At 31.8% G+C, this 259848-nt stretch overlaps 21 protein-coding genes and 3 long non-coding RNA genes across 54 annotated transcripts; 13 read left to right on the top strand and 11 right to left on the bottom strand.

The window, feature by feature from the left end:
- Positions 1-2127: 2127 nt before the first annotated feature.
- On the top strand, positions 2128-11707 carry LOC148226970 (uncharacterized). Of its 2 annotated transcripts, XM_088201113.1 has the most exons (25): positions 2982-4170; positions 4270-4373; positions 4512-4638; positions 4699-4895; positions 4962-5195; positions 5416-5565; positions 5630-5751; positions 5811-6056; positions 6115-6352; positions 6409-6583; positions 6647-6822; positions 6886-7103; positions 7406-7628; positions 7693-7921; positions 7996-8097; positions 8169-8280; positions 8341-8484; positions 8571-8834; positions 8927-9124; positions 9182-9311; positions 9375-9587; positions 9651-9936; positions 10356-10529; positions 10601-10718; positions 11355-11707. In XM_088201113.1, the coding sequence occupies exons 3-25, from the start codon at positions 4596-4598 to the stop codon at positions 11512-11514; spliced, it is 4152 nt and encodes a 1383-aa protein (XP_088057239.1). In that variant the 5' UTR covers positions 2982-4170; positions 4270-4373; positions 4512-4595; the 3' UTR covers positions 11515-11707. The 2 variants fall into 2 exon arrangements, with proteins under 2 accessions (XP_088057238.1, XP_088057239.1); XM_088201112.1 differs by lacking the exons at positions 2982-4170; positions 4270-4373 and adding an exon at positions 2128-2258.
- Positions 11708-14186: 2479 nt separating this feature from the next.
- Positions 14187-34784, bottom strand: SCAR (wiskott-Aldrich syndrome protein family member 3 SCAR). 5 transcript variants are annotated; one of them, XM_088201118.1, is made up of 7 exons: positions 34673-34784; positions 20060-20236; positions 19834-19985; positions 19505-19773; positions 18981-19296; positions 18501-18917; positions 14187-15050 (listed from the first exon to the last, which is right to left on the bottom strand). In XM_088201118.1, the coding sequence occupies exons 2-7, from the start codon at positions 20179-20181 to the stop codon at positions 14851-14853; spliced, it is 1476 nt and encodes a 491-aa protein (XP_088057244.1). In that variant the 5' UTR covers positions 20182-20236; positions 34673-34784; the 3' UTR covers positions 14187-14850. The 5 variants fall into 5 exon arrangements, with proteins under 5 accessions (XP_088057244.1, XP_088057241.1, XP_088057243.1 ...); XM_088201115.1 differs by having other exon boundaries at positions 18501-18929; XM_088201117.1 differs by having other exon boundaries at positions 34433-34709.
- A 3287-nt stretch (positions 34785-38071) lies between these two features.
- Positions 38072-39815, bottom strand: LOC148226972 (small ribosomal subunit protein RACK1-like). 3 transcript variants are annotated; one of them, XM_088202798.1, is made up of 5 exons: positions 39654-39815; positions 39005-39378; positions 38718-38924; positions 38391-38642; positions 38072-38317 (listed from the first exon to the last, which is right to left on the bottom strand). In XM_088202798.1, the coding sequence occupies exons 3-5, from the start codon at positions 38814-38816 to the stop codon at positions 38141-38143; spliced, it is 528 nt and encodes a 175-aa protein (XP_088058924.1). In that variant the 5' UTR covers positions 38817-38924; positions 39005-39378; positions 39654-39815; the 3' UTR covers positions 38072-38140. The 3 variants fall into 2 exon arrangements, 2 of the variants coding, with proteins under 2 accessions (XP_088058923.1, XP_088058924.1); XM_088202797.1 differs by having other exon boundaries at positions 39170-39378.
- Positions 39816-43283: 3468 nt separating this feature from the next.
- Positions 43284-51394, top strand: mts (protein phosphatase 2 catalytic subunit mts). Its single transcript, XM_088201203.1, has 5 exons — positions 43284-43441; positions 48076-48285; positions 48360-48664; positions 48730-48969; positions 49146-51394. Exons 1-5 carry the CDS (start codon positions 43340-43342, stop codon positions 49216-49218), a joined length of 930 nt encoding a protein of 309 aa, XP_088057329.1. The 5' UTR covers positions 43284-43339; the 3' UTR covers positions 49219-51394.
- Positions 43651-47978, top strand: LOC148226974 (uncharacterized). Its single transcript, XR_015811880.1, has 3 exons — positions 43651-43673; positions 44108-44180; positions 47925-47978. It is a non-coding gene; the product is annotated as an uncharacterized LOC148226974 (long non-coding RNA).
- On the bottom strand, positions 45348-180665 carry LOC148226975 (uncharacterized). Its single transcript, XR_015811881.1, has 2 exons — positions 180610-180665; positions 45348-47442 (listed from the first exon to the last, which is right to left on the bottom strand). It is a non-coding gene; the product is annotated as an uncharacterized LOC148226975 (long non-coding RNA).
- On the bottom strand, positions 51431-72794 carry LOC148226976 (mitochondrial coenzyme A transporter SLC25A16-like). Its single transcript, XM_088201202.1, has 6 exons — positions 72361-72794; positions 63514-63740; positions 54896-55078; positions 54259-54415; positions 54052-54193; positions 51431-53195 (listed from the first exon to the last, which is right to left on the bottom strand). Exons 1-6 carry the CDS (start codon positions 72422-72424, stop codon positions 53021-53023), a joined length of 948 nt encoding a protein of 315 aa, XP_088057328.1. The 5' UTR covers positions 72425-72794; the 3' UTR covers positions 51431-53020.
- LOC148226977 (uncharacterized) lies at positions 60658-62759 on the bottom strand. The gene is made up of 2 exons (XR_015811883.1): positions 62332-62759; positions 60658-61800 (listed from the first exon to the last, which is right to left on the bottom strand). It is a non-coding gene; the product is annotated as an uncharacterized LOC148226977 (long non-coding RNA).
- Positions 67288-153954, top strand: LOC148226978 (uncharacterized). Its single transcript, XM_088201191.1, has 7 exons — positions 67288-67414; positions 150829-150974; positions 151064-151231; positions 151303-151422; positions 151484-151757; positions 151819-153678; positions 153797-153954. Exons 2-7 carry the CDS (start codon positions 150876-150878, stop codon positions 153952-153954), a joined length of 2679 nt encoding a protein of 892 aa, XP_088057317.1. The 5' UTR covers positions 67288-67414; positions 150829-150875.
- On the top strand, positions 76321-92485 carry MFS3 (major facilitator superfamily transporter 3). The gene is made up of 10 exons (XM_088201412.1): positions 76321-76437; positions 86451-86677; positions 87944-88028; positions 88088-88236; positions 89586-89733; positions 89866-90029; positions 91349-91498; positions 91567-91699; positions 91771-92012; positions 92077-92485. The coding sequence occupies exons 1-10, from the start codon at positions 76401-76403 to the stop codon at positions 92275-92277; spliced, it is 1536 nt and encodes a 511-aa protein (XP_088057538.1). The 5' UTR covers positions 76321-76400; the 3' UTR covers positions 92278-92485.
- On the bottom strand, positions 93507-97576 carry l(2)10685 (5-methylcytosine rRNA methyltransferase l(2)10685). Its single transcript, XM_088201413.1, has 10 exons — positions 97405-97576; positions 97146-97332; positions 96845-97088; positions 96604-96779; positions 96371-96493; positions 96117-96300; positions 95480-95600; positions 95279-95403; positions 93764-93901; positions 93507-93691 (listed from the first exon to the last, which is right to left on the bottom strand). Exons 1-10 carry the CDS (start codon positions 97480-97482, stop codon positions 93544-93546), a joined length of 1524 nt encoding a protein of 507 aa, XP_088057539.1. The 5' UTR covers positions 97483-97576; the 3' UTR covers positions 93507-93543.
- On the bottom strand, positions 98302-99292 carry LOC148226981 (TBC1 domain family member 31). Its single transcript, XM_088201841.1, has one exon. It carries the CDS (start codon positions 99247-99249, stop codon positions 98302-98304), a length of 948 nt encoding a protein of 315 aa, XP_088057967.1. The 5' UTR covers positions 99250-99292.
- On the top strand, positions 100748-104521 carry LOC148226982 (fatty-acid amide hydrolase 2). Its single transcript, XM_088201167.1, has 11 exons — positions 100748-100837; positions 100951-101190; positions 101248-101374; positions 102635-102806; positions 102872-102996; positions 103059-103148; positions 103209-103440; positions 103498-103681; positions 103751-103873; positions 103940-104077; positions 104133-104521. The coding sequence occupies exons 2-11, from the start codon at positions 100960-100962 to the stop codon at positions 104277-104279; spliced, it is 1569 nt and encodes a 522-aa protein (XP_088057293.1). The 5' UTR covers positions 100748-100837; positions 100951-100959; the 3' UTR covers positions 104280-104521.
- On the bottom strand, positions 104470-109221 carry Faa (fumarylacetoacetate hydrolase). The gene is made up of 9 exons (XM_088201168.1): positions 109035-109221; positions 108249-108356; positions 108061-108179; positions 107635-107775; positions 107197-107306; positions 106976-107131; positions 106699-106905; positions 104791-104936; positions 104470-104724 (listed from the first exon to the last, which is right to left on the bottom strand). The coding sequence occupies exons 1-9, from the start codon at positions 109116-109118 to the stop codon at positions 104533-104535; spliced, it is 1263 nt and encodes a 420-aa protein (XP_088057294.1). The 5' UTR covers positions 109119-109221; the 3' UTR covers positions 104470-104532.
- LOC148226984 (uncharacterized) lies at positions 111860-116728 on the bottom strand. Its single transcript, XM_088201201.1, has 5 exons — positions 116508-116728; positions 116321-116449; positions 112795-112957; positions 112421-112729; positions 111860-112332 (listed from the first exon to the last, which is right to left on the bottom strand). Exons 1-5 carry the CDS (start codon positions 116672-116674, stop codon positions 112159-112161), a joined length of 942 nt encoding a protein of 313 aa, XP_088057327.1. The 5' UTR covers positions 116675-116728; the 3' UTR covers positions 111860-112158.
- On the top strand, positions 117603-119939 carry Mcm10 (minichromosome maintenance 10 homolog). The gene has a single exon (XM_088201873.1). The coding sequence runs from the start codon at positions 117677-117679 to the stop codon at positions 119840-119842; it is 2166 nt and encodes a 721-aa protein (XP_088057999.1). The 5' UTR covers positions 117603-117676; the 3' UTR covers positions 119843-119939.
- Positions 121301-132488, bottom strand: bur (GMP synthase burgundy). Of its 8 annotated transcripts, none has more exons than XM_088201199.1 (11): positions 132429-132488; positions 127054-127347; positions 124320-124437; positions 123946-124246; positions 123772-123868; positions 123463-123709; positions 123077-123392; positions 122730-123016; positions 122549-122663; positions 122294-122485; positions 121301-122221 (listed from the first exon to the last, which is right to left on the bottom strand). In XM_088201199.1, exons 2-11 carry the CDS (start codon positions 127340-127342, stop codon positions 122120-122122), a joined length of 2064 nt encoding a protein of 687 aa, XP_088057325.1. In that variant the 5' UTR covers positions 127343-127347; positions 132429-132488; the 3' UTR covers positions 121301-122119. The 8 variants fall into 8 exon arrangements, with proteins under 8 accessions (XP_088057325.1, XP_088057320.1, XP_088057321.1 ...); XM_088201194.1 differs by having other exon boundaries at positions 127054-127352; XM_088201195.1 differs by having other exon boundaries at positions 127054-127358.
- On the top strand, positions 134622-141191 carry Polr1B (RNA polymerase I subunit Rpl135). The gene is made up of 17 exons (XM_088202271.1): positions 134622-134770; positions 134833-135162; positions 136056-136295; positions 136364-136536; positions 136604-136853; positions 136923-137078; positions 137716-137882; positions 137950-138158; positions 138238-138425; positions 138496-138649; positions 138778-138868; positions 138942-139137; positions 139196-139410; positions 139481-139622; positions 139849-140055; positions 140114-140482; positions 140969-141191. Exons 1-17 carry the CDS (start codon positions 134699-134701, stop codon positions 141176-141178), a joined length of 3369 nt encoding a protein of 1122 aa, XP_088058397.1. The 5' UTR covers positions 134622-134698; the 3' UTR covers positions 141179-141191.
- Rpt1 (26S proteasome regulatory subunit Rpt1) lies at positions 142892-145727 on the top strand. Its single transcript, XM_088202508.1, has 8 exons — positions 142892-143052; positions 143225-143262; positions 143334-143507; positions 144357-144665; positions 144727-144859; positions 144925-145148; positions 145209-145417; positions 145494-145727. The coding sequence occupies exons 1-8, from the start codon at positions 142977-142979 to the stop codon at positions 145636-145638; spliced, it is 1308 nt and encodes a 435-aa protein (XP_088058634.1). The 5' UTR covers positions 142892-142976; the 3' UTR covers positions 145639-145727.
- LOC148226989 (uncharacterized) lies at positions 147226-149462 on the top strand. Its single transcript, XM_088202491.1, has 8 exons — positions 147226-147319; positions 147383-147511; positions 147576-147704; positions 147767-147948; positions 148027-148213; positions 148275-148535; positions 148605-148920; positions 148986-149462. The coding sequence occupies exons 1-8, from the start codon at positions 147305-147307 to the stop codon at positions 149108-149110; spliced, it is 1344 nt and encodes a 447-aa protein (XP_088058617.1). The 5' UTR covers positions 147226-147304; the 3' UTR covers positions 149111-149462.
- On the bottom strand, positions 153687-156679 carry LOC148226990 (leukocyte surface antigen CD53-like). The gene is made up of 7 exons (XM_088201204.1): positions 156416-156679; positions 156197-156352; positions 154685-154816; positions 154535-154609; positions 154335-154471; positions 154164-154269; positions 153687-154100 (listed from the first exon to the last, which is right to left on the bottom strand). The coding sequence occupies exons 1-7, from the start codon at positions 156473-156475 to the stop codon at positions 153945-153947; spliced, it is 822 nt and encodes a 273-aa protein (XP_088057330.1). The 5' UTR covers positions 156476-156679; the 3' UTR covers positions 153687-153944.
- kst (spectrin beta chain, non-erythrocytic 5 kst) lies at positions 161861-213303 on the top strand. 16 transcript variants are annotated; one of them, XM_088201182.1, is made up of 40 exons: positions 161861-162003; positions 192358-192504; positions 192819-192991; positions 194212-194496; positions 194571-194844; positions 194901-195013; positions 195081-195268; positions 195336-195915; positions 195991-196211; positions 196279-196521; positions 196588-197089; positions 197157-197327; positions 197399-197579; positions 197643-197815; positions 197921-198111; positions 198174-198653; positions 198723-198835; positions 198899-199023; positions 199085-199224; positions 199294-199470; positions 199530-199623; positions 199688-199951; positions 200012-200202; positions 200274-200499; positions 200980-201392; positions 201455-201557; positions 201631-201776; positions 201874-201948; positions 202059-206630; positions 206698-207346; positions 207415-207564; positions 207985-208029; positions 208575-208689; positions 208760-209147; positions 209216-209318; positions 209390-209474; positions 209545-209620; positions 210763-210929; positions 211020-211283; positions 212242-213303. In XM_088201182.1, the coding sequence occupies exons 2-40, from the start codon at positions 192441-192443 to the stop codon at positions 212388-212390; spliced, it is 12669 nt and encodes a 4222-aa protein (XP_088057308.1). In that variant the 5' UTR covers positions 161861-162003; positions 192358-192440; the 3' UTR covers positions 212391-213303. The 16 variants fall into 16 exon arrangements, with proteins under 16 accessions (XP_088057308.1, XP_088057313.1, XP_088057301.1 ...); XM_088201187.1 differs by lacking the exon at positions 201874-201948; XM_088201175.1 differs by lacking the exon at positions 192358-192504.
- Positions 213304-214383: 1080 nt separating this feature from the next.
- On the top strand, positions 214384-217940 carry kin17 (kin17 DNA and RNA binding protein). Of its 2 annotated transcripts, none has more exons than XM_088201617.1 (7): positions 214384-214449; positions 214512-214839; positions 214907-215099; positions 215166-215304; positions 215499-215697; positions 217478-217646; positions 217715-217940. In XM_088201617.1, exons 2-7 carry the CDS (start codon positions 214532-214534, stop codon positions 217883-217885), a joined length of 1179 nt encoding a protein of 392 aa, XP_088057743.1. In that variant the 5' UTR covers positions 214384-214449; positions 214512-214531; the 3' UTR covers positions 217886-217940. The 2 variants fall into 2 exon arrangements, with proteins under 2 accessions (XP_088057743.1, XP_088057744.1); XM_088201618.1 differs by having other exon boundaries at positions 214515-214839.
- Positions 217941-222532: 4592 nt separating this feature from the next.
- On the top strand, positions 222533-243220 carry LOC148226993 (phenoloxidase-activating factor 2). Its single transcript, XM_088203037.1, has 8 exons — positions 222533-222634; positions 227961-228098; positions 233256-233555; positions 234458-234594; positions 236303-236495; positions 236749-236827; positions 242693-242856; positions 242934-243220. Exons 2-8 carry the CDS (start codon positions 227976-227978, stop codon positions 243132-243134), a joined length of 1197 nt encoding a protein of 398 aa, XP_088059163.1. The 5' UTR covers positions 222533-222634; positions 227961-227975; the 3' UTR covers positions 243135-243220.
- The last annotated feature ends 16628 nt before the right edge of the window (positions 243221-259848 follow it).

Below are 259848 nucleotides of genomic sequence, written 5' to 3' on the forward strand. Positions count from 1 at the left end.
TTGTCTTCGTTTTGTGAAAATACTTGCTTCTGTTTTAATTCGGATTAATTTCCCACCTCTCAAACTATTTATTTAATATTTTTTTATTTATTCGCAGTTGGCTTAAAACCGTAAGCACTAGTTAAAATAACTGTATCGTCAGCATACATGTATTAACCCGTATTTTTTATTTTAGGATATCGTTAATATGCGAGGCCACGAATATTTTTTCTATACTCAAATCCTATAAAAATGTGCTTTAAAGAGTTATCTATGTTGTGGTAATTAATAATTGTTGATTACTTGAAAATCTGCGTGGTTATTTTGTGAAATTCTTGGGTGTTCCGAAATTCTTATTTCACTAATGTTTTGTTAAGCTTAATCTCTGTTTTTGCAGTTTTCTAGAGAGCTAATGATTGAACACCGACACTTTTCTTGGCTATTGATGGATAAACACAACCATGAAACTCGTGTGTCGTCGTCGTTGATGTAATATTGCCAACAAAATAAGTTTTTGTTTGTAGTAATTAATGTACGAAATGAAAAAATATGTATATCGTAATTTCAATGCCATTCTTTATTTATTTGCCCTTTTCTAGGTTATCAATACGCCACTGCACACGATAAATATGTATGTAGACATGTCGATGTTTGTGTACGTTTCGATTCTCTATACAATGAATAAATGAAAATATTTATAGTACACCCACACTTGAGCACGTTTGAGCATATATCAGAGGTCCTAGGCACACACCGGCCGATAAAAGTATATCAAACGAAACGACGCAAGAGAGATGGAATAAAAATGAAGACCTTTGACATACATCGATAAAAGGCGATGTTATATACGTAAAAATATGTATGATGTTATGGAAAATGTTCATAAATAAAGTTCCTGACTGACAACCGTCGCGTCGCTCGAAAGACTTGGTGAAGAATGCAGGTTTTTGATAGGATTAGATTAATCCTTTATGATTGAGTTTAAAAATAAATACGTACAAAAGAGCAAGGACAGTACGCATAGCAATGTATTTTTTTATGGAAATTGAATTCATGAAAAAAATATTTGAAACAAACTGAGCCAAATATTGGCTTGCCAAACAGTGTGATTGGTATTCTGAAAGCAAATGAAACGATACAATATTTTTTAAACATTAGCTCGAGAGAAGTATTTTAGATTCAAAAACTTTGAGAGACTAACTTTGTTCGATCACAAAATTCTGTAGATTAAAGGAACTTTACACCAATCCCAGATAAATAAGCTAATAAACATGTCCCATAAAGTATTTTTAAAACAACATACAATCAATATATAACTATTTTTTTAATATTGGTTAATATTGAAATTAGTCAAAGTTTGATTTATATTTTAAATAAGTTCATTGTGCTGCAATATAAAAGTTCATGTTTATTTTGTCAGTATTTATAACAAATTATTAGAAAGTAGAGATAAAAGCTTTAATTTAAACAATTATATAATTTTCAATTTAAAATATAACCTCATTATATATCAGTGCAATAGTCGGTGGCTAATATCCAAAAGACCTGGGTTCGAATCCCATATGAATGTTTGCGTTTTTAATTTCGACCTTATCTGTGATATCAGATATAAGAAAATCTTTAATAACGAGCTATTCCAACTCATGGAGAATATCATATGTCAAAATAAAAACATTTTCTCATCTAGGATTGTGTTTACCATTTTTACCACTTTGACCACTTCACAGAGATCAGAATAAATGATAATCTGATGAGTAATATGGAAGATGCGATGATGCCGCATGTGGTCTGTCATTATCGTGGTGTAAAATTATGCCTTTTCTGTTCATTAAATTTAGTATGAACATTTGTTCGCGGAACATATTTATATATTTTAGCATAAATTACTCAAGAAATTATCGTGGATTGACACTCATATAATAATGATGATTTTGACATTGCTTGTTCTTGTATCAAGTACAGATTTATTTTAATTTTTCGATAACGAGTTATAATTATCTCATTCTCATTCATAAATAATAATATTAACAAACACGTACATATTTTATGGCGATTGTGCCGTATCTCTGCAACCTTTCGCCTCAAATTTGGCTAAAAAATATTAAAAATAACAATAATAATTTATTTTTAAAATATTGTTTATTTCTACTCACATGGTACTGTCACTGGCGTGTACAAATTATATAAGAAAATCACCCATTATCGTCCAGGGGCAGCGTTATCAAAAGTCTAGCCAGTTGACACCGTGGGATTGATCGGATGGTCGTGTCCTCGACACTGTACGTTGTGTATACTATAATAAATCGCCATAATTTAATAATGTCAAGGTCGTATCTCGGTGTGCCAAGGTCGATTGGATATAGCCGTGTTTGTTGTGCATTTTTTCCAGAATAATCCTTAACGTGGTGTGGAGTCAACCTTCTCCCCCGCACCTCAAATAATAATTATTTGATCATTTTAAAATTATAAAATAATTTATTTGAGTGATATTTTTATTGTGACGTTCAAAATATTAAGGACGAACTCAGTAAATGCATATTTTTGTGTTTTAAAATTAGGCCAACCTCGCATAGTGTAAAAAACCATTAGACTATCGACTATATTATTCTTAAATGCTTAAAGAATATTATTATTAAAATATTAATTAAAATTGCTAAGTTCATCCTTAATGTTTTTTTTAATTTCGTGACAAACGAATTTTCATTAATTTCATGTAATTAACATTTAATAATATCTATGTTTAAATTATAGCAATTTGTTTATTTCATTATCAATGTTTAACCAATTGTCATGTTTTTCTTTATCATACCATTAAAGAGTCACTGATAAATCTCTCTTTATAATTTGATAATAATGGAGATGAAACACAATATTCTAATTACAAAATATTACTAATTCCTGTTTCATGTTTTGTCATATAGAGGTCATTGTGCGCTTTGTATAATAACGTTGTTTGCTTGCAAGATATCTCAGATACCATTGTACAAAAGAATACAAATTCTATAATAAATATTTTTATTTATTGTAAGTCGCGTCTTAAATTCTAGAAGCACTCTATTTTTGGGTACCACCAAATTAACAGCTTTTGCATTTCCAAGTATGTAATGTTCAAAGTACTGTTTGACTCTCTGATAAGCAATGGTATCCACTTCTTAGTGTTAGTTACTAACATATTAAATGTTAGTATTGTATATTTTAATCATCATGAGTTTATCTATGACTTTGATTAGTGGCTTTTTATGAATATATTCTGAGAAGATATTTCTCAATTTTGTAATCTATATTATTTCCTAGCATGTTTAATTATGCTATAATTATTGATAATAACTGAATGTTCTAACAGTATTAAGTTTTTATCGCACGGTCTATATCACTTTAAGCTGTGCTTATTTATAGAGGCAAAATATCCCTTGTAATTTTTTTAGATTTAACCCCAGTCCATCGATACATTTCTTGACAAAAAATCTTTTCTCAGAGAATCTTAGAGAACCGCTTTCTGTTGTAATGATCCTATTTTGATTTATTTCAATTGGATCGAGAAATATACGTTAATATTCGGTTCGTGTGGTACCCATTTACCAAGATATTTTAACCTCCTCAAACAGTACACATTGCAATAAGTTTATTGCTTGTTTTCGACGTCATTTTCGAATTATTTTCATCAGGACCTTTTGTACAATTTTTTTTCATTCCCTTTGAATTTACTTAATAAAATAATTTACCAAAATTATTTTTTCTACGAAATTTTTTTTTAAATTTTGTTATATAATATACAGTAAGCCCTCCAATAACACGGTAAATTAGAAACGTGCTATTTGGGTGTGTGCAGTTGGGAGTAAATGCGAATCAGGCGCGTGTGATGAGATATCCTCCCTTTGGCTCGCTCCCACATAAAGTAACGGGCAGGCAAATAGCACGTCCCCAATTCAACGTGTTATTGCGGGGTCTACTGTACATATATCATCCAAATATATGGTTTATCCCATTACATTTCCTTGTAGAACTCTAGAATTTATTATATGAAGTGTTGACAAAGAGGTCAAATCGATTATTCAAGTGTTTTGTATTCTCAAATATTAAATTTCCTTTTACTATATGTACTCGTATACTAGCCCTTATAAGTAGCACCACAATAACTCAATGCTCAAACTTATATTTTGTTGATGTGAACTGAAGTGACTCAATCCATGCGTAAATAAATATTTTTAATAGCCTTTTAATAAATAGACTATCATTTCAAGTGATATAATTATTCCATCGTCTATTTTTAACTTGTTTACGTATTTTAAGCGCTCGTTTTTAACTGAAAAATTAGCGAGCGGAAAAGGTTAAACGCGATACGAATTAACAAACCGTTTTGAGAAAGACGCCAACCACAATTATCTTATTTAATGGTGAGTCTCATTCCAAAGTCGCATTGATTAACGTTTCCTCGCGTTTATTTTTGGACACATCCTAAAAAAATGTTATATCACCATTTTTCGTGTGATACGAGCTTCGAAGAATTTTTCCAAATTAATTTCCAATTTCAGCACATTTGACAAGCTTTGTACATTATGACTGATAAGGATATATGACACGTTTACTTTTTTCGTCGAAGAAAGAGTATAGCAATCATGACGAGCACGATCGTCAAGTTTTTCCTAATAACAATCGCGGGTAAGTGTTTAAATTTTTTTAATAAATGGTGATGGTATGATGGAGTGGTACTATTTTTAGTGATATTCGATGTTGCTGATTCGCAATCGGTGTTGTTTCCCAACAATGGACAGTATGTATACTCTTTCACTGGCACTGTATCAGCAGGATGCATCCTACCAAACAGTTTGAGTTCTTCGCACTCCCTGAAGGGTCTTTTAAAGATTCAAAAAACCACATATTCGACTGATCACATCATAAAGTTGGCGAATTTGAAGGTATTGATTAATTAAACATGTCTCTAAGTATCATCTGTAATCTGCAACATTATTTAATTTTTTTAGCATACCTTATTCAACAGTCAATCTCAAGAAAGTGCCTATAAAAATATTGACGCTGCAGCTCTGCCATTAGAACTTCCATTTTTGGTTAACATAAGACAAGAAGGCACTATAGGCTCACTAAATTTCACGGATGATGATCCCTTATGGTCGATGAATATAAAGAGAGGAATAGCTGCCAATTTACAAATGCAAACCACTGGAAGACCACTACCTGGTGCTTTCAAACTAAGCGAGGTACATATATATATCTTTGAATTTAATACACTAAAGCAAGGAGTAAATATGTCATTGATTAAATTATAAATAACTAATGTTAGCTTTAAAAAATATATCTTTAGATAAATAGTGCTTTGGAACTGTTAATAAACACACTATGGTTGTTTTTGTAACGCCGAGCAGCACAATTAGTTATATCCGGTGTTGAGATGTTTTATAAGCAAAATATTATTTTCAGCCTTGTCTTCATGGTACATGCATTGTAGAATACAGTTCTTCAGATGGACTTACCATAAGGAAATCAAACAGCGTTCCTACTTTGGTGCCTTCTCCTTCTCATGATTTATGGATGTCAGTCATGCCGAATATTTGCACTAAGAATACGAAGGTACTTCATAAGTTTAATATCTTCTCTTAGAAAATGATACTTAAAATTGGACTGGATTTTGCAGAATCCATTAATTGGCAACGCAGACAGGTGGTACACAATGGACCATAGAGGATTAGTACACTTGGCTTCTGAAGGAAACATTGAAGTCCATTACCACAACCACATATTCCAATCAATAACAAAGTATGTCATAGTGTGTCATGGTCAAAACCAATTATTGTTAATATGCATGTTTATTGCAGCATTACATTGGAACGATTGTACATTACCAACGAACAGCTGACTTCCAAAGACACTTATTCCAAGCAAGCAGGACTAGCTTTCCAACCGCCTGAAAGACACGAACCGACCGGACAAAGAGCACCTCTCACTGCAGCCGGTCAATTGGAACAATTGTGGAAAATTTTAGGACAGATTGCCGATGGCTTGGAGCAGCCTGGACTTACTGACACGCTTTTGAAAGATAAACTTCCATTGAGACTACAAGAGTAAGTTTCTTTAGATCTAAACACTAGAACAATCAATAATTCTACTTTAAATCAACAGAATCACATCAACCATGTCTTATGAGACGCTGAGCAAGACTTATGATGAATTAGAACTTGGAACTAGTTACAAACGAGAGACTATGAAGAATATATTCTTGGAAGTTCTGCCTCAGGTCAAGTCTAAAGCTGCTGTTCTATTAGTCAGAGATTTAGTGGTGAAAAGAAAGATTTTTGATGAATTTACCAGTTTGCAACTATTGAGGAAGATACCTTTCAATGCCGCTGATTTGAATCAGGTATTTAAAAATTTATACATATATGTATATACCAATTTACAATGCTTTAACTCTAGGATTTATTAACTGAAATGGAACCACTACTAAAACTAAGCCAAGATCACAGCAGAGATGTGAGGCATGCCGCTATTTTATCTTTCTCAACATTAGTGTTCAAGACATTCATAAGTGGCGCTTGTACTACAGATACTTTTGAAGATTACGTTCAAACGTTCTTCTCGCGTTTCACTGGTAAGAATATATGAAATGATCAGAACTTATCAGATCTTGAGCTGATCTTATTTATATTTCCAGAGAGTCCAGATTATGCTGATCGTCTCGTGTGGCTATCAGGGCTTTCAAACTTACAACTAGAGCATGTAACGTCTTATCTGGCTCCCGTTATATCAGGAACTCTCGGACATTCTACAAACGAGCGTTTCCTAGCTGTTTGGGCTACTATGGCTTTAGCCCATCTCTATCCAACAGAAGTATGGAAATTAATGTTGTCGTTCACTGATAAGTTTTATCTATCTAACTATCTAATTTGTTAGGTACACAACATATATTGGCCGATACTACATAATCCATCAGAGCCATTAGAAATGAGAATAGCTGCTATCACCATGCTGCTACTATCTGAATCGACTCCTCATCGATTAATGTCTCTTCATTGGTACATATCAACTCAGAATGATCCACATCTTAAGAATTTCTTTTATACTACAGTGAAGAGTTTGGAAAGAACAACCTTTGATTGCTACAAGCACATGTGAGTCGATGTACTATTGTATTTAGTATTATGTTTCACATCACAACAGTGTTAAAACTGTCCATACAATTTGTGCAATAAATAATACACTTAGATATAAGTTTCTGTTCTTTCTGAAGTACTACATCTCATTAAGAAAACTTTAATTCTTACAAGATCCAAGGGACAAATCAATTAGTTATATGAGATAATTCAAACAAATATTCGAATTTGGACGCAACTATTATGGGTGATCCTGACCGTTATCGTTTTTCACTTAAGTCTTATTATAAAGTGTTAATAATCATTAATATATTATTAAGGGCAAAGACAACGTCGTATCTTGGGAAAATAGTAAAGCAACCTGAAAATCACAAGGAACTTTGGGCAACTGGAAACTATCTATTGGACATAGCAGACGAATCTAGGGACATGGGTTTCATGTTACAAACGTTCACGATTGGAAATCAATTGACTGGATTACCAGAGATTCTTTATTTCACATTGATAACACAAAATGCTGGATTAGTAGTCCAAGACTATGCAGTAAATAGTGCGAGTTAATTATTTTATATAAATAGTTCCTATTTCATCGTAATGTAATCTTCAGGTTTACTTAAAACTGCAAGGCGTTGTGAGCAATTTCTTAATTAAGTTGCACAGCATGAACATTGACACAATCCACATGCATCAATTGGAAGCTGCTTTAAAACAACTAAAAGTACAAACGCATCCAATTCAACCAGTACATGTGGAATTATTGGTTAAGCATCAACAGAAGATCATATATGCATTGCATTTGAATCAAACTACCTTCAACAAATGGACTGAGATAGATAGTAATGCTTTTCTTAAATAATATTATTGAGTATTAGTTCTTGTAACATTGTTATTGATAATTTTATTATTTAAGTTAAGAAAACAATAGATAATATACTGCAAGCAGAGAGTCATGTGAATCAACAGTTTTTGGTATATCCGACGATCCTTAAGAGTACTTTGCCATCAGAATTAGGTATATATTTGCTCTATTATAAATATCATTATAACATAAATAAAGTGCTGTTTAATCAATTAATTTTATAGGCACTCCAATTATTACCGATACAATGTTGTCTTCGCTCACGTCTATTAGAGGAAATCTCACCTTTTCAATGAAGAATGAAGAGATTGCCAGGAAAAATGACGTACATTTCAGGTGACTATTTTATTTAAATATGTTACTTATTATATTTTTTATTTTAATTTATTTTTATAGAACTTCTACATTAGCTCTCATTAGTCTTTCGGCTTACAATCCAATAGCAGACGTGCATCACATCGGAGAAGTGGCTCAAGTTTCTGATGCATATTTCCCAGCAAATTTTACAGCTGCTGTGTCTGTGATTAACAGAAATTTTAGGTTACTGTTAATACTGCAATATATGTTCATACGTAACGTTAGACTTTTACACATATTATAATTATTTTATTATTGAATTTGTATAGGATGACATGGAAAGATCCTAAAAGTGGTCAATTGCCAGGATTCTTAGCATATTCAGGTTCTAAAGTATCGACTGTTTCACAAAAAGGCGTCCCATTTGAAGACTTTTGCCCCAGTTGTCCGATAGAAATGGTAAACACTGTTAATAAGACTTTTAACTTGGGAATAACATCTTCCTTTTTGGGACTACACATGGATTGCAATGGACATGTATCAGCATCTGAACTGTTTTGGCAAATTCTTTCATCGCATAAATCAAATGCCAAGTAAGTTTTTATATATACTATATATATACTACATAATATACTCTTTTAAATTAAGTATGATTTTAATAATGTGCTGTATTAATTATTTTTAGTTCTATACCATTTGCTAAACCAGTATTAGTACTTCTACATGGATTAGTATTGGCAGCTATTCCGGCTAAGGGACCTTGTGTAGTTTCTGCTACAGCGTCGAATCCTGAAACGCACAAACGTACTGATTTAGAATTAGACTTCTTCACCACTTCCAATGCTTCGGAGAAAGTTCATGTGAAACTTGGTCTTTTAACGAGGTAAAGTTTATCATATTAATATAAATTAACAGTTATTATTCATGCTGAGTATTGCAGAATGGACGATGAACAGAAAAGAGTTGTATCGAGTTTCAACACTTCAAGTATAATCGAATGGGATGAATATAAGTATAAAGTCGTAATGAAAGCTGTCGGTCGACAGTCTCCAAAGAGCGATGAATGGAAGGTATGGTATTTTATAACTTTTAAAAACTTTATATGTATGTTTAATAAACATAAAATTGTTTAGGTTTGTCTAGAATCTGAAGAGCACTATATGAAAGATGAGCATCTTGAAAACATATCGTTAAACAGTAGACTGTTATCGAGTCAAATATTATTAGCAGTCGGAACTTCGCCCGGTAAATGTCCACTGAACGATACAGTGATCGCCGTGAATATTAATTCGCACGAATCTCCAGCTTCGAATGAAATGTTTGATTTCCAACTTAAAGTCAAAAATGTAAGATTTATTCATCATGAATACATTAATCTATTGTTGAATTTATTGTAAATATATTTTTAGATACCTGACCATGTATCATCAGTGTTTTCTAAATACAATAGCGCGTTAGATATAATCGGTCCAAAATCTGATATCTTTGAATATAAAGTCTCAAAGATTATATTGAACGAATTATCTAAACAAAACGCGTTTATCAATGGAACGATAGCAACGGACAACAAACAAACAGATCTCTCATTCATGAATCAATATTCTGGAGTATCAACGACTCTGAAGAACGATGACTATTCAATATTATTCAATCCTACAGGACAATTTAATTTCTTTAAAGAAATTGGACTTTTAAGTAATAGCTAAATTTAATTATGTACATTTATAGGATGATTTGGCTTTGAAAGAGCGTCGATTCAAAAGTTTATGACGTTCAGATTGACCTTATTATCTGTTCAGAAATCACAGTCAGTATTTAACAGAAGCATTTCATTAGTCCGCTTTCATCAATACACTTTTTAACTATTTCAATGTTTTACCGATACAACGTTTTTGGATGGATTATATATTTATATATTATAGGGTTAAAACTCAAATATTGTCAGCTTTTACTTATGAATATTAACGAAAATTTTAGCGCTCCACTGACTGTGATTTCTGAATCGAGTATAGATGGTCTCAAACCTTTCATTACAAATATATCACTATATGAGTTATACATACATATTTATATCCCTGTGATGTAATAAAATTAATATTTAACCAAAATTACAGAGGAGTGTCGAATCAAACCAGATAAAATTGTGAACGTAAATAAAAAGGACATTGAACTGTCCATGACTAAAACTTGTGAGTTGTTGGCCATTGGAGAATGCACGACTCATCCACAATTTGCTATTTTAAGATTACCGTCTCCGAATGGATTAGCTATTAGATTTTTTATAGGAGGTATACTTTTAATAATTTGTCTACATAATCAAAAATATGCAATGAATCAATAATTTTCTATTTTCGTTTAGATAATTATGCAGATATCCAACCGACGAAACCAAACATAACTGCATCAATCAACGGCCAACAAGTGCAACATCAACCGTCCTATCAATATCCAGAAAGTGAAAATTTCTATGACTTCAAGTAAGTATATTTCTCTGATTCAAATGTTACTTCAGTACTCTCTGCATACCTAACGACGGATTTTATAATCAAGGTGTTTCTAAAAACCCTTAAATTTGTAATACATATAAAACAGTTGGTTTCCATTATGTAATATAAATTTATAAATCATCCAAAATGCAGTCTACTTTTTTCTATATTATCAATCAGTCAATTTTCTCCTTCGTTAAGCGTAATGGTGAAACTCAATATAAAAAACCTAGACTTACAGTGCTCTCAATATTTTAGTATTTTATTGTGGTATCTTATACTGATTCACAATGATGAATGTTTAATTTCCTATAACTTTCATTTGTATACTTTGTAGTGTGTGTATCTTTAGAATACGTTCTAACTTAATACAATAGTTCTACATCACAATATTAATAAGAAATATTGCATTTAATACTTAAATTCCAAAAACGACAAAACTCACGGTCTACAAAACATATGCGCAGCATTTTTGTTTGCGTGCTGAAAAACGTTATATAATAATAAGTGAATATACTAATCAGTCAGGTGTAAATTGATGCATTCTCTCTTCTCGGTGGTTGGAAAATACTATAATTCTGTTAACGACGTTTATATTTCTAATACATTGTTTAATTTTAATTGCAGAATTTCCGGATCAGCAAATAGATTGAAGATTGAGAGCAAAATAAGTGTACTGAAGATTGTATATCAACGAGAAGAGGCTCTAGTGCTAATGCCTTCAATTCACGTTCCGATTTCGTGCGGAGCTTGCCTCCAAGACGAAACACTCCATACAAAATGTTAAAACTCCGTCTCGATCATTTGTAAATATAATATTAACGTAACAAGGAGAAAAACAAGTATAGAAAATAAATAAAACACTTTGAAAATAATGAAATATTTATTAGTTATATATGAGTGTTAACAAATTATGGTATCGCATAGCTAATTACAAATAAATACATATTTAAGAAAATATAACTTTGAAAATAATACAATATATAAGTCTTATCATTATTGATAATATAAAATATACTTTTTTATACGACGGCATGCCGCCGCAAGGCGGCTGCGTTCAAACGCAATGTAAATAAATACGCACTTTTTATAAAAATTCTAACCTAAAAAAAAAGATTGTACATGACGAAAATATGTTTTTTTTTTAATATATAATAATATAATAGCATCACGAAAGACATAGATTTATAATTATATAACATTGACAAATAAAGCATCGTTTGACTTTTAAAACAAAATACACGGTGCGTCTAAATGTAGCTTTGAAGAGAAGAATTTGAAGAAGACATTTTTGATACTTACGAGTATCAGTCTGATGAAAATATATGATAAAATATAAACGATATTCTAAAAATAATTTTGAGCTATTAAAAATAAACTTAATAAAAAAGACAACACATAGAGGTATATACTATATAAATTTAATTCGATAGAACAACTTGATTATCCATGCATGGTTATAAATTACTAAATTTGAAGTCGTTCCGATCATTAAAAGGAATATATATTCTATATACATATAAACTAATCCAAATGGCAATGTTTTTTTCATAAACAAATTTTAATTTCAATCAATAGAAAATTAAATGCTTAAATTATACAAAATAAAAATAGCTTTACATTCGTTGCATGTTGACCTTTAAAATATTTCATAATAAAGCATATTGTATATATATTTATTATATATACATATTTATAAAACCTTCAATTGAAATGGAAGTCCGGCAAACTATATTATACAATAACGATTGAAACGTTGTCTACTAAAGTGCTAAATCAACATTGTACATGCGTAATTAAATTTGTAAAACACAATCAATCCCAACCGCTATTTATATGATATACATTACATAAATCTATTTACATTATTTGGCTTTGAAGATTTATGTTAAAATTACGATTGATAAGCAACAACGTATATGGATAAAAATTCAATCTCAAAAAAATACTGCAACCGAATCATATATTCATATATATATATGTATGTATAATATGAAACAACTAGAGATATCTATTATTGTATATTATATAATGTTATTAATTTCATATTAAATTGCTTCGATAAACATTTTAAGAGCGAAAGACTAGCACTTTTCATATTTATGTTAATAATGTATAATTTTATAATTTGAAGAACGCTATTTTTATATTTGTAGGGCGAAATTATTCACCAGTTATTGAGGGATGTCTTTTGATAATAAATCTAAATATAAACATCAAACATATCAAACTACAGTTATTATATGGCAATTATTAAAATGTCTTTTTTCCGATTACGCGGGAATATCAAATAAAAATAGCAAATTTACGTGTATATCATTTTATCTATGTAAAATCTATTTTAATTTAGTTTATTATCATGAAAGCTTCTTCCACTAATACAATATTTTAAAATCCTATGTGTATATTGATCGATAGCAAAAAAATATTTCATATAATATATAAAAAAACTTTACACAAGCGTTTCGTACTTTTCAAAGAAGTCATCGTCGCGGTCAGTTTCGACTTTTCCCATGGAAGAATTACTCCTGCTTCCGCCTCTGCTGTAGATAACTGGCTGCTGCTGCTGCTGTTGTTGAACTCTCTGTTGCTCTCCGATTCTATAATACGCCTCGTCGTACCGCATCCTATAATTGATGGTGTTATTCCTATGTCTATCGTCGTAACTATAATCGTACGCCATTCTTCTATAGTTTTCTTCGGCTGAGCTCTGACTCTTTGATCTGGCTTTGCAATGAGCGTGACCTTTAGAATCCGACCTAACGCAATGGACGCAATGAGATCCGGAATGCTCCCCGTGATTCTTCTTCTCGACCTTCTTCTCAGCCGCTTCGACCGAAGTCGACATTCCCACGGAAGCCTGCCGCCTAAAACTATCACTCTTTACTGTATATTCGGTGATCGTATGTCCTCTGGTTAAATTTTGACGTTTAGATCTCGTGTCCATTGTAGCGTACATCGGTCTCGAGGCAACGTGCTTATTAGTATTATTGCTTAAAGATTCGCACTCGTTAAATTTACTCTCTTTTACACATTTATCGTTGAAGCGTTTTATTACATTCGTTACAGAATTGTCTTCTACAGGACTGGAATCTTTATGTATTCTATTTTTAAGAACACTTTCTATGGGACGATTCTCTATTCTTTCGGTAGGAGCAGAACTTTTTTTGACAACGTTTTTTTCAATCGGACGATTCTCTGTTTGATCAGTAAAAGTAACTGAATTCTTTTTTACGATATTCTCAGTTTTCTCAGTCAAAGTAACTGAATTCTTTTTTACGATATTCTCAGTTTTCTCAGTCAAAGTAACTGAATTCTTTTTTACGATATTCTCAGTTTTCTCAGTCAAAGGTACAGAATTCTTTTTAACATTTTCAATTGGACGATTCTCGGTTTTTTCATTATATGGAACAGAATCTGACTTGATCAATGTTGCTTTAGGAGGTTCTTTCGCTTTAATCGGTATCGGTAAATTTTGGGAAGGTTTGATATTATTCGAGTTGCCACTATCTACGAAGACGCTTTCGCCAAACTTATCCAATTTAACACTTTTCGGAGGCTCGGCTGGTAAAACCGGACTTTCAAAGCTTCTCATCGGTTTGCACATGCTACGAATAGATGAATTAGAATCTCGTCTTAAAATCACAGTCTCTTCGTTCATCTTCAACTGTTTATTTTCAAGCTTTATTGGCTTAAGATCCGGAGTGCTCGTTCTCTCCGCAGGTTTGACTTCCTTCTCGATGTCTACTTTTTGCTCGTCGTATGTTTTTATATCTATTACGTTGCAAGTGACATCGGGGACGACTTGCACGCCACTGATGAGACTCGGATCGATTCTAAAGGTGTGTTTTCCGCCGGCGCTTTTGGATTTGGAAGGTGCGGTCGGTGCCGTTTCGATTGCGTTCACTTTATTCGAGCTCTCTACGGAATGCTCTTTCTCCAATTTTTTCTCCGCCTCCACTTTAACGGTCGGTTTTGGTGAATTGTCCGCTCCCGAATCAGTCTTATTATCATTACGCTCGTTCTGATTTTTGTTGCTCTTCGAAGACTTTACCTTTCCACTGTGCTCTTTTTGAGATGGAGAATGATGCTTGGCCTGCGGTGCGTTAGTTATCGGCTGGTGTCACGCTGGCGGCGCTTGAGGTTCCGCCCATCCATCCGAATCCCCTTCGGAATCCGACGCCGTATCAGATTCGCTAAACTCGACGGCCACTCTTCGAGCGAGGATACTCGCCACGTCGTGCAAACCTGCGCTTCCTACCGAATTGTTGACATCTCCTTTGAGAGTGCCGTTAGTTTTATCTACCTTGCGAAGTTTGATACCTGAAAATAATTGAATTAATGAATAAACGAATTGTTTATAAATATTAACACATTGAATACCGTGTGCACAAATTTGTGCATTTCCTCATTTCAACTTCATATAACAAAAACATGTTAAACTGCGTATTTATTTAACGCTTTAGTCACAGATGTTACTAATATTATATTAATTAAAATATATCTTAAATTCCAGGGGTTAAAACTCAGGTAAAAAATTCGTTTCAAGTTAGTGTTGACATAATATATATTACCATTAAAATGTTTTTAATTTTTTTTTAACACTTTACGATCCATATACATGGTGATATTCGCACGACATCGAACGGTGCAACACAACCGTGATTTTATTGCTTTTGACATGGATTTTTGACTTCTGAGAAGTGATAATTGTTTTTTGCGCTCTCATATTGGTCAAAATTCGGTTTAGTTGTGCTTCATTTGATAAATCCCTTCACCTAGACAGGTTTTGAGTTGGTGCAATATATTCTGTAAATTTTTTGTGAAGTAATCTATATTTTGTATTTTAACAAATCTATTCAAAGTGTCTGCTAGAATATGTTCATTGTCAGAAAAATTAAGATATCGTAAAATTTGTTGGAATTCAAATATAACGACTCACTGTTTTTCTAAAATACGGAGTTTTAATTCTAGGATCTGTATTCCAATATTCTGAAATATTACATAATTAGCAGCATAGCAAACTATTTTTTTAATTCCGGGACAAAAACATCTATCCATTTTTGCGTTCGATTCAGTTGCGTATTTATGGTGATTTTTCTTCCGATATCGGTTTGTCTCCTCTATTATTATTTGGAACAAATCATCACCAATGAACAATGATGTGACATCTCCTATGCTTAATGGATTGTTGAGGCAAACGTTCAATCCTGGGATACCATCGAAATTATTTAAAATTCTCAGAGGGTCATATTCTGACCAGTCCAATGTCGCTTCATATGTATCTTTTTCTAAAGAATCTTGTGTAGACTTCTGTCTTGAAAACATTATTGATGTCTTCTTCATCTTCGTTAAGAGGTTGGAAAAGATGATTTTCAAACCTTTCTTCTCTATCATCCATTTAATAATGATCACAGTAAAAATCACAATTTTTTAAAATTTTCGAATTGGTAGGAAAGTTAGTCAATATAGATCACGTATTGTCACAAAATAGTTACAATATAATATTACGAAAAAGCGCAAAGTCGAAAATAATAATACAATGTTTTCTTGTCACAGCCAGAAAAGAACTAAACTATCCGAGGTTTATCTAAAATGGTAAACCTATATTGGTACGCGATGGCATCATAAAACGAAGGAAGTGTCGCCATTGTTTATAATTTGTTTTATTCTTTTTGGGATATTCACGTGAATTTTAATTTATGGTTGTATCATTCCATACAATTTCATCTCTTATGGATCTATGTAATATTCGAGTCTCTTTTTTAATACTTAAATCCGTCATTGGTCTTCGAATGTATTCATTAACCCATTACCGCCCACCGTACACGCTTGTGTACACCTGTTCGCAGCGTGATTTGGTGTTTTCTTTCTATAATTATTATGGAAGTAATTACTTATTTCAAAACTATATGATGGTAGTGAACTATAAAAAAATAAAATTTGGCAATAATGTTTAAATAAATGTCATTGGTTTATCATCGTAATAAGGATTTGAAACAAGATTATTTAGGTAAGATGTTTTTATCGTATTTTATTACAAATAATAAAATATTTTGCCTTGTTTTTTATTATGTATATTTTGACTCTACTATAACGTGATATACTATTAGTATGACAATAATTTTCAATTAGTGTGCTAGGTTATATTTTATTGCCCTGTACACAAGCGTGTACAATGGGCATCTGACCGTCAACCAATAATTCAGTCCGCATTGTAGCACAATTTTAGGCGATTATAAAAATAAATCTTGATACACTGTCATCTTATTTTTGAATGATAAAATGTTCAATGTGAGATTGTTGTGCAATCGCATTCATGAAAATTTGTCTGTGGATGAGCCTATGATTAAATACTTCGGCCGTCATTCAGCCAAACAATTCATTATAGGAAAACCTGTGCACTTCGGTTATCGGGATTGGGTTGCAACAAGTTCAGAAAGCTACTGCTATGCATTTAATGTTTATTGCGACAAGTCTACAGAAGTTTCTGCTGATCCTCTCGGTGCGAGAGTTGTAAAATATCTGCTGGCATAGATGCCGATTGTCCCGAATGTTACAATAAGAACCAATTTCGACAGTAGAGCCTCTGGGAAAATTGAAAATATGGTGCAAGGTTCAAAAGCAAAAGGTGGAATTCAATGTCCCAAAACTGTTCATAAATTACAACAGAGAAATGGGTGGCGTCGACCAAATGGATCAGTCTTTACCAGGTGCCTATAAGAGGAAAAATAGGTGGTTGATAATCTTTACCTACTTACAAGATATGACCATTTCTAATGCTTGGCGACTGCATGTTTTACACAGCAAAACTGGACAGGTGACTTATATGGATTTGTTGTTCAGATGGACGATTGTTCAAGTGTACATACGACGGACAAAAACGAAAAGTCATCCAACATCATCAACAATACTTGGACTAGAGCGAAAAAACAACAATCACAACCCTGAGCACATCGAAAAACCATTGCATTGTGTTATTTGCTATAACCAAGGTCGCTGGCGTTGCGGACTCTGTAAGAAAACGTTATACGTTGAGCGACCTTGCTTTGGACAATTTTACTCCTATACCGCCCATTGTACACCCCTTTATTTTCTAAGTTATATGTATTTATCTAAATTTTTCTTTTCCAATATTTTTCTTTGCTCAGTATGTCGTAATAAATAACAATAAAAAAATATTTTATATGTAGTTTTCTTTTGGGCGTTAATGGGTTAATTCCAAATTTGAGATTTTGCCAACAACGCTTGTACCTACGCATAATACCACTGGTTGAGTCTCTGAAGTAGGTTATTGTTATTGTTGATACAATGTCTGAGAAACGGATCAACACATGTGACGAAGTATCGACATTTTTTCACAGTGAACAGTGTACAACTTAAACAGTTGTGCGAATATCGCCGCGTAAATCGATTGTAAAGTGTTAAAAATACGTAAATTATTGTATGTCACAAAGTTTGATATTTATTTTTATATTAAACATTACTATTTTATCAGCATTTTTATAATTCTGTATTATTTTAATTTTAAATATTTGTATATTTGATGATACTAAGCAGAAATTTATTTTATATTTTATTAGTACGCGATCCACAGTTTGACGTTAACTAATTTTACTATTGCGAATACAAAACACGATCATTATGAAACTGTATTCCAAATTTGACGTTAAAACGATGACTAATATTGACTAAAAAATAAGTTTAATTTTCGCAATTTTGAGAAATAATGCTCGGTATGCAATGTGTTAATTACCATAGTAAGATACGTACCTCCTCTGATAGCTTTCAATAGATCGTCTCTCGGATCGGGAAGCGGCGCAGGCGGCGGCGGTGCAGCTTTTAATGGCTGTGGTTTGATCAATCCTGGAGATCGAGCGTCACCGTTAGACATCGGAGGCGGCGACAACGGTGGTTCTACAGGCGGAGGCGGTGGAGGAGGAGGCGGCGGCGCCGGCGGTGATGCGGAAGTCGGAAGAGGAGCAGGCGGCGGCGGAGAAGCAGCCGGCGGAGGCGGAGGAGGTGGTAATGCGTCCCTTGCCGGAGTGGAACGTCTTGTTGGCGTTCCAGCCGAGGGAGGAGCCGGCGGCGGTCCGCTAGGCCGACTTTGGCTTCGTCGGGGAGTGCCACCGCCGCTACTGTGCAAACTCTCCGACGAAAACGGTCCAGTACCATACAGAGGTTCTTCTCCTAAAAACAACACTTCATCATCAACAGATCGTTAGATAAATATATATATATAATTCGATTTACCGTGTGAAATGTGATTCGTCGGAGTAGAAGGATGCGGTTGATACTGATGCGACAACTCGATCGAATTAGGTCTCGCCGGTAGTCCGTCCCTGCCATCAATCTGAGACATTCCCATAGGTTGCTGCAGGTAAATCGTATGATCTTGGTTGATCGGCTCAGGCGGCAAATGCCCGGGTGCGTTAGATTGAGGCATCAAATGTTCGCCGCGCGTCAGCGCACGTTGCCGCTGCTTTTCTCGAGTGCACGGAGGAACTCGTACTCGTTGTTTGCGTCTACCCGCATCTGCGCCGGCATTGGCGCTTTGACGTGGCCTCACCTATAAATTAAAAATATCACATTTCAGAGGTTTTTGTCAACACTTTTTCTAAAAATAATTAGTAATCTAGACAAGATAATAATTTTAAGAAATTGAAAATGTTGTAGATTAAGGTTAAGTACTTAATATATTACAAACAAAAATTATGTAACTTATTAAAAAATAAAGAACTTGTATAACACATTTTAATCGTATCAAAAATACTAACCTTTTTTCCTCGATCGTGCTGTATTCTTTCGGTATCTTGCAACATCTCTTGCCTCCATAATTCGAAGAAGTAACCAGGATCGGTATAAAATTTTAAGCCGTCTCGGCCGTCGTCTCTATACGGATTCAATTTATCGAGTGGCGGTGGTCGTTCGCCAGTAGAATACGTCTCGAGCATAGCCGTCGGCATAGTGTCTCGAGAAAATATTTGTTGATCGAATTGCGTCGAGCTCTTGAAAGCTTTTCGCATTTGTATATCTTGAATCGTAACTGAAATTATAAATAAAAATAATACATACAATTTTATAAAAAATAAATGATATAATTTACCTTCTTCCGAAGTCGAATCTAAGTTAATCAATTTCAACGCTAGCCTGTCGAGTCGCGCTTGCAGATGGGACGCTCTTCCGGCCAGCCCTCCTGCTTCTCGAGCCAGCTCTCCGAACAGATCGTCCGCATGTCTCGAAAGAGACGATAATTGCCTTTAAAAAAAATAAAAACTCATCATAACATTCACGCATTGTATAACATGTACTATAAATACATAAATACACACCTGACTGTATTGGCTAAAGTTCCATTGGTAACCGCTTCTAACTCGCTTGGCACTTGAAGATGCGCCGGAAGAACGCTTCGCGCAACATGAATGGGCGCAACGGCCCTCTTCGGTAGTGGCATTTTATCGGCTCAAGTCAACTCAATGATGAAGAATCATTTCTGCAGTAATGCACCACTGTAAATAAAAAAGCTAACTGTAGAAATATACGATGAAAATAACATCATTAACCTTTAGAATTCCAAAGGCATGTATGTCAAGCCATTTTAAATGACTTGATGATAAAATTTCCAGTATTTTATTTCATTAGTTACTCAGAGATACTTCTATCAATATATTACGGTAAAAAGATTTAGTAATTCCTAACCATCTTAGCTGGAATTGTTAAATTACTAAAATTCGTCGTAAAATCTGTTATTCCATCGATGGATTTTGGAAACAATTTTTTGACCAGTCACTCAAAACCTAGATGTGTAAATTGTTATCCATGATTCCCAAACTAAAAAGTTTTATTTTATATGTACGTACATATTTTCTTTAAATATATTAAATTACTGTTTTTAATTCAACTCAATATTTAGAAAATAATCTATCCCGAAATTATTTTTTAAAATGTCATTTCAGTGAAATTATATCAAAATACATTTTCACCAGTAGATATATTTTTACCATTGAAAATATTATTTATCTCGCAGGTACTAGTAAAATTATATGATTACAACTTTTTCATACGTAGTAATATATAAATTTATGTACTTATCATTATTTATTAATATGCGATCTATAAATGTTACAGTGAATATGTATTTTTAAGTGAAATTTAATTTTCCCCAGTGAAGATCAAATACATTTTCACAAGTAGATATATATTTCTATTAGCGAAGATATAATTTAATTAATAGGCGCTAGTGAAATTATATGCTGTTCTTAAATATCGATGAAACTTTATTTGAGTTGCGAATCGTCCATTTTCTGTTCAAATCCAAACCTAACCTAATGAAAGTTCTAAAACTATAATTAGTTTTAGAACTTTCATTAGGTCACGTGCAAAATATTTCTCTCAAAGGAAAATAAGCAGAAGAAGTATCTCGCATATTGCTCCATAGTTTGTCTGCACTTCGATATTACATAATGTTTTAAAAATATGATAGCTATCCTTACTACTGATACTACGAACTTTTCATATAAGAGTGTTGGTCAAACTAAATTCAAACCAAATTTTGGTCAATAGATGGGCGCAAAAACAATTATCACTTCTCAGAAGTCAAAAATTTACGTCAAAAGCAACAAAATCGAGTCGGCGCCGTTGCAGTGGGAAAGCTCGATATTACTACGGACTTCTGATATGAGAGTATTGGTCAAAGAATATTCAAATCGAATTTTGATCAATTGGAAAACAAAAAACAATTAGCACTTCTCAGAAGTCAAAAATTCACGTTAAAGGCAATAAAATCGTGTCTGAGCCGTCGCAATTTCTTAATTAACTCAATCGCAGCTCATTTGAAGAAGATGAAATGACGTCCCTGATCATAAAGTATGTAATAATAAATTAAGCATTTTCTTTTTGACGCTTTCACTTATCAGTAATTCGCCAAGCATATTTAAAAAAAAAAAAAAAAATTATGAAAGTAATTAATGATTTATTAAAATAATTAAATAAAAAATTGTAAGTATAAAGCAGTGCAGCGCAAATTTTTACAATGATTATTTAACTAACCATTTTTTTTGTACTATATATACCGATCGATGGATTTTTTTTTATAAGAGCATATAATGGTCATGTCAGCAAATAAAGCGTTTTAATTGGGAAATTAGAAAATATTGTTAATAGCATGGGTCCTAAAATTTAGCCCTGAGGGACGCCAGCAGATAAGGGTCAAGGTTTTTGAATTTTAATTTGAAAGACAGTACAAAAATGAGTAACTTGTAAGAATAAAAAACAGTTACACATGGATCCGAATCATCTTGAAGTAGAAAGCGATTCATCTTCTTGAGGCAACTTTTAAGAATGTAAATATTTTCATCCGTGTCAACCAACGAAAAAAAATCATCTTCGTTTCTTCCTTAGAGCAATACAGTTGCGATTTTGACTTTTCATATTCAAACAAAATATTACTACAAACCAAAAAAGATAGTATTAGAAGCAAGGTCCAAGGAAAAAGACACTGCACCAATCTAATTGTGAACGCCAGGACATCTGGAATTGCCACCACCGCTGCAGGAAACGAGAACCATCCTGTCACGAAACAATTTGGCGTGTGTGCAGATGCGATTCGAGAGATCTCATCTCCGACAGGGCGGAGGCCCATTGGCCAAGTGGCGCGAGACGACTGCCGCCCGCGAAACAATCCGGCCGCGATCGATCAATTATGCCAATTGAGTTGGTCTCGCGTGATATTTTTAACTGGGGACAGAGAGCGCCGTCCCCGATACGTTCAGGCGGGACGTTCGAATCGCGAGGGGAGAAAAAGAGTACTCGTCGACATACTTCACGCTCGAAAGGCGCAGTGCAAACAGATCGGAAAACCATCGCGAATCTGCGCCAACGGCACAATCAGAAAAGGGCGTTTAAGTCCCATGCATATTCATAAATGAATACAGAAGCACGTGCCGCTTGACATAATAATGACTAAAGATGTGCAACAATTTTCAAATGCACCTATTAAATTAACCTGAACATATGACAGTCGGTGCCTATACAAAAATCGATGGAATGTGCTTTAGAAGGTACCAAAGTTCCGTTGCCGAATATCCAGCTCTTTAAAAAATACACTAAGAAAAAATCTTATACATACAAACAACTGCAGTCTGTTTCCGCCCCCAAATTATCGCATTGGCCAAACGGTCGAGATAGGAAAGAGCCCAAGTGACTCCTCTATCCCAACAAGAGTACATAACGCAAGCATAGCGTGCTCAACTCTTCCAACTTGAACTTCTACAAAAGAACGCGACTTTCTCACTACTTATATGTATTATTTTAGAGACTGAGATGCAGAAGCTAAGCGAATAACTAAGTCTGTATTTGTAGGTTTTGTTCTAATTTTGTTTCAGTTTTCTTTGTCGAATCGTTCTAGCAACTATATATTTATTTTCTCATCTTAAATTACAAATATTTCCGATTTTTAAAAACGTTTATGAGTTCACAATGGTTGCAATAATAGTATAAAATAATTTAACATGAAAAAAACAAAAAAAGTGTATTTAATATTCATGTTATTTACTAAGTGCAAGATTACGAGCACAAAGCGCGTAACGAAAAAGCGCAAACAATATGTAATAATAAGGATCGAGTTTTTTCTCTTCCACTTGAACATATGTATTTCACTACCTACTAAACATGCCAATCAACCTAATTTTGAGTCGCGACCCATAGGTTAAGTAACCGTGTATTTCAGTTGCTGTGAGAGATGTTTTTAAATCAAAGTTCAACTTTAAATCTGTATAAATAAGCTTACACTGACCTTAACTATATTGCAAGTCTTGTAAGCGTATGTATGGTGGGTCGATCGACTCATAACACTAAGCGTGTTTTGGAAAAAAAAAACTTTTTTTTTAATTTTTAATTTTTTTAAACGGTATCATAAGTATATTCCAAAGCTCTATTTTGTATCCAAATATACCAAGTCGCATAAAAGCTCGTATGGGGGGGGGGGGCCGGTCAATTTACCATAAGACTCGTTTTTTTATAAAAAAAAAATAATTTTAATTTTTTTTAAATGCAAATTAGGCTTCTGAACACTTTTTACATACGACATTTTTCAGTACGATTGCATTTTGTAAAGTTATGACACTTTTAATTTTTACATTTTGCCACCATTTTGTAAAAAAAAATTATATTTTTTTTCATACAGAACGTATAGGGAGTGCTCAGTAGTTCTATACGATACCAAAAATTCAATTTTTAATCTTTAAAACCAAGCAATTAAGAGCGTTAACTCTTCTGCAAGTCTCAAAATGGCTCGAATGGGGGTCCGATCGAACTGATACATCGCTTGTTTTAAAGCAAAAAACTATTTTTTTATATTTTATTTAGATGAAGTTTAGGCTTATAAACGTTTCATATATAGCGATCTTTTCGTTAAATTTAAACCTACTGAGTTACGAGCGTTTAAGTTTTTAGACTTGTCACCATTTTGCAAAAGATTGACACATTGGATTTTGCTAGCAAAAATATACAGGTTTTATTTAGCACACTAGATTTTAAAACTTAATGCAGCGACGTATAAATTTGATTAGAAATAATACGAACCAAAATATTATACATTAAAGTAATAAAGAGCTCCAAGATGTGGAAATACTCTTGTAAACAATTCGAGGCTATTTCAGAGCTAAATAATAGCGGCAAGACTATGGAATACCTTTAATATAGGTTAGGGTTTAATGAATGTGCGTATAAAGAACAACATATGATAATAAAAATATGACTCGAAATGTTTTGTTTATTTTACTACTTTTTTGTATTAGTATGTCTCAATAATTTATTTTAACACTTTTTTATTATAAAATTTAGTTAATTTATTTTATATTTATTACATATTATTCTGCTTTTGTGATTTTTTTATAGCAATTCAGAGACTCTTAATAATTTTTTTATAAAAATAATTTACATTAAATCAAATTTAAAAAAAACATCATGTTTTATATTTATTATTTCTTTAGTTGTGTATGTAAATACATAAATCTGAAATACCAGAAAACAGTGAAAGATCGACCACCGTACATGTACGGCGATACCGCTCAAAGGCTTAATTAAGCTAAAGGGCTGAATAAATATGTACGGAACGCACAAATTTGAGCACACTGTATTCAATATGTTCATTCAACACTTGATTCCCGATTTAATTAAACGTTCAGTACAGACTTTTAAAATTTAACGACTCAAATGAGCTGCGAATTTTATTAAAATAAATGTCAAATTTTGACGAAACTCGAAGTAGATCGCGTTTTTTATTTAAATAAAAATAGTATTTTTAAATGAAAAACATAGAATATCTCACTAGCATATGATATACATGTATTTATATATAGGAATATAAAATACAACTTAAAAACTTTTCTCTCCGCGTGTATGAGAGTTGACATCGTAATATCAAAATCCTGGCTTCGACCATGGTGAATACATAAAACAGATAGTTATCGCCATTTTATCTTTTGAATGTAGCTCCCATGCGTGATAAGTTTGGCGACTACTTATCTAAATTGATATTGCATATTTGAGAGCTTATGACATAATCGCTTATTTATTGAATAAAAACTAATTTATTTCTTTAATAAAACATACTTAGATTAAAATAAGAACGAAAAGTATGCGAAAATCAGTTCTGATGAAAATGAGGGGGGGGGGGGAAATACTAATATTTTTAAATACACAAAGAACCAGGAATATACTCTCTCTTGGACACAAACGATCTTACGTATTTTGCATTGGTCGAAAACGACTAAGATATATCCGTGGTAAGTGTGAATAAGTTGATAACTCGAGATATAAAAAAATGAAAATATTCTATGTTCCGATTCTCTGCTAAATTAATTTTATCGTAAAACGTCACATTTGGACAAATGTTTATTTTAATGTTTTGTCGGGACCACCCATAATTGTTGCGTCGATATTAATGGTCATAAAATATTTGTGTTCCTCGAATATACTGATAATCAAATATTTTTATTGGCGTAACAAACAAATATTATCCATTAATTAAACGAACAAGTGCATTAAACTGTTACACATTACAGATACAGCATCTCTGAATTGCACATTCCATAGAAAGACGACGTTGCAAATTTTTACCGATTTTAAATCCACCGTTAAATAGATGCACGCCATCGAATTTGATACGTAGTGTATTAAACAAAGAGTCTGGTTCCGTCCCGAATCATCGACATTGGCCAGACGATCCAGAACTGGAGCGATCACTTCTATTTGACAATTCATCCAGAAACACCACTTAGCTTTCAACTTCAGTTAATTATTCAGTTGAACTTGCACCATGCAGAAGAACTATACCGAATAGACCGTGAAAGCAGCCGTTTTCTTAGACCTGTTCCATCTAAACAAGATTTTAACCCAATCTTCGATACGACGAGAACATACTGTTAAAAATGTTTACATAAAAACTTTTCGTCTTTCAAGATACTTCCAAACATATGGCGTATCAAAAACGTTAATTTCAAATCCTACTATACATATGTATACATTTTTTGTTTTGAAGCTCAACAACTTATTTAACTCATGTACATAAATATTTACACACAAATTGTCGGTTATGTATATGAATATTATGCGAATTGCGTAATTTATTCGTAGCACAAGTTGTAAGAATACACTTCATGCCTCAGCGTACACTTCTCGCACTGAAAATAATCTAAAAGTATCTGAAAACGTATATGCATACTGTGCGTTATTGTATATTGATATGCATTATGAATAAATCAACGGAAATTGCCTTGAAGACGCGTATATTACATTAATATGTATGAGATAACTAATTATTGTAGAGTTTTATTCACGTTACTGTTCCAAACTATAATATAAAATACGATTACACGGGCAATTAATTATATAAGAAATTATAAATAAAAATCATAAAATCAAACGAAATAATTCTAATAGAAAATATTTTATTGCCATTATTTATTATCATTTTAATCATATAATACAGCGCCGTCCAACTAGCTGTGTCTCATGAAAAAAGTATACTTCGTATACAGGAGCCATGAGAATAACACATATGTATAAGCAGACTTCGTTGGTTGAATAATCAAGCAATGCAATTGACCCACCAACATCCGCATCTGTAATTCGCCTGAGCCGTCTCTAATCAAGAGTATAAAAGAACAGCAGACAGTGAGACACTTGCATCTATACGAGATAAAATATTGGGTTTACGGGACTGTTATAAAAATATATTGCACATTAGGAGGCATTGTGTGGTATTTCGCTGCAATTAAAATGTGTAATCTACAAATTTAATTCGTGTCGGAAATCGTTTTTAAGTACACAGAAAAGTTTTTGAACGAACTGGAAGCTGAGTATGTTGATCTACTTTTGCATAGTAATATTCGATAAAGTGCCTTGAAATTTTTTTTACACTACATATTTAGTTGATATAAATTTCACTCGTTTTCCTAACATGCATTACATGCAGCCCTGCCGAAGGGGGGGGGGGGGGGGAAAGGTGACTCGGGGCCCGTTCTCATTGAGGGGTTCAACTCTGAGATGAGAGATTTTGGACTAATTTGAATAATTTATATATTCGGGAAGGGGTAAATTCATATGCGAGCACGCGTTCTCTGATATGAAGTATTTAAAAACAAAATATAGAAACTGTCTATGGCAAACCAAAGCGATCAATGTTTTGACAATATTTTTTTTAATAATATGTTTTTAAAAAGACTTACACATTTGAGGTATTTACAAAGGAAAAATCTTAGTGTAAGGTACTGTTATAATAATACAACAAACCTCAAAATATATTTTATCAGTTAAAATTACAAATTAAAGATATTTTGAAGATTTTTTTTATCAACTTTATCGCCTCTTTACAACGCAATTATCACAATGTAATAATTTAACGTTCAACTAAAGCGATAATATAGACGACCGTGACTGAGCGATAATATTTTCAGTCGCGTTCGTTGATATTTGCAAATTGATAACGGTCGCCGAGTTAAATTCGCACAAGATACGTGCGAATGTTAACAAACGATTGCTATGGTGTGACTCACCGTTCCGAAGTAGACCCTTCGAAAGGGCATCTTCCCCTTGGCTCCTCCCCGGGGAATGCCGATGACGTCACGCGGATGGGGGCGCAGTGAAATATTTAACAAGCGGCACATTGTCATAATTGGACCCATTTCCGCCACAATCAAAAGTTTAACCTCTGCACATGGTCAATTTGACACTATACCACTCATACGGACAGCAAATAAAAATATTGCTGAAACAAACTGCGTGCAAATGTCTTGGGAACAGCAATAAAATTAAGGCCAATGTCACCGCGCGCGCATTTGGCTGCGACAAAACCTAAATATTTGAGTTATAGTTACAAATCTTAGTATAGGTGTGACCCAAAATAGTAATCGTAATAAATAAAACTGTGCAAGTATGTCTTACAACTTATTATTCCAATTTAACAGGTTGGGAATATGAAGTAAAAAGCAAACAGAAATTCTAATGTCTCATTTTGCAGTTGGCCCTAAAGTCCATACAACGTATTGGATATTCGTGTAAAAATAATTTAAATGCTGCGCAAAATGGCAAGTCCGTGTGAATTTTTTTTTATAGATGGCAAAAGATTATTTACCATTTTCTCGTAATCGGCCTAATCTTTGCTTTGGTCATGTAAGAACTACAATAATAATCAAATAAAAAGCATCTCTGCATGGGAATCGACAGATTGCAAAAATGTGGGAATTTTGCAGTCAAGTCAAGAAATTTGTTTTTCGACGAACTTAAATCTCGTTTTTTCAATAATCCAAAGAGGTTTTTTTTATCTGTATCTTGTACGAAATATTCAAAATGTAAAGTAGCAACCGCTGTTATTGACAATTTTCTGGTATAAATACGGAAGCCCGAAATTCCTTCGTAACTCAACGCTCTGTAATCAATCGAAGTAGATCGATTTTCCAGTTATCTTTTCATCAATAATACTGTATTATTAGAATCACATGTACTACCTATTTATATAGTATTAATATTTCTCGAAAAACTAAAATGCCTAATTTGGATTGATTAAAATTCGTATAATTTGAAATATACGTGTTTGTGGGAATAGATAGGTGCGTTCCAATACAGGTTATATAAATGCAATTATAAAGCATGGAAAAGGTTATGCTTGTGTTAGGATATGTTCCGCCAATAGAACCTTCCTCTCCCTGTAATGTACACTAAGTGTACATGTCATCTTATTTTGTGAATATCGCTATAAGCACGTCAAATAGATAGCCTGTGTCGGGCGGCAAGGTCAATATCCCACAAGCATTCATTCTAGGTTAATGTGCACGGTCTAATCAAGATGCAAAAACTGTTTTTTAACAATATTATTCAAAAAATAAAACATATTTAGTACCACATATGTTAATGGCTTACTCCTACTTCTTGCACTTGAAACCTCTCCCACTGCCCATGCAGTGCGCCTGAGTTGCTTTTGGAATATATGCAATATTTCCTGGAACGTATCTAGGGGTAAGTATATATTATACCGATTATAATGTAATATGTTCACATGTAAACTGAGTGTACATCACCGGAACTCACAAAGCTCGCCTTTAACCTTTGCCCCGTAAGGGAATTTACGAAACGAGCATAAGCAGAAACATTAAAAGGATTTACTGTAAAAACGGCTAAATAATATTTTAATTCAAATTGATATTATATATTTGTTTAATACATTAGTATTTTAGCATTTTGAATGCAGTTTGGCAGCTAATTAAAAATCACAAAAAATAAGTAGTAATCCAAAAATTTCGAAGCATTACAAAAGCAATTTATTCTTTATCTAATGAATGGTCTAATTCCGAATAAACAATTTTAATCATATGAATCCATTTTCGAATAGATAAAACACTATCTTATAATATAAGTGTAACAAATTACAACCAAATACTATCGACTGAATTGGAGTAAAAAAATAGATTCTTGCTCCAAATATTTAATATTTAATACACAGTTAGGGATAGATGAACGAAATCTTAACATCACAGTACAAAAAAATATTCGTCCTCGTCTCCCGCTTATAACCGATAAGCGTCGCGAAACAAAGATCTCGTCTCATGTGGACAAAGTTTTAACATATTTTACACTATGCATAAAATAACTAGAATAACACATAATTCAAGTTAATAATTTGGGTTTTATTTAATATTCAAAATATGATTTTTGAATATTAAATAAAAATAAACAAAATATTTTGTATTGAATATCAAAAAAAGAGCACAACTTACGACACAGATGAGATCAATACTAAAGTTTATAATAAGTTATTATCAATTAACATCTATGTATGCGCATAATTGTGATGCTACAGAGATTCTCTACATTCCTAGCGTTATTAAATTAATTTATTATTAAGTGCATCTAAGTCGAGCGGAAGAAGTGGGTTAAATTGATTTACTCCTCCGCTGAAACAGATATAAACCAACTAAATAACAAACTGTCAAATTACCAGTACTCAAATGTTAGCAATCGAGTAAACCGGAAGCCATTTTTATGAAAATAATCGATCGTTACTAAACAAAAGTTGCATTTAAATGGAAATACACATAGCGATAAAAACACTAATTCCGCCATTATTATCGTACAATGCGTAATATCCGGAATATAACCGCAATTAATAACCACAGTCGTCGACTTCTGGACTGTCGAAGAAGTGTTGTTTATATTCGTTTGAGAAGCAAGGAGGGTGTGTCCTGAGAATACCGAAATAGATCCAGATGAGCGAGAAACTGGCGGATCGCCTGATTTTCCCTGGATTTGAAACATTTGAATGCAAATGTAGAGTCGATAAGGAGTATCGTTATAGAGTTTTGCCAGCGGTGTTCGTCGTCAAAGACCAAAAGAGCTGTTCGTCTTCCGGTCACGGAGGTGACACCATGACGCCGGCATACTAATCGATGGCATTCCTTTTCTATCTCAAGATACTAGATAAATTGTACAAAAAAGTAGCATGCATCAAATACGTAAGAAAGAATGGCGCATGTGTATGCATGTAAAGGTTCACGAGTTCCTATCATATATTGAAGATCTGAGTAATACACAAAGTACAAAATTATAAAAATTGTAATCCTACTAATTCTTATTCCTTGAGAAATAAAATCCGATGGGTTTTATCAATAAAAAATAATTATAGCGACCACATGTGCCACGCCAAACAAAAACGAGATAAGGGGTGACTCATCGATGAAAATTTCTATGAGCAATCCCCACAAAGCATCATAGTGAGTCGATCATTTGCCGTTCTAAATAAGTGATAATTTGCTCACGAAATGTTTAAATTCCGAAGGAAAAAACAGCAGCTTCTTTATATCTCGGTGGCTACAAAGGTGTATCAACCTTATGGCATTTGTGCTTGATTATAGTGACAGTGGTATGAGCAAGGTTCATTTTTATAGTTGAATAATAATTTTTTTTAATGCTCCTTGACCTCACAAGTCAATTTCATGACGCCTCAGCTCACCGCATGAGTTTTTGCTGCTAAAGCGAGCAGATTTTCAACATTATCTGGATAAATCCATCGTTAGTTTTACATGGAATATTTTTAGAAAGCCGAAGTGCACAACATTTTCAAGTTGAACCGCGGTCGATACACCGTCCGAATCTTGGCAGCCACCGCCACTGGCAAACTGTCAAGCCGGAAGCTCTCGTGTCCGAGTCTTTGTCTTCCGATACCGTGACGATCGGCTGACATCTCCGGCCGCTGCAAATCTGACCGTGACCGACGACTGAGAAACGCAAACTTTCACGGAGATTTTCCAGAGTTCCTCAACCCGGGTTTAACGAGGCATTGTGAAGACCGCGTCGACGGCCACAATGAGGATCCACGAAAATGTGTCCCAGAGGCATCGTAATCAAACCGCCGAACGGAACCGGCACAAGCAAGTGAACGACCTCGGAGTTAGTCTAATTTTTTTTCCCAGATCTGCGACAAAACAAAGATCCGAGGAGTACGGTAAATTTCCTTGCGTTTATAAATTTTGTAAATGGTCTTTACGATCATTTAAAAAGAGTAATAAGCATTACACATTCGAAAATTCAGGACTTATATTTTGAGAAGGTAAGTTATTGGGTTGTTTTTTTTAGGAAACGACTAAAATATTCAACATAAACCTGAAGGGTTTCGCACTTATTTATTATTCTAAACGTGTTGTGGGTTTCCAATGAAAACCTATTTCCCTAACATACACACTTGAGCTATAACTACAAAAACATTTAACCTGATAATACCACGACTGAGTTTTTCTTCGCGTATTACAACTCCATGTGATTACTTGTGATTCATGGGACTCAAATAATCTACAACCGGAACTGAAGGGGAACACTGTCATGTCAATCAATATACACCACGTCACATACGTATACATACAAAACACATTTCCTATTAAAACTCAATACACCACGTATTAACAAACTTCATACATATGTACATGAAAATGATTACAGGTAATAATAAAAACGTGTTACGTTTGATTTTATTTGTTATCATCGAAACAGTTCACAAAACAGACGTCATTAATTAAGAATTTGCAAGTCAAACAGTGTGAAGTAATGATTGCAAAATAAACAAATAAGTATACCAATACGGAAAATGTTAAATACGGTCAATTTACCTTGTAAATTTATGTTTGCGTCTAAAACTATTCATCCGATTCAATGAAAACTTTTCGATAATATAAATCATTAGTATGGATCAACAAGTAGTACTGAACTTTTTTTCAATTATAATAATTGTAAATTAACAATGCGTTTTGACATTCACGAAGGACCTGATAAAATCACTAACGAATATATATATATTAATATATATCGATTTCGAAATAATAAATGCCGATTTTCCGAATGAATGCAATGGCCAGAAAAATGCATGCCATTAAATTAAATACTATGAATCTAAACGAATTAAAAACATTAAACAAAGCTGAAATGACATCCCTGATTCTAAACCAGAAATTTCCCTCAAGGAAAATCTACAACAAACAGTCTCGAATTTATCCCGAAAATATTTTTTAAAATGTCATTAAAATGAAATCATATTGAAATACATTTTCACCGCTAGTTACCCGTAAAAATATCATTTTTCTGGCAGGTGCTAGTAAAATTATGATTTCAACTTTTCCATATGTAGTAAATATATACATTTACATACTTGCCATTATTTATTTATATGCGATGTATAAATGTTTACAGTAAAAGTAATATTTTCACTAGTGAAGTTTAAATACATTTTCACCAGTATTCACACTAGCGAAAATATAATTTAACTGATAGTGTCTAATATATATTTTTTCCAGTTCCTGGCCAAAGCCATCCACTTGGTTATCTATTTATTCGTTCTCTTTTTTATTTATTTATTTTTAGAAAAAAAAAAAAACTTTTTTTTTTTAGATACTGATGGCGCTAGTGATGTATATGAAACTTAATTTGACAGTTGCGAAACGTCCATTTACAGTTCTAACCCAAATCTAACCTAATAAAAATTCTAAAACAAATTATAGTTTTAGAACTTTCATTAGGTCAAGTCCAAAATATAAACTAAGCCAACTCATCTCTCAGGGGGAAATAAGCGGAAAAATAAGTACAGACAGAGAGTGCTTATTAACCCTTTGAACGCGTGAAATCGACTAAAGTCGCCCAATTGATTTTTTATCTCTTAACACAAAAATCAGTAAAAAAAAATGTTTTAAGAAAAAAAAATTCAAAACATTTTCAAAAAAACTTCAAAAAATAAAATATCATTTTAAATAAAAAATTAGAACATTTAAATACAGTATCAAGGTAAAATTTGCATTAAAAACAAAACAATTAATTATTTCTTTTTGGTTAAAGTATATTCATACCACTTCTGATATAAAAGTATTGGGCAAAGTGTATTCAAACCGAATTTTGGTCAATAGGTGGGCGCAAAAACATTGCTTTTGACGTGGATTTTTGACTTCTGAGAAGTGATAATGATTCGATTATAAAAAGCCGTAATTAACCGAGCGTTTTCACTGATAATTTGTATTTTGTAACAATATATAAATAAATACACTGTGACGCAGGATTTTCGTTAAAATATTATTTCTCATTTTATATGTTTTAAAACATCCACGGGGGATGATTAATATTGTCAATGATTACTCTACATCCAATTTTTATTGTGAAATCTACCGTTTAATTACCACGAAATAGATAATCAATATTTATCGCATGGATGTATTTAAAATATTGTTTAAAAATTTAACGAAAAAAATAATTCTTGCCAAATTGGATATTATGTTGTTCTATATAAATCGATTGGCTCTTGACATTCTTCTGGTATTTTTGGCTCTACTCTTTAATTAAACGTACTGATATCTTTCTCGCGATACAGTAGTAATTAATCGCCACAATTTAAGTCAATAAATTGTCGACAGTGTTTAACTAAATTAGCAACAATTGAATACTAGTAATATAAAATTAACGTTTGCTCAAATCTTGCTTTCTTTCACTTTAGTGAATTTTGTTTGCCAATAACGTCTTAAGATGGAACTGTTCGCAGGCTTATGCCTAACGAGCTCATGCGAGCGATGCAACAAAAAATGCATCCAAATACCGAACGAAATGAAATTGGTTTTCGGTTAGTCTAATGGTGTAATGGTGACGGATAGATATATAGCATATATAAAAATGCAACTTACGGGGATTGCACAAAACGTGCCTACGGGTGACAGATGAGATGAGGTGAGGTGAGGCGGTGAAGCGGCGATGCGGGTGAGGTAATCGCGCGCAAAATCGGTTAGCGCGCGACGCGACGGACGCCGGGCTGCAGCTGCGCCCCCGCGACGCCGGAGACCCGCGAGACGGCGTCGAAGAGACGGATCGAACGAGGGGAGACGCGTAAATCGGGGACCGGTAGGGGCGGGGCCGTCGCCACTCACCTCCCAGCCACCGCACACCCGCGCGCAGCAGGACACTGCTGTACCGACGCGAATCGAAGGCTACGAAGTACGCAGGCTGTGCGCCGCGACTCGTTTACTGATTGTTCGGAATGTTGCCAGCGCATATAAAATTCTACAATATAATCTCCATTCCAGACAATCAAGCCATATTTGAGGATGCTACGGACTAGATCCGACTTAATGTCAGAGAAACAAGACATATGTTTGAAAAAATTATAATTGTTTAAGTATAACTAGAATTACCATAATGGTTTTTCTTAAATCGGGACAATTTGATTTACCCTAAGTTATTGTCTATAAGCCGGACTCGTATATAAGCTGGAGACCAAAAACCATAAGAATTTTAAAATAAAAATCTTATCATAAATAAGCCGGAGAAGATCAAAACAAAAGATCAAATCGAATATGAAATTCCAGAATCCTTTAACGAGATGTTTGACCGGTTTAATACTGAATTTGATGGCTTTAAAGAATAAAAATTATTTTATTATTTATAACCTTTTACTAAAAAAAATAATTTTTAAAAATGTATGACTTTTTTTTAATAAAATTGGGTTTGTGTATAAGCCGATATTCTATTTTTGCATTTTCACAACTTTTTTCCTTAGATAAGCCGCGGCTTATAGACGAGAACTTAGGGTACTTTATTTTATTAATTTATCGAAACATGCGTATAAAATATAATATAAACAAACAAATATAAATACATATACTAATCACTAATTCCGATCTCCTTGACGCAATAGAAACAGAAATATACAAAGATTTATATGAGATTTATTTTATATTTAGACGTAAAGTCATAAACAATATTACCTAATAGTTCAAATATTTTGATTATCCTTACTTTTTAAAATATAAATAGCAAAATTATTTTCATCAAATCATTTTTTTAAATCATTTCAGAGCAAATACATATATTTGTTTATTTAATTTGTATAAACTAATAGCTAATTGTGTAATGTGACAAAAAACATACATATAAAATATGACACCGAAAATAATATAATATTCTAATTTAGACACAAATGTGTTTTTATTTCGTTATGAATGCTTTATTACTGTAAATTGTTCTAAGAATATCTAATAAAATAGTATTACAAAATGTATAGAACAATAATTCCAAACTGATTTCTTATTTATTTACTTTATTTATATATTTAGCTATATATAAACTAATATTACATCTACTCACTGTTTTTATGTACAAAGAATCTCTAGAGTCAAAAAAAATTACCTATTATTAATTATTTATTTTAATAATTTATTTAGCTATTATAGCTATTTTTATACTAAACATACATACAATACATAATATAAACATAAACAGAAAATAAAAAAAAACTCGATGACGGAAAGTATTGCATGTACCTAGTCGCATGCCGTATTCGTTTTTTTATATCTACTTAAAGATAGTTATGGCCAAATTCAAAAAAGGGGGGGGGGGGCCACCATGCGATTTAACGCCATTGGAATATCTAATACCCAACATCCCAAAAAGTTATAGCTGATGTACCGCCTGAAATGTACGAAAAAGATATCAAAAATTACATCAAAATAATCGGCTGCTGCAAAAGGTCCAGAGGCGGCCATTTAATTGATATTATTTTTTTATAATTAATGAAAAACAGGTGGCACAATTTGCTTTTTTGCACATTTTTTAAAAATATTTTTTTCTATGATTTTTGTCGATAATGCAAAAAAAAACGATATTATAAAAGGAAAATAATGAATCAGGCTATTAAGACAACTGACGGGAAAGGTGAGCTTACATTAAGAGATTTTTGAAAGAATTATAATAAATGGAATGCAATAAACATATTGGAGATTCGTTGGCTGAAATAAAAGAGTCAACAATGAAATATTCCTGGAAAAAATTATGTCCGTAAATGATGAGTAATTTTATAAATTCTGGAAAGTATCACAGATGAAAATGTTAATGAGTTGATTGAATCTCATATAGTACCTCCGTCAAGTAAATACTTAATTGAGCAACAAGAGTTAATAAAAATACATAATCGAAGTGAAGAAGAAGCGAATATAATCTAAAAAACTTTGACGATCAAAAATATGAATGAAAAATAATGACAAATTTTTGCCTATCATGTAAGAATGTGATCACAATGGAGAACGTATATCTCAACGCATGTAAATAGGGCGAATGTGAAAAACACATCATGTTATAGAGCTTTTTATCAAGAAAAGAAAAAAGGGTGGTATTTAACTAACTCTTGACCAGTTTATAAAGAAAACACCTGAAAGCAGTTAAACACGCCTCGTTAACATAATTACGCATGTTGATAAATAAATATTTTAAAATACAATTTTTGATGATTTTTTACATCCTTCTACTTTCGAACATTCGCACACATTTTCAGGAACTAATTATATGCGAAAGTCGAGGGTCAACAAATATCCGAAGATATCTTTAAATACGTGTCTTTTAAAAATAAGTTGGATCACACTTTATATATGATATAAACTGATTAAAATAAAACATTCAGCGTAATTAATCCTAGCGACGTTATAGACCTATAATGGGACGCAAAAAAATAAATATATGTCAATTGATTCGTCAACATTAACTACACGATTAGGAATTTAATGCTTTCAAAATATATTGTCTAAGTATTGAGTTGAATTAATAACAGTAATTAAATTAATTTAAAGAAAATATGTACATAGATGTAAAAACAAAACTTCTTAGATCGAGTCCCATGGATAACAATTTACACATTTAGGTTTTGAGCGGCTAGTAGCCTGGTCAAAAAATTGTTTCCAAAATCCATCGATAGATTAACAGATTTTATGATGAATTTTAGTAAATTAATAATTCCAATTAAAACGGTTAGGAAATACTAAATATTTTGATAGAAGTATCTACAACTAACAAATAAAATAGTACTAGAATTTTTAGTCATTTAAAATGCTCCAAAATATATTGGGTATGATAGATGCCTTTAAGCTGTAATGGTGAAACCATTTTGTGTTAAATGCATACGTGCCTTCCGACTTCTAGATTAAATCCTGTGAGCAAGGACCACCAAAACATACATATCTGCGTTCAGACTTGTGGTTCAAGTAATAACGAAAGAACATGTTCCATGGTGATAATTATTGTATTAGTATTAAAATAAGAGCTTCGCCAATCAATTCGTTGAAATCCTAGGCAATATTTCTTAAAAGCAATCAGTTGTTTAATGGCATCTTCACCAGGTATTCAGATTTAACTTTGCTGTCATAACCTTTCTCAATTATTGTAAATTGATAGTAATACGAACTCGACTGGCATTCAACGTAATCGAATAATAAATCAAAACTTTTATAATAAAAACAATTTATTACTAGTCTTAAGCCTAAATAAATTATATACAAGTCTTTTCCATTATCAGTTATTTATTAAAATCACATCTTTATAAAGTATTTCTTTCAAAACACTGGAAATGCTTATCGTGCGGACACTGACACTTGCCATACTCGGATGGCGTTGTCGCTGTAGCCGGCGAAGAGCGTTTGACCGTCAGTGGACCAAGCCAAAGACAGGCATTGAATGGGCACGGCTTTGTTGGATTGAGATACAACATCAGGGCGGAGCTCGTCGACCATCTCCTTGCTTTCCAAATCCTGTAAAAATTTAACATTAATTAGTAAAACTTATAGTGGATGGAGACAAAAAAAAGTGTGTCGATGTACTGACCCAGATCTTGATGCATGGTCCGAAAGCAGCGCACAACCAGTATCGGTTCGGCGAGAAGCAGAGAGCTTGGATGATATCGTTGTGGTCAAGTGTATGCAAGTGTTTTCCTTCGTTGAGATCCCAAAGCATGGCTTTGCAATCCTTTCCGCCGGACGCGCACAGAGAGCCATCGGGAGAGACAGTCACAGTGTTCAAATATCCAGTGTGGCCAGTATGGTTGATCTTCAACTTGCAGTTTGTAAGGTTCCAGACCTACGATGAATAGCAAAGACATTAGATATGGATCTCGACTACGTAGATAAAATAGAGGGCAGATGTAATATATACCTTAACGGCGCGATCCCAACCAGCCGATACGATGATGGGATTGGTATGATTGGGAGAGAATCGTACGCAAGACACCCAGTCGCTGTGACCGTCATCCATGATGGTGAACTTGCACTCGGCTAAAGTGTTCCACAGTTTGATTGTCTTGTCGCGGGATCCGGACACGATTTGTCTGTTGTCAGCAGAAAAAGCAACAGACAAAACATCCTGTAAAACAACAGAACGTTAATTTTAATAAGACGCAAGAAAAATCAAACCTGAACCTAGGCTATCGAATCCCTACTTACAGCGATTGCGAACAGAACTAACAATCGCTAAGCTGTCTCGGGCGAATCTTCTGCCCCCGTTGGGCTATCACCACTAACTTTTTTTTTCATTATAAACTTTACATCTTCTGCCTCGCATAGGCGCAAATACTGACTTCACCGTAAAATTGGTAAAATAAATCACACCTTAGTATGATCTTCGAAACGACGGGTTGTCTTTCCGGCGCTGAGATCCCACAGACGAAGAGTCTTGTCCCACGAGCCGGAAAGGGCGTAGTTGCCATCGCTGGACAACACGACGTCGGAGATGAAATGAGAGTGCCCGTACAATCTCTTGCTTGGGACTCCGTAGTTGGAATCGTTCTTGTTCAGCTTCCATACGATCAGAGTCTTGTCTGGAAAGTAAAATTACACGTGTTCAAAATACTTGCGCAAATTGATACATGACCATGTCATACAAATACAACTTCAGTCCCATATCCGCTAACCGCTCATAGATCTCGCGGGGTTAAGGCTTTTTATCATCATTACATAGATAAAATATCGTCTTGCGCACAATCCTCAATCGATACCGAGCCGTTTGGCTCGAACTCAATTGCGGATTGCACGTTTGAATGTGAGATATTTTCGGATTACATGTATGCATGCGTGATTAAAAATGGCGAATTACCTCTGGAAGCAGACAAGATCATGTCGGGGTACTTCGGGTTGGTGGCGATTTGCGTGACCCAACCATTGTGGCCGATGAGCTTGCTCCTGAGCAACAGAGTCTCGGACATGGTTGCGACGAGCGAACGACGCGACCGGCTGGCAGAGCGATTTAAACGGAAAGACCCAGTACATGTGTTGCCAGTGAGACAATATCTTCAATGCTATGGCCAAACTTTACAAAACGAGTAAATATAATATTTTTAATAATATTACGTGCATATGTTTTGTTTAATGTATTTAAAATATATATTAATTAAAATATTAAAAATAGTACACTCTGGTTTCTTTTTATGCGGTAAATATGCTTCACAGAAAAATGCATAAAAAAAGTCTTGACACGTATAAAAACAAAGAATACGTTTCATAATTTTCTAAAACCACATAAAACTAAATCAATGAATTAAAATATACCGAAAACCACACAAAAAAAGTTTATTAAATTTCAGAAAAATAGGTAATCTCAAAATATTCCTTCGAAAGTGTATATTTATATTTTTATTAAAAAAGTTAAAAATCATTTCTTCGCATTTTTTTTAGAATTATCATCGCTTTATGACAATGTTTGGCATTATTTACGAACTGGCTCGAAACTAAAAGAGATAGCCCATCAGAACCTTGTCCTGAAGATAGTGGTTCTTCACAAATACAATTTGTGATATCCAAATATACAATTCTGAAATTCGGGTTAAAACTGGAAGGCTCGTTCAGAATTATAATTTTTTTCAAAAAATAGTTTGCCAATTTACTGCAAAGTTGAAGACCTTCTGGAATTATATTTTCAGTTAGTGACTGGAGTTTCACTTTCTTACGATTTATTTTCGTTTCTGATTCTTTGACGATATCTAGATTTATACCAATACTATCATTGTCATTCAAGATATTATCCCAAAGTAATTAGTCTACATCAGTTTGCTTAAATGTATCAAAATCTTCCCCAGCAATTTCATGAGCTAATGAAATTATTTCAGATAATAATGTCGATTTTGATTGATTTTAATGACTGCAACACATTCGGACCAAATTACATTCCAGTAAGAATTTAAAGTTAAAGGTCTTATTTGAGAGATAGCAAAAGTAACATGATTTAAGCAATGCAAAATAGATTTTTTTTCTAAATGTCAGTTACTGTTAATGACTCATTTCCTATTTTATCCAATATATATCTATAAGTGCTCTTAATGTAATATTTTTTGTAAAAATTATGTCTTGATCCAATGGTTGGATGCTTTTTGTGTTGGGTGGAAGAAACAGTACATGTACATTAGGATGTTCCAAATATGGATGATATGGCGCATTGTTAACAATCAGTAAAACTTTTATTTATGCGTATGCGTATTAATTTAAATTAATACGCATAAAAAGAGTGTATATCGCATGCTAATTGTTTGGTACTTGTTAAATATATCGGCGCCACGCTTAGAATCAATAGTTATTAATATATTTTTCTTTAACGTCTGCTAAACTGGCCAACAACGTTTTAACATCGGTTAAATATCGCAATTAACTGTCTATCAGTGTCGTCTATGTTATTCAATGTTATCAATGACACTGATAAACTGTTAAATGCGATTTTTAACCGATAATTGGAGAATAAACACACGCATGGCGATAAAAAACTGCGTTTTAAATTTTAAAATGTATTTATGTGACAAAATGTTGTAGGTCACTTTCGCAGATGCTGGGCTAAAAAATCAAATATTCATATTATATATTAATTAACAAATATAATTTTCTTGATTCGTTGTTTCTAAACTTAATCAGGGACGGTATTTACGAGGGAGGACAAGTGGGGGCATTGGCTCCCTTGAATTTGTCTAGGAAAATACATGTGATTTAATAAAATACTGTGAATCTTAATGAAATCGAAATATTAAAAAACGAACAATGGCCGAACAATAAACCAGAAATCGAGTTATCTCGCAAAGAAAATCTACAAAAAGACGAATTAAGCCCGAAAATATTTTTTATAATATATATTTTTTGTGAAATCGTATCGTAATATACCGGTAGACAGGGCCGGCCCAAAAATGCTTAACGCCATGGGCTCTAAGAAAAACAAGTTTTTTGGGAATATTTTGGGCATTTAAAAGGTCACCACGGAAATATTTGTTTAAAAATCTCAATTTTATTATTTTTATATTGGGAAAGACAAATCTCGTAAGGTCTTTGGCGACGGATGCTGACGGATGCCAATTATACATAGATTGAGCCGCTGAAGTAGTATTTTATTGAATATTTATAACAGTTACATGTTTGAGTTTAAAATGAGTGGACAGTGTGCGAGGCCTCATTGGCCAAGAAAATGTGTCTGTCATGCTAGTGTTTAAGAGTACCGCCAAGTTTTGGCCATAATAAAATCTAAATATAATTCAACCCTGCGATGGTTGCAATGCATCCAATAGATGCACGTGTAATTTTTTTCGTAGCCACCCTTATTTTATTTTGCCTATACACTTTATTTCTTTATAGCTTCCTAGATATGGATAACACATCTGTTAGTCGTCATAGCGATTTCCTGTGGGTTATTTTAGTGCAAAACATATATGAAATGAGTAATATTCTTTTAATTATATATTTCTATTAGTAATAATCAAGTTATAAAAAGTAGAAGATATTTCTTAAGAAAACTCTACAATGAGTTAGCGAATGATCACCTACAACGACAAAACGGATTAAAAACAGGAATTTCGACGAATCTCTAATTAAAATTTAAAAATTAAATCCTTCTACATCAACCAGCAAGCAATATAAAAATGAAGATGATCAAAATGTTACCGCAAGTAAAAAAAAATGAAAAAAATTATACAGAAATAAAATGTCACGAATAACAAAATATAGATGTAAAAAATGTAGTATGTTTGTGTGCTTGGAACACTGTGTTAATGCTTGCGAAATCTGTTACAACTACTGAAATAAAAGATTAAACTGATTCTTATTAAAATAAATAAAAATATTTTAAATATTCAAGTTTACCGATTTTATTGTGTGGTTCATAGAATAATGGTTAAAATGTTGTAGTTAGTATATTTGATAAAAGTTTAACTATCTCTCTCTTTTTTTAAAGTTTATTTTTGTAAGTTAATACATTATATAATAAAGGATTGTGATTTTATTTTTCATCAATTTTTTTAAGTGAATATTATTAAATACGAAGAGTGTTCCACTTAGTATTGCGATCATAAGAGGGTTAATAAAAAAGTAGTTACGCCTGCGTCTCATAATATATAAATATAGACGAACTATATATAAATATAGACATTAAACTTTTTTTGTGTTTTTTTTTTTATAATTTCAAAATACAAACCCCTAGATTTGAAAATATTTTTAAGTTTCGATTCTGTTCTTTGTTGTTATTTTAAATTTGAAATCGTTTTTAAGTAATTTTACGAATGCTTTATTTATTCCGTTTTATATATGTTTTAAAAAGTGATATCTGTTGAAAGTTGTTTAAAAATAAAATGAAAACATGTGTTTATTTTGTAAGTAAAAAAATCGATTAAAGTAATAAATGTTTAAGGGAGACTAAAATTGTGAGAAAGGCGAGGGTCGATATCGTCCGTGACGGTGTGGCGAAAAGGCATTGCATTTCGAACACGGACGGCGGGCGCGGCGGTGACGTCACGCGTCGCCGCCATTTGCGCCGCCATGGAGGAGAAGGCAGCCCTCAAGGAGCTCGATCACTGGATCGAGCAGCTGAACGACTGCAAGCAGCTCGCGGAGAACCAAGTGAAGGTGCTCTGCGACAAGGTGAGTGTCCGCCGCGTGCACGGTCGCGACCGTCGATATCCGAACCGCGACCCGCGACCCGCGCGTCTCCTCCGCCTGTGACCCCGACTTCGACACCGACACCGATCGTTACCTTCGCGACGCCGTTTCGCCCCCAAACGCCTCCCGGCGGACGCCTCGTTCGGGCGCTGCGCCCTCGGCGACGCCCCCCGCCCCTCCATTATCTCGCAACGGACTTGTTCCGTTGTTCTAGGTACTGCTTCGATCGAGATAAAAACTAATTAATATCTCGACTCTGCTGACTAATCGATACGAATTTTTAACCAATCCCATGAAATGCAATCAATCGACTTCAGACAAAATCGATACATTTTTCTTCTTTCTTATTTATTATAACACTAACAAGCAAACCTTAGATTGTATACAAATCATGGCGTCTAGCACCCTCATTACTACTACTTCCCAATTAAATTGCATATAAAGTGCTTATTCATAGATGACACGTCTTTCAGCATCTAAAATCAACTAACTACGGATTTTAACTTAAGACCTCTGAATTACGTTCAAGAGGAAGTGGGAATTTGCTCTACGTTTCAATGACGAGTGAAAATGCTCGACTTTGTTCTATTACAGAAAAGATTTAATGTTTTTTTTTTTTGTTATCGGGGGTAAAATTTATTCTAAAAGAAATATGTGTTTATGCGTTTTATTACACCACTGTTCTGATCAACGTTTTGCTACATAAATACGTTTAAAACAGGTAATAACAGTGAATACCCCATGAATAACTACTTAAAAATGTCATTTGTATATAAATAAATTAGTAAATTTGCCCATTAATAACAGGAAAGTACCAGTTTTAATTACCCTATCCTGTATACCAGTGTCTTATATCAAATTACTGAAAAGTTCTTTGAACAGGTCTATTCTTTAGTCATCCGGCTTATTAATACGCTGGTCTAATTTCAATTCTAGTATTAGTATTATTACAATCATTTTTGTTTTTAAATATATGAAAGCATTCAATTTTTAAATTAGTTAACCCACATCTGCAGGTGTTCCCCAAGGCTCAATTTTAGTACCCTTGCTACTTACAAATTTACGAGCGTATTTCCAATTAAACCACACAGAAACGATTTAACCGCTCTCCGATGACATGGCTATTTTATGCTTCTATAAAAATCCACATTGAGCGATAGATCAACTTCAAATTAAAAATGGTTTATCACTGTAAATCCTACTAATTGTCTTCGCTGTTGACATATAAGCTAAAATTAAACTGATATAATATTATAGTGCATGCATATTATATATAAGGAAGCACATGTTTCAAAACTTTTAAATCCAGCTCCCTGATTTTTCCTGCATGATCTTGCATTATTCATTGTTGGTTATTTAATAAAACGGTTGTTTTTAGCATATCCACCTTCAATCTTGCTAATTAAGCACAATACACCTCTAAAAAATAACCTATTTTAGAGGCAATGATTTGCGATAGTTATAGATGTGTTTTTCTCTTCAGATTGTTGTCGAGGATTCACTTCTCATAAATAAATCAGCTTCATGTCTTCAACTGTAATGAAACCGACAGTAAGAATGTTGCTGATTTATTAATTCTATCTAGTTTCAAAACAATGCATGAAAATAATTTTTGTTTACTTAAAATATCACATTTTTTGAAATTTAAATATTTTAATACCCCACAATTACATACAATAAATAAGTTTCTAATAAGTGAATGGACTAAATTTAGATGCAATCTGTTTTTTAATTAATTTAATATTATTGTAAGTGTATCATACAAATAGATTGCATTTATTTGTCAGTATCTTATAAAAAAGGTAATTTGTTAAAAAAACTAGTTTCTGCTTTATTTTAGAATTCCTGAAATCTGCAGAAAATAATAATTTTTAGGGTAATATTTTCTGAATATTATTTTTTTAAAACATACATGGCTTTTATAATACTGCAATGTAACAGTATTGTAACACAAATGTTTTACTATTATTATAAAAAATCGATTCATATAAGGCTTATAAAAATCACTTTCTGGTCACAGTACTTTTTTTTTTAAATTACTCAAAAACGTCTGGCACAGACACATCCTTTTCTATGCAGCGATATAAAAAAAATGCACCTGTTGTAAAACATTTAAAAATATTCATACAAATTTAATTTTTAACAAAAATGCTGATAATTTTTTCGAGGAATTAAATGATTTTTGAGATGAGAATTCACAAAATATGAATTTCTGTTTTGTATCAACAAATGTTTTTAGGAATAGCTTTTTACAAAAATTTGAATTATCAATCCTTCAGATCAAATTCCATTTTCCTCAAATATTATTAGTTTTTATTTAGAAACTTAATTTTCTAGAAAAATCCATGGAGGTTCTAAAAATATGCTATAAAATGTTGTGAACTCATTTAAATATGTTTTATACCTTTCGGAAAATGTTTCAGACTTACTCTACCTTTGTGCCTCCCATCTTAAAATTACTGTTGCTTCTGTAGTCCATTAGTTGATTCTAAATTTATTTTGAATCTATACTTACTCACTACATCGAGACCTTGTTTCAGTATACTGCTTATAAGTAGATCGTCAGCTTAAAGATTTATCGTAGTTTATAAATGATGCTCTTATTAGTTACTTTTCAGTAGGATTACAAAGTGTACTTGTATGTATACAGATTTGCAATAAGAAAAGTAAAATACCATAAACTTGCCAAACAATGACAATTAAGTTATTTTTACTTTTCCTAAAATCTATGCTCATTTATAGTGTGGATGTTCTCGTCCGTTGTCATATATAACAATTGAATTAGTTAAATCATAAATATCGTGTGATGGAACTTAATCAGCGTGCGAATTATTGGCAAATCAGTATAGTATACTGATGCATTTGCTGAATATACATAATTATATTCAACATATGCCAAGAATTGATGGATAGAATCCAAAAATCATTTCAAATAATTTTATCATCTACAATAACATCAATAACTCTTGGGCTTCAGGGGTGGTATTTTGAAAGAATCTATATGTTGCAGAACAAATAGTCAATTCATCCCCTTTTTCACATTTCCAAACTAATTATATACAATAATATATAAGACGTCCTTGAATATAATATATTTAACCTTTTACGCGCGGAATTAAATTTCATAAAAAGTCACGAAATGAGTCAATTATCCAATAAAAATGAAGTTGAAGATTTAATTACGATTTTTTTATTTGTATATAGTTATTCCTTTATGCATCTATATTTACCTTCAAAATTAAAAAAAATAATAATATCTATTTTAAAAATGAAAAGTCTGCCTCCTTCTGCAAATTCCTTTCCCCTTTTTCTTGCACCATGAGGGCATGATACTGCACACTTAATAATTGCGTTGGTATTTTTTGTCCTCATACTTCGTCGGAAAATGCTAGCCTATCAATATTCGACTTTTCGTTGGGTCCTTTATCTTTCTTCCTCTTCTGGTAATTTTTTTTTTATAAATTCTAAAATTGTAAACAGTGAAATTCGAGGCACACCAATACTCTTCGACTTCAGAATTAAACTGAATGCAAACTATATAATATATTATATGTATTCAAACATATATTGCACATGTGGAATTCATTGGAATGACAGATATTTGACTAAAAAAAATTGGGTCACTCCCCCCAGAGCTCTTGTGATGTACAAAAAAATAACATGTGTTCTGATTCTTGGTAATAAAAGTATTTAAATAAGGGTAGAAAGCCATTGGAACATAACATCATAAAAACATCTTATACATCTTAAAAAAAATATGTGTTAAATTTGAGACAAAGACCTGCTTTATAATATAATATTCTGATATATATGCCTCTCCCACTTAAGAGATGCGTTTTTTCTTGACTGTGAGATATATCCACTTCTCGCACTTAAGGGACATGTGATGTGAAGCGGATTTATCCGCTCCTCGCATGTAAAGGGTTAAGGATGGAATAGTGTAGTCTGTAACATTTCAGATGATTTCGAATCCAGCAGCAGCACTCAAATTTTATTTTTTTAAATAAATGTGTTATAAAAAAACAGTTCTAGCTGCAGTGACATCTATTGGTTATAAATTATCTTTCACATAATAATTTATAATTATTAATATATATGTCACCAATTCCCAGATTTTCAGTCTGGTGATTAATACTTGTAGGTATTCGTTATATCTGATTGACTTACTCAGTTCGTACAGATTTACCCCGTTGTAACGTGTCGAGTTACAACGAAAGACTTAATAAAAATAAATAAGTAACTAGTCTATATTACATAGATGTTACCAAATTGTTTTGTTCCATTTAAATGATATGATAGGATTTATGAGAACAAATCATTTTAGATGTTATCAAAAAAGTGAAATTGCTGTATACGCAAACATGTTGTTATTACTGAATTTGATTTGTGTCAATGTTGACACAGTTTATTTATAATTTTTGTCTCCATGTGCTCCACTTGTGAATAAAAAACAAATATTACTCAGCTGTGTGAGTTATTGACATAAGACTGACTCATAAAAATATCATTTAGCAACAATTAACGTCATTATCTTTGCTGTACGGCTCTCGCAATCTCAGATCTGATTATAAACAACACGATAAAGTAATAATATACGTTTTATTTTTATTTTTTAGGCTAAAGAAATATTAACAAAAGAATCCAACGTACAGCAAGTAAAATGTCCAGTGACAGTATGCGGCGACGTGCACGGTCAGTTCCACGATCTGATGGAGCTGTTCCGGATCGGTGGCAGATCACCAGATACCAACTATTTATTTATGGGTGATTACGTGGACAGAGGTTATTACAGCGTAGAGACGGTGACGCTTCTCGTCGCTCTCAAGGTTGTAAAAGATGCGGTATTATTATTTTTTGTTTCAAATAAAATATAGACGCTAATGGAAATGTTCGGTTACAGGTCCGCTACAGGGAGAGAATAACCATATTGCGGGGCAACCACGAATCGCGGCAGATCACTCAAGTATACGGCTTCTACGACGAGTGTCTGCGTAAATACGCCAATGCGAACGTGTGGAAGTACTTCACTGATCTGTTTGATTATCTGCCGCTGACGGCGCTCGTAGATTCGCAAATATTCTGCTTGCACGGCGGCCTGTCGCCGTCCATAGACACGTTGGATCACATTCGCGCTCTAGACCGTCTTCAAGAAGTACCACACGAGGGACCCATGTGCGATCTGTTATGGTCCGATCCGGACGATAGGTATGTCGACGCGTATTAAATGTATGTTGTACAATATGTGATTCTATATATCGATACTTTTGCAGAGGCGGGTGGGGCATATCTCCGCGAGGAGCAGGTTACACCTTCGGAAACGATATATCGGAGACGTTCAACCACAGCAACGGCTTGACTCTCGTGTCGCGCGCTCATCAGCTCGTCATGGAAGGTTACAATTGGTGTCACGAACGCAATGTAGTCACTATTTTTAGTGCGCCAAATTATTGCTATCGTTGCGGTAATCAAGCGGCAATTATGGAATTGGATGATGCATTAAAATACTCATTGTTAGTATAACTTTCATATATGTGTAGAGCAGTGTCGGACCTAAAATGTTATCATGTGTACCACCTATTGAAATTAATTTCATTTTGTGCATATAATTTGATGATAACTGTCTGTCTGACATTGGTTATTATGTATTATTTAATGTGTTATTGACCTTCACTTTGTCTCGTTTCAGCCTACAATTTGATCCAGCACCTAGACGCGGCGAGCCACACGTGACAAGAAGAACGCCGGATTATTTCCTTTAAGCCTTGCCTACATTTCTTTTCTATCACAATCTATACTTGCTACACACCTAACCGAAAGAGTAATAATCAAAAAATGGAGCACACATGAAAAAGTTGTATTGTGCCGGAAACTAGTGTTTTGTCTTACATGCGTCGTTGTACGACGAAATGTTACATCAAATTTTGCTGTGGACATAATTTGCCTGCATAAACATAGTGGAGTTTTTTTGACTTTATAACGTAACATTTTTTTTATTTTATATATGTGTATATGTAATAGATGCCAGAGTTAAATGACAAATGTTACAAGAAAAAATCATAATTGAGAGCGCTTGTGCTCTGTACGCTATATAAAAGTATATATATATATATGTATTAATGAATTCATAATCAAAATGTCCTTTGTATACATTAATATTACAATCTTTATAGTGATTGTTAAAATTTCAGTTTATGTATCCGCGGATTGGATATGTATATATTACCAGAACGCGGTTCTGTTTTTTTTTGTCGGTATCATTGGAATAGCGCATTTAAACCACTTTTATATGAAATTAATATATACATTTATATGTATGTGGCAACCTTATAAGTTTATAATTGTATGCCATTAGTGTATGTGGTAACATTGTACATATATGCTTATAAAAATATATATATATATATATGAAATTAAATTCATTTTTTGTATTAAGAATATCACAATTTGACAATAGACGATGTCAAAGTGTTTTTTTTTCGTATGAAAGGTCAAATTGTACGAGTCAAGTATTATTTTTTTTATATATAAAAGATAATTTTTGTCGGTAGCCCTCGATTGGGTTGTTAACAGTGTAGGTTAGTTATGTTTTTTTTCTTCTGATAAGCTGCTCTGAACAGAATTGACTATGATGCGCAGATTCAAGGTCTTTGTTTGTCATCTCTATTGCTTCGCTCTGCAAAAAGGCAGCTTTAAGAGAATGATGAAACAATGTTGCATTTTATTTTTCACGTTTTTTAAACTTTATACTAGTCTATATAGTATTCTGTAATCTTTTCATATATAGTTAATAAACGTAACTATTATATAAACATTTTAAACGGCGCATTTATCAAATATTTTATCGACGGAAATGTGACTGAAGCTTTTCTTTTTAAACATTTTTTTACAAGTAGATATGTACGATTATCAATCGATTGTGTTTTGCGCTAGAATTCGGTTGTTGTGTGACCCTATTTCTATTGTATTTATACGTATCACATCGCAAACTTTGACTTTGTATCTTGTGACATTTTTGCGCACGTTTTTCTTAGTTTTTTCTTCATAGAATGCGAGAAAGAGGGTAAGCGAGATTATAGGCGAAAAAACATCTTTCCGTATCTTCTCCGATCATATTTGGATTTATTAGTATTAACAATAATCTTCATAAATCTTGGTTGGTTTTTTTTTTCGGTAATGTGCGACAAATTAAAATGGAAGTGTCGAGGTAAAGTTGCACGTCACATATGATGAAACAGTACGGTTTTTATTATTATTTTTTTGATGAACGTTGAGTTGTACAATATATAATTAACATTTAATAAAAATATGTTTTATTTGAACACCCTTTTTTTAAAATTTTAAGTAGTAATCAATTCAATTTTATAATTATGATTAATATTATTTAATATAATCAATTTAAACTATGCCGATGACTAGTACGTCGGAGGAGCATCACATCTGTGTTTTTCGCTTATGGTGAAAGACGAATTTTAGATAGTTTGTTTTTTATTTTTCCAAATTGTGCACTGAAAATGGTAATCGTAATAGTTTATACTACTTTTAAGTTTAAATATTCTATATGAATGGATATGTGATTATTTTTTTTCATCGGTCAGATTTTTTCTGTGTTGCCGTAGCTGTGATTAATAATTAATACTTGAGATCTTTTTTACGATTCCGGCTGGCAACGTTTCAAGAAGCGGCGAGTCAAGAACCGCAGTCGAAAATAATACTACCGTTTAAAATATACCACCGATTGAGTATTTCTGACCGATTTTTTTAATACACCTGAAAGCAATATTGCCAGTGATTATTTTTATTAACTTGTTTTGTGTAAGGAAACAAATATACGAAACTAATATACGCGTACGTACATACGTAAATTCGTTTATTATATACGCGCGTGTATATGAGAAAACAATAATTGTTAGAGGTAAATATACATTCATAATCAAAGTTGTGTTTTATTTCTTGTCCAAATGAAAGACGTCGTTTTTAAAAATATTTTTATTGATCAATAACAAAAATGAGGTTCAGAGTATTTGCTTATTACACAAGCAATTGATCTCACTATGAGATTGTCACATCAATAATAAATATTATAAAAAAAATAAACTGACTATGTTCAGTCTTTGCGGAATAATATAACTAAAACTATGAATTTCATCGTAATAAATAAACTCGCAAAAGATAAATAACCCGTAAACTTAACGACTTAAGTTTTATGCGGCGATAATATGAAGATTTAGAGAGCTGCTATGATAAAAAAATATATGATCCTAATTCTTCAATCGGAGACACAGCAGGGTTTTTACCAAAATAGAAACTTTGTTTGGCATCAATTTTACTATAACTATAAACATAATCAATTATATTAACTCTTCGATTGCCGAAATCGGATGCATGGGTTTGGGCGAAAATTGACAGATTCAACATCATCACTAAAAAAAATAATCTAATACATTTTTAATGGTATTTAAAGTTTTTTCTTATGGGGAAAATAAGAGGTTGATTAATTAACTTTCTGAAATGAGACTCCATTTGATTCTATTTATATTTTGTCCCAAATCGGATATATTTGGGACACGTCTAATGGCCAATATGCTTAGGCCAACCCAAGCGCGAGTTTTCCGCTCAATTTTATATTGTTGACAATCGTAGAGTTTGGAGGTGAAAATGAGTAATTGTTTAACATGGATTAAGGTCTTGACGTATACCCCAGTTAAACTGGCCGAGTGAAGAAGTGAACAAACATAATCTTACATAAAAAAAGAACATGTTCTAGAAGGCTTTTGAAAAAGTTGTCAAATTTTTAAGCTACTATTTTTTAATAAAATACAAAGATAACCTAAAAAATAATTCAAACTTAATTAATTTTACTATATACACAACCAAAACGTTAAGAGCACCAACTAGATGATAGATAACAACAAAAAAATCATGTGATAATTGACATGGATAACACGATTAAAAATATTATTTTTCGTAATTTTACTAATAAAAATATTTATTCTCAACGTATACATATTTAATTTGTAAAAATAATCTTCTAAGATCCATAGCCCAAAAAAGTTTATTAAATCTTATGTTTCTTCATTTTCTTTTATTAATTATAATAAAGCAGATTCTATAATTTTCTTAAATTTGTTTTAAAAATAAGGAATTTTTGAATTAAACAATAAATGCTACAAAGCTGCTTTACCGAAGCGATAACAAGATTGAGTACATTTATCTCTATAACCCAAAATTGAGTGATTGAGATATATCTGCTTAGTTTTAACCCAGTGTTTCTCATGTTTTAAATAATATTTATTTTCTTTCAAAATAAATGTTAACGAGAAAATTGAGGTTAAAACTAAGTTAACAATTAAATAATTTATCTAATATAAAAATAATACTATCCTCTATACACATATGCATTTTTTTAAATATATCTACTGGAATCATCCCTAAATAAAAAGACACAATTCCGATTAAAAAATCACAAATCGCCAACTATGTATCCCTTGCGCAGGAATGTTTAAAACAAAGCATCGTAACTCATATATCAATTTTCTCTCTATATAAGTATTTAACAATCGATTATATTTTCATTCCAGTGTCCAGCTGAAGAGTTTGTTTCATAAGCTCGTAAGTCGAGAACGAAACGGCGACCATCGGTATAGCCCTGAGATAATTAATGCTCATCCCGCGGTACAAACCTCTCACGACTCCGTCTTCTTGGTATATCAACCGGAGGGTTTGAAACATTCCCATACTGTAATACGATAAGACACATGAATAAAAAACATGAAATAAAAATTTAATAATGAATCAGATGTTATGCATGTTGATTAGAAAGAGCCAACATAATTATGTATCAATCCACAATTCTTTCTTTCTTCATTCTTGTTCGAGTTATCGATATTATGATAATGTGAAAATGTCACCGTGCAAAAAATGTTAATGCCGATGATGTTTTAATATTTTTTTTTAATTTTACAAACCTTCTATAAAATTGGAACAAGTTGACAGGTCATTGATCATACATGTAAAAAGAAAAAGATAGAATGAAGAATTGCCGTAAACCGTCACCGTTATTAGTTGATTAGACGTTCAAAGCGTACCATAGCCAATTCAATATATTTGTAATAAATTTTGTGCTTTTTATATAATATACATATGTACAATAAAACTCCTTCAATTCGATTTAGATAAATAAAAACTAATGTGATTAAAAATAAATTAACTTAAACAAATAATAATATAATAATTTTAGTTCAAGGATTATTATTATAAATAATCTAGTGGTGAGTCTGATGCAATAAGATTTTTTCTCATGCAAGATTTCTTTGTGACAGGTTATTGTCTTATTAATGTTTTGTTTGATAATTGCTATTCAATCTTCAATATAATAGATTTTTTCATAGAACCATTAGTCCAGCTTCTTAAATAGTGTTTTGCAACAAGCGTCTTTTTCGCGTAAAAAGCCAGGAAAAGTTTTTTCCTCGCTTCTATGCCTAACAGTGAATTAAAATTAATCATTGAGCTACTAGTGTTACCATAACTTAAAATTTCGAATTGAAGAAGTCATTTTATAATAAAAATATTATTTTAAATTGAAATAATTTTACCCAAATTTCTCAGTGTGAGGGCTCATTAAGGCTAACTGCATTCTTCGCCTCGTAACATCCAATGGATACGAGACCGATTGAGCTACTGCTCCGGCGAGTCCTCCGCATAGCAACTTTGCCGGAATAGATAAAACTAAACCACCTATAAAAACAGTCATTAGACGATAATAAATTAAACATAGTTTAATGAATACAATGAAAATTTACCTGTATTTCTATCTAATTTATCACACGAATAATTGGGCGAGTACTTCATACAGAAGTATTTCAACATTTCGAAACAGTAAAACGATAGTCCAGCGTACGGAACCATTCCGACTAAAGTAGGGACGAATCCACGGTACAAAGCTCTCGTTCCACCTTCCTAAAATAATACGATATCTAATAATTTATAATAAATAAATTATATAATGGACATTTATTATACAATAATTTGTATGCCATAAATATATGACCAGATTAATATATAAAATTATAATCTGATTTCAGCTGTATTGTTAGTTTTATCTTCGATTTTATTTTAAGCATTTTGATAAAATATTAAAAAAATGCATTTTGAGTTTTATACTATCAATCATATTTATAACTAAAACTTACTCCACCCCTAGCAATATGCGTTATTTCCCTAATTTTACAAATTTTGAATGACCTGATTATTATTGTATAGTTTTTCATAATCAATCATAAATATGTAATTAAAAATAAATAAAAAGTATTGAGAAACGAGGATTTTAATAAAGCTAACAAAAATAAAACAATCACTAAATTTTTAATTTGTATCAGAATTAGTAATTATTATGATTATGATTTAAATTAAATTTTATTTTATGCCTATTTTACGTACAGTTTTAAATATAGTAGCTGCTGCATGTACTATTCCTGTGTATCGTGTATCTCCGGCTACTTGAAAAGCGAGACGAGCTCTTATCGTGTCCAAAGGATATGTTAAAGCCACTGCTGTGACGCCTGCTCCTGCTCCGGCGATGAACTTGTCCGTGTGCCTCGGTAAACCAAGTTTTGACAAGTACTGAAATCAAAAATAAAGTTTATTAACTCAAATTGCATTTAATAGAATACTGGGCAGTTAGAGACCGTTAAATATCCACAAGAAAATCCATGTATAACTAAATAGAATGAATTGAAAAACAATTAGTAATAAGAATAAAGATATTTAGCATTAGCCGCATGTTTATATTTTGTTCTTTATTGCTACAAAAATATTATTATAAATGGTATAATTCGAAAAACCTGCTTTTACTTTGTATTAATATATTATAATGGTATTTAAAAAGAAAATGATTAAATCCTTGGAATCCGTTCTATATAAACATGCTTATTGTTAGATTAGATAATATTTATTTACAATACTTACACCTGGAATAACTGAACTGAGCGCACTTCACAAGTTTGATTATTTTATCACAGTTGATAGAATGATAAGAGTTAAAGATTTAAATGACGATTGCAAGAAAGTTCACTATGGAAATTCGACTGCAATTTATTTTAGAACTATTATCCACATGAAGAGTTAATGGAAAAATATTAGACGCATCCGTTTTAAATTGATCTTCATGTCATAAACAGAAGTAATGCGGCAGGGACTGATATTTAATTGTATGATGTATTCGATTTGATTTCACTGTGAAGAAATATTTTTGCCATAAGATTTATGTTTTAAAAAATTAATGAAAAATAATTATCATTGCATTTCGATAGATTGTTAAAGAATAAAATATAGTTGTTATTTGTTTGATCAAGGTCGTTAAAAAAATATGTTAGTAACTAGTTTTACAAATTATTCAGTCTGTTCTAAGAATATATTACTGGCCGCGCAATCTTACATATTTTATTTTTCTTTAAAAAATTTCGTCCCAATGAACAATAAACGCGGGAAAAAACGAAATTCCGGACCGCTGCACGCCAGCGAGATAAGGAATGACTCATCAAAACACGAATACGGTTCCCAAAATCTCGCCTGGATGAGCTGTGCAACCAAAACACTATAATATATATTTTAATGGTTATACTTCAAAAGCTTAAACTGCATATCATTTAGCACTACACTTACAAAGAGATATATAAATTCTATTGACGTACGATTTTTTTATCATTAAATAAAAAAAATAATATAAAGCTAATAACAGATTTAAATTCAGTGCATAGATTTAAATATAAATCATGTATGATGATTTATAAATTGATTTCGCTGGAATAAATGTAGTTCCAGCGAAATATTTATAAAAGCAATAATAGATATATATACATATGTTACAGTGAAATTATATTTTCACTAGTATAAATATAATTTTTGAACTGATTCACTGAAATTATATTCGAATACATTCTTACCATTAGATATATATTTATACTAGCGAAAATATAATTCATCTGATCAAATTTGCCGGTTGTGAAACGTCTATTTGATTGCCAAACACAAACCTAATCTAATGAAAATGAAAACAACTGTAACTTTCATTAAGTCACATAGGGTTTGATTAATTCGTTCAGGTTAGGTTTGGGTTCGAACAGCAAATGGACGTTTCGCAATTGTTACAGTGATATATAATTTCATTAACTAGGTCAGTTAAAATGTATGAAGCAACTCATTTTTCGTTTTTATCCACTATGAGGGGTCATCCTATAATATTTTTATGAAACAAGATTCGCTGATGGCGTACAGGATTTAAAATGGCGTTTACAACAATCAATAACATAGCTTTTTTTTAGAAATTTCACGCCTCTTAAATGTCAGTTTAGAACAGCATGGAATTTCACTAACACCCGTCAGATTTATTATTTTTTTACTAAATCTACAGGTGAAAATGTATTTTTTGTAGATTTGTATTAAAAAAACACTTTTTCTAATTAAGAAATTATAATTATAATCTACTCTATTTTTCTCAAGTGCACAAAAATTAATACACGCAGAATTCACGTGACTGTTGAGAAAACTTGTAACAAATTATATACAGTATTATTTAAAAAATACATGTAGAGCAAAATAAGGGTTATAATTAATAAAACATTGATATATAATGAAAATAAAAATAGTGAAAGAGGCGATAAAATTATAATTTCGACAACCGTCCTGTGTACTTACACATACCGGTACACACCCCTCATGGCGACCGACCAATTACAGGGTAAAAACTTATAAATATGCTCTAAAACTCAGCTATAATTGAAATAAATATTTCATAAAACTATACAATAGTTAAATGGATTTTTAAATATTTTGTCTAAGTAAAGTACAGCTGAATTTTGTTTTGCTGCAATTTTGTATATATAATAAATCAATTGGCAAACAAATGCTGCAAAATTGTTATACAATATAACGAATAGGGACATTGTGGGTTTCCCTTTGCAACTTATGTAATTATTTCGTTGGCGATTATAAATGCATATTACGTAAATATGCGAGTAATTTTACAGAGCGAGATGAACATTAGCGACGAAATTTAATATTCATAATATGAAAGTCGTCTCAAAACAGGTCTTTAGCAATTCAATATGAGCATCTGCACATCTGAACCGTTCTCCGATGTGGATTTTCTATTATGTTTTAAAATCTCTCTCTGCTCTGTTTACTGTCGCAATTCTCTCGCATCGACATCCTTCAAACCCGGACGCGAAAGAGACAATGTTGAGATTTATTTTTCGAAACACTAGACAATCGGCGAAGTTTGTGAAATCCTTTAGCCATGTACTACAATGCGCAGACGAAGAGTGGAAGGTTGCATAACGTGGGAAAACGCGAATGTGCTCATCTTTCCGCTAAAGTATTTGCATTGTGACAACGATCGACTAAAAATGCCGTCGGCCAATCTACATGGGCAATGGCGAAAGAAAGTGGCCGCGAGGCGCGACGGCATATTTGCATCAAAGTGAAAATGAAGAGGCTATGGCGTGATAAAATGCTGGTAAGCTCATACACGTTTTTTAAGTTAGCTGACCATATGTGGCGTTGAGAATTTTGGGGTGTTTGAAACTAAGGGAGAAATGAACGCATAGGTCTAGTCATCGTCACCGCCGAAGTGGTACGTTTGAACATACTCCCCCTTTAATATTCGTACAATTTTAGACAGATTTTCATTTATAATAGCTAGGCATGCTGATTTCTCGAGAAATTTTGATGAATGAAAAAATGTATGTATTGCAAATAACCCATTAAAAACAAATGCTTTCAAAAGTAGAATCAAACATCCTCTTCTTTTTTTGTTAAAAACATTTCGGCCGTGGAAAAATTCCTCTCGTTTTGTGTTGATGTTGGTTTAATCTATAACAAGGCTTCAAAATAGGCACTGTAAATTGTCTGTTCTCTTGCCCGTCGATTCAAATATTTTGAATTCTTTCTCCATTAGTATGTAAGATGTTGGTTTTCTAACACTACTCTCTGTACGGCTGAAGGAATTTTTTTTCTCTAATTCTTGCGTCAATGATAAATTTTAAATTTATTCAATGTATTCTAATCTTTTAATGAAGTAGCGAAGGTCCTTAGAATTCGTCGAGCCATTAAATAATTTGCATTTTACATATTTCTGCTTTTAAAGAATAACTAAAGAAATTATTATTTTTTTAACCAGTGACAGATTCTGGATTTTGAAAATATTTAATTAATGACATTAATGTCTGGTTTCTTCGATTATATAATTGCCTGTGGAAATTTCAGCTTAGTTCAGAATTGATATTTTTCAATTGTTTTAACAAAAACTTTAAGGTCCATTCAGCTGTCAATAATAATCGTGATACAATTGTCAATAACAGCTGTTGCTATTTTACAAAAACAATACAAAAAAAAACTTTTTGGGTTATCGAAAAAGAAAAATAACCCTAAATCGTTTCGCATTCTGCCGATTCCCTTGCGTTATTTAAAATTTTCGGACCGGGTTATTAGATCACCAAAGCAAAGATAAATCCGCCGGCCGGTTAGAGTAAAAGAAAATCGCAAGGTAAATTATATTTTCGCTAGTAGAAATATATATCTACTAGTGAAAATGCACTTAAACTTTACTAGTGAAAATATAACTTCAGCGAAAAATACACATTCACTGTAACATTCATACATCGGATGTAAATGCATATATTAATATTTCCGATATGATTTCACTGAAATGACAAATTTAAAAATATATTTTCGGAAGAGATTCTAAACTGTTCTTTTAGATTTTCTTGTATTTTACATATCAGATTTTTCTAGGGAGGGGGGGTCGTTTTTTTGATATTTCGATTTCATTAAATGACATACATTATTTTGGGCAAATTTAAGAGGGTAAAATGCTCACACTTGCCCCCCATCCGAATAGCGTCCCTGAATGTTAGGTTAAAATGATTTAATTGTACTTATCAGCCTTTAATTATATCCATTATCTTACTACACACAGATTTTTATTTAAAACTAACTTCTCCTCACGTTACAATGGAGATTTCAAAAATAGTTTTTTGAAATCCATTATAACCTTTTTGTTCGTTTTCATTTTATTTCCAAGTCAAAGAACAAGAACGATTTTTTCCCCACATATTTACTGTCACTATAATTTAGGGTTGTTACACGACCGAAAACGAAACAAGACCTAGAATATAAATTTTCAAAGTGAAAAAATATTTGATCAATTGATATATTGAGCTATTCAAAAGCAAAATCGATCCATTATAATTTTTACATAAAACACTGTGTATGCGGGTCGTGATAGTCGTGATTACTTGCTGAGCGAGCAGCCAATTAATCACTCATTAAAAATAACTGATAGTTCAAAAATTTCGAAACAAAAACAAATTATTAATCTATGCAATTTAGTATAATAATATCTCTGTTTTAAATAATAAATATAAAAAAAATTACGTCCACGTCTCCCGCTTTTAAAAATCGATAAGCATCGTCAAATGAATATTCTTGTCTCTCGTATAAAAAAGAACCTGTTTATTAGTCTTTATATTTAATTTGAAGCAGACAGTCAGTCACAAAAATACACTTAAGTGATAAAAAATAAAATATTAACTCACCAAATCGATGTTAATAAGAAACAACACAAATGTGTTAAAAATACCTTATGTATGATGCTTCAAATCACAAACAAAGCATAAATTCGTAAACCATATCTAAGAAAATAAAAAAATACAATTTAGCTGCATGATGTCACTTGTACTAGAATGTAAAAGGGTAAATTTAATTTAAATTCTGCTTTAATGTTTTCTGGAATCTTTCCTCAAGTGAAAATGGTTTTAATCGCAATGGATCATCGTGCTAATATCTTTTTGGTTTAATTATGTGCTATCAAGAAATTGTGCTCAATTGTGGTTTATATATGGAAATATATAAATTATAATTCAATTGATAAATACCTACATTATTAATAAGCGTGAATTACAATTGCGACGAAATTTTAAGGAAAACTGTCCGTAAATCTTATGACGCACATATTTTTTCATCGTGTATATTTTTGAATTCAATTATGTGTTTTTTTCGCTTTAATTAAGAAAATCTCTTTAATTCTGCAATTTTTACGGGCAACGACTATTTGGCAAAGCTTAAAGCAGAAAAAATATTATTAATGACTTTACATTTCTCTAGATGGGATATTATTTTTTTCTGATAAAAATCGTATTTCATTTTCGAACAGTGTCAATTTTTGTTGGAATTTTCTTTAAGGATGTAACGAATTATCCGACATTGACAAATATTTTTAATCAAAATATTGAAAGTGTAAATAAAATTTAAAACTATATTACCGAAACTAAGTTCACTGTTTGTGAATACATTTCTTCAAATTGTTAATGAAAAACGTTAGGCCATGCAGCGATTTTTTTCAATTATCTTCAATATTAAAAATTCAGTTTTTTTAGTTGGTTTGGCATTTAAGAACAATCATTTAATAATATTACTGCATTAAGAAATTAGGAAGTCGTTAGCCATAAAGCAGAAAAGCTGTTTGCAGAAGCAACAAAAACTGTTGTACTGTGAGATCTGGCGTCATGAAATTCGTAGTTTTTGAATTTACATAATAATACATATATATTTTTATAATCATTCTCATATTAGACGACACTCCTCTTCGAGCGCATAATAATGAATTCACGATCATGTTGTGTTTATTGTAAAACAATGCGTTATCGTCGTGTTGATCAATCGTACGATACTACGTCACATAAGAAAAATCTGGAAGCAGTCCAAAAGTCAGCAAACAAACATATTCATTCATACTTTTATAGGAAATGTTGACGTCATAATTGATTGTATTAATTGTGTATTGAAATATATACGCTAAAAATGCAATTACATAATTTCAACCAAATATACCGTATAGTCAATCTCCACCCCCCTAATTAACGCCCCTGTATTTTTAGTTTGTTTATCTAAGATGATCATCCAAAAATGAGTATTGTCATTAAAATCTCTTAATCGCGCGCGTCATTGTGTACAATTATATTGTTCAGTGGTTACAAACGGTTAAAAAAAAATTACCACGCTTATTAATGTTTAGGTAACGTCTAGTAGAGATTTCTAATTCTTTGATGTTTTCACACAACACTTGAATACATCGGGGGTTTAAAGACGTTATTTGGATTTAAATATTCAGTCGCGGTTTGAGGAGCTTGAAATCTATGAATTGCAAAGCGCTGCTGGACATAAAATCAAGAAGAGAAGACCTAAGAATAAATGAGTCTATTTACGGTCATTTGAATGAATTAGAACATCTTTGTCAAGCATTACAATCCCATAGCATCTATCAACCGTACGCATCATAAGATTCCCTATCGAGCTCGACGGTTTACCGTTACATTCTAGTTAGAATCCACTACTATTTGCCTCTCAGCCATACACCGTGTGGGTGTTACTCTGAAAAAAATATTCACTTTTTTATTTTAATTATATAATAATGCTCTTTTCTTATAATAAATACAAATATTTTATTGCTTTTGGAAACAACAATAGTAGGAACACATTTAATAATGACTATAATAATTATATTTATTTAAAAAAACTTTGAAATTCTGCGCAAAATTGAAAAAATCAGATACATAAGTAGCAAAATTATGGAATGAAGTTAGTGGTATTGTAGGTTAATCAAATTTATTCATTTAACAATCCAGAACTGACGCCGATCTCCTAGAAATAAAAGTAGGAGGGGTGTCGCACGCAACGAAGAAAGAGATAAAGCATGCAATTTCGTGTAACGGTACTTCGTCCAGACGACATGGGAATCTTATGAAGCCAACCGTACGCTTCAATAAGTACAAGTATATTGTTCAATGGTGACAAACGGTTATAATTTTTAACCGCACTGATTAATGTTTATGTTTAGGTCTGGCGGTGATTTATAATTATTGGATAATAATAAATGAGTCTATTTACGGTACTTTTGCGTGAAGGAATTAGCACATCTTTGTCTAGCATTATGCCTGCCGAAGTCGGCCAAGACCTACGACTTCGAGTAAGCGACCACACTGTCGCAAATTTCATATGCCGTCCGGACGGCGGCTTCTGTCACGTATAGCGCGCGATCGAAAAATGTGCTAAATAATCGCAATTTTTAAATTGTCATATTATAAAAATTACGCTACTGATAATTATAAAAGTTTCTGTGGGCACTCACCAATACAATATCAGTGAAAACTTTTCGGTCGTAAATATTCAATTTACGCAAAATCTTTGTTGGCTTTTGCAAAATGCCATAAGGCATAAAAATGATACTTCAGAATACGAACACCACATCTGTGACTATCCTAGAATTTGTTGCCATCAATTCTAAATAAGAATTCGTTATGGTGTGACATTTATATAAACCGATCTAGAAAAATACATCACGATATTCGATACGATTTTTTTTAACAAAATCAGGTACCACTAATTATTTTTTAATTATTTAATTTTATACGAAAAAAAATATAATAACGATATCTGTTAGAAAATTATACTATCAAAAATATAATTAATCCCTTTTGGTGCCCTAAAATATTCAAAGATGTCAGTAAGAGTCTGTTGAAGTTCCCGATAAGCATGTGGTATTATAACTTGACCACGATGCGGCGCACGACATGCGTGTTGACCATAGGACGCCTATGCGCATACTGAAATTGAACCGAGTTACTCGTTCTATCTCAGTTTGCGAAACACTATATCATTATCTCTCTTACTGTCGTCACTTAACACGCGAGAGAGCGCAATGGGAAGTATCTCACCGCTCGCGCTCGAAAGAGCAGCTCCGAATTCGGTCCCTTTGACTCGGAAAAAATGCCGACAATGTTCGGAAGCGCTCGAAGCTGGCCAAGTCAACTGAATTACCCCCACTTTACCTCCCGTTCTCGGTAACCTCGGCCAACTTCCAGAGAGTGTAGTGCCATATAATACTTCAATCGCGCGCTTCAATGAGTACAATTATATTGTTCAGTGGTGACAAACGGTTATAAAATTTTTTACAAAATTTCGTTTGTTCCATAATGTAATTAAGTATCAAAAATACTTACTTTTTTATATAGTTCGAAAGAGGTAAACTGCGTGGCTGCATACGGAAAGATCCTGACCATTTGAGCGCCGTTTCCTCTGTACAACGCCAGGAAAGATTCGTGTTTGACGATGTATGCCAAACCGGTGGGAACTTTCAGCGATTTGTATTTCGGTTGATGTGCTTGAAGTAAAATTTTCAGTCTGTCTAATGGGGCCACTGTTGTTTTGGAACACATGCCAGCCACTCCTGCGAAGACAAAAAAATATCACGTCATTATGTGTCAAAAAAGCATGACATTGAATCGTAACGAAATAACTCAACCAGTCCAGACGTATATATTTAAATTAATTTTGATACTTAATCTCCATGTTTACAAACGAATGATAAAAAGTACATTATTTTTTGACACAATAACTCACGTAATTCATATAATATATTTTATAATCTAACATTATAAATCCGTTATCAAGTTTCAAAATGATTCAAAATAACGAAATTTTTAATTAAATTCTTATTAAATAAATATATTATCGGTATGTTTTTTTTTATCATCAGCATTGCAAGCGTAACGTACACAAACAGAGGTAACGCAGCACAGTCGCAAGCCCTGTTTTATTTAAATGTAGTATTTTTATATTTTAACTTAAACAATACCAACGCGACCATCGTTCAAAATAATTTCGCAATTACCTCGTTACGTAAGACTTTTTAAAAATATCTTAGTGCGTTTCATACAATCGTTTTTTTGGAAACGAACCAAGCATTTTATTTTCACTCAGCGACGTACAGTTAATAAAACACGAGAGCCGCATTTTTAGCACGTGCGAAAGGGGGTCATCGACACAGATACTAAAATGTCAAAAAACGCACAAATGCATCTCTGGCAGCTTGCCAATGCAACGTAAATAAATATCTTAATCATACGCACAGCTGAAATCTCTTCTAAATTTAGCCAATTAGTCGGTGTTCGGTTCGGATTCGCACACCACATCCGCGATTAAAAAAGAATTCTCTCTTATGGTTAAATTTCACATTTAAGAGTGAAAGAGAAATGCGTGTTTAATGTGCTGTGTGATTTATAAACATCTGGCTTGCGAATGGATAAAACAAAAGTTTTGCTCTCATTAATGCGATAATTGAGATGTTATTCGTATTGTAAATATTGATGTTTAGGAATATTTTCATCATCAACACCTGTTTTACACATTAACTTTAACGTTTTAAATTGCAACATTAGTCATTGTTGTTGCTTCATAATAGTAAGAGCGTAAAAGTTGTCACTGCCATTATGACCGAAATTGAGTTAAATATGTGGTAATATATGTATATAAAAAAACTTGACCATTAGTTCGTATCTTTGTTACAGAACAGAAATTGGTAACAGTTTTTATAAAGTCAAGGTTAAGTAGCTAACTTGCAAAACAAGACAAGAGGTGCAAAACAAGCAAAAAAACTGTATTAATTAAAATATAAAAGTATTCAAGTTTAATAAAAAAATCTTGATTCCTTAAAACCAAACTTGGCTAGTTAGCCACTTTTGCATTTGAACGACTCGTTTTTCATCTACTTCGATTAGCAAGAAGAGTCCGATGACTAGCTTAATGGAAAAAAGTGAAATCACCAACCAACGTAATCATCTCGAAGGGAAATCGATTTTACAATATGCTTCCATCGTCACGTTCGATATTATTCAATTTCATTAATGAGACTAATATATTTTTTATTCTATTACACACATCAAAGTGTCGTCCGACCGCAAGATTCAGATATATTTTTTAATGTACGAAAACAGATTATACTATTTTTAGAAATAAAATTAGTAATAGAAAAACAGATGTACTATGGGGAATTTTTTGATAAAAAAAATGCTACAAAAAATGTACTTTATTACAGTAGGAATAAACTTTATTGTTTTTTTTAAAACAAAAAACGATTTTGATTTCTTAATATCTATATTTTTCTGTTATCAAATTGTAGTCCTTTAATAATACGTTAATTATTGTAACAGTATAAATTAGATAATTTAATCTTTGTGGCAAAAAAAATTACATGTATTCATTGCAAAGCGATTACTCAATGAATTTACAGAGCTTACATCGTCGGCATTGTACAACGCACGTGCTGATCGCTTATTTCTGCAGATTAGAAGCACTTTAAAATTTGACTTGAACAAGGACAGTCAATATAAAATAATGCACAGCTTCATGGACTTCTAATCTGTTTAAATTATGACGGTTATGCAAATTAATGTTATATTACATAGTTAAAAGACAATAGCAAATATTATATTATTAGAGTAGGATGGGCAAATGCCTTCCCTAATTCTAAAATAATGTAATATAGCTCGATACACGGCGTAACAATCTCAGCCCTTTTCAGAAACTTCTACTTGTCAAAACTTGACACTTCTACCACTTTTTAAGTATTGCCCGAATAGACCCGTAACAAAACTGAAGCAATAATATACACTCATATTCTGTAATTAACGCATTTAAAAAAAACATTTTTAAGAACTCCACGCGTTTAGCGCAGCTATGTACAGACGCATGAGTTAGTGGTTTAATTCTACTTCTTGTACTTGACCTACGTATGGAACCTCTCCTACTGTCCATGCAGTGTGTCCTGAGTTACTTTTTGGAGTGCACGTTGGAGATTTTGCACGTTTACTTTATAAGTTAATGAAACGCTTAAAACCACATGTGAATACGCTCGTTACCGAGCGTTTCCACTGCTTTTGACGTGAATTTTTGACTTCTGAGAAGTGATAATTGTTTTTGCGCACACCTATTGACCAAAATTTTGTTTGAATATACTTTAATCAATACTCTCATATCAGAAGTTTGTAGTAATATTGGTAAGAAAGTGAAAACAAACTATGGAACAATATGCAAGATGTGATGTCTGTCTGTACTTCTTAGTTTGTATTTTGGACTTGACCTAATAAAAGTTCTAAAACGGTAATTAGTTTTAGAACTTTAGAAAGGTTAGGTTTGGGTTTGACAGCAAATTTTAGAAAAACATATAATTCCACTATTTAACATTTAAAATGCGCAATATATAAAATAATTGTTCCACAAAACGAATTGTTTGTGCATTACCTTTGGACAGTGAACACCTGAAAAATAACTTTGCAACAAATCAATTTTCGAAGAAAAAATATGAAGATTTAGCTTACATAAATGCACAAACAATGCGTTTTAAAGAACAATGTATTTATTTAAATGCACATATCTCTCAAGTCAATGTGGCGCCGGCGCACATTGCGAAGAGATGCATAATAAATAAAATGTTGAACATTGAAAATGTTTCAGTGTTGTCAACAGACAAACATATATCTGTATAAAACGATTTTAACTTCCACGCGCCCATGCTATATCGCTTTGTCAGAGATAGGTATGTATATTAGACGGTGAGTATATTCCTTTTTTCTCGCACGGATTCGCTCGTATGTGTGTGAGCGAGATGCACATGTGCGTGTGACAGAGCGAGAGCTAGGACAAGATGCCTCACGCTCTGTCGCACGCATCAGACGGCGTTTCAAGCGTGCGTCAGTATTTGTTTGTCTGTCTGTATATTTACGTGGAATATTTAATATTTTTACTTCGTTAAATAATATTATAAATAAAGAATATATATTAATATATATATATATATATATTATATATATATATATATATATATATATATATATATATATATATATATATATATATATATATATATATATATATGTGGTTGAATGCGTTTTCGCGGAGAAATATTTGGTTAATATTTCTAGGAGTCGGTGGTTGTTCAGATCTGAACAACCACATGCTGGGCTTTGCCCACACCGGATGTTCATATTCTCAATTTTCCCCTGAGGATGGCCGGGCGAATCTGGCCGAAACGTAGGGACCATGATTCCACACGGAATCAAAAAAGTACGCGGAGTAATCCGACTCCTAGAAATATTAACCATATATATATATATATATATATATATATTTACATTTTTTTAGACGCCATGGAGCCTAAGAAGGAAATGTATTTGTGTGCGTGCATAAACAATGACAAAAAGGCATAGCATGGTCTCGTTCTACGCTCGGTTAAAAATAGTTCGGTCTTTCAACAGTTAATAAAATTATTAAATGAAAATCAGTTTATAATTTATAAATTTAAAATAAGCGGGATTACGAGCGCTAAGCGCGAATTGCAAATTACGAGTGCGAACCGACATCTAGTTTATTTATTTTCAAAATACATAAGCACAATAGCAACTTAAAAAAAATCACAATAACAAATATAAAAATAACTTAAATTTCTGTCATTCACACTGAGGGATGTACCAGTATTTGTTCTCGAGATACGTTTGTCAAATGTATGTTTATGAAATATTAAATAATAAAGGCAATCATGACGCATTAGGGAAATCAGAGAAGTTACAATGGTCAGGTCTATAATGAATAAATCAATTACGTATGTTAGCTTTCATTTAATGTAATTTATTGCAAAATACGGAAAAACCCATTTCCGAAGCGGAAAAAATAATAAACGATAAGAACATCTAATGAGAAGATAGAACTGAAAATATATATATGTATGTATATATAATTCTTTAGAAATAAACTGACTTTGCAAAAAATACTGCTACATGTTTGAGATTAAAGGTCACTACTTTGTAAAATAAATCATTAAATAAAACAGATTACCCATTAAAATAAAAATATTTAAAAACATAAATTAGGGAAAAAACTGTGTAGTATAAATTAAATATAATGTAAGATTTGCTAGATTTATTTTTGTGAGATTTTTTTAGCGGATGAAACAAAACAGTAGAAGCAACTAATAATTATAAAAAAAATGTTTCATTACTAAAATTAAATCATTGACGATTATAGAATTCATCTTCGACCTTTGGCAATGGCTGCTATAATGAAACAACAAGGGCGAACTCATTAACCCTCAATCACTGAGTTCGCTCTTAATATTCTAAAACTTTAGTTTAATCTATATCCATCCGGAATTGTGCAGTTGCAATGAGAGATTATTTATTATTTTATAAATACCACAGATTTTACAATGGAATCGATTTTTTTATTATGTATTATTAGAGATGTTATTATTAATAAATTATTATGAAATAAAAAATGCATTTATTTGAGTTCGCCCTTGATATTTTAAGCATGCTATATACCCGAGAAGGGATCTTAGATTGCGATTGAATTTTCTCACGCTAAATTAACAGCCATATTTTTCCGTTTGGTGGATAGTTTGTGCTTCACAGCTAAGAACTATCAAGGCATTTTGTCATGCTCGACATTTTTAATTTTAAAAATGATTCTACACAGTAGACTCCCCAATAACACGGTAAATTGGGGACATGCTATTTCGGTGCGTATAGTTGGGGGACTAGAAAATACTCATACATTTTTTGCAATACGTACTTACGAATCAGACGCGTGTGATAAGATAACCTCCATTTAACTTGCTCATGCATTAAGTAATGGGCACCCAAATTTACCGTGTTATTGGGGGGTCCAATGTCATTTGCATTACATTTTGCAATAATAATGTAGTGAAGTTAAGCAAATGTTGGAGAATGCTTTTTGTGATAATGCAATTAATGGTTTTGGGTAAAAACGACGCGAATCTTCTTTCTGTTCGCGAAGATAAAAAATATTGAAAGAACTACGTTTTGCGAATATATAAGAGATAAAAGAAACATCGTCGTTATTTTTTAATCACGCCTTAGATGTATGTGTGTGGTATGTGAGCTATTGTGATGCACTGGGGAAACCTGTCAAGTTTTTATTTTTTCTATATATAAATTAACCATGTCTTGAAAAAAATATGTTTTTAATTAGCGCCCAATGCTCAATGACCGACTCTAGCATTCGCGTCAATAAAAGCGATTCGCTGGCCGTGAAAGAAAAGAAAGCTAATCGTCCGAGGAATTTCACCCGAGGCGCTGCGTCCGGAATGCTACGAGCGCAAGTGGAAAAGAAAGCGCTGACCGAAGAGCTGACGCATTGTTTTTCCTTCGTCCGCAGAGAATGTAATCTGACGCAACATGACCTACATCTTCCTCAACCTAGGCCTCTAATACCTAAAATCAAGTTACATCAATCGTTTATTATTTTCCCTCAGGGCCGCATACAAAAAAACAGTCCAGAAATATTTCTTAACATTTTATTTTGGGATTGTTTATTCGACCATGGACCTCAAATCACTTGAGGAGCATGGGAACGAATTTATTTGTTCTAATTTGATAGGATACACGCACCTTTTTATGGGGCCGCTAATTAGCATTATTCACAAAGTTCATCAGTGACAACGAATGGCCTTCATTATTTTTTAAATAAAAAGAGAAGAGAAAAATTGGCCGGAAGAGTTGTGCTATTTTATTAATATAAAAAAGATTAGTTTAATGAAAAATATTTTATTAAATAAATCGCGTCTTTTTCTAATGAAATTCTCACAATAACTCGCGAATGTACAACTATCAGAAAATGTGTGCTGAAATAGCAAAAGCTCACGTAGTGTGAGCTCTGGCGTCATTAAATATGCAGAACTCGCAATGTGATTTATATCATGAGCTTTAAAATATACTGTTAAAATCCAAATATATTCAAGCCCCTGATAGTAAACTAGTAGTATACAACTAAATAATTATGAGTGTTATTATTTTGAGACTATAACATTCGTTTAATTAAAATTGTTTTACATCAATTAAATCAGTTTTATTTTCTTTAACCTTTTTTTTGTGATGTACACTGAGTGTACATGTAATTTTATTACGTAAATATGTCGAATAAAAATGAAACTTAGTTTTCAATTAGCAAAACCTATAGTGGAGTAAAATTCCAGCAAATACAGCAAGATAAATTTGAAATGTTTTTTTATGTTGTTGAAATATGTGCTTATTGTCAGTTTTTAGTTAACATAAGTACAAAAAAATGAGAATTTAAAATCCTTTATCCAAAAAAAAAACTGAAAAAATATAATTTATCTGACAGGTGCTAGTAAAATTTTATGGTTTGAACATTTACATATTTATCATTATTTATTTATGTATATATGTTACAGTGAATGTGTATTTTTCAGTAAAGTCCAAAAATAGCACCAGTAGATATGTATTTCTACTAGCGAAAATATAATTTAACTGATAGGTTCTAGTTAAATTATATGCTGCTCTAAAATATCTATGAAACTTAATTTGACAGTTGCAAAATTTGCGATTTAATACTAGAAATAAAGATAATTTAAAAATAGTTAGGTATAAGATAAGGAGTACGGCCAGGGGAATATTGTACGGAGGTGTGAATTTGTATTTTAATATTCCTATAGGACAAACACCTTCGTGCATTAAGAAATAAATTTAAATATTAGTATTTTTTTATATTCTGTTTAATATATTTTGATTATATTTGTTCTAACCGATTTTACTACGGACTTCTGATATGAGAGTATTGATTAAAGTATATTCAAACCGAATTTTGATCAATAGGAGGTCGCAAAAACACTTCTCAGAAGTCAAAAATTTACGTCAAAAGCAATAAAATCGTGTTCCGAGCGTTCCCACTGCGATTGCGACGGCACGATTTTATTACATTTGACGTGGATTTTCGACTTCTGAGAAGTGATAATTGTTTTTTGCGTTCTCTTATTGGTCAAAATTCGGTTTATATGTAATTTATTCGATTATTAGTTTTATTATTGTTATATAAAGTCTTAATATGAACACTAGGTAACCGAGCGTTTCCACTGCTACGGCAACGGAACGATTTTATTGATTTTAACGTGGATTCTAAACAGGGACGCCCCTTTAATTTAGCTAGAAAAATGCATGACATATAATGAAATACTATGAATATAAATGAAATGGGATTGTCTGTTGATCTGCAGCTCTTTTTTGTTCGAGTTCGTGTTTGTTAAAATTTGAGAACTCGGGTGGAAGTTATTGCTGTGTTGGTCTCAAACGATAGTTGTTGAATTTGGGCGCTGTGTATCCGATTTTATACACATGCCACTCTAATTGAGGTATAATGTCCACACACTTTTCACTGTCACGACCAATTACGACGAATAATTAAATTAGCTTGTTAGCTTATTGAACTTTTATGATTGTTTCGTTGGAGTTTAAACAGGTTTCAATTTGAGATTTGAAACGGCTGTTAAATATTTTAAATTTTCGAAACCGGTTGTATTTGGATCTCAAAGTGCTGTAATTTATTATACGATAATAACACTTGCATATAGTATTGAATTACTATTGTGATGCTTTTAGTTTATTCCGACTATTGTCACGTACGGTCTGCACTGGCTGCCATTAAAATTATAAATGGGTTTATGGCGCTCGTAATGCGTAAGAGGTTTTTTCTTACGGTTAGTGCGTCAATTTCAATAAAATCTTTCAAAAATGCTTTTATTTGGATCTGCCGAAGTTTAGTGGTCACAGTGAACCTCACAATTTTATTTAAAAAAATAATTCACAATTATTAAATGCTTATATGTAATCATCGTCAGATAAAAGATCGTGAAACCTGAAATTATTTTGCAGCTGGAAGAATAGCTTGACTTAATAATTGCATCGCTAATAAAATTTAAAAATAAGAATATAATAAAACATTTCGATCAACACGAAAATTGTAAATATATTACAAATTATCCATTGTATAAACATAAGTCAGATTTAAAATAAATCGATAAAACAAAAATAATAATTTAAATATGAACTTTGAACATGATCATTTTTACCAACAAAGCGATGAAAATTACTTTTGGCCATAACGAGTTTTTTTTAAATGTACATTGTACCCGTGAAAAGTAAATATTATACAGAGTTGCACAAACAGAAGAAAAAATCAAATAAACGAGCAATGTTTACCTCCTGCCAGCAGCGACTTCATAATGAACTCTGAATCGCTTTTTCGTGCCATGCTTAGTGACATCTCTGCGTATCGAAGAGTTTCGACCGACTGCTCCGCTTATCAAAATTATAGCGATAACGCAGCACGTTTAGATTATAACAGAACACTATCGAGTCATGGCTGATTCGATTTAAGCACCGTCGGAATCCGCAAACCGAAATGGGACGATCAGGTGCCGAAAAGCACCTGCAAACAACAATGCGACTTTCACTCCGCTCGGAACAATCTCGACGACGAGCGTTCCGATCGCCGCACTGACGCACACTGACATGCGGCGATTTCCGCGTTCGTAGTCAATCCTCAACCCTCACACGACCGATCACCGATCGCAACGCACGGCACCCCGAAACATTTTGACGTTTGGTGTAAACGCAACTTTTGGTCCTAAAACGACCAAAAACGGACATGATTCATCACATGATTATATAAATATAATATATTTAATATTAAAAATGTATTATTTAAATCGCAATTAGGGGGAGAAAATAAATAGTTTTATAGTATTGGTAACGGTAATGGCATTTCATACCATACGTTTTTGGCACTCTCGAAAAGCTCAAATATTTTTTCCTCTTGCGTTAGATATAAATAGAACGTAAACACCGCTAACATTGCACGTGCCATTTTAAAAATTAAATTAGATATGCCATTAATTTTTACGGAACAATTTTATTTCATGTCTATAGTCAATTCAGAAATCGCAGTAATTAGCTCTTTCATTAATATTTATTAGCAAGAAAGACATTCTGCATTACACCCATATAATTTACATCACATGTCAAGACACGTAAGTACGATCGATCAGGTCGTCATCCTTTTTGTAACAATTTTATAAATATTTAAATTATCAATATAATTTATGTGTTTTAGTAATCAGAATCTATGTAAAAATTATATTTTATTTATGAAAACAAAAGACATATTAATGAATATAATATGACTAGATGCGATTCTAATTCCAGACATAAATGACATGAAGTGTTATACTGTATATTAGAACATATATAAATTATAATATACTATTTTAAAATAAGAAAGATAAAACAAATTGGTCCATCATGGTAAAGATTATCATAGAAAAAATTCTCATATTATTATGTTTTGCATCAGAGTTCCACCCGAGAAGTTAATCGCCCCGGGCTCTAAAAAAAAACAAAAGTCATTTGTGAATTTTTGCTGAGAGAACTAAAAAAAAGGTCATCACGGAATTTTTCGTTTAGAATGCATCTCGTAATTTTTTCTCTAAAAAGGTTAACGAAGGAGAGATGGCAGCAACAGCTAAAAAAATATTGTCATAGGAATATTTGTTCAAAAACTATCTCAGATTTTTTAATAAGGACAAATTCCTGAGAGAGCTATAAAAAGTCCTCACGGAATTTTTTTGTTTAAAAACCATATCGGAGTTTTTGTTTGAGGAGAAAAAAATTTTGCATGAGCTTCAAAAAGGTCATTTAGAAAATTTTGTTCAAATACCATCTTCGAATTTTTTTCGAGGAATCGAGGAGATATCGATACCGTCTTAAATATAATCATATGGCGCCCCCATTTAATATAATTGCCGTCCCAGGCGACCGCTCGTATAGCCCGCCCCTCGGGCCTGTCCTGTTTTGCAGCATGCTAAGTAAATTATTTTTGTCTAATATCTTTAAGCTTTTGTTGTTGCAGTCCCACCGCTACAAAATCTTACGGGCACTGTTTAGTGTGTAGACCTCCAAATAATTATCCAAATTCATTCTTGGAATAAATAAAATTTTAGAATGGAGTTCTGATAAAATTATGGATAACATTTTAATTGAAGATTGGAATTTTAATTGGAAAAAGTGTACGACAATGTGCTAACGAAAATACAAAGGAAACTAATAACTCGAGTACACTAATAGATTTAGTTTTTACCAATAGTAAAAGAGTACAATGCAAAGTGAAAATTACTCCAAGAATTATTAATCATTTTTTTGTACAATATATATTTATATAGAAAAATATAATTTAATTACGATAAAAAAATCAGATTACAAAAAAAATGATGATCAGAAATTAATTGAACAAGTTCTGTTTTAAATTAAAAGAAGCCATCCAATCAAGCGATTATGCAAATATAAGAGTAATAAATAATTTCTTTAAGCTCCAATAACAAGCAAATTATTTACCTTTTTAGCTAAATAATATGCATGTTTGTTTTTCTTATTATTAAGACAATCCTTGAAGAAATTTCACAAATATATAATAGGCATGTTAATATGTTATACGAGTGTTATAAAATACTTATAATATTCGTTAGGCGACGAGTCGAACAAATACGTGTGTAAAGAAATCGCGGACGAATATATTCGTCCTACGCATAACGCGTGCGGTTTTTTAACAAATATATTCGTCATACTCAACGAAGTGGATAAAGATATCAAAAATATTTATCAAACAATAATTATGGTATGATAATAATCAGATAATATTTAAAGCATATAAGAATCAAATACGAATTAATGTCATTATATAATATAATGTTATTATGAGATATAAAAAGCATTACCTTTATTAAATATTAACGATTTATGTTAAGGACATAGATTGCTACTGTTAAAAATGGTGATCGCTTAATTAAATTATTGCCCCTATAACTACAGGTATTTATATTAATCTACTCGAAATCGCATAAAATATTTATATATAAAATATTTGGATATTTTTATTTTATGTAAATTATATCATATAGGTGTATATTACTGTATATATATTTATTTATTTTCTAAATTTTTGTACATTTTTCAAAGCTTGTGAAAGTGAAAAATGTTTCTTACAAATTTAGAATAATTTGTAGCCTTTCCACATGTACAAATTTCCAGCTCTTGTCATCCAAAAAAATATGATAAATCTTGTTTTTCTTCATAATCCCTTTCACTGAGGATGGTAAAATGCACACCAAGGTATAGATAGATGTGTACTTGTAATATTTTTATTTTATGTTCTTTATGTATTTATTAAGCCTACATTGCTACCGAACATTTATTTACCCCATTTAGGTTAAATAAAGTATTTCTCCTAAGATTCCAATCTGTTATAATCTATTTTGGTCCCATGATATTTAATTTTACTGCTGGATACACTCAAGACATTTATAGAATATGACAGCAGGACATTTTGAAAATAAAATAGGAGCTATTTAACCAAATATGCAAAATTTAGCATATATTTATTTATGTTAAATTCAACATATGTAAAATACAGTCGACTGTTTCTTATTTTATTTTATTTTAATATTTTATTTTTTGCTATATTTTACTAAAGATTTTTGATTTTTGATTTGACCTCATATGGATAAATATTATATATCCAATATATTTCAAATAAATATATTCAATACATATTTAATCAGGCCATTTTACATTAATAGAATGGCGTTTGCTTCATAATATAAACTAGTTTATTATATTTTAGCAAAAATCTATTTATAAAGCAGCCGGCACTGCTTGTTTTAAATACGGAATATTTTATTTTGATTATTAGCGCACGCTCACAGATGTCTCTGCGACCTTATTGAATTTAACCTAAAAACCGTTGGCTAAAAACGAAAACGTAAAAATATAATATGATATAAAGGTACAGAGCAGATATTTTCAATGTTCATAAAAGAAAATATGATTTTTTTAAAAAAAAAACAACTGAAGTCAATAACGCTATGAAACTGTGCAATATATTACGAAAGCTGCGCTACCAACACAGTGCCGTTTAAAAGCGCTCTCCGAATTTTGGAAAAAGCTTTTCTTGGCGCCGTTTCGACTAGGTCAACGTAAACAGCGCTTAAATAAATGTCGAGATTGTTTCAAGCTAAAAATAAAGGATAATTTTATTGCAAGTGCATTGCGAGAACGCCGGCCGAGAAACACGACAAAACGCCTCCCGTCTAGCCGCGGAGGCGTTTCAGTCAGTTTGGGGCGAGTGGCCGGGAAGGTTGTTCGCGAGCGTCTTGTTTCCGACTCTATCCTGTCAAATTCGCGTAAAGATGGAAAGCGTACCGGCGAAGGGGAATCCATTTGGCAGTGAGTATTATGTTAATTCAATCATTTCAATATTATTATTTTGTAATTATGAATAATTTTATTATATTTTTATTTCAAATTATACTATATAATTTAAAAATTATACCTTAATACCCGAATATTTTTTGCTTAAGACCCACCAAATTAAAAACGTTACTCTTTCTAATTGAACTATGGTAGGGGTATATTTTTGACAGGTTGACTTTTATATATACATATGTACAGACGTTTTATTTGTCACGTATTTTATAGATAATGTAAATATTTTAAGTATATTATCAAAGAATGTCAAAGATAGCCGTTAAAACTGCCGTTACTTAACCTTCTGAAAATACTAACAAAAATAAACGTATGTTTTGATCGTATTTATGTATGAACGAATTTCGCGCAAATTTTATAATTAGCGTTCGAATCGATCGGTAGATTCGTTAGCTCAATATCCATTTTTTAATAGATCTTTTTGAGCTTTCCATAGGATCTGGAATGTTTGCGTTTCTCACGCGTGACCTTCGTCGACCTTTGGAAAGCGCGAGTTTTGTCAGTCAGGGGTGACTTTGAACGAAAAGCGAGAAAGCTTTTCCGCTCTTGCCTTTTTCTAACGCGGCGTTTTCAGCTGCCAAATCGTTCATTACGAATATATCATCGCTCAAAAATATCAGCTGATCATATGAAATGGAAAATTTTCGAAATGGCCGCCTTTCGTTTTGGCCATAATCGAATTATAAAAATTGAATATATTAATTGAGCATGGCCGGTTGTTTCGACCTTGTTTGTCCTTGCGGGATGACACGTGCGCCACCCGAGCTTACAACGACCCGTACGTTGAATGGACCGGCGCGCAACAGTTTGATTAATTTATCGATTTGCAAATATTAGCGAGTGTACGTGCCGTTAGATGGGTCGTCCCCGTTTCGAGATAATGCCAGGCCAAAGATGAAAAATTTAAATGCTCCCATTATACGACAGAAACTAAATGGCTTCAAATATTTGTAACCGAAAATAACTTCGATACCATTGAAAGAAACTGTATAGAAAGTTGTTCAGCTTCTCATGCCGATCAAACAGATTTCTATAATGTTAAGAAAATATGGCAAAAAATTATATCATCAAACAAGAAGATTTTTTCAGTTTTTCGCGGTCTGCTTATTTAAAAAAAAACATGATCAGAAAAGTTAGATTGAAATCTGATAATAACTACGACAATATTTGGTATACTTTTGGAATATTTTAACTGCATATCCAGACTTCTGCGAGTCAGTGTTGCGCTACCTTTGTTTGTGTACGGTAGTTTTTTTTATTTTTAAATGAAAACCATTTTTAAATTAAACCGAAATTAATAGATATCCCATTCTATTGATAAATATTATGATTGGGTGGCATAAAGCGTTTAAATAATATAGTTAAAATATAGATGAATCAAACTCTGCAAGCTGATATGATGAAAAACCGCCATTGAGTATCAAGCTTTGTCGGGACCATCTCCTTGAACTTGAAACTAAATTTCGTCACAATTATTTATTAAAACCATAATAATCGCAATAGTTATTTGAGACTTGCAGAACAAGTTTACATGTCATGTCGACGTTATACAAGCTTACAGTGGCAGTGTGGGATTCTTACCCACTAAAATCCCGCCTCATCTTCGGCTGACCCCCGGTAGCTGCTTTTAAGTATTATTTCAAAGGCCAGCTGGACTTAAAGTCTAAGCCTTTTTAAGGCAAAAACCCCAAGAATTCATCATCTTAGCGATGAAAGTTGTCCGGGTAGTTGCCTCCTGCGCCGCTCTTCTATTTTTTTGGTCATCACGGTTGTCACGAATGCTACCCGCGCTAGTCACTCCTGTTCGTACCATGGACATGGAGCATATTTTCCCGCGACAATTCCTCTTCGTCGCCAAAAGCTTCCTTTAATATGGACCTTTCACGTGTCCACGTTGAGCATCTAAACTCGTTGACGGCTTACCCACTGAACTGACATTCGGCTGTTTTCTCCTTGCCTATTTTTGTAAAGATAGCTTTTAAAGCAGTCGTGTCCTGTGAGCACTTAGTTCAAATGGTAATTGCTCTCACCGTGTTCTCTCTGGAAAGAGGTCCTCAGGTTCCATATCAGCCGATACATCCATCAAACTTTTGTGGAGGTGTCCCACTGCTCTTGAAATTTCTGGAAGAACCCCTCTCTAGTCTCCCTTGTCCACCTATTGTAGATTTCTTGTCTTTCGACGGCGGGTAGGTCAATGGACAGTATCCCGGTCACGGCCAGGTTGGCATCCTCGGAAACCGTATGGTAAGCTGAGGCGATCCTCAGTTCGCTCCTCTGTACTCGAGCTCGTTCTTTTCACTCTCATTGATTCTGCCCACACCGGAGTCCCATATAGGAGGATGGAGTTGAGTCTTCTTTTTGGCTTTGGTCCATCGACATTCAGCCAGTTTTCTAAATCACCAACGACACTGCGCCTAGTGAAAAAAATAGCTACTGTTTTGTGAGCAGCGAGTTTCAGTCCTGCGTCATCCAGTCACCACTTTACGTTTCCTAAGGGCACTTGTCCGCCCAAGCGCAGGAACGACGTGCTCTTACCGGCTCTTGTCATCTGCTAAGGCAACCATGCACGCTTCCTCTGGCATGGGCACCCTCACCAGTCCGTCGTACATGACGCCCCGCACAGCAGATCCAAGGACCGATCATCATTAATTAAACGCATTATATGTATCCAAGGCGATCAGTATGACATTTTTGCTCCGCTTCACCCTTCCTCACCACGCATCACATATCGTCTGGACGACGCTGCCTATGTAATCTACGGTGGAGCAATTGGGGCGAACCCCGTAGCTCCAGTTGTTGCTGTAGAATCAGCCTTTCCAGCAACTTGCCAAACCCGTCCAACATACACAGTAATCTGTATGTTGATGGACCTGGCGTGACTGCCCTTCGGGATGAGAACCAGTCTTTTATGTTTTTAAGTTGCATCAAAGGATATTTTTCCGCGTTCACCGCGTTCGAAGCACGCTTGGTCCCGAGGCTATAGCAACTCTAACGCGCTTGGCCGCTTCCAACAGCTATTCTCTGGAGAATGAGAGGAAGTTTTCTCTAGTGTCTTTAAAGTTCTTCGCGTAAAGTTGTGTTCTTCGCGGCGTTGTGAACACTGCGAAGAATCTCAGAGTATGACGTCGGTGTGAGATAACCGACGTCCGGACGAGCCACCGCAATTCTCTTTACTAGAGCTTTCGATTTTATGTGGCGAGGTTTTTTTTAAGCACTTCCTGTTTTGCTGCCACACTTTTTTGCTACTTTTTTACCAAACGGGGGCGCGGTCTGCGCTGTTTGCTTATTGACTGGCACCGCCTTCGTTTGCCCTTCACTACCGTCTAATGGTTTAGCGAGGAAAGCAGCAGCGTCGCTTTAATCTTGGGCGTTTCTGACCTTAACGCCGGTGACGTCAGGATGGTAGCGTTGCAGTGCACGACAGCATTCTATATTTCCCCCCCGGGCGTCAGTGTTCTTTGCAGAATGCCGACATTTCACCTCGCCTCTTGAATCCTTTTAAGGACCAGACATATCGCATTCATGCCCTCCTTTACATAAACATGCACCTTTTTCCGGCCCTAGATTAATTTAACAAGCCAATAGAGAATGTACTTAAACTCCTACATCATCGCATCAGGTTGTTTTGGTAAAGATTGTGCTGCCACTCTATTTTTTGTACCTCAGGCCATGCATCTATCAGCTGAGATTCTGGTTTTCTGTCAGGATTTTCCTTCTCTTATCTGGTGAGTTTCTGTTATAAGGCGCAGGAAGCTCGCCTTTTGGCCTTTACCTCTTAGCTGTAGCCACATTCGCCTATGACAACATTACCAGGACGCTAGATACTAGGTATTGTTGAGAACTTATCAGCATTATATAGACACCCACTTGCTAACAAATACGTGCCGCTGATGCCATTTACCAGTCATTTGCACCCAGTGGAATGTAGAGCATGAACATCTAGGATGGTTTGAATAACAGCACACAAAGATAATAATAACATAGTCTGTTTCCGCCTTTTTGTTTTGTTGTTGTTTTTTTATTATAAGATAAATAAATTGATAACATCTGTTTCCGCCCCGAAGTATTACATTGGTTAGATGTACGAGAGTAGGAAAATTTAGGGCAACCTTATCTATGATGTTAAATATGAATTATAATTATATAATATTCACGATCTCAATATAAATTGTAAAATACAATAAAACACCAAGTACGAGATTTATAATATATATCAGGGCTCGGCAACCTATGACCCGCGGGTTACCAAGTGACCCGTTTGATGATTTGAAGTGACCCATTTCTGTTCTGCAAATATAATTTTTTTAACGTGTTACGATGTCACGACTAGACCACATATATGGTTGTTAGGACCAAAAATATTCACTGTCCCGAGTAGTCTTTTAAATAGTCACATTTTAAAAAGGTTGCTGAGGACTGACTATGAAAACCTAATACATAGATTTATTAATATAATCATACACATAAGTCTGTTCATGGGTTGTCAATTTTGTTAATTTTTTAGTAAATAAAATTGGTAAAAAAGAAAATGCTTGTGTTTAAACGCGCAAAGCGAAAATTTGGGTCCTCAAGTCAATAAACTGCTATTTTCATTAAATAAAATTACGATAATTAATTGTATGTGTAACACATAAAGTTAAGATGTTATACCAATAAACTATGTTTATTGCGTTGAAAAAAATGCAAGTGTCTTAATGAATTTGATTTTATCTTTCATAAATTACTATTTTTTTGAACAAAGTGCATTTGGCAACGCATTTTGCTGCTCAATAGGTAGCGTAGTGAATTTTTTTTAATTCATACTGTTTCACAAATTTTCTTGGGTTACTTTTAAGTATTGGTCAAAATTTAAAAGCCTCATACTCCAATATAGTATATTTAATTATTTCTAGTTGTAATCCATGTAAATTTATTAGTTGTAATTCATTGATCCATATTAACATTTGTAGCCTTGAAAATTTTAATTGTAAACATTATATGTACATATATAATAGAATTCATCTTCACGCGACAGACAGACATCTTTTCGCGCTTCGCGCTCATTTCATGCTGCGACTAGGATGAGCCGAAAAAATAAAACCGTCAATCTCAGATCACTCTTTGTATAACATGCGATCACAACGCAGTAGTATTTTTTTACTTTTTCCTCATATAGTTCTATTTGTTTTCATATAAGTGACGCTTATTGATAATTATTTATATAGTAAGCTTTAACAGTTGAATGATTCATATAGCGATCAGCTAAACTGCTTGTTATCAATGTGGTTTTATGGTTAAAACTTTATCTTATCGAGAACAATCAAACGAGTTATCATATTGTACATTTTGTGGCAATAATATTAAAAAAATAGTGGGATGGTATCATAAACGTATGCCTATTTTAAAAAGCAGCACACAAAATATATATGGAAACAATGCATTAATCGGTAGAGTATCGATATTCTCAAATGACGAAACTAATCGATCAATGAAATGCTGTTGACTGTGTTTTTTGAACGGTATAAGACTGTATATGTATTAAGTTACATTTATGGTTGCTTGCCTTTCAAACCACAAATCTCAACTTTATAAGAGTTGAATGATTATTTCCAATGAAAAAGGGGTCATGGAAACTGTTGTTTATTAGTCACTGCAGCATTCAACGTAATAATTACTTATAATTTGTAATGAATAGTTGTTCAAATATCAGATGCTGTCAAAGGTTTTTTTTATATATTTGTATTCAAAAATAATAATACAAAGTGCTTTATACAAGAAAATATATAATATATAATATCAAGATAAAAAAAGCTTTCCGAACATAGAATTACTTTTTGTTACTAATTATTATTAAAATAATTAGAGTTGAATCATGAAAATAAAAAATAAGTTCAAACATGAGAAGAATTTGGTACTATTTTAAGCAAAATTAGGATAACGTACAATTTTTTTAATAAGTCCTTAAATATTTAAACAAATCGACATGTTCGTAATTATTTAAATGATGTAATAGTTTAGTTAAAGCATATATACAACGTACTTTTTGAGAATCTCAGAAGAAGATTGTTTGCTTATTAAATATTTTTGTGCCAACTGTACTATTTATTTTGTCGTTGAAGACATAAATAAATCATACATTTAGTAAGAATGCTACGTAATTTAAAATATGCATTTTTCTGCCTTTTAGTTAATAAAGAATAGATACAATTAATGAAATTTGTCGTTGTGAAACTAATAAAATATCAAATTGATTATAGATGTTTTTTAATTAAAATAAAAAAATAGCGTTTGATTTAATTTGTATATATTTTTATGTCAAACTAAATAATATTGACTTGTATGCTATTTTTATTCGATTGTAAGACTAAACCATATTAAATCCATTATGAACTAAACCAAAAATAAGTTACCGTTTCAAGGTCGATATTGTAATAAAGTATTTCATCAAGGATTTAAGCATAAAAATTATTAATAGACAACTAGCTTAATTTTACATACGACAATGCTAAATGTATATTTCTGGGTAGAATTAGATTATATACTTATATATATATATATATATATATATATATATATATATATATATATATATATATATATATATATATATATATATATATATATATATATATATATATATATATATATATATATATATATATATATATATATATATATATATATATATATATATATATATATATATATATATATATATATATATATATATATATATATATATATATATATATATATATATATATATATATATATATATATATATATATATATATATATATATATATATATATATATATATATATATATATATATATATATATATATATATATATATATATATATATATATATATATATATATATATATATATATATATATATATATATATATATATATATATATATATATATATATATATATATATATATATATATATATATATATATATATATATATATATATATATATATATATATATATATATATATATATATATATATATATATATATATATATATATATATATATATATATATATATATATATATATATATATATATATATATATATATATATATATATATATATATATATATATATATATATATATATATATATATATATATATATATATATATATATATATATATATATATATATATATATATATATATATATATATATATATATATATATATATATATATATATATATATATATATATATATATATATATATATATATATATATATATATATATATATATATATATATATATATATATATATATATATATATATATATATATATATATATATATATATATATATATATATATATATATATATATATATATATATATATATATATATATATATATATATATATATATATATATATATATATATATATATATATATATATATATATATATATATATATATATATATATATATATATATATATATATATATATATATATATATATATATATATATATATATATATATATATATATATATATATATATATATATATATATATATATATATATATATATATATATATATATATATATCATATGTGACTCGATCACATAAATATCATTTTTCAACATACACAAAATGTCAATAATTATTGTATACACAGCGAGACTACATTGATGTTAGCCAAGTGCTTTGAATAATGGGTTTTTATTTAATAGCACACAATAAATTATAATGTATACATATTTATATTCTAATATAAATGTGTTTGATTTATTTATATTAAACTATTATTATATATTTGTATATAAAAACATAACTTGAATATCAAAAGTACCTACATATGTTAAATCATTTATTGAATCTACAAAGTTCAATATAAAAAATTTGCCTAACATTTATAAAGGGCAAAAGTATCAATGGGTATTATAAATAATAAATGTTCAATATAAAGATGGTTTTGGTCATTACACGTTTTAAACGACGCCAGTCAAATAAGTTGCCCCTAAATTACTATTATTAATTTGGCCATTCAATATAATTACTGAACAATCACTATTTATATTGACAAGATCACTGAATGGTGTCTACCAATTATCTTATATAAATGGCAGGTTATGAGTAAAATAATCTAAAGTTTTATCTGGCAGATTCAAAATATAATCAGGTGTGATTGTTTTTAAATTGTAAGTTAACGGTTTACCATTAAATCAATACGTCGATAATATACATCAAATTCAGTTTTAACTAGTGGTAGTTGGCGGACTTTAGTGGACCAGCAACACGGTTTTCGTCAGCGTCGTTCCATGGCCGCTGAACTATTGTGCTTCTCGAAGGCGGTGATAAAATCCCTCGATACTTAACATTCATATCGACTTTAAAAATAATTTGACCAAGTTTGTCATGGACTTCTTTTATCGAACAGTGTTGTTAGCTTTTTATCGAGTTTCTTAAATGGCCGCCTTCAATATGTAAGCTATGATATTCGTTGCTAAGACAAGTATTTCGCTAATACCGCAGGGATTCAATTTGTTGTTCTCAGATATATCTTCACGAAAGAGTTCGGATCGTATCCTTTTTATATCCAGGTACCATTATGCTAGGAACATTAAGATACAATGCAGTAGAGTATTTAAAATATTAACATAACATAGATGCAGTGATGTCATTTTAGATTTTTACAGGGAGGGGGGGGGGGCAATAGATAGCCAAATATTATTTCATTAAATGACATGCATTTTTCTGGCCAAATTCAAGAAAAGTGCAAATTCCCCTACCTGCCTCCCCCCTCTCCCAAATGACGTCCCTGTTTAGAATCCACGTCAAAAGCAATAAAATCGCTTGGTTATCTAACATTCATAATAATACGTTTAATAGCAATATTACGACTAACAATTATCCCTTCTCAGAAGTCAAAAATCCCCGTCAAAAGCAATAAAATCATGTCGGCGCCGTCGCAGTGAGAACGCTCGGTATTTTAGCGTTCATGCTACTACTCTTATAATGATATTACAAATTAAACAAGGAACATATAAACCGAATTTTGCCCAATAGAAGAGCACAAAAAACAATTATCACTTCTCAGATATCAAAAATTCAAAATCGTGTCGCCACCGTCGCACCCCCCAATAACACGACGTCGCAGACCCCCCAATAACACGGTAAATTGAGGACATGCTATATGCGTGTAGTTGGGGAACTATAAAATACTCTTAAAAATTTTTGCAATATGTATGTACGAATCAAGTGGTGAGATATCCTCCCTTTGGCTCGCTCACACATAAAGTAACGTGTGTCCAAATAGCACGTTTCCAATTTACCATGTTATTGAGGGATCTACTGTACCGACTTTTCTCTACTTTGTCTTGTTTAAAAAGTAAATGAATTATAATAATATGAATATAAATATATTTTTATTATTTTACTTATACAAATTAACCCTCCGACGGTCGAAATAGATCTAATGGTTACTCGTGTCGTTTTTTTGATTTGTCACTTTTATAGATTTGTTATCTTATATCTCGAATTTTCACTAGCATTTTTAATATTTTGTGACTATATGACAATATTAACAGTCTAATTATATAGTCATAATATCTCGCGGCACAATACAGTACATAGTTTGAGATAATTACAATAAATGATTTGCAATTAAGTAAAAAATGTGAAGCTCTAATTTAGACTTAGTAAATTGTTTCAATTATTGGAGCGAAATTGTAGTTTTAAAATCATTATTATTGACAATATATATAGTAAAGATATTATATTTGAATAAAGTTGTTTAATGTATAATATGTATGTACATTTATTTTATTATTTACCGTATGGAATATTTTTTACATTAAATTATCATGTAATATGATGGATGTGCCACATGACAAATCATTTTATGATCTCATGATAATTACCAACACATGTCCTTGTCCCGGCCAATTGATACCGAATTTCATTACATAACAATTTTTTGCTCTCGTTAATGTTTTTCAGAAATAATACCAGCGAGGTATGTCTTGGCAGTCCTCGGCTCTGTCGGCATGGGAATAGTGTACGGATTAAAGGTGAACTTATCCGTCGCTATGGTCGGTATGTTGAACCACACTGCGCTCGCCCTTTTATCTCAACAAGGAGCTCACGGCTCTACAGGCAACCACACTATCAAAGCTGCCGATGACAACACTGACTGTTCACCTGGAAATTCTACAGCCAAAGTTGAGGTAAGTTGAAACATAACATAAGTAGCAATCAACTGAGAACAGATCAATACAGTCCAACTAATGCTTCTATTCTTGCAAAGTACTTTGAAGTTTGAATGATAAGCGTTTTTCAGAATCTCCCAATTATACAATTACAGCTTAAATAAATGCTTATCCTGTAATAGTATCCTAGTATACCTTGCAATAATTTTATGATAAAATTTGAGAACTTCGTCACTGTAAATGTAAAAAAAGACTGCAAATAATCGATTACCAGGTAAATGGCAATATTTCAAGGAACCGGTACATCAAATACTAGTCATAATCACTATAATTTGAGAGCATTAGAAAGTTAAATACATTATTTGCTAATTTTTTAAGATAATACAAATACATTTCTTTTGAGCTTGAATTGATGAAAATAATGAAGAACACATCTCAGCTTATTGCTTATGCTTTAATGGAATCTGTTATCAGCTTTAAATAAAACAGTCAAATCGGTTACGAAAACTGTGATGAAACATTTTGATACCAGTATTCTGTATTTTTTATTATAATATGAAGATATGGTAGTGATTCATTAGAAGTATCGGTATTACAGCGTCAATAATTTAACATACTGGCAATATTAGAACTATTTTTTATGTTTGAAATGCCTTTGTATAATATTCTAAAAACGGAGGATGCAAAATACATTTTTAATTTCTTCTTCAATTAGTTGATTTGCTAGTAGCAAACTATCATTTGCATAGATTAGATTCTAAAAAATATGAGGTGGGAATTATGGATCTCTTATATCTAATCTACCTCTGGTTTATATCTAAAATGTATTACTTCTATACTGTAGATAATGTTATTTGTTAAGATATATTTAAATATATAATTTTTTACCTGTATCATTTAAGGCACATACTTTTTAATTATTCGGTTGATGGATTACCACGTACATGGATTGTCAACATCTATTTTAAGTTCCGTGCAACGACCAATTAATATTTTTCTTAATAAAATATTGTGTAACACGTTTCAATTTACAAAATGGTCGTGGCTCATTTAATCATGTGTAAAGCTGATTGGACTGCATCGTAAATTGACCCATATAAACCAAATTGATTTGCAATGTATTTAACAAACACATTTATATCTCTAAAATAATTGACCTGTTATATTGTGTTAATAGCTTATTGACGGATCTGTTTTATTGTCTATTGTTAGATGATAATTACCAGTAAATATCAACTAGTTTCTCGAGACAAAGTTGTTATCATTTTATTTATATATTTTCAGGACGGTCCATTCGTATGGTCCGAGCCGGTTCAAGGAATTCTGCTGAGTTGCTATTTCTGGGGATATTTTGTATCTCAGATTCCCGGTAAGATAACAAATTTTAAATCAGCTTAGATCATAACATAATCAATGTTTTAATTTAAGGTGGCAGAATTGCTGAAATGTTTTCGGCGAAATGGGTCATGTTCTTCAGCGTGTTCATCAATATTATATGCACACTTTTAACACCAGTGATGGCGATGTGGCACCACGCTGCCGTCATCACCATGAGAATAGGAGAAGGCATCGGCGGTGTACGTTACAATCTGAATGTTATCTGTTATGTATATTAAACCTATCGATTCACTAAATCATAATACCATACAAGAGTTCATACAACGTTAAATTAATTTATTTTTATCTATAAGGATTTTTATGTTGTTTTAATCACCACATTTGCTTAGATAATACATAATAAAATCATTTTTAATTTAATTTTATGATCAATATGATGCCATAAATTCATTCTATTTATCATATTCAAGTAGGAAAAAGTAAGATTTTAATCAATTTTATATTCTAAATCCCATCAAAGTATCTCTGGTATGGAATTCGTCTCCTTCTGTGTAATTGTACATATAAATATTTATGGCAAAATATTGTTCAATAGTTAATTAATGGATTTTGATTTTTTGAGCATGCCATAGAAAATTTTATGTTAACTGTGTAAACATTAGGTTGCATGATTTGTGTTAAAAGGGTCTTGCTCTCCCGGCCCTATATCGTTTGCTTGGACGTTGGTCACCTCCTAATGAACGGGTAAAACTGACATCCATGCTCCACAAAGCCACTGCAATCGGAGCAACTAAAGCTTACTTAACCGGAACCAAAGTGATGGTAGCTTTCGGTAAGTATTTTATCTGATTGGGCATATATCTCCTTCTTGACTTATTAATTACTTTCATAGTCGGATACCAACATTGATATTTTAGCATAGTTATGCAGAAAGCAGTGTTATATCTTCAGTTCCTCGTGAGGTTGGTGTCTAATATGCCTGAGTATTTCGGGAGAGATTAGTTGCATTAGTTTTTCATTGCTTTTTATACCAGATTAGTTGGTGTGATACGCTGGAAGAGAATTTATTTTACATATCTTGCGCTACGTGTTCATAATCTCACCGGAATAAATAAAATAGTCTCATATCACTTTTTGCGTGGCATGCGATCCAAATACCATGTGAGGCATCATCGTTTTTCGATGTCAAAAATGCCAATCATATAAATTATTTATTTGACATCCATAGTTGGTTATATAAATTCTGCAAAAAGCAGTTTAATTAATCATTTTTACTAACCAAAATATGTTTATAGTGTTGGATTGAAGATCATGTTCATCTTTAAAAATCTTCAAAAACATTACTTATGACTATAATGTTGATATCCGATTCTATATTTATAAAGCTCATTTATTTTCATTTTTAATCTATTCTTGTTTACATGTTCTTTGCTATTATTCTCACATTTTTTTCAGCCAGATATAAAGCTTAAATACAATTGCATGAAAACCTAATTCAGAATAATGAAGTTCTGTCTTATATTCTACGCTAATATAATATGATACTATGATACAGAAGGATTGTATAAAAATGAAAATATCTAATTAGGGCGTCACGTTTCCTGGCATGCACGTCTTACTATCTCGTTGGGCGCCACCGGCTGAACGCGGAGGGATGTCTGCTATTGTGTACGCCGGAACCGCTCTGGGATCAGTACTTTCAATGTTGCTCGCTGGGGTTCTAACTGCTCAATTAGGTAATCAATAAAAGTTATACTCGATCATTATCATCACTATCTTGTCTTCATTTCTTTCTGATTCTTCTGCACGTCCTTTATAATTATTTTAATTTATATAACATAAAATTTGACTCAATTCTTGAACAATAGGTTGGGAGTCTGTGTTTTATGTCATGGGCGGTTTGTCTTGCCTGTGGTGCTTTTTGTGGATATTCTTCGTCCAAGATTCGCCCGAACTGCAGCCTTTGATCAATCAAGAAGAGAGGGACTTCATTGCTCAATCGCTCGGTAATAAACCGCAAGAGAAATCCAAGGTATGTTTAATAATTTGTATCGGATAGTCCAAAATATGAAAATTTAAAAATCAATAGATAAGTAAATATCACATTATATACATTTTTATAATGATTAATAAATTACTCAGTATTAATGGGGGGAAAAATAGAATTGAGGTTGTATTGGTATTGTATTGGTCACTTTATAAGGCGTTATGATTTAAAAATCATAACAAAAATAAAAATATATTTGGCCATAACAATAAAATAATATTTTTTTTTTGTTAAATGTCCAGTAATATTATTAATGTATGGTTAGTTAATAAGAATTATTAGCAAATTTGTCATAGGCTGTCAGTAATTTTTTGACAAACAAATTACTTTTATACCAAAACAAAGTAGTTTTTTTTAATTTTTGTCATTGAAGAAATATATCCGATATGACCTCCCACATCAATTCTCCTTCAGAGATGGATTTTGAACAAAAATTTGAAATTTACGAAATGACATATTTATAGCTCCTGCAGCAATTTAACTTTTTCGAACAAAAAAAGTCAATATGGCTTTTTTATTTTTAGTGTCCTCCTTTGGCGGCTTCCATAAATTATGTCAGGTTTTTCGTGATTTTTTTACCTCCCCTCCCTCCCTATGTCACAAGATTTCTTTGAGCCAGACTCCTGTTTATTTCACACTGTCACAATTCCTCTGACTCCCCTCCTAAATCTGTGACATTTTTGCTTTTTAATATTTTCAAAATCTGGTCATCTTATTATATTATATACATACTTATTATTTGTGAATATTGTATATTTTTTTACGTAGCTACTTTATTTCATATGTAGCAATGTTATTTGTTAAAATACTAGCATTTGGGCAGAATATAAATTAGTAAATAGTACAAAACATATAAAAAATTCGGTCCATCAAAAACAGCAATAATTAAGTGTATAAAATTGTGTAATATTTTATTTTTAGATTAAAAATTATCTATTATGGAACATTTTTGCTTCCTCTATTCTACGATTTTTTTTATTTTTTATAAAACTTGCCGGTTTTATTACTAAACTTTTTCAAGCTCTATTTTTAGAACATGTTTTATGTTGATATGACTAAAACTATGGCTTTTATCATGTTCTCAAATTTCGTTATATCCCACAAAAATTACAAAAAAAATTGTATTTTGTCAAAGTATTCAAAAATAAAATTGATTTTGAAAATTTCTCTTGATCAACAACATGAATTTAAACGTATAATATTTTGGAGAATCATTGACTATTTATAGTTCATGATTAGCAATAATCAAAATTCATAATGGTTGTTGTAAGAATGTGTTCAGTAATAATCAAAATGCTTTGCAGAAACTTCCTGTTCCATGGAAAGCTGTTTTAACATCCCCACCATTCCTGGCCATCCTGGTGGCCCACACATGCTCAAACTGGGGATGGTACATGATGTTGATCGAGACGCCGTTTTACATGAAGCAAGTTTTGAAATTCAACATTACAGAGGTTTGTTATTATTATAGTTAAATATTTTATATGTACGTAAACTTAACAATTTGATTTGTCCATTTTAGAACGCTGTGGTGACGGCCGTGCCATTCTTGACTTTATGGGTGTTTAGCTTGTGTCTCAGCAAGACTTTGGATCATTTGAAATCAAAGGATATTGTAACGACAACTACTTGCCGTAAAATCGGCACATTGTTTGGTATGATCTATTTACATATTTTAATCGCCCTGTCCACAGACTTATTAAATCTAATTGTATTTATTTTACAGCATCCTTGGTACCGATGATATGCTTGCTGGCTTTGTGTTTCATTGGATGCAAACGCACATTGGCGGTTATTTTGATGGGCATCGGAGTCACATGTATTGGTGGCATGTTTTGCGGATTCCTTTCCAATCACATTGACATTGCGCCTAACTTTGCTGGAACTCTAATGGCTCTCACCAACACAGCGGCTACACTCCCTGGTATAATTGTTCCTATCTTTGTCGGTCAGCTCACTCACGGAAACGTAAGATTTTTTCAATATATTTTAATATAATTTAAACGTACTTATAATACATTTATTATTACAGCAAAGCATTTCTGCATGGCGCATCATCTTCTTTGTGACAATCGGTCTTTACATTATCGAAATATTCGCTTATATGTTCTTCGGTTCGGGTGAAGAACAACCGTGGAACAAACCGCAGGAGTATTCCGACATCGAGGAGCACAAACTGGAAGAGCAGCCTTTGAATGAAAAGTCAAAGATAAACCAAAGTCCAACCCATTAAAAATTAATAATAAATCAAGTATATTTACTTAAAAAATACGCTTAATGACTGCTATGACAGAGCTATATATTTTAAATTGTAGATGAAAAAATTGCAATTATATTTACAATATTGTCATATATGTACCTAAGAATGTGCTTAAATATTTGATGTTTATGTATGTGATAATCTAAAGAAACTTATTAATAAACTAAATAATATGATGGCACCTTTAGACTTAATCTTACGATGCAAAATTAACAAAACTACACTCAGTATTTTTGTTCCAGTTTCAAAATCCATTATACCACAAGAGATATGTACTGCTGGTAAAAAAAAACAAAATCGAGACTTGAGAAATTCCGATTATGAAAATAGTCCACTTTAAAATTGAAACGGCATATTTGCCTTATAATTTTTTATCCTATATCGTACAGTAATGGCTGATTTTGTTTCTCAATCTAATTTTATTCAGTGTAAGTAGCCATTTATGTATTATTAATATTTTAATACACTTCTTATTTTATAGCATATTATATGTATAGTATATTTTTAAAGCCAATGATACATGTATTAAAAATATATTAATTTCTTTACTAGGGCAATTATAAAATTAAACAGACAATTAGCTAAATTACATATTTATTAAAACTCGCTTTTATGTTCAATATAATTCTGTTGAAAAAACATTTATTTTTTTTATATTTATAATACTCATTATTGTTAGATATATGTATGTATGTATTTTTAAAATACATCGTACTAATTTTATTAAAAATGAAAATCGAATATAATTTTTATCTTATTATTGTTATATTCTTATATAAACCTTATTTAAGGCATGTATTAGTGCCTTTTAATATTTTTATAAATAAATAAAAAAACAGTGCAATTAATATGAAGAAGAATAAAAATTACACTAAGCTTTCTTAGAATATAATTTCAAAGATCAATCTGATTTCTTGACCCTTTAGTTGCCGAAATCTGATATATCGGTTTTGCTACTTTGACGAGAATTGCCAGATACGCCTTTATTGATACGAGAATCGAACACATTTTTATTAGGCTGTATGGAATATGTTTTAGGAGTATATAACAGTATTTTATTATGTAATATCTCAATATTTAAATAATAGTTTTAAAAAGCTCGGCAACTAAAGTGTTAAGCAGTCTTAAATGTTATTTGATAATGTAGTACTTACGTTTAAATGTCATTAGAGTATTAACGGTGTAACAATAAAAAACAAATATTAAAGTATCTATTTTTGCTATTATTTTAATATAAAACTATTTCACTCTGGTTATCTTACAAAAGTACATGGGACCAAAATTATAATCAACCTCCGGAACGACCAACTGTCCGTATTTGGGAGCTGCTTTTCCCATTCCAAATCTGAATAAAGCCTGTGCCAATAACATAAATTTACTGTGCATCCTGGAATTTTAAAAATATTTTAATATGAGGGTTTTTGAACAGTTGTATTACTTATTCTCTAATAATACTTACTTTATCACTCCTGAAATTCCTTTTTCTTCCCATGCTCTCTTCAAAGTCATATGTACAACTCCATCGTTTTGAATTGGACTAAACGAACAAGTGCTATACACAACACTACCTCCAACTCGACACAGCTTCAAAGCGTTACTAGAATTATATAATAAATTTGAAAATATATTTTTATGATAATCTATTTATTTATTTTGGCTCTCTAGAAAAATACAACAATTAAGTAAACAAAACACGAGTTTTGGAAGACAGTAGTTATCATCAATCACCACAATATAAAAACTTTCTTTTCAAAAGCATCGAGACACACACCTAAAAACAATACATTGTTATTGTTGTACGTATTCTTTGCAATTATCGGATGGTAGCCCACAAATGACCTGAAAGTTACGCTTTTACTAAGGGATGTAACAGAGGCACAGTTAAACAGTAGTATGATTGGTCCTAAATTGTCATTCTATTCATTCGTCCTAGTTTCATTGAAGGACAAAGTATAAAGGATCTGACATTTTGTCACAGCACCACTCACAAACTCAAAAATCTTACATAATGGACTCAAAAACCAGAGACGTCAGCGTCCCAGGAGGGGTGGGCAAAAATTGGCCAGTCAATGGTCGATTATTTTATTATTAAGATTTATGGTATTTCATTAAAAAGCAATAAAATCTTTTTATTGCTTTTGACGTGTATTTTTGACTTCTGAGAAGTGATAATTGTTTTTCTGCCCTCCTATTGACCAAAATTCAGTTTGAATACATTTTGACCAATACTATTATATGCGAAATCGATAGTAATAACAATAAGGATAGCTATCATATTTTTAAAACATAGTATAATATCGTAGTCAAACTATAGAGCGATATAGGATTTTGGATTAGACCTAATGAATGTTCTAGAAATATAATTAGTTTCAAAACTTTCATTAAGTCAACTTGGGTCTGGTTAATTTGTGTAGGTTAGGTTTGGGTTTAAACAGCAAATGAACGTTTCGCAACTGTCAAATTGAGTTTCATAGACATTTTAGAGCAGCGTATAATTTCAATAGCACCAATAAATTGAAGAATTTCACTAGTACAAATATATATCTACAATTGAAAATGTATTTGGACTTCACTAGGAAAATATAACTTCACTGAAAAATACAGATTCACTGTAATATTCAGACATTGCATGTAGATAAATAATGAAAGCATGTAAATGTATATATGTATTACTACGTATGGAAATTTCACTAGCACACAACATAAATTATATTTTTACTGGTGAAAATATAAATCTACCCGTGAAAATGTATTCCAATTTAATTTCATTGAAATGACATATTTTAAAAAATATTTTCGGGATAGATTCGACTGTTTTTTTTCTAGTTTTTCTTTAAGGGATAACCCGAAAATTTCTGGTTTAGAATCAGGGATATCATTTCAGGGATATCAGAAGAGTAGAGGATGCAAATTAGATTTGTATGATACTATAGAATGAGCGAAACAATAAAATATATTATCTTGAAATTCTTACTATAATAAGTTTGACTGTTTTTCGGCGATCTGTAGTCGTTCTTTCAGTCTCATCGGATTAAAAATGTTGTTTTCATCGTCTCTTACTGAATGCCTGTCTGTCGTGCACGGTACGTCTATTAAAATCTAAAAAAGTAACATATATTATAATATAATTATCAAAAAAAATATCATGTGATAATATAAGAATTATGTTTTAAACCTTGTCAAAACCATTATCATTGCAGTATGTTTCACCGTCATAGTTTGATACCAAAACTGTATTATCCCATCGATCACTAGTGGAGTAGTCATATAAAAATTCTTCCAACAAGCGATAAATCCTGAAATACATAAATCATTTTATAAAAATAACTTAATAATGCCACAATGCCTCCAAATTGTTTAGTTTGCTTTTGAGAATGCTTTGTCAAAAATATTATAAAAAATTCTGTTCCCTCAAATATCCTACTAAATATAGCGATATAACATAAAGATAGGACATATTCAAACAGATTAATCTTTATTTTCCTGATGAATAATATTTTACTTCGATTTTCATTGATTTATGAATAACAAAATGAGCTACGTCAAAGTTCTTATATATTCCTATTAAAAACCATAGAGAAAAAAAGTAGAGGTCTAAAATATTCAATAATAGAAACTGAAGTAAAATAAAAATAAATTTATTTATTTTTGTATATGGGATGAAACGGGTTTAAACCTTTCTTTTACTATGATATATTTTTCAAATATTGAGTACTATGAACAAAAATTTTAAGGTCATGGCACTATTATAAAGTAGTCTTTTGACTGTTGTGATAAGTCACAAAAAAACTATTAAATAAATAATATTTGACCTTTTAGTCCGTGACAAAACACTGTCGTTTGCTATGACCATTCCCGGTAACATAGTCTGAAGACATGCAAGTGTCTTTCCACCGGGAGCCGCACATAAATCTAAAACATGGTCTTCTGGCTTCAGACCGAGAGCAATCACCGGCAGAATTGAAGCGCCGTCCATTAAGAAATAATTTGAAAGACCTGTATATCAAATTAATACTGTTGAGCTATAATTTAATTAGTTAGTTAATAACAATAAAAGTTAAAATACCACTTGTTCCACGTTTAGGTCCAGGGAAGGATTTTTTATTGTCGATAACGAATGAGTAAACTTTTAAATGTTCAGGAAATTCCAGTTCTTCTTCTTCTATAATGAGTGGAAAATCTTTGCCAGCTAAAACGGTAAATTAAATGTGTAAATAAATTAGTGAATTTTATAGTATAAAAGAACATACAAATTAATCACAATATGAATCTAATCAGTGGTTCTTATTATATATTTACTTTTATAATAACTATAATAGTGTGATTCAGGTAACCATTCTTCATTTCCTAAAATTTTATTTGACGGCACAAAAGTAAACAAAGCACCCGACGCCATTCCCTGTTTCGGATCTATAATTCTTGAATAATCCATTTCAGCCTCTTTCATACTCGCAGATAATGATAATTTTTCATAACTGAAAAAACATAAGCCATATTAAAATTGTAATTAAAACTGAAACTATGTGAATATAAAACATACCTTTTACGATCAACAGGTTTATCGGCTTCGTTTATTTTTCCCATAGTGACATTGCCTAAATCCAATGCAGCTGGAGCTTCTTTACCTCCGTATAACTTTGATATATCAGCAATGGATGCTTCGCTAGCATAACTTTCTACTGCCGTATCACCTTCATCGTCATTGTAATTTTTCTTTACCGTTATATTACAATTTTCGTTAAATTTTCTTTGAATTTCGAGCAAATCCTTCAAGTCATATGCCCCTAATAATAAAAATTACAATTAACTCGTTCAAAACGGTTAAATATATAAAGACTCACCTAAAGTTTTTAAAAGTTCAACCGTTTTTTCGGTATCTCCGTAATTATTTACCAAAGCGACATATTGTTGTTTCAACAACAAAGCCTTTCGCATTGCTTTCCATCTATCACCGAAAACTGAACCGTAAAATTCATCATAATGGTGCAACGCTCGATCAGTTGGCGATGTCTTTTTACTGTTTGGTTTCTTATGAAATAAATCACAATTAAATAATAGGACAATATATATTATAATAAATTATAAGCAAGAATTAATTACCCATTTCATTTGCATTTTACTTCTTTTAGAAGTATATAACCAAGTTGTTTTAATCCCTTTCCAGCAATTGAAATACATATTTTTATTGTACTTTATATACAATTACAGTAACAAAAAATTTAGGTTATATCGTCTCATGTCAGATATGTTTGACAGATTTGGCCGTAACACTAATATTAATTAGCATGACCAATTAAATTTTGTAAGAAATTATAAATTATAATATTTTTAAGGCTCGTATTTTTCGGGTAAGAATTTTAATACAATTGTGGTCAGAATTTAATTTAAATGGCCAGAATACATTGGTTAGAACATAAACAACCAGAATAAATATGAAATGGTCTGAATTTTAATTAAATGGTAAGAATTATTTTGACAGATGGTCAGAATCAATTTTTTTCTGTTCGCAATAATGTTATCGTATAGTGTTGTTATTACTGTAAGCTGAAGATTACTACAACTGGTCGATCTGTCATTCGCATATCGGCAGTTCATTGTTATTATCATTATCAAGGTGTTTTAGGGTCAATTTGCTTGGTTGGGCTCGTAACATTGTCATATGTCAAGCGTTCGTTCGTTGCGTACTTCATACAAATAAATAGATTCGTTGAGAGTTATTCATGGGGTGTTCAATGTTCGGACCAGCGCCATTATATATTTATTATAAATAATTTATTGCATCCTTACGTTTATAAATATTATAATATTCAATATATATTTTAATAATAATAATATAATTATGACCAAGCTGCTAATAAAATTCTAGCCGAGATTTTATTTTTATCCTAACCATTTAATTTCTTGCCTATTTTAAATCTTTAAATAAAATTCTCAATCAATTGTATAATTTATTTCCATATCATAATATACATATATTACATTAAAAATAATTTAATTTTAATAATAATTCAATATTTCCACATTATTTGCTGCTAAGACATATGTTGTGTAACAATCACTATGATCTAAGCATTTAAAATCATTTACATAACGTCTTGGATGAATATCATCAGGCAAAGAAATTAGTAAATTATAACATTTATCTATGAAGGCTTTCATATTTACAGGATTTTGTGATGCGAAGAAATCTTCAAAATCATTTGCTCTCTTCAGAAGCAATATTGAATTCCGATTGATTAAATTATAAGCTACGCTAGCAATTAATATAAAATAAGGTTTGTTGCTCAGAATATGATCCCACAATATCACCCATTCGGATGATAAAAGAACTTCGCTAAAAGATGTTCTTAACATTTTCCAGGCAAAAACATCGCTCGATATATTATGTTTATAAAAATGCTTTAGCAAATGCTTATCTGTACGAGCAATGATATTTTCTACAATTGCTAAAACGTTTACCGGTGGTAACGGAGCAAAATCAAACCAGTGTTGACAATAGTTTAACAATATAGTAGCTAGTGCTTCAAAACAAAACAAAGAATCTTTATGGAACATTTTAACAAATGGAAATACAAATTCAATAATGAAATTGCAACTGCCTAACAAATTACACCAATAAGTTAAACAAGATAATGTTTTCTTGAGGCAATTTGTATACACAGTTTTGTTCAGTATAATATTATCATCAATCATTGCACAACATTGATGTAACGGTCTTTTATTGAGATCAATAAAAGCATTTCTATTATTAGGCGTATTTAATAATAACTTCCATATTGTTTTTTTATACTTGATAGGATATTCGTAATAATGTAATAAAATATTATTTAATCTAGATTTAAACAAAGGATTATTTACATCATAGATGGCTTTCTTAATACATTTTGATTGAATGCTAAATTCATCTTTATTTATGGATATTTTAGATGGTTTATCTCTTAACATATTTACAATAAACGAACTATTATATAAATGTATTACTCCAGAGCTTAATATACACACAATACATTTATGATGAAAGCTTAAATGAAAATCTTTTATATCAAAATCTGGCCATGTATATATTATAGTTGATGTATCTATATCAAAAACATGTAATAAATTATCATTTGATAGAATTATTAAATACTTTTCTGGTTCATCATTAGAGTTGTTTGATAAAAATTTCATCTTTCTTACCAATGTAAAAACTTTTAATGGAACATGATGCATTTTATGGGAGTCCATCATAATAATTACTAATCTCCTTGATTTAGCGTTTGTTACCATAATTCGGCCATTAGAAGTAAATGCGAATTTATTAGCTAATACATTTGAAGGTAATTTATTTGTCAGTTCCAAAGTGTTCCAGTTCCATGTTTTGATTGTATCATCCGCAAACGAAGCTATTATATCGTTTGAAAAAGGTATAAATTCAATTTGTTCAATAAAATTGCATCCGTCAATGATAAATTTGAAGTATATTGTTCGACTGCTCAGTTTCCATAAGATTGCTTCTGTTTCAGATGAAGTAATCATATAGTTTTCTTCATCAGAATAAATAGCTCTCTTCGGTTTTGATGTGTGGCCGTACATTTTTATGTGTTCAAACGTATTATTAGTATCAATCAATAATAACACGAATGGTTTTTCTATTGTGGTGATCAATAGAACGTTGCTTCTGAATGGATCGAATGCAAGTACTTCACATTTTATATCTAGAGGAAACTTCCAGTAATTGTGCTGTAATAAGTCGACAATGAAAATGTTACCTTTTTGATCGCAACATACTAATTTCTCATTCAGATCATCATAAGATGCTGTTTCAAATGTGATTATTTCAGTGCCATTGTTTTTGAAGAATGTTTGATGTACTTTTAGAATAAGACCGTCTTTATAGTGTTTGTTTGGTTTGAAACTAGTCTTTGTGGACATATTGGTAATGAAAGATACCGGTTAGTAGCGTTACTAACAAAATACTACGGTATCCAAAACAAACCCCGACTATAATTGCCATATTGGAAAATAACATGTCTGTTGTTAGCAAGAAATAAAAATGTATGCTTTTGAATAAGTAAACGGAGAGTAAAATAGAACAGTAGAAATTAAAATTTAATTTTATAATAATGCATATGTTTTTTTTTTCTTGATATATAAATTATTTATTAATTTACATTTAATGATTTGATTTCATAAGAAATAATTTTATTCAGTTTAATCAAGCTGATTGCTTTGAGTGTTATTAATGTGTTTAATTAGTTAATAGCAATAATAATTTCGAAGGAGAATTATTTTAAATTAAAAATTCTTAAACAAAATATTAAACAAAATATTATGAAATATGTATTTTTATTGAGATTTCCATTTTATGTTTTTGCTCGAAGTTTACACCTGTACGAAAATAAGCAAATCAATGACAGGTGAAATTATTATTATCATATTTATTGAGACTGGCAACATTGTTAGTTAAATTCCACTTATAGGTGTAAGTGTACTTTAGACGACGTTCAGTTGCTTAAACTCAAGTGTTTTTGATGATTACAAGTATTAAAAAGTATGTAGCTTGGACTTTCATTTATCATTTATTGTTGTCTAATTGATATTTACCAATATAAGTATAACTTTCTATTTAATTGATTATCGATGTAATATTTGCATAATTTTCAGTTAATTGCGATGGCAAAAGGAATATTTTTGGTAATACTCATTTGGCTGCGTGAGCAGTTTGATACTGTGGTGGATTTCTTGGCCTCTCTATACTGGGACCCCAAAAAAGAAGTACTTCCACCTTTGGATAAAAACTCTAAAATCTTACTGGAGAGTGCAACGTCTCTGGCTCAAAAGATTAGGAAGAAACAGTTAAAATCTGAGGATCTTGTTAAAATATGCGTGGAAAGGATCAAACTAGTAAGTTTTTATCAATTATTTATTATTTGATAGTAATAATGTTTGTATCTGTCTTAGATAAATCCAATAATAAATGCTGTGACTGATGAACGCTATCACAAAGCCATCGAAGAAGCTCAAGAAGTCGACAGGCAAATAAACGCAGGCATATCAGATGAAGAATTTGATAAAAAACCATTCCTTGGTAATTTATTCTTATTAATTTGCCCAAAAACTTATATTTTCGCTCGTACTAGAAGCTGTAAACAAAAATAAGTTTCCCGTACTTCTGTCTATTGCACCTCTTATACAATATATAACTTTCAATTGGCTCTCAAAGATAAGTGAATTGCATACATTTTATCTGTATTTTGGACAGCGTCCCTAGTAAAAATTAACCTTTTCAAACGTAATGAAATTTATTTGCAGAGTAACACTATCTATATCTAATTCTAAGAACAATAAAAAGTAAAAAAATTGTGCAATTCCTGTTGATTATTTTTCCATAAATATAAGTTAACTAGATTTATATGTACATATATATAAAATTACCGTTTAATTTCAGTTGTCATATTTTACATTTCAATAAGGTTACATATTTTAATTTAAAAAAAGGCACAAAATAAAAAAACAATAACTTTTAAATGATATAGATTATTATAAATATAAATGGTCAGTAACTTTGTCATAAACAGTAATATCAACAATACCAAAACTAATTTATTTTTTTATAAATTTTCATATTCATATATATATAGGCCTTTATTTATTATCTTACTTAGTATTTTAATTAAATAGTCAGTGGTTTTTATTAAAAGTGATAACAAATTTAAGCTTATTGTTTATAGCCTAATTCATTCTGTTACCAGCTTGAGATAGAACATCCAAATCGGTTACGAAATATTTTCAATGAAACATGCAGATGCTTGAGCTTTTAAGTCCAATATTTCAGTGTTTATAATTCAACTTATTTCCTGCTGAGTAAAGCAATATTACAAACATTTTTTTCTGCCTCACTTTAGTATAGCAAAATTAATAGCTGGAATGCCTTTATATATTAAGAATAGAGCATACAAAGTTGCTATCCTTACCGTAGAGTAAAGTTAATAAATAGAAGCAGTGACACATACTAAAAAAATCGTGCAAAGAAAAATCTAATAATCTAGTCTCGGTTAGTTAATTAAAAATTAATTTTAAATTTGCTATTTTTGTAAATCAGCTGCATGAAATCTTTTTCTCAAAGGATTTTTTTTTAAAGATGTGTAATAACTTTCTCTCTCAACTATAAAGCATTACCATTGCTTAATCATGAATGCCTAATAGTAAGCGATTCTCTAAAAGAGTATACATTTAAATCTATATTCTGTTGATCAAGTGATCAATTATCATTTCCATTGTATATTTCTATACCGTAGGAAAATATTTTAATTCTGCAGACAAATAAATCATATTTGTTTTTTTTTAGGTATTCCTTTTACCTCGAAAGAAAGTTTTGCTGCTTCTGGAATGATCCACTCTCTCGGTTTAGTCGAAAGGAGTACTACTCGAGCCGAAGAAGACGCTGAAGCGATCAGACTCATGAAGGCGGCCGGAGCTATCCTCGTTGCTGTTTCAAATGTACCAGAAATAAATAAATGGTATTTGAAGGTATGAATAAATTAATTTTTAGATGTTCAAAATATGATCGTAAATGAAATTTCAGGCAAGAGACTCGTAATATGGTCGTTGGTCAAACATGCAATCCGTACCACATTGGCTGTAGCGTCGGCGGATCTTCGGGAGGAGAAGCTGCTCTTGTAGCTTCAGTTTGTTCGCCTATAGGACTTGGTATGTTAACATATTAAAATACCGTTGCCTAGTATTATGTTATTATCTAATTTAACATTCAGGTTCTGATATCGGCGGCTCGACTCGTATGCCGGCTTATTATTGTGGATTATTCGGTCATTATCCAACTGCTTCTACAACAAACATGAGAGGTACTAAGTAAATATTTAATGAACATAATATTGATTCTAATCGATGCTTGTTTTGTTTAGGTGGTACTTTCCGCTCTGGTCTAGAGACCAACTCAATGGTATCAGTGGGTCCCATTGTAAAGCATAGTGTAGATTTGAAACCAATATTGAAGATATTAACAGCTGAAAAAGGCGAGCAGCTTAAGTTAGACGAACCTGTTGATCTTTCCAAATTAAACTATTATTACGTTAAAGAAACTAACGATAACAGTTGCAGTTTGGTGCAGTCGGAAGTCAAAGACGCTATGAATCAGTAATATTTATGTCAAATAGCAGTCACTGGAGATGTATTAATCTTTTGAACTTTTAGAGTAATTGAACTTTTAAAAGAAACTGTCGCACGTAATAATCCACCGGTCGAGGTAAAATGTGAGGGATTTCAATACATGTATAAGCTGTGGAGATATTGGATGTCGAGAGAGCCGCAAGATTTTCCTTATCTTCTAGGGAATATGAGGCGTCGCCCCAATGGAATCATTGAGCTTTTGAAGAAGGTATAGCTTTATAATATTTTGTTAGATGAGTACATATTATATAAATTACATTGGATCAATACATTCTAGTTAATCGGTGCTAGCGAATTCACTTTCGCCGGAATCATTGGACTTTTAGATGCACAGGTTCTTCCGCCAGTAAAAGAAGAGTGGGCTTTACCTATATATGAAAAATTAAGAAAAGAACTATTGGTATAAAAATCTAAATAATTTATCTTTTAATTTTTATTAACTATTATTGCTCTTTTATTTATTTAGGAAACTCTTGGATCGAACGGCGTGTTGATTTTCTATAGCACCACTCAAACAGCACCTTATCATTATACTCCGTTCCTTCGCCCTTTTAATTTTAGCTATTGGTGTATCTTCAACGCTTTGAAATTCCCATCAACACAGGTATTCATTCCTCATTTAATTTTTAAAGAATCGTATTTAATTAATTAAATTTCAGGTTCCCCTCGGCTTAGATAGCGAAGGTCTTCCTCTGGGAATTCAAGTAGTATCGGCACCTTACAACGATAGATTGTGCCTCGCTGTCGCTAAGCATCTTGAAGAATCATTCCAAGGATTTGTTCCTCCGTGCAATACTATCGAATAATCATTTAATTATAATGAAATGTATACTCTGTTCAATTTAACTACTTATTACATATATGGTGAAAGTAATCAATTCTCATTTATCGTTGTTCATTATATTGTAAGTGTATGTTTCGGTAGCTCAATTATGTATGTTGTTTACTGTTGTGCGTAATAGACAGAGTATATAATTTTTGTACTTAAAAACGCAATAATATTTGATATTGTTTATTGTTAATAAAACTATTTTTAAACAATTTTTAATCATTGATTTTTTAATTTGCTGGTAATAATTGCCCGACACATTCTCCAAATCCAATTCTTAATCCTTCGTCATTTTCACAGTATCCTTTCAAAGTGACTGTGTCAAAGTCTTGTAAAAACTTTCTAGATTCTCCGTTCTTCAGCATCACGGGCTTAGAGCCCATCCAGGAAAGTTCGAGCATTGAACCGAAAGAATCCGAGCTCTAAAAAAACAAAGTCATATATGTACCACATCACACAGTTTCAAGTAATAATTAGTTTATACATACATCTCCACTAATGGTTCCAGTGGCCATCAGATCACCAGGATTCACATTGCAACCAGTAACGGTATGATGAGCCAACTGTTGCTTAGAAGTCCAATAAAGAGTTTTATAATTGCTTCGGGAAATGACAGTAGAAGGTCCGTCTTTAGCTATTTAAAAATATAAATTCAACACAGTCAAATTGACAGTAGTGTTACATACAGCAGTAGCTTAAAATTTCTGCCGCATTTGCAACATGCACCAAAATTGAGCAGGTATTCTGACATTTTTTTTTAAAATTAATCGATAAATGAAAATTCGGTGTGGTGATGCATGTCTGTCGTTCCAGCCAGAGATATCATTTGTGGGGGAATTACCCTCCCCCGTAGAATTTGGTCGGAAAAATGCATGTCATTTTTATGATATAATATGAATCTTCATGAAATGGAAATATCAATAAACGAAAAATGACAAATCAATATTTGCCCCTCCCCCCTTCCCTCAAAATAATTCTAAAAAAACAGTCTCGAATCTATCTCGAAAATATTATTTAAAATATGTTATTTCTGTGAAATCATATTGGAATACATTTTCACCAATAGATAGCGGTGGGTTGCCAAATTTTTAACAACCGGTTCGCTGTTTCTTAACCTTTAAATGGTATCCCTCTCATAAAAAGATTTGAACATTGAAATATTTTACTTTAGATAATCTAAATAATAAAAACTTTGAAAAGCAAATTAAAACTTTTTAAGTTGAGAAACTTTCAGAACTTTTTTCGAGTATAAAACTTGAAGTGTCATAGAAAACTCATTTAGAATAATTAACATATGTCTATGAAACTCAATTTGACAGTTGCGAAACGTACATTTGCTGTTCAAACCCAAACCTAACCTAATGAAAGTTCTAAAACTAGTTAGAGTTTTAGAACCTTCATTATATCAAGTCCAAAACACAAATTAAGACAACCATTACATTTTCCATATTCCTCCATAGTTTGTCTGCACTTTGATATTATACTATGTTCAAAAATTTGATAACTTCTGATATGAGAGTATTAGTCAAAGTATATTCAAACCGAATTTTGGCCAATAGAAGGGCGCAAAAACAATTATTACTTCTCAGAAGTCAAAAATTCACGTCAAAAGCAAGAAAATCGTGTCGGCGCCGTCGGTAACGAGAGTTCCCACTGCGACGGGAATAATAGACGACCGTTTAAAATTGCTGCAATTTATAGACGGATATCTTTTGGTTACTCGTCCCGTTTTTTTATCTGCAAGCGGCCATTAAACAGAAAGTGCATTAAACGATCGAATAAAACATTAAAATAAATTAATTCTTTTTGATATTCTACCATTATTTTTTTTATGCAGCCATGCAAAGCAAACTTTTGACAGTTCTATAACCTTTTTTGAACTGAAGTATTTTGAAACATGTAAAGAATTCAGATTCGCTTCTACATAATCGTTTCAATAATGAGCTATTTGTTGAACTTTTGTGTTTTTTGTTTCTCTTGCGCCTTACCGATGCTCGAAGGACTGCCTTGTTAGATGTAATTTATGCTACATATTATTTTTATTGCTTTTGACGTAGATTCTAAACAAAGACCCCCTTGAATTTGACCAGAAAAATTCATGCCATTTAATGGAATAATATGAATCTTAATGAAATGGAATTTTTAAAAAACGACTAATGACTAGGCAACTTTTGCTGCCCCCCCCCCCCTGAAAACAGCTTCAATGGTGTGCTCAGTTCCAGCAAGTACACAAGCTGACGAGAAAGTGTTGAAATGGCATGAGTTCTGTAGCAGATCAGACATTGTGTAAGAAAGTATACAAGTAAGAGCCTCATTCATCCAATAGATATTTTTTTAGGTATCCATGCACTTGTCTTGCACGTGAATATAAGTAAATATATCCAAGATGAACTTACGTTTTAATTCAATCTCCAATTTAATATCAAAGTTGTAAGGATCATCGTGTTTTAAGTAATCAAAGGGCTGAGGATCTTGTTCAAAATTAGGCACAATGAATGGCTTCAAAGCATCCATGGTTACAATCCACGGAGAAATGGTCGTTCCTAAGCTCTTGGAAGTGAACGGACCTAATGGTTGATACTCCCACTTTTGAATATCTCTAGCTGAAATTATAAATTATATTCTACTTTATTCACTATCTATTCGCCTTTAGAGAAAGTATTGATAACTCACCACTCCAATCGTTCATCAAAACCATTCCAAAGATATGTTCATCGGCTTTTTGAACATCAATCCTTTCACCGAGCTTAGTTGGAGGACCTCCGACGAAAAACGCCATCTCCAATTCAATGTCCATTGTACGGCTAATATCAAAAATTGGATCACATTCTGAAAATATATAAATGTTTTAAAAGGTACATATTAAATAAATTAAATTAAATAAGCTAAATTACCTCCGAATTTAGCACCAGGAGGCAACACTTGTCCGCGAGGTCTTCGAATATTAGTTCCGGTTATAACTACGGAACTGGCACGGCCGTGATAGCCGACTGGTAAATGTTTCCTAAATATGCAATGAAAAATTAGTTGTAATGTAAAACTCTGCACAAAACCTTTAAATGTTTTTATGTAATACACTTTTAATATCAAGTTAATATAATACATAAACGAAAAATACACACTATTTATTAACTATAAAATTGTAGAAAAACAGAATACTTTCTACCAGATCAATTTTTTTTCCGCAGACATAATTTTGTATCTTTCATCTTTTATTGTATTCAAATTGAAAACGTACTTTATTATCACAATTATATTCAATCAATAAATTCATAACTGCACAAAAAAACGTTAATCTTCTTTACATAAAAAAACATATTATTAAAACTTACCAGTTTGGTAAAAGTGCATTGTCTGCGCCTCGGAACATCTTTCCAGTGTTGGTTGCGTGATGTATAGAAGAAAAAAAGTCAGTGTAATCGCCAATCGCAACTGGCATGTGCATCGTAGCATCCGATTGCTGAGCAAACACTCTGAAAATATATAATGTACTTAAAAAATATTTTATTGTACATATAAGATGCGATTTTAAAAGATATGTGCATTGAATTAAATACATTGCTCCATAAAACAATTTGTTTGTGCATTTATGTAAGGTTAATCTTCAGAAAGTTATTCATTATTCACAGTTCTGACTACTATTCGCTCGCTCGCACCTAATCTGTCCAACAGTAATGCATGAACAATTCATTTTATGGAACAATTATTTTATATATTGCTCATTTAAATTCTCTTCTACGTATAATAATAACGCTTACTTTTCAAAGAGATCTTTTTGAAGTGTTTCATTCTCTATGCGCAATAAGCATTGAATGGTTTGCCTGATTTGAGTCCATAGAGGTTTGGGAAGTGCCATCAACGCGTTCAGGTTTGGTTGCTATAAAGTAATTGTAATTATGTAAATTATAAATAAATAACTACATATACAAATAATAAATAAACGAACCTTGAAGACATCTTGTACGTGGACGAGTAAAGGACTTTCAAAAAGATGTGAAATCACATTTAAATCTAGGATCAAATCTCCAATAGCGACTCCAATGTGAGGTTCGGCCTGAAAATTTTAATTTTATAGTTTTTTAATAAAACTTTGTCACAAAAAATATAACTAAAATATTGACAAGTAAATTATCATGGCGACTTCTACAGTTTTTTCCCTAATAAGATGCGGTGATAGCCCAAAATCACATAAATAATAATAAATCAAAATCAGCTTGTATAATACATATTTTTAAACAAGTTATAAAATCTAATGGATATATATTTTGGTGCATGTGCAGAAAAAAACGGCATTTTAGTGGTCTGTCCAAAAGAAATATTAAAAAGACTGGACCATAAATTCCCAAATAAATAATGGCGATTTCAAATTATAGGTAATGAGTTTTATGAATAAGAAGCATATATTATAGTTTCTCTTGCATTTAATTCAAATACAACTATTTTTTTATGTAACACACAGGAACAATGGCCAAATATTTTTTTTTTAATAAAAATATCAAGTTTAATAAGATCACGGACATGATTTGCGCATGGAAAACATGTTTGTTCATGCAAATAATAATTCATGAACGAATTTCATATATCAGAATGAGAAAATTAAAATTTAATATTTTATGGTTTCAGGTCACTACAATACATGTTATGATTTAAAACTAATATAAAAAGCAAAGATTTACCATAGCAAAAAAAAAAATAAAGGGAAATTTTATTTTTTAACTAAATGTTTACTTACATTTTTTGAAGAAGTGAATACGCCGTAAGGAAGATTATGAATCGTAAAATCCGAATTTGCAGGTATCGCAACGAAAGACTCCATATTTTCAGATAATACAACTTTTAGAAGTTAAAACGATCTGTATCTTCAGCGACTGAGCGAGCAATAAGATGGTATTTTCACTGCGACCTGGCAAACAACTCTCGGCGTAAGCAAACATGTACTATAAAATTTAACCTTGAACATCTGACCCGCTGATGACCGCGTGGGGTAATTTATACACATGCGTTACCATGATAATTAACGAAGAAAAGGGTTTTAAGAAATGTAAATTTATAAAAGAGAAAAATGTGGATTTTTGTGTAAAAATAATTTATATTATTTTATATTTATTTCAATTAAAAATTTAACAACATTTTATAAATGTATTATAAAAGCAGTGCATTAATCGCACTTTGTTTATTTATAGCAGTTATCTATATTTTCAACAATAAACTTTAATCAATTGCTTAAGATTAAAGTAGTCACACAGTGTTACTAGTTGCTACTCAATTAAGAATTCCAAATACCTGATTTTAAGTATAAAAATTGTCATTCCTTTACTTACAAGGTTATCTAGTGATTTAAATGAATTCATATTATTCAAAACATATACATAATTATTATACATTTTTCGGTATGATTCTACAGCTGAGATTCCATATCAGATAAACAATTTAAGATCAAACAAACCTGTCTTTGTCATTCTAGAACCGACTATTACGTTTCAGTTTATATCCAAACCTAAACTTTGTTAAACAACATTGACAATACAATTTTTTAAACATAAAAATATACAATGATTTTATATTACAAGTTAAGCACATTAGGCTAAAAATGATTTTAATCACATCTTTTTTAATTAAAATATTAATAAAAGTCAAATTTAAAATGAAATATTTTAATGATTTTTGCATTGCAATGTTAAAATAAGTAACGTCAAACTATGGATCATATACAAATAAAATAAATAAATAAATTTGTGTTAAAAAAAGATTGAGAGTCACTTACCAATCTTAAGCAGAGTATAAAATAGACATTTAAAAAATGTTAAATATTGGTGAATATGCGTAGAGAGGCCGACAGATTTAAGTAATGCAAAATGTACTCAAAATGGGTCTGTTGCCTAGAGACACATTGAATGAAAAGAAGGATATATATTTTTTAAAAGTATTTTAGATAATATGATATCTGTGACTTATTTAGAATGGCAAAATAAATTCTTTTCAGTAAATACGCAGTTTGAGGTGTGTGGTTTTTTTTTAAGTTGAAGTGACAGAACGCACAATTTTTTTCTAATAGTTTTAAAGGCATAAAATGATAAACCCATAAATATCCCGTTTTACACTTCAATGGGGCAAAATAAAAAACTAATTAAAATAAAATAATTGCAAGTTATTCTTATTATATTTTTGATACCACATTATCTTATTCTTTTTGAATATTCTATCTATCTTTTTCTTCGATGACATGTACAATTTATTTATTTATTAGCAGATTCGTAATTTATTATAAAATTTCAACATTTATTACGTTTATCTTTACTCTTTTCTTCAAGATTTTTTTTAACAGAAGTTTGAACTTTTAATTTTTTGAATAACCGCCATTTTAAAACTAAATGGCATTTTAGGCTTGCCAGCAAATTTAGCCAAATATTTACAAGACCTATTCTTAGAAAACGTTTCATTACAATTTGATCAAAACTTAATGGTGATCCAACGTCAGTTTAAGAACTTATTTTAAAAAGAAAACACACAAATTTTAGGATATCTTCGGATTATTTTTTTAATCGAACGTTTCATTTTTTTAATTAATTATAAAAAATAATATCAATTAAATGACCTCTAGACCTTTTGCAGCAGCCGGTCTTTTCAATGTAATTTTTGACGACTTTTTTGTACATTTCGGGCGGTATCTAGGCTATATCTTGGTTTTTAGATGCTCAAAAGTTTCGGGTTTGTTGGCGTAGACATGATCTTAGCGTAACCCCATAAAAAATCCAACAGCGTTAAATCTCATGTTAACGTTACCAAAACGTAAAATAATGCGACCTGGTAACGTTTCACAAAAAACATCCAACGTTGCATCCGATATGTGACAAATTGCGCCGTCTTGTTGAAACCACGTATCTTTTACATCAATATCTTTGATTTCGTGCTATAAATAATCGGTTATTATGCGCCTATAGTGCTCACCATCGATTGTTATAGTCCGACCTTCATTGTTTCCAAAAAAGTAGGGCCCAATGATGCTGCCTGACCACAATATGCACCAGACAGTCACTTTTTGGGGATGCAATGTTCTCTCGTGAATTACGTAAGGATTTTAGAAGATGTATGATCTGTATCAGTAGGTTGGACAAAGTATAAAGACATAGAGAAGTGATATCTCGGATAATACAGACAATACAATATTTAGGTACAAACAATTTTTTTTCAAATAATAAGAAAAACACAATATATACAAACCAAATTTTTTCAAGATGAGATACAATAAAAAGTTTGAAAATAACTGTGTTTACTACATAGGACAGTAGTAAACACGATAAATTCAGCCAGAATGATTGCTAACGACTGATAACTGATAAGCCACTAGAAAAATAATAATATTGTTTCCCTAATCTGTCTTAACTCTATAAACAATGGTCAAGAAATAACACATCAACACCAAAAATAAAATAGCAAATTACTTTTATTTTTTTTATTCAATATTTTTGCTTTAAAAATTAAACATGAGGTATTAGATTTATAAAATAAAATTAAAACGGTTCTCTAAAAAATGCAAATGATTAAAAAAACTTATTATATTAAGACATTAATATATTTAGTTATAAAAGTACATCCAATATCTTCATCAACAATGCTAATCGAAGTGTTTCAGATTATCTAAATATCTTCGAAAAAATAAGGCATCCGACTTTCACCATATTTGTAAGTTGTACCACGTATTCCTATCCACTTTATTCAGTCTAAAATTAACACATGATTCAACTAGTGCAGATTGTGCAACTGATTCAATGTCCGCAATCGTATGTTAAACTAATCCATCAAGTTTGGTCCGCATGCTAGAATTTAATCCGCACAAGACTGTAATATTCGTTAAATTATTTGCAAAGAGTTGCGTCGATCTGCTTTAAAGAAGGGATCATCATTTTCAGCTTTCTCCTATAAGCCGAGTCGTTTTCGATGGGATTTTTCCATAAGTATATTGTGAATATGTTCTTCATGTCGCTCATATATTCAATGTTGCTCCATCCGGCAATTAAGTTATTGTTAATCTGAAATAAATAAAATTTATATAAGTAGTAGTTAAAAGAATTGGGGATATTCAGAAAGTAAACATATTTTGAAAATAAAAACACAAACCCAAAATTCTTCAAGGTTTTTCATGTGTTTTATGTTTTCAATCTTTGATATCTTGTTCATGGCTAAGTCCAACGTGGTTAACGCTGCATTGCCTTCCAGATTCTCAATCACCGTTATCTGATTCTCAGATATGTACAACTGATCAAGTTTCGCGAGTTTTTCCAAGTTTTCGATTTTCGTCAATCGGTTGTTTTGCAAGCTGAGTGTGTCGAGCTCGACGAGATCATCTAAATTCTCGATTTTCTCAATTTTATTTTTTCCCAAAAATAGCTGCTTCAGATTTGCCATGCCGTTCAAATTTTTTATTTCCTGAAATATTTATATAAATATTTACTCTATCGATCGGATAGTTATATTGGCAAACTAATATTAACCCGTATTCTGTTGTCGCCCAGTTCTAAATACTCCAAGTTTTTGAGATGATTGATATTTTCTATGTTTGTGATCTTGTTGGAGTTCAAAAATAACTTTTTCAGTGACAATAATCTATCCAAGTTTTTAATCTCAGTCAATCTGTTGAATGATAGATCGAGCGATCTGCAAATGTACAGAATAAATAATTACATTTATGGTGAAAAATATATTTTGATGTATTTGAGAAGATTCAAATAAATGACAGAATATTATTTATAATGCTCTACATAGTGATTCAGCGTTAGCTCCACTTGATTAGATTGAAATCAGAAACAAAGTGCTACTTCAAGTGGAAGTTTTGATGGAGGTGATTTTATTGCTTTTAACCACTTCATCCTCAGGTTTATTTAAAAAAAATGGTCAAAAATAATCACCTTTTTTTATTGCGATTTATTATGTGATGTGTTATGAGAATGATGAAAAAAATCAGTTTAAAATTATTTATTCATAATTATTATTATTATTACACTTTTAAATTTTTTTTTTTTTAATTAATAAAAATTTTAAGTTGCCTCCTTTGCTGTTTCTTTTCATCCAAACTCTAAACATTACATAGAAATACATATGTATGTGTGTGTATGTTACGTAATGTTTGTTGTCAAATAAAAATAAAATCCCTTATAATACAGTATGGTGATTTTTGAAACAATGTGTAACGCATAAAGCAACCATGCATTCTGGACAATGGTATTGCGCGTCTCTTCTAATTTTTTCCCCATTCGCGTCAAACAAACTAAATTTTGGTTCTGATTTTTGTGGATTTTACACGAATATATTTTACCATCTGGTTATAATACGCAGTTCTGAATGAATAGATCTTCTGAGAAAATATTTTAAACTTATGGTTTCTGTTTTGTTACCTAATTTATGATGACATCCAGAAATAAAGTAAATATATTCGAATTGTCTGATAATTTCCGCAGTCCATGGAAGTAAGTGAAATGAAAGCAACCTGATTGTGTAAAATAAATACTAGCATCATAAAGTGTCAGTTTTTTTATTTGATTTATGAGGGGTAAATGTCTTCAATATAAATGCACATGTGAGAGAATGCATAGATAGAAACGTGTAAAAAAATACTAGCATCGTAAAGCAGGGGTAGCCAACCCAAATGATCTTGCTACTACTTTGGAAATGCATTATAACGGAAATGCGAGCCACATATAAAATTATATATCCCCATATTAGATTTTGATACACTATAGACATTTTTTGGAGTGAAAAATTAAAACGTAATGAGTTATTATTATTGTGTTTAGTATTATTCTTACATGTAAACATAGATAATATAATAATAATGATACTAAACGTTAATTGTAAAAAAATATATAATACTAAAAATGAAATATAAAAAATATATGAATAAAAATGTTCAAAGCAAGCCGCGGGTTGGCCACCCCTGTCGTAAAGTGTCATTTTTTAAATTTAATTTATGAGGATCAAATGTCTTCGATACAAACGCACATATGAGAGAATGCGTAGTAACGCAAGGTATTATGCAGAACGATTTTTTTTTAATATAGAGTTTGCGTGTATGCGTCTAACGCCAAAAACATTTTGAACGCGCCCGTGCGTATAAAAGGGTAAAGTGGTTAACATAGATTCTAAAAAGGGGTGCGCGTCCCTTTGATTTGTTTAGAAAAATGCATGTCATTTTATGAAATACTATGAATATGAATAAAATTTAAACATTAAAAAAATGATCATCGACTAACCAACTTTTGCCCTACCCCCATGTAAAAAGTTGAATCGACATCCTTGCATTTGTCACTTTGAACACGCATAATTATTGACAGCTGTCTGATTTACAGTGTTGCTGGAAACTCTAATTGGATTACTCTGTAAAATGGGCAATTTACTTTTCCAAAGATTATATTTAACTAGTATAATTAGGTCTTACACAAGCAATAAAAAAATACGCAAGGGAGAAGTTGTAACATATAAATAAACGAACAATAATATTATAGTATTTGTATGGAAGGACAAAAAAATCGTCACAATAAGGGCTAGGCGTGGCTTATCATATAGGTACTATTCCCATATAGTAAATTCTTATATTACGTAAAAGAAAAACAAAGTTTAATTGAAGTTCATATCTTCATATGGAAGATTGTTTTATGAAATATCAGACGATGGACAAATATAATCAAACATCAAGTATATAAATATGTAATAATTGTAATGTATATACATAAATATTTTTAGTGTTTCATATATCAAAGTAATAAAAAAAACAATAAATTCCATGCGATGAAAAATATGTTGAGAACCATTGGTTTTTTGTGAATTACAATAATGAGCAACTAACTAAATACTATTTACAAGGATAGAGCGAAACATTCTTTCTTTGGTCATTGCAGTCTAAGGTGTTTTTTTTTTCAGGTAGTGGTCCCAACATTTGGAACGGGTGCAGGGTATACCCTAAACAAAAGATATATAAATAATAGATAAGAAGCTTTATTTTTGTGATTAAATTAATTGGACCGCAGTAGATTCGATAAGAAAAATGTTTTTGTTCGGTAAAGGTTCAAGGTTAAAAATCATAATTAATAAATTAAATAAGAGAAAATAATGAATATTAAATATTTTAGATAAAAATTGTTATTAATGTTCATCAATACTAACAACGAAGAATGGAAACACATCAATGATTAAAGGTATAAAAATTAAGCGTGGAATAACTTCACAAACTCAAGAATACAAAGCTGAAGAAAAAACCGCTTCTAAATTATTTAAAACTCCTGATGATTCCGTTGTGAAAAAATCTTTGGAAGAAATTGTTTCTGAAATGGCGAAGTGTAATTGCTCTAATTGATAATATATCGATTAGAGCAATTACAAAAACTCGTGTTATAATCTCCGCAAATGTTGGAAATTTATTAGAAAAGAAATTGATGGAAAGCCTACGATTTAATATTAACACTTGATGAGTGGACGAGTATGAAAATATTTAAATTTCAATGTACATGGGAACGATGATGAAATGATTAATTTTGGTTTAGTCAGAATTTTTAGTTCATGTTCGACTAATCAGTTACTTGATAAAGTAGAACACCATCAGTTTATTTAATATAATTATAGAAAAGAAATTGAACCCGAACCTGTCGGGTCCAAAAAACTATTTTTACTTCTAATTTTAATGATTTTTTTCGTAAATTATTATGTTTAGTTGGACATTTAATTTTTTTACTTGTTTTGGGTGATTTTCATTTTTATTGCAATGTATTGAAAAGATTCCTGTTGGTAATACCTATACTAAATAATTAATTTCAAAAGTTGAAGTTCGTACACGATGTGCGAAATATGGAAAATAAACGTAAATCAAATGTACTCTTCAATATACGGTAAATTACTTTCTGAAGATGCAACAATGTGATAAATAGTGCAAGGGGTTATGACATGATTCCGCTTTTCTGAGTTTATAAACTGTAACTTCTCTTTGTTACTAGATTACTTACACACTTACAAAATAATATATAAACTCACTGCAGATTGACGAGCGAATCCAAATTCTCGATGCAAGCGATCTGGTTGTCGTACAAATCCAACTCCACCAGCGTAGTGAGAGTCTCCAAGTTTTCAATCTTCTTGATGAGATTCCAACGTAAGCACAATCTGAAATAAGAGAATATGTTATTATTTGTTTAAGTAAAAAGTAAATTGTTGGGAGTACGTTTCGAGTTTGTTGAGCGCTTCCAGGTCGGATATCTTATCGATGCGGCGATGGTTCAGGTCCAGGTCCACAGCGTCGGGCTCTATGACAACGTCATCGTCGTCCTGGTCTCGAATGGGGGGCCCCACCGCCGAGGATCCTTCGTCTTGCGCATTTTTATCGCCCATTTCTTCGCTCGTATCGGTGCGCAAGACCGGCCTCGGCGCCTCACTGGCAACACTGACGATATTAGGTGACAAATAATATCCGATTAATCTTACAACAGCTCTAATTACGTTTTTATTTTTTAAATATAGAACCTAATCAACTGTTGTTTTATTCATTCTGTTAATATTTTAATATAGATGAGCACTGAGCAGTATTTATATAAGATATTCGTTTTTATTTTGACGACGTCGAGTGGGAACGCTCGTTACAGAGTGTCCCACTGCAACGGCGCCGACACTATTTTATTGCTTTTGACGTAGATTTTTGACTTCTGAGAAGCGATAATTGTTTTTGCGCTCTCCCATTGACCAAAATTTAGTTTGAATATACTTTAACCAATGCTCTTATATCACAAGTCCGCAGTAATATTGGTAAGGATAGCTATAATATTTTTTAAATATAGTGTAATATTGAAGTGCAGACAAACTATGAAGCAATATGCGAGATGCATCGTATATGCATCATAGAGATAAGAGTTAGCGTAGTTGGTTTTTTGGACTTGACTTAATGAAAGTTTTAGAACTTTCGTTAGGTTACGTTTGGATTTGAACAGCATATGAACGTTTCGCAACTGTCAAATTGAGTTTCATAGACAATTTACTGCAGCATATAATTTTACTAGCGCCTTTTAGTTTGATTATATTTTGAATGCCAAATTCAAGAAGGGGGGCAAATGACGTCTCTGGAAAGAAATGGAAAAAATCAGGACCATTCCGAAAAATAATCGGGATTTCTGATCACGTTTTAAAATTATATAAAATAAAATGTAATTTATATATTAAAATATGTTTATTTGCTGTAAACTAATATATAAAAATTTTCCTTAAATTTGTATATTTTTTTATTCGTATTCACGTAATATTTTTAGCTGTCAAGTAAATTTATGGTCACTAAATATTTTGTTACGGCCGTGATATATCAAGCTTCCCGCCTATCAAACAACTATCATCTCTTAATTCACAATGGACGAGAGCGACGATATTTCTAAGCTTGAAGAACTGCTAGCTGCTGAGGATAGCGACGAAGAAACGAGCTTACCTGCCCAATCTGCCCAGCAGTCAATCGGTGCAGAGCGAACTTCTAATTCTAGTAGTTTATTTTTAGAAGATGTCGTTAAAGAAGAAAAAAACATTCTTTCTCTACCAAAAAACAAAGGTAAGAGTAAAAAGAGTGCACAAGAAATAGAAGACGATAAGTTACTCGAAAAAGTTTTGAATCATAGTGTCGTTCACGACGGAGATACTGATTCTTCCGATGATGAAGATAAACGCAACTATGAGAGAAAGTATGACGATTGCGGAACTGTAATCAAGAAGATAATAGAGTCTAAAAACACTAACCATGACAGGTCTTTCACTAAAGACACTAATACTTTCAAAAGTACAGCACAGAAAAGTAATAATTTATTAGAAAAGAAGACTCCCGTTGCTAAAACCAACAATGATGTGTATGCAGATCCTGTTTTCGGTATCAGGATGACGAATCCCTTGATTTCCGGTGCAGCGTTGACCGAAAGGATGCAAGGACGAGAGCCGATTAGTATGTTTAATGTTAAAAGACATGTTTCAAATTCAGATCTGACCAAAGATTGGGTTATCGCTGGTGCGATTGTTCGTAAGAGCGCTTCGAAGGAATCGCAGAAAGGATCTCAATATTGCATTTGGACTTTGAGCGATTTAAAAGGAGACTTGAAGACCGTTGCTTTATTTTTGTTTAAGACTGCTTATAAGCAACATTGGAAGATGTCCGAAGGAACTGTAGTCGGTATCCTAAATCCAAACGTTTTAGACAGGCGAGACGATAGTCAAGATCAAGCTTGTCTCTCAGTCGATAATCCGGATAGGGTAATGATAATGGGAAAATCCAAAGACTTTGGTTATTGTAAGAGTAAAAAGAAAAACGGCGAACCTTGCACTTCGTTCGTCAACTTATATCAATGCCAATATTGCGTCTTTCACGTTAAACAAGAATATCAAAAGTGTTCTAAAAGATCGGATATCCAAGCTAGTTTTACAGGTAAAGGTCTGATCGATTTAAGGAACAAAGTTTTGGGTAAAAATACCGTTTTTTATGCTGGAAAAGAGTTTTCTGCTATTCCGGCTACAAAAAGTAAAAAGCTTACGGCTCAAGATAATAAACGTTTACGATCTTTGAGCGAATACTTTCAAGCTTCCGAACAAGACAAGCTGCTGGTCAATAAAAATCCGATTGGAGGAATGCCAGTAAAGAAAAGAGCATCACACGTAGAGTTAAACGTTTCTCAGAGACTCAAAGATCTCAAAAGACTGGAGATGTTGAGGGGTTCGGCTCCAGATATTAAAGAAAATGAACCGAAAAGTCTTCCAAGTTCACCCGTCACTCAAAGTAAATTGATCTCTAAAAGTCCATCGTCGAATATCGGGCCTACTTTGGGTTTGAGTTTGAGAAAAGATTCTACAGTCGATCTATGTATGTCGTTTAGTATTAAACAAAAAGAACGAGCAAAATTCAACGCTAAAAAATGGATTCAGAACAACGGTCCGATCAATAAAATTAATCCAAACGAATCGCGAGGTACGATTGAAGGAAAGAAACGCTTATTAGAACAATTTGAAGATAAAGTTGAAGAAGATGGCGCCAATAAGAAGCATAAAACTGGCGTGCTCTCAGATAAGTTTCAAAAGATGCTAGAGGCTAAGTCTGCTCATATCGATTTATTGCAGCAGCACGACGATTCCGAACAAGAAAAGTATTTTAAAAAACTAGAGTTGAAAGAATCTATGGAAGAGAAGATGTTAAACACTTATAAAGTTCCTTGCAAGGGTGTTAAATGCTTAAAATGTTCTTATACTAACTTCTCGGCGTCTGAAAAATGTAAGACTGAACGACATCCGTTAAAAGTATTCGATACATTCAAACGGTTCTTCAAATGCGGTAAATGTGGCAATAGAACAGCATCGCTCGATCTCATACCTATGCACTCTTGTAAGAACTGCCAGAGTTCTAAGTGGGAGAGAGCGCCGATGATCAATGAACGGAAAGGAATAACTTTGGCAGACACTTTGTCTATCAGAGGCGAAGAGGAGAAGTTTATCGGCGGCGCTGTTCCATCTGGAGCGAACATCAATCTACTCGTTCCCGATAGCTAAATCTAGTCATGAATTATTGCATGCTACTGTTTTAAATGTTATTATGTCTTATTTTAATGGCTTGTATTGATGATTTTAAATAATAAATTATAAAATATGTATTTTTTATTTTTTTTTTTTATTTGCCTCAAATTATACGGAACATGTGTAGATCCATATTACAAAGGCTTCGATTGCCTTTTACTGCCTATAAAAAAATAGAGAACAGGGAGTTTAAGGAGGGAGACCTGGTAATGAAGCAGTAGCTAAGGATCTGTACATGAAAGAGGAGGAATTAATAGTTGAGTTAATTTCAGTTTGGGATAAAAGAAAAAAACTTAATTATATCCTCTTTTATGCCGTAATAGTACACTAAATATTAAAAATAAACTCTTAATATACAAATCGATAATAAGACCTGCCATTTCATATGCATCTCCGGTATGGGGATACATAACCAACGCTCGTAAATATCCAAAAAAACTTCAAGCCCAGCAAAATATTTCTTTGAGAATCGTGCCGAATGCTCCTTGGTACGTTCGCAACTCGATATTACATAGGGACCTTAAAATAGACACTATAACTAAGCATTTTGAAAAATTAAATAATAAGCATCTCGAACAAATTAAATCTGTATGTATCCACCAATGCTATGTTAAGCAGGCAAGAGACAGAAAAGTCTAGGAACTGCTAAATATTAATAGATACTATATATATATTGTTATAAAAAGTTTTAATAGAACGCTAGATAACTGAGCGTTTCCACTGTGATGGAGCGGTTTTATTGCTTTTGACATGAATTCTTAACAGGGACCACCTTGAATTTAGTCAGAAAAATGCATGTCATTTAATGAATTAATGTGAATCTTAATGAAACATTAAAAGAACAACCACCGACTAGTTAACTTTTCCCTCCTCCTGGAAAAACCTGGAATAATGTCCCCACTGTAACATTTATACATCGCAAGTAAATGTACTATGTATGGAAAAGTTGAAGTCATATAATTTTACTAGCGCCTGCCAGATAAATTATATTTTCACTGGTAAAAATATATATCAACCGGTGAAAATGTATTCTGATATAATTTCACCAAAATGACATTTTAAAAAATATTTTTAGGAATAACCTGAGAATTTTTGGTTCTAAATCAAGGATGTTATTTCAGTTTTTCCAGGGGGAGGGGGGGGCAAAAGTTGGCCAGTTAGTTGTCGTTTTTTTAATATTTATATTTCACAAAGATTCATAGTATTTTATTAAATGATAAGGGGGCAAGTGCCCTTCATCTAAATGACCTCCTGGATTTTTTATTGCTATAAAGCATTTAATAGTGAAAAATATTTTTCACTATTTTACGAGCAACACATAAAACTTTTATAACTAATGAAGTGCTAATGAAAAAAATGGTCCATAAAGTTTCTTGATTTGATGACGACATACCATTAGTGAATATTACTTATAAATAAAAAATAAAAAACTAATTAAATTTTATGATTTATACTTTATTTTTTTCAACAGAGTAACGAACCGGCTGTATTAAATAAATGTATATTATTTTTTTACAAATGCATTCTATTTCTTATATAACATACAACTCATTACAAAATCGATTGTAACGATATCGCAGAACGTACGCGATCCCAACATATAAATATATACATTTGACAAAGTGCACGGTATCACGATATCGCCAACGTTTCCGCACCGATTGCCGAAATAAATAAATTTACACTCGTCACTAGCAGACGGTTTTATAAATAAGAATAATTTAACTCCACGATAATTTTGATTGCTAAAAAACTCATGTAGCTGATCAAGTCTATTTTGAGACATTTCGAATTAATTTATGTACCTTAAGTCTTATTAAATTAGCTATGGGTGACGAACGAGGAACGAGACGGAAGATTCCCCGTAGGTGGCATAGAGTATATATTCAGATATACATATATAACTATGGATTATAACCATGCATAATACGTCTTATCGTACGTAACTGTGCAAAATTAAAAAATTACAAAAAAAAACAGCATTTCCGTTATTGCGATTATACTTTAGAGAGGCCAAGTAATCAAAACTGTACATCTAGAGTGCAATCTTAATTATGGAATGAAAGACATTACATACGCGCTTGTGTGACGACCTCACGTATCCGATACGTTTGCAATATAATTTTAAATACGTCTCAGACGGGCGTGAACATCTACAAAACTGCACCTCGTTCCTCGCTTTCGTTCCAATTTTATTATTCCTTTTTAAACTGTATGTAATGTAGTTAAAGTATAAATTGCTTCTTGTTTCGATCATTCCCATTCGGTTGTTCCGGGGGGTTTCGATGTCAAATCGTACAACACTCTTGAGATTCCTGGTACGGCCGAGATCACTTCGACCATTCCATCAATCACCTGAGATAAAATTAAATTGGGTATTAAATACAAATAAAAAAATAATTTCATTATCATATGATTACAACTCACTTCCATCGGTAATTTGTCAGTTCCTGGCACGGCGGGAAGTCCCGTCATGAAATCTGAAGACAGGAAAGGTCTTAAAACAACTGATCTTCGACACGACGGCGAACGTATCGCTTGATCTCGGTCAAAGTGAATAGGAATTAATACGACAGGCATTTGCGCTATGTGTTTAGCACAACCGGACGTCGTCAAAACCTTGAATTAAAAAATATATCATTAACAATACATCTAATTTTGATTAATTTTGTTGTTACACACCTGAAGAGCTAAATGATCCACTTGTCGAATTGTCGCTAAAACATTGCTTGTTAAATATGTGGAGGTCACGTCTGATACTTGATCTTTTACGGCTGATCCGAATATGTAACATACCCTGAAAAAAAAAATTGTTTAGAAAATTTCTTTAGATTTCGCTTTATGATGAGGTTTAAAATTATACCTGTTAACATTGTGACAAACTCTAGGTATAAGTTTCGCCAAGTACAAAAGGTAATTCCAATTCGGGGGCTGATCGGACGAGAGTCCTACGACATAGCTGTAGCTACGCGCGTCGCCTTGAACTCCGACACTGCGGATGGGCAGTAGGGTGGCGGACAAATGATACGAGGAACTTATTTGAACCAGCTCGGCTTGTTCTTGACGGGTAGTAGCGCAGACGACGCGTTGCAACAACGCGTGCTTCTTAATACACATTTCGTAATACTCGACTATTATTTTGATGATGACCTGTGATGATAAAATGGAGTAAGAATCGGGACGTAAATAAATATAATCGACATCATTTACCTGCGTTTCTGAAAAGTCTCGTTCTATGTACGGCTCTTCTTGACACAGGACGCGAATAGCGAGACCCGGCCCGGGGAACGGATGCCTCGTCACAAGATGCTCGGGAAGCCCCAGCTCCAATCCCAAACACCGCACTTCATCTTTATGAAAATCTCTCAATGGCTCGATCACCCGTCCGGCAGCTCTGAGACCTCTGACCAGCGCCGAGTCGTTATGGTGCGTCTTGATCGTCGACGCGTTATTGCTGACCAAAGAAGATGCCGATTCGATCAAGTCCGGTCTCAGCGTCCCTTGAGCTATATGAACTTCTTCCGGTCTGTATTGAATAAAAGCAATTTATAACAAACATCGACATAAATAATTCGCAACAATAATGAAATATTCACCGCAAGTTCATGTCACTTAAAAAGTCTTGAGCAACACTAACGAACACATCGCCGATGATCTTTCTCTTGTCTTCCGGAGATACAGCTTGACAAAGAATGGGCGTGTCTCGGTATCGTCCCGTCGGCTCGAAGAGAACGCTCGTGTGCGCTTCGGCGAATCGGGGTCCGGCGTTTATCACGTGTAGTTTGAGACCGATCTCTCTGAGTGATTTTTCAACCTTTTGTGATTCGTTTTTACGCATAAAACCTAATAAAATATCAACAAACGTTCAGTTTCATTGTATAGATTTCGATCAAATATAATATTACCGTTATCTATGTGAGCAGCTATAACTTGGTCTTCTCTTAAAGCCTGTCTTAAAAGAGCCGCGCATACAGTGGAATCGACACCTCCGCTTACCAAAACCTTAAATAGCAATATCGTACAATTAGGCATTAATCAAAATTTTAAATATTTCTAAACATAATCAAATGTGATTTTACCAAGACTTTGTTATTTCCTACGGCTTCCTTAATATACTTTATACAGTTGTCTTTTCTGCTAGATAGAGTGAAATTCCTCGACATGCCAGCAATGTCGAACAAGAAATTAGAGAGCATCTGCTTTCCTTTCACTGTTAGATCAACCTCTGGGTGGAACTGTACTCCGTAGAGGCGGAGCTGCTCGTTGTATACAGCCGCTATTATGTCCGACTGAGATCGAGCCGCGATCCTGAGCCGCTCGCCGAGAGTGTCAACGCTGTCACCATGCGTGAGCAACACGGTCTGTACTTTATCAAGATGACTGCGAATAAAAAAATATGATTTTTAAATAATTTTCTTATACAACACAACAAAATAATGAGTATTGTACTAACTTGAACAACGGGCACACAGTTTCGATCTCAATCTCATATTGTCCATCTTCGCGGACGTCTTTTCTGAGGACTTTACCGCCAAACTCTTTGTTCAACATCTGCATACCGTAGCATATGCCTATAAAAGCAGAAGATTGAAGTATAAATTAATAAAGAAATCTTTACTTAGAATTATATATCTATTCAATGTGTGTAAGAGAATGATTGGTACGAAGCCAATATTTGGAGATAAAAAAATTTACAATTCAACGACAATGCCGAATTTGTCAATAGTCCATTACTTGAAAAAATGAAATTTGGAGGTTTTTACAAAAATATTAGTATTGATGAACAGATGATTCAGTATTACGGCCATCTTTATCTTAAATAATTAATAAAAGGAAAACTAATACGTTTTGGATTCAAGCAATGTGTTGTGGCGAAATTGCTACAATGCTGAATTATATTTATTTATTTAAATTAAATTAATATCATTGTAACCTAACAGGTTACGCCAATGCGTCATGATGGTCGAAAACAATATTTGTATTTTTTCAATACACAAAGAAAAATAGATAATTAAAATAATACAGATAAAAAAGCAAACAAAAAAATCATAAAATATCAAAATTAAATGATACGAACTGGACCAGCTCCTTGTAGCTGACATTAAACAGGTCAATGTGCAATGCCAGAATATTAAGGAGCCGGATGGCGACAGCCATAGGCGAGTCGGCAAGTGCGGACGTCCTAGCCTCAACGGCCAGCAAAAGAGGCCGGATATTTTATGAATCGGCAATTTTATGAATATCAAGGGAGACAAATATTTATGATTACCCTAATAAATGTAATTTCTTGGGGTAATCATAAATATGAGAATTATTTATGTTCCAAATATTTTATTCACGTAAAGGATTTTATTTAAAATATATGTATATTCAAACATATCATAATCTAATTTTTTCAATATTACTATGGACTTCTTATATAAAAGGGTTGATCAAAATATATTCAAACCGAATTTTGGTCACTAGGAGAGTGCAAAAACAATTATCACTTCTCAGAAGGCCGTTGCAGTGCCCACTGCGATGATGCCGATACGATTTTATTGCTTTTGGCGTGGATTTTTGACTTCTGAGAAGTGATAATTATTTTTTGCACTCTCCTATTGGGCAAAATTTGGTATATATGTTTCTCATTAAATTTGTAATATTATTATAAAAGTCGTAGTGTGAACGCTAGATTACCGAGCGTTTCCACTGCGACGGCGCCGACATGATTTTATTGCTTTTGATCGCTTATGGAGCATAAAATACGGAACTCCAATTTTTCGAACAACTATGTCCACGAAATTTGCTGATAAAAATTCAAGACTTGAATGGCGTGACAATGACACACTTGCACTTATCAGACTTGTGGGAACGAGTAAATAATAATTCAGGAAAATTTTACATGCCATTATGTAATCTCACTGTATGAGCAATTGTTTGGTTTTGATGGAAAGTGTCCATTCAAATAATATATGGCAACAAAATCAGAAAAATTAGTAATTAAAATATTCTGGAACATCCGGATATCCACTAGGAGAGATTCCATATTTGGGGAAAGAAGGAAACCAATATCACAACAATCTTGGCGAACAGATTGTCGAAAAATTATATCATAACACGAATAGAAATGTAACACGTAAAAATTTTTTTTACTTGGAAGCAATTGGCTCTGAATCTGAAAATCTGCGGTCTGACGATTATTGGAACATTAAAAAATTCAGTCAATTCGGTTTTACAAAGAAGCATCATAAGTACCACAAAAAGGAAGAACAGTTTATACTATCCACAATGCACCATAGCGATGCAATTGTGGAAGAAGATAAACGCCAACCGGAAATAATAATCGATTACAACAAAAACAGATGGCCTTTTACACTTTTTTTATGAATATATTTGGATGTATCTGCATTTGCGACATATCTCACGTACACATATTTATAAAAATTGGAACATAAAAAGAAACGACAAATGCAATACTTTTTGGAGGAAATTAAAAGAACGAAGAAGGCTTTAAAAGAAACTTTTATAAGCCACACAAAAAGAAACTAATGTCACTTATGTGAAACTGAAAAAATAATGTATACGTTGCGCAAAAAATACCTGTAATAATCATTATAAAATAATTTGTGATAAATGTTTGGTTGGATAAAAAAAATAAGAAGCAGCATATTATTTTTTATTCATACCCTATTAAAATTTATTTTTATTAATCTCAATAAATATCTATTAAAACACTCAATGGAAATATAATAAAAGATAACCAAGAAACCTAAGATTTATTTAAAAACCACAAAACAGATAGTTTAATTAAATTTAATAATCTTGAATTTTCGTCAAATTGACACCGGCATCTCAGGCCGCTAAACAAAGGTTGGTTGTAGATTAACGGTTAAATATATGGCAACGTAAGTGAAAGAATAACCAAATATAATATTTGCAGAATCTTTTTTAATTTGTATTATTAAAGAAAAAAGTCCAAATAAACACATTAATTATAAAATAGACGCTTATGAAGTTTAAAAAATTGTCACTAATCTCAAAGCAGACATGTCAACATAATTTATGATGTCTCTCATAAAATGAAGATTAGGGCAAGGTCACTTGGACAGTTTAATTTTGGATATCTCTGTCGCAAGTATCTGTGGTGGTCTCATTTAAAGTATTTTCATGTTCATTTCCTTCTATAAAATAAATAAAATACCAACCTAAAACTGGTAGTCCCATCTTGAAGATGTTCGAATCGTACTTAGGCGCGTCATCGGCGTAGATAGAATTAGGCCCGCCCGATATTATGAGGGCGTTGTAGCCTCCTTCCTTGAGCTGGTAGGCCGTCGTCTCCAACGGTAGTATGTCGGACTCGACGCACAGCTCCCTGACCTTCCGGTCGATCACCTTCCCGTACTGGGAGCCGGCGTCGAGGATCGCGATTCGCTCGTGCCCATGGTTGCCACCGTTGGTGCTCCGGTACTGCGCCTCCGGACTGGCACTGTGCATCTTGTCTAAACTAAAACTACACTGAATCAAAAAACGAACAACTATTATACATACATAAATTTTAGGAACACTTAAAAGGAAGGTTAAAAAGACATTTGGAGTTATTATTAGATTCTAGTGGTTTGACAAGGATGCCAAACACTTTTATAGATAAGAATATATTTTATTATATTTGACCCATTATATAATGGCGAATTTTTATCATGAACCTCGTAAGAGCACTCACTAGTTTCAAAGTTAAATCTCGGTTTACATCCATGGCTGTGAAGCTTTTAATAATCTACGCTCGAGTCTCAATCAACGTTTGACGTGTGACAATAAAAACTGTTCGATAAATGTATTAAAAATGAATTAATAATATTAGTTTGTATAAATGTATTTTGAAATAATATAGGATCAGTAACTTGTGTGACTTTTGCACGTTTAAGGTTACAGTATCTTATATTTGTGCAATATTTACGAGGACGTATCAATGACGTCAATAAAATTTCATGGAAATAAAAATGTTGCACATGTTGTTGTAAACAACTAATAAATAGAGCATGAAAAAAAAAATAATCTTATAACTCATAAATACATAAATAAAACGGGTTTTCATTACTTATATCAAGAAATAAATTAGTATTTATTATATTGTTTTTTCCCTATTGTAAAATCATATTTATTGCATATTAAATTTGGATTTCTAGTATTTTAAAATACAAAATCTTTTACTCAAATGTTTCAGATAATAAAGATTTTGATGCATAAACTAGATTCACTTTGAAGTGAAATAGAAGGTAATATTTTATGTAGACATTAACCCTTCTATCGCCGAAATTTGATATATCGACTTTTGCTAATTGTGATAATTGCCAAACCCTATATCATCATTGAAGAAATAATCGATTATTCGAATTATTCACCTAATTTTCAACTATACATATATTCGAATAATTTAATATTTATAAAATATTAATTTATACTATTTTACAAATATTCTAAAAAATCTTAGAATGTAACAATTTGTATACTTGAGCAACACAGATAGTTATTTTTCTTTCAATATTCCGCTTCAAAATCCATGGTCCTTTAAGCGCCTTCCTTTTGTTTCGAAATGCAAGACAATGAGACGTTTCTTTTGTGAATAGAATGTTAATATGCGTGTCTACTATGACCGAAATTCGCAGAATTCGTTCGTTGAACGAAAAACAATGTTGGAAAGGCCCAATCGTTTAATGCTAATTTCAAAAACAGGTGTGCATCGCAAATTTTTGTGAAGTTTATGTTACATTTCTGTATTTTTTGTTTCAAGATGCAAAGATTTCATTTAAATAAGTTCAATAATTCGATCTCCGTTAATTTATATATGCAAATCAGCACAAAACAAACGCCATATATTACACGCAAATAGTTGAGAGACATTTCGTGCGAAAATGTTACCGTCAAAAGACTATAGTGAAATTCGTTTAGGGAAACAGATCTCGAAAAGAAGGCATTTATAAAATGTCATATCATGACCTTTTTAGAGCAAGAATACCAATTAATTTCAATTTAAAAATGGATAGCAATGTGCTTCATCACACAGAAGTGTCATATTTCAAGATAACTATAGATTCCATCAACATATAGAAAACATATGCAACTAAGTCTTGCGATATGCACATCAATTGTGAAGGTCGAAGGCACTGTGTGCCGTGTATAATCACTTTCAATAAAAAAAAAATTATATCCCAATAAATATTATACATTTTTATTTACCATAAAATTCCTATAAGCTATGCTGGGATATGATTACCTCGAGTTGCATTGACGAGTATACATGGAAAAGCACTTTTTCAAGCTGGTGGTAGGGAATATACACAATCCAGATATTCTGGAAGTACTTCGTTTTTGTGTGCCACCTAATTACGAGTAATGTTTGAGCAAGAACATGAGTTACGAAAAACTTATCAACAGGCACTGCTATGTTGAATAAATTTGATTTGTTCTCATCCAGGTACTCACAGTTGACGGACGCATTGCGGTCTCGTCATTAATATTACTATATAAATATTTCTTAAATAAATAAAGGTAGCCAATTATTAACCAATCATGTGTTTTTGAGTATGAGTACAAAATAATCAATCATACGAATTTGGACCAAGGAAGACGATTGAGTGCCACATGGTGTTTGTTGGTTTTAAATAATTAATCTTTATTATACAATGAAATTGTAAAAATTTAAATTGGGTTTACTTCAAATAGTTGGTTTCTACGATGCAACTAAAAGTTTTGAAGGCTACAAAATTTTAACTTGATTCTAGTAACTGGCATAGTTACAGCAACAATTGAGTGACGTTTATGAAAAAAATTGAGCAATTATCGCCTGTAATCAATCAACTATGCTATTCATTTAGCACTTATTCATACACTAATGTGTTATATAAAAAAAAAATGGTGAAACCAAAGTATATATTACAAGTCAAGAATGGAAGATGACTAAGACGGGAATATTTTTAATTCTCTTGACCTGGAGATAACGCCTATGTTGTCCGACAAGTACAAACCACAAACAGTAAACGACGCTGTATCTACACAGATTAATTTAGTCGGTGTGACCAATAATTATTTATTTCCAAAGACTTTTTTGATTATTCAGAAATCAAGTTACTGAAATAAATGTGTTTTATTTTAATTTAAAATTTTTTTTGCATCATAGTAACTGGGGACGAAAAATGTACATTGTATGATAAAAAAAATCGTAAATGCACCATACAATGGTTATCAAAGAAGTAGGTAGTAAAATCAAATGCAAAACCTGGCATTATTAAAAACAAATCGTAATGTCTGTTTGGTGAGACGTTCGTGAAATAATTAATTTTGAATTGCTCAAACAAGGTGAGATAATGAGGAGAGAAAAGTAATGTGAACTGATGTATCGATTGCAACAATCGTTTAAAACATAAAGAGCTACTATAGTGAATCGTAACACAATATTTTTGCAACATGAATACGCATTCTCGTATGGCAAAAATAATGGACTTGTCACAACCCTATTTGGACAGATTATTTAAATAATTGTTTTGATTACATATTTTTTTATAATATTTATCTACACTCCAAGGGTCGGCGAACTTTTTCCAGCCAATACCCCTAAATATATTTGCTCATACTGATATTACCCCCTTGAGTTAAAAAGTTAATTATAAAAATAGTACAAATATTTATACATCGATTTATTTATTTCGCTTATATGATCCCCTAAAAATATAATTGTATCCGTTTTTGATACAGAAATCAGTCTTATAATTTACCTGGTAAGTCAAGTAAATTATATATATAATCGATATGATCGTCATAATTTTTTATAAATAATAAAATTATTAATATAACTGAAAGCTACATTTATCAGAATCTATTTAATTGATATTCTTAACCCTTTGAGTAGTGAGCTGATTAGTACGCACACCTGTGAGTTAATTATTTTATGTATTTTTCTATAATTATGTCTGTTGTTATATATTTATTATTATTTTATATTGCATTATAGAAAAAATCAGTGATTCTCAACGTTTATTGCTTTGATTTATTTTATTACTTTTTTGTATTAGTATGTTTTAATAATATATTTGAACCTTTTTTATTATTAAATTTCGTTTATTTACACATTTTTTAGTACTTTTCTGTTATAGGTCAAATTTAATATAAAAAACTATTTATTCATTTCTTTATTCATAATTATAAATGAGATTTTTTAAAGTAGATAATGCTCTAAAATTTAAACAGGTTAGGTGCGAACGTCGGTCAGAACAGTGAACACCCCATAAACATAACAAAGCAGATTTTTGCCGAAATTCTATGACACCAATAAATTTGAACATTTTCATTTTTAATGAAAATATAGTAAGTAAATAAAATGCATAAATATTTTTTTTTTTATTAAATTTGACCCCCCAATAAGAGAAAAATAGCTATTTTTTTTATATTAATCGGCTTTTATGGATTTTTTACAAAATTAATACAAAATATTTGTCATTATGTTAATTTATCTCATATTATTTTGTATAAAAATCATTTACATTAAAACAAATTTAAAATATATTGTTTTTTATTTATTGTTTCTTTGGTTAGGTTAAAAGTGACAGATTGACCACCATACATGTAACGCGATACCGATCAAAGGGTTAATCTATGAAAAACCATAGTAAAAATATTTTCTTAGAAAACATTTTATATTGTATTATACTTATCATAGTGTAAAATATCAGAGCCATACATAAAACATGAAAGCAACATTAAAAAAATATATAATCTACACGTAACTCAGAATAGGATTTAATTAGAACAAATAAATCAATTTTTTTAATAAATGAAACAGTAATAATTTAAGTAAATAAAAAAACAAGTAGAATAATATGAGGATTATAATAAATAAAACATATATAAATATAAGAGTCGGTCGATTTTTGAACATCGACTATTATAATACGTGGATGTTTTATAAGAGCATAATGTCTTGTCATTTCTCTGTAGTAATAATGGCTCTAGAATTGAATCTGGTATTCCAAAATGTAATGGTCTAGGATTCTAGAAAATTTATATTTAATTAGTTTGTATATGTGTTTCACTTTGATGTGTTTTACAAGAGCAGTATTTATGTAAAAATAAAATTTTCAAATAATACAATTTGTTGGGAATACCTGCGTTAATTTACTACATATCTAGAAATAACCTCAAAAAAATAATGCAATGTAATTTTGCGCATAATTAGTGGTTAATTAGCAGTTATTTTGATGCATCATCAATATGTCAATTAGTATTAGCATAAATATTGACATCGCCGCGTAAGAAATTGGAATCACGTGAAAAATATCAATAAATATCCATAAGCAACTAATACAATCGAGCATTGGCGTGAATTGTGCAAAATTACAAATATTTTGAAAGGTATGGATTTTTCAAGGATGCATTTTGACATGCGGAGGCTGGCGACCGGCGCTCCGGTCGAAGGGATCGGTTCAAGGTCACTCACGCAAGACACTCGATCGAGACAACAAAGACGTCCACCTAGGACGTCCGATCGACGATACTGACGAAGATTTATAAGAATCGAGACGGAACTCACCCGTGGAGGGTCACCGCTGCGAATCGGCGCCGCGCTGCGCTGGTCGACGCGCGTTCCACTAGCTTATGGCCAAATGTCAGCGTTTAAAAACCACATCGCTGGCACAACCGCACAATTACGCGAATTGCAAAATCATGCCACTTTTATTGTCTTAAACATTTTTTGTCGTCATAAATTAACTCAGTACTGCTTTTTTAATTGCAGTATAATTTTAATTATGATATGTTATGTCATCCATAACAAATATTTTCATTCTTTGCAATTAGAATATTAATTTAAAAGATATTAGCGAAAAAATGTGGATTTCAAGTACACATAACCTGGCCAAGTCCATCATGCTTTGCATGTAAATTATGCTGCTAATTATGTTCAGTGTGAAATTATCGCAGAGGCCCCCAAAATTATTTATTTTTTGGATTATCAATAAAAATCACGCAGCTAATTCTTAATAAAGCTAAATAAACATTCCACCATCAAAGACGTTTTAACAGTTTGCTTAAGTAATCAAGTAGTTCAGAAAAAATTGTGACAGCTTTAAAATTTTTTAAATTATATTTTCTTAATTTTACATTTGATATAAACAATACCGTGTTTTATTACTTACTCTGAAAATAGTTCGATGCTGCTGCATTTAGGGCCCCCGAGATAAAAATCTCGTCCTCCTCTACTCGCATTAAAATAATCGAATTAGAAATAAATATTTAAAAAATAAACAAACATTGTTTTTTACGATTACACATATTTTTAAATATTATTATTATTTTCCTCAAACGTCTCTCAAAATCTCGGCTACTTCGCATTTAAATTAATCAAATTAGATATAGATATCATAGTTCTCTTAATTATTATTATTTTGTATAATATATTCTGATGCAATAGTCTTATGATCAGCGTTATTGGTCCAGCCTTTAAGCCATAATCTAGAATTAAGCTAGAATTAGTTAGATTTATTTTATCAAATATTACAACCAGAACCTTTCTGAAGCCGAACCATGATTGTTTGCATACCTCGTACCCCCTTCTCGTCAGTCCTGCCACAGATGTAACGTGTGCACACTGTTGTATCATAAGTCTAACAACTTATTTTATTTTTATTTTTTGTGTGAATATTCTAATGTGAATAATATTTTAACCTTAGATAAAATACGATAACCTTTGCCATCAGGCGGACCAGGGAAATGTTAAGAAGCGCAAGTGTGGATCAGGTCGACAACCATTATTTCCTGAGCTAGAAAATATCATCTGAGAATAAATTGCGGACAGGAGAGCAAGAGTTTGGGTTGTGCGCAGGATTGAAATTCTAGCATTTGCCTTTACAATAGCTTTACAATGTGATATAATCCCAGAATAATTCAAAGCGTCACAAAATTTAAGATTATTTTAACTGTGGCAAGTAGTATACTATAAAGTTTAGTACATATTTATAATCTTCTAATAAAGTTACTAAATAATTAATTAAATTAAAAACATAATAATTATTATATTACTGCATAGTCAAAACGATTGACAATGTATTATCAAAAATTGTTTTAGCACATTTACAAATTTTAAGCAGGGCTGTGGAGTCGTTTAAATTTTACCAACTCCGACTTTAACTCCGACTCCGATTTGAATAAAATTATTTTTTCAGCATTTAATTGATAGCAATAAAAATAATATTAACGATTTTCAAATTATAACCAAAATTAATAACCATAAAAAAGCTACGTCTACATAATTAACCAATATTAACCTATTATAATGATATTTGCAAAAAAGTAAGTGCAAAATAAAAATTTAATATAAAAATATACATAATATACGTTAAGTAAAATAAAATATTAATATTAAAAAAACGATACAATAAAGTAGAGTAAAATAAAATATGTAATAGTTACAATCGCAAGGGTAAAAAGCTTTTTCATCAATTTCATTTTTCCAGGTTGACTAAATCTAATTTTAAATCTGTAATAATAGCAAATCTAAATTTAATCTTTTCCATTCGTGATTTAAACTCAATTAGATCTTTAAAAATAATTGCTTTTATAAGTCAGCGTTTACGGAAGCTCTTAAATCAGATTTGATTATTTTAAGCGCGGAAAATAAACGCTCTTTAACGCACTCAATATGTTAATGAAAATTATAAAAAGGGTTCGGAGTCGGTCGATTTTTATGACTGCGATTCTGATTGCGACTCTACTCTACAGCTCTGACACTAAAGTAAAAACATTTTGCATATGGTAACATTTGCCGTTTGTCTACTGTCAGTTTGATTACACGTGCTTTCAAAAATGCCGGAATCAAAAAATGACAGGAAAAATCTACTTTATTCCATGGGTAGACCGCCTGACAGACAAAACCCTGTAAGTTGCATATATGTTTATTAAACAATACTTACGTATCTAATACATATTAAAACTTTCAGCTTTTGCAAGGTTTGGGTCAACACCATATAGATTCCTTTAATTTTATAATCAAAGAAGGCATAAAGATGGCCATTAGCGACATTTCGCCCGTAAAATTCGAAATAAACGCCCAACGCGTTGAGTTATGGGTTGAAGACGCTTGGATTTCTAAACCTTGCGCGCCTCTTGGAAGTATTGGAGTTAATAATCCAACCATATATCCCACTGAATGCCGCCAAAGAGGCTGCACCTATAAAGGTAAGCTGGAAGCTAAATTTGGATGGTCATTGGACGGAGTTTCGATGCCGATTATCGATAAGGACTTTGGAGACGTTCCGATTATGTTGAAGGTAGTTTAATAATGAAACATTTTAATCGTTTTTATTATTATTTTATATTATAAAAATGTGTTAGATGATAGTACCAAAATAGTAATAAATAACTCTAATATAGAAATAGTGGATAATATAAAATATTTAGGAGTAATTGTTGATACAAAATTAAACTTTAAAGAACATTGTAATTACATATTAAAAAAAATTAGTAGAAAAATAGGTTTATTATCTAGATTAAGAAATATATTAAGTATAAATACAAAAAAATTAATTTACAATAGTATAATATTGCCCCATTTTAATTATTGTGCAACACTTTTAAATATGTTGAATAAATTAGATAAACAAATGTTGCAAAAATTACAAAATAGGGCAATGAGAGTAATCTTAAATAAAAATAGATTAACTAATTGTAAAAGTATGATTGATAGATTAGAATGGTTGAATGTTCAAGAAATATTGAGTATGAATGTTTTAGTATTTATATATAAGTTAGAAAATAATATGTTACCACACTATTTTAATAAGTATTTAATAAGAAATAAAGATGTACATAAATATAATACTAGAAATAAAGAAAATTTAAAAATAATTAAGTATAAGAAAACGAGTACGGCTAGGGGAATTATGTACGGAGGTTTTAATTTATATAATAGTCTTCCAAGAGAAATCCGAAACAGCAAAAATATAACGGGTTTTATAAATGGAATAAAAAAACACCTTCGTACATATAGAAATAAAATATTATAATATTAAGTCTTTATTATTGTATATTTTTTCTTTCTGTTATGTATTTTTTATATATTTTTATATATGTTTACTAAATTTGTTAGATGTAAAGATTAGCTATTAAGCTAAATAAATTAATAAAATAAAATAAAATAATAATATATGAATATACTTTTCAGTCCGATTTATGTAACTTAAACGGCAAGACGCCTGCGGAATTGATACAAGTGAAGGAACACGAGCAAGAATGGGGTGGATATTTTGTCGTTAAAGGCTTAGAAAAGTTGGTGAGGATGTTATTGATGATTAGGAGTAATTATCCTATTGCTATTAAGCGTGCGTCTTGGAAAGGAAGAGGTATTCTCTTTTCGGAGCTAGGAATTTTGATTCGATGTGTGACATTGGATCGAACTTCACTTGTAAGTACAAATTTATTCTTTGAACCTTACAATAGATAGACGAAGATTATTACATACGTTAATTTTAGAATAACGTATTACATTTTGTAACCGACGGATCAGTGAAATTAATGTTTTCATATAAAAAAGTCATGTATTATGCACCACTGATTCTGATGCTGAAATGCTTATGTGATTTTACCGATGAACATATTTATAACCACATAACGCAAGGTTATAAAGAAGACTATTACTTTACAAGGTATTTATCTATTTAGCATTTGATAGCTGATTGACGATAAATTGTTTATGAAATTTGTTTAATCAAGGGCTGTTCAAAATATGCTTCGTGAGTTGCACGAGGAAAAAATTAACACTCATTTGCAATGTAAGATATATTTAGGCAAAATGTTTAAATCTAAAATGAACGAACTCGCTCCGTGGATCAGCGATTTGGAAATCGCCGATTTTATCATTAACCGCTGTCTCCTCATACATCTCGATAACCACGAGGATAAGTTCAATCTGTTGTGTTTCATGACACGTAAGTTATTTGATGTGGTACAAGAGAAATGTAAGGTGTGTAAATAAATTTATATCTCGATTAATATTATTTTTATTATTCTATAATGTTTTGATACATTCCAGGTTGAAGGTACTGACGCTGTAATGATGCAGGAGATTTTGCTTGGAGGACATTTATACTTGCAAGTCTTGAAAGAAAAGTTACAGTCCACTCTCGTCACAATGAAATTCGAATTGATGAAAAAAGCTCGGACTAATCAAAATTTTCAACTGAACTCGGTAAATCATTTCAACAATATAATATTTTAATAAGTCAATATCAAAATTAGTGTCATACTTTAAAAAAATCAAAATAGTAGTTAACCGCTTGAATGTAATTACCTAATTTAATATGTAAGTGTATTACGGAGTAATATCTAAAATATGATTTTTTATTTGACATATTTACAGAGATATTTACATTAAAAAATGACATGTACTCTCAGTGTACATCACAGGAAACCAAAGTTTTAATAGTTATTTTTTGATACTAAATAATTACTTGTATTTTAATTGGCAACAATATTTTAATAGAGAACGCCATATGAATTATTTTAAAAATAGTATCATGAATTATATTAATGTAATGTAATATAAATTCTTACCACACCCACATCAAAATTATTTTCCCCTGAAAAAAAGCAAGCCCAAAAGAAATCTACATCTCTAAAATTCATCTCTAGACTTAGATACTGTAGTCTTCTGTAGTACACCAGGAACTTCCGAGTTACCGTTGTCAAAAATAAAAACACCATCATCCAATAGTCTCTTGTTTTGCTCAAAATGCTCATAATCTCGCACGAAACGCCCTTAGTATTTTATAATAAATTTTACTCTTTTTATCAATATGAAAACTAATTATAAATATTTTTTTTAGAAAGAAGTAGCTAACGTCGTTAAACACTTGAGTTCAATGTACATGTTGGAAGCTTTCCTTTCGAGCGGCAATATAAAATCAAACACAGGCTTGGGTCTGATGCAAGACAAAGGCTTGACGATCATATTGGACAACATTAATAAGATGAGATACATGTCTAATTTTAAGTTAGTAACTCATCGTTTGTTACGTCTACATTTTAGATTGTAAACTTATTTTATGATTATTTTTTAGGGCAGTGCATCGTGGTTCTTTTTTCATGGAGATGAGAACAACTGAAGCTAGGCAGCTGCTTCCAGACGCTTGGGGATTTATTTGTCCCGTTCACACACCCGATGGAGCTCCTTGTGGTCTCTTGAATCACTTGACCATGCAATGCCAAATCACTCAATCTCCAGAAAGTACTAAAGTAAAAAATATACCACATATCCTTGTGTGCTTAGGTAAATATTGTATTTTATAAAAGTCCTTTCGACGAAAGATTGCTAAAGTTCAGATTTCTTATTATGATTTTGTTTCCAGGCATGATTCCACTATCGACCTTAGATTCAGACAATTTATTCAAGTATCCTGTACTTTTGGATGGACGGTTAATAGGTAACATACCGCAAAATATAATCTTCAAAGTCAGAGATAAATTGAGAGTATACAAAATCGAAGGAAAAGATGTGCCTTTCACGTTGGAGATTGCATTAGTACCTAAAAAGAAAGTGAGTTTTGATTAATGATCATAGTAATAATAATTATTCATTTTCATAAAAAAAAAAACTATAATTGCAGATATCTGCTCAATACGCAGGGTTATTCTTATTCACGAGTTCAGCTAGAATGATGAGACCCGTTATCAATTTATCGGTAAATAAATTAGAACTGATCGGTACATTTGAGCAAGTTTATATGGACATTGCCATTACAGCCAATGAAATACATAAAGGTTAGTTAATTACCTATACAATTTTGCATAGTTGCTCCCTAAGACCCAGCTCAAAAATAGACACCATCTATTCCAAATTAGCTAATTATTATACAATCATAATATTTTATTACTAAATGTTTCAATAGATGTGACAACTCATATGGAACTCTCGAAGACTTCGTTCATGAGCAATTTAGCTCAATTGATACCAATGCCGGACTGCAATCAATCTCCTAGGTATTTTTTGTTTAAAATATAAACTTACATGAGTTTTATAATGTCTAATTTGTATTATTTTATTTTATTTTAGGAACATGTATCAGTGTCAGATGGGTAAGCAAACAATGGGAACTCCTTGCCACACATGGAACATACAATCGGAGACTAAGCTTTATCGGCTTCAGACGCCTGCTTCTCCGTTATTTAAACCGGCTCATTACGATAACATACAATTAGATGATTTCGCCATGGGAACTAATGCTATAGTCGCTGTTATATCATACACGGTTAGTTTTTATTTAGATCTATTTTTATCTAGCTGTTTATGATTATATTCAATTTTAGGGTTACGACATGGAAGATGCCATGATCATTAATAAATCGGCGTATGAACGAGGATTTGCTTATGGCTCTATACACAAATCAGAGTTCATTGAACTAAAGAACATAGGATCGTTCTTTTGTAGAGATCCTGCTAAAGAAACGTTGAGTACGTGGCTCGATACAGACGGTCTACCTTTTATTGGTGCGAGGATTGAACCAGATTCGCCTTTTTATTGGTATTGAATAACATCGATCTTAATAGATCTATCTTTATAAAAAATATAATAATTATTGCTGTGTTTTTAGTTATCTGGACATCCAAGACGGTAAATATAAAACTAGTAAATATCACGGACAAGAAGCGTGTTATGTGGATAACGTTCGTATGTGTGGAGATTTTGCTCAGAACAATGTACCGAGAAAGGCTTGCATATCTGTAAGAGTACCTGTAAGTATATTTTTTATCAAATTGCATGATGAATACTTCAAGGAAATATTTTAATGCTAGTTATATAAAACACTATCCTTTACTTTTTCGCTAATGAATTCTAGAAAATCTATCACATATGTAATCAAATAATGAAAATGTGTAAAGAAAGAGGAATACTTTTCTAATTAGCTATAAAATATTTTCATTATAAATTAAACTTGCTAACCATTTTTCAAAACTTTAGCGTAATCCATCGGTTGGCGACAAATTTGCTTCGAGAGCTGGACAAAAAGGTATCTGTTCTCAAAAATGGCCTGCCGAAGATTTGCCTTTTACGGAATCAGGTCTCATTCCGGACATTGTGTTCAATCCTCACGGATTTCCATCTCGTATGACCATAGCTATGATGATAGAAACGATGGCTGGAAAATCTGGCTCCGTTCACGGACTGGTACGTCATCTAATTCGCATCCCATATTTAAAATCATATTAATTATAATTATATTTAGTTTCACGACGCTACTCCATTCATATTCAACGAGGAAGACACTGCCATCGATTATTTTGGTAAAATGTTGGAAGCCGGAGGATACAATTATTACGGAACAGAAAGAATGTACAGCGGTGTGGACGGAAGAGAGATGAATGCCGATATATTTTTTGGAGTTGTACACTATCAAAGGCTGCGACATATGGTATCGGATAAATGGCAAGTGAGATCCACCGGCACTATGGATGCAATAATGAGGCAACCGGTCAAAGGAAGAAGAAGAGGCGGCGGAGTTCGCTTCGGTGAGATGGAACGCGACAGTCTTATTTCTCACGGTGCATCGTTTATGCTGCAAGATAGACTGTTTCACTGTTCCGATAAAACGAGGGTATGTGCTCATATTTATGTCTAATATTTTTCAATTTCTATCACAGATTAGGTTTTCCTAGATTTTCCTAATCTCACAGATGAGTAGTTAAAATAATATCTAGCTATGTCATATATAGTGATATCTAATAATTGTAAGTTGTAATAATAATTAATAGAATAGTTGTCACTGATTTACGAACTTTCATATCAGTCTGGTGTTTCACTACTTACTTAGTAGTATTGTAATAACTCTTATTGCAATGGAAGATTTATAATAAATAATTAATTTAGGGATAGTAATGTCCAGAACCAAAGTTACGGCAAGTGAGGTAAATGCACATTCACATTTTTTTTTTTTATAAATATTTTTTCACTTAAATTACAAATAACAGTAAATGGTTGTCGCGCTCATCGCTACTATGTGAAAGTGATAATCGCTCTAAATGCAATTTTAGCATCTAACATGTTATGTTATTTTGATTTAATTTTATGTTTATTTTTCTAGTGTCTAGTGTGTATGGAATGTGGAACGTTGCTTGGTCCTATGATGATAATTCACAAGCAGGGAAATCAATCTGAAATAACAGATAAATGCAGACTGTGCATGAAAAAGAGTAAAATTGCCGAAATAGACATACCTTATGTGTATAAATATTTTGTAACCCAAATGGCTTGTGTTAATATAAATTTAAGAATCAACTTTGAAAATAAATAATTTTTAATAAAAATGTTTTTTTATTCTTCATTGAAATAAGAATATGAATAAAATTATTTAAAAAAAATATATTCGCTGTAAGAGAAGCTTACAAAATATTAAATAGAGTATGTTTGTCAAACATCTGTTAATTTGTATTTGTACTGGTGATCGCACACTTGTTACTTTTCTTATTTTATTATTTTACCATCAGACAATAATACACTGAAATAGACAATGAAGGTGTCTTAAACGATGAAAATTAATGTTATTCATTTATAAAATTGGTATTTGAAAGGTGATCCAACTTCAGTTTCCGAATATTTAAAAACAATTTAAGGATTTATTTTTATTAATCGAACATTTAATGTATTTCATTGACTATGAAAAAATAAAGAATTAAATGGCCGCCTCTGGATCTTTTGCACAAACCAATCCTTTCGATGTAATTTTCGACTTCTTCGTACATTTCGGGCGGTATCTCGGCAATGACTTGGCAGATGTTGGTTTTTAGGTGTTCCAACGTTTCGTTGCATGAATACGGACCTTAGCGTAACTCCACAAAAAACCCAATAGCGTTAAATCGCATGATTTTAGCGGCGTCACCAAAACGTGAAATACGGCCTGGCAACTTTTTACGCAAAATATTCAACGTTGAACCCGATGTGTGGCAAGTTGCGCCGCACCATCTTGTTAGAACCACGTGTTGTCTATGTCAATAGCTTCGATTTTGCGTCAAAAATAATCGATTATCATGCACCTATAGCGGTTACTTTTAACTGCTAGAGTTCGTTTTCAAAAAAGTAAGGTCCAATGATGCCGCCTAACCACAATGTGCACCAAGCAGTCACTTTTTGGGCACGTGATGCTCTCTCTTGAACCACATGAAGATTTTCTTCGACCCATATGTGGCAAATTTTGCTTATTAACAAACCAAAAGAAGTGGCAATGTGTCTCATCGGAGAAGATTTTATTTGAAAAACCAGTATCAACTTTTTGTTGTTCTAATACCCAATCTACGTAATTCATTCGTTGTCCATGGTCTCTGTGCTTCAGTTCTTGGGTTATCTGAATTTTATACGGGTGTAGGTGCAAGTCCTGATCCAAAATACAATGAACACGCGTGATTATTGACAGTTGTCTGATTTACAGTACTGCCAGCATAGGAAACTCGAATCGAATAATTCTGTATATTTTTAATATTTTTATTGCATGCATGCTTATATGTTTAATATTTTCAAGAATATTAAGCTTAAGCGACAAATATGAGAAAATTGTGAATAAATATTATAAAAAAGTAAAGCTTTATCAAAAAAACAGCTAATGTAAAATATTGCCTGAAAACGACCAATGGTGTTTTTTATTTTGTATTTGTTTTTAGGTGTATTTATTGCGTTTCAATATTTAATGTTTCTATTTAAAACATATTAAATAAGGTATTTCTTTGTAATTAAAAAAGAAATTTAGTTTTTATTCTCTCCTATAAAACATGATTTATTTGACGATAATAAGTAGGGGAAAGGCAAATTTAGTTTTGGGCTTCGGTGATGAATAACCTAGGGCTAGTCTTGGGTGCGCTTCTGTATTTATTTAATTGAAAAGGCTTAGTATAGAAAATATTTGCATGTACTAATTGAAATTAGTTTTAAATGGAAAATATTGTTAAATTAACGACACAACGAATTAATAATAACTGTAGATAATTTTTTCAATGGCAATCCCGGTTTGGATCACCTGGTCCACAAGATTCGCGTTTAGGCCAACGGTCTGACTGGTTATTCTTCGGTGCTTCTTTGCTGGCTTTGAGAACGCTGTCAAAATGCCTGATCACCTCGGAGATGATATGCGAAAAACTAAATCAGACAATAAAGAAGAACCAGAGAAGGAGATCAAATGTAAATATGGCTCGATGCAAATAATTTGTAAACTTGCATATCATCCACAGTTTTATGTTCTGTCAAGCATTTCTTTTTTCATTAAGTTGACAGTAACATAGCTCGAAACTATTAAATACATGTATAAGTATTCAAAAGCGTGATTTCCATCAATATTTTTTTATATTTGCAGCTCTCGATGAAGGAGACATTGCTCTATTGAAGTCATATGTATGTATGCATATATTATAGTTTACAATAATAATACAGGATTATATAATAATATGTGATTATTTATACAGGGACAAGGGCAATACACGAAGAGCATCAAAGCTATCGAAGATGATATCCAAACTGTCATCAAATTAGTGAACGAATTGACTGGTATTAAAGAATCAGATACCGGATTGGCTCCTCCGGCTTTATGGGATTTAGCAGCTGATAAGCAAACGTTACAAAATGAACAGCCATTGCAGGTTATTATTTATTTTATTTATTAACTTCGTATCGTTTTTATAAGATCAGGATTAATAATTTATTAACCACTTCTGTGGTCAACCCGTTGGAAAAAAGTGGGTCAAAAAAAGCCACCCTTTTTTTTCACTAATATGTTTTTTTTATTATATTTTTAATTTAATAAATCAGTATAAAACACAAATAAACAATATTAGGAAAGAAAGAAAAAGAACAAAGGAAAAAAAAGTTTAATTTTCATCAAACATATTTTATTTGAATCAAACATTACGTAAAAACTTAAAGAAACTTAAATAAAGAAAAAAATATAATTTAGTATACAATACAAATAAACAATATAAGGAAAAAAATATAAAACAGTGTAATTTCTGAAACAACGAAGAAAAAGATTAATTTTCATCAAACATATTTTATTTGAATCAAACATTACCTAAAAACTGAAACTTACATAAAAAATTAGTATTCTTTTTTTGTATGGAATATTTTGAAACATTCCATACATAACCCTACATTACAATCAGGGCAGTAGGTTCGGGTTTCTCTTCTTATTTTTTTGCCACTCGCGTCCTTCAAATTACGACACCTGTCAGTCTAGACTGGTGGGGGAATGACCCAAGCTGGATTCGGTCAAATCACTATAAAAAGTTTCATGTACGATATGCCCGAGTCCAGTTCGGGCAAATCAGTGTGACAGCAAAAGACCTACCCGAATTGTATTCGGGCAAATCACTCAAGTGGTTAATATTTAAAATATTGTTTAATAGCTTAAAATTAAGAATATTGATCCAAGTCATAACTTATATGGTATGAAGATAATTATGTATGTATAATAACATTTTATATACTTTAAGGTTGCTAGATGTACTAAGATCATAAACGCAGATTCCGATAATCCAAAATACATCATCAACGTTAAGCAGTTTGCTAAGTTTGTTGTCGATTTGGCCGATTCTGTAGCTCCCACGGATATTGAAGAAGGAATGAGAGTTGGAGTCGATCGTAATAAGTATCAAATTCACATACCGTTACCTCCGAAGATCGATCCTACTGTGACGATGATGCAAGTCGAAGATAAACCCGATGTCACATACAGTGACGTAGGTGGCTGTAAGGAACAGATTGAAAAGTTGCGAGAAGTCGTCGAAACGCCACTTTTGCACGTAAGTTACAATGTTGTTAATGCAATGCGACTCATGTGAATTAATTAAATTTCGTTTTTAGCCTGAGAAATTCGTCAAGTTGGGTATTGAGCCGCCTAAAGGAGTCTTATTATTCGGTCCCCCTGGTACTGGCAAAACCTTATGTGCGAGAGCCGTCGCCAACAGAACTGACGCATGCTTTATCAGAGTCATAGGTTAGTTATCTACGAGAGCTAATTATTTAAATTGAATCGTATAATACAATCAATTTATTTATTAGGATCCGAGCTGGTTCAAAAGTATGTAGGAGAAGGCGCTAGAATGGTTCGAGAGTTATTCGAAATGGCCCGCAGCAAAAAAGCGTGTCTCATATTCTTTGACGAAATTGATGCAATCGGAGGAGCTAGGTTCGACGACGGAGCCGGAGGCGATAACGAAGTCCAAAGAACCATGTTGGAGTTGATCAACCAACTCGACGGTTTCGATCCCCGTGGCAACATTAAGGTATTAAATCTAAAAGTCATATAATTCGGCAGCTCGTTTTTAATCAAATTCGTTTTAAAGGTACTCATGGCAACCAATCGTCCCGATACGCTCGATCCAGCTCTGATGCGTCCCGGAAGATTGGATCGTAAAGTAGAATTCGGTTTACCAGATCTCGAAGGTAGAACGCACATATTCAGAATCCACGCCAGATCTATGAGCGTCGAGAGAGACATTCGTTTCGATCTGCTCGCTAGGCTTTGTCCTAATTCAACCGGTGCAGAAATTAGGTTATTATCTATACAACATTTGATTTTTATTTATGTTTAAATTCAACTTTGTCATTAAAAATCGTTTTATTTTTAGATCCGTTTGTACCGAAGCCGGTATGTTTGCTATCAGAGCTCGCAGGAAAGTTGCGACCGAAAAGGACTTCCTGGAGGCTGTCAATAAAGTCATCAAGTCGTATGCCAAGTTCTCGGCCACTCCAAGATATATGACTTACAATTAATTTCTCTTTTTTAATATATCGTCTATATATATATATATATATAAAATAAAATAATTTTGTGGATTTTTTAAATAAAATATATCATAGAATCAGTTTATTATTTAGAAAACTAACATTTTTTTTAAATACATTTGTTTATTTATTAAAATTAAGACCATCATGACAGGTTAACCTAACACATCATGACGGCCAAAAGTATAAAATTATACATACACTGTAATGGTGACAAACTCTCAATGCGGGAATTCAAGTAGACATTGTATATATAGATTTTGAGAAGGCAAGGTTTGTCATGGGTTATTATTAAAAAAATTGTCGAACCTCGGTTGCTCGGATGATTTAACTCAGTTATTCTCGAGTTATTTGAGCGATCGTAGACAGTTTGTAGCATAGTGGCTGATTGTCGAAAGAATATTTTACCCCTACAGGAGTTCCTCAAGGGTGCAACCTGGGCCCTCTACTCTATGTTATACATTAATGACATAAATACGTTTTTAAAATATAATGTTCAAGGGTAAACCTAAACTAAACATTAACTTTTATACCAGGGCTGTGGAGCTGGAGTATTGTAAGCGGAGTCGGAGTCGTAAAAAATCGACCGACTCCGACTCATTTTTAACCCTTTCCACCCTGACCAATAATTTTTTAATTGTTCGTCGTGCGCCATGCGTTTTAAGTCGGTAATATGAAGTAAACAAAAGTTTAAAAGCAATTGTTATTTTAAGATCTAATTCCATTTGAATCACGGATTATCGAATATATTATTGATTAAATTAAGTATGTGAGCAGTCAGAAAATAATTATATTTATTTTTTGTTCTTTCTTCTTTGTTGTTATTTACATGAAAATAAATAAATAAAATAAATTTAATATTTTAAGATTATCTTATCGGATTTTTAAAATTTTAAGTCTGAGTCGGACCTTGCGAAAAAGTCGGTATCGAAGTCGAAGATGGAGTCGAGAAAAATTTTCATTGACTCCACAGCCCTGCTTTATACCATTATATTTGCTTAAGTTGGGTTTGAACAGAATCACAGGAATGCTGTAGGAAGTAACAATTGGTGATTTTTGAGTGTAGCGCTGTGCTTACTAACAAGTACCAAAAATAATATGAGTGATCTTTGTGGCAAAAAAGTGAAAAGTTGTTGTACAGCATATATTATATGTTGTTGTACGCATATAATTGTATGTACATAATTTCAATCCACATATAACATGTAATTATCAATCTTTTTTTATCAATGATATTGCTTTTATTTTGATTTTATTGTTATAATTAACCTGTTAATATAATAAAAGAGATAATCAGATCTATATATGTATATAAGAATATACTGTATATTTTTTTTAAATACAATAATTATTTAAGATTAAATCTATACTTTTAAATTTAATTATTTTACATGAGAAAATTTTCAGCAATATTAAATCCAAAGACCTTAACGTCAATTTATACTACTTTTATGTACTGTATGTTGATTTTTCAATGGGTATAATACTATTAATAAATTAAATCATATGATTTTGATTTTTCGCATATTAAAACATTTATAGTGTTGCTAGATTGTAACAATTGTAAGGTAGTTTATAACTGTAACAATTGTATACGGAGATTAATGTAACTTTTATTATTTACTAAAAAATATAAAATTTGCTTTTTAACAATATGGATACAGAAAAGGTATAATATATCAGTAATAAACCCCTGATATTCCTTATTCAAGTTACCTCCAAAATATTTTAGTACCTCAAATTGGACATATTAGATCTGTGCAACATATTGCAAGCCGTTGGTTTCGTCATCAAAGACGTTTACAAAGAATCCAATGACTTTGATGATAAAAATGGCAAGACCATTCAACTCAAATGTAATGTGAGTATATTTTCTTGATTTTTTTTTAATAGATAAAATATTTAAAAGTATGTGTATTCAATAGACGTCGGGGGTAAAAGTAACGTTGGAGTCAAAACAATCTGAGTGCGATTGTCCAAAACTTGATGACGATGACGAAATCAACAAGTGGGAGATGTCAGGGACGAGCGGAGGAATACACATTTCTAAATCAGTAAAGAATATATTATACAATTATATGATCAGATAATAAAGTTAATAAATGCATATTTTTAGGAAATCAATTTGGGATTTTATAATTCATTACCGAAACTTGTATCGGGACATATTAATAGCGAAATGGGTAAAATGCTTGAAATGATGCATCAAAAACCGGTTGAAAATAATAACATATCTCACAAAATCACAACAAATTTGTCTGCAAGTTCTACGTGTTTATACGTATCGCCGCCGAGAATGTAAATTTTATAAATGCAGATGTTGTTGTAATATTAAAGTGATTGCACACTTTATTTTTAATAATGTATTTTTCTTAGAACTATAAAGATAAAAGCAGATACTCCAAACCGCTATCGTTCTTTAGATACTCTCAGCGATGCTCAAAATATAGGAGCGCTACCGGAACCGAGAGCTTTGAGTCCGTCACAAAAAATGAGTATTGAAGAATCTAATCTAGAAATTAATAAGACTCAAGAGAAAATCATCGAGAAGGACAATAAAAATGTATATTGAATGTCTTTTTATATTAATTTACTTTATTATTAATTATAAAACATTATTCTAGAAGGTTAATTGTGTAGTGAGGCAAAACACATATACTACAAGTCCTACTGATAATCTTAAATATTCTGCTACACCGGCTAGAACTTCGAGTCCAGTTCAAAAAGCACCTCCTGTAGTCCTTCTCAATCTTCATCAAGCAGAAAAGATGAATGAAGAGTTAGCGATGTTGATTCACGAATGCATTAAAGCGATAGAGCAAGATTTTGATCAAGAAGACAAATCTTCGTGTGTTTTGAACGTATCAAAGATATCAAATATCAAAGTGATATGAATAAAAATGGTTATATATACAATTTAGTAATACTTGTTAATTACTTAATTATACTTTCAGACATTCGAAGCGAGACCAAGATCAGGTTCTACCGTTTCGTCAAGATCTATTTTACCGTACGTGTCCAGTCCGAATTTGAGTCGAATCCAAGAGTCCAAAACAACTAACACTACATTAAAGAAGCGTTTGAGCTACAAAACTAGTCCCACTGGAATAAAAAACTCATTGAAACGAAACATACCGAAGAAAATCTCTACCATATCATCATCCATAAGTCCAACTTTTTCCGTTGTTGGGAGCAAAAAAATCACTTCCGGGATGTTTGGTCATCAACTATTGGGCTCGTATAAATCTCTGAACGAAAAAACTTCATCATGTAATCGCATTTTAATGAACTATACCAATTTTATTGGATTTAATATTAAAATTTTCTATCAACAGTGTTAAAGTGTAAGAAATCACCGAGCGTACAATCTGAAAAGGAAGTTGAAATCAAGAAGAGAAGTAGTCTTTACAGTCACATCAAATCGACAATTCCCCGGCATATCTCTTCAGCGAAAAAATAAAGCTTATAATACTTATTTGCGAGTGTAACAGTAATATTTTATTAGTAACCATTATTATTTATGTGGATTGACTCTGTGTAATTTAACTTTGTTAATATTAATTATGACATGTGTGTATTCTTAATTTGTAATATAAATATAATATAAATAAAGAATATAATTTATATAATTTAAATAGTAAATACAAAGTTTAAAAAAAATATTGTGGTGTAAACCAAAAATAAATGTGCAACATCCTACATAAATTGTTCCAGCACCTCGTGACAATCGCTGAAAACATATTTTTATCTCGTGTAGGTAGAGCGTTCTTGAGGGCTAATCAATTACAACTATCTAGGGCACTATAGTCCGCAGCTAAAAATTGCCGACCATCAATGTATTATCGACACCATCCATCAGCATCTGCAAAACTTCAATACAAGCTACATTGAGATTACAATGTATATTATCCCAACGCTCTTAGCAAAAAGGCATTAGGATATAAATACGAATACGATCCATATTTGATCTTGTAGATATCTGATAATATTTCTCTAAATGCTCTCCATCAACAATGAGTACTTAGCTTCGCTTCAATTCCAGACAATAGAACCATATTCGAGAACGCTACTAACTAACGTATTGTACAGAACGTAAATCGTCTGTACAATATATAAGCCTTTTCTTAATACATTCCTCTTGCAGATAAGAAATATTATTCTATTGAGAAATGTGCTGCTCTGAATATATATATATATATATATATATATATATATATATATATATATATATATATATATATATATATATATATATATATATATATATATATATATATATATATATATATATATATATATATATATATATATATATATATATATATATATATATATATATATATATATATATATATATATATATATATATATATATATATATATATATATATATATATATATATATATATATATATATATATATATATATATATATATATATATATATATATATATATATATATATATATATATATATATATATATATATATATATATATATATATATATATATATATATATATATATATATATATATATATATATATATATATATATATATATATATATATATATATATATATATATATATATATATATATATATATATATATATATATATATATATATATATATATATATATATATATATATATATATATATATATATATATATATATATATATAATTTATGTTGATTGTTGATGTCGGGTTACACTAATTGCATAAAACATATACATAATGCACATTCGTAGTTTCTTAAAGCTAAAATCGTTGCCAATCCCTGCAGTATAAAATTTGTAAAAGATGTCGCAGTGACTGGAACTTATCTGTGTTCATGTCAAAAAATTGTTGCAGCTTTAAATAAATATATATCAATGTATATTTGTTGTATATATTAGATAGATATACATATATCTAACATATATTAAATCATATTTATTAAATTCATATTTTAAAATTTATTATTTTTCCGTAATTGATGTGGAAAAAAAATCGTTGCTAATATTTATTAATATGAACAATTTATTCAATCATAGGTATTTTTAAAACGCTGATAACATTATTTGATATCATGTTTTTTATATTATCAGTTAAGTATAAGGCGATAATCAACACATAACTAAGTCATTAGATATTTTTGTTATATCAGTTCCAAATTATCCACTAATTTTTAAGGTTGTGTTTCAAGTTTCAATAGTTTTATTAAAAAATAACAAAGCACCATGCTCAATTACGAGCAAAATATATTTAAGCTACAAAAGGAGCGATCTATAGAACAGAAAAAAGTTTTTACAAAATGGATTAATCATCAGCTACGTAATGTATGTAACTATATATATATATATATACGTATATACTATATACCTAAAAAAATGCTAAAACACTTATAATGTAATTTAAAATGTTTTAGATCGGCCTTCATTTAGATGATTTATATAATGATTTGAGGGATGGTAAAATTCTGTTGAAGCTACTGGAATACCTTAGTGGAGAAAATATAGCATCTTTCCATAAGAGTCAGATGAAAATCTTCAAGATTGAAAATATCAATAATTGTCTTGCTTTTATAAAACATAAGGTATGTTAAATAAAAGATAATTATTTTAATAAAGTATAATATATTATATATGAATATACATTAATTTTCAGGGATTAAATTTACAATCGATCAGTGCAGAAAACGTTTATGATGGTGATCCTGATTTAATCCTCGGTCTTATTTGGACGATAATTCTACGTTTCCAAATCGAAAATATTTCAATTAATGTCGTATGTATTATATTTCACTATAAACTTTTAAAAATGTTTATCTTTATACTCATTTTATTAGGATGAGAGCAACATAAATTCGAAAAAGAAAACTTCCAAAGACGCTTTGTTACTGTGGTGTCAACGACGGACAAGATGTTATAAAAATGTTAAAATTAATAATTTTGGAACGTCATGGACTTCAGGTCTTGCTTTTAACGCTTTGATTCATACTCATAAACCAAATTTGTTTGATTATGAATCTTTAAATCCAATTGCACATAAAGATAACTTAGAGCATGCGCTTAACATTGCCGATAAGCAATTTGGAATACCAAAATTGCTTGAAGCTGAAGGTGTGTTAATTTGTATGTTTAATAGTGTTATAATATTTAATTCTTTATGATACTTTTTTAGATATTGAACGAAATATTAGCAACGAAGAATCAATAGTCACATATCTGACTAGTTACTTTCACAATTTTTCATCTATGGTACATTATGAAAAACTTGAAGTACAGGAAGTACAGAAGCTGACGGCTGAAGTATACGTAGAAACACCACAAACAGTGGAAATATATGAAGAAAAACCACAAGTTGTTGAGGAACTGGCTGGTAAAGAGAAAACTATAGGAGAGGAAGAAAAAATACAAGAAAATGTTGAAGTAGAAGAAGAAATACAAATTGTAGACGTAAAACCGGATAAAAAACAAGTCATCAAAGGGCAGCAAGAAATCCAAGGAACTAGTGAAGAACAGAAAACAAATGTTGAGGTATGTGAAATAAAACAAGACTGTTCTGAATGCGATGAATTAAAAGAAAATCAACAAACTATAGAGCAAGATCCGAAAGAGCAAGAAACTTCTGAAGAAGAAAGACAGCAAAAACAAGAGGGTAATATACAATGTGTTGTAGGCAAAGGCAAAGTAGAAATAAATATAGAAATACAAGATGAAAACCTAGGAATTGTAAAAGAAGAGGAACAAAAATTAAAAGATACTGTAGACGCAGATAAAGAAGAACAACAATGCATTGATAGTATAAACCAAGTTGTTGAATGTATAGAAAAACTCTCTGATGGACTGGAAAAAGATATTGTAGAACAACAAGAGGAAAAGGAAACTGAGGAAGGACTAGGAGAAAGATCGCAAAAAAATGTTGAGCTACAGGAAGGCAAACAACATTGTTTTGAATGGGACGATGTAAAACAATCTGTTAAAGAACAGAAACAATCCCAACAAATTATAGATTGTCATGAAGAAAAATCGCAAGAAACATCTGAATTACAAGAGGAAAAAGAGCAAATTCTTGTCGAGGAAGATCAGAAACACAACAATGTAGAAGTACTGGAACAAATTCTAAAAAATATTGAAGTAGATGAAATACAAGAACAGTGTGTTGTTAATGAAGAAGGAGAACAGTTAATTATTGAAGACCGAGGTGAAAAACTACATACTATAGAAGGACAGAAACAAAAGCAACAAGTACCTTCTGAATTACAAGAAGACACCCAGCAGATAATTGGAGATCAAGTAGAAAAACACAACACAGTAGAATTAGTGGAACAAAAACAAATAGAAGAAGTACAAGAACAATGTGTTGTTAATGAAGGAGAACAGTTAATTATCGAAGACCGAGAAGGAAATCTACATATTGTAGGACAGAAACAAAACCAGCAAGAACTTTGTGAACGGCAGGAAGAGAAACAGCACATAATTGACGAGCAGTATGAAAAATACAACAATTTGAATGTACTAGAACAAAAACCGAAAAATATTGTAGAAGTACATAAAGAAAGAAAACAGACTTTTGAAACGCTAGATGGTAAAAACCAATGTTTTAATGATGAACAAGAAAAACAGCAAATGAGTATAGAACAAGAAGAAGGAGAAGTAGAAAAACAATGTATTATTATAGAACCAAATGAAAAAGAAAATACTTTTGAAAAGGAGAAACAAATTAAAAATTCAATAGAAACTGTTGAAGTATCTAAAGAAATGCAAGAAATTATAGAAGGAGAAGAACAAGCAATAAAATTTGAAGAAAAACAACACAATGTAGAGGGAGAGGAACAAAAATTACAAATTTTTTTTGAAATAGCAGAAAAGAAACAACAAAAAAAAGTTGAAAAAGGAAAGCAACATGGTTCTGAAGAACAGGGACCAAATTCGCAAAGAAGTGTCGAAGTACAAGGAGAAAATCATCACACATTTAAAGAACGTGAAACAAAGCAACAACGCATTGAAGTTGAAGAAGAACAAGAAGAGTATAAAAAAAGTATGATATTATTTAATTATTTATTTTATTAAAAAATACTAATTCTACGTAGTTTTCACTCCATTTATCCAGTCAATTTTACCACTGCCAATAATAATCGTGAAAATTCCACTTTTAGACCGTCTCAACAATGATGATCTAACTCGTCCTCTGTCGGAAGCTTCTTCAATGGTTGGGTTACCTTCACCGTTTGATGACTTTCTCATGTACCTTTTCATCATAGTGCTATTGTCTATCAATGGCACTACTTTTGTATTGTTTTGGCGCTATCTGTGAATCGAAGCCACTGACGCTGAAGAGTATTTGATCAGAAAGACTCCAGCCATTATTAAAAAGAGCTGCATAAGAACGACGGTCAAGACGAAACTGATTAACGCAACTCGTTTTGAATTCACAACATTGATACAGACGGAGTAACAACCCTTAAATATATTTAAAAAATATTTAATAATTAGTTTTATTTTATTTTATATTTTCATACTTACTTGACTGTAAAAATTGTCATAAAATAAACAATTTCTATCAATATTACTATTATTGCAACAAGACGTCGGATACCATATTTCATTTTGATCATCGCTTATAAAATCTCTAAATAAAAATAAATAAATATTACAAATTTTGAATTATAATTAATATATTATATTTGTACACACCCACTATTATTGATACCACAACATTCTAGAATAGAAAATATTTTGTCACATATAAAAGTGATCATGTTACTTCCTGATTGATTTTTATATCCAGTTCTAATCACTTCTATTAACCAATTTTTAATTAAACCATCCGCCTGAAAATATAATATAAATAAATTAAAATTATTATAAATAGTATTATTAATGAATATATAAACCTCTTTTTCATATAGAATTATCAATAATCCACAAATAATTTCTATTATCAAAAGTGCTATTGTTCCGATGATGAACTGTAATTTAAAAAAATGGATATTTGTACTGTACTATAATTATGTAATACAATATAAAATGCTAATGATACTGACCATAATTAGATAAACATATTTTTCAAACACACTGCCAATAAATCCCAAAAGTCCATAAAAAGTAATAGCAGAATCAAAAATTAATAACTTATAAAATAATGATTTTGATTGGTCGATACTGCCATCTAGTAACTAAAAAAATATTATTATTAGAAAATTTAATTTTCAACTTTCGACTATGAAATTACAAAATCTATCTGATATGATAACAATTTAATATTGTTTTATGTATGAAATCGTCCATTAACAGGATTATTCTATATAGATTATAAAAGTATATCGATTTTTAAAATTGCTCTCTGCTTTAGTAATAATAATTATCACAAAAGGGCAATTACGTATATATGTATATATATTATATAAAACTTGCGTATGTATATATTTTTTATTTGTTTCCATAATAAATAAAATATAATTTAATAATTTATGTATTCGTCCTATTAAAGTTTCTGGTGTGTGAAAGAACTCTTTTCAGCGTGTAGTTTCAACGTGTGGCTAAGCATTGTCGTACAGTAATATGATCTAAAAAGTGTCGGGACCACCCGAAATCGTTGCGACGAAATTAGTCACAAGAACTGTAGAAAATAGATTTATTTTTGTGCTTTGGATTTTCTAAGAACAAAGTTTTTCTCGTTGGTGTTATACAAACGATTGCGAACATCCATTAAACCGTATCCATTAACAGTTGCAAAGAATTTGAAAAAATATCAACGGGGCGCCCAAATATCTCCGCCGAAAATTTTATAGAATTACGATAGTACTCAGATAAAGTCTATCTAAATCTTTACTAGACAATAACAAATAGCCTGCTTCAGCCTCAAATCCGTACTGAGTAACTTCCATCAGGAATATATGCGTCCTTCAAGGATTTTTTTCAGATACTTTTCAGATACTCAGAACTTGATATAGAACTACCACTTTTTTCTAACGTGGAATAAACGAGGCCAGCCGAAACACTATGGCTAAAATTAAATCATGTGTACTATTTAAAGTAAAGAAATATACATAATACAACATCCTAACCATAAAGCGAAAAATATTTTTTCTGATGCAGTAAAAACTTTCGCATAGTGAGCTGTGACGTTATGAAATTTCTGCGATATATAACAATAAATACATTTATAAACAGCTCTATAAAGTACGTAAAAACCTATATAAAAACAATAATCATTCTTTGATAAATAAAAAATAATTTTATAGTAAATATTGTCTCAAAAAATGGAAAAAGTAATGTAAAAAAGTATTATTATTCATTGTGTCCTAAATCGTATGATACAATTTCAGAATTAATAACATGTATAATATATGGGGGTGTTAGCATCGCGTGCTAGAAACTAAATGCAAAGGTTCTGAATATTTAAGGAAGCAAGGAACACAAATTGTGGGGGGGAAATAGCCAAGACCTGCATTTTTAAAGATCCAGAAGGGTCAATACTCTAGCCTGACATTCGTGATAAACATTTCATCTTTATTTATTTGTGATCTCAGACATTCGGTGCATTATTTATTTACCACCATGTTCCCTGCATCCCTTTTTGGAACAGGACCTCGACAACAGTCTGCCGCAATATGGCTGTAATTCGTTTCCGTCAATCCTAAAATGTTTATAAAACTTTTATAGTCGTACAGGATCCACGCGTTCGTTGATAAAACGACAATTCCAAATGTCTGTAAAATTCAAATAAATTTAATGAGACAATACACATTGCGCTACTGCATAAATATACTCACTAAAACAACAGTAGAAAAATTAATCAAGAGCGCTTTGCATATGAAAATGCAACAACCCATTTTATGCCTGTCTATTGATAGAATAAAATAATTTTATGATGGCATGTGAAATGAATTCATGTACGCGTGAAAAAATGAGATCGATGTTTGACCAATTGACCTAATTCTATCAGGTCATCAGATATTGTGTGGTAATAATTAGTAATAAAATAATTTACTTAAATATTTTTATTGGTCCAATTTTAAATTGCTATTTAAAGGTAAATATTATTTCTAATATTTTTATATTGTGTTCATATTATTATAAAAATTACAATCGAGTGAAAAAATTCCCGTTCTATTGTTTTTTTTTTGTTACTTATTATTTTTTTCAACCCAAATTGCGACCATACCCCATGAAAACTAGAACACGACTGGTGGAAAATAGGTTTTAATGCAATCGCGTGCCGTTGCGTGCATTTTCACCCTGGGGGTAGAATACGTTATCGTTTCTGACAAAAGTCTGAAAAGAAATCGTAAGACATTAAAGAAATCATGAAAGATTGATATCTGCATAGAAAAGTATTTTTATGGTCGATTGTTACGACCAAATGATGCATTATTATTTCTTCTTCCTTTTCTTTTTTTCTTCATCTTCTTTAAAAATACCATTCAAAACGTCGTGGTGTTACCAGTAAGATTAAATAAATACTGATCAATTCAGTGATGCAGACAAAAATGCTCTAAAAATGCTCTAAAAATGCTCTAAAAATGGTTGCCGTATTATTGCGCAAATAAAAATTGCGCACACGTAAATTCCACACAACGAAAATTTTGAGCATATGTGATGGTTTGTCAAAATTTCACTTTTATTTCCAACTGCCTAGTATTTTAAAGTAAAAAATTGTGTAATTATAGGAAATGTAAGTGTATCATCCCAATAAAAATACTAATATGATAGTAATATATTTTTTAAACATGATAGCTTTAAATTAAGTGTTTTTTATATATATTTAAGTATTCTTAAATATGTATGTGTATATTGATCATGTATCATCAGAATTTTTGTTGTTTGAAATTTTCGTTAGCGCAATAATCACTGAACATATAAAAATATATTTTAGATGCTTTCATTTGGAATATATTAAAAATATTTCAATTTTCATACTTTTGCAGCGCTGTGAGTTATTACAAATATCTATATCTATTTCAAAGATTTTAAATATATTTCATAACTTACTATTTTCTAATGTCTATAAACTACGTCTTGTAGCAGATTTTCATTTGCTCCGAAAAATTTTTTTCAAATCATTACAAAATCCATGAACGAAAAACACAAAACACAATTTGTTTCTAGTAAAACTACCGAAAAAATATTTGCTGAGATCTTTGATAAAAAAATTATTATCTTGATGTATGTTAGTATATGTGAACTTTACAAAAACATATGTTCGAATATGAATATTTTTAAAGTTTGTGGAAATAGTTTTAGAGAAATAAATTTTGAAAATTTTATTTATAAATTAAAATGTGATAAAGTGATCTATAGGGTCCTAAGCTCTATGTATATTTTGCATAAGTGATAAGGCGGCTGTAGTCATTAAATTGACGAAAGGACATTTTTTTTCGTAATTAATGCAACACGATGGCCTTCTTTTAACTCTATATATCCAGAAATTCCGCCATAAAGGGTTAATATTTGTCACTACATCTTTTCTCTATTTATAAATATCACAAGCTGTAAGATAGTGACCTTATTTTTTAAACAAACGTTAAAAAAATATGCATTCGTACAAAAAGAGGGGAGACACCGAGACAGACACAAATCTAAAATTGTACACATACCAAATTTGCCCTTAAAAGCTGACGCACATGACGCGCACGTGTTGTATAGCGATTGGAAACAAAAAAATGCAGGAAACTTCAGATAGCAAATCGGTAAATTTAGCAAACTTCGAAGGGGCTACAAAATATGGCGAGCAGATGGATGGACAAGCTGCAGAATCGCCAGGCGTGTATTGAACCCTGGAGTATTTTCGTTAAAAACATCAAAGGATACTTTGAGTAATGTTTAAATTTAGTACTTAGTGCTAACAACGTTCTGAAAAATGATAGTTCAATAGAAAACAATGTTTTCGTGAAAAGTAGATAGAACAACTGATTATTATACATAAATCTCTCGGTTTAGGTGTTTTAAAAAACCTGAAAGTGCTGGGAGTTAATTTGACTCGACAGTGTGTTATTTACTACATACTTGATAATAATATTTATCAAATCACGAACAGTAACATATATATTAAAAATATATCTCTAAATGTTTATAAAATAAAAAAATGTCCTTGCGCTATGGTTGCCTAGGCTTACCATAATTGTTTGCAAACCATGACAAAATAATATTTAAAAAATATATAAATCAATTATAGAATTAAAAACGATTAGATGCCTTTATGGTCGATGTGAGTTCCACAGCCCACTCCAGATATAAATAGTAAGTACGCCTTATTTAGTCCTTTGCTCTTTAACACATCCAAAATTAATATTACAGTTGTAGAAATGCATTCGAACGTATTAAAGTTTATATTATTAGCGACAATATATCAAACACGCAAAAGTAGTTTTGTTGGCAGTAATTAATAATTTGTTGCCAATTGAATCAGAACATTTATTCATTTATTTAAATCATCCGTTACAACATGACAGGCGTTAGCTCAATGCGTTACAACGGGTAAATCAACAACTACTACGTAGGTAGTGAGATGCAAGTTTGAATATTAGTGACATCTGTTTTATTAAACATGAACTATATTATAGCTTAAAATCAATATAAAAACTTAAAAGCAATTGTGAAGCATTAGGTTAACCTTTCAGGTCACGATGGTCATAATTTTAATAAATAAATATGTAACTATTCGTGACCTAGCTCGATTATATTTTGATTATTCATCACAATATTCAACCGCGAGATTTCGAAAGTCTGGGAAAACTTATCTTTGATGATCGATAGGAAATACAATTATGGAATAATCAGTAATACCGATCTTCTAGACACGCTATAAATTGAAAAACACTAGGGTCGAACGCAGGTCTTTCATGTATTAGTAATTGTCTTTAATTTTAATAAGTGTCTTTTTTGATTAAAACTCTTATAATTAGCCCACATATTGCTTGATTGACTAACTAGTGACCTGTGTTCCAAGCCTTAGAAATTGTTTATATATACTAGATTATATATAAATTATGTTTGAGGCCCATCAAGTTCTGTAAGCCCAAGCGCGTGCCTCATGCGCTTTTGGGGTAATCCGCCATTGTCCATGGTCATTTTGAACATACACTGAAAGCACAACAACTTAAACTGAAATGTCAGTTTTGATAACCGAATAAAACAATCGCTTCTACTTTTACCAATCTTGGTTTCCATCTAATTCCCGTATTATAATTTTAGCCTTTGGGCAGAATGCTAAAAACTTACTTAACAAAAACGCAGCAAAAATTATGTGTGATTTTCTGATATTATCATTGAGCCACTCAATATTAAACAATATTAAATATATACTAATTTTCGTCGCCCCTAAAATAAGGAGCCCGCGTGTCTTGCACTTCTTGTACGCTGGCCAAGCGCGACCATAGATTACTGTATTTATTTTCTAAAAAGATTTTAAGGGGGAGGGGATAGTTTTGTAACTACGTATATCGCTCACGATTTTTCAATTATCGACCAGTCCCCAAATCCATCTCTGCGGTATACATATAATATATGAATATTTGATTAACTTATATGATGTTAAATTTTGTATAATGGCAACCCAAAATCGGTATTGGCCAACAATCTTCGGTTCGCGATAGTCGCGCGCGTTCAAATTCAAAATGCAGTGTCTCCCACTTCCGCCAGATGTCAGGTCGGCTCTTGCACCGGCGCCGGCGGTGAGGCTGCGAGTTCGCGCGAAAGACTTGCGAAAGAAACGGGAAAGAAAGGAGAAAGACGAAAGAATGCGAAACTGCGGACGAAAGACGAAAACGGACAACGCATTGGATCGACAATGCAAAAGAGTTGTCCTTATTTGAGGAGCGCCGGCGACGCGGCCGGCCGTCGAGTTATCGGCGCCAGAGCGGAACGGCAATATACCAGAAGCTAAGGCTAGAGCGAGACGGACGCACGCTCTCAACAGTTGCGGAGCGAGATTCCTCAAACTGCCGTGGCCGTCGACTTTTAAATGTTTTTAACACCTTCGCAGCCACCCGTTTCGTTTTCAATAAATTACTAGTTAAAACATTATTAAATATTAAATGTAAGAAATATAAATCTTAAATGAATTTATACATTATATGTAAAAAGTTAAATTTGATTATTAGATTTAAAAACTAAAAATGTTTTTATTTTACAAGCACTTTATAATCATAATTCAGAAATTGAAGTAATTTAACATTAAACAACTTATTTATTTGATATAGGCTCACAATTATTTAATAGAGGTGTTTTTCGTAATATTCAATCATTGTTTAATTTACACTATCGTATTATTTATTGGAGGATACGGGTTATTAATATAATGAAGATTTCCATTTTAATATTTCTTTCTCAATAATCTGACGACGTGGAAAGCAGACATCCATTTGTTGTCATTGAAAATTTTCATTTTATTTATAGAAATATCTATATATAATAAAATATAAATATATAATTTTTTACTACGTACTTAATAAAGTACGTGGTAATTGCTGTAGTATTAATAATATTAGTAATATCAGTTAAGTTTGTTAGCCAGCCTGTTCTGCCATCTTGTTTCAAATTGACGGCTTGTAAATATCTAGAAGAAAATAAATATTTATTGAAAAAATAAATTATTTCTCTTTTAATGTGATATTGCTGATGTACCATATGAGCTTCAAATGTTGACAGTGACAGAATTCTTGAACTTCGATCTAATAATGAAGCGCGAGTTGAATTTGGGAGAAAAGAATATATGTCATATTTTTAGATGTCGCTGCCTGTTGCAACCACCTATCTTTGCGAGCAAGAAATTTTCTATTTGATGAATTTAGAAACACAGCAGAGAAATAAATTGAGCCCCGAAAACAGGATTAAAATTGTTCTGATATCAAAATACCCCAATTATGAAGGTATAGTATCAAAAATGAAACAATATTATTTCTACAAAAGCTAAAATGAAAATGTTTTTAAATGAATCCTTTTGTTTCATAATAAGAATATAAATTTATGTTATACTTTTTATATTATTAACTGTATTATTTGTATAAATTAACATTTTTATTTAAAAATAATAAATGATTTTTTTTCTTCCTTTGTTTTTTGTTTAAAAATAAAATATAAAAATATTTTTATTCTATTTTTGAATTTCTTAATTTTTCGAGAGGCGCTTAAAGAAACGCCAGCGTCGGGCGCGAAAAGTTTGCGGCATCGAGTGCGCAACGTGTTGACCGGTGCATGTATGCGTGTTATTTACGTTCAGTTGGCGGCAAGCGAGCGTCGGTGGTGTGCCGGTGTGTCGCGCCAAGTTCGCCGCAGTCTGCGCCCCGTTCGTTCACCGTTACGTTTTACGATCACCTCTCGCCTGCTACAGCGGGACGAGCGCCGGAACGCGGCCCCACAGGTGCCACAAAACTTTTAAACAACCCCTACCCAGCTAGCTTCTTTAAACCCTCCCTCCCCCTCTACCGCCACCGGACGCCGCGCGCCTTTCGCCTGTCAAATTTTTGTTTTTATTTTATTTGGCCATAGACGTTTAGGATTCATTTCGGCGCCATCTTATCTGACGTGACATAAATTCACGCAAACAATATTTTTTTTAAATATTTAGTTCTACTATATAGGTGTATGAATATCGCTACTATCTCGTGCCGATAAGACGCCACCGATTCGCGTCAAGTGTGTAATTTTCTTACAATGTGAGTCATATTTAGGGTTGTCACAGCCCCCGTTTCCGGGTTTGAATTTCAAACGATGTTGCCATTTGATAAACAAAGTCGAATTAACGAAATGTGTATTGTGCTTCGTGAGTTGAAATAGCGTTTTTTAAAAAGAGGAGTCTTGTACATTGACAAATTTATTATATTTGTTTGTATAATGTTCAATTTACTAAGAATTATTTTTAATCTAATATGAATATCTTATGTTAACGTTTTTTATCAAATTCTGAAGAAATGTGTTATCAAAATATATATAACATGTAACAAGTCTTGCTTATTAGTTAAGTGACTTACTCAAAGCTTGTGAAAATAGTTCAACACATATTTTTTTTAACCGTTCAAAAAAGTTCCCGTCAAGTTTGTATGTTTGTTTATATATACATTGATTTATAAAAGTAAAGTGTAGCTAGTTTTTGTAATAAAATAGTTGGTCAATATTGTATAGTATTGTATTTTTCGGTGTGATTATGACATGACAGTGTTCTTTAATTGATGGTATTAAAAATTAAGGTTATTATAGAAAGGTGTGCTATATATTATCTTTATCGCTTTATTTTGAATGACTTGGAGTTTAGAAACAAGTGTATTACTAGTATTACTCCACATCGGGCAAATGTATATTATTAGCGGTCTAATTACTTGTTTATAGAATACGATTGTATTTTTCATTCTAATTATTGGACTTAGGGTCGCAATGACAGCACGCCCTGTAGAACTGATGTATGTATGTGATTTATTATGCCATATACGATATACGGTTTAGATTAGGAGAAGCTAGAAAAATATAATCAGTGGTAATTGATCGAAATTATAATTATGATAATCATTAATCCCGACCACTTAGCTGTCACTCACTAACTTATATCTGAAAGACCTTATACAGACTTTATATTGCATTTCTACGAAGTACCATTTCATAATGCATAATATCTAGCAACGCATATCATTATTCTCTGTTTAAATATAAGGACAATTTAAATGAGCCATATATAAATTAATTGTTCCATAAAACGAATCGTTTGAGCATTACTGTTTGAAAAAAAATCCGAAGAAAATATATCCAAAGATTTACCTTACATAAATACACAAACAATTCGTTTTATGGAATAAAGTATCTTATATATAATTGTTCTAAGCCTTTACTTAAATGCACATATAAAATAATTCTCTGTTAAATAGCACCCTTTAAATATCAATAGTCAGTCAGCATATAACTAACCATTTAATATGATATATCTATAAAACTTTATTTCAATTTATATTATATAACATTGTTGACATTATTTTTTATTAGGGCTACTATTTTTTTTAAATAGCCGCTATTTTGAAACAATATGATAATTATGAATCCCACATATGATAAAAATAGTTCGTTTCATTTTCTCTTGTAGAACATATTTAATCTTTATACATTTTTCTGTTATTTATATTTCAAAAAAGTATCATTACGATCTAATTAAAATACATCAGTTATCGTCTCTTTAAAAACCTTTATATCCCGTATAAATAACAAAAGAAGTTTTTTTTAATTTTAATTTAAATATAATTTTTATTATACATTTTTGACATATTTATTTTTTCTCTTTTATTTATTTATTGAATTAAGTAAAAAAAGCAGCGTATTTAACAAATAGAAATACAAAACGATTTCTAAAAAAACTCGATACTTCGTAACTGCTTATTGGTAGCTAATATAATACAACTAAAATCAAGAGCCTTTCCTTTACTGTAATATTCACCGAGTATACATGGCATCATATTATGTTATCTCTATAAATATGTCGAATAAAATGTACATATTCTATGTATTCCTCCACTATATCTAAACATATTAAGTTAGATAATTACAATATGTAATTAATTATCAGAAGTAACAAAAATATACATTCTATCAGCAGAATCGGGTATCAATTCACAAATACAGTCACGTGTGAGTGTTGCCAGTTGTATTTTATGCTTCGCACTTGAGTGATTATGCATTTAACATTTTTATTATTATTATTTTTGTAAATAAATATTTCCAATGCATTTACACTTTTTCAGCATTTATATTACAATAATTGTTACGTTTATACTTTGTTGTAATGTATGTTTCTTTTTTTTTAATTTTAAATCACTAATTTTTATATGTTTGCTTAGTGTACATCATCGGAGGTTTTTTGCAATGTAAAGGGAAGTTTAACTCATGTAGATCAATAAATTCTGTACATATTTTTTGTTAGTGTGTCCATGTTGACAATACAATACTATATCGCAGTTTTGATAAAAGTTTAAAACGGTCGGGTGTCGCGATGCGAAAATGCGTCCGTCTGGCAACCCTGGTCACGTGCGAAAGAACAATATTTCGTGAATACCAGTTTCGGCTAATAAGACGACGGTTTTTTGTTTGATCAAAACGCTGGCTGCGATGTTTGCGCAGCGTCGTACACATTTATATGGGTGACATTCGCCGAAACAAGTTCTGCGACCATCGGGGAAGTGTGATGTCATTCGACCCCGCGGCCCAAAGGTTGCGAACCACCGACGCCGGCCGGCGACCGATGATGTCATCGCGAATCGCTCTCCCTTCTTCCTCGGCGAAATTTTCAAACGACTCGGCTTCGAAACCGAAAGTGCCGCACTGCCAAATTTGTTACATTATTAAATATTTTATTTACGTTTTTTGCGCTCTGTTTTGTTTTCGTCTGGCGCATAATTTGCCGAAACGCAGACGATGACATAATTTTTATTTAGCTATCACGGTGTGTGAGTTTCGCTAATTACCAGCGGAACTCGGAAGTTGCGCCACGCGACCCGATGCAGCGAGCGCATTAATTGACACAGTTTCGGATAAATTTTCAACACTGGCAACACTGATTTTTCGTTATTTGCTTATTTCCACATGCGTGTGAATTGTTAAGTTTCAAACAGAGCCATACAAAATTTCATTTTTGTATTGAAAACATGTATGTAGAGCAGTGCTCCGCAACCTTTTCTCGTTCACGGCACAACATAAAAAAATATATTTTTAAAATACGAGAAACTATGTGCAGAATTTAAATTTTCTATATGCTACTTATATAATCGTAATTTAAATAAATAATTTTAAAGAAGGACCTATAAAAAATCTAACCTCGTTTGTACTAGATGTAAAAAGTAGTTTATGGCACACAAGTGAACAATAAATATTGTTCTAGATTTTATTACAATGAAAAAGTAATAAAATTTATTGCTTTGTATTGAAGAAGAGATTGATTTTTTTTATAAAAAAATTATGGCCGTTTAGATTTACATATTGAAAGGTTGAGTGGCACTTAAATGAATAATGATAAATTTGCAAATTTAAAATCTGTTTTGATTTCTAACTATACAGATAAAGCGATGGGTATTGTATTTAAATTATAGACAGAACAATTTATTTTTTTCTGCAAAAATATTGGAACATTTTTTTATCTTTAAAATGTCTATAATAAATAGATAAAGTGAATTTCGCCCTGCAATTTTCAATTTCAACCCTGTTCTGATTTCTAAATATATATAGATAAACCGATGAGTTGCAAATTATAGTCTTTGAATTCTCTCTAGCTTCACTAAACTTTTTTTGAATAATTGATACGCAATACTGAACTTAAAAATCCTGGAATAATCAAGTTAATTTATTTATATTTTTTTAAATATATCTGAATTCGTCTATTTTACTATTTCTTCATATGCTATGAAGAAATAGTAAAAGTAATTTTTAGTGTTCGGCCATTGATAGTTTGTAGATATTTCAAAACTTCTTAGCGAGCTCAAAATAGTTGCTTTAACCTAAATACTGTAGACTCTAAGCGTGCAAATTTCATGATGCAGGAGCTCACCGTACGCGAGTTTTTGCTTTTTAGCAAACATTTTCTGCAAGGGAAAATAAGCGAAAAAAAAAGTACAAACACCTCGCATCTCGCATATTACTTCATAATTTGTGTGCTCTTCGATATTACACTTTTTTAAAAAAATGATAGTTATTCTTACCGATATTATTACGGATTTTTAATATGAGAGTGGAAGGTCCATGGGCCCACGCCCTCCTTCCACGGTCGCATCAGGCTCAGGAGTTTCGGCCCATGAGCGACCGGATGTACCTAGCCTGGCTTTCGCGCCTGCATACTGCGCATACAGGCGCTAGGCCAGGCCTCCTTCCTAGGTCGTCACGAGAACGACCTGGACGGGTAGACCGTCGCGATTTATCTACTGATGGTCTCCGGCATCACTATCCTTTTTGGAGACGGAGGTTGGATAGGGGAAGTGGGGGGAGGGAAGGTATGCGGGCAGTCGCGCTCCGCGTACCTGGGGTCTCTACGGGAGAGAAATGATTCTACGCATCCTGGAAAGAAAGATTTAATATGAGAGTATCGGTTAAAGTGTATTCAAATCGAATTTTGGTCAATAGGAGAGCGGAAAAATAATTATCACTTCTCAGAAGTAAAAAATTCACGCCAAAAGCAATAAAATCGTGTCGGCGCCGTCGCAGTGGGTACGCGTTCCCACTGTAACGGCAACGACACCATTTTATTGCCTTCGACGTGGGTTTTTGACTTCTGAGAAGGGATAATTGTTTTTTGCACTTTCCTATTGATTAAAATTCGGTTTAGATTTTATTGCTTTTGATATGGGTTTTTGACATATTGTTTTACTTTTTAAAGTATAGAATGATTGATTTTTTAATAAGCACTTCCAATTTTTTTTGCTGTTATTATTAATTTTTCGCGAAATTCAAAATAATGTTTTTAATCCTTATTTTGGCTTTGTGTGCAGCAGAATCTCTGTGATTGAAATTTTTGTTTTCGAAGTGAGCTTAATTAAAGCTTTCTATCTTTCCCAGAATATATGGGTTCATTGTTGGCCCATTCTTTGGAAATTTTTATTCCCATCGTCGTTTCAGTTCTAGGAGTTTCAACATTTCTGCAAGGTATGCAGCCAAGTTTCATTTCGTGTATGTTCAACCATTCATATTTTGAGCAAACATCGTTTTTGTATCTACTTTTTTATATAAAATCCGACCAATCGTTTTGAGTTCGGCCTTGCATCTCGAGATTAGCTTGAGATGATCCAGAATCATCAACTTGCATCAATATTTCCATATTATCTGTTATTGTTTCGGACCTTTTTTAAAGTGGGACCGGCGGTTTATAAATAACCTAAATTTTCTTTTATTTTTAAACTTGGTGTTAAACTTTTACAATAAAAAATAAAAAAAAAAGGAAAATAATGACGTCACGTTTTGTAAAAATAAAACATGAAATAAAATGTTCTGTAAGTTGTCAATCGCTACGCAAATGTTTTTAGTAACAATTGCTTTTTAAATAGTAAAAATGTCGTAAAAAAAGGTGCCGGAGCGCCGTTCCACCGCGTTACATGATAAAAAAAAAAAAAAAGCCTTGCTTGAGGTATTCATTATGACTGATTTACTTACTCAGGTTGTATAACTTTACCCAGTTGTAACGTATTAGGCTTACACCTGTCAGGTTATAGTAGAAGATTAAAACAAATTAATGTAAAAATCGTGAAACGTGTCAGATGTTCTTTTGCGCTTTTGTGTTGAAATTTAACTAAATGACATTATTAAAGCGCCTCTACATAAGTACAACTATACACATAAAATCAGCGTGTAATTTTACACACAAAACTTGAAATCTGAAATCGTTTATTTTTAGTCGCTTGTATGAATCGCTGTATTTGTTGAAATAATGACCACTCTAGGAGCAGGAAAATCTTGATAAACATAAGCATTTTAGTTACGCACGGATAGTCCATTGTAATTTATAATTTTATTGCCGCATAGTTAAACTATGTTGACGGTGTGGTTGCATTAAAAAATCTCGATATGGTCGAGCATGTGTTTGTTTTGGCCAAAAATAGCATGCGATTGTTGTTCATCCTAAAAAAATGCCACAGATCGCGAAACAATGCGCAGCTTCCTGTGTTGTCACCTTCCGTCGTTGCGATGACACCGCTCTTATCGCCGTGGAATTTAAACAGCGATGATGACCGCGAAGGAATTCTGGGCATTCCTCGCGACGTGACCCACCATTTTTGGCCATAACACGTCCTTTAACGTCGCGATGATATGTTTTTATATGGCTGGCGATAAATCAATTATGACCGAAAGCAATGTCAACGCTTTCGATTACGCAATGTTGACACAAGCCATAATAATAATTGCGATCCAATTAAATCATTCGCTGTTCTGATAAGCGCATATAAACTTTCACGTCACGCGTAAAACTCCCACGATGTTATTTTTTTTAAATCCGATACATCCGCTTCCTGTCCGATCGATTCTTTTGTCTATGGCCGTTTTCTGGGCGATTATGTCTCGAATCGCCATTTTGGCTCGTTTGATTGAGGTCGCGAGTTCAAAAAAATTGTCAAGGTCACGTCTTTTTCCTCGTGCGTTCATTTAGCGTTTATTATTTTTTTGCAGCTTCAAATGTTTGCATTTCAAATTACATTAATACTTTTTTTATTAATTTTAGAGATTTTTGTCTATGACTATTCAGCAAAAAAATTACTGCATATGAATTCTGGTTATAAAAAATGCTTACTGCGATTCAGCTATGAATCACAAACGAGGACGTTGTAATGAAAACATCTGCAGTTTAATTTGTTAACCTTTCTTATCGAATTAAAGGTGATGATTTGATCATCGTTGAGTTAGAATTGCTCATGTCAGTGGTTCCTAAACTTTTTTACTGTGACTCACTTTCACGACCTACTGACTTTTATTTATGTTATTAACTTACATTCGATGTATCGCATTATTAATATTTTAAATTTTCATTTAATTACAACGGCGTCTCGTGACAAAAAATATATTATAGATCTTTCATTGTTTGTTTAAAAATCAAACAAATTGAAAAATGAACGTCTCTGCTTATTTATATAAATAAATTCAATTAAAATCATACAATTCCTTATAAATAGGCGTTACTCTAGTAAACAACACAAAATAGTTTGTTTTTATTAGGTTTTGGTTAAATTTACGAAATATACATACAGATTTCAGTCTAATGTATCACTATTATATATGCTTAATAAATTAGATAAAATGGTTGCAAAAACTACAAAATAGGGCAATGAGAGTACTTTTAAATAAAAATATATTTACTAGTTGTAGAAGTATGATTGATAGATTAGAATGGTTGGATATTCAAGAAATATTGAAGATGAATGTTTTAGTATTTATATATAAGTTAGAAAATAATGTTACCAGAGTATTTTTATGAGTATTTAATAATAAATAAAGTTGTAAATATTTAAATTCACGTTTGATTTTTTTTACACTAGTAGTGTTACAAAATTAGTGTTTGAATGAGAATCATTGTATTGTTCATTTCAATGACAAAAAAATATTGAAAATATTGCCCAGAATGAATTATGTTTACGATTTTTCGGAGTGTAAGTAAGTTAGTTTGTTTTGATCCATGGGAGTTTTTGGTGATGAAAAAATATTCTACACTTCCATCACCTCCATACTTTTCCACATTATCCTTAAGCTGGTCATACAAATTGAAACTGATAAACTAAGCAAACTTTCAGTACTGCTACGATCAATGCATAAACTGTCGAAACCATTGCGCGACTTTCAAAGAGTCATACTATAAAAGTGTTTTATATGAGTCATATATGTACATTTAGATAAAATATATATGCACAATAACTACTGAGAAATTCTCATAAATTGTCTCATTGCGAGATCAATTAAGTCTCAAAAGTTTTTATTACATAAAATGGGTGTTTATTTGTATAAGGTTTGATAAAGATTTAATATTTACTACATCACTAAAGTTTGCGATTAGGCGTCGAAAATGCTCGGTTTCGTTTTGCGCAGCGCGTGTAATTTCACAATTTATTGGGGATTCGAATTCTGTGCAATACTTAGCTCGTAGTGTCCTAAAAAATGGCTCCATAGTCTGGAATCTCTGCGAATTGAAGGACCTTTTAAAATTAGGGAGGATTAAAAATATTTTTTTCAAATCTACTAAGTACGGATCGTGTCTGTATTTATATCCTAGTATTTTTTTTCTAGGAGCGTTGAGATATATTTCATTGCATTTTCGACGTAGCCTGTGTTAAATGAAGCACTTTAATGTGACTGAGGGGAGGTTTCGACAATTCTAGTATGTGCCCTAAAGAGTTGCGTCCCCTATTCTGGACCGTTGCAACCATTCCTTACTAAAATACAAGTCATTATGTATTACTATAATTAAACAAATAAATATGTGCATGTGTATGAAATGTTATGACGATTAAGAAATATTTTTTTGCTTCTTCTTGGACAGAAACTTTACTCTCGTTCTTGTTTACCTTGCTTGTTGTAATTAATTGAAATGGAAAGATTATAAGATGTATTAAGATCACATTTTTTTGTTAAATAGTTTGTCCGATTTAGGTGACAGTTTAAATATATGATACATTTAATTTGGACATAGAAACTAACTACAATTTCTTATATATTCGAATGCAACGCGTGTCGCTGTTTAGAAAGCATCGTTGCATTTGACGCATATTTAAAAAGCTGGTTTTTCTCTTCTCTCTCATGGGTTCGCAAACTTTTTTCAAAAAAAAAAACTCATATCGCTTGCGTTCGATAAAACCTGATTTGTCTTTGGGCGTGTTCAATTAAAATTTCCGACCTTGTCCATCGTCGATTTTCGGAATAGGCAGTCACGACTCGAATTTCTCCCCTGGGCGCCTAGTTTGAGTCGTGTTTTTGTATTTTTTTTCTCTCCTAAAATCCAATTCTCTTCCCAAATCTCGGGTTTTGAATTTGCGATTTGTTACGCGCGATAATTGCCACAATTTTCTCGTCTCGACCTTTACACGCGGATATGTAGATCGAATTTTGTGTTCGAGTTCAACGTTTTCGAACGTAAAATGCCGACTCGAGCATCGGTAATCGTGTCGGAATTCGTCTCGAAATTGCTTCTCTAAAACTTTACCTTGTAAAGAACTCGGCTTATCGCCAATTCTAGAAATATTCTAATCAAAAGTGGGACATTACTGCATAATTTTTACCGTCACACAAGTGGTAAATATTGCACTGCTAAAAAAATATCGAGAAGCGTGTCAAACTAAAACTTGTTTTGGTCGCCTCGTAAAAAAATCATCAGTCAATGTCGGTCAGATTTTTTTTATCGACGATGTACGGAGGTTCAATAAGATTTCGTATCACTCTGAAATGCTCACACAGTCGTGGACAATACGTAATTGATTAAATCGTGAGATGAACACCGACAAAAATCTTAGGAGCAAAATTTGCATGCTCGTTAAACTTGTTAAAGTAGATTCGGCACTTCATTTTAATTGGATAAGTGTCGCTTTCTCTATCTATACAAATCTACCCATCAAAAATAATAATATACATAAATAAATATACGGAGTAAACCATACATCGTCGTCGTTGAACTAATTTTAATTATTTAATTTCAATCTACCGATACAATGCAATGGAATTTAAAAAAATCGAAAATCTTATACCTATCTTATCTTTATTGAAGATAATTTGTGCTAGTATTTATTTTAATCCAACTTGACATTATTGATTGGTTTAGTTGCGTATTATTACATTCTATTACATTATTAGTACATTCCATAGCTTATTTTCTAAAGTCTAAATTTATTACTAGGTGGTTTTATTGCGTTTAATCTGAATTCCAATCTCTGGTTCGAAAATCTTACATAATGTGTCTTAATCAGGGTTATTTTAGTTATAATTATAATGTTCTGCCACATCTGGACTGCATGTTATAATTTAGACATTGTGATTCAGTAATCCATTCCCACGACAATTTACTGGTCTGAAACACCAACCGCTAATATTCGGCCTTGTTTTTGTTCAAACATTTACAATTGAATCAGCTGGAACATTTTTGTGTGATAATTAATAAAACAATATCGAAATAGACCTATAGAATTAACATTTTTTGTAAAATGAATTAATAAAAAAATAGGTCGCAAAATTCAGGATAAATGTCGACATTTAAATTATATTTTCATAAAACTTTTTAAAGTAGTTTTTTTGAAATAGCCAACCCGATCCGCTATTTTGTTTCAAAATGATGGCTATTCAAAAAAATATTAAACCCGTTAAAAAATCTGAAAAAAACTAAAAATTAAAATAGACAATTTTTTTTATTACATTTTTTGACATATATATAGGTTTTATGAACACACTATGATACCATTATGAAACTTATTTTAAAAATAGATCTTGTAAATATTTTGGCAAGGTTCGTTAGAAAAGGATTGTATTTATCTGGTTAGAATTTAAAAAATAAGTTTAGGCAGTATTTATTATTACATTACATAGTCCATGGTCAGTATTTATGAAGAATAGCCACTATTTATATTATATAATTTGTATTTTAACCTCAATGTCAGTTTTATGGTCATGGTCATTATCCAGGTGTTTTAGTGCCAAGTAATCAAGAAATAAATAATCGGTAATTAAATCAAAATGACCGGCGTTTAATATATGATGATCGATAATTACAATAAATGTTTGGTTTTTAATTTATATGCTGCTCTAAACTGTCATTTGACTGGCGTGATATATGTAACAGTTCCAAACCTAACCCAATGAATGTTCTAAAACGAATTATAGTTTTAAATTAATTCGTAACTGACCAAATATAATAATTGTACTGACCAGATATAAAATTTATACTGGCCAATAAAGCTATGTGTAATGGCCAAAAATATGTTTTTACTAGTCTATTCATTATTTATACATACCCATTCATTATTTATCCTGACCATTACAGTGAAATAATTCTGACTATACTGTACAATTAAATGCAAGTCGTTAAAAAATCAGAACCGCCATTGTTTCTTAAAATGGCGGCTATTCAAAACATAAAAAATCTATAACTCTGCTAAGACAATCTCGGAGAAAAAAAATATAGAGGTAAAGATATTTAAAAATAGAAATGAACCCCTAACTGGCCAAATTCAAGGGGGGGGGTGTAAATGTCCCCACCTGCCTCCCTCCTTAAATGACATCTCTTCATTGATGAAGTCTAAAAGGGTTTCATAGAAGTCTTAAAGGCACTTCCGGAAAATTTCTACAAAAGATGTTTCAAAATGTTCTATAATATTCTCCAGCTCGGTATTGATTTAGAAGGGGTGTATTTTGAATAAATTAATATAATATTGCAGAATTACAAACGTCTTCTATTTATTTTTTGATCAGTTATCACGGATTTGGGATAGACGGTGTATATCATTTATGACAAAATAAAGTGGATTGATTGAACAATGAAACTAATATAGCTTAGTGTTATTGTCGAGAAATGTATTAAAAACTGTGACGCTTGTTCTCCATATTTGTTAATCTAAAAGGTCCAAATCTTTTGCACGACAATGCGCAACCATACATTGCACGATTAGACTTACCCTCATAAAAATATACCCTGATACCAAATATTCTCAGTCAAAAGATGATTATTTGTTCAAGCATTACATCCATTAAAAATTATTTTGTTTGAATATATATGAATTAGTCCATGGGATTTCACAGATTTGGGAGTGGAGAGTGGAAAAAATATTTGCTTGATAACTGAAAATATTGCAGTCTATAAATGGTAAATGACCGATGAGCTGAATTTGCAGAGTTCAAGTCTTTATCGATCGCATACCTAAGTGCAACGTACGTCTTCGCCACTCTTCAATGGTTTCTCCCGTGTCGCGGATGACTGAATCAGTATTCACTTGTGGTCATGTTCGGTCAACGATCGGTCATGGTGTGCATGTAGTATATATGTGTGTGTGATCCGAGCACAGAGCCGCTAACTCGCTGACATGCTCCATTTTCCACACAGGCGCTAAACTGTCACGAACAACGGTCTTTCAGCCGGGCGGATCGCCAGGTACTATGTGGATGGATACACGTCATACACCACCGGTTCGATACCCCCAGATTAGAAGGTGCATACCTCCACCGATCGGATGAATAATTGATTACGGCCACCGCTAGCTTTGTATCGGTGGAGACTGACGGATAGAATTAAGTCTAGGCATCTAGGTCTACCGGCAGCCGTTTTCAGAGGCGCACGTGCGCGGTGATAAGGGCAGGTCGCCCGTGTTTGATATTATTAAATGCACAAAAAATATGCCATTCATATTTATTTAATATTAAATATATATACTTAGTTTTTGGCCATTCATAAACAGCATGTAAAATATAAATATGTTATCTTGTCTCATCTTATCTTATATAATACTCTTGATAAATTAATGTCTCTTAATGTTTTTTTAAATATTTAAACACTCAACGCAAGAAGTCTTAATGATGTTTTTTGTTTATAGGAACATGTTATCTGTTTTTATTTATTAGTTTCACACTACAGTCTATTCCGCTTAATTGATCCACTGGTTTATCGGGACAGTCGGTTATTTGGGCCAAATCCCAACTAATAGTAATTTACTTCGGTTATCTGAAACATCGCTCCGTTTAATTACATTGTCATTAGGGTGGGGGGAGGGGGCGGGAAGCATTTCACGTCGAAAGCAACATTTTTGTACTAATATAAAGTCAAACGAAATATCTATAAAAAAATTATAGTATAAATATATTATGTGCATTATTTTCATGTATATTTTTTTGATGACTTATCGATAATTTAATTAGCCTTAAAATTCATATTATTTTTTAATTTTACATTAAACTTTGTTTATTACAGCCAGTCGCTTATCTGGGACAAATGTGTCCCGATTAAGCGGAATCGCTGTACATCCTTTTGTTTATGCTATTTTTTGCGAGTCCTACAGAAATTTTTATTTTTAGCTTACATATGTTTAACAGATTTACAATTAGCCGTTTTATTTCCGTTTCAGTGACTAGAAACGCCTTTCCATAAATTGCAAAACTATATCCTACATATTTATGATCATATAATTATTAAATAATTTATATTATTCATGGATAGTTACTACATATAGCTTTATTTTTTCACACATACCATTTTTTAACGGATACAATACTATTGTTAAGCAATTATTGTTGCAGTTTGAGAATGTCTCTTTAGTTATGATAGTAATTTTAATATAGCAAATTATTTTAGAATTAGAATTCGTTACCGAACCGAATATCTTACCTAAAACTTATGTAACTCGTATCGTAATATTTATGTATCTACTGTACTTTTTGATTTCCAAAAGTGATAGTAGATAATTGCTTGTAAAAAGTTATCAAAATGTTGAAGTGATAAATATGTTTTCTTACTAACATATTTTTGTATTATTTGAAGGTCTAAATAATACTGTTAATTCCCATAATCTAATCAAATAATCTTAAATTATATCTACTTTAAAATACTAGTCCACAAAAATTCTTTAAAATTAGTAGCTTAAGCTATATTAATTTGTGTTAAGGTGACGTTTATCAAATAATGTCACATGTTATCTCTATACAATAAAAATGTTATATAATTTAATTTGTTTGCTTTTAAATGCGGACCTGTGATTGCGCGTTGTATAATATGTGTGGATTCATGTTTGTGTTTGAAAAGTGAGTGTTTCATGTTTCTACGGCTATCTAGACACAGATCAGATTTCACCACAGTCTGAGATAATCGATCAGATTTGTTTTTGTGTAACGTGTATCCGTCTGCATGCGAGGACTTAAACCATTCCGGCATTGTGGTTTTTACCTATTGAGCTCTTTTCAAATCCCTGATCAAATTTCGTATTTTTTTCAAATCAATAAATTTCCCGCTGCGTCTTTATGATATATGTAATATGCTATGAAAATTTGTGAAAATCACAAATTTTCTATCTGCACGGCCTAATTATATTGTGATATTTTCGTATATTATAAATGCAGTTGATAGTGTAATCTACCCATAATATACATTCTCATACTATTTTTATTATTAATAATAATAATTATTTGTTCTAAATGTAAAATTTTTATTTATTAATAGAAAAAAATATTTTAATTATAAGAAAATGATGGCGTTTATTTAACCTCATTATTTAACTAGCGTTTATTTAAACAAAATTCGTGATGAATTTATAAGAAGCGCTGCGTAAACTTTTCTAAAAAAATATCTGTTGTATGAAAGTAATTTCTAATGTCGATATACTGTTTTTTTATTTCACGTTTAGGCTTCTAATATACGTATTTTAAATACATCTTCACGAATAAATATATTTATCGAATCTAATATTGAAGTATGAAAAACATTTTTTTTGTTCAGAAATCGCAGTCAATAGACAGTATTGTAAAAACATTTAATTGGTCCACTTTCGCCTATTAAGCATGCTATAGATTTTTCATCTATATCATTTTTTATCGTTACTAACCACGTATACCGTTTCTTTTGATCAATCAATGTATTGTTTCAAGATGTATTTTTATTCTTATATCTCGTTTTCCATCAAAAGTTGAAATATAATAATCGCGATTTGTAATAAACGGCAATGAATATGGATTTTTAACCATTGAATAATATAGTTTTTACCATATCAGGTAGTTCTGAGTTTACCAAGTGCTTTAAATTTTATTTTATATTAAAAGTATTATATTTTATTTATAGCTTTAATAATACAATATTTTACTCGTCTGAATATTTTTACTATACGCATACTTTTACTCTAAAGCTGCTGATAACGATCCTATTCATGTGATAAAATAAAGACTCATTTGCTACATCTATGGTTTTAGACTAATATATGGAAATTATCGTTAATGTTTATTTAGTATTTAATGTTTTGTATAGATCAGACGTTTTTGCTTGTTGTTCTTTCTTATATGTGATTTGTAGCCGCCGCGCACCTCTTTAATTTAACTCCTTATGATGAAAAAAATATATTGATTGACCTTCACTGGTCCTTCGAATAGAATGTTAGCAGGTGAAAAGGAACAACGCCTCAAAATATACATATATATTTTAATAGTAAACTGCTACTTAGCGATTAGGTGATGTAAACTCAGCATACATATAAAAATGTGTATAAAGTAGTGATTTAAAATAAGAAAAACATTAATATTATTACAAAACAATCATAATATTAGTAGTAAAATATATTGGACTTTGTCGTATTTTGTATAACTGCAGAAATTAAACGTAAAAAATAATATTGTGCGAAAAAATCTGACTGGCAATACTCATAACATAATATTTATTTTATGTAATAGTTACTTTTGATAATTAGATGTATTTATATTGTACTTATCTGATTTATATAAGGTATGATATGAAAATTTTATTTGACATATACTTTGATAAGATGACATGTACACTCGGTATACATCACAGTAAAGGAAAGGTTTATTAAGTTCCTTTATTTTAAATTAATTACTTTGTTTAGAGCACAGATCTACTGCTAATTTTGTTTTTTTTTAAATTATATATTTTTTTATCTTTAGTTTTTGCAATTTTTATTAAATAATTTGCTGCACTTTTTGTATTGAATCTTTGATTTCTTTAAAAGACATATTATGAACATTTTTATATATAAAATAAAAAAAATCAGACAAATATGTATAAAATACTGTGGTATCTCGTTACAGCGAGGGACCAACAGTTTTTTTATTATATAATTTAAACCAAACATCTGAGGTTTGTAAGACGTAAAATATATTTCACAATTGTAAAATGAATTTTTATTGTAGCTTCATAACATAAAAACACGAAATGATACTCCTCCTATATTTTCAATAGATTTTTTGATTATTTAACTGTAAGAAAAGTCAGCTGGTAATACAAACTGAGGGCGTTCAAATATCTTGATTCAAATACGGTCACTGGATCAAGTGGACCATTTCTTTTGCACAGAACTGCACATGTTTTGAATTGCGAGGTAAATTATATTTGTAATACAAATATCGTTATATCTTAGTTATGAGTAGGGACTGCAATAACGTTTTTACCGAAACGGTTCTCTAAATACCGGTATTTCGGTATCTGAAATTGAAGCAATTTTTTTTGTTGCAAGTATTTTGGGGGCCAAAATATAGTCTGAATAACCTTTTTTTATGTTTGCTATTTAACCCTATGGAGTCCTATGTCCACACGTATTGAACATCTATTTTTTACTGGCAACTCCTATGCCATTTTATCTCAAATTATAGGGAGGAGACATTTTAGTTCTTGAGTCTGACGATTCAAATGTCTGAAATATTTAATTTATAATCCGGAAATATGTTTCACAATAAAGTATGAATACTCAGCCGCGCAGCAAGATTTTTTCACGTTACAATAAGTATGCTGGTACGCACAAAGTGCACGAAGCGATAGCTAAAATATCTTTAAAAATACTTACAGTATCAAATCAATTTATTCTTTATCTTATTTGCGAATCGGCAGTAAATCCATTTTTAAATAGATATTTTTTAAACTTATTTATTTTCTAGTGACTGCTTTGTGTTCTTTGGAAGAAAAAAACCTTTTTATAATAATCATATGACATATTTTAGATCAAGATTTTGTCTTGCTCTAAATAGTAGATATTGGTGAATGAACAAATGGCTGTAGATTAATCAAATCCGTACATTGCAGTACAAAAAAAGTTTCGTCCTCGTCTCCCGCTTTTAACCGATGAGCGTCGCGAAATATAGATTCTCGTCTCCACGTTCAAAGTTTTGAGTATTTTTTTATGCAGCTGGTAGTTGTATATAAATCTAAGAATTCAACTATTCATATAGGTGTACATAGTAATTATGTTTAGCTTATCTTATCTTATCAGAACCCAATCTATTTACGCCTGTGCACGGGTTTGCTTTGGCAATCAGATAAGAAGTTCTTCAACACTTAACACAAACAACATTTGCAACTCGTTGCATCGTTTAATGGTGACTGATTTTGTGGCGAAAGGCGATTACCTAATGAGTAGTACATTAGCAAACGTATACAAACATACCACATCCTTTTTTGTATAACTCAATTCCGAGTATTCAAACAAACCTTTACGACCAATTTCCTGCTATGTCATCGTCGCGCTATGGATTGTGATTTTCTTTGTTGGCAACTTTTATCAATATGTGCCAAATGTGTGTTTGCAGCAAAAGAGCGATAGCGTATTTTTATTGTGAGGCGGCCTCAGATCAAAACTCGTTATGTGAATGCGTTCTTTTGTCGAGAATGCCGTTAGCCAGCGAATAAAACTAGTTTCGATGCATTCAAACCCAACAAACAACAATAAGTGATAATTGATATTAGAGACCGTGACACTAAATAATTGAGGTGCTCTGCATTCTATTATCGAGTCTATCTCTAGATTGTATAAAAATTCTGCTAAATATAGACTCATTGGATTGTTGGACTCGATACCGGACGCAACTCATCTGATCAATTAGATTTAATCTTGGGATACGTTAAGATGAAACAATTGTAGAGTCATTATACCAATGGATAATGTGAACCAAAGATTGGCTTGTTTGCTTACTCGTTTAACCCTTGATTGCTTAATTTGCATTAATGTTATTATACCATTTTGGTGAATCATCGTGTGATGAGTTTCTAATAAAATACATTCTTTGAAATCAGTCATTCAAGAGAGTCCAATTTATAGCTTATTCTATATAACTGTAGCAGTACGTTAACGTCAACTTGTAATGCAAATTCAATTTATTTTTGTCGTACGTGATATTGATTATTTGAAGAGTTCTACTAAAAGCCACTTGTCAGCAACGTATTATTTTTATATCAGACTTTTTCAAGTACATACATACATATTTATCTTATACTATCAATAAAACCCGGTAAATATGTGGGCAGTGCGATTTTTTATATTTTTATGGCAGAAGACTTTGCGTGATACGATAACGGTTTAATGATGCTGGATGGTCAATCAGTCATACTGCCTTATCACGCGGATGGCGTGGGTATAACTCATAGTTCTTATTATTACACGCAACAGTTTAAAATACCAGTATTAAGCTGTACTCTTTGTTTCTAAGCTTGCAGAAGAACCTCGATTATGATTGACCTATAACAGATTGTATTAGGTCATTTGGATAATTTGCCATTTTTATCAAACATATTTTTATTTAACATCGCTATTTTAACCATTTGAGTACATAATAATATGAATAGCATTGAACACAAAAAAAAAACAAATATTGCTCTTCAAACTATTAAATCACTGATTTTTAACGTATTATTTAGTAGAAGCTCTGTTTTTTATATTAGCCGTTTGAATGTCGGGAAAACGCCGGTGTCCACTCATGACGACATGGGTGCCGCTAGGACGCGGGTGTCCGTTCCAAGTTTTATATTTTTTTTTGTTAAATTATGAAATAACTTTTTTCGATATTTTTTGGGTACTTATTTTTTATTTTGTTCCTATAATGAATGAAAGTTTGCACAAAAAAATTAAATATTGAGAATTTAAAAAAAAATATATTTATAAAAACAAAAAAAAATGCTTGGATTTTTTAGCATGCACCGCTTAATTTCGCTTGGCACTAAAAGGGTTAAGGGATTAAGCTTAAGTTAATAAAATCTATTAAATTTTGTTAATTTATTTTACATATTTATTATATATTATTCGGCTTTTGTGGATTTTTTCTATATCAATACAGGGGCTATCAATATTTTTTATAAAATTAATGTAGAATATTTTTTGCTATGTTAATTTATTAGTATTATTTTGTACAAAAATCATTTACAATAATTTAAATTTAAAAAAATATAATAAATAATGATAATATTTTTTATTTATTATTTCTTCAGTTATATAGTATGTAAATATATAACTATTTGGGGTACCTCAAAACAGTGAAAGATCGACCACCGTACATGTACGGCGGTACTCCACAAAGGGTTAAAGACCCGTCTATTGGCATTAAAAGACTAGGATAACATAAAACTATGCATATAGAAAAAAATTGAATCCTAAAATTACGAAATATACAAAACAGCCAATGCTCTCGAGTACCGAAACACTATATTTATTTTTTACACGATGAAAAATAATGTTTGTGAACATAACGCGAAAAATATTTTTCTTACATGATCACAACAGACTTACCTAAAATTAATTTTCAATCACAACATACAACTTAAAAGTTTTTCATCTTGAGTTAAATTAAATAACGGATTCTTTTTCACGGAAATTGATAAAATATCTTGAATTTTCAAGATGCACTCATTTTAACATTATTGTTTTAAATCAGCGCTCGCCAACCGATCGGACCTGACTAAACTCAAAATTTTGTTTCCCATGGACCACTACCATGATTTTTTCATACAAGTGACATTATAAATATGAAATGGTACTTGCTTTTGCACTTGAAGCTATTTGCAAAATAAATGGATGTACATACAACATAAAAAATCATAATAATTAAACCAAACTTTTAGTGAACGTGACTAATTTTTTAGCACAAATATCAATTATAAGTAAAAATAATTCATTACGAAAAATGCAAAAAAAAACATTTAAAATTTTATATTGTAGCAAGGATGCTATTTTGGTTTATAATTTATACTTGTGATTTTAATCTATGTTTTGGGGGCGCTTTTATTTGAATGATCAAAAAGTTATTTTTGTTAATAATTTAACGCAAAGTCCTCTTATCTTGAACTCTGTATTCTTGATGTCGAGTCGGACCAAGGTTGACGTGAGGAGGGAAGCGGCTGATTTCTCGATGGCTCGATTTCGTACGAACCCCTTGTTGAATTTGAGAGCCGAAGTGAAAATTATTGATGCGTTGTCGGATGCATTCCTCAAACAATTTTTGATTTGGACGCTGTGTATCCGATTTTATACACATGTCTAACCTGAGGGAGGTGTAATGCTCACTCATTTTTAGCTGCTATTACCTACTAATGACGAGAAGCAATTAAATTTAATTGTTCATATACTGTACTTTTATGACCGTTGACTTGCACTTTAACCACTTCCCGGTCACAGTTTAAAAACAAACACAGGTCAAAAAGTTTAAAAATAAAATAAAAATGAAAAAAAAAGTTTTTTTTTAAAAACTTATATTTTTTTCAAAGGACTTTTTTGCAGTAAAGTTGAACGATATAATAGTTAGGTTAGGAATGTTTACTAGTGGAACACGCGATTTTAGATTAAGATTTCCTGGCAATTGAGATGTAGCATCAGAACCGACGCTGCTGCTGCGTCAATATCGACTCTTCCTAGACATCGTTTGCCGAAAAAAAGGTACAAAGCTTCATTTCGCAACGCAAAAATGCCGCAAACGTGAGGTAATATGGCGAATCATCGCGCCCACATACCGCGGCGGCATTACCATACAGAAACAAACACTCGCCTCCAAGATTCCAATACGGTACCCCAAGGCGACCTTGGAAGGCAGGCTACAGTAACACATAGGCCAAGTCAGGTTCCGCGAAGGATCCGCGCGTACACACCACCGCAGGATGAGTGATTCACTGTGCCAGTCGGTCATTCGTGTCCGGCGGTGATAATTGCACCGGAGCTGCTGGCTGGTCTCCGAGACGAGAGTACCGTTACCGCTGCCGAGTCTGCACCGGCGAAGCAGGTGAAAGCAATCTGGCTGGCAATCCTATTCGGAAATGCCTCGTCTCGAGCAACTGGCACAATGCAGCGCAATGGCGGTTCCCACACCGTAGCACACAATGCCGCCTTCCACTTATTTCGCATGAGTTTCCCAAAAAAAAACCTGGCGAAAATCTACTCATCAGTTACTCAACAGAACCTAGATATCAATGGTGATGCTTGAGTTGTTACTCAAAAGAAGCTGTGTGTAAATCATCACACTGACCACTCCCTCTACTAAACAAATATATTAGATACTCCTAATAAGCTTACTAACGACCGTTGAGCAAGGTCGCCCATGAGCTCGGGATGACATGGAAAAAGCGTTTTACTATTTCCGTTAAATTGTATCAATTAATTTGACATACACATAAAGAATGTCTTAACAGACTTCTACCTGCTCCCATTGATTTTGCAAGAACTGGTATTCTTTTCCACAGTGCTTCCACTGTCATCAGTTGTAGGGTGATATAACATTTGTTTGTAAAAACGTTGCAAAAAAATATATTTTTATAAACACTTTAGGGGAGTATGTTGTGTTTTTCTATACAACTCGAAGGTAGCTGATGGCTTTGCCACTCTTAACATTTATTGAATACTACTATAGCGATTCTGCCTGCCACTTGTAACATCTCACGTTACTCTAAATGCAAGAAAAAACATTGCAAAGATTATCTATAGTAAAATACAAAAAAAATGCGTTTCAAAGTGAACATGACAAATTTTTCTCTGTGATTTTTAAAACTTATTAATGATTTTTTTATAGGCAGTTATTTTGAAACAAAGTAGTGAATCAGATTGGCTAACCAACTTAGTCGATATATTTACAAGATCTAATTTTATATATAATTAAAACGGTGCTCGGATTATTCCGGACACTGATTTTTGCGGACATTGATTATTCAGGACAAAAAAAAAATATTTTTAATATTATATTAAAACAAAAATGATTTTTTGAATTTAATTTTTTAATACCTAGTACAATGTAGCAATCAACTTGAATTATTAAAACCAATGAATAAACATTTTTACTACATCAGTAATAAAATTATATATATGGTTTTTTATAAATATTCGATTTGGAACGCAAACTAAATCTTTTCTTGAATACATATTTGTAAAAGCAATATATGTTTAAAAAATCGTTCTATTATTGAAAAAAACACGTTTTTTCACAAAGTAAAAATATTGATTGATTGGATTTAATTCAAGTTGATTGCTAAACTGAACAAGTAGTAAAAAATTCAACAATCTAAATGTTTACCTTCATTTTTTTTAATGTAATATTATAAATATTTTTTTGTCCGAAATAATCAGTAACTCATTAAAACTACAGCAATCATCAAAAACTGTTATATTCCATATTTAAAAAATCATATATTATTTTATTTAAATTTATTTTAGTACTTTCATTCCGCCAACATCTGTCGGCCTTCCTACGAACGTTCATCAATCCTTAATTTATCTTAAATGATGCTAATACTTTGCTCTCAAATGATCTCGACATTAAGAACAGTACTTCTGGTTTCCAATATTTTTAAACATAAAATTATTTAATATGTAATTGGTACTTTGTTGAGAAATGTAATAAGATCAAAATTATTATATAATAAAAATAAAATCCAAAAATTTTTTTTTTACCAAAATCATGGGGTATAACGGTTTTTAAATACATTAGTACATAATTTAAATCATATCGTCATGAAACTTTTAATAAAAATAACTTAGCCAAACTGATTAAATAGCGCCATATTGTTTCAAAATGACGGATTTTATTTAAAAATAAAGAAGTTAAAAATGATCTGTAATAGAATTTAGAATCAAATAAAAAAAATCTTTTTTTACACTTTTTTACAAATGGAGATCTATTTAATTCTTGCGGTCTGTGACAGACGATATATTTTTTAACTTATGTACAGGAAATTTAGTTTAATTTCGTCATGAAACGCACACTCTTATAATATTTTATCATCCTTTTTTTTTGCAGCGTGTTTTTATTGTATTTAGAGTAACGTAATATGTTATTTGTTACTGTATTTAGAGTAACGTAATATACACAAGTGGCAGCTGATTAATTTAAACACTATGGATTGCAAATGCATTTAGAAATCTATAGTACACTCATCCTTCAATTTACGCGGTAGATACGTTCCAGGAAATATCGCGTAAATCAAGGTCTAGAACGAAATTTTTCAATAAAACGATCAACTAGTATTCACGTTTATTTAAAAATTATAAAAAAAACGCGTGCACTTCAAAAAGCAATTTATGACACTGCATGGGTAGTGAGAGAGGTTCCAATTGTAGGTCAAGTGCAAGCAGTGGCAGTAAGCATTTATTTAATCCATGCGTTTGTACATTACTGCGCTACGTGTAGAACTAAATATGTTTTATTTGGAGTATTTAAAACTTTGGACTACAAAGTATTATTTATTTTATCACTCAGACATGGATTCGGTTGGTAAATGATGGCTGATATCACTGATCTATAGTGCAGGCTGGGTACCAGATTAGAGTAGAAAAACGTGTTTGAACGACTGTCTGTCTGGCAACCCTAGTCTCGAATTATAATTGATTCGGATTACGGCACTCGAGAGGTTAATGGCAGGTCATCGATAGGTATTACAATTCTTTGGTATCTCACGACCTGAATGTCAAGATTTTTGAAGACATACCAATGTATAATGAGTTGTACAATAAATTGTGACATTCTCAAGAGACAGTAGCAATCGTATTAATACGTTACATTGTGTGATAAATTATATGACAAACGGCTCTTCAGATATGACGGTTATAATTTACGTTGTCGTCTTTATTGCTTTTGAAGTATTTAGTGTGTTTATATGCCCTTGAAATTACTAGTCGCGAGTATTAATTACGCCGATAGTAATGTCCATTTGTGATTTCAAATGAGCTCATAACGTCGACTGGACTGATGAAGATGATATCACCTTTGTGTGATGCAATGCATATAATTAAATATAAAGTTTTTGGTATGCGGATATCTTGTGGAAGTAATTTATTTATGTACATATTAGGGTTTCTTTTTTTAGACAATTATCATTCGGTTTTCAGAAAACTTTTGACTTGCAGCCTAATATTTTTGACTATTATCTTTGAGCTTCTCAGCTATAGTTGTCAATTATGTATTATTAAGGGAGTGTTTTATTTGATTGTAGCTGGCTTTTATTTTGTATGCGTAAATATCTTTCTGTGCATATGTTATAGGCATATCAACATATGCTAAAAGTTAGATATATAATTTATAAATGCTGCAAAGAGCAATATGGCAACCCTGCATATGATCTTTATGAGTAGAATTTTACTCTCAAGATTTGTTACACAACGCACATTCGAAAATCGATTCGATTCTAGATTCCAACGCGAGATTATAAATTATTATACTTCCGTTATAATAAAACTGTTAAGAATGCGCTCGAGTTGCGCGCCATTATCGCTTTCATTTTGGACCTGTTTTTTTCTTCTAATTTATGGCATATAAAAATATTACAATACTTATATTCTCGGACTATGTACGTGTAAAAAACGCGAGCCAGATAATTTATCTCATCTCGTGACGCGAAATTGAGCTGACGTTTAACAAAAAATTCCTCGCGCCATTTATCTCAGACGAAATATAGTTTTTAAATTTCTTCATTATATCTGCAGCTTGCAATGCCGTCCAGAATTGTCACAAAAGGTACATCTGAATTATTCTCCATCATTAAAACAGTATTGAATGAGGAAGAGATAAAGAAATATGGACATGACAAGTAATACGATGCTTTGAGGCAATAGTTTTATATATTATAGTAAGTTCGTGCTGCAATTTAATCAATCTGTCGAGTTTTTCCAACCATGAATTTCGATTTCTTCTCGTTTGCCGTGACGTAACTACTATGACCTTTCTTGTCTCAGCGAAGAATTGAAAAAATAACTATTTAATAGTATTATTTTTTACTAACAAACTACAGCTCTGGAGAAATTGTAATAAATTTTCTCGCTGCGCAACTTTTCAAATATTTTTCAGTTAGATGATTTTTGAAGTTGTTTTATAGTAAAACCATCGCAACCAACTTAAAATTGGCTTTCAATTAATTCTTTTTATGATAAAATCATTAGTAACGAGAAAAATTGTAAACATATTATTTGTTCAGAAATCACAGTTAGTAAGCAGCATTTATCATAAGTCTGACAAACATATCTCAGTAAAACTTTACAATTATTGTTTCCCATACGGACAACATATTAACGCCCTTGTTTCTAAAAAATATTTAAATACAATAAAAAAATCATTATTGTAGACTTAAAAAATTTAAGACTTAAACTATTGTAAACTGGAAATATTTATATTGATATAAAAAGGTGCGTTTTTGCAAATACCGGTTCTTTTGACTGATTCTATATGTATTTTTATTGCTTTCTAAAAAGGTCTAAATGTAATAAACGTTATTTATTATATATGTATATTACTAGCAAAGCGTGAATTTCGAAAATGTATACATTACCTAGTCAATGTATGCACTATCAAATCATATTGTATGAACAATGTAACTGATTATTGTATGCTTTCAATAAATTAAATTATTTATATATTAAATAGGTATTTTAAACAATTTATTTAAAGTAAATCTTGTCGCTAATTTACATAACTGCCTTTAAAGTAGATTCGTTGACACGATTTTATTGCTTTTGACATGAATTTTCGCCTTCTGAGAAGTGATAATTGTTTTTGCGCCCCCCTATTGACCAAAATTCGGTTAGAATACTCTTTGATCAGCACTTTTATATCAGAAATCCGTAGTAATATCGATAAAAATAACTATCATATTTTTGAAGCATAGTGTAATATCGAAGTGCAGACAAACTATGGAATAATATTCGAGATGCGACGTCTTCTTTCGATTATCTTTCCATGAAAAAAATATTTTGGACTTGAGTTAATTAAATTTCCAAAACTATAATTAGTTTCAGAAATTTCATTAGGTTAGATTTGGGTTTGAACAGAAAATGGACGTTTCTCAACTGTCAAACTGAGTTTCATAAACATTTTAGAGCAGCAAATAATTTGACTAGCGCTAATTAAATAATATTTTTGTTAGTAGAAATATATATCTACTGGTGAAAATGTATTTGGAGTTCACTAGTGAAAATATAACTTCACCGAAAAATACACATTCACTGTAACATTTATACATTGCATGTAAATAAATAATGATAAGTATGTAAATGTATATATTACTACGCATGGAAAAGTTGAAATCATATAATTTTACTAGCACCTGCCAGATAAATTATATTTTCATGTATCTGCCGGTGAAAATGTATTCCAATATGATTTCACTGAAATGACATATTTTAAAAAATATTTTCGGAATATTTCCAGGGGCAAAAGTTGGCCAGTCAGTGATCGTTTTTTTTTTAAATATTTTGATTTCAATAAAATTCATAGTATTCCATAGGGGAGGGGTGGGGGTGCCGACATCTGCCCTTGTCAAATTACGTCCCTGCACATTGGGCAAGCATATGTTAAAATAGGTCTCTATATTAAAGGACCGCGATAGCGGCAAGCCTTTTATAATCAGTTCCGAAATGTGTTTATTGAATCTAAAATTTCCATTCAATACTATTTATTCGTCCTTGTCAAATAAAGAGGAATGATTTGATATACATATATGTATAATTAGGTCGTCATTCTGAAGAGTGGAACATTTTTTTAAACGGGACGTACAAGTGTTGCCAACTTAACGGAAAGGGGGAGATCGTCTATTAGCAATAACGGAAAGGTTTTTCTTATTTCTCGCCCTTGCCGACCTTGCTCGTTGTGTCAGTGGTATGTGAAGGTGCAGCGCTTTAATCGTTCAATAGGTCGTGACTATAGGTTGGTTCAGGTGTTGCCAATCGCGAAAAGCACACGACCGACGACGTGCAATGGCAATGGTTTGAGTGTTTTTTTGTCCTTTCTGGCCGTTGGAAGTTAATGCCGAACGGTATGCAGACTCAACAATGACATCATCGTGACGTCATAGGCTGGAGAGGCGAGTCGTGAGCTATGAACGTCTTGCATGCTGGCTACGAATTATATTATACAACAAACAAACCTGGACTCGTTTGCACGCTTTACCGAGCGTCGACGTCTTTAGATGTGATGCTGCAATGAGCATCTAATTTAATCCTGTAGTAGCTACTGTGCACTTGTAGTTTTAACTGTGAATCTTGTGTGAAAGTTATAATGCACATAGGAGAGAGACAGTTGCCAGGTGTACTGATTTGAGTAAGACATTCTTTACTTACATAGATAATTCTTAAATATATACTATGCATATTTTGCCACAATTTATTTATTTATTGTAACACTAGTCAATTAACCCAATGCGTTACAACTAAGTAAACACAACCAATGACACCTGGCTGAAATTAAAATAAGTGATATATTCTATTACTTATTAGCTAATATTATAGCTTACAATCAATACATGCCAATATGCACTACTTAGCTCGAATTTATTTTAATTATTCATTGCGATATTCATCCGTGAGATTATGAAAATCTAGGAACACATATCAGAGTTATATTTATTTATTTACTTATCACTAATTTCCATTTCATAAACACGATAAAACTTGAAAAACACTAGGGTTTATATGGGATTCGAACCAGGTCTTTCAGTTATTAGTGACCGACTTACATCACTTCTATCGTGCTAGTGTATATTGTAAAATTACATCAAATAAATGTATGGCGAGCCGATTTAATACATATTCCCTGCTGTAAGAACACCAATGACAGTGTAACATAGTGTAAAGATCGCGTGCCACGCGAAGAGTGATTTGATAGAATCTCGTTTTTGCTGGACAATTTTTTTTTAACATTAATTATTTACCGTGGTTTATATTTATCGTTTATGGATTGTGAAAATATATATTTTTTGCTAATTTATCATACTGATATTCTGATTTTTATATAGTATCATGCATAGTTATAAATAAAATAAAATATATTGAAATCCTTATTTTGTTTTTTTAATACAGATTTTTATAGTCCGGAGTATAAAACTAAGCAGCAAATAAATAAAATATATACTATATGTAATCAATCATACAAATTTATGGCAAAAAGATTATTAAAAATATAATTATTAATATCTAAAATAAGAAAAAAACTAACGAAACATCACAAATCAGAAATATACAAAAAAAATCATAATGACCTTTTTTTAGTGACTCATTGATATTTTCAAATCTGGTCACATTTAAATTGAACTATCTTATCTTTGTGGCAAAAACATTGTCGTATCAATGCTTTGTGTTTGTTGAAAAGAATGTGAAAAACATTCTTTATAAATCATCGGATCTCATAAACAAATACTGATATAATTGAATAAGTCACTCAACTTTCAAGATCAAGGATCTTATTACTGCTTAATGGACAGTCATTATTTTTCCGAGTCACATCTGATGTCTCAAATTTATCGCTCGATTTATATATTATTAAATTCGTCACCGTACCATGGATCGAATTCGAAACGCTTATTAAGTTATAATGAAATATGCATATGAAGCACTGAGAAATTATTTTCTTTTAATATTCAACCTATAAATAATCTTGTGTTTTAGTAGTTTTTCTTTATTTTGAAGGTATCATTATCACGTATGTCTAACATGATGCTCAACATTCCTTTAAATCTGTTTCTTATCATATAATAATTCTCACCTTATTCATTATTAAGTTTACTAATGAGATTATTTAAATAATTGTGAGTTACGTGAGATTTTGAGCACGAAGCGCAAGATTTGAATGCAAAGCGCGAAGCTGTTACTCGCACCGACATCGAAGATAACTTACAAACATAAACTTCGGTTCCCTAATTTTTTTTAGAATCAAATGTTAGATTAATAAAAAATGTTCTGATTATATTCTAAATATTTTATATCTTCGTTTTTTTATTTATTAATGGAACATTTGATTTAAAAAAATGTTCGGAAACCCAAGTTGGATCACCTTTGTATTCATAACTGCCTTGCCTTCATTAAATGTTTCAATAAAGAATACATAAAAATTAAGCTTGTAGAGAAGCTAGGATTCAAAATATAGGAAATCTAGATTTTATACATATTTTTTAACATACATATAATAGCAATATTCCACTTTGTATGAAGAACGACTATAGGATCGCATGCCTCGCGAAGAGTGATCTGAAAGGATCTCGGTTCCCATAAGCATTTTTTTTAATTTTAGAAATTTATTGTATTAAACAAAGCCAAAACGAAAGGGAACTTGTAGAACAGCTAGCATCAAAAATAGATATCCAGATGTTACACTTACTACAATACAATGTACATCAAAACTTTTTGTGATTTTTCTCCCAAAGAGTGCAAAATTGATCTATTTTATACATATAACGATTATGGTTCTCAATTTAATTGGAAATCTGTATACAATTTTGAGAAATCGCTCTACAAATTTTGTCCTATTCACAGCAAATTCTATACCTGCATCAAATTTTGTTACATACTTAAAATATTGCAATATGATTCAAGTCTTTCTTTGAAAAATATTTTTATTTCATTATTTCATACAGATGAGGCATATAACAGGAAACATGGCATTGAACCGTGGATGACCAATTATGATAATAAAAAAACCTGATTTACCGATAATTAATTATAAAGATGATGTAATGTGAAGAATTACACATAAAAATATGAACATTAGTCACAGATATTACTTTCTAAGATATTTCTAGGAATTAATCTGTGACTAAATAATTACGCTTCATAATCATTTTAAACGACCGATTAAAAGAACCAGTTTGTTTCTTCTTTGGTTTGCATTGTTATAGCTTAATAATTGAAATATCTACATATATGTATTAATAATAGTATGCTTAAGATAAAATCTTGTTATGGCAACTGGAAGATCCATTCACAACAATATGTTAATATGGCAATTATCATATTGATGTGGACTATTGGTTTAAATTTAGAATAGTGGATACGGTTATCAATAAGTATTATAGAAGTCATGGAGCTTATTAGCATTTGTAAGATTTTAATATTATTTTCGTGACAATAATGAGCATTGTAGTAAATGCATGAATAGGATCGATTAAAATTGAGATTTTGATGGGAGCAAATATGAATCTCAGCAATTTATATTTTTATGATGGTGAAAGATAACAAATTATATTTAATTTAATATAAAATTGTTGGGGTTGTATGTGAAAATATATTATGTAATTCTAGTATATTGACCTAGGCTAGTATATTGACATAATCCAACGTCGCCGAAGATTTTAAGGCTTCACTAGATAATAGCATTCTCACCGGTGTCTGATTTGATATATCAATAATATAACTGATCTGCGAAGTCATGCAGTGTTTTATAATCTCGGTTTATCGTTACAAAATTGCTGAATTTATCAATGATATGTAATAAAAATATATATACTATTAACGTCATCATTGTGCAGGAAAGCGAATGATGTCTCTCTGATGTGTTTTTTTTTATATAGTTATTATATAACTCAATTATTTCATAGGACACTAAGGCAGCGTTTTTAATGCTGGCACGAGGGAGCAAATCGCAAGTTTGTTGGCTGAAGGGACTCATGATTTCCTGATTATGTACGGGAGACAATACAGTAATGCGACTTACTACGAGTTTCAGCAGCCGGGGCCCAAAAATGGTAATTGGATTTGTGCGTGCCGATGCCTGCCGACGTGCAATTTTTCACACATCGTCGTTTCAGCATGTTCTTGATCTTTACATAAGTCATCTTATACATATTGGGTATTAAGCATGTTTCATACGTTGCTCGGTTGATCGAGTACGTTTCTACAATCACTTGCATGTCGTCATCTTTTATGGCTTTGTGGTACTTAACAGTGTCTTATTTTTTCATTGCATTTCACATCGTCATATTATTGAGTGTATAACTTATTTATGTTTGTTTTAGATCTGTTGTTCTATTGGCATTGCAATGTTTTTGTATGATTTTAGGAACACAGTATGAACCGGGGGGGTACGCGGCACAAGTCCAACAACGCAGCAACATGACCCAGCGTGAAGATGTGCTCAAATTTGAGCAAGGGCGAATCAAAGCCCTACAGGAAGAACGGTTACACATTCAAAAGAAAACCTTCACAAAATGGATGAACTCTTTCTTACAAAAGGTATTAGAAATAAGCCATTTAAAGAATTGATTAAAAAACTAGCAATACTTGTGCCAATCAATGTAAAAGTAGATGAAATTATTTTTCGATTTGAGAGATGATGCCAGTTAAATCATATCTTCGTTAATAGAAATATTTATCAACTGGTGAAAATGTATTTGAATTTCACTACTGAAAATATAAATTATATTTTCACTGGTAAAAATATATATCTACCAGTGAAAATGTATTCCAATATAATTTCACTGAAATGACATATTTTAAAAAATATTTTCCGGATAGATTTGAAACTAGTTTTTTAGATTTTCTTACAGGGATAACCCGAGAATTTTTGATTTATAATCAGAATTTAGAGAATTTTGTTAGCATATTCTGAGACGTCATTTCGGATTTTTTCATGAGGGGGGGGGAAACTCAGTGGTCGTTATTTTTATATTTCGTATTTATATATTTCCTTCCCCGTATATTGCTCATTTAAATTGTCCTAAAAAACGTGTATTTTCAAGTAAATATTCTAAAAAAAAAAAATTTTATTTTTCTGTTGTTTACTTATTATTTATCTAAAAAAAGAGAGTAGAAAATAATATTAAAAAAAATTCAGGCGTTAATTAACAATTCTCCATGACAACAAATAAGTAACAAAAACAGAGGCTTTACCTTTTAAACATACAAAATTGATAATAATACAAATAAAATGTAAAAAATCTGTGAAATATAAAATATTGTCAAATACACGCTAAGCGGGAGTTACAATTTATGTTAATTTTTTTCGTTAGTAATAGAAAAAGCCTACGTGGCACAACCCTGAACAGCGACTCTCGTTGAAAGTCAAACAATGCTTTGATTTAGATCTCTGTAATATCGATAATGTTTGCAAGTTATCACGTACAATTTTTTCTTATCATCTTAAGAGATGTGACTATGTGTTAAAATATTTTCCGTCACACAAAACACTTGATATTATTTAGTAAAATGAGTACAAAGTGAAGTGCGTTAACGCGTTTATTTTGTATGGCTGGGCTCATGCGCCTAGCGCATTAACACGCTTAAGGCGCAGAAAGGGTTAATTTATTTGAGTGATAGATGCTTTTTCTGTTCAACTAGATAAAAATGGTTCCACAAAAAAACATGTTCTCTGTTGAAAAATTATAAATTAAATATTTTCAAAAATATACTGACTCTAAGAACTGTAGATGTAAACCGCAATATATTTTTTATAGGCTCGATTGGAAGTAGACGACCTCTTTGTAGATTTGGCCGACGGAAAGAAGCTTCTGAAGCTTCTGGAGATTATCAGTGGCGAAAAATTGGGTCGTCCAAACAATGGCCGGATGCGAGTTCACAAAGTAGAAAACGTCAATAAAAGTCTTGCCTTTCTACACACAAAAGTACGCTTAGAGTCGATCGGCGCTGAAGACATCGTCGACGGCAATCCACGATTGATCCTTGGTCTGATATGGACCATCATTCTACGGTTTCAAATTCAAGAAATTGAAATCGACGTCGTAAGTTTCACATAATCATATCGATAATTTATTACCTGTATTTTATATTAATATACTATTTATTGTATTTATAGGACGAAGAAAATGAATCTTCAGAGAAGAAATCGGCTAAAGACGCGCTTCTTCTGTGGTGCCAAAGAAAGACCAACGGCTACCATGGCGTCCACATTCATAACTTCACCGATTCGTGGCGATCCGGTCTCGGATTCAACGCTCTTATCCACGCTCATCGTCCCGATCTCTTTGACTATAATCGCTTGCATACAAATTCCAATATGGATAATCTAAATCACGCTTTCGATGTCGCTGATATGCAATTGAGCATTCCTAAACTTCTCGACGCTGAAGGTATTTTTAAAAAAAATATTTTATTAGAATAAATCTAATTTTATTATATTTAACAGACGTCGATACGAGCAAACCTGATGAAAAATCTGTCATCACTTATGTCGCTAGCTACTATCACACTTTTGCCAGGATGAAGAATGAGATGAAGATCGGACGTAGGATTGCTAATGTTAGTATTGATCGTATAAATCTATGACTCAATAGTGTTTTATTGATTATTTATTTTGTTTTAATAGATTGTAGGACAATTAATGGACGCCGATGCCAAAAAGAGTCATTATTCTCGTTTGGTTACCAAATTGCTCGAATGGATCAGGATCAAGATAGAAGAGTTGGGCGATCGCTCTTTCCCTAATTCGCTAGACGGCATTCAGAAACTTTTATTAGCATTTAAACAATACAGAACAGTCGAAAAACCACCAAAGTGAGTTTTTTTTATGAAGTAGTAATTTATAATTTGAGATAAATATCTATATATGTTATGGTTTTAGGTACAAAGAACGTGTAGATATTGAAGCTCTATTCTTTCATATTAATACGGTAGCCAAGTCTTTAGGACGCGAGGCTTTCACGCCGGCTGAATGGCAACAGCCCGTCGAATTAGAAAGAGCTTGGAGACGATTAGAAGCTGCGGAACATCAACGAGAAGTCGCATTAAGAGACGAGCTGATGCGACAACAAAAACTTGAACATTTAAATTATAAGTTTAACACTAAAGCTGTATTGAGACGAGGATACTTAAAGGAAATGATTCAAGTGTTATCGGATCCGAGATACGGCTCAAATCTCAGTCAAGTTGACGCTACAGTCAAGAAACACGAAGCCATATCGGCCGACATACTGGCTAGGAAAGAAAGATTTGAAGATTTGACGGCAATGGCCGAAGAACTGGTCAAAGAAAATTATCACGGAGCCGAAGACGTTAAAGCTACTGAAAAAGCAGTATTGAGTGGATGGCACGAGTTATTGGCTTTGCTGAAAGGTCATCAAGACGCGTTGGCCGGCTTATCGTCTTTGATGACACTGTTGCGAGAAGTTGATACGGCTTTAGCTTCCGTAGCTCAATTAAGGGTAGAGTTTTTATTCGTAGCTATCTAAATATATGTATATATCGATTATGAATCTAATCAAAATTGTTATTGATAGGTGCAACTTATCTCTGAAGACGTCGGTCCTCATTTGATCGGCGTAGAAGAAGCAGTTCAACAGTTAGCTCTTCAAGAACTACAACTAGGAGCTTTGGGTGAAACTGGAAGGAAATTAGCGAGACAAGGAGCTACTCTACCGCCACCGGCTACGTCAGCTCATGAAGTTCCACGTAATCAACTCAATCAACGCTTGCAACAATTGCAGAACGAATACGACAAGTAATTTATATGTATAGTTTAACGGAAATACTTTGAGGGATGTATTTTAACGCATAAAATATTTCAGATTGGTTGCCGCCGCTCAAGAAAGAAAAGCTCGATTAGAAGACGCTCGGAATCTATATCAATTCATTCAAGATCACGAAGAAGAAGAGAGTTGGATCACTGAACGTCAGAGAATTTGCAGAGCCGGAGTATCCGCCAAAGATCTCAGAGCTGTTATGAGCTTACAGCAGAAGCATACGGCTTTGAGGCACGAGATGCGCGCTAGGGAGCGGCACACGGCTAAAGTGACATCAAAAGGAAATACGTAATGATTTTTTTAAATTGCACTGTATAATAAAATACACATATAATTACAATGCTATTTTTATAGTTTGATTGAAGAAAAGCATCCAAAGAGCGCCGAGATTACAAAGCGATTGGAGAGTCTTCAGCGACAGTGGGATCAGCTCCGAGAGCTAGCTGATTTAAGAGATAAGCATTTAAAAGAAGCAGCTGAAGCTTATCAATTCTATGCTGATGCAAACGAAGCCGAATCTTGGCTCAAAGAGAAGCAATCTTTAGTGAGCTCTTCAGATTTGGGTAGCGATCAGCCTTCAGCCCAAGCTTTGTTGTCGAGACACAAGGCATTGCAAGGTGAGCTCGGTGCATATAAACCGGAGCTAGAAACGCTGAACACGCAGGCCGATAAACTAATAGCTCAAGGAATAAATTCTTTACAATTGGCTAGTGAGCCCGATCAGTCCAATGTTGAAATCGACACTTCTGAAGAATGGGTTAACGAAACGAGATTAGTACCGACTGATGTTTGGGAGGAAGAACCAGTCGAACGGTTAGAACACAGGCCAGTTCTTGAAGAAAGAAGCGTTCCACAAGTATTTATATTTTTTATGTCACATATATAAAATGATGATGAAAGTGTTAATTCAATAAAAATTTAAGGTGAAAGCATTGTATCCGTTCTCCGGTCAGGGAATGACTATGAATAAAGGAGAAGTGATGTATCTTATCAATAAAACTAATCCAGATTGGTGGTCAGTAAGAAAAACCGATAATACCGACGGTTTTGTTCCGGCTAATTACGTCAAAGAAATCGAACCAAGAATTGTAACAGTACGTATCTGTTACAGTATTGTACATCTTATACTAAAGTTCAGGATTAAATTATTTTTTATTGTGTTCAGGTACAAGTACGTAAACCAGAGAAAGTAATTACAATGCAACGTGTCAAACGTATGGTTCTTACGAAGCAAACTGTGCGAGTAAAACAAGCCAGAAAAAAATCAGTACAACGTTCACAATCGACTGTACCAGTTCCTGGAGACAGTGTAGATGCTAGACGTGAAAAAATCAATGAATCATACGGTTAGCATTTTATCTTGATTAATAAATAAACTATTGTTATTTATTTTAAATGATTTTTTATAGATCGACTTGTGAAAATGGCTGCTGAGCGTCACGCTGCTTTAGAAGACGCTATCAGACTATACGCATTCAATAATGATTGCGATGATCTTGAGCGTTGGATCAAAGATAAAGAAAAGCTACTGAGGACAGAAGATCCTAAAGATACTGTAGACACAGCTAAAAGAAAATACGAAGTACGTGTCTCATCCATATTTTTTTAAGGCTTATCTTATTGTATATTTTCTGTATAAGAAGATTATTGCTCAGTTGTATATTATATTACATTGATCAATTTGCAGAAATTCGTCACCGATCTATCGGCGACCAGTTCCAGGCTTGCGCAGTTGGATCAAGATGTCCAAGAACTGTCGAAACAACGTCATCCTCAATTGGAAAAGGCAGCTGCGAGAGCCGCTTACGTGCACAGGTTATGGGATAACTTGAATCGTCTCAGAGAGCAGAAAGAAAAGAGCCTCGAAGGAGCTTCTAGGTATGGAATTATTTATGATAATTTAATAGTAAGTCGTGTATTAATTTATTATTAATTTTTAGTGTTGAGTTATTTGAGCGTACATGTGAAGAAGCTCGCGAGTGGACTTTACAGAAGATCAGACAACTGGAAGCTGTCGAATTAGGCGCCGATTTGCACACAGTTCAAGCGCTGCAAAGACGTCACGCTCAATTGGAGAGAGAGTTGGCTCCGTTGAAAGATAAAGTTTCGAGAGTTCACCTCTTGGCCGATAGTGTCAAGTCGTCTTATCCGCACGAGAGAGCGAATATTGAAGCTAGACAGAAGGAGATACAATTGATTTGGGAAGAGTGCGAACAGAAAGCCATAGAGAGACGTGCTAGATTGGAGAGTGCCGTAGGGCATCAGATATTCATGAGGAGCAGCACGAGTTTATTGGCTTGGCTTCAAGGAGTCAAAGAACAGTTGGCAGCCGAGATGAACGCCAAAGATGTAGTAACAGCGGAATCTTTGCTGAAGCAGCATAACGATCTACACGACGATATCAATGCTCACAAAGATGAGTGAGTATCTCAAATCATATTATAAACTTTATTGGTAGTATAAATCCTGACGATCAATAATTTCAACAGAATGAACGAAGTCATTGAATTGGGCGCAAATTTGCTGAATGGAAATCCAAATCTTTTGGAAGTTGTAGAAAAATTAGAAGCTTTGACGACAGAGAGGAGATCAGTACTTGATGGTTAGTTATTGATTGAATAATGTATGTTATAATAATTGATATTAATTTTAACATTATCATTAGAATGGAGGAGAAAAGAAGAACATCTGAAGCAGTGCGTTCAATTGCAATGTTTCAATAGAGAAGCCGATAGAATCGATGCTTCGACTGGTGCTCATGAAGCTTTCCTTGAGTTCCATGACCTTGGGGTATGATTCCCTATTATTAATCTATTAATTTCATTATGTTAATTGATTCTAATCAATCTAGGACTCTGTCGAATCGGTCGAAGCACTCGTCAAGAGGCACGAAGGCTTTGAAAATACTCTAGCAGCTCAAGATGATAGATTAAAAGTTTTTTATAACACATCTGATTCTTTAGCGAAAGCTAATCATTACGCTACAGAGCAGTGAGTAAATTACATTAGATTAGCACTATTATATTTTATAAAGATGCTTAATTAAATTATTTATTTTAGTATTAGAGCCAGAGCGAATCAAGTCATTGATCGTAGAGAAGCAGTTCGAGATTTAGCAGCCGATAGACGCAGGAAATTACAGGTGGCTTTAGCTTATCAACACTTTTCAGCTGAGGCAAACGATCTTGAAGCGTTCATTCAAGACAAGATGAGAACTGCAACAGATCAATCATATAAGTGAGTTATTTGTATTATTGAATTGCATAATATTGTATCTAACGCTGTACTTTATTTAGGGATCTAACCAATTTGGAACGCAAGCTACAAAAACACGAAGCTTTCGAACGAGAGCTTCATGCAAATGAAGGACAACTTCGTAACGTTACTAATGTATGTATGTATAGTCTAGTTTGTTTGTTCATATATGTTTAATATATATTTTTTATCATTCTAGACCGGCGAAGCTTTAGTAGCTTCCGAGCCCGTATACGAAGTAGATGTAAGTGAACGTCTCGGTGAGTTACGGACTCGATGGGGTACTCTACGCCAAGCAGCTGCCGACCGCGGTCGTCGGCTGCGTCAAGCTTACGCTCAACGCGATCACGCCAGGACCGCTCAAGATGCTCGTTCTCGTCTCGGTTCTATCCGTCGCACTTTAGAAGGAGGCGTGAATGCAAGAGATTTGCGAACTTGCAAAGATTTGCTGAACAAACACCAAGTATGTACGAAATATTCATTATATAGAACATACTTTTTCTATAACATAACTATTTAACAGGCTGTAGAACTTGAGATTTCTCAATGGCGGCAACGAATACAAGAGCTTCAGACAACCGGTGCTCATTTGGCTGCTGAAGGACATTTCGACGCTGATAACGTTCAAGCTGAATCGCAATTGGCAGTTAAAGCTTTAGAAGATTTGACTGAGCCATTAGCCAAGAGGCGTGGTTTATTAGAAGAAGGATTGAAGTACGTTTTAGTGTCTTATATTTATCTCAATGCTTAGAACGTTGTTAAAATATGCATTATTACCTCGATAGATTCCATAAATTTAAATTCTCACTGGACGCTGAGTTACAATGGGTTTCTGAACGGATGGACGTAGCTAGTTCTGAAACTCTCGGAAACGACTTACATGCTGCTCAAGGCTTGTACAAGAAGCATAAGAAACTCTTAGCTGAGATTGTAGGACACAAGCCTAGTATCGATAGAGAATTGGACCGCGGTGATGAGCTCATCAAACAAGGATTACCCGATAAAGACAAGGTATATATATTTTTATAATTATAAATTAGTAGTGTGTTTTTATTTGGAACACTTCAAAAATAAACCCGCACGTTGATTGGTTAATGCCAACGGTTTGGAGTTGAATCAGAGATTGTTTTTGTCTAATATAGATCTTATTAGACTCTTGACGTGTTTAACGGCGCAATGTTTTAATCAGTACATTTGGTGATGTATTTAGTTAGTTTTAAAACCATTTTAGCGAAACTAGTTTCGTAACAAATTTTTGTAAATTTATGTACGAACTCTAACAAATGTTCTGCACATAAAAATTAATCGAAATGAGAGCAATTTTTTGAAGACTAGGGTAGCAAATATGACTACAATGCAATATATCATCAATAGAGATCAAGATAACACCAACTTTTAATAAACAAATAATCTATTTTATAACATTTTTATTGTCATTATTTGTATACAACATCATACATCAAAATACTAACTCATCTATTTAAATTCCAGATTTTTATTCTATGCAACGAATTGAAGGAATCTTGGACCAAACTGGAAGCAGCTGGTGCTTCGCGTGCTGTAAAACTGGAACAGTCATTGAAGGCTCAACAGTTTTTACAAGACGCATTGGAAGTTGAGTCTTGGATGGCGGATAGGGCAGCTGCTTTATCTTCGAATGATTTCGGACGCGATCGTGATCATGCCATGCAGTTATTAACGAGGCATAAGGCTATCGAATTGGAATTGGATACCTACGCTGGAATCATATCCGAAATGGGACATAGTGCACAAGCCATGTCGGCGGCTGGTAACGTTGACGCTCCGATTATATTGGAAAAGAACGGATTGTTAGTGCAAACGTTATCCGGATTACAAAAATTAGCGACACTCAGACAGAAAGCTTTAGTTGAGAGCATGTGCAGGTATGTAGCGTTCTTTCATGAGATTGATTAGTTCTATCTTGCTAATCTATTGTATATTTCAGACATGAATATCTAGTCGAGAGTGAAGAATTGGAGCGTTGGATACATGAACAACAGATTGCCGCTTCGAGTGATGATTATGGTCAAGATTATGAGCATCTCTTGGTATGTTTCTATGCTAATATTGTATATATACATATATATTTCATTTGAATATAATTTATTGCTTTACGTTTAGTTATTAAGGTCCAAATTTGATGAGCTTCGTCATCGCGTTGAAGCCGGGGCTGAGAGATTTAATCAATGCGAAGAGTTAGCGACTAAGTTGGTTAACTCTGAGAGTCCCTACATTCCTGATATTGAAGTAACTCAAGAAAAACTAGGGTAAACTTAAATTCTTATCATTGTAGTTTTAATTACATGGGTCTTTTTCTCTTATTCTATCTTTCTTCTTCTATCTGTAAACTTCTATATTGTGCAGCTTGTCTCTGATGGATTACGGAGAGCTCCATAAACAAGGATGCTATGAAATTGAACAACGCCATATCGAAATACGGTAGTTGTGGCGCTTATGTTGTGTTCTGTTTTTGTCTTTATTGTGCTTGTGTGTTCTTTATCTATGTAAATAATATTACTGTAGATCTGATGATGATGTTATAATTTTAGGGAAGCGTGGCAAAAATTGATCGATCAAATCGCCGATAGAGCTCAGAGACTTGGAGCTGTTGGAGAAATTCATAGATTCCACCGAGACGTCGCCGAAGCGTTAGGAAGACTTCAAGAGAAAAGAGCCGCTTTACCGGATGAACCCGAGCCGGCTAGAGATCTCAACGCCGCTTTGGCTCTGCTGCGTAAACACGAAGGTCTCGAGAACGATTTGCTGGCTTTAGATACGCAGCTTCAAGTCCTTTCCGAAGATGCCGTTAAAATGCAGAAGTTATATCCGGGAGGTAATGCGACGCAGATAGCTCATCAACAACAAGCTTTGTTGAGCGGTTGGGATATTTTAAGGCAGGCTGTCGCAGAAAGGCGAGATCATTTACACGCCGAATGCGATCTTCATAGATTCTTATCGCAAGTGCGAGATTTGATATCGTGGTCGAACGGATTGAGAGCCAGTATGTGCGCCGATGTTCCAGTGCGCGATGTAAGCGGAGCTCAAGCTTTGAAAGCCGAGCATGAAGCGGCAAAGGCCGAGATTGAAGCGCGAGAAGATTCATTCCATAACGCTTTAGAAAACGGTCAGGCTATGATGCAGACGGGACATAGATCAGCGGTGGAAGTCGAAGAGAAGTGTGCGGCATTGTTAGAAGAGCGACAGAAATTACATACTGCGTGGCAGACTCGGGCCGTGACGCTTGATCAACTCATTGATCTTCACTTCTTTTTGCGCGACGCTAAGCAGTTGAATCACCTTTGTCAAACACACGAGATAGCACTCGGCGCGTCGGACGTGTCTCCTACTAGTAGTGTCGAGGAAGTCGACGCTCAACTTAAAAAACACGACGCTTTTGAGAAGCTATTAAATACGCAGGACGAGAAAGTGGCCGCTTTGAACAGTCACGGAGCTAAATTGCTTCAACAGCATCATCCCAAAAGCGATATCATATCTGAAGAACTCGAGAGAGTCAACGAAAGGAGACTGAAGGTCCGGGAATTGTGCGGTTTGAAGAAAGAAACTCTCGCTCTCGCTTTACTGCAGGCTCAGTTCACTAGAGACGTAGCCGAGACTCAATTTTGGATACAAGACAAGATGAAGAAGTTAGACGCCGATCAAGTCGGTGAAGTGACGAGTTTAGAAGACAAGATTAAGAAATTGCAGAAACATCAAGCGTTCCAAGCTGAATTAGCTGCTAACGAAGGACGCGTATCTGAATTGAGAGAGTTGGCTAAGAAGCTCGTCGATAGTCAAGGTCCGGCTCAAAGTAAGCCAGTTTTAGAAGCTATGGAACGTATTCAAAACGATTGGATCGAACTATTGGAGCGCGCTGATCAAACTGGACGCGGTCTCGAAGAAGCTCAAGACATGTTGGAGTTCAACAATCAAGTCGATAAGATTGAAGCGTGGATCAGACACAAAGAGATGATGGTGCATGCGGCAGATACGGGTAGAGATTACGAACATTGCAGTGCGCTGTTGAGAAAGTTAGACGATCTCGACAGCGATATGAGGGTAGACGATAAGCATATTCGTAAAATAAGTACCTTAGCCGATAAATTATTACAACAAGGACCTACGTCTGGACCGGCTGTAGCAGAACGTCGAAATGCATTCCTTAATAAATGGCGGGCTCTGAGTGGAGCACTACAACAATATAGAGATAACTTGACGGCCGCTCTTGAAATACATCAATATAATCGCGACGTACAAGAGACTATCGAGAGAGCCAAAGAAAAGATTGCTCTCTTACAGACGAGCGAAACCGTTAGAGATCTTCGCGGCGTCGAAAGACTACAAAGACGTCGCGACGCTTTGCATAGAGACGCTACTGCCGTTCAACAGAAGATCGACGTCCACGCCAAGGATGCTAAGAAATTAATAACAAAGTATCCGAAAAAAGAAGAAGAAATCATGATCCGATTGGGAGAGTTGCAGAAGTGTTGGGAACAACTGCAACAACAGTTAGAGCTGCGCAGAGAACAATTGGATAACGCTCACTTAGTGCAGAAGTTCGACGTTGACTTGAAAGATGTGGAATTATGGGTCAACGAAGCTGTTAAAAGAATGGAGAATTTCGAAGCGCCGACGGGTGTAATCGAAGCCGAAGAACTATTAGAATTGCATCAAGAGCGAAAGGCTGAGATTGATAATCGTCAAAAAACGATTGAAAATCTACGCAACGAAGCCGAATGTCTGCCGATACCGGAAGGTGAAGATATTACAATCAGACCTAAGCGATTGAATGAACTTGCCGTTGCTTCGAGGACCGCTTGGGAAAACAGAAAGTTACACTTGACACAATCGCACGAGCTGCAGCTGTTTAAAGAACAAGCTAGACAAACCGAAAACTGGCTTTCGGCTAAAGAAGCGTTCCTCAATAATGACGACTTAGGTGATTCTTTACCGGCTGTTGAAGCTTTGATCAGAAAGCACGGAGAGTTTAATAAGCTATTGTTGGCTCAACAAGCCGGAAGAGCTGACGAGTTGAGGAGATTTGCTGAAGTTTTATTAGCTGATGATCATTTCGATAGGGATTATATACAGCAGAGATTGAGTGCCATTGAAAGTAGGCTTTTAAAATTGAAGGAAATGTCCGAAGCTAGGGTTAACATATTGCAACAATCGCTTCAACTGCAGCAGTTCTTACGCGATCTAAATCTTGAACACGACTGGCTAGCTCTTAAATCGCAAGTGGCGAATGATCAAAGCTATAAAGATCTATCAAACCTTCAAAGCAAAATTCAACGTCACGCCGCATTTGAATCCGAACTCTCAGCCAATAAAGATAGGATCATATCGGTCGTAAATAATGGAGAAGAACTGATTAAATCGAAGCATTACGCATCTAATGATATATCTAAGCATACTTCGGATCTGGAAAGCGAGTGGGCGTCTCTTCAGGAAGCCGCCGAAGAACGTCGAGAGCGTTTAGCTGCCGCTTATCAAGCCCGTGTATTTTTACGTAATTTAGATGATTTCCAGTCATGGATTGATGACGTAGAAGTTCAACTGCAGAGCGAAGATCACGGTAAAGATTTAGCTTCCGTTGGCGCACTCTTAACTAAACACGCACGTTTAGAACAAGATGTTTTACAAAAAGGCGAAGAATGTACGCAGTTGAAGGAGACGGTGACACAATTAGTCGCCGCTAGACATTTCATGGCCGAAGAGCTGATCGAAAGAGTCGATTCGGTGCTATTTAAATATAGGCAATTACAAGAGCCTGTTCAAATTCGTCGAGATAATTTGGAAGACGCTCAATTGTTGCAACAATGGACTCGAGATGTAAATGAAGAATTGCGTTGGCTTCGCGAAAGACAACCTATAGTAGCGGCTCCCGTAACCGCTTCGTCGTTGACTCACGCTCATAATTTACAAAAGAAGCACAACGCTTTAGAAGTTGAATTGTTAGCTAGAGAACCGGTGATCGTGGGATTAGCTGGAAGAGCATCTAAAATGCAGTTCCACGGTCATTTCGATAGCGGCAAATTAGAATCGACGATGGTCGAATTGCAAGACACTCTGCGGCAAATCAAAGACAATGCTGCTTTGCGTAAAGTGCAATTGCAAGATGCGGTCGATATGCATACATTCTCCGCCGAAGCGGCTGAAGCGGAAACTTGGTTAGCCGAAAGGAGACCTCTCCTTGAAAACAACGATCACGGACACGACGAAGATTCGGTTAGATCTTTACAACGACGACTCGAGGCTGTGCAGCGTGAAATCGGAACATTTGAAAAACAAGTTTCTAAAGTAGAACTGTTCGCTAAGGCGCTTGAAGCTAGAAATGCGAGTGGAAGCGTAGAAGCAATGGAACGCGCTAAAATCATCAGGAAATCTTTAGACGAGTTAACTTTACTCGGAGCTAAGAGACAGCAACGTCTACAAGAGAGCGATAAATATCACAGATATGTTAGAGAATGCGAAGAAGTGAACGAATGGATCAACGATCAAACGGCGATTGCCGCTTCTGAAGATTACGGGACTGATGTAGAACACGTTGAGATTCTGATCCAAGCGTTCGATAACTTCATGACTGGTTTATCGGCTAATGAGGGCAGAATGGAAGCTATCACAGAGGCCGGTCAGAAACTTTTAGAAGAGAGGAGTCCCGAAGCCGAAAACGTTAAAGCTCGAATGGCTGATACTAGAAGTCAATGGGACGATTTGCGAGAACTCACGCATGCTAGACAAGAAGCGTTAGCTGGTGCTAGACAGGTACACATATTTGATAGAACGGCCGATGAAACGATATCTTGGATTGCCGAAAAGGATTCGGCTTTAAATACAGTTTTATCGCAAGCCGGTCACGATGTGCATACAATTCAAGGACTCGCCAAGAAACACGATGCTTTTGAAACTGATATTGCGGCTGTTAAAGTGCAAGTGGAACAATTGGCAGTGGAAGCTAATCGATTAGGAGAGGCTTTCCCCGATGCTAGAGATCATGTTTTGGTTAAATTGGAAGAAGCGACGGAATCGCTGACTCAATTATTGCAAAGAGCTGCAGACGCTAGAGAACAACTGAGACAAGCCGGTCAAGTTCAAGCTTACTTTGATGAGTTTGGAGAGCTTATGTGAGTATGAATGTTTTATAAGTTGATTCAATCGACGGTTTTGTAATTAATTTTGCTTTTGTAATAGGGCATGGACCAGTGAAATGATAGCGAGAGTCACAGCACCAGAGTTGGCATCGGACGTTCCCGGTGCCGAACAGCTTTTGAATAGTCACGCTGAATTAAAGACCGAGATTGAGGCTCGTCAAGAGAACTTTGCCAATTTCTACAAGACCGGCGAACAAGTTATTAAAGAAGAACACTTTTTAGCTAAAGAGATCGCCGAGAATATGAATTTGTTGAGGCATCGCTTTCAAACTTTACAAGACACGTGGAAGAACAGACAGACGGTTTACGAACAGCATCAAGATATGCTGATCTTCAAACGCGATGCTGATATGCTCGATAATTGGATTTTGAACAGAGAACCTGTTTTACACGATGGAAAGTTTGGGGAGTCCGTGCCGCAGGTCGAAGAGCTTATTAAAAAGCACGAAGACTTCCAGAATACCATCGAAGCTCAACAGGATAGATTCAATATGCTGAAGAGGATTACGATGGTCGAGAGAGCGTTTAAAGATCAACAAGACCGAGAAGCTGCTGCTCGTCAAGCTGAGAAAGAGAGGCAAGAGAGAGAGAAGCTGGAAGGAAGACGAGCCGCTGAAAGGGCGCGGATTGAGCAACAACGGCGACTCGAAGAACAATCTAGGAATCATGACAGACAACGCCATATGCCTGTGAGTATGATAGATATTATTTAGAGTGAACAGGGAACGACGATCTATTTATTAATAAATTTCTTCAGAACGAGGCTTTGTCGAGTATGAACAACTCACCGACTTCTATCCAACAGCCGATTCAAACTCCGCCGACGTTAATGCAAAAATCTAACTCGACGGCTCACATGCTAGCTAGAAAAATGGCCAACACTGTGAAGAGAGCCGAGAGCATGAAGGTTCTATATGATTCATACATCAGGGCTATTTCTCCCTTAATTGAAGATAATCCCAACTCATGTTGAAATTTTTGAACGTAGCTGACTCAAGAGATTGGGATTCTCTGTTAAAATACATATTTATCGTAGTCGTAGAATAGGAATCAAATATACGCTTAATTAACAGCTTTATACAATAGATTATTATAGAACTTATGATATGTTATGTGTGTAACAAATTGTGATTAACTTATATGAAGTGTGATATAATTAGCTTGCAATTTAACATAATTTATCTCATTGGGCTTTATTGGGTATATGGTAGATGAACAGATATTGAAAGATGATTCAGAGTGTATATTATTATATTTACTATTATAATTTTATTATGCATATATAAATGTGTTTGGTTTTTTTTTGCATTTATTGGGAATATTGCAGCCAGATCCGATAGACGAGCAAAGCAACTCCAAGTCTAAATCTAAGGTAAGGCGATGGAGAGACAATCTGAAATATTTCCATCTATTTTACTTGTAAACTCATATGTGATTTTACGTTACGAAAACTGGCACCTTATCACTGACATAATATAAACGGAGAGCATGTCGTGTTAATCAAAATTTCTATTACACATCTGTCGTTTAATCGGTGTGGCAAATTCTGTCGACAGTCGTCGATTGTAATACTGATTAAAAAAATCTTTCTGGCACATTATTGACAAAAAAAAATTAACATTATTTCTGTTATATTAAAAACATTGACATTATCCATTGAATATAAATCCATAATGATCTCGTAAGTCTTTTATCATTTTTTTATATATGGTGATGGTGCTTTATGGGAATTATAAATTAAGGCTTCCAATACACATTTAATATTTTAATAAACAAGTTTTTGATGTTTTTATTGGATGTCTTAATATAAAACATATGCTTAAGTATCATATTTTGCATTGTTTTCTGGGGTTCCGGTGTTAACTAACCCACTACATCTTAAAATTTAATTTTTCTAAAACATTTACCATGTAACAGGACACACCCGGTAAGACCGCAAAGAGAACGCCATCATTCACGACAAGACGACGAACGCAAAGCTTCAGGAAACAACGAGGAGATCCTGCAGATCTTCCGCCCGTCGAAATTGAAGGTATTTAGTTTTAGAATAAATATATCTGATTTAGTTCTTAATTAAATACGTGTTATTATTATCATCTTAGGTTATTTGGGTAGAAAGCATGAAACCGGAACGGGCGGAAAGAGAGCCACTGTCAGAACGTGGCGCGATTATTATACCGTCCTTTGTGGGCAGTTGTTGTGCTTCTTCAGAGACGAAGGAGATTTCGCTCAATCGAAAGCGGCAGCTTCTCCTGTCGTTATACTGAAGGCTCAGTGTGATCGAGCCGAAGATTACACAAAACGAAAGAACGTATTTAGATTAAAATGTGTCGATGGCGCGGTGTTCTTATTCGTATGCGATTCGGCACAGTCGTTGCAAGATTGGGTCAATAAGATTGTGTTCCACGCTAATCTACCGCCTTCGATGCAATTGATGAGCTATGGAGCTCAGCCAGATATTGAAGCAGTGCGACAAAAGCTGCAGAGAGAGTAAGTGATTGAATATATAATAAATCTTAAATGATAGATTTAATTATAATGTTTATTTTTATTTATAGCGGACATGCATCTTCGAGTTCGTCGGCAGCTTCATCACCAGAACCTAGACCGAGACAAAAGACGCAAGTGGAGATTTTGAAACAGCTTAGGAACTCACAGCAGGTATGTTTATTGTTTATTATATCAACAGTTCATTTGGTGGAAAAGTGATTTTAATTTATATTTTATTTTAGTCTGGTACTACATCAGGTCCGTCAACGCCACCATCAGGTTCTGTGAATAATCTGATGCTACCGCCAACACCTCCGAAGCAGAGAGGTGTTTATTATTCATATTTATAATTTATTTATTTTATGTGGATTTAATATAATCTTAAACATTATTTAAGATCCTCAAGAACCTCCTGCTGTTCCACCAAGATTGCCACCACCATCACCGACTACCAACAATAACGTAACATTTAGGTACGACATTATCTTATTTTAAACCTTAGATTAGTGTGATGTGATTCTTTTAGAAAAGTGACGCTTCTATGATTTGTGATATGAAGACGAAGGAACAATTTATTGCAGCTTATTTATTAATTTTGTAAAATTTATTGAAAAACGTAAACCAAGTATTAATAACACTTTGACGCCGGTCACTCTGGACATTTGTATTCGATCAAAGACAGGGCAAATTTGCAATTTTTCGAAAGTCTTTTCAGCGCATATTAATTTTGCAAAAAAATGATATTCTTTTTTCGTATCAAATATTAAGGGGGTGCTTAAGAATTCTATACAATAACAAAAATTCAATTCTTAGTCATTAAAACAAAGGAATTAAGAGCGTTAACTTTATTGCAAGTCTCAAAAAGGCTCATATGGAGGTCCGATCGATCTGATACATAGCTTGTTTTGAAGCAAAAAACTATTTTTTTGTATTTTATTTCGATGCAGGTTTAGAGCTTCTAAACGTTTTTTCTTTAGCAAACTTTAATGTAGGATTTTAACCTACGGATTTATGAGTGTTTATGTTTTTAAATTTGCTGCCATTTTGCAAAAAAGTGACATATTGGATTTTGTTAGCGAATTATACAAGCAAGTTAGCACAAAACAAAAATAAGCGCCTTTTGAACTAGCCTTATTTTTGTTTCAAATTACAAAAATGGAAATGTATTTAATTTTTTTACATAGATAATGTTTTTAATTTATAGAAAAAAATTCAGTAAAATATCGTATTAATATTGCAAATGGATGAGGAACTTACTTATATTTATTTTCGAAACATTCGCGGGTCGCAGAAAATACAGTTTCAGGCCTCGAGTTGTGCATTACTGGCGTCAAGTCTGTGAGAATATGACATTAACAAAATAGTAGTAAGATATACGAAGTAATTGATATTTAAATTAAAAAAACAATAATTACGTATAATTAGCTGCGGTACCTCACTACAGTGAGTGACCGACAGTACATAGTTTGCTTAAATAATGATTAAAAAAATTAAGTTGTATGATATTAAAAACCCTTTAATAAATCATTTCTGTCGTTTTCACAATGGCTAAAAATAATATTACACTTTTTTATAGAGTATAAAAATATAAATCTTAACATTTTTTATTCCACAGACGAACATCAGAACAAATGAGCAACGGAGCCAGTCGGCCAATGTCCGAACAACTGATGATGACACAACCTCCTTCACCGCACAACAACCAAAATTGGAGAAACTCACAACAGCCGGCGTCGAAACCTTACTACAATTACAACGCAGCATTTATACAATCGCAGCAAAGTGAGTATCGTGAATATGATTAATAACCTTCTTCTACTAAAAAGAAAAAATATATAAAAGCGCAAACCGATTTGGTGCTAAAATGCAAAGATCGATCAGGTGCAGATAACCGTCCGCCGCCGCTGCCCCAGTCATTGCCTCCGGCTTCCAGGAGGCCCGTGCAACTGGATCACATGCACCATCATCAGCATCACGATAATAACGATTGGCAGCAGCACCATCAGCGTCAACAGCGTATCACACACTCATCAATCACCACCAACATCAGTAATAATAATAAGCATTACACCCCTCAAAGTGGTTGGCCGGAGACCGGTACCGCGACAGCTCAATTTTATTCTGCTAGCGAATATGGTCAGTCGGCTGATGAATGCTGCATGCTTGCGAGGATTCTACTTCTCTCTAACGCTGCTTATACCTTTCTTCTTTTTTTGCAGTTTTTATTTTAATTAATATGTTTTTTTTTTTACTTCCAATAAACCGTTAATTTAATGGATAATGCCAAAAATATAGTTGATATCGATTGAAATACTTATAGAAATTTAGATGTTATAAGAATTATTTTTAATGTTAATCCTTTGGTTGCCAAAATCCGATTTATTGCTTTTTTCCTCTTTAGCGAGAATTGCCATATTCGATGTAATCATTGAAGGAAGAATCAGATACATTTTTAATGGGCTATAGAGTATTTGATTTAGGGTTAAATAACATTTTTTCGTTGTGTAATACATCAATCGAAAGAGTAATCGCGAAAGGTTCGGCAAACCAAGGGTTGAGTATTTTATGGTGTACTACATCATAAAATACTCAGCATGGACACTACACTGTAGTGTCCATAAAATAATATTTGATGTAGAGATTTGCTTTTATATAAATAGATAGAAATAATTTATTTTGAATCAAAACATATTTGAATGTCCATATTTGTATTTTGTGTATATTGTAGTCTGATCAAAATTTATTTTAGACGTGTCAAGAATTTTTTGGCATTATCCATTTGACTTTAACCTATATTTTTATTTATTTTATGCTACAATTCTCCATTTATACCATTCTTCATGGCTCATATTTATTTTGTCGAAGTATGTTCATATTCGTTTCACTCATTTCCCATACTTATTTAAACCAATATAGATTCATCTCAGTACTCCGAAACCTGATTTTATATTTTGAATTAAACTTAATAACCACGTAGGTTGGAAATGGAAACTTTCGTTTTATAGTCTTATGGTGTTTTTTGTTATTAACTTTTTATTTATATTTAATAGATTTACCGTTTTGCTCGCTTGTATTGAAAATCTTTATGTTTCAGCTTCACAACAAGGATCTTCGGCAAGCGGCGCAGCTGAAAGCTCCGGAGAGTCTGAACTTTCTGTCAGCGGAGTCAGCACTGATAAGAAAGAAAAAAAGGGAGTACTTAGTAGTCTGTTCAAAAGGAAACGCCCCAGTTCCAACATGTGATTTGTGAAATTTTAAAATTACTTATGGAAACGAAGACAAAATTATATATATTTTGCTATTAATTTACAAAAATTGTCTAATTTTAGAAATACATTTATTCCATTAATTAAAAGACAAGTTTCCATTTTATATACGATATAATGTCAGTGATAATTTTAATCTTTTATTTCACTGACCGTTTGTTATAAAGTTGTTTATCTTCCTCACGTAACAATTAAGTTGTTCATATTTTATAAAATCATGTTTATTTTTTGTACATAAATATATATTATATAAAAATTATTACCATGGTTGATTATGTGATTTATCATCGCATTTATATAAATATGATTATATACACATTAAAAAAAGCTTCTTTTTACGGTTTATACCTAATTGATAGTTTTGTACTTAATAAGTTCAAATGCAGAATAGCCATTGCTTATTTTTTTGTTATATTCAATACATTTTTATTCAAGCTTATGTATCATACTTATACATATATGTACAGTTTCAAAGATTTGAAATAAAATTAAACCGTAATCCATTAATCAAACCAAATTTATATCTAGTGTTAGATATCTGTATTTATACATATGAATAGTTCATGTAATTTAATCTTTTTATTTTTTTCTTATTTGTTTTTGCACATTTGCAAACTCTTTTGTAATAGAGCAATAGTTTTTTATATTTATTTGACAGTCATCTAACAATGCAGATTTGACAACCTAGTCAATGAGTATCGATTGCATTTTTATGTGGATTTGTTATCCAGTTACATAAGTTTTTCTTCATTCAAATAAAGTCGTAAGTAGTAGGTATTGTGTAAATTTTTATTTAAATTTGTTTTTATAACTATGAAACATAAAAGTAAATTTTTAGGTTGTAAAATTATATACATACATATTTCTAATAAATACATGTGAAATATGAATATTTATTGTTTTATTTTTAATGAATTGTAATTAATCGTTTACATACTGCATCTGCCAAAATTCAAATGTGAGACCAATTGGAGCTGGTAGGGCGTAAATTAATTTTGCACATTTCATTTATAAAAATGCTGCATAAATTTAAGCTTTTCAGATCGGCTTCGATTGATGCTTGCGTGCACCGACTCAAAAGATTGATTACAAAACACGTCACTGCAAAATCCATCCAATGTTGTATGACACTTCCTTTTCTAGTTACGGAATTTTTGGATCCAAAATTTGTAGTCTTTATCAGATGTGATGTTAACTTTTAGCGAATTACTTTTGTTGTTGTCGCTGTAAAATGAGTCAATTTTGTGGTAAATGGATGTTTTAATGTTCTGGGTGGCTCCGTTATTTGAATGCAAAAACATTCGCATGATCGCTGAGAACAGGACTAAATTAGAAGAAATAAAATTCAAATAATTTTAAAAACAAATAAAATTAAAATCACAAAGCAAGACAAGGATTATAATAAATAAAATACTGTGTTATAATTTAACTTGGATAAAACGTCCGTAAAACGTTATTATGAATTCAAAAACCCACAGCAAATTTCGGACAAAACTTATTGTGATTTTCAAAAATGCTTTTTTTTTATTAATGTATGTAATTTTCAATAATTTTTACAAGGATTTGTAGACCCTACTAACGGTAAAATTTTCGAATAAACTTAATATAGATACTTATTTCATTACAAATTTTGTGGCCTCCTGACTTGCTCAAGGTTGCATAGCTCTGTCTTAAATATATGTTGTATGTTTCTTTACTCCATATAATATAGTTAGAAAGTATAAAATAATATTTTCTTTATCATTTTTGAGGTGCAAATAAATGGGCAATTATCCACTACTTTTTATAAGAAAATATCTTGACTAATTTTGTGGGGTAATAGTGTATCAAACTTAGAATATTACTACATAATACTTAATTGATACATTTTAAATAAATAAAAATGCAAAAAATATCTCTAGTTATTTTATTTTTAGTAAAAAAAACATTTTTACTCATGGCCAGATTATTGCTTGTTAAGATCAAACATTGTGTCAATCTAATGTCAAACGTCAACGCGGGTGCTTCACACACTCCTAATATACATTCCACCTAAGGTTCGATTATTTGATATTTATGTTATGTTACATTAATAATACAACTTAAAACATTCTATTAGAAGTTTTAAATATCGCCAAAATGGGTGGCAAGGCGGAGAAAGGCACCCCCAAGTACTTGGCGAACAAGATGAAAGCCAAAGGCCTTCAGAAGCTGCGTTGGTACTGTCAGATGTGTCAAAAACAATGCAGGGACGAGAACGGCTTCAAATGTCACACGACGTCCGAGTCTCATCAGCGTCAATTGCTGCTGTTTGCCGACCAGCCGTTCAGATATTTAGATCAGTTTTCTAGAGAATTCGCCGATGGTTATTGTGAATTATTGAAGCGTCAATTTGGCACAAAGAGAGTAAATGCAAATAAGGTGTACCAAGATTATATTGCGGACAGGTTTGTTATTATTTTTTTGGTGTTGATTATTAATTTGTTTACTTATGTAATTTTATGTCGCTTTTAGAGATCATTTGCATATGAACGCCACAAAATGGGAGACTTTGACGACGTTTGTGAAATTCCTCGGTCGCGAAGGACGTTGTACTGTTGACGAAACGGAAAAAGGTTGGTTCGTTACTTATATTGATAGAGATCCAGCTACGATTGCTAAACAAGAAGCAGCCGCTAAAAAAGATAAGATGGATAAAGACGATCAGGTATAAAATATATTTTTTAGTAAAATGTGTGTCAATTTTATGATATAATATATTATTTTTATTCAGGAAAGATTGTTAGAGTTCATCGAAAAGCAAGTCGAAAGAGGACAACATATTGGAAATTCAAGCGGTACTTCTTTTACTGAATTAAAGAGAGACAACGAGGAAGAAAAAATTGTCGTCAGTTTAAAAACAAAAGTCATTCGTTCGTATTTTATACAATTTTGGTTGTGTTTGTAAAAAGGGAGAGGATTGGGTTGCACTGGTCTTATTAGAATTTAATTATATTTTTAAATATAATTATGAGATTTAGACCAAAATTATTCCAAAAATCTCTACTTTATAATAATATAGATAATTTTTTTGTGGTGCCTTACATTTTTTTTTTTAAATGTTTAGCTCAAAAGCCGGTTATTTTGGCGTCTACTTCTCAAATTTTGGACAAGAGAAAGGCTGATGATTTAGAGAGTGTGGCTAGTAAAAGATCGAAGGATACGAAAAGCGAACCGTCAAAGAAAATGTCTGCCTTAGAATCAATAATTAAAGATGAAGTAGAGAGAAAGAAGAGACGAGATTTGAAAAACAGTTCAAAACCATCGTAAGTATTAATTATAAAATTAACTTTAGCTCTTAAATATTTTATACATTTGTTAAAAAATAAGGAAATTAATGTTATTTTTATGTAAATAATTATTTAAAATAAAATTATGTGAAATAACACACAAACCACAGAAAACAATAGACAATATAATCCATCTTTGAATGTATTTTTTAAGTAGAATTATGTGAAGGTGAATTAGGAGCTTCTAAGTTTATATTCTCTTTAATTATAAATTCGCATAAAGTTCTACCATTTTTGTTTGTCTGTTATAATTGTAAATCTATAGCTGAGTAGTAAGATTTAGGGGGAGTATATATAGAATGAATTATAATTGAGTCCTTAGCATTGATTCGCAGTTCTATCGTTGTTACTTCCAAGTGAATGTAACAATTTTGAGTGGTTTCATTGTGATATATATTTTACTTTATGAATATTGCCGTTCTACCTCCAGCTCCAATAAAATGATCGCTCCTATATGATTTATAATTAGCAAAATTTGTTTTTATCGAAGCTTTTAAATGAGTTTCAGATATTAAAGCTATATCTATGTCTTCATCTATTAAAAATTGATTAATTTCACGCTGTCTCTCTCAAAGTCCGTTTGCATTCCAAGCTAAAATTTTTAAGTTGATGATAATGGCAATTTCAATAGCAGTGAGCTGATTACTAATTTTGTCGAAGTCTTAGAATGGAATAATTACAGAATATACTTTTATAAACAAGTTTCAATAGGTATATTTTTTAGAATGCACGATGGCGGTATAAATAGTCATACAATTTAGGTACAACTTTTTTTATTCCTCTTATGGTTGTTAATTTCTACTACTTATTCAAACAATGCCCTTGCCCTTTTACTTACTTTTGTGATTTAAACAAATAATAACATGGTTTTTCAAACATTAAGACATTTTTTATTTTAAAAAATTATTGTAATAGTAAAATTTTGGTTAGTTGTTTTGATTAAAAGAGTGTGCACTGACCCTATATCACATTGTTTATGGGGCCTATCTAGTAAAGGTGTCCTTCTATTGGTTATTCCCTACTTTCGCTCCCCCTCGGTATTGCCAGCGCAGCTCCAGGCTTACCTACCGTATTGGGTTTAACTGTATATCATCTCATTTTAGTATTGAAAAATTTGAGTGGCAGAGCTCTTGTTGTTACTGAGCGAAAAAGAATGTTAAAAAATATTTGGTTATTAGATAAAGATGTTATATTTGTAATTATTTTGTTGCCACATTTATTTTGGATTAGAACAATTATATATATTAAGTTAATACATAATTATATATAAGATGCATAAAATGTCAATTCTATTATTTAAAAAAATAATATGTCTCTTTGTGCTGGTACATAAATTCCAAGAAATCGGAGCCTTAAGTGAAACAACGGGTTTTTTTAACATATAACATATAGGGAAATTAACAAGATTTACTTTTTTCTACTAACAACATTAGTATATGTGTATGTAATATTGATTTTTTATTATTTTGCAGTCAAATGTCTTGGATCTTTTAATGTTTAATTGTTCGTTAGGTTGTCGATCGTTCTCTTTTTGAACCTGAATCATTTTCTATAAATTGTTGCTCATAGTATAAATATAAATACTGCAATATGATATTATAATTAAATATAATGTTTTTTTAGAGTATCGTAAATTTATAACGCTTTTATAGAGCTTGAAAAAATTATTTGGTTTACTAAAAAAAAAAAATTGTAATTATATTTGTGGGTCTGTAGTTGATAACATTTTTAAATACATTTGTTCAACTGCTTTTAGATTAAAAGATGCAGATTATTGGCTACACGAAGGAATCGTCATTAAAGTTATCACTAAAAATCTCGGCGAAAAGTATTACAAAAAGAAAGGCATCGTTGAAAAAGTCTTTGATCGTTACGGCGGTGAAATTATAATGCTTGATTCAAACGATAAGCTAAAACTAGACCAGGTAATAAAAGCTTTATCTTCGTTAAAAATAAATTATTACTACTTAAATTAACCGTTCTTTTTCTTTAGGATCATTTGGAGACTGTCATTCCGGGAATCGGAAGAACGGTTCTTGCCGTTCAAGGAAAACGAAGAGGTATGAAAGGTGAGCTCTTGGGATTGGAAGACGGCGGTTGCTTAGTGAAGTTCAACGATGGAAAAGATATCTTGGAATATCATCAAGTGTGCAAATTGAAATAAATAATGACTTACAATATATGTTTTTTTAAATTAAATTGAAACGTATTTTTTAAAAGATTTTTAATTTATATTCCCAAAATTCCAAGAATTTTACTGTAATTTGTATATAAAATAATGTTTAATTAGTATTGAATATTATACATCACAACTTAAGGAAAATAATTAACAATGCATATTTTTAAATAGAGAGCATCGATTTATTAGTCTCCTTTCTTTTGTTAGTTTCTCTTATATATGTTGTTTATTTCAATAATGGATTATCTGTCTTTGAAGCGATTTTCTCCATTTTATGATATATATTCTTTGATAAGTTAATTGAAGAATGTGCAATATCATACAATGGAATATATAATATCAGTAATTAACCAGACAATAACGTTTTCGTCTCACATTTTTCACAGTCAACAACCTTTTATCAGTATTGACGACGATGACTAAATCCCGTGCAATGAGAGTTCAAATGGATACGGTTTTTATGGATTTTGTTTTTAAAAAAGTCTGATGAGATGAAAATTAATTTATGTGGTCGCTGTCAGTTCGTGAATTATGGTATTTATCAAAGAAGTATTTCATATCTTCTGGCGATCTGCAAGGTTACGAACTGGGACCACTGTTGTGTCATGTTATACATGTGCTGTGGACAATTATTCTATTCTCGAAAGAATTTCCAGCTTTGAGTTCTGCAACATGATTGAGCAATGTGATTAAGGAAGCTTTTCATACTGGTTTCAGAGTAGATAACCGCACTTACTAACTTGCCAATGATAGTAGTTATCTAGCTTCTTAATACGCTGTCAATTATTTTGGCTTGTTTCATATAGTTTAATTTTATTCTATTTTATTATGTTATATTTGTTTTGAACCATAGATACACCTATTTATTTATTTTTTAACAACTAGTAAACGTAAAAAAATTCATATTAAATAAATTGGGACTTAATATTGTTAATTATAAATATCTAAATATTAATATAATCGGATGTGGTGAAAGTGGTAAACTTTTGATAAGCTAATAAAATACATACGATCTTTACGATAATAATACATCATGGTTTATATATTATGAACAAATTATAATATAATTAATGATTATTCTTTACTGTTGAAATATTATACAAGATAAATCCAATGTGCTATCTCTCGGTTATGTAATTTGTTTACTAACATGTATATTTTTGTGAAGATAATGATATAATGTTCATATACTATTATGCAGTTGTAAAAATAACTAAATAGTTTTATAGAAATGCTGAAAAATGTGATTTTAATATTAATTATACAAAACGAGAGTTATTTTATCGTGGAGCAAAAAAAATTTGGAATTTTCTATAACGAAATTTATCTACAAGATACATTTTGTAAATTTGTTATATTATAATCATCTATTATTTCTTTGAAAGAATATGTAATTTTCATTTGGAATGTTTTTCTAATTAACTGCCATTATTCTTAAATAAAATTGGTATGTTTTATGAGTAAGCAAGTCATCATTACAGCTATACAGTAAAACCTCGATATAACAGACGACATATTCTGTCAAATGTGAAAATTGTTAACCTTTACTGAAAAAAAAAACTTAAACTAAGTAAGAATCGAATGAAGCAGATCTAAACTGAATTTTGATCAAAAGGAGAGCGTAAAAAACAATTATCACTACTCAGAAGTCAATAATTAACGCAAAAAACAATAAAATCCTACCGTCGCCATCGCAGTGGGGACGCTCGGTAATGAGCGTTAATGATATGTATTAGTAACTAGCATAAATTACGTATATTATTTTTTAGATAATTCAAGTAAAATGATTACCTATTACAGAATATATAATAGATGTATCAAATGGCAACTTTCGGTAATTTAATGTTCATTTTTAGACTATGAACAGAAGACCTTAATTTACATCTAAATCGAATTTTGCCTAATAGGAGAGCGCAAAAAACAATTATCCCTACTCAGAGGCAGTGGCGTAGCTAGGGTATGTGCCGCCCAGGGCGATCCTTAAATTTGCCGACCCCCCCTTACATTTTTTGTAGGGTCATAAAATCAGCATTTCTTAAAATAATAAATTAGTTATTATTAAGCTCTTGTTATTCGTGGATTTATATATGTTTTAGTGCATTTAGGGTTAAGAACCACACTAGATGATCCCATCGCGAATATGCCGCCCCCAAGGAAGTGCCGCCCGGGGCGGCCCGCCCTCTCCCCCCCCCCCCACAGCTGCGCCGCTGCTCAGAAGTCAAAAAATAATAGAAAATTTAAATTTTTATGTAGAATATTATATCAAGTCTTGAAGACAAGCTAGTAATTTTAATGTGTGGGTGTTTGATTACAGTTTCAACATATGTAAACCAGTTAAATATTAGGAAAAATTAAATAAATTGGAAATCTATTTTTGTTCAATTTTTTTGGAGTCGTTATATTACTGTTCTCTGATAAGATACAAACTGTCAGTCAAATTATAACTGACACTTTGATATAATTACTGACCAAATAAATAGGTATCGAAATGATATTGTTCCTATGACTGCATTATAAACTTTGGACATATAAGCTCTATTGCTTCAACATTATTTATGAAATAATGTCGAAGCAATAGAGATAGCGTTAAAGTAGAATATTAGACCAACATTTGAAGACGAGTAAGTTGTTTTAATGAGTTTATGTTCGATTACAATTTAAGCACAGTGAAGACAACTACCGTGTTGATGTAAACAACTAGCATGACATTAGGTTAAAATATAGAAATTAAATAAATTGTAAATATATTTTTTTCAACTTTTACGAAATCATTCATAATAGCAACATAATATTTTCAACTGATAAAACACAAACTGTCTGTCAAAATATATTTGACCCTTTAATAATTATTGACCCTATATGACATCGAAATGATATGACTGTATAAGAAGCTTCAGAAAAAGCGAGAAATTATATTGTAATCTTAAATAGTTGGTGTTTGTTTATCGTTACATATAGAAGAAAACTACCATATCAATGTCAACAATCAGCTAGATATTGTGTTAAAATAAAATTAAATGGAAATATATTTCTGTTATCTAATACAATACAAACTATCAGTCAAAGTAAAACCCGGAAGTTTCGTAATAAATTTGATGCGGTCCGAGTGAGTTATAGTCGCTGTCTCGAAATATGTAAGTCTAAGTGATGGCTTCCTTTTTGATTCTAAAACTAAAACTCTTTGCAATATTGCATCATTATTTTTCATCGTCGAGAGCGAACTCGGGCCCTTGGAAAACAATGATTCCTGGCCTCATAAAAAAAATGGCATTTTATATATTTTTTAACATTGTAATATAATTTCTTAAATAAATAATAATAGGTACGAGTTAACCCTTTCTATGCTACAAATAAATATAAAAACTAGCCACTGTTGCGAAATATTTTAATTAGGCATTAAAATTATTAAAAATATATACTCATAATATTTATCTGAGAATTAGTCGTATTTTCTTTGCTGCTCAGTGTTGCCATATAGTGAATTTCCAGTTCAGGTCAAAAGCAATAAAATAATGTCATTGCGGTGAAAACGCTCAATTATCAATTTATATTAAGACTTTTCATAACAATATTACGAGTGAGAACCGAATAAAGCACATCTAAACCGAATTTTGCTCAATAGGTAAGCGCAAAAAACAATTATCACTTCTCAGAAGGCAAAAATTCACGACAAAAGCAATAAAATCGTGTTGGCGCCGCCGCAGTGGGAACGCTCGTTACCGAGCGTTCCCACTGCGACGGCGCCAACACGATTTTATTGCTTTTGTCGTGAATTTTTGCCTTCTGAGAAGTTATAATTGTTTTTGCGCTCTCCTATTGACCAAAATTTGGTTTGAAAATACTTTGATCAGCCCTCTTATATTGGAAGTAATAGATATTATATTAAAAAAATCATGTATAGAACATAGAATAATATATAAAACACATTTAAAATAAATAGATTAAATTTAATAATAGAAAAGTGTTAAAATAACTTATTGAAACATACTAATACAAAAAAGTATTAAGATAAATCAAAGCAATTAAACGTTGGGAATCACTGTTTTTTATGATTTAGTATAAATGCAATATAAAATAATAATAAAAAAAATAACAACAGAAATAATTTTGGAAAAATATGTAAAATTAACACACTACTCAAAGGTTTAAGGAGAACGGGCCCCGGAATTTGTTCCATCGCCCCCCCCCCCCCTCTCGGCAGGTCTGGTTACATTTGTGTACTCTTTCTGAAGAGCAGCCTTTCGATCTATGTATGCAAATATAACAAGAAGGTCTATCTCGAATCAATCATAAGTTAATATGGGATTCATTGGGTTCAAATGTTTTTTGAATAAAAAATCGATTTATATAAAACACTTTGAAATCTAAAATTAACGCTATAATGTTTTTATTCGCTTTATAGGATAAATGTCGTAAGAAGACAAAACTCCACTTCAAAGAAAACCTGTCGTGCCAGCCTTGAAGAGCTGCAAAACAATTAAAGAGAATCAGCGTTACGTCATGCTTTCGATTCAACAAATCGAATAGAAATAACTGCAAGGATTGTTCGTTAATAAAAAATGCGTTACAGCCGCAATTAAATACAAGGAAAACCCAAAATGTAAGGAAGATTGTTGCTTATGCGATTGTTTCCAGTCGTTGCTGATTCGCGGAGTGAGTTGGACGTTCTGTCTTACTCCTCCAAAAAGTTGTACGTGACTTGCTGGATTCAACAGAACATCATCCAAAGATTGGGTAAATTCTTACACTCCCAATATCCATAAATATTCACACACGTAATTTAGTCAATCCAAAAGTAATTAAAAAAACAACGATATTACATTTTGTAATTGATTCTAAATGTTTTATTGTTGTCATGTCACCGTTTCGTGTTTTATAAAATTTGCAAAAAATAAATTAGTCAGCAGTAAATTGATTAATAAACGTCATTGCGCATTAGGAATGTTACAAGTAACAATAGATAACAATTGGTTATGTTGTTAATGATCGACTGAAATTAAAATCGATTCCATGAATGATAAATTATAAACGTATTTGTGTTGCGTTCGACAGGACCAGTTTTGAGTAGAATGGTAGTGAAACTGGTTTTTGATCATTTTCATGTGCAAATATTGCTCAGTTTTTTCCGGCTACAATGTTTCTCTTTTGAAGGATTCCAGAAAATAAAAATGACATCCATAACAAAACAAATGAACATTGTTAAGCATAACAATTTTTTATTTATCAGTGATGAAGAGCAATTACCTGCGCAATTATTGTATTTTACTCTCCTCATTTGATATGCTAAAACTATACTTTAGAGAGAAATATATTTATCACAAAGATAACACAATTTATTTACTGTAAAATTTTTAATTGCACTTTTAAAATTTATATTAATAAACAATGATCTAAATTACATTTTAAATATATTAAGAGCTTAGTTTTATGCCAAATAAAATATTATTTAAATTTAAAAAAAAAATAAACAATGAAAAGTTATTTCCATTTTGTTGTTGTAGTGATGTTATGAAACAATTTGATGTAGCGACTTTTTACATACAATATTATTTTAAAAATTCTTAATGAAAAACAAATGCACAAAACTTTAAATTAATTATGTGTCATGTATTATATTCTATCATAATTGAACATAAAAAATAATTAAAAATCGTTCTTTTGTTAAATTTTTATGGCCAAAAAGAGCATAATGCAACTAAACTTAAAGTATGCATGACTTATATATATACATTATAAAAAGTCTATTTATTATATTATTTCACTAATTTTTGTTTTTGTCTATGTGCATAATTAAAGTGTTACTTAACCGTTAATTTTAACAAACTGGGATCAGAGCTACATTTTTAATTCATTTAAAGCTTTGTTTTCAGTTTAAGGAATGATTTTTTTTAGTTTAATAAACACTACATAAAAGTTGCTTAGAATTTTTATTTCACAAAAATTATATTATTGTAGTAATTTCATAAAAAAAATTGTATTAATTTAATTTCACTTTAAAAAAATCATAAATTAATTGACTATGTAATGTGTGTAATATTCTATCGGAATCTAATGTAAAAAATCATTATTTTAATTAATTATTTGTGTTAAAAAAGAACAAAATTATTGTAGTGTTTTTATATAGTGAATATTATAAAAAACTACTTATAAGTATAATATTAATTTATAGAAGTCCTGTGGCAAACGAAATTATTATTATTTTTATTGTAGTGATTTTGTAAAATAATTTTTTGTGACAATTTTTATACACACACTTTCTTTTTAAAATTCATAACTAATATCTAGAGCTCATAACATAAACTGATTAAATATGTACTAAATATCATATTCTATCAAATCGATCATAAAATATACTTAAAAAACATATTTTAATGTAATTATCTGTGGCAAAGAAGTAAAAAATGTTGTGCAGTGCTGTTATCCAAATTAAAATAAAACACATATTATAAAAACTGAATATTAGCATATAGTCAAGAAAGTTTGTTTTTGTCTATGTTCATACTTTTAGTGCAATCAATAATAGTATTTTTGTGGCAAAAAGTACAAAATAGTTGTGCTGTGTTATTATTGAAACTAGTGAAAAAATGATGGTGGCATTTAATTAATAATTCAAGAATTTTCATGATTGTTTTTGTACATAATTTTAGTACACATTTACAATTGATTTTAATCATTTAAAAAAAAATATTTAACGCTTATTTTTATGGCAAAATAAATATTTATGATTTTTAAAGAAAGGTAAAAAGCAAAAACTTGAAAAATTACTACAAAAATGTTGCCCTGCATTATTTTTTACAAAAATAATTTTATTGTTATTGTAGTGATCTTGTAAATATCCATAATTAAAATCTACAGCTCAACACTATAATGATTAATTATGTATTACATATCATATGTTGATTTAAACTACATTTTTTGGAGCAAAAGTACTATTTATGAGTTTTTAAAGTAGAAATAGTAAAACATTTAGTTTAAAAATCGCTACAAAAATTTGCTTTGTATTTTTTTATAAGGTGATTGTTATTATTATGATGCTGCAAAAAAATTGTTGTACCGATTTCTTAAATCTGGAGCGCAAAATTTTAAATTCATTATATTATAAACCATCCCTTGTATTCAATCAGAAAAAAACATTTCAAAATCTTTTTTTTTGTGGTAAATTGTAAATAAATTATAAGAACAACTTCATATTAGAATATTTGCCTTCGTCTTTGTACACAGCTTAAAAACAACTCAACCGTTAGGTTAAATAACAAAAAAAAAACAATGTACAAACATATGATTAACTAAAAAACTATGGTATGCAAACCAGTTTTATTTAATTTAAGAATTTTTCTATAAAAGTTATATAAACATTGGTTATTTTTTTATATTGTTATTTATAGATTATTCACTAAAAATCTCGCTTTTGCATAAATATGTTGCACAAGTATTATAAAATATTAAATAATGCACAAACTAGTTTGATAAAATTAATATTTAATAAGATGGATTTAATATATATTATATAATACAGAACTGAATCTTAAAATAGATTGTACTCTAGTGTTTCTTTATCGACAATAACTTATTGTATTATATATGTATATAGAAATAGATACACTATTTTTTTACTTTTATTTGACTTTTAAATTAAATATTTGGCTTTCTCATATATGTACATAGTAATAGAGGAAAAGTTTGTAAAGGTTCTTGATGTACAGAAGTCTGCAAAATTTCTTTATAATACACGCTTGACTGGTTTTTGATAAAAATGTTTTTGTAAGAAAATAACATGATACTTTTCTGAGAAAAACGCGTATCACAATTATTGTGTTTAAGTTCAACAATAATAATAACTATAGACAAATACCTCGCGTGATATTTTCTTTAATCATTCATTGAAATTATGAAAATGTCGGAAATAAACTTTATAAGTGTTGTCTTTATTTATTTACGAAATATCAAAGCATTATAAAGGTTATGTGGTATATTTTTTAAAAAAATTGTTGGAGTAAGATCCTGAATAATTAATCAATCAAAGTTTTGTATATATTCGTGTGCTTTTTGCAGAAAAATATACATTATATAGTGAGAAAAAAGGAACTAAGTACAAAACTGTACAAAAACTAAGCCCTAATCAATTTTGACAGTCACTTCACCTTGCATCAACATGATTCACCTTGAAGAGTTTTTTACATTATAAAACGATTCTTAGAAATCGACAGCAAATGTTTATTTACAATCTTAAAGATCCTTGTTTTTTAATGCAGCTTTTTAGCGAAGCCGGTTTAACGTTGCACAAAAAGTGACTCCTCGATCGTTTATTCACCTCGAAACCTATCTCTGGGTTTAACCAGTGTGGGATTTCCAGAACTTTAACTTTGTATTTAAACGCATTGACCTCAATAGCATCCGAAATACTTTTCGTTGTAAATTAATATTGAAAAAATAAAATTATTTCGCCATTGAACTTCTCTGACCTCTTACACAATTTGACACAGAGATAAAATAATATAAAAACACATTTCTTAATTTCTGCCTTCATATCGCTAAGAAGCAAATAAAGTGCCTTCTTGTAATATAAATTCACACAAATTAATTTGAGATAAAAGCAAACATTGCATGCAAATAAAAAATAACTTGGATTGTTTACATATTTAATTAGCTAACCATTTTTATAAATTTTCAATTAATAAATAAATATATTATGTCTATACAATTAAAACGTGACTAGAATTTATAATAATAGAAGTAAGATTAGTGTAAGGTCAAGTAAGGTTAAATTATGATTGAACCCATACATAAATTATATCACATTCTTTATGTATTTATTTTTCCTGCCATGAAAAATAATCATCCATCCGACTAATTATTATTAAAATATGAACATGTATAGAATAGTTCATAAGGTCACAAATTCATACGTAAAAGATAAAATATTCCAACACAAAAATATTTTTTGATGAAAAATGATTTTATAATGTGGTTATGTGGAGACAGAGTTTTAAATTATAAATTATTTTGAAATACGCAACAGCATTGAAATGTGTGCAATTATTAGTATGTATACTTTTTTATTTAAAAGATAATTATGCGTCGCGTGGACTATAAGTCGTCTTGAACATCTGGTTAAACTCTTGGATTTCAGTGATTTTTTAACTGGACCTGATTTGAAAGCGGTTGTTTTTTTGGTATTCTACGGGTCATCTCGGTTAAAATTCAGCATTGCTCCATTTTGTGCGAGTTTGGTTTAAGTATCATTTGTTCCAAGTCAGAAGCGAAGTGTTAGAAGTGTAATTGTGTATGTATATTAACAGCTGGCTAAGAGACAATATCAGTAACTGACCGTTTTTTTGTGATTCAGTGCACATTATTTTATTATTTACGCCGGTTTTATTGATTCAGTTATTATTATGAATATACGGACGAAGCCAAAGTGGCTGCTTTTTCAATACTATTCTAATATTCCTGATGGGCAGTTTTAAGCGTAGTTCTGGTGAAAGTCCTGATGGAAGTGAGCAAGTACAACAGTGTTCTGGTTTATATTATATACTCTTGAGGAATATAAAGAAGTCCAATCTTATATTAAGTCCACGATATTTGATCAATGCCAATGATTCAGGGCGGAATCAGACTTTTTGTTTTTGTTTAATAAATGTATTATCAATAAAGGCGTAATGGTTAATTCAAAATCGGTAGATTTGGCAACGCTTTTGTTAAAGTAAGGTCCAATACTTTTAGAGCAATTGATTTTGGTTATAAATTTCTCAAATAGTTTTTACTTCTCATTCAAAAACTCGCGTTTTTGTCACCCATGTTCTATTAAAGGCAATATTTAAATTATTTTAATTTAATTTTATTTAAATACATTATTTTTAAACATCGAAATTGGCAACGTGGTTATAGTCTAGAACGTGCATTTTGGGTGTGCGGTACCTGCTCAGTTAAGATATCTGACACTGACCCTTTTTTAAAGTAAAACCAACTGATGTTTGTTACGCCAATAAAAACTAACGATTATGGGTGATCCCGACAGCATACAAATACAATACTAATTATTATTATTATTAAATTTCAGATATAAGAACCAACCATGCACGGGAGACCAAAAGCTATTTTAGCGATTCTAATTATTGAATCTCTTATTATAACCACACTAGGACAAGTTGATCAAGCTACAATAAATGAGATATTCAACACTAATCCAGATGATATAGTAAGTATTTATTTAAAATATTGTTTACAGCCAGGAGTAAAAAATATGTGGATATATAAAAAAAAGTATTAAAATAAATTGTTGTGAATATATTAAATAGTAATATTATTATTTTATTTAGACATACATAAAATATCTAACTAAAATATATTGCAAAATGCAGGTTCAGATAGTTTTCATGCCGCAACTTCCGTAATTTCAAAGACCTGTTTTTTGAAAATGAACGGATGACCGCAAAACTACCTTCCGTTATTAAAATAACGGCTTTTAATATATGAGTTAAAGTGGATTTTATCGACACCGCAGTTTTTATCAGATTTCAATCAAACTTTTTTAAAAATTTTAGAATTAAAATTATATATACCTTGTTTTATCTGATTAAAACCACGGTCATATACTATGTATAAACATACATATAGTACACGGTTATATACTATATATATACATATAGTACATAAACTCGTAGTGTTGCCAGCATAGCTCCAGGGTGAAAATTAAATCGCTCACCCTTACAGTACTCCCTCTCTAGCAATTAAACAAGACTTTTTACTTATTTATGTAGATTTTTTTGTATTAAGCTTTATAACGAACTTATCCAATATATTTTTAACGTCTATTTTCAAATGACTAGTTAATTTTATATTAATAACTATTAATATGTATGTTTTTTTTAAATTATTTTTTGGTCATCCTTGAGTATTGTTTTAGTTTATGACTCTCTAAATGAATTTAAAAGGGTTTTATATTTTTGTTGTGATTAAAAAATTTGAGTGTTTGAAGTTCTTTAAATTTATTTATAATAACTTCAATGAAACTTATTTGGTTTGTAATAGGGAGATAAATTTATATAAAAAAATATTAGTATCGAATAAGATAGAGATCACGAATAAAAGCCATAATATATTTTCACTTGCGTATGATTTCATGTTATGTTGCAAAACAAATTAGCGTCTATTTACTATACGAAACAATATATTATATACATATGTATATGTATATAAATTAAGACTAGAAACATGTTATATTATTATATATAAAACTAGCATTAATCCAATTTAAAAGTTAACAAAAAGAAGAACCATGAAAATAACTAAATATATAATAGTAAAATATTTATAAAAGTTTAAAATCTGATTCACCAAAATATACAATATATATATACTTAGTTTTGAAAAATTTTTGGTTCAACCTACTGATTCATTCCCATAAGTATTTAACTCTTTGATTGCCGAGCCTTTTGGAATAACTATAGAAATATCGATGTAGTACATAATACACAAATATTTGGAAAATTTATTATTTTTTCCAAAAATAAATTCTACAGCTCATTAAAATATATATTTGATTAAATTAATTTTCATCATAGTAGCAAAAACCGATATATCGGATTTCGCCAATCAAAGGGTTAAGGTAAAGGCACACAAAAATTAATTTTGCTTTCTACTTAATTTGTGTTTTTTTTTAAAAGTAAAACTTTTATAAAAACTGAATTTAAGCAAAATACATTATGCAGTGTCAAAATACTTTGTATGGATTCCAGATTGATAGTTTATATCTTAGTTTGCATTAAAACTTTGCCATTTCACTATTTGTATACATATCGAATAGTATCTATGTATTTCTAAAAACAACACACAGCAGATTGTTTACAAAGTATTAACAGCTTAACGACCGAGGACTCACCCACGAGTCCTGAGAGAACCTTTTGCAGCGGCCGAGGACTCGCCCATGCGTCCTGCGTCACGCGTCTTCTTTTATTAAAAATACACTATGATACAATACAGTTTACCCCTATATTATAATGCGAGATGGTAGTATACTATATCTACCTAATATAAAATATAAAATAAATTATATTTTACTTTAATTTTTCGTAAAAAGAGTCGTTTTATCCCACTGCGTCGCAATGCAACGAGTCGTCGCCTATTTTAGTTTGTTATATTCTAATATTTTTGGGCTAGTGTGTTGTTTGGTAACAGTTCTCCAAGCCGCTCCCACTTACAGTGACCATATTTTTTGCATTATGGAATATTATATTTTTATTTATTGTTGCTGTTATTAATAAGTGATAATTTATAGTAAAAGTTAATTAATAATAATAAAAACAGTAAATGGCGTATTTACAAAAATAGTTAAATAATCATTAAGGAAATTTTTGAAATTTGACAACGTTGATTAGTGCACGATTTTTTTTGAACACCACATTAGCTTAAAAATGTGATAATTAAATTAATAACATGTATGTTTAAATGCTTCTAAAATTTTTTGTATAAACGATTTATAAAAAATATCCATTTATAATAAATAATAATTTGCACTCACTAAATTTTTTGGCGTCCATTTTCTGCGTACAACTGTTTCGAACACATTTATTTTCATAATTACACTGAGTGATACGTGTAAAAACATTTGTCATTATGAAGAAAATGAACTGAATGAGTGCAAATTTGTCACACGCGGTCTATGTTCACGTACACATGAATAATAATTACTTTCGCACACATCACTATGTTCACAATCACTGGGGGGCGTTGGACAACGCGTCTTTAAAATTTTCCAAAAAGGTTTAATTTCTTTTGTCCATTTTGCCGTGATTGAAAATAAAATTTTTAAATCAAAATCACAATCACAAAAGATCACAGAGAGAAGAGCTATTTTCGCGATACGTTTCGACCGATAGTTTAGAGGAGACTAAATATACTGCATTACTTCGATTATAAAATGCATTTTTTTTATCTGTGTGGAGTTCCCGAATTTGGGAATTCCACAATAAAAAAAGTGTCATATACCCTAATAGATGAATTCTTAAAAGGTATGCACAAGGTAAGCTGATAAGACGGGACAGGTAGTGGCGATTTACCCTTTTAGAATAACATTGATTGTAATTTATAGCAAATATTTAATATAATATTTGTAAGCAAGTTTTTCAATCACTTAATTATGCGGCCCATAGATTTAGAAACACTGGGTAAATGACGTAATTACAATATATTTATGCAAAAAATCATAAGGAAGCTACAAATTAAATTTCAATAAAATATATTATTTGGTTTACAAGTTATAGGGAATTTACTAAAAAAGGTGATTTTTTGCTATTATTCCGCGAAATCTCCCGGCCATCAAGGAAAGCTCGGCAAAAAACACCGGGCGTTAAGCTGGTAAAAAATATAGTGCTTAGATGTGTTATAAGATTAAGAATAATAAATTAACAATAACATTAGATAAAATCGTAAACTATTTTTTTTAATAATAATTTCTTAAATAAAATATTATCATAATATTTTTGTGAATTGCTAAACACCTTGTAGTGTATGCGAATATTGTGGGCTTATCTAACTTGTGTTTCATGTAAATAACCAATACAAAATTAAGTAGAAAATATCTTTCCTAAGATTAGAGCCAATCTATCTATCGCAAGTGCAGGTAGTAAATTGTCAACAATGAACCTTTTAGAAATGGGTGTTGGCCTTCGCTCAAAGCATACAATATAATTAGAAAGAAACTGTTCTGAGAATTTATGTTTGGTTTTTTGTTTATATCACCTATATAATACCAAATTATTATTATGGAAAGAATGAAAATGATGAATATAAAATATATTGAAAGCATACATGTTACTTTTAATTTATTTAAGCGCAATAAGCAAAATATTTTTAGGGAAGTGTACCGTAAATTCATTTCGTGAGTATGGGCATACAAATGGTTAGACCTGGTGGCCCAGAAATAACAAATCAAAATTTTTATTTTTAAATTTAAAAAGTGATAAAAAATCAGGTAATTAATACTAATCTATTGAAGAGTCTCACTTACTTTGTATTTGTAAGATGTTTGCCAATGAAATAAATTTGTTTTTGAAACTATTATTTCAAACAAATCGGACTCACAGGTTTAGAAACACTGGTTAAATAACGTACTTGACAGGTATTTATGCGAAAAATCATAAGGAAGCTACATATTAAATTTGAATACAATATCTTAATTAGTTTACAAGTTATAGGGAATTTACTGAAAAACATAATTGTTTGCCATTTTTCCGTGAGATCGCCCGGCCACCAAGCAAAGTTCGGCAAATAAATACCGGTCGTTAAGCTGTTAAAATTATCATCTTGAAATGATTTTGCTCAGCTTATTTCACAATTACAAATGTATGTTTCTAGTCATTCTTCCTATATGGAAAATATTTAAAGGCAGGCAAAAATATGTGTATGTTACAATGACTGTGTAAAATAAAGAGTTGGTAGGAAAAACAAAGTACCTGTATTATTTTTACATACTTGATAGAAAGTGGGTTAAGTTATTAATCCTGGCCAATACCATTATTTCGTTATTGAAAAACCAGCATGAAAGCAATAATAGAGTTTGTTATTACAGTAAATTAAAATGTCATCTGCAAACAAACGTATTTAATATTTTCATACATTACTAATTATATCATTAAAATATATTTAGCTTCTTACTTCCTACTTTTAAAATAATTATTAAGCTATCTTTACCCTATTTTACTTATACTTATTATAAATTGAAGGAATAGAATTAATTTACTTTATAAAACCTAATTATTTTCTTGTCATTTTGACATAATTGTTCTTATCTACGGCTTTCTTTTTTTTTATTTTGGTAAAGCTAATTACCAGTATTTAAGATATGGTAATAAACATCACTTTAATTCTTACTGAAGCTAATTATGTATACTATAATTGTACATTTATCGCTGACTTCCTACTTTGCAAGCTACGAATTTCGTATTCTGAATATAATATATGTAATATAAATAAAAAAAAAAAATTATTCACTATTAAAATATTTTTTTAACTAAGGTAAAATACAAAAAATATGAGTATCTGTTACTAATCAAGAAAATTGATGATTTTGAATAATTATCAAGACAAAAAAAAAAATAAACAGCGCAGCTTCGCCACATAGTGCTGCACACAATTTTGAAAAACAGCATCCCGTTAATCAACAATTGAGTAGTTCATACACGATAGTATATTCTCACATGACATCATTAATATTGTCATGGTAATAAAACAAGCATTTGTTGCTATATATTGTATATATTATATATTAACTACTACGTTGTATATGTATGTATCAAAATACAAAAAACAAGTGAAGTTAAAAAATTTGTATTAAATACAAGCAATTTGTTTTCAGATGGTTTCTTCGACTACTGGACAAACAACCATATCAAAAGACGATGGCGATTGTATCTGTGTGCCATATTATCTTTGCGATGCTGATGGAAACAACATAATTCAAGACGGCACTCTGGATGGATTTGGTAAATTGGACATCAGATTCAGGCAGGAGTGCTCTGAAACAGTTGAAGTGTGCTGCAATAATCCAAGAGAGCCAGAAAACCCGGTGACTCCTAAACCACCCACCACACCCAGAAGATCAGGATGCGGAATTCGTAATAATTTGGGAGTGAAATTCCAAATTATCGGAGGGACGGTAAAATAATTCACTATATATAATAATTTTAATATTTTTTTAAGTATATAATAATGTAAAGCAAATTTAACTCCCTATATGTAAAATGTCAATATTGTATAATAATGTTAATACATATAAAAAAAGTATGATTTCATTTTTTAATATTGATATTGTCCTCTTGTGATTCACATCAGATATATTTACTACACTTATTTTAGCGTCTTATTTAATGCGCAAAACACTTGGGTCTTCTACAGACTATTTTACATTTATCTTATTTATGGTCGTAAAACCACGCTTCTCTTTGTTCTCTGATCTGCGGTACTCCCCTATAGTGAGCAAAAGCCTTTTATTATTTCTCACAGAAGCTTGGACGCAGTGGCGTAGCTATGGGGGGGCGGAGGGGGCGGGCCGCCCCGGGCGGCACTTGCTTGGGGGCGGCTTATTCGCGATGGGATCGTCGAGTGTAGTTCTTTACCCTGAATGCACTAAAACATATATAAGTCCACGAATAATAACCAAATTATTATTTTAAGTAATGGTGATTTTATGACCTTGCAAAAAATGTATGAGAGGGTGGCAATTTTAAGGATCGCCCTGGGCGGCACATACCCTAGCTACGCCACTGCTTGGACGATTAACTAAAAAAGCCAATTTAGACAAAAATAATGTACACCCAGCAAAAGTATGTCTCCCGAGTGAACTTTTATAAGTGAAACCAACAAAATATTTTTACAAACTATATTATTGATGCAAAAAAACTATTGATACAGATTAGTTATTTTTGATAATGTGTTTCGTAATTTTACACATACATACCTCAACCTAATTAATTTATCTTTGTGGCAAAAAAATTATGTGGTATTTAATACAAAACTTGTATGGTAAAATTATTCAATTGAACTATTCATATTTTTCAGACCAATGATTCGGAATTCGGAGAGTTTCCATGGACTGTAGCCATTTTGAATTCAGCTGATAGCAGTGCTATTTGTGCAGGATCCCTAATCCATCACCAGGTTGTTCTTACTGCAGCTCACTGTGTTAAACAGTTCAGGTATTTTATTTTTTTTTTAATGTGTTCCCAAAAATGAAACTATTTAAGTTAAATAATAATTGCTTTAAAAAGTCATTATTATTGTTAAAATTACACCGTTTAATTTAATTCGATGTATATTTATAATCAGGCTTTAGTGGATTAGCAACACGGTTTTCGTCCGCATTGACGTTTTTCATAAATTTGAGGAATTTTGTTTCTCTCGCATAAAAGAATTCATTATTAAAATAAAAAAGTTATTGATTAGTTTATAGATTATTAATCTTTTTAACTGTTCGATATACTACTATTTTATTTTATCTAATTTTCTGAACAACTTACAGCACATTGTATATATACACAGTATATGTAATACATATGTTACAGTAAATGTAGAAGTTATATTTTACTAGTATAAATATAATCACAATAACTGTTTCAGTGAAGTCATATTAGAATACATTTTCACTGGTAAACAGTGGCGTAGCTATGGGGGGCGGGCCGCCCCGGGCGGCACTTGCTTGGGTACACTTGCATATTCGCGAAGGGGTCGTGCATGGGAGTGCACTAAAGCATATATAAATCTACGAATAACAAGAGCTTAATAATAACCAATTTATTATTTTAAGAAATGCTGATTTTATGACCTTGCAAAAAATGTATGGAGGGGGGGCTACTAGCGAAAATATAATTGAACTGTTACGTACTAGCATGTCATTTAATGAACTAAAAAACGACCACTGACTGGTGAACTTTTGCCCCCTCCCCTGAAAAAATGAAATAAAGTCTCTGATTATGATCCAGAAATTCTTGATTATGATTCAAAGTACAGTTTTAAATCTATCACGAAAATATTTTTTTAAATATATCATTTCACATTCAGTGAAATTATATCGGAATACATTTTCACCCGTAGAAATATATTTTTGCCAGTGAAAATATAATTTATCTGGCAGGTGCTATTGAAATTATCTGATTAAACTTTTCCATACGGATATTAAAAAAGAGCATCTCGAAATTTTTGCTCATTTAGAGATGTTGCAGAAGCTAAATACTAAAAGAAAAAGTATCACCTTGGTGTGTTCGACAAGTTAAGTGCACGAACTTATTGAGGCCATAAGCATATCACATGGCTCAGTGGTTTCAATTTTGTACAAAAAATTTGTTGCAAAATTGCCGTTCAATTAAAATTGATTCTCTTGAGTAGTGGCGCAGGCTCTCTGTGTGCAAGCAAAGACCTAGTCTCTTCTAAAGGGCTTTCTGATCAATTTAGCATAGCTCCAATTGATGAGAGTTCAGCAACTCGTTGTTCTAAGGCTAGTTCAACGATCAAGTAATTATTTGGCGCGAATGAAGGAACGAGGGAAGTGTAACGTCTCTTACAGTCCTCGATAATTTGACCAATGTAGATGATTCAGGGTGGAACCAGAATATTTTTTTTGTTCAATACATATCTCATAAGATGCTTTGGCATGTGTAACGGCGTTAAAGTAAAATCAAAATTGCATACATTTGGCAACGCAATTAGGATATGCTGTGTCATTAATGGACATTTATTCAGATATAATATATTTAAACAACACAGTTTTTAATAAATCTGTATTAACTAATTTTAACGCAATGATTAAGGGAGTTCCCGTCATAATGATACAAATTTGAATTAATAAATTAATACGTACTTCGTTTTCCTTTAAGACCTTTTTAATAAATATTACTTTTTGTTAATTAGCCAGACACTGAATCAAATTAAGATAAGGGCTGGCGAATGGGACACTCAGACTACTAAAGAAGGAACTCCTCATCAGGAAAGAAACATAGCTAAAATTGTAACGCATCCAAGTTTCAATGCAAAAACTTTAGCTTTTGACGTGGCTTTGCTGTTTTTAAAAGATGCAGTGAACGCAGCTGATAATATTGACACTGTAAGTTCTATTTATTTTTATTAATATAAGAAAAGCTTTTGAAGTTATGATCGAATATCTTAAGGTAACGTTACCTAAACTGCACTTTTAAATATAATATATAGAATGTGTCAAATTACTTACTTGTGTTTTTAATATAGGAATTTGAGGGAAAAAATCTTTTTCTGTTATTAATTTAGAATATAACAAAATATCTAATATTAAGATAAGACAAATTGTTTTTTAATATGAATAATAAAAAAATGTATTTCAGATCTGCTTACCTAATCAAGATGAATTTTTGGAAAACAAAAAGAATTGCATTGTAACCGGCTGGGGAAAAACTAGATTTGGTGAGTAATTATTATAATAAAATATTTTTTATATAAAAATGTTATACATATCTACTAGATATGTATAACATTTTTAGATATTATCTAGTAAAAGCTATTTTTTTATTAAATATTTAATTCACTTTTTGGGTTGAAAACCACCATTGAACTCTAATCAAATCAGCGACGTCATTTCAGCTATGTCCATGAAGGGACAGGGGGGGGCAAAAGTTGTTCATTCAGTGTTTTTTTTTTAATATTTCTATTTTTCATAGTCAAATTCAATAGAGAGGAGGGATTTCCTCCACTTGGCTCCCCTCAATGACGTACCTGCTTAGAATCCACACCAAAAGCAACCAAATCGGGCCTTCGCAGTGAAAAAGCTCAGTTATCTAGCGTTCATATTAAAAGATTTTATAACAATATCAAATTTTGATCAATAGGAGAGCACAAGAAACAATTATCCTTTCACATAAATTAAAAGCAATAAAATCGTGGGAACGCTTGGTAACGAGCATTCCCACTGTTTTTGCAGATAGATACTATAGTACCTGTCGTTTAACATCAGAAGGCCAAAAAGGTAGATACCACCTGTCCTCTAGATTACTATCAACCAACTTAACGGGTCAGTACTATTTGACCTGTCGGTTAAGTGTTAGGATTTTGTCAGACTAGAAACAGTCAGAATAATGATATGTATTAGTAACTGTAGCATAAATAATGTATATTATTTTTTAGATAATTTCAGTAAAGAGATTACCTATTACGGAATATAGGTGTATGAAATGGCAACTTTTGGTAATTTAATATACATTCTTTGACTATGAACAGAATACTTTAACACACATCTAAGTATATTTAAACCGAATTTTGACTAATAGGAGAACGCAAAAAATAGTTATCCCTTCTCAGAAGTCAAAAATTCACGTCAAAAGTAATAAAATCGTGTCGATGCCGTCTGAGCGTTTGTAAAAATATATATATCTCTATAAAAAATATTTTTGAGGTAGATTTGCGACTGTTTTTTAAATTTTCTTTGAGAGTCATTTTTGATTTTAAGGGGGGGGGGGGGCAAAAGTCAAGCGTTGTTTGTTGTTTTTAACCCTTTGCGCTCGTAAGTCGACTATGTGTCGACATCGTATTTCAAGCGTTGTACTCGAACGTCGACAATATGTCGACAAAACTTTGAATGCATTTATTGGCTTTGTGTTCAAGCAAATTTTGAAAATTTAAATTTATTAATAGTAAAAAGACTTCTGTTAAACACATTTCAGTAATATTGAATTTTTAACTTATGCAAATAACTCAATAATTTTAAATTTACAAGTGTAAGTTTATTGTAAAATTTTTCATCGGAACATGGTCAAAGCGCGCGCTGTTAGGACGGCATCGCGCTAGACTTGACAGATTTAGGTTGTCAATTATTGCTTTAAAACTGATTTTTTCCTTGTAAGGGCATCTATATTTTTATGATATGGGATGAAACGGGATCATATGCTATAATTGTGCATAATTATTACTTTATATTGTGTGTCTGTTATGAAATAAAAATAAAAATTTTAAGTCGGAAAAAAGAGCGAGATGCCGTTATGATAGCAGAGCTCGTTTACTCGCTCGCACTAATAAAATGAGCGATTGACAACTATCGACCTGGGTACTCAACTCAAACGATAATATTAGTCTCGACACATTTAATGTATTTTCGAGCTAGTAAATAACTAAATGATGTAAAACAGAATTAGTTATCTGTGTTTTAATTATTTATAAATACATATATTGATTTTCTTTTAAAAATTATCCATATAATTACGAATGACGATGTAATATTGAATTTTTAAGGACGTGACGATGAATTCGATATTAACCGTGATATTATTACTGTGACAGTAATAGTATGCGTTTATGCTAAGACTATTTTTACCAATTTTAAATCTGGTACAAGTATTTAAAGTTTTAAGTTTTAGGATAATCTTTTAATGTAATCATTTTTATGATCAATTTATTTATATTTTTAAGAACTGTTTTAATAAATTCAAAACTTAAAAATTCCAAAATAAAGCCACGAGGCCAAACTACGCTGGTTCGCTCTAGGTGTAAAAACGCCTGCCAATCCAAAACAGATCCCCACAAAAAAACAATGTAATATTTATCATTTCTGCCTCAAATGGGCAAATACATACGAAAAACTTGTAGAATATTTGTCTAAATATAAAATTTTATCATTTTCACAAAATATAATAAAACTTTACCAGCCCCACCTATTTTTTTTATGTACGAAAAAATTGGGTGGGGCCTGGCCCCAATTGCATTTATATTATCACCACAGCTGATATTTTTGAGCGCCATTTCGAAATTTGTTAATATGTGGGGGCACCTATTCATGCCATATTTTTAAAAATATTATGGTTCAAATAATTGATTTACAGCCTTAAATTATACTAAAAAGCCATTTTATTAGGCTCAAATGCTTACGGCACCTTTAAATGTCTAATGAGTACTGGCGATTTTCTTGATGACACCTATAGAAGTCATCCGCGGTGAAAGGGTTAAAAGGGTTATTACACTTATATAAATTTATCCATATTTAACACTCTAAAGGTGGATGACTCAAATATGCGTCATTGAAAAACTATTGGTAAAAGTCGTTTATGCACAACATAATCAACACTTACACGTTTAATTGGATAAGATTTAAAACACATTTTGTAAGTTAGTGATATCTATTATATATTGTTAACTATAATTACAGCTTACAATCAATAGATGTCGCTTAGCAGTTAGGGCTTAATTTTAATAATAGCGCATTCTTAATATTAAAATGTTTAGTTTGCTGCGGGACCTGAACCGATAGTCTCTAGGATATCAGTTCAACGCCTTAAGGACTACGACATTCCGGTTATACAAGACAATCTAAATATAAAGTTGTAAAATCGCCATGACGCGTTTTGAATGTCTCTCTGTAAAACATATGACTGAAGAATATAGACAAGGTTATTTTGCTCGTGTAACACCATAGACCAGGGATCGGCAAACCTTTTTTGTGACGGACCAGATTGTAAATATTTTAAGCTCAGCGGGCCAGGAAGCAAAATTAAAATGAGCTTTATCATTTTTCTCAAATATTCAAATGTATTGCAAAAGGCGTTACGTGGGCACTGAAGATGCTGTCAAATTTAAAGTGCATAACGTCACGGTGAAATACAAAGCAATAGGAGCACCTTATAAGGTGATACCTAGCTAGCTCCTTAACTCGACGGTTGGCCGCTCTATTATAGCACATACTTTGATTTTTTTATATGTCAAATCTAACAATTACTTGCAGCCCGGATTAAAATAAGCAGAGGGCTGGATTTGGCCGTAATTTTCTGACCTCTGCAATAGACAGTGAATATATTAAAAAATATCTAATTCAATTTGGCCTTCTTTTTCGTATTTTAAATATTCCTATCCTAAGTGCATGTAAACGCAGGACAAATACCCCCTGGATAGATATATCTCCCATCAAAACTCCCCTGGACATTAACCCCCTGTACAAATAATCCCCTGTGCAAATAACCCCCTGACAAATAGCTCCCTGAAAATTAACCCCCCGTGTAAATAACCCCCCTGACGATTAACCCCCGCCACGAATAGAGATAAGTATTTTATATAAGTTGTTAATATTTATAATAAATGGTCATTATTTTATTAAAATAATGTTTAATACGAATAATCAGTATCAATACTAATTTATTTCATTCAGCAAAATACAGAATTTTTAAATATCAATAAAACTAACACATTTACGAAGAAAATATACGTATTGTATATTTTGTACCGGTGACCGGTGCAAGCAAAATTGTTATAAAGAGTATTAAAAAAAAATATTAGGCTAGATACATATGTATGTATAATACAGCTAAACTTTGGTAATGGCGTCAGTATATGTTTTATTAAGTATAATAGAGCGTCACGAGACGTGTTAAGTAATATCTGTATTATCTTTATACGTGTCGGGGGCTAATTGTCAGGGGGATTATTTGCATTGTGGGTTAATTGTCAGGGGGTTATTTGCACGGGGGGTCAGTGTCCAGGGGGGTTTTGGCGGGGGGTTATTGTCCAAGGGGTATATTTCCAGGCGGTTAGTGTCCTAGAACCATATTTCCTAATCTAGATTCTCCTTTATATATGGACCTTCGCTTTACTTTATTTGGAATCTCATTATCGGCAACTTAGCGTCAAAAGTGTTAAATTTTGCTTTTAAAAATCATTGGTTATATCGTCAAAATGTATCCTTTTGCTTAAAATATATGTGCTGATGTGCATATTGTTTGTGTTTTATTTATTGTAAGGTGCATAACAATTTTTCGTATTAAATGTGTTTTTAAACGTTATTATATGTTGATATATGTTTTATTTAACTAACAGTATATTTTTTTATTTTTTATAATACGTTTATTGTAATCTGATTTTCTAAAAAGTCTAAAACTTGTTAATGGGAATATATTAACTATTTACCAAGAAAAAACAACAATTAAAAAAACTAAAAACTAAGGTTTTACTAAGAAAAAAAAACAACAAGTAAAAAACTTGTGCTTTTTGTAATTTTAATCTTGATTAAATTTTATTGTAACCATTATTTTTTTGTATGAATGCAAATTGTTGATCGATGTTATGAGCGCTAAACGCTATAGAACGAGCGCGATGCGCAAGATAATAAGCGCATTGCGCAAGATAATAAACGATAGGTGCAAAAAAAATACAAACAGTCCAATATTTTAATTATTCAGAATTCATATGACATCTAGCTATTTACAAATTTCTTAATGGTTATAAACCCCTGCCGCTACATTACTCAGCTGTTTTTTTTAAATAATTCATTTATTTGTTTTACCGCGCATTTGATTGCGATGGACGAAAAATCATCTAAAAACATCATTACATTTACCTTCCTATACTATGTATACCTAATACTATGTCATTTATTTTTTGTGAATTGTAAGTACAATTCTTTGTGAACACATTTTAATAATATATTCTTTTCTAAGTTTCATGGTTAACGTTTTACAAATTATTTAAAAAAGTACAATAAAAAAAGTTATTTTCCGATTAAAGTATTTAAATTATAATATATTTTTAATATTTATTTAATTTTTTTTAACTAAAATACTGACAAACTATCAATCTTTCGCTGTATTAATTTTAATTTGTAAAAAGATTAATCAAAACATGTTTTATTTTATTTTTACTTCCAAAAATTGAACATAAAAAAAGTCTCGAAATTAAATACGAGCTGGCGCTACCCCAACAAAAAAAAAAAATACGAGTGCAAAGGGTTAATATTTCGATTTCATTAAAATTCATAGTATTTCATTAATTGACATGCATTTTTCTGGCTAAAATCAAAGAAGGGGGGGGGGGGGAAATTTCGCTACTCGCCCTCCTCAAATTACGTCCCTGGTGCTAATGCTACAAAATAAATAAATAATGAAAACTGCTCAAAATATTATTATATTATTTTGTTCTAAAAATTATAGTGAACTATACCATTTATATAAAAAAAACGATAAAGGGAACTTCGACATTAGATCAAACTTGACGTACTTTTAGGTCTTGGCCTTTTGTAGCGCTTTAATTGAAGCAACTATATCATAAAATAACTTATGATGCGCGTTAGAGCATGTAGATTTAAATTAAAATAACTTCAGGTTATTCAAGATAGTGTTATAAGAGAATTGTTAAATTTGCTTTTCGATGCTCACACGCAAGACTAAAATTTTGCCTTCAACTATTCTACCAAAATGTTTTGAATAATTTACTGGCAAACATAAACTACATACTACTTAGTATTTTTATAATTGCGTACATTATTAAGGATTGTTACAAATTCAATTTTGCATATTTCAGGTAAAGTTGGATCTTACTCAGTGATATTGAAAAAGGTGGAGTTGGACATGGTGCCCAATAAGTTGTGCGAAACACAACTGAAACGGACTAGATTGGGACAGAGGTTCATACTTCACAACACTTTCACTTGCGCTGGAGGCCAAGAAGGCGTCGACGCTTGCCAGGTATTATTGTTGAGGAGCTGTACTCCCGCAGCTCTTTAAATGAATCGAACCACCTATAATAAAATTAATTATTTCAGGGTGATGGTGGCGCTCCGTTGATGTGCGAGGGTGCTAACAATAGATACTATCAAGCAGGAATAGTTGCTTGGGGAATAGGATGTGGCACTAAAGACGTGCCCGGAGCTTACGGAAGGATTTCGTCGTTCAGGAATTGGATCGACGGCGAAATGAAGAAATCCAGATACTCGACAGAATCGTACACAGCTTCAGATAATTAGGATGGAAAGTCGAAAATCATAGTCATCAAGTGCATTTCACATTTGTTTTATAGCATTAATTTCATAATATAACGTAATTTAAAGTATTTCGCCTTTCATTGCTTTAAACATACTACCTCATTATAGGTCTACCAACTTATCACTATATATAATAAGTTCCACATATAATTCTGAATTATATGCTGATGTTCTAAAACACTTTTAGAGCTTTCAATTTCCGTATGTATGTTTTTGATATAATGAAGAAATAGCAGTGGACCTAAATTGTATCCCTGTGGTACTTCAGAAAGAGCACCATATCTCACATATTGACGGCGGCACTTAAGTTATTCGAAAAAAGTTCATAACTTTTTTTTAACTTTGTCACTTTCGAGAGGCATGTTAGTGACCGTGGAAAGATGCGGACGAAAACCGCGTTGCTGAGTCTATATGGCATACAGGCCTGCTATATTTGTTATGACTAATATCAAGCAACTTAGTATGTGACTTTGTTACCTCAACAAATCAGGAAACAATGAAGTTTTAATTGATAAATTGTTAAAATATGAGATAAACTTGACAGCCCTTCAATATAAAGTCTGGAAAAAAGTTTGATTCTCTGGAGCTACGCCATTTAAGCTGCCCAAAACCTTTTTTATAAAAGCTAATATTTTCAAACCAGAACGTAGACTTCCGAGTGAGGAAAATATAATTAGGTCTACAATTCTAAGAAAATAAAGTATAAGCCTATAATATTTTAATAATAATAAACGTGTTTTTTAGCTATTAAATTTGTTCCGATTCAGTTACTGTTTAAGAGCAATTATCTAAAATATCAAATGACCAATTATTTATAAACTTAGCTTCTTAGCGATAATTTTTAAAACTATTGTGGAAAAAACAGGTTTGTGTGTTTAGAAGTTAATTTAAGGTCACACATTCAATATTGATTTTTTCCAGATAAGCAAAAATCATATCGATTCTTTGCCAAATTACCATATTTTCTATCGCTATCAAGATAAAGAAGTGTAATGTATTTTCTATTCATTTGTAGATGTAAAAGTATTTATCGTGTATAATTTATTGTTGCATAAAAACCATTGTCTTGTCCATTTCAGGGCTAGGTAATATATGGTTTACGATCGAAAAAAGACAAACTGATTAACGACGCTAACATTTTATTCGGAAGAATAGCTTACGGAAAAATATAATACTATGTATGTAACAGTATTATAATTTGGCAACAAATTAAATGCTTAGAATTTAAATCAGTTTTGGGTCAGAATAAAAATCAAACATTAACAGCTATTCAGGGTAAAAATAAATAGTAAATGGTTATAATAAAAATAGCATATAATAAAATAAAAATATAGGACGATCAGAATTAAAATATAAGACGATTATGTGAATTAAAAAAATAATAATATCATTTATAAACATATATGGTAATAATTCAGAAATATCTAATAAAATATCTCGCTTACATCAAAACTGGTGGACAGTTAGGTGCGAGCGAGCGTTGGTAAAAATATTGAACACCCTTGAATAACGTGACAATGATAAATAATAGGACGTGAAGGTATTTAGAGTGACGAACGAAGCAGGAATAACGACAGAGCGGCGTGGAGAGCACGCTTGACATCTGACAATTTTGCGAGCTGAACCGAACATGTTGACCTTAAAACACCTTGTTAATAATAATGAACAGCCGACATTGAAATGGCAGATCAACCAGTTGTACCAATCTTCAACGTTATAGCAATACCAACACTACACGATAACACTATTGGCAACGAAAAAAATATGATTCTGACCGTCTGTCAAAATAATTATTACCATTTAATATAAACTCTGACCGTCTACTATTTATTATGACCGCTTATATTCTGACCGATATTAAAATCCTAATAAAATAACTTGATTTAAATAAAAATTTGTGCATAATAATTCTCAAACATTTCAATGTTTCTATTATATTTATAATATATGTAGTTGTATTTATTGCTATTAATGTACACGTCTATATTATTGTATTAGCCCGTAAATAGAGCTTTATACGACCACACGCGTTCCCAGGTTGCAAATGGGGAAAAACTCGTAGGAGTCAACTATCATGCGACGGAAAAGAAGCGCCAAATAAATGCCGCCGCTCTAAATAAAAAATACAAAATTAAATCTGGAGATGCTTACAAGTCTTGTCAGACAACTTATCTAAGAGAAGATAACTATGAAAATAAATCTGGGGAGGAAATGACACCATAAGAAAAAGATTGCAACTTACTAGTAATAGATGTAATATGCATGCTCTCGATTATATTTTTAATGGTTCTTTTCGATATTCATCCGTGAGATTGAAAAAATCAATCAATAAAATAAAAATTGTATAACTTGGTAGGTAAATATACAAATATATAAATCATAATTGAGCATTTTCAGCAAAGAAAAAAAAAACAAATTTTTCCATTGCGCGGCTAAATAAAAAGCGGTATAGCCTTTCATAAAAAAACGATTCTAAAGATAATTTATTTTTTTACACGGCGCGTGTAATTTTATTTGCTGAAAGTTAAAGTTAAATTATCAAAAAAATCTTAGGTGTCTTTAATTCAAAACATATCCAGGAATATTTTACTTACAAGTATATAATAAAGTCGTATAAAAGCAGCAAAAATAGTTTATTCGCATTACAATTCAGATCTTAAATATTTATTATCCCATTACAAGAAAAGTTTTTTGCTCAATAGTTACGGGTTAAATATTTTTTTGTGTATGTACAAACACTCTAAATTTCCTATTCTCATTCTCATGAAACTTTAATTCCGTTTCTCAATAAACTCACTGGATTTACTGTTGTTCGTATCAAACGACTGCCTGTGAATATTTAAAGATTCCCTTACCACTGTCCCATAAAATATCCCGCTTTAACTTTTCACATCTTTCCATATGGTGAATAATTTACCCAACGAACAATTTAACGCAGCCAAAGCTTTATATTACCCATGCGAGATTTTTTCGCCATATATCCCCATTATTTTTTCACTTTCTGGGTCAACAACGCACATCGGTATGGAAATGAATGGAGTTTTCTATCTCTGCCCCCTCTGGGACGCCATTGAGTTTTATGCGAACAATAACGGCACACACATAGGCGGAGAGTGATTTACGATTAAAATATATTTTTCTATGCTGGCTTGTCTCGGGGGAGCTTGCGTGTATCGCTGACTATCTGTGAAGAGTGATAGATTGTGCGCAAGACCGAACATAGAGAACATTTATAACAATCAATGTGGATGTACTATGAGGATTAAACATTTAAAGAACAAGAAAAGTTTTTCTAATCAATCAATAATGTCAAAGAATCACGTTTCAGTACATTATGAACTACTACCCTTACCTACTTGGGCTTTTACTTCAGTACACTGCATGGACTGAGGCTAGGTCTAACCTCCTACCTGGGTGGTCACACTCCGCGTACGGATAAATCAACCCAAAACTTTTTATGATCTACATAATCAGTCGGTCGCCCTCAATTTGAAATTTCGCCATTGAGTTAACCAGAAAAAAAAAAAAAAAATATTTTTGTAGTACCACTTCACGAGCCGTCATTAAATATATGCTATTATTTCAAAAGAACTGCTTTTGGAATCATAAAGAACATCGTTCATAAGGAACAGCTACAACTTGTCAAATTATAAGTAAAAGGTATGGTAGAATTTATAATCCTAGTTTCTTCGGAGCAGCTACAACTTGTCAAATTATAAGTAAAAGGTATGGTAGAATTTATAATCCTAGTTTCTTGTTATAAATATACAGATAATGTTATCACTTAAATATCCTTTTATATATATTATTATATTATTGTTTATGTTATCGTAGGATATTTCTAAATTTTTATGTAACCGTATAAATAGGCCCGACCCACTGGTAAAAAGGAGAATCAGAGTGGGATTTGTGAACGGAGGCCGAACGCTAGACGTTGTTTCGACTGTAATTAATTAATTCAAATATTTATTAGAGACAACAAATGAAAAGAATAAAAGATTTTACATTAAGTGAATTAGAACATTATTTTTGCTCCTTTATGACAAAAATAAAATTGGTGGCAGCGGATGGGATCCCGACACTCCAACTGAAGAAGGAACAACAGAAGTGCATCTCCTGAAACTACGGAGTTAGACTTTCCAGTCTTTCAACCGGGACCCGAACAAAAATTCACTTAAATCGTCAAGTCAAGAAATCTCAAAGAAGATCAAACGACTGAAAATCAACATCGCCTGTGGGTCCACCACCAAGTTGATAGAAGACGTAAAACCTTCGATTTCCATACAAAGACGAGTAAAGCAGCCATACGGACATCTGCGTGAAGGAAACTCCCGAGACAAGCAGCCTTCGATTTCAAACGAAATACGTAGAGAGAATCAACAACTTCCCAGAAGAAACCTCGTTCGAGCAAGAGCCGCGACAGCAGCAGACTCAGAAAACGAAGACCTTCATACCAGCACAGCCCCTCAGAAGACTACATTCCGCACGAGCAAAAGCCGCGACAGCAGCAGACTCGGCAGACGGAAGATTCCCTGATTGAGCGAACGCAACGACGAAGGAAGTTCTACCCCTGAATCCAGCAAGATCTCATCACACCAGACAAGATGTTCAAGAACGTCGTAGTACTGTGAGTCTATCTTTGCTATATTTTCGGGTTGTCCAAATTATTTACATACCGATACATTCTGATCTCATATTAAACTACACATAACACACATACATAACCACATAATCAAAAATGTCTATTCCAACATCTCCAATAGTTACTAACAACTCCAAAAATGGATCGATCAATCTCTCTCTCGATACACTTATGAAATTCGTACCTACATACGATGGAAGTCAAAAAGATCTCTATCCTTTTATTAACGACTGTGACACAGCGATAAACCTCTGTTCCTTAGAACTAAAACCAATTTTACTAAAATACATAATTCATAATGTCACAGGCAAAGCTAAATACTCCATAGCGAATTTTCAATATGATTCTTACGAAGAATTTAAAGAGTTTTTAATCTCCTCGTTCGGAGAAAATAAACATTCATCACAACTAGAATACGAACTTAGAAATTGTAAACAAAAACCAGGAGAACCAGTCATAAATTTCATCCAAAAAGTAGAAATCTGTACTAACAATTTAATAGGATCGATAAGGCTATCAGTTACAGATAAAAAGGAAATATTCGGACGTATTAAACAAATAGAAGATAGTGCCTTAAATACTTTCATATTCGGATTAAATCCGGAACTCTCAACTCCTGTTAGACTTACGAAACCTAAAACTCTTTCAGAAGCTTCTAATACAGCATTAGAAGAAGAAAAGTTTCTAACCGCATTCAGAGAAATGCATATCAGTTCACCCTTAATATGTAACATTTGCAAACGACGCGGACATAATGCTTCTACATGTCGAAATAATAATAACCGATTTCCAAGATACCAAAATAACTACAATAACATAAATATTAAAGAGGAACGAAAAATAAACCAATTTAGCGCGAGTAAAAATCCATCAAAATTCTGTCGTTATTGTAAAAGGAATAACCACACGATTGACGAATGTAGAATTAGAATATATAACAATGAAAAATACGGTAAAAATCAATCTAATCAAAGTCGCGATCATTTAAACTCCAGGAATTCCGAGACAGCTGCCGTGTCCCGGAATATAAAAACCATTGAAGGCAGAATATTAACATTGAAAAATACAACCGCTTTTGTAACTTTAGATTGTTATCAAGCAGATAGACCTCTTAAATTTCTTATCGATACCGGAGCGGATATATCAATCGTAAAATTAAACTCATTAGAAAGTGAAGATATAGTCGACGAATCAATAAAAGTAACCCTACGTGGTATAGATAATTCTGATAACCCAACAAAAACATTAGGAGTTATCAAACTGACTTTCCCTTTCGATGAATATATAATTCGTCATAAAGCTCATATTATCGCACCTAATCAAACAAACATTCCCTTGGACGGAATATTAGGAAACGATTTCTTAAAATCAAACAAGGCAATAATAGATTACGAAAATAATTACCTACTCGTTAGAGATAAGAGACTAAATATTCTACACCATTATTCTGATAAACAAGTTACGTTAAACCCTAGAACTGAAACAATAGTTTTATTAAATGTCTTAAATCCGGAAATAAAAACAGGAATCTTGCCTGAAACAGAATTACTCCCTGATGTCTATTTGTCGCGAGCCATTACTTCTGTAAATGAAAAATCCCAAGCTTATGCTACAATACTTAATTGTAGTGATAAAGAAGTAAAGCTGACAAATACTAACATAATTCTAGAACCATTCGACGAAACTAAAAGTTTCCTTTATTTTCAAAAAAGTGACAAAATAGATATAACACGTAACGATAGAGTAGTGCAACAACTTCGAGTCGCACATCTTAATAAAGAGGAATCCCATTCTATTATATCACTATGTTCTGAATTTAATCGTGTATTTCATTTAAAAGATGATCCATTATCCAAAACAAACACGATTTCCCACGAGATACCGATAACATCGCAAATCCCCATCTACACTAAGTCATACCGATACCCCGAGGTACATAAAAAAGAAGTTGACAAACAAATTACAGAGATGTTAGACCAAAATATTATAAAACCCTCATCTTCTCCATGGTCAGCTCCACTATGGGTAGTCCCCAAGAAAATGGATGCTTCTGGAACTAAAAAATGGCGGATCGTGATAGACTACCGCAAATTAAATAACGTAACTGTAGGTGACGCATTCCCCTTACCCAACATAAGTGAAATACTAGATCAGCTAGGACATTCAAAATACTTCACAACCCTAGATCTCGCTTCAGGATTTCACCAAATTCCAATGAATGACAAAGATTCAGATAAAACGGCATTTTCAACCCCAACGGGTCATTATCAATTTTCACGTATGCCTTTTGGATTAAAAAACGCACCAGCGACTTTTCAACGATTAATGAACAGTGTACTAACTGGATTGCAAGGCATTAAATGTTTTGTGTATCTGGATGATATCGTGATTTTCGCAAATTCTATAACTGACCATACGAACAAACTTCGCGAAATCTTTAAACGACTAGATAAACATAATTTAAAACTACAAGCAGATAAATGCGAGTTTATGCGCCATGAGGTAGCATATTTAGGACACGTCATTACTCAAAACGGCGTCAAGCCTGATCCTTCTAAAATATCTTGTATAAAGAATTATCCTAAACCGCAAAACGTTAAAGATATCAAATCATTCCTAGGATTAGTAGGATACTATCGAAAATTTATTCTCAACTTTTCTAAAGTCTCACAAAAACTAACTATCTTATTAAAAAAGGACGTATTATTTAAATGGACAAACGAAACTTTTGGGAAAAACCCTCTTATAAGGATATCTTTAGAACATTACAAAATTTACGAAATTTATTAAGAGAAAACGATATTAATTCAATTTCAATACCTCACCTAGGTTCAGGATTAGACCAATTAAAATGGCAAAAAATAAAACTAATGATTAATTACATATTTAGAAATTCAAAAGTCACAATAACTATTTGTTCAAATAAAATAATTGTACCCAAACATGATCAAATCCATGAAATCTTAAAAGAATATCATGACTCTATTATAGGAGGACATGCAGGTTATAATAGGATGCTAAATAAAATAAAGTTTAAATTTAAATGGCAAAATATGCACAAAGACATCGCAAATTATGTGAAACAATGCGAATCTTGTCAGTCAAACAAAGTATACCGTCAAAAGATTAAGCAACCCATTGAAATAACCACAACTAGCGAATGTGCATTTGAAAAAATCGCATTAGACATAGTAGGACCATTACCCCTAACCGAGGATGGCAATAAATATATCCTAACACTACAAGACGATTTGACAAAGTATACACAAGCATATCCAATACCAAATCATGAAGCCGAAACAATCGCAAGGACATTTACTAGCAATTTCATATGCCAATACGGCGTTCCAAATTCAATTCTTACCGATCAAGGTAAAGAATTTACTTCCAATATTCTAAAAGAAGTCTCAAAATTATTTAAAATACGGCAAATCCAAACTTCAGCATATCACCCAGAATCCAATGGAGCTTTAGAGAGAAGTCATAGTACCCTTAAGGACTATCTCAAGCATTATATTTCTCCAGAACAAACAGATTGGGATCTTTGGATTCCCTTCGCTATATTCAGTTATAATACTACTCCACACACTGCAACGAAGTTCACACCATTCGAATTAATCTTTGGTAATTCACCAAACTTGCCGTCAACCTTAACCAAAACTGAATTTAAATATACTTATGATTCCTTCGCCGATAATTTAAAATTAAAATTATGTAAATCGCGAGAAATGGCTAGAGAAAATTTAATTAAAGCAAAGGCAAAAACGAAAGAAAATTTTAACATTGACAAAAGGTTACGAACATTTAAAGTAGGCGATCAAGTATATCTAACCAATAACGCAACAAGATTAAATAGATCAAAAAAGTTATCACCCAATTTTAATGGACCATACGAAGTTGTAAAAGTAAACAACCCATTAAATATTACAATTAAAATAAAAAACAAAATAATTAAAGTCCATACGGATAGAGTAAAAATAGCTCATTAACGATTCAAATTCATTCAGAACCTACGAAGTTAAGGATGATATTCTCTTTTTATTACTATATATATATTTCATGTATAAATTTGAAGTAGTCCGAGTTATCAAACTTCGAGATGAAACATTCCAAGTAGTCCGAGTAATCAAACCTCGAGATGAACCATTTTAAGTAGTCCGAGTATTCAAACCTCGAGATGAACCATTCCAAGTAGTCCGAGTTATCAAACTTTGAGATGAACCATTCCAAGTAGTCCGAGTTATCAAACTTCGAGATGAACCATTCCAAGTAGTCCGTTCAATATACGTTATCAAGATATTTAAACAACTGTAGGCTAATGACAGCTGCAGTGTATATATATATATATGTTTTCACAATAAAATAACTTACCACACACACACAACTCATACATTCACCTACAATTCTAAATTTTGTACATTACAACAGACAAATGGATAACTCGAATTGTGGCATAGATTGACCAGTGATAATAATTGTTAATATGAATTATATTTTTCGTAAACAAAACGCCACTCGTATGTTTACTCTTAACGGGGGAGGTGTTATAAATATACAGATAATGTTATCACTTAAATATCCTTTTATATATATTATTATATTATTGTTTATGTTATCGTAGGATATTTCTCAATTTTTATGTAACCGTATAAATAGGCCCGACCCACTGGTAAAAAGGAGAATCAGAGTGGGATTTGTGAACGGAGGCCGAACGCTAGACGTTGTTTCGACTGTAATTAATTAATTCAAATATTTATTAGAGACAACAAATGAAAAGAATAAAAGATTTTACATTAAGTGAATTAGAACATTATTTTTGCTCCTTTATGACAAAAAGCAGCAAAAATAGTTTATTCGCATTACAATTCAGATCTTAAATATTTATTATCCCATTACAAGAAAAGTTTTTTGCTCAATAGTTACGGGTTAAATATTTTTTTGTGTATGTACAAACACTCTAAATTTCCTATTCTCATTCTCATGAAACTTTAATTCCGTTTCTCAATAAACTCACTGGATTTACTGTTGTTCGTATCAAACGACTGCCTGTGAATATTTAAAGATTCCCTTACCACTGTCCCATAAAATATCCCGCTTTAACTTTTCACATCTTTCCATATGGTGAATAATTTACCCAACGAACAATTTAACGCAGCCAAAGCTTTATATTACCCATGCGAGATTTTTTCGCCATATATCCCCATTATTTTTTCACTTTCTGGGTCAACAACGCACATCGGTATGGAAATGAATGGAGTTTTCTATCTCTGCCCCCTCTGGGACGCCATTGAGTTTTATGCGAACAATAACGGCACACACATAGGCGGAGAGTGATTTACGATTAAAATATATTTTTCTATGCTGGCTTGTCTCGGGGGAGCTTGCGTGTATCGCTGACTATCTGTGAAGAGTGATAGATTGTGCGCAAGACCGAACATAGAGAACATTTATAACAATCAATGTGGATGTACTATGAGGATTAAACATTTAAAGAACAAGAAAAGTTTTTCTAATCAATCAATAATGTCAAAGAATCACGTTTCAGTACATTATGAACTACTACCCTTACCTACTTGGGCTTTTACTTCAGTACACTGCATGGACTGAGGCTAGGTCTAACCTCCTACCTGGGTGGTCACACTCCGCGTACGGATAAATCAACCCAAAACTTTTTATGATCTACATAATCAGTCGGTCGCCCTCAATTTGAAATTTCGCCATTGAGTTAACCAGAAAAAAAAAAAAAAAATATTTTTGTAGTACCACTTCACGAGCCGTCATTAAATATATGCTATTATTTCAAAAGAACTGCTTTTGGAATCATAAAGAACATCGTTCATAAGGAACAGCTACAACTTGTCAAATTATAAGTAAAAGGTATGGTAGAATTTATAATCCTAGTTTCTTCGGAGCTTTAGAGCACGAATGCGCACGGGACACTTCAAGGCCACTTAATTCCCTTGAGGTATTTTTGGTGACAATTTACACATTTAAATATATTTCCTATCTTTAACCCATTGGCTGCTCAAAATTTCATATTATTAATGATTAAATGCGCATTAAATACTAATCGATGGAAAAACATTAAATAATACATTTTATGCTATTTAAGAAGCATCCTCAAGAGGTGGAGTAATCGTGGAATGACGCAGACGAAAACCATGTTGCTCGGGCAATAAAGCCTGCAGACTATATGATAAATCAAACAACTTGATAAGCGAATTTCGTACATCTTCAACAATCTGGAAACAATGAAGTTCTAATTAGCTGTTTCTATAAGTAATCCTAGACTTTATTATATAAACATATAATTAAAACGGTAGTAGGATTCTTAATAAAAAACTATTAATTGCAAACACTGCCATAATCATATCGAATAGTATAGTAAAAAAATATTAAGTTTGACCATATTAACCAAGATCAACGTAGGAAAGACAAAATCGTGCCGACAAAAGTATGCAGACAAAATCGCGATACCACATTAAAGCATATACAAATAAAAATAATTAAATACTGTAATTATTTAAAATTTTCCAAAATTTTAAAATTAAAAAAACTAAAATGTTTGCTTAGTTTAGCGGCGCAAAACCTTTTTTAGTACTAAATTTATAAACATTTTACATTTAAACAAAATTATTAGTCGTAGAAAACTAAAATGAGATTATTTTGAGAAATAAAAATCAATCAACCCAAAATAATGTGTTTTTCTATTGTTTTGTCATCGTATTTAAAAAGCAGGTCAAATTTTGGTTTGAGTTGCTGATATTTATGACCAATTATCCGGCTGTCTATTTAGCAATATTTCGCATTTCAAACAAGAAGATGCTTTTAAACAATCTTCCTTACATTCAGGCACTTTTAAGAATACTTTGTACGCTGATCCTTATTGTGTTGTCTACAAGTACTAATAAAAATAAATAAGACTTATTTATTTATTTACTACGTCATTTAAAATATTTTTAAACACATGGGCGCTAAACCTTTCTTTTATGGAACAATTACAATTGGAAAATATCGATTTTGACAAAATGTCGTTTTTGATCAATTGCTTCTGAATGCCACCTAATTTTTTTTACCGGGGGTCAAAGTATCACTCGCTTATTTATTAAAATAAAATATATTTCTGTACTACAAATTATTAGGGATTTATTTATTTATTTACGGATTTGAAAAATGGAAATAAAAAAATCCTACTACCGGTATATCATTTTGAAATATCGGTAGTATTAAAGATTCTAGCCTCAATATCAGTACTACCAATATTGCAATCACTACTCATGACACTACACTTCGCTTCCGGCTTGGAACACACGAGAGTTCGACTGAACTTGCACTAAGCAAAGCTTTGTTGAGTTTCTAAGATCTAAGAGTTCAACCCGATCTTCAGAGCGGACTTTAAAAATCATACTTGATTTAAAAATATATATATATATATATATATATATATATATATATATATATATATATATATATATATATATATATATATATATATATATATATATATATAAATTATGAACTATAATAATAAATGTGTGACCACAAGGTTTGCACAGAACCATCTTTATTCTCGACTCACACTTGTAGTGTCTGAACCATAAATCTCACAGTTTATTCACAGCTGCTGTTGCATTAGTTCCCTGACGAAACTCCCAACGTAAAACATGTCTAACATGAAATTTCGAGACTTTCATGTAGGGGGCTAACGATTTAATCAATTTAACGTTTACACCACTCAAGTTGTACTTAAGTGATACTAAAGAAACAACGCAATTTACTCTATATACATATATATGTACATATATACTTCTACCTGTCTGATTAACATTATGTTTAAGATAATCAGGAACATACATACTTAATATTTATGTATTAAAATAATTTTGTTTGGTAGAAAAAAATAAATCTTAATATTTTTTTTGTATAAAATAACTAAATGTACCTCAATTATATTACCATGCGGGTAAAATATAAACACGTTTGTTATCAGGATGGACACAGGAGGAGTTCCAAAATATAAAAATGGTTAAAGCAAATTAGTCTTATACAACATCAACAATACACGCACTGACAGAGAGTGATATACGATTAAAATACATATTTTTCTATGCCGGATGGTCCCCGGGGAGCCCGAGAGACACGCGGGCTATCTGCGGAGAGTGAGAGATTCTGCGCAGGACCGAACCCGGTCCGCTAGCAGGCAGGGGCGTTCGGTAGAAAGTCGCGGCCCATAAACATTTATCTCATTCATAAGAAGCGACATGTTAAAGGCTTACGCTTGACGAGTGGATGTGAAAAAGTTCGACAAAGTATTAAATTAGGCGGTATTTTGTGGCATAATTACAACAGTAAAACTAGTGAATAACCCACACAATTTTCCTTCTGTCTCTCCGGTACCTTCGTCCACCTACAGTGTGTATTCAGTACGCCAAGCTTTGTGATACTACTTTTTAGCAGTGGTGCTAAATAATAAAGAACCAAGGCGGTATTTTATTTTTACTTCACCCCTTACTTTTATTTAAAAAATATATGTCCTAATATTAAAAATTCATATGTTTATGAAAATAATATTTAAAAAAATAAAAAATCAATAAATATTCGTACTTGTTGAAATTAAAGTGTTTTTAATTTCATAACAACTTTAATACTGCCTCCTCTTCAACATCTTAGATTTGCGAACGCGTGCCTGTTTTAACTGCTGATCGATGTGTTGTTAACCTATATTAAACAAAAACTTTTTTTTATTGAATCCACTGCCATGCAATTTATTTAATCACAAAATTAAGCTTCTTACCTATTATTTACATATAATTTATTTAGGGTATACCCTGTATCCGTTCCAGATGTTTGGACCACTACCTGAAAAAAAATACACTAAAGAATGCAATGAAAAAAGAACAAATGTTTAGCTCTATCCTTTTAAACAATATTTAGTTAATTGTTCACTATTGTAATTCACGCAACACCAATGGTTCTAAACATATTTTTTGATTTTATTATAATTATGATATATGAAACACTAAATATACTTATGTATGTATAATACATTACAATATTTACATATTTATATACTTAATATTTGGTTATATTTGTACATCGAATAATATTTCTCATATGAATATCTACCATATGAAGATTATCCTTTCTCAGAAGTCAAAAATTCACGTCAAAAGCCTAAATTCGTTTCAAGGGGAACGCTCGGTAATGAGCATTATCACTGTTTTTGCGGATAGATACTACGGTATCTGTCACTAAACATCAGAGGCTAAAAAATATAGATATTACCTGTCCCCTGAATTACTATCAACAAACTTAACGGGTCAGTACTATTTGACCTGTTGGTTAAGTGTTAGGATTGTGTCAGACTAGAAAGAGTCTGAATAATATGTATTAGTAACTGTAGCATAAATAATGTTTATTATTTTTAGGTAATATAATATAGGTGTATCAAATGGCAACTTTCGGTAATATAATGTACATTTTTAGACAATGAATAGGAGACCTTAAAACCCACATATAAATACATCTAAACCGAATTTCGACCAATAGGAGAGCGCAAAAAACAATTATCCCTTCACAGAAGTCAAAAATCCACCTCAAAAGCAATAAAATCGTGTCGGCGCCGTCGCAGTGGGAACGCTCGTTACCGAGCGTTCCCACTGCGATGGCGCCGACACGATTTTATTGCTTTTGATGTGAATTTTTGACTTCTGTGAAGTGATAATTGTTTTTGCGCCCTCCTATTGACCAAAATTCGATTTGAATATTCTTTGACCAATACTCTCATATTAAAGTCCGTAGTAAAATCGGTGTGAATAGCTATAATTTTTTAAAACATCACTATGAAATTCGAATTCAAACAAACTATGCGACATCTCTCTGTACTTCTTCTTCCGTTTATTTTCCCCTGAGGTATTTGGACTTTAGCTAATGAAAACTTTCATTAGGTTAGGTTTGGGTTTGAACAGAAAATGGACGTTTCGCAACTGTCAAATAGAGTTTTATAGACATTTTAGAGCAGCATATAATTTCACTAGAGACAATCAGTTAAATTATTATTTTGCTAGTAAAAATATATATCTACTGGTGAAAATATATCTGAACATCACTAGTAAAAATATAGCTTCACTGAAAAATACATATTCATTGTAACATTTAAACACCGCAAGTATGTAAATTTAAAAATTACTACATATAATTTTGCTAGCACTTGCCAGATAAATTATATTTATCTACCGGTGAATATGTACTTCGTTTTAATTTCGCTGATAATACATATATTTAAAATAATATTTTCGGGATAGATTTTTAATGGATAACCCAAGAATTTCTGGTTTAGAATCAGGAAGGGCATTTCAATTTTTTACAGGAGAGGGTGAGAGCAAAAGTAAGCCAGTCAGAGGTCGGAAAGAAATGCCCTTACCTGCCCCTCTCCCAAATAACGTTTCTGTTTAGAATCCACATCAAAAGCAATAAAACCGTATCGTTGCAATGGCAACGCTAGCGTTCATAATAATTATTTATTTATATTTACGACTCCTAATAAGTAAGAAACGAATGAAGCTCATCTGAACCAAATTTTGACAAATGGGAGAGCGCAAAAAACAGTTATACCGCCACAGAAGTCAAATATCCACAGCAAAAGCAATAAAATCGTGCTATCGCAGTAGAAACGCTAGTTACCTTGATTGATTTCGGAGCCCAGAAGTAGTGAATTCTTTTGTTTTTAATTAAAAAATATAAAATATGTTGGCCGGTAGCTAGGCGACAGTTGTTTATAAAAATAATTTTCATTTATTTTACAAGTGCGATTAAATACAAATATTCGGGTTGTAAATTAACTAGGTAGTTTTTAAGTATGAAAATAAAATATATACATAATACGTGTAAGGATTAAAAATATTTACATTGATTAAACTATATAAACAATCTTCGTAATGAAACCTTTAAATTTTTAGTTCTGTTGACGGGCTCCGAGACCAAAAAGTGAGTATTTGATTTGCAATACATCAACACTATCATTGCTTTTGAAAAATAATCTTATATAATACAATAGTTAATAACATTATATTCTTATATTATATATAATTGTCACAAGACGTTGTACGTGAGGATATGACTTTTTCATACTAACGTCATATGCACTTGTAGTGATAAAGCGTCGTAAGCAAATAATATACAAGTGGATAAGTCATAAAAATAGTATACATATTTCAGTCGTTTCATTCCGAGTGTGACTAAATAATATTAAAGAATATCCAAATTCAAGCTATTCATTTAGAGCAAACTTAGTATATTCTTTATAGAACAAAATACAGGTGATATGAGAACTGAAGTGTGTAGTAGATATTGATTAGATGTTAGGACCACAATTAAAATACTGAAATTAATCATTGACAACAAAAGGAAAAAAAATAAAGAAGCAACCGATGAATTTCTTAGAAGTGTTAATGTACATATGAGCTCATAGTTATGAAAGTGGACTAAGTCATGTTTCTTTTCTTTCGAGATGTATTAAAAAATATTTTTATGTTACGCAACACAATGTTTTCAAATTTATATAATCTGCTAGATTTATTTTGACACACAAATTTTGCACGTAGCTTATAAGGAAATATACAAATTAAAGGTTGAAATGACTTAGACCATTTTCAAAATACACTAAACGTATTAAATTTGACTTTGCAAAAAAAAAGTTTTTTTTTTTTTAAAATATTTTTTTTAATTAACATTTTTAATGATTCTCTTAGTATTTGATTATAACATATCTTTTTTTAGTCACTGGAAGTATGATTTTGGGTTTTAATTTTTTTTAAATATTCATGGTTAATTGGTGGAATATAAACAAATCTATGTATTATTTAATTTGAATATTTCTTACTGTAAATTATTTTTTATCTCACTTGTATTATATTTTTTGTGTATTTTAATGATACGCATTTTAATAATATGCAGTAGCGTAACTAGAGTTTGTGCTTGGGGCGATCTTTAACTTTGTCATCCCCCATACAATTATCTGATCTTCCTAAAAATCTGTAACTTAATGCATGTCTT

The sequence above is a fragment of the Plectrocnemia conspersa genome, unplaced genomic scaffold (genome assembly GCF_051122295.1).
Source record: "Plectrocnemia conspersa isolate PC_06_02 unplaced genomic scaffold, ASM5112229v1 ptg000013l, whole genome shotgun sequence".
NCBI lineage: Eukaryota > Metazoa > Arthropoda > Insecta > Trichoptera > Polycentropodidae > Plectrocnemia > Plectrocnemia conspersa.

Coding starts and splice junctions, on each gene's coding strand:
- LOC148226993 (XM_088203037.1), top strand. CDS start 227,976: ATGCACGGGAGACCAAAAGCTATTTTAGCGATTCTAATTATTGAATCT. Junction 228,099..233,255: donor ACACTAATCCAGATGATATA/GTAAGTATTTAT, acceptor ATTTGTTTTCAG/ATGGTTTCTTCGACTACTGG. Junction 236,828..242,692: donor CTGGGGAAAAACTAGATTTG/GTGAGTAATTAT, acceptor TGCATATTTCAG/GTAAAGTTGGATCTTACTCA.
- LOC148226982 (XM_088201167.1), top strand. CDS start 100,960: ATGGCAAAAGGAATATTTTTGGTAATACTCATTTGGCTGCGTGAGCAG. Junction 102,997..103,058: donor TTGTTCGCCTATAGGACTTG/GTATGTTAACAT, acceptor TTTAACATTCAG/GTTCTGATATCGGCGGCTCG. Junction 103,149..103,208: donor TTCTACAACAAACATGAGAG/GTACTAAGTAAA, acceptor TGTTTTGTTTAG/GTGGTACTTTCCGCTCTGGT.
- SCAR (XM_088201115.1), bottom strand. CDS start 20,181: ATGCCACTACCGAAGAGGGCCGTTGCGCCCATTCATGTTGCGCGAAGC. Junction 19,986..20,059: donor ACTTTAGCCAATACAGTCAG/GTGTGTATTTAT, acceptor TTTTTTTTAAAG/GCAATTATCGTCTCTTTCGA. Junction 19,774..19,833: donor AGATTCGACTTCGGAAGAAG/GTAAATTATATC, acceptor TTATAATTTCAG/TTACGATTCAAGATATACAA.
- MFS3 (XM_088201412.1), top strand. CDS start 76,401: ATGGAAAGCGTACCGGCGAAGGGGAATCCATTTGGCA. Junction 88,029..88,087: donor TTTTGTATCTCAGATTCCCG/GTAAGATAACAA, acceptor TTTTAATTTAAG/GTGGCAGAATTGCTGAAATG. Junction 89,734..89,865: donor GGTTCTAACTGCTCAATTAG/GTAATCAATAAA, acceptor CTTGAACAATAG/GTTGGGAGTCTGTGTTTTAT.
- LOC148226978 (XM_088201191.1), top strand. CDS start 150,876: ATGCTCAATTACGAGCAAAATATATTTAAGCTACAAAAGGAGCGATCT. Junction 151,232..151,302: donor TTGCTTTTATAAAACATAAG/GTATGTTAAATA, acceptor ATTAATTTTCAG/GGATTAAATTTACAATCGAT. Junction 151,423..151,483: donor AAAATATTTCAATTAATGTC/GTATGTATTATA, acceptor TCATTTTATTAG/GATGAGAGCAACATAAATTC.
- mts (XM_088201203.1), top strand. CDS start 43,340: ATGGAGGAGAAGGCAGCCCTCAAGGAGCTCGATCACTGGATCGAGCAG. Junction 48,665..48,729: donor TGGTCCGATCCGGACGATAG/GTATGTCGACGC, acceptor ATACTTTTGCAG/AGGCGGGTGGGGCATATCTC. Junction 48,970..49,145: donor GATGCATTAAAATACTCATT/GTTAGTATAACT, acceptor GTCTCGTTTCAG/CCTACAATTTGATCCAGCAC.
- bur (XM_088201199.1), bottom strand. CDS start 127,342: ATGCACAGTGCCAGTCCGGAGGCGCAGTACCGGAGCACCAACGGTGGC. Junction 123,869..123,945: donor TAGGAAATAACAAAGTCTTG/GTAAAATCACAT, acceptor TTGCTATTTAAG/GTTTTGGTAAGCGGAGGTGT. Junction 122,486..122,548: donor TGGATCATTTAGCTCTTCAG/GTGTGTAACAAC, acceptor TTTTAATTCAAG/GTTTTGACGACGTCCGGTTG.
- LOC148226981 (XM_088201841.1), bottom strand. CDS start 99,249: ATGTTAAGAGATAAACCATCTAAAATATCCATAAATAAAGATGAATTT.
- Polr1B (XM_088202271.1), top strand. CDS start 134,699: ATGCCGGAATCAAAAAATGACAGGAAAAATCTACTTTATTCCATGGGT. Junction 138,426..138,495: donor CATTAGTACCTAAAAAGAAA/GTGAGTTTTGAT, acceptor CTATAATTGCAG/ATATCTGCTCAATACGCAGG. Junction 139,411..139,480: donor CCAGATTCGCCTTTTTATTG/GTATTGAATAAC, acceptor CTGTGTTTTTAG/TTATCTGGACATCCAAGACG.
- Faa (XM_088201168.1), bottom strand. CDS start 109,118: ATGGAGTCTTTCGTTGCGATACCTGCAAATTCGGATTTTACGATTCAT. Junction 108,180..108,248: donor ACGTACAAGATGTCTTCAAG/GTTCGTTTATTT, acceptor ATTACTTTATAG/CAACCAAACCTGAACGCGTT. Junction 107,132..107,196: donor TCCTGGTGCTAAATTCGGAG/GTAATTTAGCTT, acceptor ATATATTTTCAG/AATGTGATCCAATTTTTGAT.
- LOC148226976 (XM_088201202.1), bottom strand. CDS start 72,424: ATGTCACTAAGCATGGCACGAAAAAGCGATTCAGAGTTCATTATGAAG. Junction 63,741..72,360: donor GAAGTCGCTGCTGGCAGGAG/GTAAACATTGCT, acceptor TTGTCTTCGCAG/GAGTGGCTGGCATGTGTTCC. Junction 55,079..63,513: donor CTTTCGAACTATATAAAAAA/GTAAGTATTTTT, acceptor TTTTGATTTCAG/TACTTGTCAAAACTTGGTTT.
- kin17 (XM_088201617.1), top strand. CDS start 214,532: ATGGGTGGCAAGGCGGAGAAAGGCACCCCCAAGTACTTGGCGAACAAG. Junction 215,100..215,165: donor AGATGGATAAAGACGATCAG/GTATAAAATATA, acceptor ATTTTTATTCAG/GAAAGATTGTTAGAGTTCAT. Junction 215,305..215,498: donor TTTAAAAACAAAAGTCATTC/GTTCGTATTTTA, acceptor TTAAATGTTTAG/CTCAAAAGCCGGTTATTTTG.
- Mcm10 (XM_088201873.1), top strand. CDS start 117,677: ATGGACGAGAGCGACGATATTTCTAAGCTTGAAGAACTGCTAGCTGCT.
- kst (XM_088201182.1), top strand. CDS start 192,441: ATGTACGGGAGACAATACAGTAATGCGACTTACTACGAGTTTCAGCAG. Junction 198,836..198,898: donor GAGGAGATCAGTACTTGATG/GTTAGTTATTGA, acceptor CATTATCATTAG/AATGGAGGAGAAAAGAAGAA. Junction 200,500..200,979: donor GATTACCCGATAAAGACAAG/GTATATATATTT, acceptor TTTAAATTCCAG/ATTTTTATTCTATGCAACGA.
- LOC148226989 (XM_088202491.1), top strand. Junction 147,512..147,575: donor CCATTCAACTCAAATGTAAT/GTGAGTATATTT, acceptor TGTATTCAATAG/ACGTCGGGGGTAAAAGTAAC. Junction 147,705..147,766: donor GAATACACATTTCTAAATCA/GTAAAGAATATA, acceptor GCATATTTTTAG/GAAATCAATTTGGGATTTTA.
- LOC148226984 (XM_088201201.1), bottom strand. CDS start 116,674: ATGGGCGATAAAAATGCGCAAGACGAAGGATCCTCGGCGGTGGGGCCC. Junction 116,450..116,507: donor GCGCTCAACAAACTCGAAAC/GTACTCCCAACA, acceptor CTCTTATTTCAG/ATTGTGCTTACGTTGGAATC. Junction 112,333..112,420: donor AAAACCTTGAAGAATTTTGG/GTTTGTGTTTTT, acceptor TATTTATTTCAG/ATTAACAATAACTTAATTGC.
- LOC148226972 (XM_088202797.1), bottom strand. CDS start 39,762: ATGTCCGAGACTCTGTTGCTCAGGAGCAAGCTCATCGGCCACAATGGT. Junction 39,379..39,653: donor GATCTTGTCTGCTTCCAGAG/GTAATTCGCCAT, acceptor TTTACTTTCCAG/ACAAGACTCTGATCGTATGG. Junction 38,925..39,169: donor GTTTCGAAGATCATACTAAG/GTGTGATTTATT, acceptor GTTGTTTTACAG/GATGTTTTGTCTGTTGCTTT.
- LOC148226970 (XM_088201112.1), top strand. CDS start 4,596: ATGACGAGCACGATCGTCAAGTTTTTCCTAATAACAATCGCGG. Junction 8,098..8,168: donor TACTTTGCCATCAGAATTAG/GTATATATTTGC, acceptor TTAATTTTATAG/GCACTCCAATTATTACCGAT. Junction 10,719..11,354: donor GAAAATTTCTATGACTTCAA/GTAAGTATATTT, acceptor TTTTAATTGCAG/AATTTCCGGATCAGCAAATA.
- LOC148226990 (XM_088201204.1), bottom strand. CDS start 156,475: ATGGGTTGTTGCATTTTCATATGCAAAGCGCTCTTGATTAATTTTTCT. Junction 156,353..156,415: donor ATTTTTCTACTGTTGTTTTA/GTGAGTATATTT, acceptor TGAATTTTACAG/ACATTTGGAATTGTCGTTTT. Junction 154,101..154,163: donor ATGACAATTTTTACAGTCAA/GTAAGTATGAAA, acceptor AATATATTTAAG/GGTTGTTACTCCGTCTGTAT.
- Rpt1 (XM_088202508.1), top strand. CDS start 142,977: ATGCCTGATCACCTCGGAGATGATATGCGAAAAACTAAATCAGACAAT. Junction 143,508..144,356: donor AAAATGAACAGCCATTGCAG/GTTATTATTTAT, acceptor ATATACTTTAAG/GTTGCTAGATGTACTAAGAT. Junction 145,149..145,208: donor ATCCCCGTGGCAACATTAAG/GTATTAAATCTA, acceptor TTCGTTTTAAAG/GTACTCATGGCAACCAATCG.